Source organism: Fundulus heteroclitus, chromosome 11, assembly GCF_011125445.2.
Source record: "Fundulus heteroclitus isolate FHET01 chromosome 11, MU-UCD_Fhet_4.1, whole genome shotgun sequence".
Classification (NCBI taxonomy): domain Eukaryota; kingdom Metazoa; phylum Chordata; class Actinopteri; order Cyprinodontiformes; family Fundulidae; genus Fundulus; species Fundulus heteroclitus.
In genome coordinates this window covers 1,424,220-1,712,577 of record NC_046371.1, presented here as the reverse complement: position 1 = coordinate 1,712,577, position 288,358 = coordinate 1,424,220, and the positions used below count along the sequence as shown (strand labels likewise).

The window sequence follows — 288,358 nt, the reverse complement described above, 5'->3', positions numbered from 1 at the left end:
ATGACGTGGTATAAATTATAAAATCAATGTGGCTAAAACGTTTTGTCCAGCAGCTCATGGACTAAATGGAAAGACTCCAGTAGTCATGTTAGTTTTAGATTACGTTCCGTCTTTTTCCTGACCATAAGAAATTAAAAACGTCAGGTTTTAAAATATCTTTTATGATTCAGTGTAACTAAAAGTTAAACAGCTTGGTGGATCCCTGCAGACTGCCACCGTTGCAATACTTATGGCCACAGTGTCTTCCTATAAATCCCTCCAGTTCCGCTAAGTTTAAAACAATGATCAACTAGGTCATCTGAGAGATTCACGGTACTGCTGGCAAAAAGAAGAATAACTGATTTTTTTTATCTGTGGCTGAAGGTTATGAAATATTTTGACATTTTAATAATTATTTTATATTTTTTTTTTATCATAACACATTACAGTAATTGTTTCCTTTCAATATCCGCCTCTTTCGGGCATTGTTTGGGGAACCAAAAAAGTGACAATTTAGAAGCTTCAAAGTTCTTAAATTACATAATTTAAGGAGTTTAAATTTAAGAACTTAAGTAAAAATATTTTCTGTCATTTTTACCTGTACCCAGGAGGCAGAGTGCAGCGACAAACAGATTAGCTCTCATTGTGTTGAAGAAACCAAGCAACAGAACCAGAAATTTCTGGGTTTAGTCTTGATCTTCTGTCCTGTTGGAGACACCTAAGCATAAATAAAAGGAACTAGTTCATTTGGAAACAGCATTTTTCACCTTAGGATCAACTGGGAATGCTTCAGCTTCTGTGATAAAGCACATTCATTTTTAAACATTAAATAAAGGTAAATTCCCGTCCTATGGTACTGTAGCAGACCTCAAAATAGTAACTATTAGGAGAAAAAGCTGAAAATGTAGGAACTGATTATAAAAAATGTGTTAAATTTAGAGAGGAGAGGAGCGATACTCACCTGAGATGTTGTGAACGTGTCTGTCAAGGTAGCAGATGTTGCCTTTTAATACCCTTTTTTATCACCCTCCCATAAAGGCGTGACATTATAAAATGTCATCTCGTTAGAACAATGAAAGCATGGAACCTAATAACCATTTTTAGAACATGAGATATTAATGTTAGCTTTTTACCTTCTTGTTCCTAATGTTTATTGATCAAATGTTCTGAATGTAATAACATCTACATTAGAATAAAACAGCAAGTATGTTGGTTTCATTTTCTCATAAAACCTCCTTTCCATTGTTCAGTCTCTTGAGCAGATCAAAGTGTTAATTGATGATGACCTTTGTCCCATGAGGTAAGTGACGGGGCAGCCTTTATGATTTCCTCTTTCTATTCCGAGTTTACGTCTCAAAACCAAACTTTGTTAAATGCTATGTTGTTACTGTTTAATCTACGATTGAAAACAGCACACACATACAGCTAAAAGAAAAATTTAACATTGCCTTAAAGAGCAATTTTCATTTCAGAAAGTGAATCTGTGATCTTATGGAGATTTATTACACAAAGAATTAAATATTTCAAGCTAATTATTCTTGTAATTTTAATGGTTATGGCATACAGGTAAAGAAAACCTTTTAGTTCAGCCTGTGGCGCTGCGTAGGTGTAATGGGAGCCCAGATTGCCTTGATACCAGCCTTCAGGTCATCTGCCTTTCTATGTCTGGTGTCTCTCATCTTCCTCTTAGATTCCCAGTGGGGTTCAGGTCAGTCCAGTTTGCGGTCCGATCAAGAACAGGAACACCATGATCATGGAACCATATTTTGCTACCTTTGGCAGTGTGGGCCGTTACAAAGACCTACTAGAAAATAAAATCAGCATCTCCCAGCAGCTTGCCTGCAGATGGAATCATGAAGTGCTCTAGAATGTCCTGGTAGATGTCTGCATTGATTGTGGACTTCAGAGAAGCAGTGGATGTTTTATGAAATGTTTATTTCAGGATCGGAAGAGATCGGCAAACACAAATAAGGACTCAAACACTGTTTCTGTTAGAATATAAGGCACACATTTATTATTCCTCACAGAACACAGCAACACAAAACAGCAAATCTCTCCCACCAGAGTCTGGGGCCTTGATTTCCAAATGAAACACAGAATGAACTTTAAACCGTTGAGCAACAGTCAAGTACCTTTTTTCTCCTTAGTCCAGGTGAGACGCTTCTGACATCATCTCTGGTTCAGGAGTGGCTCGGCACAAGCAATGCAACATTTGTAACCAATGTCTAGAAATCATCTGTATGTGGTCGCTCTTGATACCTCAACTCCAGCCTCTGTCTACTTCTTGTGAAGTTGTTATCTTCCTGTTGGTGCACCTTCTGTGCCATTTGATATCAGCACAGGCAAACTTTGAATTCCCTCTTCTTCAATGAAACTTCAAGAAGGACCATCAGCGCCAAGTTACACAAATTTGGTGCAGCATGACATCGCACTACGAGGGAACACGGGCAGGGACAGCGCAGTTGCGTAACTTTTGCAGAGCACACCCTCAGCCCTGGTCAACCTGTCGAGAAAAAAACTAGCTTTAGCCTGAGCTCTGGACAGAGGAATCTCATACATCCCTTTCAGTACAGGCTTTGTTGTCAGCGTGAGGAATGTCATGAGAGAGTTACTCACCCATTGTGGTACATCCAGGCTAGCATTACCCCTCTTGGTACCAAACTGAGACGCCATCTCGAAAAGTCATACCGCCACCAAGGATGCCGGTTCCTGTCTTCCTGCTCCAGTACCGATTCTCTGTCTCTCCTGCCTGTCACCACGTCACATACCACTCCTGCTCAAGAGGACTCCTCCAGATCCAGCAGTGGAGGAATGGACTGGCTGGAGGCCAGAAGGACGCCTCAGGTCCAGCCACAGAGGATCACCAGGTCATATCCCATGTTGCCACTGAGGGTCCAGATGACATCACTGATGAACCAGTGGTCTTCTCCAGTCCAAATTCCTGAGCTCAACCAGGAGGAAGTCCAAGTAGACCTGCCTCCAGTCTACGTTCCTGTCCTCTGTGATGAGGGTGTCCAAGTAGATTTGTCTCCTGCCCTGGCGACTGAGCGCTTCAAGACAGGGATCCAAGTGGGATTGGCCTGCTTTTTTATTATTATCAACATCCAGGGCCCCATCATCACTCTAAGCACCGGGGCCTCATTGCAACTCCATGTACCCAGGCCCCCACCCTAATTGCAGATTCCCTAAGTGTGGGCTCCTGTTTCCATGGCTGCTGCATGGGGTCCCATCTCAAGAGTTGCTGCTTTGGTTCCCGTCTGCCAAGCTTCAGATCAAGCCAGACCCCAACTTTCAAGTCGCGTCTGATGTCAAGCTCTGCCCAGAGACCAAGTCTGTCAAGTTCATGCCTGCCTGTTTTAAGCCTGTTCCTCAAGCCTGTTGAGTTGTGGCGGTTCTCCAGATGCCTCTGCCTTGTCTTGAGGCATCGCTGCCCCCAAAGACCCCTGCTCCAAAGTCGTCAGGTGCCAGAAGACCTGCTCCAGTGCCAACGGCCTCCCAGGTTCCTGCTCCACCAGGAACGACCTTCAGGTCATTCGCCGGAGGTCCTGCTCTGTATGGAATGCCCTTTGGGTCGCCCGCCTGAACTTTTGCTTCACCCTGCCTCGGTTGTTTTTGTTTTGTTCTTGGACTCTGGCCCTACTTCTGAGACCGTCTCCACCCGCTCTGGTTTTAGGTTATTATGTTTTTTGACTGCTAGAATCCGCCCTTCAGGGGTTTTTTGTCATGTGTTGTTTTTTGGGTTGGCTCGTTGGTCTCCACCCTCTGTACTGCTCACCATCGTGAGCGGATTCCCCTGCTTCTTTTTTGTTTACCTCCACCTGTCATCCTGCCTATAAACATCAGCCTCTCACAGCCAGGAGTCACCAGATTGTCTTCAAACCTTGAACCCATTTTGTGTGCATCACCCGATCTGACCTGTTTTCTACATTTTTGGATGTCCAGTTTGCCTCGCTGGATATCTCATCGGCTTTCTGACTCTGGATGCAACCTTGGGCTGTTTCCTCAAACACGATTCCTGACCTCCCCTTTAGGTCTGTCTGTTACTCTGTTGCCTGCTTTTCTGTGCATGACCAGGTCCGTTTTTGAACCTGGTCCCTGTTTCCAGTCCATTCTGCCATCATATTCTGCAGTAAGCTTCGTGCTTTCAGCCCAGTCTGTTTCCTGCTTTCACTGGACATCATTCTGCCTGCATCAAGCTCTGTTTATTGTTTTATTTTTTATAAATCATGTCTGGCTGAATTATTGGGTTCTCTGAGTTATGGAGCATTACAGAACAGCCCGTTTAACTTCATGCCACAGCTTCCAGAAAATATTTAAGTTTCATTCAAGACTCATTAATGTTGATGGTTTTGTTTTACATTTTTTCTTGTTTTTTTTTATTCAGATTGAGAAAAGATATGTTTCTCTTTAAGGTAATTTAGCCTACTTCACAATCTTTCTGATCCCACCTTGTAATTTTTCATAGTGTAATAGTATAAAATGTAAATAATTTGGACTGAATTGAGCTTAGAACTGAACCTTTAGCATCAAATCAACTTCAGTCCTTGAACAATTGCATTGTGCATCCTAATTAAGCTCATAAAGTAAGAACAAAACTAGAGATACAAGGAAGTACTTCATATTATCTGTACGTGAACTTCAACCTTTGAGCATTAGCTGCTGTAATTTTGTAACTGTATTTGAACGTGTCTGTAGATGATCTAGAGAATGGAGGGAAATAGTTATCTATTAAATATGTTTTTGCTACAATGGTTTAAAAGAAGATACACCCTCTTTCTATTGAGTACATCCCAGCTTCACAAGTGGTTGAAATTTTTCCTCAGCTATTCAAAAACACCAAAATTCAACACTGAGCATTTATAAAACAATGATAAAACCAATCATGTACATAAAAAGACTAAGTACATTCAAAAACTTCTACAGCAATCCTTAGCAGCAATAACTTTCGATTTTCTATATGACTTTATCTATCCCTTCCATTGTTCTTATGGCCATTGACCTTTTGGCCAAGGTTCAACTGTTGAACTGGGTCTTCTTCGTCTCTAGAATAGCTGTGGTGAGGAATGTGTGTTGTATTTAGTTGTCTTTGAACATGGTGATCATCTCAGCTTTGGTGTGAGCGTTATTTTAGATGAATGCATGTAAAATGGATAAAAGCTAGAAAAACAGCTATTCTCCTTCTAACGTATAAAGCCCTTAATAATCAAGCTCCATCATATATCAGAGCTCTGATTACCCCGTATGTTCCTAACAGAGCACTTCGCTCTCAGACTGCAGGTCTGCTGGTGGTTCCTAGAGTGTCTAAAAGTAGAATGGGAGGCAGATCCTTTAGCTATCAGGCTCCTCTCCTGTGGAACCAACTCCCAGTTTTGGTCCGTGAGGCAGACACCCCGTCTACTTTTAAGACTAATCTTAAAACTTTCCTTTGTGACAAAGCTTCTAGTCAGAGTGGCTCATGTTACCCTGAGCTATCTCTATAGTTATGGTGCTATAGGCTTAGGCTGCTGGAGGACATCAGGGTCTATTTCTCTCACTCTGCTGAGTTCTCCTACTGCTCTCCAATCTGCATTGATTGGCTCGTGGTTAAACCCAATCATCACAAAATTTTCAGCTCCCAGTCTCAAACTTTATCTAGTTCATATCAAAGTTCTAAAGCAGGGGCGTCAAACTCTTTTCTACATGGGGCCAGTTTGGCATCATGGAGTCACTCAAAAGGGCCGACTGCACCTATATATGATACTTTTGATTTTATAATTTTCTTTCAACTCTCCATTCTGCATTGTTTGTTGTTATTTCAGCTTTTAACTCTTTGTTCTCTGTCATTTTTCTCTTCATAGAAGGTACACCTGGTCTGGCGTTCTGTTAGCTGTGACATCATCAGGGGAGGCAGATCATCCACTATTACCATCTAACATAGAAAGTACTCCTGGGTCAATGTGAGCTTCTGTGCTTTCTGTGTCTCTGCTCTGTCTTCTCTAAGCCCCAGTGGGTGGAGGCAGATGAGCGTTCACACTGAGCCTGGTTCTGGTTCTGCTGGAGGTTCTCCTCCCTGTTAAAGGGGAGTTTTCCTCTCCACTGTCACTCCATGCATGCTCAGTATGAGGGATTGCTGCAAAGCCATCAACAATGCAGACGACTGTCCACTGTGGCTCTACTGCTGGAGGACATCAGGGTCTATTTTTATCACTCTGCTACTTTCTCCTACTACTCTCCATCCATTCGTTTGCTATAAATAACTTGAGGTTTAATTTGTCGGTTTTCCTTTTTTGTTTATTGGTTTTTCAGAGACTCTAAAAGCTCTGGGAGTTTCAGTGTTCAGCATTGTCATCTCCTCTCTGTTCTGTTTTACATTGAAGATACAACTGCTGTAACAAATATACTTTAATTCTTTCCCGGACAGAGACAATGAAAGAGCCACCACTGGGACTAACTGGTTTTTGGCAGGGCAGTGGGACGAATAAAAGGGACTAAAAACATAGAAAACAACACAGAAAGGTAAACACTCTCAATCAATCCCAAAAAAGCACAGAGTATCAACCCATTATTATGACAGCTCCATAAAAAAGAGGTGCAGCAGCAGTTCTTTCACTTCCCTCTTCACTGTTTTGAGCTCTCCAGGTTGCATTTAGACAGAAACTCATGTGAACATCTTATCTTATTGCTTTCCACAAGGTCAGCCTCATTCTAAAGTGTACAGATGACACTGCAGTGATAAGACAAATCAATAGCGTGGAGGAAGCGAGTTACAGGGTGGAGGTGGTTAGTCTGCTTTGAGGAACACTGCCTCACTTTCAACTCCTACAAAGCAGACAAAGGAGATAGCTGGGGATATGAGGAAGGGGATTCCTTACTGGCTGGAGGGTGAGATGTTTAAGGTATCTATGAGCTCACATCAGCAAGGACCTCATCTGGACACTAAATACCACACAGCTGGTTAAGGAGGGCACAGTGGCCTATCACAGTCCCTAGGTATCAGTGTTGTCTGTGTTTATTCTTTATATTCTGGGGATCATGCAGTCTTTAATTTTTTCAACTTTTAATGTTAGTTTGGTCTGTAGACTCTGTTTTGTATCTTGTCATTTGTTAAATTTCTGTTTCCTGCCAAATCATTATTCTCAGCTCAGCCCTCATGACTTCTACCTGAACTTTTATCACCTGAGATATCACCTGGTCCTCATGCCTTCACGCTCACCCTTCTCCCAATATTTAAACAGTTCAGTTTCATGTTCACATTGCTGGTTTCTACTGTTTCACTTCAATTCAATTTTATTTATATAGCTCCAATTCGTGATATACATCATCTCAAGTCTCTTTCCAAAGTCAGACTCCATCAGATCCTCCAGGTTGGTGAGAAAGTTTCCTCTCTAAGGAAACCCAGCAGGTTGCATCAAGTCTCTCCAAGCAGCATTCACTCCTCCTGAAAGAGCGTAGAGCCACAGTGGACAGTCGTCTGCATTGTTGATGGCTTTGCAGCAATCCCTCATACTGAGCATGCATGAAGCGACAGTGGAGAGGAAAACTCCCCTTTAACAGGGAGGAGAACCTCCAGCAGAACCAGAACCAAACTTAGATCTGCAGTAAACCAGGATTCACTGAAATATTTTGATGATAATGATCAAAATGTTTATTTTTTATTTTGTTTCTTTTGTGTGTACATAGTTCCTTAGCTTCTTTTTTATCTTCATTTTGCTTAGTAGTTTTAGTTAAGTTTCACTAGCCTAGTAGAGAGGATTTGTTGATTGAAATATAGTGTTAATTCAGATAAACAGCATTCTATAGTGATGTTCTAGTGTTAATTCAGATAAACAGCATTCTATAGTGATGTTCTAGTGTTAATTCAGATAAACAGCATTCTATAGTGATGTTCTAGTGTTAATTCAGATAAACAGCATTCTATAGTGATGTTCTCTGGATATTCATTTATTTCTGTTAAAAAATTCTTGAACTTGAAGAGAAGTTGTCACTGTTTGTGAGTGATCGAATCATCCCTTTCAACTATTGTCTTGATATCAGCTGTTTGGGCTTATAACAGACAGAGTTCTTAATTAAACAATAAATAACTTAAAGTGTGTAATAGTACAACATGTGTGTATGCTCCTGAGCAGCAGGTCCTACTTTATGGACGTGGGCAACATTTGCTGATCGATCTACCAAGCTATGATTGTATAAAATGCTACAAGGTGATAATATGCTGCCGTGACTCATATTTAAGGAAACGACCGCCGAATCAGGTGACAAGAGACACAGGTTAATGTTTAATTGTCTGATTTTCTTTATTTAATACAACATAAAAAGAAACAACTTTATGTTCTAAATATAAAATATAAGCACTGTGATGCCCTGCCCAGATGGTTGTAAATGTTTTTTGTCACATTTTTATTAATGGCTTAAGAAACTAAACCCTTTATATTGAATTTGAAGGAGCGGGAGTGGGCGGGGTCTGCCAAAACTGGCTGTCATTCCCCTGACCACTTCCTGCTCTGAGGTGAATTAATGTCTGTCCCTCAGACAAATATCATAAGTTATTCATCACTATAATATCAGTTTTTTACATACTATCATAAACGACAAAAGAAAATGTAGAAACACATTTATCCTACTCATTAAAAGCTGTGAAAAAAACAACCATTCAATATACAGTCTAATTGTTTTTTTTTACAATAAAACAGTTATTAAAATTACCTTATGATTTAAATTAATACAATCAGCAAACTATAACAGATTATTGTGTCTTCCTCCCGGCCCACGATGCCATCGCTGATGATGAGCGTTTTTTATTCAGAATTGGGCCTTTTAGACAAATCCGCCTCCTCACTGTCCATGGAGCCCAGTCAGGATTAAACCGTGGGAAAGGTTGCAGCTTAATATGTTTGATCAATTAAGTCCATGTTGGGTGAGAGCGCTTCTCAGATTGTGTTGGTGTACTTCAGGATGCCATAGATCCCGCCGCCTGGAAATAAAAGAACAGATTTTAATTTTCTCCATCCCCCGTAAAGATTTCCTCCACTTTGCTTTTTTTTTACACTTAAATCTCTCACATAATCAGACATATTTCAATATATGAGACAACTTAAGTATATAACATTTTGTTTAAGTAAATGCCCTGTCCAAACCAACCTGGCTCTGTATGAAAAGTAATTAACCAACTTGTTAAAATATGATTTAAACATATTCTTGACAACTAAGTCCTATTTCACTAGTTTCACCAAACGCAGGCTTGATTGCTGCCGGATCTCGTGAATCCAGAAATCCCATTAAATAAAACCTGTTTGACAACATGAAGACGGACCCAGGTCACTGACATTTATCAGTCTAAATGTTCTAAAACTCCACAGAACCTCAGAGAGAACCATTATCCACAGACGGAGAACGCCTGATCAGGCCAACCAAAATTACTCCAAAAGCAAATTTACCACCCACACAGAATAACATGGACTGATTTCAGCTGCTGGTAAAAAGTGGTTTATGAATAGAAATTAAGTTTAAAGTAAATTAGGGAGTGAAATGTATTGGCAGGAGGGTTAGCTACGGGTTCCATGTAAAAACTCAGTTCTCATTTAGAGCTCAAGATTCAACTATAATAAAGAAAATCTGAGCAGGAATGGTCTCCATGAGAGCGTTGCAACACATTTTTATACGTCAGCTTAACTTCATCCCTCATCAAGAGCTGGAGTTACATGAAAGTTTGGGAACCAGGAGGATGTAAAGCCAAGCCCTGAGAAAGAAGCTGCTGCATGGCCTCCCTGATGATCAACGTCAGCTGAGGAGCTTAAAGTTTACCAGGAAACCCAACGACAGCATTTAATGGAAATTAGGAATCAGATTCAGCTTAAATCACCGTGTCGATTCCTACAATCTAAAGAAGTCCAGTCAAGGATTCACTCAGCTTCTTCTTACTGCACTGACACAAAACTTATTCTAGTTGTAGCTTTAGAAAAATTGGATAAAACTACTTTAGATCAGAACCCCCCAAAGATTTACTTAGTTTATTTCCTATTATTAATAGAAACAATAAAGTACTGTGATTTTATGTATGTCTGTTAATGTATGAATAGAAACAATTAAGCTTTGAATATTGATGAAGTTTATTCCAGTGAAACTAAAGTTCTGAGTTCTTTTAAATCAAGATTAAAAACTGAAACACCATTAGTTTAAGTTTGTAGTCCAAATGTTTTTAATATTTACTTTTAGTTTCTATTTTCCCATGTTTTATTTTGTTTCTACATTTTATTCCAACTTGCTTTTATTCTGTTTTACTTTTCTATATTTTAATCATGTAAAGCACTTTGCGTTGTCTTTGTACTGAAATGTGCTATAGAAATAAATTTGCCCTGTCTAAAGTAGTCAGGTCACGGATTTATTCATCTTATTCCTCTGTTAATGTGATGTTTTTCCTTTCCTATGTAATATTTCCCCCTATAATGTTTTTCTATTCATATTCAGCACTTTAAACCGTCTTGTTACAGAAAATTGCTCCATAAATAAACTTTCCTAGCCTTACAACAAGGAATTTAACTCCAGTTCCGCTTTGCTTTCAGCAATGACATTTTAGTTCAAATATACAATAAAGGGAAATATGACCATTTCTCTAGTAAATATGTATAGAAGCGTGTTTCTATAAAAAAAAAAAAGGAAGTCCTGTCTGGACTTGCGCAAATAAGCGCGTAATCAACCTGGTTCCTCTGCCTTTTTCCTGGTTCCCTGGTTCCCTGGTTCCCTGGTTCCCTTGTCACCAGAGAGGCAGCCTGGGGGCAGAAAGTGTCCCAGTGGAGGCTGGTTTTAGCAAACGGAGCTCAGTTGCTCCAAACTGAAGGTAAAAGTCTAAATAGTTTGTTTCCAAGCTGAGAGGGGTCTGCAGAGATGCTGGCTGACCTTAGACCACCTGGACAGGTCCTGGACGAAGGAGGAAAAGGAGCATAGCTGAGACATTAGCGCCCTCCTGTGGTAGAACGTGGTAGAAACACCGATGACGGCACAAAGCTGTGGATGGATGGATGGATGGATGGATGGATGGATGGATGGATGGATGGATGGATGGAGTCCAAACTGTAGCTGGCTTGTTAGCTGTGAATCTGTTTTTTAGTTTTCTGCTGTAGTTTCTCTTCGCTGCCTTTACCTCCTTGGTGAGCTTGTTCCCTGCCAGCGTTTACTTCTTTTAAAGCTCTACGTCTCCTTGTTCCTTGTTTCATGAAGTGAAACATGGTTTGTTGTTTTTATATGAGGGAAAAGTCGTGGTCTGCTCTCACGCATTATCACAAAAAGGTTGAAGCTTCAAAGACACCCCAAGTATTCCTGTAGCATCCGCTTCGACGCATCAGTCTGCTTCCTCACAGGTTTAGAGGTTTTCTCTTGTTTCCTGTACGTTGGGATGATGTGAAGCCGACGGTGATCAGAAAGTCCCAAAGCAGCCCTGCTGACAGCATGCTGAGCATCATTTAAAGTAGCAGTAATTGTCCCTGGTGTATTGAGAAATCCATTACAGAGGTTTGCACTGTTAAAATAGCCAAGAACAACGATGAGGAACTCTGGGTGTTTTCTCCCTTATCAGCTCCTTGAGTTGTTTTTCAGCCTGGTGTGCAGATTTCTGGTTGAATATATCACCCAGAACAAACAAAGTGAATTCCCTCAGTGGATAAAAAGGTCTATAAAAAAAATGACTCCAGGTGAAGTGTACATGTCTTATGTAACACTTTGACATCAGCAAACCAACCTTCCTCTGTTTAAAAGCAGATTCCACCTCCTCAGGTGGCACAGCGAGGGGGTAGGTCCAAGTTTTTAGAGGTGAGAAGCAGCACTTTGTCCATTTCATCAACAACAATAATAATACATGTTACTTCTAATGCATTGTATATTGCATTAGTCAAACAATAAGCTAAAAAACCTTTGAGCCAGGCCGCAGACATTAGCCAGGTGGACTGAAGTCTCCATGGGCCAAGCTTTATGAGTGCGCCTTCCCCTTTTCCTCGTTTGCGTCTGTGGTGATGTCCATGTAGTGCAGCTGCACCACCAGCCAAGATCTCAGGGACGTTGGGGTTGATGAGGAATGGAGAGAAATGCCTGGAGAGGTTTAGGAGGTCCTCTCTAGTGAAGGTGATCACTGAACGGCGGCAGTAGACAGTTTCCTAGTAGATCCTAAACTCTGAATTTAAGCCACGGTACACTGTGGAGCGTGGTGGTGTTCCTCAGAGATGTCCAGGGATCAGTTTGAAGGCATCAGCATGAATGTAGAGGCCATGTTGCCTCTATGATAGAACGAAGCCAAACGGACCATGCGAGGAGCGTCTGGGTCCCAGATCAACAGCAGCCGGCCCAATGAAGGACCTTCATCCATCAGAGAACACGTCTGCTGTCAGCAACCTGCTGGTTCTGAGCTTCAGCCCAGAACTACAGCAGAACCGGGGAGCACAGTCCCTTCATCCTGGGCTGGAATACCTGTTCACAGGTGACTGAAGGAGGCGGAGTCCATCTGACACCGACCAGACGCAGCTCCCAGAACCAGCAGCTAAATATCAGGAGGCTCAACGTTCAGCCTTCTGTTTCTGCTGACAGTGATATTTTATAAACTGTCTGATTTCCATTTTTACTCATTTCCTGCAGGCTGAGACCAATTACGATTATTTATTCTAAATGTTTTGACTTGAACCAGTACGTGGAGCATCAATAGAGACTTTGTGTGCAATGAATGTAAGCTGTATTAATTGTTAGAGCTTCACTCACATTTTTTAAACCCACTACTGTAGTTTGTGGTTAGGGTTTAATAGTAAAGGTGTCAGCCTTAAGCCAAGGTTCAGGGTTTGGGCCTCAGCGTTGTGACCGGCATGAACCTGGGAGTGGCTGGATCAGAGAACAGCGCAGGAACCTCCAAACCTGTGGCTTTTAAGGAGCTAGAAATGGAGAACTACGCTGTGGCTGTGTGCTCTAATGTCTAATTATAGAGATAATTGTAACGTATTGTTTCAACAGCGTTTCCGGCTTAATCGCGTTGCATTTTGACCAGTCGTACATGCGGACGCTGTCGCCACCTACTGGACCAGGATGGCCATTTCAGCTTCGTTGGATTTCCCTTGCTTTCATCTGGATAGAGGATGGATGGAATATGAGGGGAAATATCAGCTTAATGTAGAAATATTTGGAAAAGCTTCGTCAAAACTAAAGTTTGTTAACTTGAGAAACTTGGCCTACATGTGTTGCATCGCATTAAATTAAATATATTTTCCTCTTAATTAGTTTCAATAATGACTTTTTGAAGATTTATTTCTGATTAAATTAAGACGAAGATGTATAGATATTTTTGCTTTTTGTCCAGATATAGATTGGTTCCTCTCGCTCTGAATTAGTTTGTTTAGGATATTATTTCAGTAGCAGAATTTGCATTTATTCAAAGGCTGGAGACCAATAAGAGGGTGACCATAAATTACAGAAAACATCTCCACTTCCTTTATCATTGATTGCAGAGTGGGTTAATGGATAACAGGCCACACTGAGGTGGTGGAAACTGCAGTGTTGCGTAACAGTTTGCGTATTTGTCCATTATACTCACCCAGTAAACCCACCCCGGCGATTGTACCGATGGTGATGCCGGCTATCTCCCCTCCTGAAAGCCCTGCTGGTGACGCTTCGGGTCCTTCAGTACTGTTTGAGGGAGCTGCCTCGGTGGTGATGGTTGTTGATTCCACAGTTTGGCCGGTACCTGGTCCACTGGTTTGGGCTGTGGTTGGTACATCAGTTGTAGATCCAGTATTTTGCTCTGTGACACTTGACTCAGTAGGTGCTGAGGTGGTAGCTGCTCCACACAGATTTACTGTATCAAACAGAAAAGGTTTAATCATCAAAATGGTCCCTCTTACTGTATATTTCAAAATAATTGTGATTAATGCTGTGGATAGTATTGAAATGGGCTCATAAGTAATTCAGCCTTATAGGAGTAATTCAGACTGATCCTAATAATAAAGACAGACATGTGAAACTGAATCTCTGATCAAATAGTTCCTCTAAAGAAGGCCTGACACTGACAGCGACCAACCCTGTTTCTAAACAATTTCAACATAGTTTATGGCCTCTATTAATCATCTCCTTTGGCCACGCCACAAAAATGTTCTGATGTGGCCTCATTTAGCTTCTTCCCAAGTTGTATATTATAACAAAGCGATTATAGATTCTAGATGATGGATGTCGGTTGTTCCACAGCCTGAGCATCAGATATTTCCCCATTTTTTTCTCAGCTTATTGCACAGATTATGCTCAAATCTACTAAGTATTGATGCTTTACTGTGAGATTCTCTTCAAATAAAGATAGTGGCACCGGCTTATAAAAAATAGGATGATAAAAACATTTTGGCCACTGAATAAATAAAATAAACTATTTTTACCTGCGACGAAGAGGCAAAAAGCCGCTACAAAAAGATTTTTTTGCATTTTTCCAAAACAACTGCGTCCAAAAGCCAAAGTTTCTTGTAGGAATGTTTTCTGTGCCGCTGGAAAAACAGAATTACAAACATAAAGGAATGGGTTAATGTTAATACAGATCATTTGTGATCCATTTATGAAAAAAACATTACACAATTACAAGGCAATTTGATAGAACACAACTAATATATGTTAATCATATATATATATATATATATATATATATATATATATATATATATATATATATATATATATATATGGCATGAAATGAAATGTCCTGGTTATAGATTTTTTGGAAAAAAAGAAAATGGTACAATTTAAGCAAATATGCAAAATGTAAATATTGACCTGTAATGCGATCTGAAATATAAATTCTTAATAATTTTCTGTAAAACAATAAATGAAGAAAACACCAAGTGGCTCAGCTACTCACCAGCGGGGCTGTCTATGATGACTCTGCTCCCTGGCTGTTGGAGCAGAGGATATTTATCTTTTATGACCTTCTTACATGGACCTGTCGCTTTTAGCCCTCCCATCTACGTTGCATCCTGTTCCCATATATGTCACACACATAATGTTTATCTAGTTTTATCTGGTTATTACGGCTAGTTAAATGTAATATCTGTTGAACATGGGTGGGGAAACGCAGCTCAGGTCTGGGTTGTGGATAAGTCAATGAAAATGTAACAACCAGAAAAATTGTTGGGACAATTTTATTGATATAAACAACAAATTTTGTCGACTCTTGTTTTAAAAAAACAGTAATTCCTCTTGGCTACTTTTTCTATGCCTAGCAACAATAAAAGCAGAAGTAAGATGTACACAGCAAATGTTTTTGCTCATTTGTACTCACCACTGCGTCTCTTCAGCTCAGGTCTGCAGCACTTGTTTGAACTGGCAGCTGGAAGCAGTGAAAACTAAGGCAACGAGCTGATAAAACCTGGTTAGTTACTACACACTGTTTGCTCAGCTTGGTGAGCTGTCCAGCAGACTGTAGCAGAAAACACTTGGTCACCATAGCACAGCAGCACGTCATTTTCCTGATGTGGTATTAAAAAGACGCTGCCAGTCTTTCTTCCCCCTGGTTACCAACCTGCAAGAGAAACAGTTCTCTGCCAGCTCCCAGAACCTCTGCCAACTCTTCTTTTGTCTGAAAATAAACTTCACACAACCAAAATACGAAGTTTGTGAAAGTAAATCTCAGAAATAACTGAGTAGGAAAATTACCAAACCACTGCAACAACCTGCATCAAAGGAAATACTAAGACTAAAGTCAACAAGTCAATATAAAAATTAGTATTTCCATCCTGTTTGTCAAGAACTATGCCATGTTTTTCACCACCATATTCTTAACCTGCATGTTTAATCAGCCTTTTACAGTTTTCAATCTGAATTTGTTGGTATTATGTTTGATTTAGTGATCTGTTATATTTGTACCTGGAAGGAAGAAAGATTAGGTAGGAGCAACTAAAAACAAAAGACTGGCCAAAAAAATTAAAAATAAAATGGGGAAGTTTTGTAGTTTGTAAAAAAATAAATAAATAAATAAAACAAAGTTTGTACACTGAGTTATAAAATGTATAATTTTTGTAGCCAGAAAGTTTCTAAGCTAAAAACTGTGCTAAAAAGTTAGTTTTGCTATTGTTTTGGAGCTAGGTTGAATTTGTGTAAAACTAATTTAAGTTTTTGGGGAAATTTCGCCAAGTTAGCATTGAGCTTATGTTGATTTTCTTGACAGTAGTTAGCTATCCCACTAAGTAACTGTGGTATAGTGGGATAACGTCTTTGAATCAGGGGACTTCGGTATGAATCCCAGTGCTTCAGACAGTGCGGTGTAAAAAAAACTCTGCCAAGTCTTTGTGCAAGTTGTAATTGTGCATAAGCAGTTTATGGCACAAGGTAGCAGCCGGATGGGTTCACTGTAGTTAGCTAGGTTAGCTAACAGTACCCTGGTTACCTAAATGGCAAATGTTTTCTACTTATAGCGCTTTAACTAGTCCGACAACCCCAAAGCGTTTTGCACTACAGTCAGTCATTCACGCATTCGAGCCCTGACGGTGGTGCCCTGGCCTGGGGCAAACTAGAGGCGAGGCTGTGTTAAATTAGCTTTAATCAAGGTTAGCAGGAAGCTAAAATGACAGCGAGCTAAGTTAGCTTTAGTAAACGTTCACTTTTAGCCAGGTTAGCGCAGTCAGCAGTTATCCAAGCAAGCTTTCGCCTAAAGTGACTTAATGCTGAGATTCTGAATTGCACATTAGAATTGTGCTAAATTGGGTTTAGTTGAAGCTGATAGTTAGCCAAGTTAGATTTTACCTAATTTAACTACAGACAATTTAGCTTCAGTGGAAGTTTCCACTTAGCTAAGTTGATAGATTGACATACAGATATGTTCCCTTTGATTAAAGCTATTTTAGTCTAAACCTAACTCAAAACTAACTTATCTTAAAGCTCACTCATCTTGAAGTCAAATTCACTATAAATAAATTCAGCTAACTTTAATTAAATGTTGCTGTTTAGCTCTCTCCCGGTTTCAGTAAAAACCAAGTTAGCTCAGATTAAAGCTTTACAAATTTACATTTCAAGCTAACAATATTAGATGTATTTTTAGCCATGATAAAAAAAATGTGACCTAGTTACTCTATTGAAACCATCACAGTGGATTTATGTCTTGATTTATGGCAGCTTGTGAAACAATGTGTCATCTGTGTGTCAGAATAAAGGCGACAAACTGTAGCCAATTATCCTTACAAACCAACCAGCAAGAGACAGTTCTGAAAAGAACGTATCTGAGGAATCGCTCTTTCTAAACATCCAGTAAAATAATCAGTTTGGGAGAATTTTACCAACAGTGAAGTTGTTGTGAAGTGTTATATCTGTGAGGATAATATTTCTGTGGAGTCCATGAAGTTAGGAGAACAAACATTGTAAAACATATCTTATTGCTATTTTTCAACCCCATTAGTTTGCATAATGACACTACATAATGATAGTATTCATCAAATCCTCCAGTGGGGAACTGTTTTGTTGGACTGCAAGTCAGTCATACAGGTGTGGAAGGAGGAGAGTTTGACTTAAAATTACATCTTTGATTGTTGGAAAATTACTCATCATTCCCTTGCAGGAACAGAAATGTAAATGCAAAGTTTCATTGTCTAGAAAGGTATACAGCAGTGGTCCCCTGGACCTACTTACTGAAATCTCTTAGAACAGGCCCAACACCAGTACCATACCAAAAACAAATGTGTAGTCCGGCCGCAGCAACACCAGGAACAAGTCTCTCCTGGGCCGTTTTGAGTTATTTACAGGTTCTGAAAGCATGGACTCTAAGCTTTCCAGTGATATCAAACCTGTGGAACTCAACAAAGGATTGAAGAAGATATGACCATTTGAATGTTGGCACTCTGCAAAGAAGATTAGTGAGAAAACAGGCCTCAAAGTTTTTTTAGAATCCCCCCAGCCAGTTTAAATCCTGAGTTTAAACACAATGTTTACTGTTTTAAAGCCTTCCAAACTGCAATTTAAAGCACTGAGGGGGTTCTTCATAACTTCAACAAGCATATTTTGCAATAAAAAGGAAATCACAGTTGATCCAGAACGCTGCTGCCCGCGTCCTCACTAAGACTAAGAACGTAGAGAACATGGACCCGGTTCTGAAGTCCTTCCACTAAGACTAAGAACGTAGAGAACATGGACCCGGTTCTGAAGTCCTTCCACTAAGACTAAGAACGTAGAGAACATGGACCCGGTTCTGAAGTCCTCACTAAGACTAAGAACGTAGAGAACATGGACCCGGTTCTGAAGTCCTCACTAAGACTAAGAACGTAGAGAACATGGACCCGGTTCTGAAGTCCTCACTAAGACTAAGAACGTAGAGAACATGGACCCGGTTCTGAAGTCCTTCCACTAAGACTAAGAACGTAGAGAACATGGACCCGGTTCTGAAGTCCTCACTAAGACTAAGAACGTAGAGAACATGGACCCGGTTCTGAAGTCCTTCCACTAAGACTAAGAACGTAGAGAACATGGACCCGGTTCTGAAGTCCTCACTAAGACTAAGAACGTAGAGAACATGGAACATACTTGCTTTTATTTGTTCATGATTTGGCGCTATATAAATAAAATTGAATTGAATTGAATTGAATTCTGTTTTTATCGTCCTATATTTTAATCATGTAAAGCACTTTGCGTTGTCTTTGTACTGAAATGGGCTACACTAATAAACTTGCCTTGCCTTGCCTTGGAGCAGGGACACATCCAGAAAGCTGCAGGACATTTGGCCCTGAGGACCAGGGCTGTGGTCCACTGGTCTCCCGTAGGGTTGTGAGATCTTTAGACGTGCCACTGCTCCGACAAACCTGAACCAACTGGCTGAACTATTTAATTTGATTCCGGTGTGATGAAATGTAGGGGAAAGGGAGATGATGAGGAGGTAACCTTCTGAAGGGGACGTAAGGAGGGGTTAAAAGTGTGAAACATTGAGCTGGTGAGCTTTTTATCAGTAAGCTGTTGAGCAACACCAGGCGTGGTCCTGCTCCCAAGCTTATCAAACTAACTTAATATATTGAAAGCCAATGTTAACATTTATTAATGTTAATGGTTGTTATATTAATGCTAATATTAAGAGGTGAAAATAAGTGAAAGACCACCGGTTATAATCTTAGCAGTATGAAGTAAGAGTTCCTGTACACAGTATTGTTGCTGACCATCTCCACCCGCTTTCTTGAGCAGACCTCCACAGTCACCAGGGCTCCATCCAGATACCCTTATTTAAAGCTCCTCCTCCTGGCTCCTGTTCCTTGACCTTTTACTGGATCGACTGTAAGAACTCCTCGGACTGCTGTGTAAATCAGGCCCCTTATTGTCTTAGGTTTCTTTATCTAGCGGTCAATGCCTTCTCATTGCTCTCTAGCTCAGAACACGCACACGTATATCCAATTTAAAGAACACAACTGATGTGTATGTGAGTCATTCAAACCATAATTGTCATAAAAGGACATAATAATTAACAACTCAGGAATAATGATGAGTACTCTGGGGCAATGGGAGCGGCTGCCTGTGTTAAAGAGTGCTGTGACTTTATTCAGCAGAGCCTGTAAGTCATTGCATCTTTTAAAATGGTTCAACGACATGTACGGGAAAAGGAGTGTCTTGGTAATGTGGGAGTGTGTATGACATGGAAAATACTGACGTTTATAGGTTTATTTATTACCATGAATTGGTACCATATAGTGTTATACTCCATGCAGGTAACCATGCAGGATCTTCCCAGTGATTAAGGGAAACAAATTAACTCATTCTAAAACTGGAATTCGGGGCAAAAGACTTCCTGTCTTGATGCTGGTAGCTTGATTTATAATAAGTGTCTCAGAATTAAGAAAACTCCTGTCCGACTGACTCCAGGCTCTGCAATCCTTTAAACCTGCTAAACCTCTGTGGACATTTTTTAATCAGTAACAGGAAACATAAATGATGATGAGGAAGCTGACAGGGAACTCTGTTTCAGATGAAGGTGAAAACTTGGTCATGTTTCTTTGCTCTTCCAAGGCCAGCTACACATTAAAGGAGTTTCTGCTCCATTAACATCTCTGATCTACAGATCTACAGTTTTCTGTGCAAAAACTGAGATTTTTCAAAACACTTTTCAAAATCTACTTTTAAGACTAATCTTAAAACTTTCCTTTGTGACAAAGCTTCTAGTTAGAGTGGCTCATGTTACCCTGAGCTACCTCTATAGTTATACTGCTATAGGCTTAGGCTGCTGGAGGACATCAGGGTCTATTTCTCTCTCTCTGCTGAGTTCTCCTACTGCTCTCCAATCTGCATTGTTTGTTGTTATTTCAGCTTTTAACTTCTTGTTCTCTGTCATTTTTTCTTCCTAGAAGGTACACCTGGTCTGGTGTTCTGTTAGCTGTGACATCATCAGGGGAGGCAGATCATCCTCTATTACCATCTAACATAGAAAGTACTCCTGGGTCAATGTGAGCTTCTGTGCTTTCTGTGTCTCTGCTCTGTCTTCTCTAAGCCCCAGTGGGTGGAGGCAGATGAGCGTTCACACTGAGCCTGGTTCTGGTTCTGTTGGAGGTTCTCCTCCCTGTTAAAGGGGAGTTTTCCTCTCCACTGTCGTTGTTAAGTATCTGCCTCACAGACTAATTAAAGTGTCTCTGATCCGTTGTGTTGAAGAACGGACTGAGCCAAAAAGTCTAGAACTCACTGTGCTGGTCCATCTGTGTACTGAACCTCACCTCTGATCATGAGAAATTGATTAAATGAGCAAAAGAACCAAGTTCTGCTGCAAGGAGCTTCCTCTGTAGGGCTCAGCGTTACGTAAGATCCAGGGAGGACCTTGACCGTCTCCACTGAAAGGAGACGGTCAAGGTGGTTCATTCGATCACGACCCGTCCTGCACTCCTCTCTTTGGAGGTTTTACCGACAACCCCCAGGAGGAGAGGCCCCAGAGCAGATCCATGACCTGCTGGAGAAGCTGCATATAACCAGGATCCCTCACAGTTAGCTGGGAAAATGCCCGTCTGGTTTTCTCTTCAGGGCGGTTACCACTGTGAAGAAGAGGATGAGCAACAGACAGACAGACTTTGTTTTTCTTCATCTCTAAGGTCAATGGAAAAATGGCTCCACTGTTATAGTTTCCTGCATACAGGCCAAGTCGGCCTCCACCTCATTGGTTGCTTGCAGATGCGTTGGACATCGATACAGTAACATTTTTGTTTGTTTAAAAAAACATTCTGAGTCAGAGTTTACATAAATAACTACATTTGCATGTGAACAGGAAGTGTAAAGCAAACAGGAAATAATATAAATATGACTGGCGGTGTGAGCAGGGGAACATCTGGAGGGTATCTTTAATTCTTTTTTTGATTACAGCTCTTTTTTTTTTTTACCAGATAATCTGTGTTGCTTCTTATGCAGAGGAGCGGAAGCTGATCTGCTCGCCACAAGAATCACTCAGATGTTTGATGAATGAATTTCCCGTCTCCTCAGTTCAAACCGCAGCTTTCAAACATGACGGAGTGACATTGATCGGCTGGTTTTTGCATGTGGATGGAGTCTCCTTCCACTAATGACCCTGGATTGAACGATGAAAGCAGAGGCAGGACAACGCGTCCTCAGCAGTGGAGTTTCTGAGGAAACCGAAATCTATCTCGCTGGTTTCGATCGCAATAATAAAACTTAAGGAAGTATTAAGTAGCAGATTCCACTCTGTCATCCTGCCAGGTTTATTGCTCTTATCTAGAGCTGCTCCTTGTAGTTGCTGTTGCTGGCTGGTAATAAAAAGGCCACAGCCCTTAGATATGCTGTAGAAACTATAGACACACTGACTGAGGTCGATATTTAGACGTTTCCTAATCTTTTGACTGCTTGCTCATTAATCTAGCACTGTTGAATGGAGAAAACGAGGATCTCTATTTAAAATACATGCTGTAAGGACCCTTTAAATGGTAGAAAATCACAAATTGAAGATTTATTCCTTCATTTTTTAACCCCAGCCGTGCAGACTCGTGTGTTTCTTAACACATTTAAATAGTAAATTGGTGATGAAATAACTAGAAGGTTGATGTTCTTGGCAGCTCCATCGTCTGATGGAATATATTTCTAATCTTTCTGTTTTATAAACTGGAAAAAGTGAATGAAACGGTATATAACTATGTAGAATAAAAGTGTACATTTCCAGGCTTTACACCTGCCATTCAAACCCAGCTGTACCAGAAGGATTTTATTCACATTTACTCATTTTCATCCTTTAATAGACTTTATAATTATGTTGTAAAAAGGTATCAGTCAGGAGAAGAGTAAAAACAAAATGTCCACTGCATTATAAACACACACATACGTGTCTATACATTAATAAGAACTTAATCCTTAAATGTTGGTCTCAGATTAAAGTGAAGTCATCTGAATGCTTTTGACCCGTTCCTTTCACACAAACTGTCTACAGGTTTTGTAAATTCGCAGATAAACCCCAGTTGCTACAGGAAAAGTTTGCAACATGTCATTTTTCAGAAACTAGGTAGACTCAAGAGCTCCTCTAAGATTTATTGAGAAAAAAAGTGGTTAGTGTATGGCAGTATTTTTTTTTAAAGCTTGAGTTTTGTTTTTGTTATCTAACTCAAAGGTTTAAACAACTGATATAGTTACTTTTAGCTCAAATGGTTTGACTGTAACGAGATTGCCTAGTTTAGCTGGTAGAGGATGTTTTATAACGCCTGACGGGGGACTCAGATATGAACTGTGAAAAATTTACTTTCTTAAATCAGCTTTAAATGGTTTTGACTATTAACAGACAGATGTAAGTTTGTTGCAATGAAAATGTGGTTTGTCTAATCGACACAAATGAGCCAAATGCAAAAAGTGTTGCAAATATCATTGGTCTCCCCTTATCTTTTCTGTTGGAGCCCAATTTTTTCTTCATTCTTCTATATTTAAAAATAAAAATGACTCTCTCTGCCTTTAGTTTCCCCCTAAAACAGTTTTTAATATTCGATGATATAAAGAGAGACAGCAATGGGCATTCACCTGCAGCGGTGAGATTGTACACTACAGCGCCATCAGAGGGGCTCCTCATCTGGCCCTGTTCCCATTTACACTAGATTTGACCAGGCAGTGCATAAATTCAGCCATTTATGACCAAAGGAATGTTGAAATTATACTGAAAACAAAGTTATAGAGCATTCAAGTGGACTAATTTATTCTGAGTATTTTAGCTGTCTTGTTGATGACTGTTGAGGCACTACTAAGGCTATATATATATATATATATATATATATATATATATATATATATATATATATATATATATATATATATATATATATATATATATATATTGTTCTAATTGTTCTTCATTCAGTTAACTAACTTAAGGAGGGTTTGTCAGAAACCATGCTTTACTTTAAAATTTTATTACTGTAAAACTACATCTACAAGTACATTTTGTTCCAAAACGTTACCGAAGTAAACGTATGTTGATCTTCATTAACCAGAAAATGTACTTTAAGAAATTACTGGCTAAAAATGGTATAGCGTATAAAACCTACCAAAGGGGAGGAAAAATATGTTTTTAAGTAAAAACAAAATTGTTAAACATTTAGTTCAGTCTTAATTATTATAAACATTTTCTAGCCATGCAATGAAATGCACCAAACATCCCAGAGTAGAATGAGGCAGATCAAAAGCAACTGTAAGCTAAAGTCGGGATGTTATCAGGCTTCAGACTTTAAAATCAGGTCAACCACTGACTTTAAAGAACGACTTCAACCTGCAGCCGATAGCAGATTGATGGGCTGCGTCTAACAGGCTCAGGTCACAGAAACGCACACTGGGTCAGAGGTTCTCCTTTCATTTCATACTTGTTTCTCCTGGTTTCCATTCAAACATTTTAATTTGAGTGTTGCTGCATCCACACAGTTCAGTAATGTTAACACAAGCAAGGGGTTTCTGCAAATGACACATGCAGGTTTAAAAGGATCACATGTTTTTTTTTCTCTAGTCTTCCATCCCTGGCGGTGATAATGCATGTGAACAAGACGCTGGATGGGACTCCATATTTTTCTGGGGTCATTAACATCCACTCTGTGGCGGTATGATCCATAGACATTATATACGTAGACGCGTCATTGGGCGGGTTCTGCCTATGCTGCGATGCGTCAGAGCGTCCGCCATCTTAAATGTGGCAAATCTGCAGTTACTCAGTCACTTAAACAGTATCAGAGGGACTTTAATCTCTGAATATACTTTGTATTCGTAGTATTTTTTTGTAATATTACAAGTTTATTTTCGTATCCCTTTAGCTTCATTCTCCTGAATTTATTCTCCTAAAGAATAAAAATATTTAAAATAATCTAACCTGGCCCTATTACTCCAAGAGTGAAATAATTCTGCAAACTGTGATTATTCTGGAAATGTTCCCCCTTAATTCTCATAATATGACGTTTTTCTCATAACATTATCACTTTTGTGTTTGTTAGGTTATTTTTGCTTTATTCACCTAGGATTTTTTTTCTCATATTATTAATTTTACCTCTTTAATACTCACCCAAAAAGTCTGTTTCTAAAGGTTCACATGTGACACGGTTTTATGAAATAATGAAGACCACAATGTTTAGATTTAACAAATTGATCCTTATATTCATAATACATACACAAAAAAAAAAAAAAAATATATATATATATATATATATATATATATATATATATATATATATATATATATATATATATATATATATATATATAGCCTGTGTTACCACTCTGCAGCTTTAGTGTGTCCAGTTTTGCAACATGGTGCAGCCTTAGTTTATAGAAGGCAGATACAAGTAGTGAAATCAGCCAGAATACATTTCCATGCAGCACAGGCATGAGGCATCTTCTCTGATTCACGTTCACAATAACAGAACTCAACTTTTTTCTGCCACATACAGTATGGCGGTGACGTTGACGTGCGAACCTGCGCCCTATGACGCGTCTACGTATATATGTCTGTGCCCCAACCCCCCTAATCCTGCAGAGAAGACACAGAGCAGAGCTTCATAATGATCAGAGACAGCGTGCACTGCCCCCGTGTGGTCAGAAAGAGAGTTACCAGGACCAGATGTGTTGAGCTTTACCTCACCTACAATCTCACAAATATGATGGAGTCATTTAGACCAGGGGTTGCCAAACTTTTCAGCCTGCTGCCCTGTTTTGTCAAGAAGGATTTTTTTTTTTTTGGAAAATATGAGAATGAAGAAAAAAATTGCAAGAATAAAAGTATTTTTTGAGAAACTGCAGCTTTCCTCCTGCGTTAAAATGAATAATGTTGAGCATCTTGCAAAGTTTTTAGCATATCAACAACAAATCACCCCACAACCCCCTGGGGCGTCCCGACCCCAACTTTGGGAATCCCAGGTCTAGACATGTTATTTAAATGAATATCCAGCACCTTTTGTTATATCACAATCACCAGCTTCAACGTATTTATTGGGTCCTTACAGACCAGGGGTTCCCAAACTTTTCAGCCTGCGACCTACAAAATAACTGAGCTAGACATGGGACCCTCATGCGGGGGGTGACAGTCTTTTTTTTTTGGGGGGGGGGGGGGGGGGGGGGGGATTACATGAATAAAGTACTAATTTTATGAGAATTCATACAAAAAGCGACATTTTCCCCCCTGTGTTGAAACGAGGAATGTGGAGCATCTTGTAAAGTCATACAAGATAGGAAGGAAATACTAAATTTATTTAGCACCTCCACATCAAATTATTATTAGTATCAGGACTTTAATAATGTCAGACAGTCCAAATAATTGTCTAACTTTAATCTCCTAATATTATGACTTTGTTCTGGTAATATTCTGACTTTATATTAAATTTCCACAAAATCACAGATATCATTAGATGAATTTCATGTATTTGCGAGAAGAAACTTGGATTTTCTCTGGTGTCAAATAGTCTTAGATTTTGGAGGATAAGATTATAATTTTCCATGATAAGGCATACATTTGCTTATTTAAAACTAGAATATTCTCTAACATTGCAAAGTTAGAAATCTGAATGGTATTCCACAAACTAAATCACCTCCAGTTTGGGACCCCTGTGATAAAACAACACAAAGTGGAGCCTCTTAGTGAGGTGGAAGGCAAAGAATAGACAAAAGTTTTTACAAATGAAGATGTGAAAAGTTTTCCCTGCATTTATATTCAGTCAAAGTTGTTGTAGAACCACTTTCTGCTAAAGAAAGGTGCATATTTGACCTGCCAGAAATATTTTACTGATAAACTGAACAAACAGAACATTCTAAGTACAACGCAAAGTATTAATCTTATAATAATGACACTCTCAGCTTTCTTTTTAGCTCTATAGTAAATGGAACCACAAATATCCAGTAACATTTAGTCTAAGCAGACTTGGTTCATCCAAATCTGCTTTTAATGTATCTATTAAACTTAGCTAAATAGAGCAAACGTTTTTTTAATTAACTAAATCCTGTTTTTGCTGCTAAGAGTAGACAGTTTCTATTCTAGGCCAAGAAAATGAAAATCAGTCACAAAAGGTTAAACAATCAAAATGGATGCAAATTAATTTTTAACCCATTTGGAAATAAAGGCTTTGAAAAGTGTTATTTTTTTATTTCACTGGGCTTGATAATTAGAAACACTTTATTCATCCCAGGGGTTTTTAAGAAGGTGAACTGTGAACACAAACAGAGGAAACACTCAAAGGAAACACGGTGGATTGTGTGCAATGGCAGATCTGCAGCCAGCAACAGCCTGCGCAGAAATATCATGTGTGTCAAGATGTATATAAAAGATTTTTAAATAGGCTATTATATACAATAAAAACTAAATAGTGAGTAGGAGACTGGAGGGCTGCAGCAGTCTGCTCTGGTGACGTAGCAGCTCCATTATCTGCAAGAAGTTGACAGGTTTCTGCTGAACAGTTTAACGGCAGGTCATCAGAAAAAGGCCGCAGAGCCAAGAATAGAGCCTTGGGGCATGCCAACAGGACTTTTTAGATAACATGCTTTCTTCCAGGATTGTCCCGTAGGTGTTAATAAAATTCCTTAGATTGTGAAAAGGCCTGTTACCTCTGACCCAAACTCTCTCAGCTGCAGCAGAAGGAAGGAAGGGGGGCTGGACCGGAGCAGATAAGGTGCCCTGCCAGCTCCACACTTCTGTTATCCTCCAAGGTCAATGCTTGTGTATCATGTGCAGAGCTGGAGCCTGATTGGGGAATATATATATATGGAGAGGGGGGGGGGGGCAGTCTAGGAGAGAACAGAGCATGGAAACATATGGCATGCAGCTGCGTGCTGCAGGGGATGTTTTTACTTTTGCTCTGCTTCTCAGTAAGGAGCTGTACTGGAACTTGATTTATTCACGGTGTCCTTTCATTTAATAAGTAACCCAGGAATCAGTTATCATTGTTTCCCTCAACAGTGTGTTATAAAGCTTCCTACCAACGCTGACCAGCTTCCCTGTTCCCCACAGCATTATGCTCCCACCACCATGCTTCACCATAAGGACGCTGCTTACAGCTGTTAGTTTTACCTCATACAAAGCTTTTTACATTTTGGCCAAAAACTCTCAAATTTTCTTTCTTTCTTTCTTTCTTTCTTTCTTTCTTTCTTTCTTTCTTTCTTTCTTTCTTTCTTTCTTTCTTTCTGTGGTGTCTCTGCATTTGAGGCCAGGCCCCACCAGATGTCGCTGTGGAGCTCTATGTTCGCAATAATCAGTTGGACAGGATCGTTCTTTATAGAGTGATATTAAAAATTAGTAAAATAATCCAAAAAAAGACCAATTCCCTTACCAATAAACTTCTGCTATAAACATTGGTGTTTATATATCTAAGTCTGCCAGATAAATCCTCCTGAGGTGACTTGATATTGGGGCCCACCGATGTTTACTGTAAATAATGAACATCTGAAGTTGCAGTGAGCATGCCCAGTAAGCTTTCAGTAGACAGCTGTGGGGCATAAATCCTGTGGCCCCAACCTCAGATCGTCCAATCAGAATGCTGGAAATGAGCATGTTACGTTTAGGTTCTGCTGGACAGTGTGCGACCATCTAAGCAAGAAAAATGTATTTACTTTGTATAGCCCATTTCAGTGCAAGGACAATGCAAAGTGCTTTACATGATTAAAAAAATGGAAAATAAAAACAGAATAAAAGCAAGTTAAAAAACAGTTGGATCAAAATGAAGGAAAATAAAGTAAAACAGGAAAACGTAAACTTAAAGCACATATTAATCTAGTGTTGGTTATCTTTGGTAGCTTATTGAAGAATTGATGTGTGAATTCAATAAAAGAACAATATGAGTGAGCCTTTATTTATAATTGTATGTATAAAAAATTTAATTACATTTAGCTTATATCCAGTGGATTTTCTAGCGTGTTGGCTAATGCTAATTTATCAGTTTAATTTAAAATTGATCAAAGTCAGGTTGTATGCATCACAAAAAAATGAGTTGCTGCTAATAGGTGTTCTATCTATCTATCTATCTATCTATCTATCTATCTATCTATCTATCTATCTATCTATCTATCTATCTATCTATCTATCTATCTATCTATCTATCTATCTATCTATCTATCTATCTATCTATCTATCTATCTATCTATCTATCTATCTATCTATCTATCTATCTATCTATCATCTAATATCATCTAAATCAGGGGCCTGCAACCTTTACAGTCTAAAGAGCCATTTTGCCTACAGTCCACTTGAATTAAATTCGTTCAGTCTTTTGACAAAAGACAAATTATAATTTTTAATAAAGATGTAATCTTTCTATATAATAAAAGAATAATCTAGTGTAGGATAATCTAGTGTAGGAAAATGTTATCATTAAAGAAACACCCTTTTATGACTATGTTGGTTTAAAAAAAAGAGGATGGATGGGATGTTGATATTTGTGGATAATGTTGTAAAAAAAACTTTTGATTTAAAATTAAATATTACTGGCACTTTTAGCATCATTCTGTTGTGAAAATTAAAAGCAATTAGAAAAAAAACTCCTAAAACCTGCATTTATTATCATTCTCATATTTAAATACCATAATAAAAATATAATTTGTAGCCAAAGTTATTAAGAGCCACTGTGGAAGGTCCAAAGAGCCACTTGCGGCAGACCCCTGATCTAAATTAATAAATAATGTCTGAGAATACACCAGTTAAATGTGAAGTTAAACGTGGTGTTCAGCGAGCTGCCTTTCAAAGTAAGAGCTTCCGGTCCGGCTCTTATTGTGGCAGTCCGAGCACCGGAAGCGGGCTGTAAGCGTTAGATAAGGAGCTCAGCATCGACGCCGCTGCTGCTGCTGCTGCGCGTCTCTTCCCGGTGACTGTGCGGAGATGTTAGACCGTTCCCGGTGAAAAGAAAAAAAATCCCCGCCGAAGCTCTGCCCCGTGGAAATGCCCCACCGCAGGGTGTAAATAGGGCGGGATTCGCGGACGGAAGAGCGGGGCAGAGAAGGCCAGGTCTCCGGGGCAGCTTGGGAGGATAACACCGGCAGGATGTGGCAAGTTTTAGCATGCGGGGCTGTAGTTTTCCCCGGTCTTTTCTTCGCCTTCAGGAAGGTTCTCCCCGCGGTGTTCAAGCACTGGACCGACGCCGACGTGGTTCTTGTCAGCGAGAGGTAATGTGACTCGGTTCGGTTCGGCTGTTTCCGCCTGGTAACGGGGCTTTTAAGCTAGTAACGGCCGCTGGTCGGGTTAGCTAGTTGCGCCGCTGCACTTTCTGCTCCCAGCGGCTCCGCAGCGCCAGCGTCCCTCTGCGTGGGACCGAGCTGTCCTCCGTGTCCTCCGTGGCGTGTTTTATTTTATTTTAATTTTATTTTATTTCCTGCCGGCTTTGGGTTTTAGGCGTGTTTCTGCACACTGGACGCATTATTACATAAATGTCGCCGCGCATCCAAACTATGGGTCCCTGCAGGGAAAAAGGCGAACGCGGAGAAACGTCTCGGTTCGGTGTTCCGGTCGCTTTGTGGGGGGGTTGAGGCTCCGGGAACGGTCCGGTAAACACCGAGACGGTTCCTGTGTCTGGAATCCCGGTAAATTACTGGTGTGGCGGATAAATGAGGACATGGAGACATGTTTGTGTTTGCAGACTTTATTTATATCCGGTAACCGGAGAGGAGACCGGATATAATAATGGCTCCTTTATCTGGGTTCCTCCTTTCCATCCATCCACCCTTCCTTCCATCCATCCATCCTTCCCTCCATCCAATAACCCATCCTTCCAGCCAACCTTCTTTTCATCTGTCCATCCAACAATCCAACCTTCCTTCCATCTATTCATCCTTCCATCTGTCCTTCCTTCTTTCCTTCCCTCCATCCATTAACCCATCCTTCTATCCTCCCATCCAACCTTCTTTTCATCTGTCCATTCAACATCTTTCCATCCTTTCATCCATCCTACCTTCCTTTCCTCTATCCAACCTTCCTTTCCTCCATCCATCCATCCTTTCCTCCATCCTTCTATCCATCCATCATCCTTCCTTCCATCTTTCCATTTGCCCATCTATTCATCCAACCATCCTTCCACCCGTCCAACCAACCTTCCTTATTTCCTTTCATCCATCTTTCTATTAATCCAGCCTTCCAATCATCCTTCCATCCATCCACCCTTCCTTCCAACCATCCATCCTTCCCTCCATCCAATAACCCATCCTTCCATCCAACCTTCTTTTCATCTGTCCATTCAAGCATCTTTCCATCCTTTCATCCATCCTACCTTCCTTTCCTCTATCAACCTTCCTTTCCTCCATCCATATTTTCCTCCATCAATACATCCTTTCCTCCATCTATCCATCCAACCATCCAACAATCCAACCTTCCTTCCATCTATTCATCCTTTCATCCATCCATCCAACATATTTCTATTCATCCAGCCTTCCAACCATCCTTCCTTTCCTCCATCTATCCATCCATCCATCCATCCTTCCCTTGTGTCTTGCTGGTGTCCCTTAGTTGTGTCTATTCCCTCTGGTGTTCTTCCTCCCCATGTTCCTTGTGTCCTTCCCTTCCTTGTGTCCTTCCTTCTTCCTTTCCTTGCGTCCTTCCTCCCAAACACAGTTTTGTCAGAGGCAGAGTCTGACGCCGTCGCCCAGAGCAGGACTGGTTTCCACCGGGTCGTCTACAATAATCAGAACAACCCGGACTGATGTCTGACGTTAGCAGCGCTAACGTGTTCAGTAACGGACGCAGGCGACTAGCGTGTCGTCAAACGGCAGCCATCTTGAATTCTGAGGTTGCGATTGACGAGCGATATCTGCCTTTCAGCGTTAATATTCTGACCTCAGAGCGGTTATTTTTTTTTTTTTTTTTTTTTTTATTTTGATCTGACAAATTCCAGCTTCTCACTAGAGATGAACTGCATCATCAGTTTGTGTAAATAAAGATTGGCTAAAACTGCAATAAACCGGTTATGAAGCGGTCTTAAGTTTGTTAGAGTAATAACAAATATGTTATTACTCTAACAAACTTCTCTTTCTAAAGGTTAATAATCTGAGTTTCTAAATATTAGCTGTGGTCTTCATAACAGCAGCTTTATGGTTCATTTATGACTTCATTACAAAAAGGTCTAGCTCAATGGAGGAGAATGCAAGGCATTATGGGATATCAGTCAAAAGGGACGCCCGATATATCGGCATTAACATCTGTTATTGGCCGATGTCGCTAATTGTTTTATCGAGATATTAACAAGATATTTGTTTCTGGAGCAGGTTGGCCATACACCGTTTGTTTGGTCATGTGATGATGATGATGATGCAGCAGCACAGGATTGTGGGGGTTTTAACTGAAGTGTTGTTGTTGTTGTTTTATCACCGTGTTTTAAGGGTAGAGAAATATATTTTCAGCCGTAACGGTAATATTAATACATCAGACATATTTGCCCAAATGTTCACATCAGTGCGTCTCTAATAATCAACTTTATTTATAGGTGACTTTTAATAAAGTTACATGAGGATAAAACAGAAGGACAAACATTAAATCACTATTTTATTTAATGGGTCATTTGAGCTACGTTCACACTGCAGCTCTTGGTGCTCAGTTCTGATTTTATTTTAATTTTTTTGTGCTGAAATCGGATTTTATTTTGAGGTTGCCGTTCATTCTACTGATGAATGCGACCGCCATCAAAGCGACCCGCATGCTCAGAAACCAGGAGATGTCAGAGAAATAATGGTGAATGTATTTTTTTGGAAGTTTCTAGAAGTGTTCACTAAAGTTTTGTTAAAAAAACTCAAAGGAAAAACAAACCGCGGATACCGACCAGCATCTCTCCTTATTATCAGAAAGCTGAGCAATGAAAGCCGACAATGTTTAGACTACATTGGCTAAAACGATGTAGTCGATGTTAAATAGCAAGAAGTAAGAAGAAAGCAGCACAACTATTAATTACATTTTCAATTCAATTTTATTTATATAGCACCAATTCATGAAACATGTCATCTCAAGGTTCTTTCCAAAGTCAGACTCCATCAGATCCTCCAGGTTGGTGAGAAAGTTTCCTCTCTAAGGAAACCCAGCAGGTTGCATCAAGTCTCTCCAAGCAGCATTCACTCCTCCTGAAAGAGCGTAGAGCCACAGTGGACAGTCGTCTGCATTGTTGATGGCTTTGCAGCAATCCCTCATACTGAGCATGCATGAAGCGACAGTGGAGAGGAAAACTCCCCTTTAACAGGGAGGAGAACCTCCAGCAGAACCAGAACCAGGCTCAGTGTGAACGCTCATCTGCCTCCACCCACTGGGGCTTAGAGAAGACAGAGCAGAGACACAGAAAGCACAGAAGCTCACATTGACCCAGGAGTACTTTCTATGGTAGAGAAGACAGAGCAGAGACACAGAAAGCACAGAAGCTCACATTGACCCAGGAGTACTTTCTATGTTAGAGAAGACAGAGCAGAGACACAGAAAGCTCAGAAGCTCACATTGACCCAGAAGTACTTTCTATGTTAGATGGTAATAGTGAATGATCTGCCTCCCCTGATGATGTCACAGCTAACAGAACGCCAGACCAGGTGTACCTTCTATGAAGAGAAAAATGACAGAGAGCAAAAGTTAAAAGCTGAAATAACAACAAACAATGCAGATTGGAGAGCAGTAGGAGAACTCAGCAGAGAGAGAGAAATAGACCCTGATGTCCTCCAGCAGCCTAAGCCTATAGCAGCATAACTATAGAGGTAGCTCAGGGTAACATGAGCCACTCTGACTAGAAGCTTTGTCACAAAGGAAAGTTTTAAGATTAGTCTTAAAAGTAGACAGGGTGTCTGCCTCACGGACCAAAACTGGGAGTTGGTTCCACAGGAGAGGAGCCTGATAGCGATTAGCGGTCATTTATGGAGCGCTAGCTGCTGCTACTGTGTGAGGATGTGTAGGAGAGGAGGGTAACATGAAAGACGGATAAAATGCGACATGACCGCTCAGACTGCTGACGCTTTGAAAACAATTCAATGCGTGTCTGAATCAGTTCCACATATGGAAGTGGCCCAAATCGGATGTTTTCTGGAGAGGGAGGGGGGGGGGTGAAAGAAAAGATCATAATTGGGCCGTTCACACCGCGGTGAAAAAGATGGATGTGGGTCGCGTTTCCCTGCAGCGTGAACGCAGCTTTTGTGTCAACTCAGCAATGTTGGTCGCTTGACCTCCTCAGAATCTGGTGAAACATTCCAGGAAGGATCTTTGGTTTCTGAAACGGACAACTTTAAATAAAATTAAAGCATAACCGCCCACCCCCATGAAAAAAATTAGAATAAATCACGAATGTAAGAAACTGAATGGAATTCCATCTTTATCAAATTTATTTATTTTTCCAAGTCTTCAGATTTCAGGAGATGTTCAGATGGTTCTGTTCTGAAATGAGCTGGAAAAAGCATTTATTTACTACTGTATATATGCTTTAAAAAGCTTTTATTTCTCAGTATATATTAAAGCCTATTAAAGATGACACAAGTAACAAAAAAATATTTTTAATTGGCCAGATGGACAATTTGAAGCTGATCAAATTTAGAATGGTAAGAATTATGAAAATGTTAGAATTTCAGCCCAAAATCTTGTCAGTTGTTGAATTAAGATAATTTCCTCTAAACTATTTCAGAGATTCTGAGGTGGTCGAGTCACCGATCCGTAAATCTGCCTTTAGAGGATAATAAATGTGTTCTAACGGAACATGTTCTAACTAACGGAACATGTTCTAACTAACGGCTACGTTAGCATCTGCTGCCAAGGAACCGGAGCGTTCATGGAGAGAACCTCAAAATAAAAAAGGTTTAGAGATTATTTTACAACGTGCTCGCTCGCAGAAGTTGATCCTACATTTTTGCAGTTTTGTCAGATTTCTATTTTATTTCAAATTGTTTTGCATCAAAATGCTTTTTCCAGATCGGGTTCTCTCTTCTGGAGGAAGGAGTAAAGGATTTCTGTTGGCTGTAAAACATTAACTTTGCTGTTTATACGTGTTTAAAACGTTGCTTTCAGAGCCGTTTCTGTTTCTCTCTGGATTATTGTCTCATTGAAGGCCGTAGACTTTTATCTTTAGGTGAAGTCGTTTGTTCCCTGCTGCGGATCTTTTGTTCTTAAATGCTAGAAATGGCAGAGAGAACCCGTCTTAGCACAGGATGGATTCCCTGAGTGGAAACTATTTAGCTACCCTGAGTAATAATTATGACGGTGGGTGTTAGCTGGGTCAGTGGGACTGGGTCCCGCGTGCCCGGCTCAGTCCACAGCTCATTTCTCCGCCGTCAGCCCGGTTCCTCCCCCTCTGGGCTGCAGTCCCAGGCTCTGCTGAGTCGGCGTGGAGCGGCGGCGCTTTGTGAACGCCGCCTCGGCGGATTCACTGATGCTCAGCTAACGGGAAGCGGTGGAGCCTGAGGGGACGACGCGCTGCGGCTTCTCCTCACTGACCGCAGGATCTGAGCCTGACGTTACTGACGTTTGCTCAGTTTACCGAATGCTTAATCTGTTTACCTCCTTTGTCACATTTAAATGTTTCTGATCATCAAAATAATGTCTATCGGACACCAATAAGCCGAGTAAATACAAAAAGCATGTTTCAAAACCCCTTTGTTACTAAATGCCAGGATTTATAACCAATTGTACAAACATTTTGTGTTTTTTGCTGCCAATCAGATGTTAAATGGATTAGAGATTCATTTAAATATGGCGGCTGCCATCACTGTAAATTTATGTATGTTGCTAATTTGCACCGTCAGGCACTGAAGGAATGAAACGCGTTTAATCTCAGTATGGTGATTATTTATGCTGCTGTTGCTCCAACAAGACTGAAACGAGGTCAATGTATGAGTCTGAAGAATGATTTCTTTTTCTTTAAAACTATTTTAAATACAGCTGAATACAGCACCTTTCTCGCAATAAGAAATTAGGCTAACGCATCGAAAATCATGTCTTTGAACAACTTTTAGTTTAAAATACCGAAAAAATCCCAGAAGCATTTATGCCCTGATTCACACTAAAACATATTGTAATGGTGCATGTCATCATTATTTATTAATTTCCTTCATAATCTAAAGATAATTGATTTAATGCACAGAATTCACAATTTATTTTACTATAACTAAATTAATTACCAATACTAGTATTTTCATTTCCAAGAAGGAGCTTCAAATCCCAAAATCGGAAATAACTTAGAATTGTGATCACATGTTTAACCTGACATCATTTGAATAACACATTAGTACATTTTTAACGTTTTATTATTGTAAAACCTACATCAAAGTCATGACTGTTTACTGACTTTTTATCCAAATTCCATCCGATCTGATCCAAAAAACAGGCAAAGTTCACACTCTGACAACTAGATGGTATCAAAAACATTTCTAATAGTGTCCTTCCAGGTGTAAGCATCAACAGTTTCTCACAGTACTTTGCTGTTTTCACAACCTAACCGCTGTGAGGCCGATTAGCATCACTCGTCCATAAAGGATTAAGCATCAGTTTCACTCGCTACACCGTGGCATTTAGAATCAAGACACCACTTCTATAGACCCACGGATTGCAGAGTTTAGCTCTCCTCTGATCAGAGAGACCGCCAGATACCAAGCGGTGTAGGACATTGTTGGGAACGTCTTCAGTGATTGGATGATTCTGCAGCTCTTGGAGGAAGAAAACATTTCTGTCCAGGATCTTTATGAAAGACGGTGTCCCGTTACATGGTGATGGTGTGCAGCTCCAGGACCTGGACACCTTGTTGTAGCTGATGAAACCATGAATTCTGCTCTATAGCTGTACATCCTGAAGGAGGAGGTCCAACCATCAGTTTGTGACGTTAAGCCAGCACGTGTTCCTCTGATTGGTTCAGAAAAGGCCAAAATATTGGTTATGAGTGGCCTAGTCAAAGCTTGAACCATCCATGTGGGATGCTGGAGCATCAAAAAGGGATTTTAACTTTTTTACTGATGCATTATAAGCAGAACAGCAGCAGTTTCCCAAAGCCTCACTCCTCCTGCTGCATGGCTCTGCCGACGCATTCCTGCGCTGCACGTCTCCAGCTTGTCCCGACTCCTCCGGCCCGTTCAGTGGAGCTCTGTGAAGGTGAGAAAGTGTCCAGGAAAGCAGCTGCTGGGCGTCAGCTGCTTCTGTTTGATGTGTAAACACAAAAGTGATGAGTTTGTTTGAGCGATGCGGAGGAAGTTTCCCACCAGCGTCACGTCACTGCCGTCATGCACCACCTGACCTCTGAAGCTGCAGCTTCTACAAACACCATCAGTAGCACCTTGTTGAGTGAACGGTTCCTCCACGTCTGGTAGTAGTTATGGTCGAGTAGCTGACTAACCAGACGACTACCAGTACTCCTAGTGGGCTCTCCCCAACGCTGGACCACATTCAACGAGACTTATTCCTGACATTAAGAGTTTAACAGAGAGGATGGACCTCCTGCAGACCTACCAGGACATGGACGTCCACCTGGACTGACAGGCTGGACCAGGAGAGCAGGAGGACCATGGTGGCTCTGGAGGAGCTGCAGACTCTATGGGTCCCACATCACATTCATGTGTTACTATAAAAACAACCAATGCTGGTAGCAAAAGACTAAAACACAATTAAGGAAAATTGTGCAAAGAGCTGTTTGCGTTGTCTGCAGAGGAAATGTGTATAAATCAGTTTAAGAGCCGTTGTGTTGCACATGGTGGTGACAAGTCGTGCAAATATAGCAGCAGTTCATTGGTTGGTTGTTACCTGCAGTATCTTTCCTTCTTCTGCTAAAACGGCCTAGTCAAAGTCCAGATCCAGCTGATAATCTGTGGCAGGACTTAAACGAGCGTTCATCCAATCTGATGGAGCTGTTTCTCCAGAGCAGAATCAAAAACGACTTCCCTCTGTCGACTGAAAACTGCTGGAGACCTTTTTAAAAAACCCACGCATCATCTTCCTCAGTCTGTCACATGAAACCAAAGAGCTACACGGGTCTGCGGTCTGTGGTTGGAGCGTATTAGAGCGGCGCCGTACCTCCCAGCTGCGCTCTGCTCACCAAGACCCGTTATTGCTGCTACGCTTCAGCCATGAAGGCGGAAAATAAGCCGGAGAACGAAGCTTCTAGTGAGGAACAGCAATCACCAAATCCAGCTTCAGTAAAACCTGGAGCTCTGACTGCAAACGACGACTTCTGACCCTTTTTAAAAGGGTTAGAAAAGACTTCCTGATGAATAAATGTTCATTAAGTTCACCTGTGAACCCCTCGTCAAGTCATGATCTCACAGGTTACTCAGGTTTTATGGAAAACATTATCTGTACGATGATCCGGACTGTCGTCTCGCCTCATAACCCAGCTCTGTCAGCCAGATGTTTCTGCTGGACAATGGTTCTCACCGTGGTTCTCACCGTGGTTCTCACCGTGGTTCTCAGCCTACTTCATGTCGCCAGTCAGCGTTCGGTTCTTACGCTGCAGATCTGCCACTGTTGAGGAACGGCTGGCGAAGTCCAGCCCAATCAGACCTTCAGGGTTTGTTTTAAGTCTAGGATTAATCACGCTGACTCAGCGCGTTTTTTTCCTCTTCATGAGGAAGTTTGTGGTCGTCTGCAGACTCCCAGCTGACGTTACGTAAAGAACCGCGATCATCTGTTGGTATTTTGAAGAACGGCACAGTAGGGCTGGTTGATACGGGCCAAAAATCATGTATTTAGACTGAATGCTGATGCACGATATTTATCTCTGATTTTGTTTTCATAAAGTAATTATAAAAAAAGCTTCTCTGAATCAATGCTTTTTCCCAAATGTCTGATTTTTTTTCTTTTTCAACAAACTGATGTAAATAAATGAGAAACAGGTTAAAAATAACCTACTTCAATATAGGGCTGAACGATTTTGGACAATAATCTAATTGTGATTATTTTTTTATTTTTATTTTTTTCTTAATATTGCGATTTAATGTGATTTTTTTTTTTTTTTTTTTTTAGTTTAATTTATGATGTCTTTTTAAACATACAAACAACAAATCAATTTGTTTCCTCGCTGTGCAGATTAGTTAGCTAAAAGACCCACAGCATCTAAACTCAGAGCAGAAATTATTGCGTTCTGCCTACGATTGATTTCAACCAAAATTGCAATTTTGACTTTTCTCTGCTAAACCACAAGCAACAAAAATGGCGTCTAAATAAAGATGGTTGTAAACAAGGACTATTTTAAATATGAACTTTTAATGTTTCTATTGATCAGAATATTATTCAAGAGAACAGCTTTTAGTTTTATTGGACATCAATCCTTGTTGAACATAAAGTCCAACCAACGAGCAAGTCTATGTATTAAACTGATTGACCACAATGATGATAATATATATGATTATATAAACTCTAAAACAAGTAATAAAATTAGATTATCTCACTGCTGCAACTGTCTTCCCTTCCATGTGGAGGCAAACCCACTTTAAACATTTTACCAACACCTAAAGGACGCGTCTGATTCACTAATTGTTATATAGCCAAAAATTGCTGACCTCTGCGATTTGGAAATTGCGTTTTTTTTTTAATCGCGATTATATTGAAAATGCGATTAATTGTTCAGCCCTACTGGAATAAAATGTTTGTTACATAGACCATGTGGATGTAAGCGATTTAGTTTCATCTTGTGTCTTTTTAAACTAATCTCAATATGTTGCCCAGCTGCATCAGTGAGCTGAGGCCCAAACACGTGACGTTTTTTTCTTACTCCACTTCCATCCATCAAGAAGTACTTGGACATTAACAGGATCATCATCAGCATAACTTCCTGTTTTCAGCCCTGGTGACCACCGCCGGCCTCTGTTTGCTCTTTCTGCCTCTATCGGCGTGTCTCGCTCTGCTGCGGCGCTCAAGGCCCCCAGATTACGCCGGAGGAGCAAAAGAAAGACGGTCAGGCGCCGCGTCGGGGCCGAGGAAACGAGCGCAGACCGTCCCTGAGACGAGTCGTAGGAAGGGAAGGCCGAGGCCGCCGTCTGGCCTGACGCAGCAGGAACAGAACGTCAACATTTCAGAGGGAGGCAGCCAGGCATTTCTCCTTTTCTCCCCCCTGTTCTCCTCACCCCATCGACCTCAGCGTTGCGTCAGCTGGGAGCGGGTTACTGCCGGACACGACGCCTGAGCGAGTGGGCTGTGTGAAGTCCGGGTCTTGTGACACAGCGTGTGGCGGAGCGAGGAGTCAGTGAAGGCTGAGGACAGATAAAGTTTTACTGACTGAATACTTTAGATATACAGAAATCTGCCTACAGTCTGGTGTTTGCCTGTAGAAACATCAGCTTTAAGTACATTTGCTTTTATATAAGGATGCACCGATGTGGAAATGTGGGCCGATATCAATAACCAATATTAATATCGGTGTTACGTCTTTGGGCTGGACGATAATTCAATAACTATTCACATCGATGGAGAGACGTAGGGTTCAAAAGAGAGAAAAGGTCCATAAAAGGTTCAATATAACAGTTTCCCTTCCTTTTATATTCTAGTCAATCATGTAGGTTAATACTAGTCATTACGTCCTCCCAGCCAATCAGAAATGCAGAGCCAGGAACCAAGCCCCGCCCCCTTTCGAAGAGTTCAGAGTTCCTTTTTTTTTTTTTTAGACTTACAGTTTTTTTTTTTCTTTTTTTCCCCTTTTTTTTCCCTCTTTTTTTTCCTTTTTTTCCAGATTTATTCAGAAAAAAAAAAGATTTACAGTTTTGGTAAAGGGTTTGTTTGAGTTCTTTATTTAAAAACGGGTCATAAAGCAACAGTATGAAAAGTTCAGGGCTGCACTTAAAATATAGGTTTTAAAATTTTTTATAATTATGATTTCTATTTTATTAATATGCTTTCTATATCGTCCAGCCCTGTTATGTCCGATACCCGTGTGTGTAGGGCTGGAACTTCTCAAGGCCATATACCACTCTACTTTATTTTAGGGTTTAGAGCAAAAAATATAATTAGTTACATTATGGCAAACTTGAATTGAACTTTCCTAATTAAAGCAAAACCAATCAGTAGGAGACAATTAGGGCCTCATTTATTGAAATATATCATTTAAGTCAGTTCCTAAACTAAAGTTGTATAATGATGAGAATAAAGTCACATTTTTATAAGAACTCTAAGAAAAAAGTGAAGGAAATGTTAAATCTTTTTAGCACATCGGCAGCAAATCATCTGGCGACAAATGGACTCTGGTTCTGATTCGGTTTCTTGTGAAGCTGATCTGGTTGCTATGCAATTTATTCAGGGGGGCTTTCTACAGAAGCCTGCCACACTTTTCAGATTTTAAAACCATGTTCTTGACATTAAAAAAACCCAATGAAGAGGGTTAGAGTTTCTGGTTGTAACGTGATAAAGTGAACAGGTTCTGGTCTCCCAATGATCCGGCTCACTAAACATGATCCGGCTCATTGAACATCTTCACGGGCCTCGCAGTCTCTGGTCCGTTTTCACTCTCCTGGACCTGAAGAAGCAGACATGTGTGTTTCCTCAGAGCGAGGCGCAGCCATTAAAGCCCATTATTCAACCCGGTGTTGTGTAAAAGGAGCTGTTACAGCTACGGGGGGGGGTGGGGGGGGATTAAATGAAATGTTTCTGATTTTAAAGAAGCTTAGTGTCAGGGCTGCCAAGCTGGGCAGCAGCCAGCAAGTCCAGGCTCAAGCACTCATTCATAGTTTGACCAAATTGGTGAAACAAGCGGACGTCCTGCATGAACCCGGAACACAAAGAGCCACATTGTTTGGTTCTGTTGGTTCGGATCAGCGCCGGCTCTCCAGGATCTGGATTCTGGGAGCTGCCACGCTCCTCCATGCGGCTGAGAGCGAGGCGGCTCGGCCCGGGGCCCCTCAGATGTGTCACGCTCGGCCGGTCGGCCCGGTGCGACGGCCTCAGCGGGGACACGGCCGATTAAAGCGGTTCTTAGCAGATAATCTGTTTTAATTTCTAAGGTTTCAGCGGCGAGTCTGAAATGCTGCGGCCACAGGAGAGTCTGTTAACCTCAAGTAAAAATACCACAGCGTCACGATATTTACACACAAAATGTCTAATGCCGGCGTAGGGCCATGAAACCATTCACTGCAGTTTACCATTTATGAAGATTTAATTTAGTTAGAAAACCTGGATTTTTATTTTATTTTTATTCTCCAATGCACTCATCAGGCTTCCATCAGTCCTGAAAGGGGAAATAGTTTTAGTAGTGGCGCTTAATGTACGGTCAAAATACCCAAAGACACTTTAAAAAATCAGTAAATGAATGAATTAAAGTTAAATAAGTGAAGTGAAGCCTGCTATGATATTTAACTCATAAGTAGGTCGTTTGTGTAAAACCATTAACTGCAAACATTTGTTATATTTTCATTGTTTACTGGGCTGGGCGGCCAGCTTGTTTCCTAAGCATGTTTCATAGCTACTGTTTAGTTGCACTTTGAATTCAGTTCAACTTCCAGATGTGGCAATTGAAATAAAAGCAAGCTTTTAAAAATAAAGTCTGTAATTTTTCTTTATGAAACGAAAGGGATACAAATAAAAACCAATAGATTTGGTCAAATAAAATAATTCTGGATGATAATAAAATCAGGTTTTATTATAAGCCGTATCATGGATGAAAACAAGCCAGTCACGTGATCACTAAACTTTTAACATTTTCCTTGTGATGCTTATATTGTATATTATGTTCTTTCTTATGTATTTGCCTGCCTAGGGACTACGGATGAAAATTAGCTTTGTAGCTATAATCCGGCATATTTACATTTGTTTTTATACTGATGTTCATTAATGTGCTTTGTCCCTATTCAAATAAATAAATAAATAAAATAAGTATCATCCAGTTTATAATAATGCACACACTTGGTCAAAAAAGTTAATCACCTGCTGCATTTAGTAAAAATACCCTCCAGCATCTCTGCAGGGACCCAAGAAGTCACAACAGAACTCAGTAAAGGTTCATATATCGGCGTTTTTCATGTTCTCTGCGGTTCTGATGCACCACAGCGGGCTGCGTTCAGACGGAGCCCAGCCGGTCCACAGACCCACAGACACCACTGTGGAAGTGGGTGATGGTTTACCAGCTGAAACAGAGAGAGGGCGGCTCAGACGTGTTGGTGGTGATGATCTGACGTGAATCTGTTGTGCTTTCTTCTTGCAGACTGGTGTCATCCATCCACGCCCTCATGGCCACGACAGCCGGAGTCGTCATCGTGTCGTCATGCAGAGGCAACATCATTTATGACAGGTCAGCGTCGCCGTCTCTTTAATTTAACAATCCATGGTCGCCGACATGTAAACGTTGGTTATTTACACCACTGATCAGTCAGTCTCTGTCAACTCAGCATTTATGAGTCGACAGACTGACTGATTGGATGTACTTTGCTTTATCATACAGATAAAGCAAAGTTTCTGTCTCTAAAACAAATTAAATGCTTAAAACAAAACCAAGATAAGACAAGGCACATTTATTTCTATAGCACATTTCAGTACAAAGACAATGCAAAGTGCTTTACATGGTTAAAATATAGCAATATAAGACTGAATAAAAGTAAGTAGGAATAAAATGTAGAAACAAAATAGAACATGGTAAAATATTAAAAACAGTTGGACTACAAAGTTAAACTAATGATGTTTCACTAAAACAGTTTAACTAGAACAGTCGAAGGTAATCCTGAACAAATGTGTTTTTAATCTGGATTTAAAGGAACTCAGGCTTTCAGCACTTTTACAGATAAAGATAGATAAAGATAAAGTAAATCAGTAAAATTAAAGCAAGGCTTAGCGGGGAACGATGTGAAGCATTTCTACAACCTCTTTGGTTTTTTCCACTGTGCCACATGGAGAAATTCACCGATAGCAAATTATTACGTACAAAGGAACCTTGAAGTTAATACAGGCGCTAATCATATAATCATTAAAAGTTTTTTACCTTTCAAAGAGTGAAACTAGTATATTCATTAATTACACACAAACATATATATTTCAAGTGTTTATTTGTTTTAATTTTGATAACTGACAAAATGCATAAATAAACGATCATGCATAAAACCCATAAAATATTAATTTTAAATCTAACTGAACTAGCTAGTTCAATTATTTTTATCAAACATTTTTATCAAACTAGGTATTTTACATATATAAAAATTAAATTACAATTTTTTTAAAACAATCTTTCAACCTTAAAGCTTTTAACGTTGCTTAATGTTTAAAAAGATTTTAACCTATTGTATTTAAAAAAAGAGCATCTTCTTCTCTCTGGCAATATTCCCAGCATCAATATTTAAAAACGACCGAATTATTCATTTCTAAATAAACTGTCGGTCAACCATTAAAGTTAAATAAAACAATCCCGTCACTTTAATCTTAACCATTAATCTCAGTGATGAATGAAACCCTGAAATAAACCCATTAATAACTGTTAATAACCAGCGTTATTAGTGTCTTCTTCTTCATTCGGAGCGTGGAGCTGCAGCCATGTGACAGAGGCGCTACACCGCCCCCTGCTGCAGCCGCGGTGAACTGCATGTGATTTAAACCACTGCTTAAAGGGAAACTTTCAGACCGTAGCAATCTTTATATACATTTAAACATTGCAGGAATGTTTGCGTTGACATTTTTTCTTTGTCGACGTTGTGGATGAGGTCGACCAATGGCTGCAGGATCTCTGCTGGCTGACTACGCCGTAGTGTCGTCCTCCTGTAGCTGCTGCAGGCGCCCTCACCCTGCTAGCCTGTCACCTTCACCAGGAAACTGCGCTGTGTAAACTAGCAAAGCCCCAAGGCTATTAGATAGCACTTGTTGTGTCTCCAGTGCCTCCATATTTTACCCTTCACCCAGTCCCCCCCCTCTTTAATCCGCCCCTCCAGATCAGCCACCTAGCAGCAGGTGTGTGTTAGCGTGCCGTTGGCCTCTCTGTGCAGGTCAGGGAAGTGTGACGCTAGGCTAACGCTAGCTATTAATCCCACTGAGTCAGCAGCTGGACCCAGGCAGTCCCAGTTCCAGGCTGCTAATCCCCCCCCCCCCCCCCCCCCCCCCCCCCCCCCCTCCGGCCACAGAGCTTAACTCCTCCGGGGCGCTGCTCAGTTCTGCCGCCGCACCGTGACGTGCTGCAGGCTGCAGCTTAGCAGACACGTGCTTCACACCAGCCCCAGCGCTGCGTGTTGTTCAGACGCCGCGTCTCGTCTGCTGCGAGTGGCGCTGAAGGCAGACGCTGGTTCAGTCTGACGGGTTCACTTCACCTAAACGCGCCTCTTTGCCTCCAGATGTCTACAAACAGCGGCTGTAGACGATGAACCAGCTGGTTGTGCGCTGATAAAACTTCATCACAGAAGTTATTCTGGTCGCTCTGGGAGGCCATAATAGTTTGAAGAGCAGGATGAGAGGAAATAAGTGTTTCTCAACTTTATTCCCTCTTATTTCCTGAACGTTGGCCTTCCTTCCTTCCTTCGTTCTTTACTAATGTCCTTCCTTCCTTACTTCCTTCCTAACTTCTTTACTACTGTCCTTTCTTTCTTGCTTCCTTCCTTCCTAAGTTCTTTACTACTATCCTTTCTTCCTTCCTTGCTTCCTTCCTTCCTAGCTTCCTTCTTTACTACTGCCCTTCCTTCCTTCCTGCTGTCCTTCCTTCTTTACTACTGTCCTTCCTTCCTTGCTTCCTTCTTTCCTAACTTCTTTACTACTGTCCTTACTTCCTTGCTTCCTTCCTTCCTGCCATCCTTCCTTCTTTACTACTGTCCTTCCTTCCTTCCTTCACTACTGTCCTTCCTTCTTTACTACTTTCCTTCCTTCCTTGCTTCACTACTGTCCTTCCTAACTTCTTTACTACTGTCCTTCCTTCCTTGCTCCCTTGCTTCCTTCCTTCCTTCCTACCTTCCATCTTTGTTTCCTTCCTAACTTCTTTACTACTGTCCTTCCTTCCTGTACTTCCTACATGCTGGCTGTCCATCCATCCTTCCTTCCTCTCCTAACTTTATTGCTCGACATTCTTTGCTTCCTTGTGTCCTAGCTCCTTTTATTTCTTGTCTTTCCATCATTTCTACCGTGTGTCCTTTCCTCCTTAGTTCATTCCTGTCTTGTCGTCCATCGGGTTAGTTTCCTGTGTTTATGGACAGTACTAGTTTTCCCTCCACAGAACCAGCCTTAGTTTGGGTTTCCCTTTGTTTCCATAGTTTAGTTTACGGACCCAACACGCGCCTTTTGCTTTAGGAGCTTAAGAACTAAGTGAGAGGTCAAAGGTCGCCAGCTTGAAGCTGTCTTAACAGCTTTATTCAATTCTGTCCACATAATTAATCATCACAGTTTATTCTGCTGCGATCCAGGCTGCCTGGTGTTCACGCCGTACATACAGCGCCTTGCAAAAGTATTCACCCCCCCCATCACTCCTGTCTCATTGCCTTTTTACCCCAAAATGATTATTATTGTTATTATTATTATTATTATTATTATTATTATTATTATTATTATTATTACTTTATGGGATGGATCTGCACAAAATTGTCCAAGTTGGTGAAGAGACGTGAGAAAAATGTATACTAGGAAAAAACAGACAATTAGCATCTGCATAAAATATTCTGGAGCAACAATTTGCCTCCAGAAGTCCCATAATTAGTGACAGGAAGTCCAGCTGTCTGCTACCTAAGGGTCCCAGGACCTGTGAGAAGAACCAGACATTTCCTGAAGGCCCCAGAGGTGCAGCAGCACTAAGCAGGAGGCAGAAGCACCATGAAGACGCGTCAGGGTGGGGTTAGAGGAACCAGAGCTCCATCAGATCCACGGAGAGCAGCCGGTACCAGAACAACCCTGCAGAGAAAAGCCGGTACCAGAACTCACAGCCCGGGCCAGGAGGGCATCAGAGGAACCCTGAAGGAGCTGCAGAGGTCCTCAGCAGAGACTGGAGGATCTGTCCAGAGGACCTCAGTAAGCTGGACGCTCCGTAGAGCTGGGCTTCATGGAGGAGAGGCTGGAAAGAAGCCAGGAGTGTTAAAAATAAGAAGGCTGGCTTAGAGTTTGCCAAAAGGCCGAATGTTTTTGCTGCACTATGATCACCTCTCCCTCTGATTGGCTACACGTCACATTCAACAGGCCTAGTCAAAGTCCAGACCCTCAATCCGGTTGAGAACCTGTGGTTAGACGTGGAGATCTCTGCTCACTAGACAGAAGCGTCCCAACATGGAGGAGCTGCAGCAGTTTAGCCTCCAGCAACCGGCAGAACTGACTGTAGGGCGTGAACACATATTAACACTTATTCACGCTGAAGTTACTTTTATTCCAATTTGTTGTTTCACATTAATAAAAAAAAAAAAGTCTTCAAAGTTGTCGCCTTGTTCTGTAAATTAAATGTATGTCACTAACATGTTATGAAACAGGCCAACGGGTGTGAATACTTTTGCAGGTGGGACTGTAATCGTGTTAAAGGAGACTTGTTGCTGCAGCGCCGCTCTGACTGCAGCGTTAGGGACACGATGATCCGGGTCCCCAACGGATCCAATGTCTGTTTCCATCTCCTGAAACATCTCATCTCCTCCTCAGGCACTGGCTGACCACCTACTTCGTCATCTGGTACGGCGTCCCCTACATGACCTACGACATCTTCGCCATGTACCTCAGCCACTACTACCGCTACCACGTCAAAGGCCACGAGGACTACAAGCAGCACTCGCTGAGGACCGTCAACTCCTTCGTCCGGAGAGAGTTCCTGCTGGTGCTGCACCACATCGCGCTCCTCACCATCCTGCTGCCCATCACTCTGGTGAGGATGAGGAGGGTAGATGGAGCTTCACCAGGAAGCTCAACCGCCTCCTGAAATAGGAGAAACGCTGATTACCACCTAAAATGATCTGAAAACACAATCAGACACATTCCTCTCAGAACCTTCTAGAGGGGTTTGAATGTTTTGGCCACTGAGGTAAAAGATTAACGAGCCTTTGTTGTCCTAGAGGCGCTTTTTTTTTTTTTTTTTTTAAAGCTTTGGTTCAAAGGCCAGTTGCTGGTGTGGACGCTGGCCTCCGTTTAGCCCTGCATGGTGTAACTGCTCCAGAGTCCAACCCATGGCAGGAAGTCTGTGCCGAGCCCAGAGAACGAGACGATAGAGAGAAGGGAGAACTTCACGGTGCAGACCCGTCATGGCTGATTGTGTTTTTATGGGATGGTAGTTGCTGCGTTAAGTGGATGTACTAAATGGGTTGATAATGAGGTGATGATACGAGATGTTCCTCTGGGACCGTCCTCTCTCTCTAGCTTTTAGAAAATGGAGATGGATTAGATACAACGGAAAGATTTTTGTGATTGCTTCACAAAAATATTCACACCCCTTAAACTTTGCGACGTGTTGTTGCCGCCGCATACAAGCAGCGTGCTTCCTTGGCTTTTAAGGCCACAGACCCACACAAAGTAAAAATATTTATGCTTTTCAGTTGATGAACTCAGTCGACCTGATTGTCTAATTTAGTGTCTGTATAAATCCAGATGTTCTGGTTCAGAGTCTACAGTGAAGACAGTCGAGCTACAATGAACGGCTAACTGCTAAGCTAACTCGTACGCTAACTGCTGAGCTGACTCGTACGCTAACTGCTGAGCTAACTCGTACGCTAACTGCTAAGCTGACTCGTACGCTAACTGCTGAGCTGACTCGTACGCTAACTGCTGAGCTAACTCGTACGCTGACTGCTAAGCTAACTCGTACGCTGACTGCTTGGCTAACTCGTACGCTAACTGCTAAGCTGACTCGTACGCTAACTGCTGAGCTGACTCGTACGCTAACTGCTGAGCTAACTCGTACGCTAACTGCTGAGCTAACTCGTACGCTGACTCGTACGCTAACTGCTAAGCTGACTCGTACGCTGACTGCTTAGCTAACTCGTACGTTGACTGCTTAGCTAACTCGTACGCTGACTGCTTAGCTAACTCGTACGCTGACTGCTTAGCTAACTCGTACGCTGACTGCTTAGCTAACTCGTGCGCTGACTGCTAAGCTAACTCGTGCGCTAACTGCTAAGCTAACTCGTGCGCTAACTGCTAAGCTAACCGTATACATAAACACTAGAAGTGAGCAGCTAGCTGAAACTAGGAAGGAATGAGCATGCTGCTGTTACGTCAGAATGATTATGTGGGACAACCCATAGATGAGGTGATTCCCCAGAACCTGATGGACAGAAGGGATGAGAGCAGAACCAGACATGAAGGCATCTGATTGGTTCTTTGGATTCAGACCGAACGGCAGGGATTGGTCAGAGTTTTGACAGGCCTGCAGCTCACAGATCTAATATTTTTTTAACCACCTCTTTTTTTTTATACATGATGTATTAACTACTGTCAGGATGGAAAGACCATTTCGTCCAGTAGAACTAAAAAAGTAGCAAACTGTTGCTTTAACATGCAGCCAGAGATTTTATGGGATGGTTTAGATCAAAGCAGATTCATGTTAGAACGGCCTAGTCAAAGTCTGGACCTAAATCCACCCAAAAAATCAGGTTTCCTAACACTGTGGCTGAGGTTGAGCTGCCTGTAGATGTTCAGAGCTGATGGAGACCAGAGGTGCTTCTGGAGAGTTCTGAATAGAAGTACACGCCGCACTTTTCAGATCTACGTTGGTAAAAAGTGTTGATATGGACCAAAAATCATTGTTTACTATCAGCCAGTCATGTAACTGTGTGGGCCTGTTGGACTTAGACCTTAGACCATATTTAGCTCAACTTTAGCCTAGAAATGGATGCTTAAAAAGATAAAAGTCGCCCAACGAAGCTACAACACCACTAAATTACTGTAATCTGATGTAATTCTTCTAATCAGATGTTCACTGTTTGCAGGTAGGAGCGAAAAGAAAAAGAAAATGCTCCTGTTGGAAATCCTGAGGTTAATAATTACTTATGATGAGTAAAAAGTCATGTGATGTTTTAGTACGACTGCTGCCGGTAAGCCATTATTGCTGCAGTGGTTTCAGATCAATTGGTGCGTGAAGCTGCTTCACCTCCTAACGATTGCTTAAGTGGCAGCAGAAAATAGAGGCAGAACTCAATGTCATGGATTACCTATGAAGTGCTGGTGAGTCTCTGAGAGGCCTGGATCAGAGACGTTCACGTCCAGCCGTCCAATAATCGAGTCCAATCTTAAAAATCAGCCGACTTTAGACCCGATGGGACGAGTCGGCTCCAAATCCTCCCCAGCGGTTTTATTCCTGTACCCACGAACGAACCGGGACGTCCTTTGGGAGTGGCGGGTCCGTGTTTTTGATATACGAGGGTCCCGGGTTTGAATCCCGGTTGCATCAGGAAGGATGGATGAAGGTCCTTCATTGGGCCGGCTGCTGTTGATCTGGGCTGAAGCTCAGAACCAGCAGGTTGCTGACAGCAGACGTGTTCTCTGATGGATGAAGGTCCTTCATTGGGCCGGCTGCTGTTGATCTGGGACCCAGACGCTCCTCGCTGGTCCGTTTGGCTTCGTTCTGTCGCTGAAACTCACCTTTCAGCTCATTTCCTCTTCAGCTTCAGGCTGAATCTGTGATATAAAGGCTCAACACGTTCCCACATCATGATACCTGCACCACCGTGCTTCAGTGTTACAGCTCGGACTCTTCCAGACCCAAAAAGATCCACCCTCCTTCATGGCTCCATGAAAAGGCAGTCAGGTTGTTCTGTAGCAAACTTTAACCTCCTCAGCTCGGGTTGCTGGTTCCAGTCCTCTCAGGTTACCGTGGACCTCCTCTGGTGATCCTCCTGGTGTAAAATTAGCCCTCTGTTTAGCTGTAAAGCTCTTGGAGGCTAATAATACTGGTAGGAACCTGTAGAACCAACCTGCTGCTGAATATATTTGCAATGCAAAACTTTCTTCACGCATCAGAAGTTCTGTTGAACTAATTTATTTTAGTTTAGAAACTGATCCTTTATCTTTTTTTCTCTCAATATTAACATCATATTTTTGCTAGCAGGCTGCCAGACACTTAATGATTTCTCTAATAGAGGCTGAGTTGGTGGTTTGTGTTGTAATTAATCGTGTTGGCGGCTCCTAACCTTTCTTTTTTTTTTTATAAATGCAGCAGTGTGTAGCTTTAATATGGTCTCAGCCCATTTATTGGGAGGAGGTTCTGACCTGCAGGCAGAACATCTGCATCCTTGGATAAAAAGCGTCAGCTGGACAGGACGGACGTCGCTGATGGAGCGCCAATTTAATTTAAACAGCTTTCAGACAGAACCAGCAGCTCCTATCTGGTGCTATTATTATTATTATTATTATTATTATTATAATAATAATTATTATTATTATTATTATTATTATTATTATTATTATTAATAATGTAATTTCTCCTAAAATCAGCACTGATCATTCTATCTGAGCGCAGTCGTACCTTTTTACGTATTTTACGAAGCAGCTCTCTACGCCGCGGCTCGTTGGACTGGGTGTCGCTTACAGAACCAGTTTCGTCTTTCTTGCCGCTCGCTGCGCCAGGTGTGCTGCTAACCCAGGCTTTTGTTTGCAGTTGCAGGCTGTTGCTACATGGGATCACGTTACTCTACATTATTCAGCTCCAGCTGCAGTCCTCTCCTCTTTTTTTTTTTTTTTTTTAAACGCAGCTCTCCTCCCTTTGTTCCTGCTCTTGTTCCCTAAATCGTGCGCCCGTGCAGGGATGCTGTGAAAGGACAGAAACGTGCCGGTATGAATGAAAAGCATTGTGACCGCTGGGATTAGGCTGAGCGCACGTTTCAGGAGCCGTACCCTAAAAAAGCCTTTAGAGGCAGAAACTAGGCCGCACCGGAGGACTGGAGCAACCATAAAGGATCTGCAAACCTAAATGTTACGTTTTATTCTAAAAAGGTTTTTTTCTGCAAATTCTAAAACAGGCGTTCTGTTAATGTAGAGAAAAACCCTCAGCAGTGACCAGAGGGTGAGATGATGAGCTGTTAGGATCAATGCAGAGGTTCAGGGAACAACTGCAGTCCTTCACTTTTAAATGTTTTAGCATTTATTCACCTCAGGAATATCGCCAAAATTAGAAACATTCTGTCCAGGAGTGATGCTGAAAAACTAGTCCATGCATTTGTTACTTCAAGGCTGGACTATTGTAATTCTTTACTATCAGGAAGTCCACAAAATGCAGTTCAAAGTCTTCAGCTGATCCAAAATGCTGCAGCAAGAGTTCTGATGAAAATCAACAAGAGGGATCATATTTCTCCAATTTTAGCTTCCCTTCATTGGCTTCCTGTTAAATCAAGAATAGAATTTAAAATTCTCCTTCTAACGTATAAAGCCCTTAATAATCAAGCTCCATCATATATCAGAGCTCTGATTACCCCGTATGTTCCTAACAGAGCACTTCGCTCTCAGACTGCAGGTCTGCTGGTGGTTCCTAGAGTCTCTAAAAGTAGAATGGGAGGCAGATCCTTTAGCTATCAGGCTCCTCTCCTGTGGAACCAACTCCCAGTTTTGGTCCGTGAGGCAGACACCCCGTCTACTTTTAAGACTAATCTTAAAACTTTCCTTTGTGACAAAGCTTCTAGTTAATTCTCACATTTACCAAAAACATCCTGATGATCCTGAAAATCTTCAGGAAAAGCCTTTTCAATATATTTCAGCTGGGAAAGATTTTTAATTTGTTTCACCTCCATCATAAAACAAATTTGACCCAAAAGTCGAGGCGCCGCCGTATTTAAGGATGGACCGGGTCCCAAGTTTGTATTTAGTTATTCATTTGTTCTTCATCAATGCTAAATCCAGAAAAGGTAACATTAAAGCACCTTTTCAGTGGATGACATCTTCATCAGCACCCGTCCATCGCTGCTGAAGCCTAAAGTAAAGAGGCCCCGTCAGCAAATACATTCACAACCAGAGTTTTGATTAAAATGACTCTGACCTGATTTAATTCAAATCAAAGCTGACCTGGGGTTTCTGCAGAGGCTCCTAATCTCTGCCCGGCATTTTAACCGTAGCTGAGGCTCAGTCTCAGCCCTTTACCTGCTGGCTGCAGACGGCCGCCACCTTCTCGTCTGTTTTCCTCATTTGTGTAGCAGGAAATTTGAATGATCTGATGAGCAGACGGTGAGCGTCTGATCCCAGGATCCACAAATACGCCGTTGTTACCATCAGCTGCAGGCGAACGAGAGGCTCCCATGTCTGACGGGTTTTATGGGCTTTCAGCCACGTGGAGATCTGATGGGACTCGTTCTCACTCTCTGTGAGGCGGACCTGTGGTGCGAAAAAGTATTTGCCCCCTTAAGTGTCTTCAGGTTTTGTTTGTTTTTGTGTCAGACTTGAATGTTTCAGCTCATCCAACACATTTTAATATCAGACAAAGATGTTCTGAACGTATAAAATCATCTTTTAACGTGGCCCTGTGTGAAAAGTAAACGCCCCCTGAACATAATCTAGCTAATCTTTGTTTGTTTGTTGTTGTTTGTTTTGGAACATGATATGATTTAACAATGTTTACATTTAATACTTCATAAACATGCATCATGTTTCAAAAAGGAGTAGGATGAAGCATAAGCTTATTAAGCCCTACCCCTCAGTTACATGTGTCATGGAGGTAAAAGACAAATATTTACAGTAAAACAAACTGTATACCAACTTTTTATATATTACTCTTTTTTGTATTCATCAAAAATACTTTTCTTATATTCTTTTTTGTATTCATCAAAAATACTTTTCTTATATTCTTTTTTGAATTGCTGGATGCTTTTACATTGTTTAATGTTTTCAGGCAAGCTGTTCCAGAGCTTCACTCCGCTAATTGATAAACTAAAACTTCTTTTTGTTGTTCGAACATACTTAGTTTTAAGATTTAATTTTCCTCTTAAATTATATCTTCCATCTCTATCAGAAAACACTTGTATGTGTGCAGGAAGTAAGTTATTTCTTGCTTTATAAAGGATTTGAGCAGTTCTGAAATTGATCAGATCTACAAATTTGAGAACAATTGAAGACGTTTCTCTTCCTCTCCAGGAAGATTTCTCAATTCAAAAACTCTGGAGTAATGTGGAGTACCAAGCTTTATACTACTGCCTAACAAAGGCCTGTTATGGCTTAGATAACATTTGATACGAGCACTAACTCTACGCCTGCATGCAGACCTTGTTTCCTCAGACAGTTGTAAAAATCACAACATCCAGACAGATCAATTAATAATAAAATGAAAATTAAAAATGTGCAACTGATCAGAGGTCTGTTTAATACAGGGAGCCATAAAAATCTGCCTATTAATATTCAGACCTTTCCTGGACGCATCCAGTCCAACAACATGTGATTAAATGGAAAGACGTGACAAACTTAATGGAAAATGATTAAATGCCAAACAAAGTTACACTTTAAAGTACCCGAGTTTAATTGAATTGTGCTTTTACTAGGAGTTTATTTGACTCGTGCTTTATTCCTGCATTTAGACAGAAACTCCACAAACTTTACCATCCAAAGAGCCATTTTTACCCCAGTCAACTCAATAAAGTTATGTGACATTTATAGAAAAAAATTAATAAATAAAATTATAATTCTTTAGGTAATTTTTTAAGAACCGGTTTTAAAATGAGGAGGATGATCCGTTTTCTTCTGTTGGATGTGGATATTTGTGGTAAATGATGTTTAAAAAAAAGCACCTAGTTGTTGTATTTTAAGAGTAATTTTTAGTCTGTTGTTTCCACCCATGGTGGACGGGTCCACAGAACCGCCGGTGGTTCTGGAGGTTCTGGTCCAGATACTCTAACCGCAGCCCAGAGGCCCGTTTCAGCGTCGGGTAATGAGAGCCAATAACGCAGCTGTAAGGTTCAGGTTCTGCTCTCAGGTTTCCAAAATAAAAAAAACTATCCAGAAATCTGACCTCACAATGAAAAACTGTAATATTCTGTCTCTACTGTAGCATTTATTTCACTGTGGGAGAAAAAAAATATTTATTTTAGTTACAAATGGCAGCGTTTAAATAATAAAATCTAAACCAAAGAATTCTAAAGTGTTGTCTTGAGCTTGCGGAGCTTTAACTAGGATTACAGCAGCGTACCGGGGAACGCTTCCTGCTCTATGGATTTTATAATCTTGTGTGTTTTTGTGTAGATTGTCTGTTTTAGACTGAAGACTTTGTGTTTGTGTCGCTCAGTTCTTCAGGAAGGACCAGGGGGATTTCTTCATCGGCTGCCTGTTCCTGACGGAGCTCAGCACGCCCTTCGTCTCCCTGGGGAAGATCCTCATCCAGGTGAGACGTCTACCTGTGGTGGCAACACGACGCGGCCGGGCGGCGAATCATTACTGAACGCTTCGGCTTAGAACCCGCAACCTCATGGAGCCTTAAAGGCCAGGAGCACAAAATATTAATTCTTTTATTGACAGATTATGATTCCCGGATCGGTCCAGATCTAAAGGGTTGGGGGCGATAATTCAACTTTAATTAATATCGATGATAGAAAAAAAGGGTCAATAAAAAGTTCAGTGAGATAAATTTTCCTTCATTATGCATTCTAGCCATGTAGGTTAATATTACATCATTACATCCTCCTGACCAATCACAAATGCTCCGTCACTAAGCTCCACCTCCTTCAAAGAGTTCAGAGAGCATGCGCTCTTTTTTTTTATTTCATTTTATTTTTTTCTTTTCTTAAACTTGTAGTTTTGGTCAAAAGTTGGTTGAATAATTGGGTTAAATATCATTGTTTGGTTTCCAGAATCCTCTGAAGAGCATTTCTCACTTCATCCCATGTCGACATTCGCCCCCGCATCACCTGTCCTAAAGCCTAAATATTTACTGGATTAAAAAATGTCTAAATCTAAACGGGGTATTAAACATTTCAATAAACATTTCATTAGACTTTGGTGCTGCCGACGTCTGGCCTCCTCCTGCCAAACGATGATTTCTGACCTGGGCCCAGTTATTCCCCAAATCTCTGATAATAAACTCTAAATATGACTTTTTTTTTATCAGCTGCAGCCAACAATGAACATGATGATGACAGAAAACCTTTGTTGTGGTAATTTTCTTCTATTTTTAACCAGAAACTCGCCGTCTTTACCAGTCAGGCAGAGAAACGATACTAACAGAACCATCAGTGGTTTCTGGAGATTTTTATTCAGAACCCGAGCAAAAAGAATTTGGCATTATTGTGTGTTTTTGATATTAGTTTAAATGTCGTTTTTATCCTCGTATGTTTCAGATGTGTTTTAATGAATAAATGGAGCATTTTCTGTCCGGTTGAGTCCATTAAAACAATCACTAACATTTCTGATAGATTTGTTTTTAAAATCCACTCGTATTTATCTGTTGTTGATCTACCAACTGGCTTTAATGGGAAGGAAATAAATTCTGAATCAATTTCTGTCCAGTTTTATAACACAAAGGTTCTGAAACAAAAAAAAGTCCAATTTCATTAAACTGAGTTAAAATCTGGTAAAATTATAGAAGGTCGACTTCAGGTGAAGTTGGAAGGTTACGATTCTTGTTAATAATAATCAGTTTATTTACAACCCTGAATTTATAGGGAATCGGTGCTACAGTCAATGAAAGAATCCATATAAATCAGATACATTAAACTATATAATAAAATCAATAAATGGCAAATAAAACAGTAAAAGTAAAACTAAACTAGAAGCTGCTTTAGATGCTCCGTCGTAACGCAGCAGGAAACTCCTTCTACTTCCTGTTGCAGTAGTTTTGTTGCATATTTTAGTAAATCGTGGTAAAAGTGGCGCCTCTGCAGAGAAAACCCGTTAAGGTTCTGGTTCCTGCTCAGGGGATCTGCAGAACCCTGCATCATCAGAAACCCGAGCGTCTCCATTTCATTCAGGAGCTGCTCTGTCGCTCTCCCATCAATAATTAAAGCGTCAGGCCCAGCAGACCGACTCGCTTACCTCACGTTCTCTGAGAACATCTGCAGAGGAACCGGCTGTCACCCGTTCCTCTGCATCAGGAGGAACCCCAACCAGAACCAGCGAGGCCCTCTGCTGACATCTGGTGTCAGCAGAGGGGAACTGCAGCAGCTTCACTGCTCCTCTCAGGGAAAAAGTTCTGAAGTGCTTCAGGTTTCAGTTTCAGCTTCATTCATCTGCCTCCATGTTTTACTGCCTTCACATCTGTCGGCTGGTTGCTGTGAAAATTTGGGGATTTTTTTGCATCAAACCCATGAATTATGTCAAAGTTTCTGAAATAAAACTGATTTTAATGATCTTTGCACCGTTTCCTCCCATCTGGAAAGGTTTCAGGTTTTCCTAAATGAAAAGAATATAGAAAAATAAAATAAGAGCATTAAAAACTTTTTATTTGGACTTTACTCTCTATCCTGTTTTCTAAATGTTGTCCTTCCTTCCCTCAATACTTCCTTTCCTCATCCTTCGTTCCTTTGCTCAAACTTTACTTTCCTTCTTTAATCCTTCCTTTGCTCCTTACCTATTTCCTTCTGTCCATCCTTCCTTCCCTCCTTTCTTCTTCCCTTCCTTCCTTCTCTCAATCCTTCCTTTCCTCATCCTTCCTTCTTTCCTCAAGCTTTTCTTTCCTACTTTTCTTCAGTCATCCTTCTTTCCTTTCCATCATCCTTAAATCCTTCCCTTGTTCCTTCCTTCCTTCCCTCCATCATTTCCTTTTCCTCATCCTTATCTTCTTTCCTCAAACTTTTCTTTCCTTCCTTTAATCCGTCCTTTGCTCCTTACCTATTTCCTTCTGTCCATCCTTCCTTCCCTCCTTTCTTCTTCCCTTCCTTCCTTCCTTCCTTCCCTCCATCCTTTCCTTTTCCTCATCCTTCCTTCCTGCCTTCCCTCCATTCCTTCCTTTCCTCATCCTGCCTTCTTTCTTCTCCTCAAGCTTTTCTTTCCTCTTTCCTTCCCTCCATCCTTTCCTTTTCCTCATCCTTCCTTCTTTCCTCAAACTTCTTTCTCCTTCCCTCCATTCCATCCTTCCTTCCTTCCTGCTTTCCTTCCTTCCTTCCCTCCATTCCTTCCTGCTTTCCTTCCCTCCATCATTTCCTTTTCCTCATCCTTCCCTCCATTCCTTCCCTCCATCCATCCCTCCTTCCTTCCCTCCATCCTTTCCTCATCCTTCCTTCCCTCCCTCCTATCCTGCCTCCTTGCTGCTGAGGCAGATGCTGGTTGTTGTGTTCAGGGACCGTTCCAGCGTGGGACTTTCCCCCTCTGTGTCTAACGTCTGCGTTGTCTCCTCCTGCAGCTCAGCCTCCAGGACTGCTGGCTGCACAAGGCCAACGGCGGCATGGTCCTGGTCACCTTCTTCGTCTGCCGCATCGCTCTCTTCCCCTTCATGTACTGGATGTACGGCCGCCACTACGCCGTCCCCCTCTACGCCGTGCCCTTCCACCTGCCGCTCGCCACCAACCTGGGCAGCTCGTGCATCCTGGCGCCGCAGGTCTACTGGTTCGTGCTGCTCTGCAGAAAGGGCTACCGGCTGTACCGGCGAAGCCGCGGCCCGCCGGACGCCATCGACGCCGCCAGCGCCGCCGCCGCCGCCGGCTCCAAGGAGGATTGATGTCCGGTTTGCTCCCGCTCCGTCCGGCTGCACACTCGGCTTCTAACTCGACCCCATTGTCGTACTGTAGTACACCAGGACTGCCTGCTCTCCTCCCACTCCTCCTGGGCATCCCCCCCCCCCCCCCATCCACTCTGATTCCTCTGTAACAAACCCGTTGCCTCGTAGGACCTCTCGCTCCGTTTGATTTGAACTCTGAAGCTGCGCTCCTCCACGCTCAGAGTCCCCAAGGAAGGAAGGAAGGAAGGAAGGAAGGAAGGAAGGAAGGAGGGAAGGTCACGTCCGCCTCGCCGGGAGTGAAAGGTGGAGACGGCGGGACCAGCTCCCGCGCACAGACTCCATCTTGTCTTTCACTCGTCGCCGCTGATGGGAACGCCGCGGCGCTCCAGGTCGTGTTTTAAACGTGTGGTTCTGTTACAGCTCGGTGTCACTTAGTTGTTTCCTCTGCAGCCCGCCGCCATCGACACGCCTCACCCACCTTCAGACATCTGCTCCCGTATTCCACTTAAAACGTTGCTTTTTTTCTTTCTTTTTTACTTTATTTGGGGAGATTAAACATTTCTTAAATTTCAGACAGGCAGAAGTTTTAAGGGCTTATTTTTAGGATCTGATTCCATCGTTTAAATCGCCTTGAGGAACGTGACTGGACGGTGCGGCAGGAAGTTCTGTTTAATTTACCGCTGTGCGACTTTTCTAATGTGAATTTACTGTTTTTTTTGTTTTTTGTCGTTACATAAGCTCGGTTTAGGTAACACTGGAGCGGTGAGAGCCGGCGTGGGGCGGCTGGTGTGGTAATAGCTCAGGTTCTGGTCCGACAGGCAGCCATGCTGGTTTCTCACCGGCTCTGATGTGTGGAAACCAACTTTATTGACAAGCCAGGTCAGCACAAAACATTTAACTGCTGCATTCAGGACGGGCAGGTGTAAAGCGGGAATATTCAAACAACCAATCGGCCGGCAGATAGACCGGCCGGCCAATCAGGAGGCAGCGAGGAGGCTAGCCCGGCTCTGCTAGTTTGTTTGGGTTTTCTTTGGGTTCCGATTCCAGCTTAGAGCCGTCAGCGTGAGCTTCTGCATCAGGGGCCGCCCCCGAGAAACGAACAAGAACGACCGTATGTGAAGCTCTTCAGGGTTTTAAAAGATTTAAATTATGTTTTTAATTTAGTTTGAAAATAGTTTTCTAGCTTAAATGAAACCTGCTGTACATCTTAAATCAGAGAGGACCATTCCCAGATACTGATAGATAATTTATCTGAGAGGTATTTGTGAGAGATAATCAACACTTATTGCTTAGTTTTAGCTCTTTGTCTATATCATTAAAACGTGTATAGAAGAATATAATATTTAGTTTCAGCTCCAGGGTTTGATCGCTTTGTGAGGCGTTTCAGTTTGTTTCCTGTTCCTTCAGTCTATGCAACAGAGACCAGGGTGCGTGCAGCGCTGCAGTCAGGGCATAACCAAGAGATCCGGAGAGGGAGATGGATGGATGGATGGATGGATGGATGGATGGATGGATGGATGGATGGGTCAGGGCCTCGTCTGCAGGAATGTTGGTGCTGCACTGAGAAGCAAAGCCCCGGATCATCTGTGGTCCTGAGAAATGGGTCTGAAAGGGAGGGAGTTCAACCATCAACCTGGAGTCGAGCCTCATCGCCACATCTACCTGTGTGACCTCACCGTAGACGAGCAGAAGGCGACACCTGAGCCCAGAAACCTCTCCAGCTGGTCGCTGTGGCAGATCTAGCCAGTTCAGTTACTCCTGAGGATCCGGATCCATCATCTGGCGTTGGTAACACTAGCTTCACATAAGCTATGAGACCGAGCAGAGTTGTAGCAGAAGAGTGAGTAAAGCTGAGCCAGGGTGGACGTCTGGATTACTGCGGTCTGCATTTCCTCCTCACGAGCTATCAGAACATGGACTGCAGCGTGTTTAAGACGTTTGCTGCCCTGTTGTTGATAGCAGAGCCATCTCCTTTATCTGCTCTCTGCTGACCCTAGCTAGGGATGGCATGACGAGCTCTGCTCCTCCTCCATCCCTTAATAAATTACCCTGATCTTCCTGAGGACATCTCTGCAGGCTCCAAACCCTCAGAGATCCTTCACGCTCCACCAGGAAGCCCACTTTGTGCTTAACGCACCCCGGAAAGGCCGCAGTCTGCGCCTCCGTTCTTTGTTACGCTTGAATGTTTCAGATCATCAAACTGAGTTTTGCAGCAGACAAAGAGAATCAGGTTAACACAAAATGCAGTTTATAAATGACGATTAATAAAATCTAAAAGTCGTCCAGGTCCTGTTAGGAAGCGTGTTTTTGGGAAAGCTTGATTTATGTCATTAGCCCGAAGTATTCAGAAGCTTTCTGACGACCCAAAGCAATACCAGCGATGCCACCTGAGAATGGCTTTAAAAAAAAAAAAAGATGGAGTTGGCGTGGCCTAGTCATGGTCTGAACTTAATTCAGATTCATATATGCTGGCATGACGTTAAACAAGCTGTCCATGCTGGAAAATGTGCCTGAATTAAATAAATTCTGCAAAGCAGAGCGGGTCCAACTCCCTCCACAGTAGTAGGTTTAGGGTGTGGTTACTTTTTCCCAGAGGACCAGGTTAGTTAGGATAGATAATTTTCCCTTTTTAATAAATAAAAATGTTATCAGAAAACATTTTTTTTTTTTTTAGTTTATCTGATATTTATCTGATATTAAGACTTGTTTGATGATCTGACATGTTTAAGCTGATTCTTTGCCGTATCTGTGGGGGTCTTCAGCCGCCATGAAGGCACCTTTAATCAGACGTTCCTGCCTGTATGAGGAGCTGAGTGCCGGTAGAACCGCAGTCGTCCTGTCGGCCGGTTCTTTCGGGGTAAGGAGAGCCCAGCAGATCCGTTTCTGTCCTGCAGCTCATTGTCTGCTCGGTGTGTTGCTCTAATCGCCGTATATCTGCTTTCTGCCCCATTCGATGCGGTGCCGGTCAGGTTAATGGGCTCTGGAGGCTGCAGAGCAGAGCGAGTCCTGCTGCTCGTCCTTCCAGTTTACAGCCAGTGCAGCCGTCCCCGGCCTCGATTCCACTTTTCCACCATCTCTCATTTCTGCTTCCATTAAATGCAACGAAGAACAGGAATATGTTGCTTTTTATGAACATATATTTTCAGAGGTTTTAAACAATCCAGATACCTCAAAGCTTAATTAATTTTTTCTTTCTTTCTCTTAGTCGAAAATTCATCTTGATGGAGCTTTGCAGAACGTTGCGGCTTTCTCTGCTGTAACTTTGAAGTGGAGACGTTTAGTCTTAATTAAGTCAGCCCATTAAAAATGTTTGGCTTAGTTTTAAATATCGTAAATGTAGCATTTCTATTTATTTAAAAAAAAAAACAATGCGTCACACATTTCATTATCACATTTTATTTTCCTTTCAAGTTTAATGTATTTTGTGAACACTTTATCAGTTCAGTTGTGTATTTCTAAAGATGTCGTCGTTTCGTCTGGCCTGACTACAGGTCCGCTGTAGCGGGACTGCTGGTAGTTTTTATTGGAGGATAATTACGCCCATTGTTACAAATGTGGACCATCGACACCATCTGCAAGCTGCACTGCACAGTTACAACAACTCAGTTACAATACAGAACTGTCTAAGGTCCATGTGTTCTTAACGGAGAGCATTAAATAAATCCAAGATATAAAATCTGCAGAAAATAGTAATTATTTGTGTGCAGGCTAGTGTATTTTGATGTGGAGTAGCATCTGTAGCAGCACCAGCCCCCCCGGTCCATTTACACCTCATGTTCTGTTACGATACCAAAGACTCCCACTTAGGTCAGTCAATGATGGTGAGAGTATAAAGACAGGTTGATTTGCTGTACATATTTTGCCTTACGTCTCTCTTCTAAACTTAACTAATCTCCAGTCTTTTTAAATTTCGTCATTAGAATCCACCCCTAAAAAGACAGATTTATATTAAAGGTATAAATTCCAGATTATATTGTTGTTTTGCACAGTGCTAACACTATTGACAACCTTAGCATAGTGTAAAATTTATTCAGGATTTATTTATTTTAAGGTTTTACACCCCCCAACCACTTGATTAGGGTTCCTTTTAATATAATTTAAGATTTTTAAATTGACGTGATGTTCAGTCCGACTTGTTACATGCGTATACGGTCGATGCATTGTTGACCAAAATTACATTTCTGCTAACAATTGGAGCAAGAGTTAGCATTGCATGCTAACTGTAGCATAAAGGGGAGTTTAGATTGTTAGATCTAAATTCAAAGATAAAGTTTGATTTATTACCTTAAACCCATTAACAGATGTGGTGCTCGACTAGAGTGTTGGCGTGCTAATCTTTTAGCTCTTTTTGGTCCCACAACTTGACCTCTGCTAACGATGATTTTACTGCTGAGTCACACCAATCTAACACTATTGACAACCTTAGCATAGAGTAAAATTTATTCAGGATCTATTTATTTTAAGGTTTTACACTCCTCAACCACTTGATTAGGGTTCCTTAAGATAATTAAAGATTTTTTAAATTGACGTGATGTTCAATCCGACTTGTTACATGCGTATACGGTGTTAGCATGCTAATCTTTTAGCTCTTTTTGGTCCCACAACTTGACCTCTGCTAACGATGATTTTACTCCTGAGTCAGACCAATCCCAGGCAAACACTTGGCTGCTGCTAGGGCGTAAATTCCACTGCAGTTATAGAGTGAATTTAAATTAAATGCATTCCTTTCCCACTCAAGTCCATACAAATTAGCAGATGCTAATTATCAGAATTGCTGAGTCACTTTAAGCTGAAAGCTAGCATTTTGGTTAGCTGGGTGAGACTTCCGTGCTAACAGTTTAGCAAGTTTTACAAACGTTTCTGTTGCTGACATAAAATAACAATGGAAGCTACTGATTAACTCCAGTATGTCTGAATTATACAAACTTTGCTTTAGAGCCAACTAAACAAGAGGATGTGGTGACATAAACAGACCCCAAAAAAACACCTTTATTTAAGTGTTGTTGTCTTCTGTAACTATTAACTTAACACATTTGCTCCACTTTGCAAAAGGACTACCTCCATAAAGTATTAACAAATGTATAAATCTGACTAATGACTAGGCTGTGAATGGTTTATAAATCACCAGTAAGAAGCTTTAAGCACTTTTCATCCACTTATGCAGAATCACTGTTTTTGCAAGAAAACTGTGATTATGTTGCCCCCTCCCCCTTAACTGATTCACTATAACTGGTTATTACTGGTTTATAAACTCATTTACCAATACATTTGTGCTATTTATTAGACTTTAATAACGGTAGTCTTTTTGTAAAGCAATACCACAGTAGCTGGTTTCTGTAACTCCTCTTCAGACCCCTGCACACAGTGGATTTGATCAAAACTTGCATGATTTAAGTAGAAACTCATTCCATGTTTACATGTTTGGATCATCATAGTCAAGTTTAATAAATCCCATGTTTCACAGTTTTTATTGAGTTATAAGTCTGATATATTCTTGTCTATTAATTTGTTATGACCCGTCAGACTAAAAGCATCAGTAGTGGTTTAAATTGTTTAATCTCTTTTAATAAATACAGCCTTCCTGTGTTCTCTGGAAAAGTTAAATCGATTTCTTTTTTGTCAATATTTTCTAAAAGATTAAAATCAGAATAAAGCAAAGTGCAGTAAAATAATGAAATAAAGGGGATCCTGCGTTTGACTGGTTGTTTTGGGTTTTTGAGCTACTGACAGAGAAACCAGACGAATACGCTCGTTTTGCTTTGGCCTGTAGATCTGTCCAGATGAGGGTTTCCTAAACTGGGGTTTATTTTGGATACCAAACCATCTTTGTGTTTTTCATCAGAAAATAAAGGTATCCACGACTACAGACTAATTCAAAGAATCTATATTTAGTGTTGAATATACCAGATTTCACACACTCTATTGTTCTAGATATTTAAAATAGAGCTGATCTAAGTTGATCAGTGACACCAACCAGTGAAATGGTCCAGACGCTATTGTGGAAATTGCAGATAAAAAAAAAAAAAAAAACTGCTGGTTGTGCTCAGATGTCCAGAATATTATAAATACCGATGGAGATACGCTGCATCGATAGTTTTACGCTGGAGGGTTTGGGCTTACTTTGAAATGGAGAAACGGTGTTAACCCTGTCTATATGGCAATATGTATAAAGTCTAATGTTATCACAGGGTACAGTAAATGTAGTGTACAGAAGCTGGACACCTTGGTCAGACGTGCAGAACTTTGCGACCTGAAGCTAGCAGCTGTGGAGCGGACATTTAGATTATTTTACCTCCTCATCTTCCATCTAAGACCTGTTTGGATTCCTAAAAAGGCCGCAGCCCATCCGCTCCCTTTGTTTCAGCTTCGATTCATCTCTGCAAGTCAGAACATTTTTCCTTTTCATTTTATTTGTAGCGCAAATGGATCTGTTGATCAGAGCCGGCCCAAGGTTGCAGGGGTCTTTCAGTGTTTGGACGGGCCACTAGAGGGCAGCACCGACTCTCAGCTTCAGTCAGAACCACATGGAGTAAAATGTTAGAGGCTGTGGAGACGAAGTTTATTCCTCCGACTCATTTACCCTGGCAGGTGTTTCAGATATTTAGCTTTTCAACACAAATTCACCAAACTCTGAAAAGGCACCGCAGTAAATCGCCGGTGTTGATTATTGGAGGCATTTTTTTGAAGCGACAGTGTTTGAAAAGATCACTCATAGCTTTAGCTTTAGGTACCATAATGATCAAGCTGTAAAGATGCTCCTCATGTATTATTATTATTATTATTATTATTATTATTATTATTATTATTATTATTTATAATTAGCACATTTGTTGATGAGTTTAACCCTAAAATTGAGGGCGGCTGATTGTTTGGGAGTCCTACACAGCAGCTCAGTTTGCTCATACCTCAGGCCGGCTCTGCAGGGCACTCACCTCCGTACGACAGACCCCCCACCCCCCCTCCCCCTGTCGTCCTGTGGGAAATGTTAAATAGAAACGAGCAACAATAAAAACCCAAGTGGAGAAGATCCAGGCCATGCATCCTTTCAAACCGGAGAGGATCATGTAACGAGAGCGAGGGGGAGCTTTACCTTCTGCCCTTTCCTCAGCATTAGGCTGAAAAATCCCTTTTCACCACAAACACTCTGCATGTGGCTCAATAAAAGAAATAAATATCAGAATAAGAATAACAGGTGTTACTGGGACTGAATTTGATCTGTTGACAGTGAACCAAACTTGGTCTCCGGTGCCTTGTAAAAAAAAAAAAAAAAAAAAAAAAAAAGTCTATTTGTGATATATCTACAAAACTAAGTTTAAAGAGCTAAGTTGGCAGGTGGTGTTTACAGGTTGTGGCTGTGTTTATAATATTCATTATTTTCATGTCGTCTCAGAGACAGTTGATGCATTCTGGTGTTCTCAGAACTGAAGCTCATTAAAGTCGTTAACTTTTCAGTTTTTGACTCCTTGAAATCTGCATTTATTAACAGATATTCTTGATTTGATGCAGTGAAATATTTTAATTGATATTTTCTGGTTCTGTAGCATTTAATTCATCATTCAGATGGTTTCTTTACATTAAGGTTTTAAACATTTCTGTCATTCAGGCTTGAGCTTGTTTGCTGTGTCTCTGTTGCTTTAGTGCTCAGGTGTCCAAAGTGTGGCTGGCGGGCCGTTTGCGGCCCGAACGATAGATTTATTGGGTCGGCCAGGACTGGTGCAGATTTGGGATTTTTTATTTTATTTGTAGTGAGATTTTTCTTTTACAAATCAGGTTTTTTTAAATTTATTTTAAATTTAAGATTAACCTCAAAGGTTTTACCGAAAAGCAGATTAATGACCCAAATCCGGTTCTTATTGCTGAGAAAATACAAGAAAATAGAAAATAATTGACCCCCCCCCCAAAAAAAAATCTTTTGTTAAAGCAAACATTTAAGACTCTAGTTATGATTTTAATCAGGTGACTTTGTGGTTTTCATTAAAACATTGTTTGGTTTTTGTCTGATCAGAGGAAGAAAGAACATTTTAGCATTTTGTGTTTGTAAAGAATTGGCCAGGCGTACCTTTACCTGGCGACGCTCTGGTCCCGCGCGGCCAACAGTTTGGACACCGCCGCTTTAGTGAATGTGTTTGTTGTGTGGAGCTCAGGCGTGACTCTGCTGTCCATATCACTCCGTGTCCCCGACTGATTTAAACCCAGCACCTTCACAACCTTCAACACTTCCTGCCCCACTTATTTTTGATAACACTCTAATTTTTCATACATATATAAAATATATCTCAGATTTAATGCATCTGTCCTTTTTTTGTAGCGTGACTTTTTTGAGGAAATCTTTCCTATCTGAAATGTGACTAAACTGTTTTATGAAATGAGGAGTTATGTACTGTAGCTTGTGAAATCAGAACACCCCTTTAAAATTCAATAAATTTGATTTGATAGACTGTTTGCTGTTGGCTTCATCTATAGACTACATAAGTTAATTATTCCTTTTCTCCGACTTAATGTACAGAAACTGTTCATATATAAGAATCCATGTTAATCACCTGTTGCTGTAGAGCTACAGTTTCTAGAAAAGGTTTGTACTCGTTAAACGCTCCCAGATTAGAACCGCAAACTCTAATTTGTAATCTGCGACTGAAATAACTTCTTCTGAATAAATAAATAAAAAGTTCAAATAAACGCATCAATCTGCACCAACAACCGTTCCTACACTGCAAAAACGGAACTAAAAATAAGTAAAATGTTCTTAAAATGAGTGTATTTGTCCTTGATTTGAGCAGGTAAATAAGATGATTTGTCAATGGAATAAGATTTTTGCACTTAAAATGGGAACAACTCATCTCCATCATCTTATTTCAAGTGCAGGATGTCTAATTATCTTATTTTAGGGGTTAAAATACTCATTCCACTGGCAGATTATCTTATTTACCTGCTCAAATCAAGGACGAATACACTAACTTTAAGAACATTTTACTTATTTTTAGATGCATTTTTGCAGTGTACAAGTAAACTTTAAATGGAGCATTTTATTTATTTATCCCTAATCTTAATGTCGATCCGAGTGTTTAGAAGCATTTTATCACCCGTCCCATTTTTCTCAGCCGCTCTTCAAAATGGGAAAGACACGAGAGCACACCAGTCAAAGTGAGATAGACGAGCTCAGAAGCGGGGCAAGATCAAACATACTTTATTATTTAATGTGATAAAGTTCACTAAGAACTTTGCTAAAAGGAAAGGAAGGAAGGACACAAGGAAAGAATGGGAAAGTGTACAAGGAATAAAGTGGGGAAAGGAAGGACACAAGGCAGCCGGGGAATAAGGGAGGACAGGAGAAAGTCTATAACAAAGGCATCAAGGAAAGGAAACAAGGCATGAAAACCAAGAAAGGACAGAAGTAAAGAAAGGCAAGGTGGGAAGGAAGTAAGGACGCCATGAAGAGAGAGTGGTAAGGGTGAAGGAAGGAATGAAATGAAGGATTTGTTTCATTCCTTTGTAGGACACAAGAAAGGATGTGAGGGAGACGGAAGGGAAAGACGGTAGGAAACGAGAGAAAGGAAAGCTAATGAAGGAACCAGCAGGAAGGATGAACACTAGGAAGGAAGGAAGCAAGGAAAATGGGATGGGGCCGCTCTCCAAACTTTGTTTTTCCAGACTGAGCAGGAAACCTGGAGATTGTCCGCAGAGAACGGACCAAATATCCTGGTCTCTGCCGGCCCCGCCCCTCTGAAGTCCTGGAGGACGAGGAGACGAGGGTCCGTCCTGATTGGGGGGGGGGGGGCACGTCCCGTCCATCGGGGGGGGGAAATGATTTTCCCTCCCAGGATGACGACACCAACTTTTACCTGACAGTCCGAACCTGCGGCCATTTTCAGGAAACTTCAACAATCTCAGCATCTTCTTTCCAGTGTGAAAATAAAAATAAACGTGTGCTCTGAAGGCCCAGAATAAAACTACCCCCCCCCCCCCCCCCCCCCCATATGAACCCTTAGAGGGACGCAAACATCCTAGCAATCCTGGGCCCTCCTTCTCGTTTTATCCCTTCCCGCCCCTTTATGTCCCAAAATACAGGAGCGAACCTGCTGCTCTCCGGCCCGGCGGCCATAGATAGCTCAGACAAGAGAGCAGGAGCAGAGGAGGGGGGGGGCGGGGGGAGCGGGGGGGCAGTGAGCGTCCTGCAGTGGGAGAAACAGGAAGGTTCTGCTGCTTCATCTGGACCCTGTGGAGAGGTCGGTTTGATCGCATGCATTTAGAAACTGATCCGTTTTCCGACAGCTCATTCTGTGACGCCCTCCCTGGCTTATAAATAACAAACGCTCTCACCTCCCCTCAGAGCAGCAGGGGGGGCGGGGGAGTCCGGGCTGACACCAGCTCTCCATGGAGCTCAGTGGGACCTCTTCAGGCTTCTGCTAGTCATCCTGCGAAAGCAGCCGATCGCTTCCAGTGAGCTGTTAGAACCAGAGCTTCATTAAAGGGTCTGACCCGGAGACGAAGGGCGAGGAAGAGGAGGCGAGGGCCATGGGTGACCCTGAGGCCACGGTGAGCCAGGCGCTGGTGGAGTTCAGGGCCACGCTGGAAGCCGCGGTGCGGGAGGTCCACGTTGACGTGAGCGCCTTCAAGCAGCGCATGGAGCAGCGCGTGGACGAGCTGCGGCTGTCCCAGCGGCCCCTGAGCAAGGCAGTGACCCGGCTGCAGGAGGAGAACCAGCAGCTGAGGGCCAAGCTGGCCGCCCTGGGCCACCTGGTGGAGGGCCTGGTGGGCGCGAGGAGGAGGAACGAGGAGGACGGCCACCAGGAGACGGGGCTTCCTAACTGTGCTCCTGCCCCCGGAGACGCCTCCGGGTCGGCTGCCGCTCCGTGGAGACTGAAGAGACACGCAGAGACTAACGTGAGTATTCATGGATGCTTCCTGCCACTAGATTAAAGAATCTGCAGAACTGACGTGAGGCCTCCACCATCAGATCTCTGGTCCGTGCTCCGTGATGTTCCTCCATGAAGGAGTCCGATACTCCAGAGGAGGAACGGGAAGCTGGTCCACCAATCGGGTCACAGAGACGGAGCCTGCAGCGGGCCGCTGTGTGCACAGGAGACCAGATGTTTACATACGCTAAACACACATAGCCTGTTTATTCCCACGTGTGACGCTAAATCAGACCAGATGCTCCTGTTCAGGGTCAGCTGCAGAACAGCCGGCTGGGTTTGTCCTGAAGGAGGGATGGACAGACGGATGGATGGGTCGGTGTTTGCAGCTAAAATCAGCCTGTTCACTTTCACTGCTTCTGTTGAACATGAATTTCTTAGTTACTAAGAGTCGCGTTCCAGGTGATGTTCTCCCAGCCATCAGCAGAACATGATGGGTCCGATGCTAAATGGACTGAAGCTGTGCAGAACTGGGCTGCATGGTGACGACCGGGCCTCACACTGCAAAAACTGATCTAAAAATAAGTAAAATGTTCTTAAAGTTAGTGTATTTGTCCTTGATTTGAGCAGGTAAATAAGATTATCTGCCAATGGAATGAGTATTTTGACCCCTTAAAGTAAGATAATTAGACATCCTTCACTTGAAATAAGATGATTGAGATGAATTGTTCCTATTTTAAGTGCAAAATTCTTATTCCATTGGCAAATCATCTTATTTACCCGCTCAAATCAAGGACAAATACACAAATTTTAAGAACATCTTACTTATTTCTAGTTCCGTTTTTGCAGTGCAGACGGTTCTCTCCAGCACCGCCAAAACAGACTAAACTAAAAATAAGTTAACATTTACTTGAAATGAGTGTATTTGTACTTTATTTGAGTGGGTAAATAACATAAACTGCCAATGAAATTAGATTTTTGCACTTAAAATAGAAAGAACTCATCTCCATCAACTTATTTCAAGTGCATTATATCTGATTTATCTTATTTTAGGGGTAAAAATACTAATTTCTATTGGCAGATTACCTTATTTATCTGCTCAAATGAAGGACAAATTCGCTCATTTCTAGAAAACTTTACTTATTTTTAGTTCAGTTTTTACGGTGAGCCGGTCGGCGCCTGCAACCAGAAACTACGTCCTGCAGCTCTGAGCCCCACGTCGTTTTTATTTTATTGTGACCCATCAGCCAGGCAGGAGTCGCCCTTTGACCTTTGACCGTGCCTGCGATGTGAAGGTTTGCAGCCAGAAATATCGCTTTAAAGCAGCACAGAAGCCGGTTCTGCCCGCGGGGCCTCCAAAGGGCACGTGTATTTTTGGGTTGGTGATCTGGGGATGGGCTGAAGCTTCCTGCCTTATCTGAGGCACTCGGTGGAGGGGGGGGGGCTTCATCCCTGAGATACAAAACACAAACAGGAACGCTGTGGATTTAAAACGATAAACTCCAGGATCCGTCTGGCAGCAGCGGCACCATGTGGCCCCGGCCAGACGTCACTTGCATGTATAAATAACCCCCCCCCCCCCCCCCCCCCCTCCCCTTAATCACTCAGGAACTTGGCCTTCCAGCCGCTGCGGCTCTCAGGTCTCCTGGTGGAAAGCTGAAATGTGTCGACGTCGCTGCGGATTCAGACCAGCAGCACTTCAGAGGGAAGCAGCTGTCCTCTGGAAACACGCGCACCCTGCCCACATTCCTCTCTGCTGAAGTCACCCCGTCCATCTGACCCCCCCCTCACAGAGCGGCCCGTCACCAAGCAGGTGAAACTGGTTTCCAGCAAACAGGAGGCTCAGGCTTGCTGGTTTCTACCTGGTTGGTGTCACCTGGTCTCCTCAGGTCCCCAAACCGCAGCGCCTGACGGGCCGAAGGTGAACATGTCTGGAGAGACGGCTTCTCTCACCTGGAAGACGGTTAAACGCGCCCTGCAGGCTGCAGATGAGCCTCTGCTAAAGCAGAAAGTTCATGGAGGCTTTCTGCAGGACGAGGATGGAGGGGAGGCCTCCATCTGCTGACCTCCTCCAGGCTCCACCTCTGCTCATACGATGGAGATGTAGAGATCTTGGTTATCTGGGGCGGAGGCTGCACCGTACGGACTCTTCTGAGCCGCTTCGGCCTTTTCCTGAATCTCAGTCTATTGACAGATTTATGATCTGGTTCACACAACTGATGGTTCCCAGAACTCCAGGAACCTGATTGTTGTTTGTTAGCATAGTACGTAGCGTCTTGTTCCACCTTCAGACTTGATTTCTCCTCTGAAATGATGGACAAGTCCGAGTTTGTTTTGCACGATTCTGTGACGTGGAGATCCGGCCTCAGCCGAAGCTTTAGGGGGGTCCACCACGCGGCGGCCGGATGATCGCAGGCCTCTGAGAAGCAGGAGGCATGATGGGAGGTGGGAGAAGAGGAGTGTAGGCCCTCACGGCTGCTTTCAAACGCTCCAAAGCATCCATTTGGGTCTATATTGGGACGTAAGAAGAGTGCAACGGAAACTCTTACAAATCCAAAATAGCTCTCAGTGGGAACCTGGTTTGTTGGCCCCAGCTGTCAGAAAAGGAGACGCTGTTAACAGCTGACGGCGGCAGGGACGTGCGCTTAAACCCACTGAGAAACGGATTTACTACTAATGATGAGGCTCTAAAATAAGCTGCAGCTCCCAGAACATCAACAGCACCATCACCTGGACCTGTTAACCAGAACGCTTCATCTGTTTAAATAATTCTAACGTCCAAATGAGCATTTCATTTACGTTGACAGTCACACAAGAGTCCACAGGCTGATGCTGAAACCTTTAACAGCTGATTTTAGAGTAAAGCTTCTGGAAAATCTGGACTTCTCTGGAGTTAACGTCTTCTCTAGATGTGGAGAGACGTTGGTTTATGCCAGACTTTCACTCAGTGTCCCATCCGTCCCCCCATCTGTCCGTCCCTCCGTCCATCCGCTGGCTGCTGAGCTGTACGATTTCAGTACAAAAACGCTGAATCATCCACAGTTTGTTCTCATCGCACAGGGCACCAGCGCAAAAGACGGAAAAAATAACTCTGAGGAAGCGCCGGCCGCCCCGGAGAGCCCCAAACAAGAAGGTAGGCCGCCGTTCCCTGCAGCACATTTCCCTTCCTCACTAAACTCTGAGTTTGGTCCGTCTGCTCCGAGGAGTGACGACTAGAGCTGGACAACAGTCGTCTACTTTATCACGATTTAACAGTTATTTGGTCGTATTTATCAGCGTCTCGTTTATAGCGTCAGACGCTGTGCACCGAGATGCGAGACATCGCTGGCGTCAAACCGGGACGTCTATTTCCAGTAGAAAATCCACCAGGCTACCACCAAGTTACAGATACGGCTAAAATTCCCAAACTGAGAAAAGGAAAGAGAAAAGAGGGAATATTATAGAAAAGGAGGAAATATTATACAAAAAGAGGGAATATTATACAAAAAGAGGGAATATTATACAAAAAAGAAAAACTATAGAAAACGAGGGAATACTATAGAATAAAACAATAGAAAACGAGGAAAAGCTATAGAAAGAGGGAATATTATAGAAAAGGTGGGAATAACATAGAAAAGGTGGGAATAACATAGAAAAGGTGGGAATAACATAGAAAAGGTGGGAATACTATTGAAAATTAGGGAAAACTATGGAAAAAGGAAAAACTATAGAAAACGAGGGAATATTATAGAAAAGGAGGAAATATTATAGAAAACGAGGAAAAGCTTTAGAAAACGAGGAAAAGCTATAGAAAACAAGGAAAAGCTATAGAAAAAGAGGGAATATTATAGAAAAGGTGAGAATACTATAGAAAATGAGGGAATACTATAGAAAACAAAGGGATACTGTAGAAAAGAAACTATAGAAAATGAGGAAAAGCTATAGAAAAAGGGAATATTGAGGGAATATTATAGAAAAGGTGGGAATACTATAGAAAATGAGGGAATACTATAGAAAAATAGGGATTATAGAAAACAAGGGAATATTATAGAAAACAAGGGAATACTATAGAAAAAGAGGAAAAACTAGAAAACGAGGAAAAGCTATAGAAAACAAGGAAAAGCTATAGAAAAAGAGGGAATATTATAGAAAAGGTGAGAATACTATAGAAAATGAGGGAATACTATAGAAAACAAAGGGATACTGTAGAAAAGAAACTATAGAAAATGAGGAAAAGCTATAGAAAAAGGGAATATTGAGGGAATATTATAAAAAAGGTGGGAATACTATAGAAAATGAGGGAATACTATAGAAAAATGGGGATTATAGAAAACAAGGGAATATTATAGAAAACAAGGGAATACTATAGAAAAAGAGGAAAAACTAGAAAACGAGGAAAAGCTATAGAAAACAAGGAAAAGCTATAGAAAAAGAGGGAATATTATAGAAAAGGTGAGAATACTATAGAAAATGAGGGAATACTATAGAAAACAAAGGGATATTGTAGAAAAGAAACTATAGAAAATGAGGAAAAGCTATAGAAAAAGGGAATATTGAGGGAATATTATAGAAAAGGTGGGAATACTATAGAAAATGAGGGAATACTATAGAAAAATAGGGATTATAGAAAACAAGGGAATATTATAGAAAACAAGGGAATACTATAGAAAAAGAGGAAAAACTAGAAAACGAGGAAAAGCTATAGAAAGAGGGAATATTATAGAAAAGGTGAGAATACTATAGAAAATGAGGGAATACTATAGAAAACGAAGGAATACTGTAGAAAAGAAACTATAGAAAACGAGGAAAAGCTATAGAAAAAGAGGGAATATTATAGAAAAGGACGGAATATTATAGAAAAGGAGGGAATGTTATAGAAAAAGAGGGATTATAGAAAAGGTGAGAATACTATAGAAAAGGTGGGAATGCTATAGAAAACGAGGGAATACTATAAAAAAGAAACTATCGAAAACAAGGAAAAGCTATAGAAAAATAGGGAATATCATAGAAAATGAGGGAAGACTATAAAAAATATATAGAAAATGAAGAAAAGCTATAGAAAAAGAGGGAATATTATAGAAAAGATGGGAATACTATAGAAAAGATGGGAATACTATAGAAAATGAGGGGGAAAACTATAGAAAAACGAAAAACTATAGAAAGAGGGAATATTATAGAAAAGGTGAGAATACTATAGAAAAGGTGGGAATACTATAGAAAAAAGAAACTATAGAAAACGAGGAAAAGCTATAGAAAAAAAGGGAATATCATAGAAGATGAGGGAATACTATAGAAAAAAATATAGAAAATGAGGGAATACTATAGAAAAAAAATATATAGAAAACGAGGAAAAGCTATAGAAAAAGAGGGAATACTATAGAAAAAAGAAACTATAGAAAACAAGGAAAAGCTATAGAAAAATAGGGAATATCATAGAAAATGAGGGAAGACTATAAAAAATATATAGAAAATGAGGAAAAGCTATAGAAAAAGAGGGAATATTATAGAAAAGATGGGAATACTATAGAAAATGAGGGGGAAAACTATAGAAAACGAGAAATGTATAGAAAGAGGGAATATTATAGAAAATAAGGGAATGCTATAGAAAAAAGAAACTATAGAAAACGAGAAAAATATAGAAAAAAAGGGAAAACTATAGAAACTGAGGGAAACTATAGAAAAAGAGGGAAAACGGCCATGAAGGAACTGATGAAAAACTAAACTACTAAACCTTCAAAGCTCCAGAGTCTGCAGGTGAAGCTTTCTCTGCTGCGTCTACCAGCTCCAGACCAGCTTTGGTCCATTCTGGTCCATCATCTAACGTAGCTGGAAAGACCAAACCTGAACTCTGCTGTTTTACACTAATTACGCTTCAGTCTATTGAACACAGCTGCTGATTTTCTTTTTTCAAACTTTTATTTCTCAGACATCCCTCTCAGCGACCTCCTCCAGCTCGTTCTGGGGGAGACTGAGGCGTTCCCACCCCAGACGGGGCGTTCCATCTTAGTCTGTGTGTGAAATTCAGGTTTTAGGGCTCTTTGGGGTACCAGGCCATCTTTCTGTGTAAAACAATCCAGTTAAAGTCTGAATATGTTAGACTGTCACCAGAACCAACCTCAGGTTGTCTACAGGCGGTAACCTCAGCAGAAAAAGCTCTTTAGTCTACAGCTCAGCCTGATGCCATTTTCCGCCTTGACTAAACTCTCCGTTCTGGTTTCATGTCAGGAATCTCAGCGGAAAGCTGTGATGAATCCACCCCCCACTCCCACTGGACTCTGTCCTCCGCCACGGAGACCCTCAGCTCCCCTGGTCAGTTCCTGTCCGCCTGCTCTTCCTCAGACCGCACCCTGGAGACACCAAACATGAGTTTTTTCTGAATGCTAACACATCAGGCATTACAGTAGAACTGCAGGTGGAAATATTAACTGCTATCAGGGAACATTAAGGTTTTTCAGCAGTGAAAATATGGGTTGCTCTTAATTACTTAATTAGTTTCCTCAAATGATGAAAAGCAGAATTTAAACATTTCTGGTACCCAGAAAAATCGTTAAAGTCCAAATCCAGGCGCCTGTTGCAGAGCAGTGGCCCGTCTATGGTGCGTTCAGGTACAACTGGAAACCAGACCTCCAGTCACTCCCATATCAGGAACCTCCCTAAAAATCTAGACCATGCTAAAAAAAAAAGTTGAATATTTATCTGAATAGTTTTATTCCTTCACATCTGAAAGAGTAAAAAATTAAACATATTTGTTTCTTTCTATGACTTCTATGGGTCTTGGCAATAAATTGATTAAGTCTAATTTACAATTTCGTTAGATCTAATTTTTGGAAAATCTGAAGCCCAATGAACTCATTGGGCTTCCATGAATAGAATAACATACAATGCTGAATAAATGCTTAGGAAAATATGTTGTTAAAGTATTGTAAAGTTTACCATAATACGAGGCACTTTAATTTACTCATTTACTCTTTTTAAGTCAGTTTAAAGTTACACAGGTGAAGCCTGTTCTCAGTCCATTGTGTAAAACTAGCAGCAAACATTTTAATTGTTAACACCGGCAGGGCGGCCATCTTGTTTGTACCAGCATGTTTCACAGCTTTGATTTGAATTCAGGTCGACTCCCAGACAAAAATTTGAAATAAAAGCAAGTTTTTCAAATAATTTCTTTTTGTTTAAAACGAAAAGGAGTAAAAAATAATCAATTACTCTGATTTGGTATAATCTTATTTTTAAGCCACATCGCCCAGCGCTATGAAAGAAAAGTGGTTTTAGGTCAAAGTTATTTCTGTGTAGCCTTCCTCCCTGTTATCAAGTCTTCCCCACACCTGGAACGGGAATTGATCCTGGGAATGTCGGGAGCGTGAAACGTGACGCCGGCTAACTCTGTGTGTTTCCTCCAGACCAGGAAGAATCCGCTCCGTTGACCAAACCCCACCTTCCTCTCTCTGCCGTGACAAAATCCAGCGCAGACGGCGGTGGAGGCGCGTCGCCGCCGGCGTCTGTGTCCAGAAGCAGCCGGGCGGCGGTGGAGGCGTCTGTGGAAGGCGGTGAGTGGAAGCGTGGCCTCTCCTTTCCCGCCTGCTGAACTGAAGCGTCTCCTACTGAGAGGAAGACCTGCTCCCACTCTTCCTCTTTCAGCTGCTGACGAGCCACAGCCCCATCTGCCCGTCACCGCCATGACCACCAAGCCCGGCCTGGAGGGCGTCATGGCTGCCAGGCCCGCCTTTTCCCCGGCGTCGGGCCGGAAGGCCGACCAGCCGCTCACCGGAGGTCGGTTAGAACCGTTGGTTCAGCCGGGCCAACGTTGTGACAGAACCCTGGTCCATGTTTGATGTGGAGCATTTAACTGGTTTTCTGCTGGTTCTGTGCAGCAGCGCCTGGAGCCAAGGAGCCCGGCTCCCAGGACGGGTCTGACTCCCGGCCTTCGTCCCACCTCCCCGTCGCCGCTGCCACCAGAACCGGCTCGGATGTCCCCGCGGCGTCCAGACCCGACCCGACTCCGGCTCCCCGCCCGAATCCTCCGGTGCCAGAATCAGCGGCGGCGAAGCAGAGCGAGCCTCCGGTCCGACGCGGTGAGGACGGCCGGGTCCGGTTCTGCTTCATGCCGGGAGTCCAAGCAGCTAAACCTGTCTTTCCTCTAGACCCGACTGAACCCAAATCCCACCTGCCTCTGCCGGCCGTGACCAAGCCGAACGCAGAACCGGCCGGTTCCGCTCAGTCCCAGTCTCTGTCGGCGTCTCTGGACCTGACGGTGAAACCGGGCGACTATCCCTTTAAGCGAGGTGAGTTTGGGCCTTAAAAAGCTTCACCTCTCTGTTAACCTGGTTCTGATCGTCGGTTCTGTCGCCTTTAACCACTTCAGCGCCGGTTCTGAAGACACCCAGTCCCAGTTTGAAGAGGAGCGTGAGTTTTCCTCAACCCGCAGGTACGACTGGGTCTCACCTTCTGGACCTCGCTCTCTTTGTCCTGATCCTCACGTTTCTGATCATTTCTCTGCAGAAAAGCTGCTCCCCTCCAAATCCTTCATAAAATCCGGACTCTCACCCAAACTGGACAGGTAGGTTCTGATAGAACGTCTCGTTTTGTTACAAATCCTGGTTCTGATCCGTGTCTGTGACCCTTCCAGCAGACCCGGCAGGCCTGGCGGCGCCGACTTTAAGCCAGAAGCCATGAAGTCCCAGACGCTGCCGCGCTCCAACGGCGCCCAGGCCAAGCGGGCGCTCTTCGAGAGGATGAACTCAGAACCCATGAAGTAGGTGGACCCAGACCCGCTTCTGCTGGGCCTCAACGTGGCGTGTGCCGTAAAATCTGTGGCGTGTTTCACTCCGACAGGCCGAAGGAAGCGAAGCCCAAACTGAAGCGCTCCCAGAGCTTCGGCGTGTCCAGCGCCAGCGGCATCAAGCAGATCCTTCTGGAGTGGTGTCGCTCCAAAACCATCGGCTACAAGGTCGGCCTCCGCAACGCCGAGCTGCCGGCGGCGCAAAGAACGCGCACCAACGTTGTTCTTTTTCCCTCCAGAACATCGACATCCAGAACTTCTCGTCCAGCTGGAGCGACGGCATGGCCTTCTGCGCGCTGGTCCACTCCTTCTTCCCGCTGGAGTTCGATTACAACGCTCTGAGCGCGGCGAGCCGCAGACAGAACCTGGAGCTGGCCTTCACCACCGCCGAGTAAGTGTGCCTGCGGGTTCAGACGGGCGGGTGGAACCGCAGCAGATCCGAAGCTCCCTCCTGCTCCCAGGGTCTGTTCCGGGTCCGGTTCCTGGTTCTCTGAGCCAGCTGCGCCTCCAGCTGCGCCTTCAGCTGCGGCTTTAGCTGCGGCTTCAGCTGCGCCTTCAGCTGCGGCTTTAGCTGCGGCTTCAGCTGCGCCTTCAGCTGCGGCTTCAGCTGCGCCTCCAGCTGCGCCTCCAGCTGCGGCTTCAGCTGCGGCTTCAGCTGCGGCCTCCAGCTGCGGCTTCAGCTTCGCCTCCAGCTGCGGCTTCAGCTGCGCCTCCAGCTGCGCCTCCAGCTGCGGCTTCAGCTGCGCCTACAGCTGCGGCTACAGCTGCGGCTTCAGCTGCGGCTTCAGCTGCGCCTACAGCTGCGGCTTCAGCTGCGGCTTCAGCTGCGCCTCCAGCTGCGGCTTCAGCTGCGCCTCCAGCTGCGTCCTCCAGCTGCGGCTTCAGCTGCGCCAACAGCTGCGGCTTCAGCTGCGGCTTCAGCTGCGGCTTCAGCTGCGCCTCCAGCTGCGCCTCCAGCTGCGCCTCCAGCTCCGGTTTCAGCTGCGCCTCCAGCTCCGGTTTCAGCTGCGCCTCCAGCTGCGGCTTCAGCTGCGGCTTCAGCTGCGCCTCCAGCTGCGCCTCCAGCTGTGCCTCCAGCTGCGGCTTCAGCTGTGCCTCCAGCTTCGGCTTCAGCTGCGCCTCCAGCTGCGGCTCCAGCTGTGCCTCCAGCTGCGCCTCCAGCTGCGCCTCCAGCTGCGGCTTCAGCTGCGCCTCCAGCTCCGGTTTCAGCTGCGCCTCCAGCTGCGGCTTCAGCTGCGGCTTCAGCTGTGCCTCCAGCTGTGCCTCCAGCTGCGCCTCCAGCTGTGCCTCCAGCTGCGGCTTCAGCTGCGCCTCCAGCTGTGCCTCCAGCTGTGCCTCCAGCTGCGCCCACGGTGGCGTTTTAGGTTCAGCAGCACAAACGGCCGTCATGGAGAAGGAAAGGAACCCAGAAAGTTGTTTCTGCTCAGATCCTGAGATGAGGAATTGTTCAGAAGAGCTGGTTATCGCTGCAAAAAGGGACGGAACGTTAGAAAACTTCCTGTAAATGAGGATATTTGTCGTTGATTTGAGCAGCAAGTTTATGGAATAAGATTAAACGTTTAAAATAGTAGTTTAAACTCCTCATTTCCAGGCAAGGCACATTTATCTGTGTAACACAGTTCAGTGCTTTATATGATTAAAATATAGGAAAATACAACAGAATAAAAGCAAGTAGGAATAAAATGTAGAAACAAAATAGCAAATATTAAAAACAGTTGGACTACAAAGTTGAACAAATGATGTTTCAGTAAAACAGTTTAACTAGAATCCTAAACAAATGTGTTTTAATCTCGATTTAAAGGAACTCAGAAAACTTTTCCAGTTTTCTGGGAATTTGTTCCAGATCAGTGGAGCATAGGAACTAAATGCTGCTTCTCCATGTTTGGTTCTGGTTCTGGTTCTGCAGAGCAGGCTGGAGCCAGAAGACCTGAGTGGTCTGGATGGTTGATGCCCTGATAACAAGTCTGTGATGCATTTAGGTGCTAAGCCATTCAGGGATTTATAGTGAATATATCTAATTATCTTATGTTGGCCGTCAGAATATAATTACCTGCTTAAATAAACTTATTTACCTGCTAATACACTCATTACAAGAGAAATTTGCTGACTTTTAGTTCCCTTTTTGCAGTGTACAGCTGTTCTCTGCTTGCTTTTAGTGTTTAAAAACTAGTTTTCATTTACCTCCTAATGATGAATGCAGTACTCTAATGTGTCTAATGATGATACTTTAATAATATGTTGATGAGACTCCTCATTTCAGTTTTTACTGTAGTGGCAGTTTTAGCTTTTTAATGACTGTCTAAATGTTCTTAGCTTGCCGAGGGAACGTCTGCAATACGCTTAATCTTTCTAGATTAAAGAGTTTTTGAAAGACAAATGGTAAAAGGTCGCTGTGCCAATCAATCACTTTATTTTGGTAAGTTGTCCACATTTATCACAGGAAACAACAAAAGATCAACAATAAACAATCTATACCTTTGAAGCCCTTGCACTGATGTGGAGGAAAAAGGTCTTTAAACTGCAAAAAGGCAACAAAAAGCAGGGAAATTATCTTGAAATGATTGTATTTGTCCTTCATTTGAGCAGGTAAATAAACTCATCTGCCAGTGGAATAAGATTTTTGCTTAGATATTTTACTTAAAATAGGAGCAATTCATCTTCATTCATCTTCCAATTTTAATCTTATTATAAGGGTAAAAATACTGATTCCACTGGCAGATAATCTGATGTAGCTACTTAAATCAAGGACAAATGCACTAATTTCAAATTTTTTTTACCTACTTTTGTTCCCTTTTTGCAGTGTAACATTTTTAAGCTGGTTAACCGCTCCTTAGAGCCGCGGCGCCTTCCTGTTTCCATCATCTTCAGTGTTTCTGACTGTGTGTGTTGCAGGCAGCAGGCCGACTGTCTGCGGCTGATCGAGGTGGACGACATGCTGGACATGGGGGACAAACCGGACCCCATGTGTGTCTTCACTTACGTCCAGTCGCTCTACAACCACCTGAAGAAGTTTGAGTAGCTCCGCGTCAGAGGCGTCCACACGCAGGTTTCCCACTGAGTGAGTGTTTTTACGCGTGTAGAAGATAGACGAGAGGCCCCCAGGAGCCAGACCGCACCAAGATGGAGTCCCTTCGCCGTTAGCTGCTGCTGCGGGACGCCGGCCGCAGCCACGCCTGCTTCAGCTGTTCAGAGAGGAAGCGCCGGCCGTCGTCTCCTGATGCGGATCACCAGGAGGTGTGGAGCAGATCTGATGGAGTGAAAATGTTTAATTAACGGAGGAGGAAGTGGGCGGGGCTGCTGATTAATGATGTAATCAGTCCTGATTGGATGCCTTTCACCAATTAACTGGTTACTACCTGCTCAGGAGGATGAGTTTTACTGTTTCACAGGCGGGGAAATAAAATAAAGAGTTTATTCCCTTTTCTGTTATCCAAACGTTTTCCTTCCGTATAACTTTCCTACTTTGGGTGTTTTTCATCTTTCTTATATCCTTCCTTCCTTCCTTGTCTCCTTTCATAGCTCCTATCTTGTTCTCTATTCCTTCCTATTTACCTCCTTTATTTGTTCTTCCTCATGTCCTGAATCGTTCCCTTCTTTCCTTCTGTCTTCTCTCCATTCCTTTGTTTTATTCCTTGTCTCCCCCATTACTTCCTTCATTTCCTCTTTTTGTTCTTCCTTATATCCTCTCTTAGTTCCTACCTCATGTTCTCAATCCCTTCCTTCTTTTTCCTCTTCTCTCTTCTCCTCTATTGTTCCTTTCTTTGTCCTTCCTCTGTGTCCTTGCTTCCTCGGATCTTCCCTTCAGCTCTTTCCAGCATCCACACATAAACCCTGCCTGCTGTAGAGAGAAAAGCCAAAAGTTCACACTGAAGTTTATTATTTTATATTTTGAAATGAAGGCGAAGGACTGGGAACTCTGGAAAAGTCTGGAACTTTTACATGGAAATGTGTAGAAACCCTGAGTCACGTTAGATTTTAATCACATTAAGGTCCATGTTATTTGCAATGAACACATATAAAATTAAAAATCATGAAATCAAACTTGTATTGTCTTTATTTCACCCTACATGGTTTTATTTTTCCACGTCAGAAACAGCAGAAAATAAAATAAAACTGGATCTGATGAAGAGGAAGAAAAAAACAATGTTAGAATAAACAACCGACAAACAGGAAAGTCTTAATGTTATAAGATAATAAAACATGTATTGTTTTAATTTGAAACCTTTGTTTAAACAATATAGATTGTATGCTACAATAAAATATGTATATTGTAATAAGTGATTATATATTGTACTAACCTGGAAAGTATATTGTTAGACTAAAATGTTTTTATGTTTCTCTGACATAGAAAGTACCCCTGGGTCAGTGGTTCTGTGTTATTTCTGTGGGTCGTGGCAGATGGCCGTTCACTCTGAGCCTGGTTCTGGTTCTGGTTCTGCTGGAGGTTTCTTCCTGTTAAAGCTGGTTGTTCTTCAGTGAGCCTGAAGCTTCTGCTGAAAAAAACAGAAAAACTGACCCATCTCTAAACTGCCTTTTATTTTTATAACTTTAGAGAAAATTTCTTAGATTACCATCAAATCCTGCAGATTTTTTTAATCTGGTTTTAAATCTCATCACAGAATGGAGTGAAATCTGCCTGCAACCGGCTGGGTCTCCTTGGGAAACTTTTAACCGACCTGTCTGCAGGATTTGTAAAGTGTTTAAATAAATCAGTGCAGTTTATTATAATCCTACCCTGGTAATGAAACGTTAACATAAACCGTTAAAAACAAACCGTTAAAATAAAGCGTGAAACGGTCCTGACTCTTCAGGGTTCCGTGATTCTGCCCACGCTGCGTGGGGCGGGACTGTGGCGGGGCGCGCTTGCAGTTTTCCCATGTTTTCCAGGGAGCGTGAACGCACCGCTTCCCATTGACCGGGCATCCCTTTCCGGTAGACGAGGTCAACTTTTCCCCCCCTCGATCCGCCATTTCGGTCGCGGAGGCGGTTGTCGCTCGTCGGTGCGGAGCGGAGCGGGTTCGGTTTGTCCGGTTCTGGAGTTCCGAACCGGGCCTAAACTCCGCCGTCGGGAAGTCCGGACGTCGCGGCTTCGTTGCGTTTGATTCCCAGCGGCGGCGTCGGGAAACGGAAGTTGTTGTATGAGTTGCGGGGGAAGGGGGGGCCTGGCTTGAAGCCTCGGACCGGACTCCGCCGCCCGTCCGCCCGCCAGCCATGGCCGGTAATTTTGACGCCTCGGACCGGGCCAGCTGGTACTGGGGCCGCCTGAGCCGCCAGGAGGCCGTCTCCCTGCTCCAGGGCCAGAGGCACGGAGTCTTCCTGGTCCGGGACTCGATCACCATCCCGGGGGACTACGTCCTGTCCGTGTCCGAGAACTCCAAGGTGTCGCACTACATCATCAACGACATGAGCCCCGCGCGCCAGCCGGGCCCAGGTAAGGCCCGGTTCTGCTCGGCCAGGTGGGGGTTTCCGGCAGGGAGGGGTCGGTTCTGATGTCACCGCCGGGACATGACCGGACAGATTGGCGTTCCAGGAATGCGATCCGTCCGCCTCATGGCTGCTCACGCTGCCGTGGTTCCGGTCCGGGGACCCGCGGAACCACCCGAACCGGGAGTTCTGCTGGGCTCGGTTCTGTTGCTGCAGCTTTTTAGCTCCCGTTCTTCATAAAGTGATAAAACTAAACCAGGAACCTTAGATAACCTGTTCCTAAAGTGCGGTGTGTATGACTTCATGGCTAAAGACTCATAAAATAAGAATATTATTGGAAAGTTCATTTCCAATAATATTCTCAATCATCCTGATTAACAGAAATAATGGCTCAAAAACACCAGTTTGTAATTAATCTGTGAAAAAAATCAGATTAATTACAAACTGGTGTTTTTAAACCAATATTTCTGTTAATCAGGATGATTTTCTGCTGATTTAAAAGCCCAACATGCAAGATTAGAATATTATCAGACCAATAAAAACTTTTTAACACAGAACTGTGGCTCTAATGCATATCTAGAACCTGCTTAAAGGTTCCTTTAAATCAGAAGAACCCGTAATTAATTTTCTGTAAACTCTGATATGCTGGTTGACGTGAACGTTGAAGCTCGATGTTCTCTCACAGTCTTTGTTACGAGGATTCATTCAGGAGAACACATTTTGGAAATGTTCTCCAGATGTTTTGTTTTCCTCTACATAGAAAAACTATTTAAAGGGAACATATCCTGCTTTTTAAATCCTTCCTTTTCACGTTGAAATCTTTCACTTGTGGTCTAATCAAGATGGAACTGCAAAGCTTTGGTCTGAGTTCCTTGTTAATTTACCCCCACGCTCCCCTTTTTGCCCCTGATCTGAGCTGCGCCTCAGAGCAACTCCTTTTGGTGCCGTCGCTTTAAATCTGAGAGCTGCACTTCAAATCCCGCCCCCTCCAGGTAGCAGAGGGGGCGGGGTCGATCCACCCCGATCGACCATTTTTGTAGTCTGCTGGCTGTAATAAACAGCGGATTTGGTTAGCTGGAAGTCTGCGACCTGGTTTGGCAGCTCTGCAGCAAACACTGACGTAATTCTTCAAAAGCGCAGAGAAGAATTTAACGGCGTTGGAAATACGACACAACCGCAAAAAACCCCGCAATTTCCAAATCGTAGAGCTTTGCAATTTTTGGCTATGTAACAATTAGTGAATTAGACGTGTCCTTTAGATGTTGGTAAAATGTTTAAAGTGGGTTTGCCTCCACATGGAAGGGAAGACAGTTGCAGCAGTGAGATAATCTAACTTTATTACTTGTTTTAGAGTTTATATAATCATACATAGCATTAAGTACAGGTCAATCAGTTTAATACAGAGACTTGCTTGTTGGTTGCACTTTATGTTCAACAAGGATTGATGTCTAATTAAACTAAAAGCTGTTTTCTTGAATAATATTCTGATTAATAGAATCATTAAAAGTTCATATTTAAAATAGTCCTTGTTTACAAACGTGTTTATTTAGAGGCCATTTTTGTTACTTGTGGTTAACGCAGAGAAAAGTCAAAATTGCAATTTTGATTGAAATATATTGTAGGCAGAACGCAATAATTTCTGCTCTGAGTTTAGATGCTGCGGGGCTTTTAGCAACTAATCCACATGGAGAGGAAACAAATTGATTTGTTGTTTGTATATGTTTAAAAAGACATGATAAATTAAACTGGGAGAAAAATCGCATTAAATCGCAATATTAAGAAAAAAAAATCGCAATTAGATTATTTTTCAAAATCGTTCAGCCCTAGTCAGGATTGTTATTTTTAGCATTCTCCTCTGTTGGTTCTGATGGGAAAAAAAAAAGAAAAAAAAGATTTAAAGCAGTTGCCGTTCCGTCACTAAAAATACGTTTTCAATCAATCTTTATTGTCAACCACAATTTGCATTGTAATCGAAATTACAGTTCCAGCACAACCGTCCATCACAGACATTTGTGGGGAACGGTTGACTGAGGCGCTGCGTTGCCTCACAGCCTGTTTTTTGTGTTTGTGGGGCTTTTTCCTTCAGTCACAAACATATTGTTGCTTATTGGTGTCACAATAGGTTTGAAAAATATAATGCTAAAACGTAACATTCGTATCACCCACCTCCCTGCTGGATGCCTGGCCCTGATTTTACACCTGAACCTCGTAGGGCTGGGCGATAAATCGATTTAATCGATTAATTTGAATTTACAATTCTTTAAGATTTGATTTTTGGAAAATCTGGATTTTATTTTGCCAATACACTCATTGGGTTTCCATGAAGAGAACAGCATGTGATGCTGAATATATGTTTAGGCAAATATATTGTCAAAATATTGTTAAGTGGAAACTTTTTTTTACCATAATACGAGGTACTTCATTTACTTATTTACTTTTTTTTTTAACTTAGTTCGAAGTTCACAAGTGCAGTGAAGCCTGTTCTTAGCTCAATGTGTAATACCACTAGCAGCAAATGTTTTGTTATATTTTCATTGTTTATAATGGCACGGCTGCCATCTTGTTTTTCAAGCATGTTTCACAGCTTGTTTTTAGTTGCACTTTGAATTCAGGTCAACTCCCTGATAATGCTTGACATAAAAAACAAGGTTTTAAAATAATTTCTTTATTTATTTTTTATGAAACAAAAAGGAGGAAAAAATCGATTAATCGGATTTGGTATGATAAAATCTGAGATTTATTTTTTAATCCATATCGCTCAGCCCTAGAACCTCGTCCAGATGTGACGTTTCCAGCTGTTTACCAGCAGCAGATGCCTGGTTCTGGTTTTATCGGCGGTTCTGCTGAGGATCTGATCGTTTTCTCCTCCTCTCTCTCTCTCAGGTTCGGCGCCTTCTCTGTTCCGGATCGGGGACCAGGAGTTCGAGGCCTTGCCGGCTTTGCTAGAGTTCTATAAGATCCACTATCTGGACACCACGACGCTCATAGAGCCCGTCGCTAAGGCCAAGAACAGCGGGCCCACCGGCTCGCCCTCTCCCGGCGCCCCCCCGCAGCCCAAGGAGGCCGAGTTCGTCCGGGCGCTCTTCGACTTCCCCGGGAACGACGAGGAGGACCTGCCCTTCAGAGCGGGGGACGTCCTGCGCGTCCTGGAGAAGCCCGAGGACCAGTGGTGGAGCGCCTCCAACCAGGAGGGCCGGGTCGGCATGATCCCCGTTCCCTACGTGGAGAAGTACCGGCCCGCCTCGCCCGCCGCCGACGGCTCGGGCCCCGCCGCCGTCTCCGGAGGCGCCGGCCCCGACGGGACAGGGGCCACACAGGGCCACCTTCTGGGGGACCCGGGTCCGTACGCTCAGCCCGTGGTCAACAGCCAGCTGCCCAACCTGCAGCAGGGCCCGGTGTTCGCCCGGGTCACCCAGAAGAGGGTGCCCAACGCCTACGACAAGACGGCGCTGGCGCTGGAGGTAGGAGCCCCCCGCCGCTCGCTGACACAGGCGCCCTTCACCAGCAGCTCGGCACACGGCTCCATTCACAGGGGCGGTTCTGTAGGGAGAGGTCCCCCCCCCCCCACAGTCTGCCATTATGAGCACACTGTGGGCCCTTGGTTCATTTATCAATGTCAGGCTGTTTTAGTGGAACAAAGCCGACTGCTCGCTGGAATAAAACAGGCCTCCATTAAGCTCGTTATCTGTGGGGCCGTTTGCCATTCGCTGCTTTTTGGGTCATATTCATCCTCCTTTGCTTTGGTTTTAACCGTCTTTCCATGCATAAAAGTCACTAATTAACCAATTAACACCGTCTCTAGAGCAGAAACGGTCCTGCTGACCTGGAATTACCGTACCAGGCGCCTCGTCCACATATGCTCAGACCAGAGGGTCCATGCCTGGTTCATTTACGCTGATTTATACCGATTCGGTTTCTCTAAATGCAAAATGTTTTTTTTTTTCTTTTTTTTCTGACTTTGTGAAAAAGCAGCCGCCTGTTCGTCCCACAATAACCTGTTTCTAGTTGGATAAAACGAAGCGTTTAAAGCTACAGAGCTGCCTCCCTCTGAATAAATGGCCTTAAAACGACAGATTATAGCTCCCTCACATTCTAACTGCTCCTGTTTGGTTTCACACGTTTCAAAACCTAAAGTGTCACAAGATGTTTCACCTGTTAAACATCCTGTGAAAGCACAGAAACATGGAAACCTGCAGAATTGGCCTGTTTCAAGTGTTCTTTAACATCTTATGTTAGCATGATTAGCTCGATTAGCATAGTTAACGATAAACGGCGTTTATCTGCGTTCATTCGCTGCAGGATTTAAATCTTTTACTGAGCTCTCCAAAGCGCTGCCGTCACAGACCCACCGTGCTCCACCACCGACTGAGGCTGAACGCTTAGGGTGTCCAACGTGAGGTTCGGGGGCCATTTGTGGCCCTTAGACTGGTTCCCTGCCGGCCGCAGCAGGAGGAGACTTTGTTTCCTGACCCATAAGAGAGTTTTAATAACCCAGCTTCGTTTAACTTAGCTGTAAATACGACCACATAGCATTTTTTTTTACTATAAATCGCTTCAGAATACAAGTTCCATCATTCTAAAAATATGTCATAAAGAGGAAAAGAAACATATGTTGCACAGGACAATACACATTTATTTAGAAATTAATTTCATACAATCCCAAGACTAAAAATTCACATTTATTCTGGTAAACCAATTTATCCAATTACACAGCAGCATCCTCAACAGGTGGTATAATGTGAAACATACCTGGGAGGTCGAGTCTGTTTCATGTTATTCAGCCTGTTGAGGTGCAGCTGTGTAATTTAATAAGTTGATTTACCAGATTAAATGTCAGTTTTTAGTCTAGTGAAATACATTTCTAGATAAATGCATATAGTCCGATGCATGTTTTTTTTTTTCCTCTTTATGTCGCATTTTTTGTCTGTTGCGACTTATATTCCGAACAATCCGGTATATCTAGTGACGTTAACTCAAAGGCAGACCTGGGTTCACCCAAATGAATGAAATACATCAAACTTTGCTAAATGTAACCCATGTTTTCAAGGACAGGGACTCAAATCCTGTTGTTGCTGCTAAGAATAAACACCAAAAATATTTCTAGATCGATAAAGGAGAAAACAGTCGATCCCTAAATTGGGCTAGGAAATTATGGCTTAAAAATAACATAATTTTTTTATTTATTTTTTTACTGAATATGATTAATCGATTTTCTTCACTTTTGTGTCATAAAATTGCTGAAATTATATTTAAAACGTAGGTTTATTTCAATAATCTCATCTGGGAGTCGACCTGAATTCAAAGTTCAACTTATTACGAAACGTGCTTTAAAACGTGCTTATAAAACAAGATGGCGGTCCCGTCATAGTAAATAATTAAAATAAAAGACAAAATGTTTGCTGCTAGTTGTAATCTAAGAACAGGCTTCACACCAACAAAAAAAAAAGTAAATGAATAAATGAAAGTGCCTCGTCTCAGGGTAAAGTTTGGAGTATTTCAACAATATATTTTCCTAAACATATATTCAACTTTGCTGCTTTTACTGAAACAATTCCCCTTCTAGGACTGATAGTGAAAAGTTTCATGAAAGCCCAGGAGAGTACATTGGTAAAAACAAAACAAAAAAACTTGGTTTTCCAAAATTAAATCTTCTAGAGTTGCAAGTTGGAGTTAAGGAATAAAATAAATTTATCACCCAGCCCTTAACCCTAAGTTATTTACTCATTTACAGCAGTTTATACGTCGTTTCCTACAAAAAGCGGGCTACTTTAAAGGAGGTTTATTTTCTGAGTCTCCCTGTTTTCTGCTGTTTTCCACACGGTGCCACAGAAAACTCCAAAGTCCCTGAAATAAAGTTTGAACCTTAGGCTGGTTAATAATAACCGCAGAACAGCTGCTGCAGCGTCGGTCCGATCTCTGCGGGCCGTACAGAACCACATCAGGGTACCGGTTCTGACCCACACGTCTGGCTTTTGTCTCCATCAGGTGGGGGACATGGTGAAAGTGACCAAGATCAACGTGAACGGCCAGTGGGAGGGCGAGTGCAAGGGCAAGCAAGGCCACTTCCCCTTCACCCACGTCCGCCTGCTGGAGCAGCAGAACCCCGACGACGAGAGCTGAGGAGAACCGAGCCGGCGCCTGGCCCGACCCGTCGACCCGTCACGCCCGGTAAGGAGGAGGCCCGTCGTGTCCGAGCCCTGCGGCTGATCTGGATCTGCTGGGTCTGCCGGCAGAGACGCCTCGACTGGACCTCCTGTTGTCGTTTAGATGGACCGAGTTCAGGCTGAGCTCAGACTGGTGCTGCCGGGTCGCTATTAGAACCTTTATCTCCCCTTTATAAGCCAGTTCTGCCGCCTGAACACCAGTTTCGGACAAATTAAGTCTTTGTATTATTTGAATTAATGGTGGGTTTCTTCTTCTGCTGATTTAGTATTTATTGCCATGATGCAGATAATTGCCGGTCCTCCAGAACCTCTCGGTCCAGACGTCTGGTTGATCGTCTTCCAGGAGCTTCAGAGTTCATGGCAGAAATATTAATATTATTAGTGGTGGGGTTTTATAATCTGATGGGTTTTTATTTTTTTTATTATTCTTTTTGTTGGACCAAACATCGGCACAGAAGCTTCCAGAACCCAGATTCTGGTTTGGGCTCCAGAAACGTGTTGATTCTTAAAACTGCCGCCACAGACAGGAGAACATTGAGTCTTCAGACGGCGGAACGTTCCTTTAGTGTCTTACTCACTTCTTTTTATCATTTTCTGCTCTTTTATGGATGTAAGATGTAAAAAAAAAAAGCCTTAAAGTTTTTACTAAATGAAACGGCATCTAACAGAGGGGGTTAAAGGTCAAGTCAAAAGGTTTTTAGCCGGGTGCAGTTAGCAGATTGTTCTGTAGTCGTTGCCAAGCCTCCATAATGAACTTAATTGCCTTCATCAGTAAAAAGAACTGCTGCATCTTTTAAAGTCGTGGACGTCCGGATCTCCATCGCTCACTTTCTTTCCAACCAACCAGACGTTCTGGTCTTCTCAAGCGGTCCTGATCCACACTTCTTCAGGCTTTCTGCTGCTTTTCTGCTGCCGTCCTTTTACCCAACGGCGACGTAATTCTGTCCAGGACAAAAACGGCTTTTTTTTTTTTCTTTTAGGTCTAAACGTCTACAGCAGAACGGAGTTAAACGGGTCACCAGATCTCTGACCCGGTTCCTGAATAAATTTACTTGTTTTGCTGACACGGCAGAAATAGCAAACGGAAGTTAACACTCGCCAAACGCCAAAGAGAGTAAATTTTCTGTTTGGCGAGTAAATTAAGAGGGCTAGCTGCCACATGGCACCAAATAAGTCGCGTTTTTCAGTCAATATTTGGGTGGATGCTTCTATATGTTCCTCTGCTTTCAGCTCGTATGACAACAAACACACATGTGAAGCGAGAACCACAGCAGCTACGTGACGTTTGCTAACAGCTAGCGGTTAGCTCAGGCTAATTACATAGCGGGATATTTAGCAGGAGTCAATTAGAAGTAAATTATATGCTTGGCCAGTGAATCAGGAAGTTATTTTCGGACACTGCAAACCGGCAGATGATGGACAGTATCTGACCGTCTTTAAGCAAAAATCGGTTTTCTGCCAGAAGCTCCGTAGGAAGCATCTTCCTAAATCCCGTGTTCTGGGTCCCTAACTGCAAAAGAACAAAGTGTGACTTGGTGTTGGTCTCTAAATATCAGCTTTAGAATCCCAAGTTGCCCATTTTGATACAACACTGGATCACGCCTTGAGTTTAAGGGAACTTTTTGTGCTTCAAAGGTTAATAGATAAGAGTTTAGGGCTTAAAAACCAAAGCAAACATCCGTCTGAGAACGTTCTGGTACAGAAATGTGTGGGAAAGCAGCTAAAGTCCAAAGAAAACCACACAGACCCTGAGAAAGCCTGGAGAACAGTAGATGGAGACGACAGTATTGGAGCGTTTTGACGGTTCCACCTGGGCCATAATTCATAAGGAACGTTCTATTGAGGCTGGCCATCGGTTCTGTGCTATAACCGCTCTGGAGTCTGGACCTGTAGGAAAGGTCCAGCCGTCGCAGACCTCCACGAGCTTCACCCATCCCAACTTCTTCGTTCTCACATTTTAGAGCGCGAGGAAACAGAAAGATCCCCGATCAGGATTAGCTGCGGTATTTGACCCTCAATTTGGGATTATTTCACAGCGATTACTCCTTAAAATCACTTATAGGTCACATTAAAAGATGTTTTTCCTATCCACAGTAAACCAAACAGAACACGGTTTCAGGTTTTTTTCAAACTTAAAAGCAGTAAAAAGAAAGAAAATGACGTAGAGATCGTTGTTTATCCTTACCGGCGCTAAAAAGGCCTTAAGGTATCCCACAATCCTTTGCGTGAAATGACGTATCAGCATAGACATATATAAAGAGTAGACCCCGCATCGACCGCTCTCGGCTATAGGCGCTGACGAGATTTAGCGGCGCCATCTTGGGGCGGTCGACAACTCCGCTCAGTCCAATGTGTTAACCAGGTGCAGAATCAATTTTAATCAACTATAACTCGTTTAATGTTGAACTAATTTTCACATTTGTTTTGCTTAAAACGTTAAAACTATAGCTATTATAACAAATGGTCCAGTGCGTTTAAATAATCTTAGTGGGGTTAAAATAAATAGAATATTCTGACAGGATGTATGTTTCAAAACACAGCCACTCACAAATTTTTATACGTTTTTTTATTACTATATAAACAAACACATTTGTACATGTACACACATATATGTACACACACACACACACATATATATATATATATATATATATATATATATATATATATATATATATATATATATATATATATATATATATATATATATATATATATAGTTTCCTGACGTCAGCAAGATTCCTCACCTGACAGCGCAAGCACCACCAGATGATCAAACCCAGGTGGGAGCAGCTCAGATCAGACCAGCATTATAATTATATATATATATATATATAGAATTCACCAATGTCTAAAGCTCTGATGCCTTCACGGAGTAGATGCAATTTTGGAGAGACTAAGTCACAAAAACTTGGACGTGTAGACCTGTATCTCTCTACCTAATATTATAAAAATAATAATAAAAAAGCCCAGACGTCAATAGTCCGTCGATTTAAACAAAAATAAGCCGCACAGTGCTGATGTATCATTAGTGTGTTCAGCTTGAATCAGCAGGTTAGGGTGGCAGGTCGACCGCCCCAAGATGGCGGCCGTAATTCCTGCGCCGCGACAGTCAATGCGGGGTCTACTCTCATATTATGTCTATGCGTATCAGCACAGTACCCTCCTCTCTTAAACTCCATGGCGGTAAAACCTGAACGTTTTCCCTCCTCTTGTTCGACGCCTCCTGTGAAACACTTGATGTTGACACCAGAGGAGCATAAATTACTTGATTTTTGTTTCTCAACGAGTATTTTAAAAACATCCAGCAAGACCAACACTTTCGTTTTTGAATAATTAAAGACTTGAATTATCTGTTGTAGGTTTGTCCAATTGGTTTTAAATCAATAAAACGATTCCAATAAACTCTAAACATCCACACTGCTCCTTTAATGTTGAATTTGGATCTTTTCTCTGGGGCTACAACGTGGGAGGAACTTCACGTTTTTTCACTTTATTTTATTTTTAAGCAAGAGAACAAATAATTGTATGTCTTTAAAAGCTTTTTGTGACTAAAATTCATGTTTTACTGGGGAAAAAGAAATTTGTTGGTTGGGATTCCTCGTCTGCCTTTAAAATATCTCAGAAGTTTTGTTGGGAATATCTTTTCCTGGCTTCTCAGCTTTATACGAACAAATGTAACTTGTTTTTATTGCCCTTTAGGGCAGAAAGAAACATTTTAACACTGTATGGATGGATTTCTTTCCCCCTGAGTTTACAATTTTGTAAGTCTTTTTCTCCAGTTTCTTGTTAAGTCTCAGAGTAAAATGTAAGGAAGCTATTTTTGTACACTACAAAACGTGTTTGATTACAATGAAATGCTCGTTAAGGACATTGAGCCACAGGCAGTCTGTACAACACTGCGTTTACTGCATTACTAAATAAATATATGCATTATTTCTGACTCACCGTGGTCCAGTCGTCTGTCGGTGGTGTTCTGTGGAGCTCAAAAGGTTCTAAACAGGGTTCCTACACAGCTTGGAACGACAGTCTGGAATTTCCTTTTAGTATTTTTACAAGTTGGGATCAGAAAAAGGAAAATAAAACTGTGGGGAAATATTTATATTCCTATCCCATTACCAAACCTGCCTTATGTCCTTTTGTCTTCCCTTTATTGCTTGTTTCCTTGTCTTTCATTTCCTTATTTCCTTCAATGTCCTTTCCTATGTCCTTGTGTCCTATCTCCTTTCTTCTTCCTTTGCCTCCTTTCCTTGTGTGCTTTCTGTCCTTCCTTTTTTTTTTCTTGCTTTACGCCTCGGGTTTAAGATATCGCCCCGGTGTTTTGCCTCATGCAGTGCTGGCAACAGCTGATGGTGGAATGTATACAGTTGCCAGAAAACCCTGGTGAACTCTGGGTAAAAAAAATGGTCACCAGTTTGGTGCTAACGGTTCGCTAATTGGCTGCTGAGGCAATATATTGCAGGATAATGTCCTGGATTACACCATCTGTTATTAACAAGCAGCGCCTCCTTTGCTGCTCCTCTTTAAATCTGTCTGCTCGTATGGCCAGAGAGAGACGCTGGAGTACGGGATAAGGCACTATTGAGCTTTTTAGACCAGGGGTGTCAAACATACGGCCTGCGGGCCGGATCCGGCCCGCCGAACAATTTAGTCTGGCCCTGTGTCTAAATGCATTATCTTTTTTTTTTTTTTTTTCCAGTGTCCTGTCTGGCAATGTGGCAATAAGATGCCACAAAGAGTTCATCAGATTTGACTTTCACAAGTGGACAAGATAAAAGGAAGAGAATGATAAAACAATTATTGAAAAAAAACATGTACTTCGTTTAATTGAAAATATGCAGTTCCTATATTGTCCACGAGGGGCGCTGTGTTTTAATTAGCAGATTAAGCTTCAGGTGTGGAAAAATTCAAATAATTTCTTAATTTTTATCTGTTTGATGTATTTTGTTACGCAGGACAGTGTTTTTAAGTTCCAAAAAATGTGAATAAATGTTTTTCAACATTGTATAATCACTGTGATCAGTTCTTATGCATAATGCACAAGTAAATGTATTGTTGAAATTGCACATACTTTTCTTAAAAACGCTGAGGTTATTCATAATATATTGTGTAAAAGTGAAATTAACTTAATATAAAAATCAACAACAAGTCCACATTTATTAGTTCTATTTAATCTTGCAATGAGTTTACTCGTGTGGCCCTCTTGAGATCAGATTAAGCTGTATGTGGCCCCTCAACCAAAATGAGACTTTAATCGGCTGCTCCTGTTTGTAAAAAAAGTAAATAAATGTGCTAACTGTCAAATAGTAAATTAATAAGCACAGCACTCAAACTCTGAGGGAATAATTCTCCAAAAATGCTTTGTTAGAGCCAGGAAAGGAGAAATTAATGGTTTTTAAAAGGATTAAATCAGAATGAATATAACTAGAGCAACTTCAGTGACACAATTTGGAGAAAATTTAAACAGCTTTAATACATTTTTGGGACTAATATGGAGTTTTTTTGCATTTAAAACTGTTTAAATGAATATTGGGGGGGGGGGGGGATCTCAGATTTTGGTGCATTTTGGAACTTCGTGGGAGGGGTGGATGCTGCTGCTGCGTGGACTTCCCGGATGGAGCAGCGACGCCATCTTCACGCCTCTGCTCACCGGTGGGTCTTCGGCTCAGCGGAGCGACAGAGCGGTTGCTGATCCACCTCCAGGACTCCCCGAGCAGCCCCGCGATCCTCCCCCGTTTTCCACCGGCTGCCCGAAACAAGCCTTCCCCGCTCCCCGAGCAACCATGGCGGACAGAGAGAACTCGGTGTACCAGGCGAAACTGGCCGAGCAGGCGGAGAGATACGACGGTAAGGCTGCGGACACACGCGGATAATAACGGTCGGTGCGGAGTGCTCCGGCCGCCCGCCTGTCTCCCTGCGCGGCGCGAGGGGGGTCGGAGCCGCAGGTAACAGCCTTCACATGGCTCTGTGGGCTGAGAGGACACAAAATGGCGGAGGGTTTCCCTGCCTAGCAAGGCAACATCTCCCCCTCGCACCGACCGGTCTCTGTCCCGGCAGAAAGCAGCGTCTCCCCGGCTGGCTGGTGCCACAGCGACCGGCGAACCTTTCTGCCGGAGCCGCGGAGCTAAGCTAGGCTAGCTGCCTGTTAGCGCTAGTTAGCTAGCAATCAGAGCTGCTAACTAGCTGGTTAGCTTCGCGTCGGTCCCTGCTCTCCATCCCCAGTTAAAACACACATTAAAATAACGTTTGCGATCTAAAACACAGCAGCGGCTTATTTTAAGCCAACAAGCGGCAGTAAATTGTCCCCAAATTTATTTAAAAATGATTTTAAGAACCGGTCGAGCTGTTTGCTGCAGGTGGAAAATAGCAGCAGCAGCAGGTAGGTCGGTTCCGTCCCAAATAAAACCGTTTATGATCCCAGGATCAAGTGTGTTGGCTGGGTATTAATGGCTGATTTATGCCCTCAGATTGTATCAACACTAAACGCTGTGAGCTGAAAACGCAGGAAAACAAAGCCCGATTATAATTGTTTAGATATTGCCATGTCTCCTCAAATAATCTTAGCCGACTTTTAACACTAAATATCAGTTAACTGACCTCTAGCAGCCAGTTTCTGCTCCTTCCTGCAGGCTGGAAAGGCTGTCATTCATTGGGCCTTTCTGTTTTTCTTCATTATGTCGAGTTTTCTTGGTGTAATCAGTGTGAAAAGGAGACGAGTATTGGGTAATTATCATGCTTTGAGGCTTTATTCCCTGTGTCTAAGGATGCGATGTGCGGCCTCCAGCCTGAGAGCCATCACAGAACCAGCCCAGCTGACAGTCCCGTTTGGTTCTGATGCCAGGCTGGACCCCCCCATGGTGTACTGTCCATTGGTCCAAACTCTGAGGCAGCGTCCAGGAGGGAGTCCCGGACGAGAAGGGACGCAGTAGAGCGGGACAGAACGTGTCCAGAAGGTCCTGATGGGCTGTAAGAACCCGGCTCCACTGACCCGACTCGTCCCACTTTACTTAAAGAGGCTTTATGAGTCTGAAACTGGATTTCAGGGTTTTTCCACAAATCTGACATTTGGGAAAAAGGAAATAAGAATTAAAAAAATAGTATTTTCTAACCTGATTCTTTCTGTTGTATGAATGTTGTCAATCCTCCTCTGCTTCCTCGACTCCTTCCCTGCTTCCTCGACTCCTTCCCTGCTTCCTAGACTCTTTCTCTGCTTCCTCGACTTCTTCTCTGCTTCCTCGACTTCTTCTCTGCTTCCTCGACTCGTTTTCTCCTTCCTCGACTCCTTCTCGGCTTCCTCGACTCGTTTTCTCCTTCCTTGACGACTCTTTCTCCTTCCTCGACGGCTCCTCTCCTTTCCTCGACTCATTTTCTCTTTCCCCGATGACCCGTTCTCTGCTTCCTCGACTCCTCCCTTTCCTCGACTTCTCCTCTCCTTTCCTCGACTCCTCTTTCCTCGACTCCTTCCTTCCTCTACGCTCCCTATCTGTCTCTCTTCTTTCTGTCTTGACTTCACGCTGAACTCATTTCCTGAATTAAACAGTCCAGAGGAACCAGGAGGTTCTGTGTGATCAAGGTGTCGCAGATCTGACCTTACCTGACTCCGCCAGATAGATTTGCTCCGCATATCCATCTGGAAACCTTCCGTTGAAGTAATTTTGGGAAGGGGCGAAAATACTGGTTAGCTGATTGGCCTATGTTGGTGATAGACGGGCCAAATAAACCAATCAGATTCGTTGTTGCTCGTAACAGAGCGACGACGAAAACACAACCACAAGCCAAGCTACTCTTGCTGCTGCAGGTAAAGGCTCGTTAGCTCAGCAAAGAAATACTCTGTAATTCCGATAAAACTTGCTCGATAGCCACGCTAACGCTAGTTTCATCGGCTGAAGCCGCCATGTTGTTCAGACTGAACTGACGCGCTTCCCGTTGCGTCACACCTCAACCTGCCTCAAAGCCAATGCTGATTGGACGTTCGTTTGGTGAACGGCTCCAAATTTTCTTTAACGGAGGGTATCCAGACTGATCTGCGAGTGAAACCTTGAAAGCTCGCGAGATCAGGATGGTCTCACGAGGCTAGATCTGACCTGTGGTGCTGAAACTGGACCTAAAGGCCAAAGATAAAGAATCTGTAATCAGTTGAGTCAAAATAGAGATTTAAAAAGGAGCCGATCAAAGTTAAAAACTAAGAATGGACCGACCTAAAAATTTGGCCCGATATCTACGTTTGAAATTATTGCTGATATGGCCCATAATTTCACAGCCACACGGTACTTAACCTATTTCTGGTACTTTTGTTTGTTTATGTGGTGATAAATGTTAGTTTGTTAATAGAATCTCTAAATTTTTCAATTTAACAGTTATTTCCCAATATATAAACTTATTTGGAGCTACAAATGTACCTTGTTAAATAATTTATGAATTTTAATACATTGCCTGAATAATAATTATGGCAAAGTATTAAAACAATGTTTTACCAAAACAACAGAGAACCAGAGTGGAGGTGAAGATGGGAGTGAAGCTGTGGGAATAAAATTCAGGGAATAGTTTTAGTGCGACAGTTTCAGAGAAGAAAAGAAATAAGCTGGAGACAACGGGACTTTCTCTGTTCTGAAAACGTTAGACACCTATCCATCAGCTCTGGTTCTCGCTCTGAGCAACCTGCAGCTGTAGTGCTGCTGCACTGCAAAAACGGATCTAAAAATAAGTAAAATGTTCTTAAAGTTAGTGTATTTATCCTTGATTTGAGCAGGTAAATAATATTATCTGCCAATGGAATGAATATTTTGACCCCTATATTAAGTTAATTAGACATCCTGCACTTGAAATAAGATGATGGAGATGAAATGTTCCTATTTTAAGTGCAAACATCTTATTCCATTGGCAGATCATCTTATTTACCTGCTCAAATCAAGGACAAATACATTAATTTTAAAGAATATTCTACATATTTCTAGTTCAGTTTTTGCAGTGTATTATTGAGCAAATGGAGGTCCGTCCTGTCGAAATGTTTTTAGAAAGAACTGAACGAAAATCCGGTTGCCTCTGATTTAAGCCCGTTTGCTGTTGCTGTGACCCGGATAACTGAGAATTTGCACAGGCAAAACTTTTTATCAAAAACATATTTTATCCCTCTGTAAATCAGGGCAGGTTATGTTTACGACGAGGAAACGGAGCGGCTCTCCTCTCTGCTCTGACTGCAGGAGACTTTCAGGCCGAGGCAGCAGCTGTCTGTCTGTCTGTCTGTCTGTCTGTCTGTCTGTCTGTCTGTCTGTCTGTCTGTCTGTCAGGGATTCAGCGGATGGAGAAGCTCGTAGGAGAGCTTAACTCTCCAAAGACGATAAACTCCAGAATAGGGCTGGGCGATAAATCGATTTAATCGATTAATTCGAATTTACAATTCTTTAAGATTTCATTTTTGGAAAATCTGGATTTTATTTTGCCAATACACTCATTGGGTTTCCATGAAGAGAACAGCATGTGATGCTGAATATATGTTTAGGCAAAATTATTGTCAAAATATTGTTAAGCAGAAACTTTTTTTACCATAATACAAGGTACTTTATTTACTTATTTACTTTTTTAACTTAGTTCGAAGTTCACAGTGCAGTGAAGCCTGTTCTTAGCTCAATGTGTAATACCACTAGCAGCAAATGTTTTGTTATATTTTCATTGTTTATAATGATGACGGCTGCCATCTTGTTTTACAAGCATGTTTCACAGCTTGTTTTTAGTTGCACTTTGAATTCAGGTCAACTCCCTGACGAAATGCTTGACATAAAAGCAAGGTTTTATAATAATTTCTTTAATTTCTTTTTATGAAACAAAAAGGAGGAGAAAAAAAATCTATTAATCGGATTTGGTATGATAAAATCGGAGATTTATTTTTTAATCCATATCGCCCAGCCCTACTCCAGAACTATTGTTACTCTAACAGGATCACTAGATTATTCGCTAGTTTCTTTTTAAAGAAAAAGTTTCTAGATGGGTCTGAAAAGTCGTTAAACATGAGCACAGATATCGCAGCGAGCGTTAATCTGTTTGAAAAGCAGAGACAAACTTTTCTATCAAAGTACCTTTACTGGACCGGCAGCTACTGACGTCACGCTAATGCTGCGTTCATGTTCGGCGTGGAAAATCGGCCACTCTTCTTCTCCATCGATGTCACAGTGGTGCGTTTAGGTGCGAAACATGGCAGCGTTTGATTTCACCTGAGTCGGTCCCCGGTAGTACCGACAGGATTGGGTTGGTACTCCTGAAAGTGAGCCGCTCTCTGTCCCCCTGTTGTCCCTCAGAAATGGTGGAGTCCATGAAGAAGGTGGCCAGCATGGACGTGGAGCTGACGGTGGAGGAGAGGAACCTGCTGTCCGTGGCCTACAAGAACGTGATCGGAGCCAGGCGCGCCTCCTGGAGGATAATCAGCAGCCTGGAGCAGAAGGAGGAGAACAAGGGCGGCGAGGACAAACTCAAGATGATCCGGGAATACAGGAAAACGGTCGGTGCTGGTCTTCAGAACCTCACAGATTCTGCCGGTGCTGCCGGTGTCGGTACCAGATCGGCTCGCTACCCGATGATGTCTATATATGGCAACTCAAACAAACTACATTATGCCCGCGGTCTCCATTTGTTACAAATCAATTTTATTTTGTCAATTTACGGTTATTTTCCTGTAAATTAGTCGAGGCATGAAAACTTTTAACATCATTTTGGAATACTTGTGTGGTAGTCTGACAATTTAATCGGTAATTTTGCAGGATCAAGGTTACAACCTTAGAGAAATTTAATTCCTCCAATTTTTTTTTTAAGTTGTGAAGGGAAACTAAACCATAAACTCATTTCATTTTTAATTATAGTCAGCAGCCAAATTTAATTTTATCACGGCACTCATCACTTTAAAATCAATAACGTTCATTCCTCCTTTTTGTACTGATGTTCTTTCTGATCACATGTTTTTTTTTATCATTCCAGATGAAATAGTGATGAATTTGATTATTTTTTTATTGTGGTATTTGGTACATTTAAGATATATGCTGGATAAATTAGTCTGGCTATCCCTTCCATTTTTGTTAACAATATTCTTCCAAACATTGAGCCAATTGTCAAATATTTGTTGATTTTTATTTTTTTTTTGTAAAATGGCTTGAATATTTGTTCAAGCTTTTAAAAAAAAAAAAGAAACCGCTAAATTAACTTAATCTAAATTAACTAAATAAAATTTGTTACAAATGCAGACCGCGGGCTCTACGTAGTTTGTTTGAGTGGCGTTGCCATAATGTGACATCATCAGGAGGCGCAGGGAACATGGAGAATTTCTTGGTAAAATTGTCCGTTCACAAACCGCAATCCCGCTCTGGAATAAAACCTACACTCCGCTATAATTACTTTAGTAAGTTGTCCAGACCAATCACAATATTTTGCGCAATTTGTTCAGGACGTTAAAATCAGGACATGGTCACCAGCAGAGACGTAAATGTGTGAATTAGAAAAGTTTATTATGCGTCTCTCAGTTAAAGGTCTGCAGGCTGATTACAGAACAGTAGCTAAAGCCTCATTCACCATTCCTTCCTAGAGTCCTTTAAATGTCCTTTGTCCCCACTAGTCCCGTCCCATGATGCATTGCGGGTCAAACAGAAACAGCGATGGTGGAGGGGAGGAAAAGCTGTGAATAAAGTTGGATTTATTTCTCTTTCTGTGACATAAAAGTAACGATTAAAACGTTTTTAGGCGAGAAGAACGCCTCTCTGCCGGCTTCCTGCTGTGAACAATAATTCAGATATGTAACATTGGCTAGATTATTATTATTATTATTATCATCATCATCATCATCTACAAGTAAACTGATTCAAGCTTCGCTCTCAAATTTATGGTTTAAAGTTGGAAAACGTTTCCCAAAGTCACACAGATGGTAATCATCATCAGCATAGAGTTAAACGTTTGGCTGGTTAATGAATTAAAAACATAATAAAAGACGATAAATTAACGTTTTAAATAAAAGGTTGTGGGTCATAATGAGTAGAGATGAAAATAAAAAGCGTGACCATGTGGACCGGGCCCTTGGAAGGACGCGGCCCCTGATTGGTTGATCCCTGTCGTTAGGCGCTGTCTTCAGGGCTGTGATTGGTTGATTCCAGGCTGTACCCGTCCTGCTGGTGTAAAGCGGTTGGATTTGGCAGAAAGTGGAGAAAAAAGGTGAAATAAAGCGAGAGGAGCTGCTGCTGCGTCCTCTCAGCTCTGGGAGGAGGACGGAGGAGACGTGAAGCTGGTTGCTGCAGATCCAGAGGAGACGGAATCGCACCAGCAACCTTCTATACGACCATTTAGGCTCTGATGCTGACGTCATCAGGACCAACACAGCAAATGCTCTCTCACCTCTTTAATCCTGTCTAGAGTGTCTTTATGTCTTCTAAAATGTTCAAAGCATTTTATTCTGTGTTTTTACTATATTCTTTGTTCATTTTCCAATTTTTGTTCATGACTATTTTAAAATCTCTCCTGTTATTTTTTTATCCTCAATAAAATGACGTCACTAGAGCCGCACCTTTAACCCGTCGGGCCGCAGAAACGAATTAACTTCCTTCTACGGCTGAGATTAATCTTTTCTACTCTTTAATGAGACTTATTTGACAAGTTAAAATGAAAAAAGTTGAAAATATTGGTGGGAATATACAAAATAAAACAAATCTATGGCCTCTTTCCTGAGATTCATCTGTTTTGGTGCCGTCTCTTTAAATCTAAAGGAGGCCCTTCACACCCCGCCAAACTTTCAGGCCTCACAGGAACTTTTATGTCAGATTGTGAGAAATTGGTTAGAATCCAGGAAACTCGTAGCTTTTTCCTCCTCCTGGTCTGAGGAAGCTGTGAGGAGCCTCCAGGCGCAGCTCCGTTCATCTGCAGAAGAAGAGACGGCGGCGTCCCGCTCCTCCGCTGACTGCTCTGTTTGTGTCCGCAGGTGGAGAAGGAGCTGAAATCCATCTGCAACGACATCCTGGATGTTCTGGACAAACACCTCATCTTAGCCGCAACCACCGGAGAGTCCAAGGTGTTCTACTACAAAATGTACGTATCTGACAGGACCCTCCTCCTCCTCCTCTTCCTCCTCCTTGGATGTTTCAGCTCAGAACCGGACGGTCTGGCTCGCTGTTGCTTCCCTGAAACCGTCCATAAATATCAACACACTGCAAAAAGACAACTAAAACTAAGTCACGTCTTCTTGAAATGAGCTCATTTAGTCGTGATCTGAGCAGCTAAATAAGATGATCTGCCAGTGGAACGAGTATTTTACCCCTAAAATGAGATAATTAGATTTACTGCACTTGAAATTCAATTCAATTCAATTTTATTTATATAGCGCCAAATCATGAAACATGTCATCTCGAGGCACTTTACAAAGTCAAGTTCAATCAGATTATACAGATTGGGTCAGATTATACAGATTGGTCAAAAATGTCCTATATAAGGAAACCAGTTGATTGCATCAAAGTCCCGACAAGCAGCATTCACTCCTGGGGAACCGTAGAGCCACAGGAAGAGTCGTCTGCATTGTACATGGCTTTGCTGCAATCCCTCATACTGAGCAAGCATGAAGCGACAGTGGGAAGAAAAACTCCCCATTAACGGGAAGGAAAATCTCCGGCAGAACCGGGCTCAGTATGAACGGTCATCTGCCTCGACCGTCATCTGTCGAGGCCGATAAGATGTCGGCCTCGACATCTTATCGAGGTTCTGCCTCGATTCTGCCACTCACTCTGTGCATACAAAGTGACAATAAAGTTTGTCTAAGTATTTTTGCAGAAGAATGAGTGAAAGTGTTGAGATGAGCCTGTGCCTGATGCTGCGGTCACCTTTCCACGCCTTTAAGGAGCGTTTGCAGCACGCCGCTCCTTCAGCTCCTGTTTCCGCTCGCTAACGCAGCTCCTCTCCCGTGTTCTGCTGCCCCGCAGGAAGGGAGACTACCACAGGTACCTGGCCGAGTTCGCCACAGGCAACGACAGGAAGGAGGCGGCGGAGAACAGCCTGGTGGCCTACAAAGCGGCCAGCGACATCGCCATGATCGAGCTCCCCCCCACGCACCCCATCCGTCTGGGCCTGGCGCTCAACTTCTCCGTTTTCTACTACGAAATCCTCAACTCGCCGGACCGCGCGTGCAGGTAGGGCCGTCTCTGTGGCGCCGCAGAGAGGCGTGGTGGGCGTTCTGATGCGTGACGTTCTCTGTCCCCCCCCCCCCCCCCCCCACACCGGCAGGTTGGCGAAGGAAGCCTTTGACAACGCCATCGCAGAACTGGACACCCTGAGCGAGGAAAGCTATAAAGACTCGACACTTATCATGCAGCTGCTACGGGACAACTTGACGTTATGGACCTCAGACGTTCAGGGAGACGGTGAGAACATTTCTGCCCAGTAGAACCTGGTGGAACCAGAACAGCTGGTGGCTCTCCTCTTCTCCATCCCGAGGTTCTCCTCTCCTTCTCTGTCTCCTCTAACTCTTCGTCTCCCCCTCGTCCCTCTTCAGATTGATGCCTCTCCTCTTCCTCCCCTCTTCTCCGTTATCAAAGCGTTATTTTTGTAAGTCTCTCCTCCTGCTTGGCTCTGCTTCACCTCTCACTGCCTCTAACCTCCCTAACACCTCCAGCACCACCAAGTCCTGCATCTCAGCCGCTTCCTCTCTGAGCCGGGTCCTCAGAACTACAGATCCAGTTAATCTGACTCTACACGTCAGGATCCATCATCCATCCCTCCATGCATAAAGCTACCAAACAGACCCTGGAGTTTAGTGCAGCCGATGATTTTAAGCCTTCCTGTGCGCCGTACGACCACCGCTGCACTTTCTGCCACGTCCTCTTGCTCCTATATGGATTTTATAGACAAGCGGTGTCCAAACCTTTCAGCTATTGGGCCAATATTGTTCAATCCAAAGCGCGCAAGGGCGAAAATATGAGTAAAAATAAACATAAAACCAAAAATATCAACCCTGCCCAACATAATATGATAATTTTAAGAAAATATATTAAACTGTATTTAGCCTATTTTATTAAATTAATTAATATCACATTTTATGCACCAAAGTCTGCATTTGAGTAAAAGTCGCCCTATTTACTATGAAATTAAATGTAAAATGTGTGCTTATTAAAGGACAAATGTTTTTTCTTGTATCGAACATTTAATTAAAAAGTTTCCATCTGCAAAGAGCCTCCAGCGCTGATCGACCAAATCTTTCATGAAATTGAGTTTTAGGGCCGCACAAATTCAGCCCGGGGGCCACAGCTTGGACACCCCTGTTACAGGATTTAACGTGGCGGATAAAAACTCGACTGCAAGGCTCCACTGAGTTCTCCCTAAGATGAGTTTGTAAACCTCGGTTACTCTTCTGTTTCTGACAGAAAATAAAGAGCCAGACGGACATAAATGGACTAAAACTGCACATTTATTCAGTTGTTCTTCGTCTTTATTTAGGCTATGATCTGATATTAAAACAGGGGAGAAAAGAGAGAATCAGCCCGACAGAAATGTTATTTAAATCGTTGAAATATGTCCAGGAATAACAAAGGTTGATAAATATGGTAGCAGAACGCTGCGTGTGTGAATTAGCAGCTCACATCGCTTCATTCACACTAAAGTGGCAGAAACGGCGCTTTGTTCAGGGTAACGGGATTTCAGCAGGTTAGCGTTACAGTAACACATCATGCTGCTTTAAAAACTGTTTTCCTGTCATCATGGCTGGAAGGTAAATCACTTTATCACGGTCTGATGGGGCCTCGACTTGCACTGTGGAACCCAGAACCTGCTTCCTTCTCCCTGGCCTCAGCGCACCTCTGGTTCCCTCGTTAGGCACAATTAGTTCCCTAGATGCATTAGTTCAAGGGTCACACCCCCAATCTTACAGCTTCACTACTGCTGGGTTAAATCACTGTCTATATAGACAGTGCTCTATATCAGATATATTAAAGTATATCTGATATAGATATACTTTATATCTATGCTCTATATCAGATATATTAAAGTATATCTGATATATATATATACTTTATATCTATGCTCTATATCAGATATATTAAAGTATATCTGATATAGATATATACTTTATATCTATGCTCTATATCAGATATATTAAAGTATATCTGATATAGAGCACGGCTCTGCAGCCTGTGGCTCTTTACACCTTCAGCTTTGTCTCTTGAAACTTACAAAACAGGCGAAAGGAAGAAATTGGTCAATGTTTCTAAATGTAAAGCTAATTTCAAATTGCTAGCTTTAGGATGCATTTAGTTCTGCAGTATATGCGTAACATTTGCAGAAAGAAAGAAATTAACGGTGTATAGAATGTTTTACTATAGATAAATGAAGCATCTTTTTGTCAATATGCTTTTTCCTCTTTTTGATGCCATTTGCTATAAAAATCAAATGTACAATTTAAGAAAATGCATTAAACCATATAATATACTATAAAAACAAGCTCTTGTTTCAAAGAGATGTGAAACTTTTGTAGCTCTAAACAAAATGTATAGGCATTGACTATTAAAGGATTAACAGTCTAGTCAACATAAACTTCTTTATTTGAAGCAAAATCATTTATTACCTAATATTATTGTAACAGAACACCTAAATAGCAACTTGTGTTGTGTGTGCTTAATTGCTCTGTCAGTCCAAATGTTCAATTTTGGAAAAAAGAAATGGAAATTAATTTTTTTTTTTCATCCGATTCATCTAATCATCGTAACAAAGCAACCTGGACTTGCAGAACCTCTGAGCAGAACCCCGGGCGGATTGCCTGCAGGAACACGATCCTGGATTAAAATCCTTGTTATCGGTTTGATTTGATGTCTGGATTTTTTTCAGATGAGTTTTTATTTTATGAGCTGGAACATAGAATCAGAAAACCTCCTATAAACTCTATTTGTGACCGTTTTCACACTTTCTGCACACATTACTGCCATAAATCAGCTGTTATTATAATTCACTGAGAAGCAGCTAAGTGAGCCTGAATCCTCTGGACCCCTCCTCTTCCTCCTCTTCCTCCTCTTCCTCTTCCTCCTGTTCCCCGGGTGAAAACGGCTCGTTTTATTTCAGACGAGAGGAATTAGATGATCTTAGGTCGGCTCCTCCTCCAGGTGCCTCTGCGGCGCCTTTAATGCTTCCTGCTGAAGTCCTGACCGATCGCAGCCTTTTGTTATCCCCATAAAAGTCCTCCATGGTAACCTTTCTAAGCAACCACTGATTCACTCCTTCCCACTTTCCCCTCCTTATAAATCTAACCAGCACTGAAGCCCAGACGCTGGCCTGCATGCTGACCCTGTTGCTGGGAGGAGCGCTCCGTCAGCAGCAGTTTCACTGTGTTTTGGTCAAAATGACCAGAAACTAAAGTCAGGAGTCACGATGTCGCCATCATGGCCACCAGCACCGTGGAGCATGGAGACATCTGTGTGCTACTGTGAGGGTTTCTGTGATTCTACAGGAAGCTTTATGCTAGCTTGATATCTTTCTGCACCACTAACTGATGTATTTATAATAATAATATGTGTACCGAGCTCAGATTCTGCTATACGCCGTTTCTTAAAGGGACAGTTGAGTCCTTTTGAGGTGCAGCTCTGTTGAGACCTTATGGCGAATTAATAACTCTCTGAGCATCTTCTGCTTCAAATTAGTTGTCGAAGGCACGGCTCGTTGGATCAAAACCAAGATCAAAGATAAAAACTTCAGTGTCATTTATTCAACACCTTTAACCTTCCATAATATTTATTTATTTACATAGACGTCTACATGGACGGTTCTGGTCCTAAACAATTTATTTAAAACATCTTGTTAAAAACTGTGTATGTAGAGTAGGAAGGGAATACAGATAAAAAAAATCAATGAATTGATTTCTGCATTTCTATCAGCAGATGTTATGGTTATATTAGCTATGCTATGTTAGCATGTCCTACGATAGGCTTTTGTCAGCAGTTGCTATGCTGTTAAGCAGACAAATGTTGTGATTATGCTAGGATATGCTACATTATGATTTTGGTGGTTTATGCTATGCTCAGATATGATGTGCTACATTAGCATAAGCTAAGGTATGTTAACATTGTTTATGTTGTCTGCAAGCTATGGTGTCGTCATAATGCTGTGATGTTCAGATGATGCTATTTTCTGCTAGCATATGCTGTTTCATATTAGCATATGGGAGGCCATGTTGCCTTATGGTTTGCTTTACTTTGGCTGCATATGCCGCGCTATGTTAGCATGTGCTATGTTAGCATGTGCTATGTTAGCATGTGCTATGTTAGCATGTGCTATGTTAGCATGCACCATGTTTAACATGCGCTATATTAGCATGCGCTATGTTAGCATGCGCTATGTTAGCATACACCATGTTAGCATGCGATATGTTAGCATGCGCCATGTTAGCATGCACATGTTAGTATGCGCCATGTTAGCATGAGGCATGTTAGCATGTGATATGTTAGCATGCGCCATGTTAGCATGCCTTATGTTAGCATGCGCTATGTTAGCATGCGCTATGTTAGCATGTGCTATGTTAAATTTGCATATGCTTTAGTGTGCTAGCATACGCTATGATATGTTAGCATTTCATATTTGCATATGGGAGGCCTGTTGGGAAATGGCTTGTTTTTTTCATGGCTGTTTTTGCTATGCTATGTTAGCACATGCTATTCTTTGTTAGCCTATAGCATTGATATCAGCATATGCTGATACAGGAAATGGCTGTAAATGTTATATTAGGTTAGCGTGTTCTATGCTATGTTAGCGTATAACGTGCTTGTGTTAGCACGCTGTGCTTTTGACACAATGCTGTGATGTCATGTTAGCATATGCTATGCTTACAGAGTCTATGCTAGGTTAACGGCATGTTTTGCTACACACCAGACTTCTCTAGTTATTTTAACATCATGACCTCCTTCTTTTGTCTTGGTCCTGCACCGACTGTTCGTGAAGATGCTCTGAGACTTTTATGTTGAAGGAGGAAAAAAAAAAAAATTATCGCGCCTAACAGAGCTGCACAAACACCGAAGCAAAGTGACGTAGAGTCACTGCCGCTGTCTGCAGACCTGCTGCATGTTCTGTCGGCGGTTTCCACTGCAGCAGTTTGATGCTTCCTCGTCGGCGTTGTCCAGACGCGGCTCTGACTCTCACCCAGGATCGAGTCCGATCACGTCGAGGTTGCAGCGACGTTCTTATTAACCGCTTGGTTTTCCTCTCTGTTTCAGGCGAAGAACAGAACAAAGAAGCGCAGCCAGACGCGGAGGAAGAAGCCCAGTGAGACCGAACAACACAAGACAACTCCCCCCCCCCCCCCCGTCCCAGCGCTAGCTCCTGGTCCATGTCACAGTTTCCAGCGGGGCTCAGCCCACCATCCTCCTCCATCTTCCTCCTCCTCCTCACTTTGTCCCGCCTTTCTCAGCCCCCACCCTTACATGCACGTCGGCCCACCCGGGCCCTCGCCTCCAGACTCCAGGGGCCTCACCTTTTTCTCTCACTCCTTCCTCAAAGCCCCGAGACCCTTTAAAGTTCACATTATCCGCGTCTGTTTCGCTTTACTTCTGTTGCCAAGTCCGCTCGCCTGTATTCGTAACACATATGCAAGGGTTTATTTAAAGAAGAAACTCAGTTTCCTGTGCATGTGTGTTCAAGTTGTGCATCGTTTCCACGCTGTCAGTTCCAAACACTCGAGTCTCCGTGATTAGTGGCTGTGGCTGAAGGTGGAAAAGAGCTTTTAGTCCAAACAAAGTGCCCTCTAAACCTGCTCCTTTGACGCGTCTGTGTTTCTTTTAGAGACAAACGTCAGAATGTCCCCCCCCCCCCCCCCCTGGGAGCGTCTCTGTCCTCCTCTCTTGTCCTCCCTCGGAGCGAGTGTTGAGCTGCTTTTTGCCACAGTCGTGTATTTAGGTTTTCTACCGGACCGTGTGGGCGACAGAGGCCCGCTTTGCTTAGAGACGGTTTGGGAAACGGGGGCATGGTGTATCTTTCAGGGTCCTCATCTCATCATTTCTCCTCCCGCTTCTGTTGGGTATGTGTAACGTGAATCTGATTTGTACTACTGGATATTCTCACCGGAGCCACCAGTACCGTCTGTACTCTTTCTGAACCACAGCATGGAATAACATTAAACTTCAAACTGAAAACTTCCAGCAGAGCTGACATGATGGTGTCCTTTCCTTCCTCGTCGGTTCGCTCTTAGATTCAACCACAAGGGGGCGACAGCGCGCGTCCTAGCATATTAAAGTGAGTTTATTTAAATTGTTGATTCTACTTCATGTATTTCAAGCTTTTATTTCTGTTAATTTGGGTAATTTACAGCTAAAGCCAGCAGAAAAAAATAGTTTCTCAGAAAATCAGGTCAATAAAAAAGGATTTTAAAGACAGACGTGTTCCTGATGTGACAACAGGCAGATTCTCTGAGGTTCTGGTTTGACCACTTTGCCAGCGGTACCATGCCCATTAAAGCCGGTAGATTTGGCTGCGTGGGTCCAGACCCAGTGGACCAGAACCAGCAGAGGACCATCACTGCACTGGACTTAGAGCAACGTGGATTCTGGACGTCTTCACTCTCCCTCCAGACTCTGAGACTCTGATTTCCAAATGAAATGCAAACTTTGACCTGAAAGGAGGACGTTGGACCAACGGTCGGGTTCTTGTTCTGCTGAGTCTTGGTAGAACACGGGTCCAACGAAATGGACTTATGCTGATATTCATTCCTTTAAAAAAACTTTAAACATCCTCTCGCAGCTGCAGCTTTTTCTAACGTTTTCCTTCCACTCAACTTTCCACCAGTTTGCTTGAACAACCGCTGGCCTTGGTGGGTTCTGCTTCCTGTCCATCTGTCTGCAGTTCTCTCCACGATCGTGGATCCAGCAGAACATTTGTCTTAAGATGTAGATTCTGTCATCCGGTTCTAGGCAGCTAAAAAAAAACGACCAAAAGCAGCGGGACGAAGAAGTTTCAACCTTTCTGTTTTAAAATCTGTTTCTGTTCTGATTTAAAAGTCGGAATTGTTGGGGAAACTTAACTCACTTGGTGAATTTAGTGCAGTAGATCCTGTACCAGCAGTAAAATGGGTCGGTCCAGATGTTCAGAAGAAGAACAGCGGACGTTGATTAAAAGCTTGACTGGAGATGAAAAAATGATCCCAGGTGCTTTAAAATGGAAACCAGAACCAGGAAGAGGAGAAGAAGACGGAAAACGATCATTCCAGGAGGATCACCAGAGGAGGTCCACGGTAACCTGAGAGGACTGGAACCAGCAACCCGAGCTGAGGAGGTTAAAGTTTGCTACAGAACATCCTGACTGACGTTTTATGGAGCCATAAAGGAAGGCGGATGTTTTTGGGTCTGGAAGAGTCCGAGCTGTAACACTGAAGCACGGTGGTGCAGGTATCATGATGTGGGAACGTGTTGAGCCTTTAAATCACAGATTCAGCCTGAAGCTGAAGAGGAAATGAGCTGAAAGGTGAGTTTCAGCGACAGAACGAAGCCAAACGGACCAGCGAGGAGCGTCTGGGTCCCAGATCAACAGCAGCCGGCCCAATGAAGGACCTTCATCCATCAGAGAACACGTCTGCTGTCAGCAACCTGCTGGTTCTGAGCTTCAGCCCAGAACTACAGCAGAACCGGGGAGCACAGTCCCTTCATCCTGGGCTGGAATACCTGTTCACAGGTGACTGAAGGAGGCGGAGTCCATCTGACACCGACCAGACACAGCTCCCAGAACCAGCAGCTAAATATCAGGAGGCTCAACGTTCAGCCTTCTGTTTCTGCAGGAAGTGCTGGAGTTTAAAAAAACACATTTTATAAACATCTTAATGTTCATTTTAACATCCTAATATTTTTGTTTTGGAATAAAATGCAGAGTTGGATGGAAATAAAAATCTTTAATGTGTATTTCTGAGCTTTTCTGGTTTGTTTTAAGACGTTATTTTTCATATTTTACAGATAAATGTGACCAGTCTTCGTAAAGCTGGGTGATTGTAACACTACGATGTGTTGTGATTAAATCTGGAACCTCCTGCTGGAAAAATTAAGACATGATGCGTCTTCTGATGTTTCTCATCTAGGAGTCAGTGGTGTGATTTTCATCCTTCGTTGATTCCTGCTGGTTCCAGAGTCTGATTCTAATGGTTTATATTTATTTTAGATCACGGCTTTAATGGCAGTTCAATTGACTTAAACATTTTGATTCAAATTGGCCTTTTTGGGCTTTTTATGCCAAGTTTTTCCAGCAGAGTTACTGATGGGTTTTAACCAACTGCTGGAATCTGTTTAACCTGAAGTGTTTTCTCACAGTTAAATTTTAAAAAGTGGGTTTTGACTGTAAAGCAGAAGCTAAATTTTGTAGAGATTGTTTAATTTTCATGAAATAGACGCCATTAAGTCGGCGGCCATTGAAGCACAGGAGGCTTGTCAATAGGGGGCGCCAGAGTGCTGCCACCTCAATAGACTTTAAAATCCTTCTGTTAGTCTATAAAACCCTGAATTAGCACCTAAATCCATCACAGACTTGTTATCAGGGCATCAACCCTCCAGACCACTCAGGTCTTCTGGCTCCAGCCTGCTCTGCAGAACCAGAACCAGAACCAGAACCAGACATGGAGAAGCAGCATTTAGTTCCTATGCTCCACTGATCTGGAACAAACTCCCAGAAAACTGTAAAAGTGCTGAAAGCCTGAGTTCCTTTAAATCAAAGCTAAAACACATTTGTTCAGGATTGCCTTTGACTGTTCTAGTTAAATTGTTTTACTGAAACATCATTAGTTCAACTTTGTAGTCCAACTTCATTTTTGCTTTTAGTTTCTATTCTCCCATGTTTTATTTTGTTTCTATGTTTTATTCCATCACACTGCAGGACGGAAATGTGAAATTAAAATTATCACATCTAGTTTGTTCATGAAAGGCACCTGGATGGATTTTTCAGTTTCTCCTTTTCATTCTAGATTAAATATATTTTTTTATTTATTATAATGTATGTTTCAATGTGCCGGACAGTTAAAGGTGTTTGTATATTTTAACCCTTTGGCTTCCATGTGACTTCACGCTGGTCTCTAATTGGCTACTTAAACACCCTCTTGGGGCCAATCAGCATTTCCTGCATCATTCTTCATCCAAAGGGAAGCCGATGCAGATTCCAGCGGACAGGTCAGACAAGAAGACGAGCGACAGCGGTGGAGAAAAACGGATGAAGGAACTTAGACCAGACCAGTGCTTTAAGTGGGCCGGTACAGAGCGGTATGCAGTACCTCCACTTCTAACCTTTACCCCTTAGCGTACCGGGACGTTTCCCTACCATGTGGCGGGTACAGAGACTCCACCCACATCCCCGCCCCCATCCACAGTTTACAGCTTGTAGCATATTTGTCGATTTAAAAAATGGCCTCATTAGAAACGCTTACTGTGCATTCAAAGTGGATACAGGCGCATCACACGAGCGAGGGAAATGATCATGGCAGTGATGTTTACCTGGATCCTAGAGGCTCAAAGAGGACCAGAACTGCAGCAGAGGAGTGATAACTGATCAGTTCTTCACAAGAACATGGAGACCGGACTCCGCTGGCATCAGCGCCTCCAACAGAACCTGCTGCTGCTGCACAAACCCCTCACTAAGATCAGGGGTGCCGCTAGACGTTTTGGGGCCCTGAGCGCAAATAATACAGGATTTGTCAGTGTTTTTCTCTTTATTTCCAAAAATAACTTCTCAATATTGATGTTTTGAAAACAGTTGTAACAAGAGGAGAAACCAAAATCCTGATAAACAGACTAGTTTTGTATCAGCGGTGCACACACTTCCACACAAGATGAGTGTCTTTTACCTATTGAAGAAAATTAATAAACAATAGATTTTAAGTGGAATTAAAATGAGAAAACAAATAAAGTACAACAAATAAAATGCAGCAATGGGCAGTGAAGAGGATTCATCCTCTAAATTTCTCTTGGAATAAGACGTATTTTTGTCCTGTTTTGTTTGATGAAAATCCCTAAAAACATCTCATGTCTGACTATCCAGAGGGAACTGAACCATGGGATCATGATGATTTGTTTTCTTCAGGAAGGTTCATTAGGAGGAGCTCGTTAAAACCAGAGATCCTCAAAGTCTGCAGAACGTCTGCAAATTATTTCACATTAACAGACTTTAACTCTGCTGCTCAGAATAAATCGTTGTTAAATTAGTGCCGATGTAACAGGCTGAACGTGGGATAAATTCTAATGCCTTTGTTACTTTTGCTTTTTTTCATTTTTCACATTTTTCATTTGTTCAAAGACTTACTGTTGCTTTAGTGAAAAGCTGCAGGTGAAATCATGCTTTACTATTTTTTTGTACGTTTTTTTTTTCAACATTATTGCTGCCAAACCTTTTTCCATTCATCAACTCATAACTTTGTTAAAGTATCACCTGTAGCTCAGGTACCTTTTCCACTATATAGGCTGCAGCAGTCAGAGGGCCTCGCCTCTGTGAGTCTGCCCCAGGGCAGCTGTGGCTGCTGGCATAGCTCACCACCGTCAGGGTGTGAATGATTGATTGTAGAGCAAAGTGTTCTGGTGTCGGTGGACTAGTTAAAGCGCTGTACAAGTACAAGCCAGTTACCATTTTACACGTTGGGCTTATGGAGGGCGTCACCAGAGGAGAGACTGGAGAGATGTCCATCTCCAGAGCAAATATTTTCATTCCGCTTATATATAATAACATGCTTCAAAACTTTTATTAAGTGTTTTATTTTATTGTAAATGTGTGGTTCTGATTACTATGATTTTACTCTGGCTGACAGACCAGCATGAACGGGTTCCTGTAAAGTTTACAGGAGTCACCAGCTGCTGCTGCTGGTAGTCACAGGACAACAGGAAAAGTCTTTGTCTCAACCCTGTTCTGTTCCATAGATATACGTTAATACCTGATATATTAAAGAATTATTTTTGTTCTTTGACAATGTATTTTGGGAAAAACTGGTTAGTTTTAAACTAAAAGCAACATATATGCTTGTGCTCTGTTCTCACATAAAACTGAGAACAACACGTGTTATTTTGTTATAACTTGTTTTAACTTGTGATGGGAACCTATGACAATGTGTTGTGGGAAAGACTGATTCTGTATTCCTTATTTTGCTTATATTTGCTGTATTCTGAGTTTGCAATATTATTTTGCTTCACACACTGCTGAGATGCTGGGAACGGTTTTTGTTTGGGAAACATGTTTTGGAAATGGGACGAACAGCTCACATGGGAGAGAGAACTGGCCACTCTCGCTCCCATCTGATACTTTGTTTATGGGTATAAAAAGGAGGGAACCGCCCTCATTCGTTGAAGTCTACCGTGGGTCGCGTACGGACGCCCGGCCGCATGGATTGTGCTCTTACCGGACTGACTGGCTTCCCAGTTCTGTGCCATGGTAAGGGGTGGAACATCACGCTTGTCTGAAAGCAATGCTGCTTTAAGTGCTTGCTACTTTGTGTTTGTGAAGTGCTTGCTGTTTTGTGTTGCTGTATTCTGTGGAGGATAATAAATATGGGCACTATTATTCTAATAGAAACAGTGTTTATTTGTTTATTTGTGTCTTGCTGATCTCTTCCGAACCTGAATAAAAATTTCATTAAACAGTACCTCAAGGACCGGTGCTGCCTGGTATCAGTGCAGCCGCCATCTTGGATGGGTCCAAGTGCATTTATTTGTACTGAGGAAGGTGCATGCTCAACTAAAATAATCATAACTCCCTGAATCTGATACAGGACACCTTCTGTACACCCCGTCAGCAGTAATGTGTGCAAAGCTTTTTTTAAGGGCCTGGAAAAGTGATCTTAAAAAGTTTTGGGTCATTCCAGTGTCTTAAACTACCCAGCTTGCAGCTGAGGCTGGAAGCCTTGAAAAATAACCGTTTTGCTAAGCTTCTTGCATGAACTGGGACTCATTGTCACTGTGGTTCAGCCTTAGTTTGTGAAATACAGAGACAAAAAACAATTAAGAATGAAACAATGGTTCTCAATTCTGAACTGGGTTTCTTCTGTTTTTGATCACAGAATAAAAACTTCTTCTGAACCAATATCTGCCTGAACGAAATGGTGATCTGCACCGCCTGTTCTACTTTCAGCAGCGCGCCGGTTATTACAACTATTAGCGGCACTAAATAAGGGCGGGCAGTTGTTATAGCCACAATAGGGAGATTATTTAGACCTGTTTAAAAAACGTAAAGGTTTAGTGTTCCTACTCCATGGTCAAATGAAGCAGAAGTGCAGTGTGACCTACTGGTGGCGCCTTTTTAAGGTTTGTATGCATGTTGAGTTTCAAAGAGCATACGGCTAACTAGTGACCTGCCAGAGAAATCACACTGTTAAGTGTTTTTACTAGTGTCTAGTCCAGGAAGATAGTAATTAAATGGCTGTGCACAAATTTGGGAATATGAGAGGTTTAAACCCTTTAGATATGATTTCATTGTTTAGATGGTCTGGAATACAAGTTGTATTTAAATGCACCATTAAAGCAGCTTCTGGGGGGGGGGCAGTGATGTTTACATTCAGATTGATGATTCAAGCAATTAATTCGGTTCAGAGCAGCTATGGACCTTGTTGATGTTGACAGAACCTGACAAAGTTCTGGTTCGGCCCACTTTTTTCTCCTCTAGCGGCTTGAGAAACCTTAATGTTCCCAAATAGCAGAGTTCAGTGAATGCTCTGCTTTGTTCTGGTGTCACGTTCTAAAGTCGCCCTGCAGAACATTGCTTTGAGCTCTTCGTTCCTCACATAAAGTCTCTGCATGGGTTCGGGTAGAAAACAAGGCCGTACCGGATCTCCTCAGCAGCAGGAATCGTCCAGAAATCTGTTTTTCTAATTTACTTTAGATGCTCGTTTTTCTCAAAGAGAGCCATGAAGTTAATCAACTGAGACGAGTTATACCATTCATGCCTAATGTCGCTAATTTACATCAGAAATGTGTTTCTGATTAACAAACTGCCTAAAAACCAGGATCTCAAAGAGGGAAAAGAAACGGCACATTGTAATTTTAAATTTTAATTTTCTTCTTTACTTAAAAAAGATCAAAATAAAGACGTACAATTAAATGAGAAGTAAAGACGCCCACGTCAGGCGTCCGGTGTAGAGACAGATGGCAGGACGGGGATGCCGGACCTGGACTGGCGCCGCTGGTTTCTTCCCTCTCGTAGACGTCGGCGTGAACGAGGACGGGCCGCATGAGAAGCGTCTAGTTGTGCCGCCGCCGTCCTGCAGAGTGTCCAGCTGTCTCCAGGACGCTTCTGCTACAGAGGATCCACAGTGATTCCGTTTGGACCAGGGGGGGGACGGCCCCAACCCCGACCCCTGTTCAACCCGTGGGAGGAATGGCATCGTTCCATTGATGGCGTTAAGGTACTACCCTGATAGTACTGAGTTAAACCTTAGTTTTTTTTATTTTCAGCATTAAAAAAATAGATCAAAGAATGGAGGAAAATAACGTTGTGAGAGCAGGAAGTTGATTTCTAAGCCGCTCTCTGGGTCTACGTCTGCACAGTGAGGACTAACGGGTCGGGTTTGCAGGGTGGAGCTAGAATAACATTCATCCTGGAATATATTTCATAAACTTTTACTGCAACAGGTATCAGAGTATTTGGGCAGTCGATACCCTTCACATTTAGTTCGGATGCTCCTACGTTAATATACTCAACACAAAGTTCATGGGTACCTCCCGACGTCCGCTTCGGGTGGCGTCGAACTTTCCATTATTGCGACGAATAAAATCTTAAAAGATGTTTTTAGAATAAAAAAGAGAAGGTCTCTTCACTACAGTGTCTGCTATGTACATGTTTAGAAAGCAAGCACAGCCGTGGGTATGTACAGCCAGACCTCAGCAGTTCTTCCTCACAATATACAGATTTACTAATGTTCACACATTTCTATGTTTGCTCATATATTCAGTGTCAATAAATTTAATTTTCTGCTTTAATGAATAGAAATATCTGCGTGTCGCTCGTTGATATCTGCTGCTGTCTGAGAACAGTCCAGTTTTTTTTACCACAGCACTCAGAAAAGACGAAGAAGTTTCAAGTTTGCGTTTTTTTTTTTTTTGTTCTCTAGTCGTCGTCTCTGATATTGTTTTCTGTCCTCTCTTCTCCTCCTCAGTCCCATAAAAAAGGAGATAGTTGTGTCTCTGGTTCCCTCAGATTCTGGAGGCTGGCTAGGAGCCCGCCTCGCGTTGGTTTCCCTCCTCCTGACCAGCAGAGACCGGTCGGCCGGCTCAATCCTGTGTCTTTGTGGTTCCTGTCTCGGTCGGTGGTGGTGGTGTTATTGCAATAAGGCACTTGAGAGGTTTTTGGTTTTCAAGGAAGCTCAGAGGAAACCAGGGCCAGGCCGGAGCTCTGGCGGATGGGAGGCCCGGTGTGGACGGCCTTGGGGCAGTCGGGCGTCAGCACTCGTCCGTTCTCCCCAACGCTGCCTGTGATGGACAGACGAGCCTTGTTCCTCATGGCTTCTGTGAATGTTAGCTGAGGAGAAACACAAAGAGGGAGAACGTGCTCACGCAGACGCTGCCATTCTGGAAACCCGGACCGTTGCAGATTGGAGTTACGGGCCGACGCCTCAGGGAAGCTGTCGGGTATCTGCCCTCTTACAGATCTTACTCACCTTTTGCCTCATTGTCCCTTAAGTGTTTCAGATCAATCAGACTAAATACAAGAAGCAGTTTTGAGATGCTACCGTTAATCGATCTAAAATAAATCCAAACCAACCTTTGTGCTACCTCGTTAAACAGATGAGTTCAGCAGAACCCGTGTGACAGCACGAAGTAGGCTACAACCCTTCAATGAGAAACACATCCTGCTCCCATATGAAGGAATCCCTCAACAGATAAAAATCTCTGATATCCATCAGTCTGGGAAGGATGCTGGAAACCTTTCAGAAGGGACGTTCACACCGAACGCGTTCCAGGTGAATCTTTTCACCGTTGGTCGCTCGATATTTCACGTCTCTCTCGCAAACAATCGGCGCCACAATGCAGCGAATTTCCCTCCAGCTCGCTTCTCCGCCTCATCAAAGAGGAGAAGCGTTTCTCCGCCTGCCGGTTTGTCTATTCAACTCACCGTGGCAGAGATGGATTTTACCGAACCAGTCACCATGCTGTGTGTCGTGTGGAAATCTGAACAACGGCGTCGGCAGCCCCGGGTCCTCCAGAGCCCCGCCCCGGTTGGCGAGCATCAGCCCCCGGAGCTGCATCTGGATGCTTTCAGCGGTACTTCTGTCTGTCCAGAACCAGCATGAAGATCAGTCTAGATACGGCCGTCTTTGGTCAGAAAATCCATCATTGCTCAATAGAAACATCGCCTAACTGTCTAAACGTGTGCTACAGAAAAAACGTTTTCGCTCTCAAATAAATAGACAAGGAGAACCCTTAACTGGATGCAAATTGACAGAAAAGTTCAGATTGTTCACTCTGTTCGGCCAATCCGTGTCGTTCACATCGCCGGACTATTAATTCGCTCCCGATCGCGCCTTTACATCAGGGTAGCATGTAAATCACTCGCTCCATTTGCCTTGATCTCGCTCTGTGACTCCAGAAACCCACAGTGAGAACCTTCATCCACACATGGAGAACACGCGGAACAGTGGAGAACCTTCTCAAAGGTGGCCAAAGAACCAAAATCTCCTCATCCAGGAGGTCCCAGAAGAACGTCTACATCCATGCAGACCTCCCTGCCTCGGCTAGGGTCAGAGCTGTAAGACTAACAGCATTTTAGGGTTTAAATCAGAACCTCCCCAAAGCAGAGCGGGTCCAGATTCAGAACCGGTTACCAGGAACCGTGAGCGGGGAACAACCAGTCATCAGCGTTAGAGGGTAACGCAGGGCCTCAGCTTTGATTAAAAATGTATTTGATGATCTGAAACATCTTATTGGGACAAAGAAGTAAAAGCAAGAAAACTGTAAGAGGGTAAAAACTTTTTCATAAAATGCAAACAAACCTTAATTACTCAACGAGAGGAAGCGACCAGCAGCTGAGTATAATTAAGACAAACAGATGATCCGTATTTCACTGTAACTATGGTTCAAACTTACTAAAAAGCTGAATTTACATTTTTATGGGAATTAAGGTTGTTTCTAATCAGAAACATTTGAACATTTTTGTTCAGACTTATGTCCCAACATGCATTGATGTGCAGAAAGTTAGACTAGAAAGCTAAAAATATAAAGATTGGTTTTGGGCGTTTGAACTGCAGGGTTTCATCGAGCTGTCAGCTTCAGAAAGGTAGAAGTTTGCACCTTAATTTATGCTCACTGACCGGCTTATTTCCAGAAAAACTCCAATCTGCAGAACCAAAAAAACGAACAGTACCGCCTCCAAAGAGCCAGAGCTCCTTAGGTTTTTTAAAATGGTCTGAATCAACAGTTCTCTTTGGACTCTGGCTGTGTTTCAGACCCTGTTCAGCCCAGGATCCCTTTTTATCAGCAATGGTTTTAAGCCATGAAACCGTGAACTATGAGCCATTCAGACGTAAACACGAAGCATTTCTACTGCTGTTCGTACGTCCCACACCCTTCAGAGAATCCTGAATCACCTACATCTGGCACTGGCAGGTCGAAGCTTTACCACCTCGGATATCTGCGACAAAACTTGGATCAGTGCGTCAGGACAGTTTAATGCCAACAAGGTTAAATCCCAAAGAGCAAACAGTCTCTGCTGGATGACTTCCTTTTAAAAAAATAAAACTTTTAAATGTTCTGCACCTGCTGTGCACTGCAAAAACGGAACTAGAAATAAGTAAAATGTTCTTAAAATCTGTGTATTTGTCCTTGATTTGAGCAGGTAAATAAGATGATTTGCCAATGAAATAAGAATTGTGCACTTAAAATAGGAACAATTTATCTCAGTCATCTTATTTCAAGTGCAGTATGTCTAATTATCTTATTTTAGGGGTCAAATTACTCATTCCATTGGCAGATAATCTTATTTACCTGCTCAAATCAAGCATAAATACAGCTGGTGAAGATTTTTTTTGGAAAAAAAGGATAAATACACTAATTTTAAGAACATTTTACTTACTTTTAGATCTGTTTTTGCAGTGTGGATGGTTTTGCTTAAACCTGACACTTCTTCTGGCCTCCACTTACCTAATGGAGCCCACTTACCTATTCTTATGAAGCGCATGCTACAGAATATGCTGCCACGGTCGGGCACAGGTGCTGGACTGAGAAGCTTTGTAAAAAGCAGCCAAAGTCTAAAGACAAACTTTGAAGACCTTCAGAAAGCCTGGAGAGCTGTTGACCAAGGAGTCCAAGAGTCTGACTCCTTGGAGGGAAAACATGAAACATTAAGGTGTGTCTGCACAGTACTGTAGGCGTTTATATATGCAGCCACGGATCTCTGGATGAACCTTTTACCAACAGAATGATTTGACAGGGATAGGTGCAGGGAAGCTGACTAAGCAACATTGAAGCTAATGCAGAGTTTATGCTGATGGGGGACACAGCGTTGGACAGATATAGACTGGGGACAGAGATCTGGAAGTCAAAAACCCAGAAAGCGGAGGGGAGTAAGCAGTCGGAGAATGTTCTTGGACCTCATCTGGAGGGTTCTGTTCCTGAGTAACGTTAAAATATGCAGTTTCTGATCATAAATGTCGTCCTAAAGGGGTTTTCTTTGTGCTTGTGTCATTCCAGGGACAGACTTAAGAGAGAAATGTCTCTTCCCATGTCTTGGACCTTTAGAAGGACACTGAGACTATGTGGATTCAAGACTCAAAGGAAACATGAAATGAACAAATGCTCTGCAGTTTGATGTAGTGTCCTCACAACTGTAAATATGAGACAATAGTCACTTTTTAACTGTTTTTTTTTTGTTCCTATTAGCTGTGAGAAATGCCAACATTACCTCAGGAGGGGTGATACTTAGAAAGGAATATAATTCATGCTTTACCGGTCACAGCACGCTCAGAACTTATTGGCACTCCTGGAAATTAACCAATAAAACACTTAAATCCTGTTTTTACACTGAACTTAATAGCTCCCCAAAAAATCTGCCATGAAATATTTGTCAGAAATTTATGTTGATAAGAGCGTTTAGGAGCTTCTGCTGCTAAAGGACGGGAGCAGCCAGACAACTCCAGGTAAGAACGGTTCTTATTAGCCAGAGAGCGACCAGACCAGAGTTAAACCAGAGGCTAACTCTTTGGGGACACACAAAGCAACCAGATTCCTTGTTTAAAGGTCACTTAGAGGACCAGATGTGGACACATGGTGAAAAGGAAAGCTACCAGCCCTGGTTCCTTGAGAAAAGTAGCTGGTCAAAAAGAAGCTAACTGGGCTTAGCATTGCGTTAGCATGACAGACCTAGCATAGCGTAGGCCTGGTAAACATCCTGATTTGATTGTTATCAGATGTCTGCTGACTGATCTGAACTGGAACCTCTCTGTTCTGAACCAGGACTAGAAGCCAAAGATCCAGCTAAGCCAAGAACCATGTCAGCTACAAGCAACATGTGGTCCCCCGTCTCAGCGGCCATCTTGTTACAGACTGACCACTTGGTATCAGCAGCTGAACTTGGAAATACTTCTTGGTTGATTACATTTAGCATCTGTGCTGTGGCACTAAGAGGAGCCAGGGTTGCTTTTAGAGGCTATTTCTAACCAAAGTAAGAGATGTATCTGCAGTAATGCTGGCTTAGACCCAGGCTACTTTGGTCAGACCGCTAACACTAGCATCTTCAGCGGGTTGCTGAATTCACCCATTGAGTTGGGGTGTGAACAGAGCTGCAGTTCCTCAACGTTGAAAGGAATCGGTTGAGGCGGTTCTTGAATTAATCAAGATGTCTCCTGGGCGCCTCCGTTTGGAGGTTTTCTGGACACATCCCACTGGGAGGAAATCCCCAGGCGGTACCAGAACTCACTGGAGGGAATGTAAGCCCACTCGGCCTGAATGAGCTGGACCTGTAGGGTGTCACTGGGGCGGTTGATGTCTGGGTTTCCTTTCTAGAACCGTTATACCGAGAACCCAATGGATGGATTATTGGTTACTACTTTCATATCTTAAAATGTTTGGTCCAGAGATTAATAATTGATAAACTTTTGTTTCGTTTTGTTAATTATCAAAGCCATTTATAAATATTGCAAGTTTCTACAGAGCAAAACATCAGCCTTTTTCCTCACTGAATTAATGTAGTTAAATGTTGGATGGGGTGCCAATAACTGTGGAAGGTGCTGTAGGTTAGAAATGTTTCTGTTTTGTGTCTACAGTGGTTTCAGGGTGGAGTGGAGAATTAGAAATGCTTGTGGTTTCTGTGTGATGAATGAGGTCCAGTCTCTGTAGCCACACAAACTGCGAAGCGTTAGAGACGACATCATGTCTGAGGATGACCCATCACTCCGTGTCACAGCGAGGGAAAGCTCAAACGCAGACCAGGACGTCACATCAGCACAAAGTGAGCAGCTAGGACAGGGAAGCGCTTTTGCCACTGGTCACCACAGTCACTCAGCATGGTGGAGCGAGCACAGGGAGGTGAGGCGGCAGGTTCACTTACAGTCTCTGTGCAGGGAGCTAGTGAAGGGAGAGCAAAGGGTTGGGCGAAGCGTCTACGAAAACCACATCTACATCTTAGCCTCCCCGTCGCTGCCATAACCATTGAAAACCTCACTAAATTCGGCTAAGTTGTGGATGCTGCCGCTGCGCCTGGGACTCTGGCTCTGGCTAGGCTCTGGACTATCGTGGGGCGTGCCGGAGCGGCAGGGGTAGCAGCGGCGGTGGGAGTGGTGCAAATGGGGGTGTTGGGACTGGGTTTGGGACGGGGACTGGGCCTCCACCTTCATTCTTTTGGCCTCGTTGCGTGACTTGTAGCAGAACTCGATGAGGGCCACCAGCATTGCCAAACCCAGGCCCCCGACGAGGATGTAGAAGACCCCCGCCACGTTGCTCAGGCTGAGGGCTTGGGACGACTTGTCCTGTTTCCAGTCGGGAGAGAAAGAAACTGATATCAGCTTTTACAGAAAGTTCAAATGATCAATAAACATACATCAGACAGGGTAAGAAGGAGAAAAATATTTCATCAAATTCACATCATGCTCTCACAAACACACTGAACTCATCATCCGTCTGACCAAACTACCATTATCCTGCCACTCAACAGGCTGTCGACCATTTTCCCACTGACCTGAACTACGTTAGCTCAAAATATTAATAAATAGGTTAAACCAAACTAGAAAAGATTTTCTCACTTACTCCCATCTTGCTAGTACTATTTACTGTTTTACTGTAGTTCTGTGGGGTAGCGGGCTAAGCCTGGGTCTTTGACACGGGCAACCTGGGTTCAAACCCCGACTGATTCAGGAAGAGAAAGTGTAAAAACTTCTCTGTGTGAGTTAATATGAGTTATAATGAGTTAATATGAAGACCCCTTAATGACGGAGCAGCCAAAAGGACTCGTTCTGTCACGGGTCTTAATTGTTCTAAAGCAGTGAACCTTGATCTGTGTACAGTAAGGTCTCTCTCGTTAACTCACCAATTAACCATGAAGCTAAAAATCTCAAACAGCAGCTTGTCCTGCCCCCGTCTGAAGAAACCCAGGAACAGATAAGAAACAAAGTCATTGACTGATACCTGGCTGGAAAGGGTTAAAAAGTCATTTCTAAGGGTTTGAAGCGCCGTCAGAGCTATTATCTTACAAATGTAGAAATGGAACAGCAGCTCATCAACGACCGATCCAGGAGGTCCCAGAACATCTAAAGCTCTGCAGCCAAAGTCAGAGGTCATAATTCAACAATAAGAAAGAGAGACCGGGGCAAAATGGCCTCCATTAGAACGTTTCAGGACCAGAACACAAAGGCCCGTCTCACATTTACCAAAAAATAGTCCAAGAAAAATGTTCTGATGAGCCAAGACGGGACCTTTCAGGACGGGTAGTGCGTCCCTTTACACCTGGAGTACTAACACAGCATCAGAGTAAAAGAACATCCGCCATCAGTCAGACACTGAGGTGGTAGTGAGATGTCTGGGGCGGCTCTGCTGCTTCAGGATCTGGACGACTTGCTGATGGAATCATGACATCCTTAGGGAGAATATCCTCTGGGTTCTGAAGCAGGACAATGGTCCAGAACAGCAGAAAGTCCACCTCTGAATGTGTAAGCCTTGCCAAACCCAGACCCCCGACGAAGATGTACAAGCCCCCGATTGTGGTGTGGCCTAGTCAAAGTCTGACCTCAAATCTGATTGAGATGCTGTGGCATGACATTAGAGAGGCCACAGAAACTGGAACCCCCTCCAAGGTGAACGGGTCCAACTTCCTCCACAGACTCAGAACCACTTGATCCCAATAAAGGAAACCACAAGTTATTGGGTTTGGGGGGGTTAAAAGGTTATAAAACGGTTTAAAAACCTTTTTAAACTATTTACCCAGGTTATCTGTCTGATGTTAACATTTGTTTCATAATCTGAATACTTTCAGTGTGACAATAAAGCAAAAATCACGAGAAAGTGACTCAAAGCCCCGTCTTTGAGTCACAGCAAAATGTGTTTTTCTTTACTGTGGCTAAAGTTGATCCCCCGGCTTCCTGTTATTTTTATCAACACATCCATGTTTTCAGCCTTCCTGGTCCTTGGAGGTAAGTGAGAAAATCTGGTTTGTTTGTGAGCCGCTCCTTTAATTCTCTCCTCTTTAAACAGAAGCTGCTCTTTCCCCAGACGTTCACCTTTGAATCCTGACTTAGTCAAACTGGCCTGAGCTCTGACTCTGGTTCCTACCTGCGGTTAATCTTCCTCTCTGATAAATCAGCCACATCCTTCAGGCACATTCAGTCACGACCTGTTGGCGCCTCTCATGCTTACTGTCGTCTCTAGACGGCGTGTGTGTGTCTGAGCGCGCTGTGCTGCGCCGACCTGATTGAAAGTGTGGAGGGTGCATGCACCGGTGCCTGAATAAAGCTTTCTCCATGCTGCAGCGCGTCAGCGGTGTGGATCAGTGCTGGCTTTTGGACTGTGAGCGTCCTGTGTGGCGTACAGTGATGTCTGAACATGCCTTGGGTTTACCGGTGGCGGTAAATAACGTGTGTCTGCAGCTGTGACACATCCTGTCCTGGCCCATAGTTTTTAACATGACACAAATGTTGCTTTTTAACCTATTTTTAAGTTTTTATTGTTTGCTGAAGCGACTCCATGCACGGACCGGATCAGGACGCCTCTCTGTTGGCTCAGCGCTGGACGTTTATTTTACCCCGGTCTGCTGCTGCTGTCCAGCCTTACAGTCGGTCCTCCATGGTTTTCCCAGACTAAAGTTTCTCCTTTAGCTGCCTTTTTCTCACCGACCAGCTGTCTATAAGTTTTCACCTGCAGATGGACTCAGAATATGGGGATGTTGGTAATTCAGTCAGGCCTAATAAAGTTGGGGCAAAGTATTTAGTGCTGATCAGGGAAACGGGTGCTGTAGCCTCTGGAAGGTCCTTTAATGAGTGAATTAAATTGGACAGGATCATAATACTGATGGCGACCATGCAGCGTTTTATAAAACCACGCTTTAAAGCTACAGTTCAAACACGCCGCTGATTATAAATCCCTTTAACGCCTGAAATTACCGCCGGTTATTCTCACAAAGCTCATTTCTGCTACCAGAAAAGTCTCAACCTTAAATATTTAATAGTTTATTGGAAACATCTCCTGTTTTCCACCCCAATATAATTATTTTGTAACGTAGGCTTTTATAGAGAATGTGGAAAATAAATGCAATAACATTTTTAGTCAATGAAGCTGGATTTTTTTTCCAGGAAAGGCCTAACTTTGTGAAAGCGGTAGTGCACTCAGGTCCTGGACTGGACCTCAGTTAGGGCTGCACCGCTTTAGGAAAATATAAACTGTAAAAATAATGCTGAATATTATGAAGTAACACATCGTCTCCTAATTCTACTTGAGCTTTCTGATCCAGGTTGCGAACATCTATCAGGTGTGAGTGTAAAAGATGCACTTTTAAAAAGCAGAGATTCATTCCGTAGCACTTAAAATATTATAGCCAACCAAGTATTGCATCTCAGCGGTGTTGAGTGAGGGAAACATTGAAAGTCAGATGACAACCGGGATCAGACATATTGTGCAGCAGAGATCTGCTCATTGCCAAACTGTTGGTATAAATTCACCTCAACATCTGAGTTCCTTTAACGCATCTATCCCACTAAATCCTGTTGATGCATATTCTACACATACCAATGGTTGTATTTGCTCCCACCTAATGGCTGGAGTTAAACACAACCATGCCTAATTTGCCTGATTTCCTTTGCACATATGTTGAAGTATGCCGAATACACGACTTTATAATTGTTTAAACTTTATTAAAACCAACCAGCGTTACTTAATTAAGTATCTAAATAATTTTACTGTTTATGTAGTGAATTAATCCAGGTAGTGAGGGGTTAAACGGCCTCCATTAGCACCTGAAAGACAAAATTTTAAGCTAGAAACGGTGAATTAACGCGGTTAAATAAGAAAATAAAGCCCATATTTGTGTCACGGCAGAAACTGGTGGCCGCAGCTGCTGTAGGTTGTGTTAATGCCTCATGTCTGTCATGCCGTATCCGCCAGATTAAGCTTCTAGCTGCATGTCTGTCATTGGCTGTTTGTCTGTAAGAACAGAACGGTACTGCCAGCGGGACAAAACAGTGCAAAGAGACAAAGAGAGGAGGGGGGGCACCCAGGCTGGTGGAGACTGACCTTACTTCCAGAGTCCTTGGGTCCACACTCCCCTTTATCGTACCACCATTTGTTTTTCAGTTTGTCTAAGACTCCTGCTTCACTCAGTTTCAAAACGGCAAGGTTTACGGGCGTTCTTCAAATCACGGGGGGCAGGGAGGGGCAGGGTGGGGGAAATAACATAAATAACATCATAGGACATGTTATTTTATGTTATTCAGTCAGAAGAAGCCCAACAAGAGCAGCTGAGTACTCTTCACAAAGTGACGAAGCCGTGGGGGGCCCCACGGTGGCTACATGTCTCTTTGCTCAGTGGTGGTCCGGCTCCAGGTCTGTCTGGAGGTGGGAGCAGAGCTAACAGACACATACGTGTGGGGCCCCCGGCTGCATCGCTTTTCTGGAACGGGCGCATACTGCCGGGACCTTTCTAAGAACAACCGCAGAGGCTGGGACTGCTGGACCAGAACTATTGGCTCCGTTCTGCATGAAGAACACCCAAAGCAGTGAGAGAGGTTCTCCTCAGGGATCCGTCCGGAGGCAGAACCTCTGGAAACGATGTTTAAGAACAGCGAATATTTCTGCTCCAACAGTCCTCCTCCTCCTCCTCTTCTTGGGATCAGAGGTTTCCAAACGTTCTCCGTTCCTCCGGGGGTCGACCCGGCAGATGCTCCTGTTCCCAACAAACATTTCTCTCCTACCCACATTAAGGTCACAGCGACATCGCGGCTAACCTTCTCGCCACCGCCTCCGCTGCCACATTCTCCTTTGTCGTACCACCACTTGTTTTTCAATTTGTCCAACAGGCCCTGCTCATTGAGCTTTAACACGGCCAGGTTTACTGCACTTCTTGAAAACGATAAAGCATATTTGGTGAGAGGGTGAGTATGCTGTCCAATTTGGGAGGGAAGGAAGAAAAGGGGGAGAGGGGAGGAGAAGTCAGAGAGGGACAAGGGTGGAAAAAAGTTAATCCCAGTTAAAGGACCTAAATGCACTCTGAACACAAGCTCTCCTTGGATCACGCGTGATTTTTTCACTTTGCTTTCCTTCTTCAGGTAAAGACTAAACGGCGCAACGAAGCTTTCTGCGACCCATTTTCACCCGCCGGCCGTCACAGACCGACAGACAGGAGTCAACATCAGGTTTAACCTTGATATCTTTAAGCCTCTTTAATGTTCTGTGACATTGTTGGTTTGAAACTTTTGGTAGAACATCTGAAATCAACACCAACAGACTCCTGATGCAGTTCCACTGAGAAGCAGCTAAACCTCTTGAACGTTTCCAGATCGACGCGTTACAAACCCAGATAACCGCTTTAACGTCGTGTTTCATTTACCGACAGACCAGCAGTAGATTCTGCAGGAACTGTGACGTGGAAACATTTGTGGCACACAGATCTATTCAGTCGGTTCTCTGCAGAACCTCCTCTGGTCTCTGGGTTCGTCTCTACCGGATGTCGAGTAGTGCTATGGATCTACTGATGGAGATCTTCACCCTTTCTTCAAAAAAAACAGCTGAAGTTCACTTTGATTGGATGGAGAACATCTGTAAACATCAGTATTAGCACATTTTTTTTTCAGTTTGATTAAGGTCTGGACTTTGACTAGGCCATTCTCACCAATCAATCTGCCTTGATCTAAGCCAGGGGAGTCAGACTCATTTCTATATTGGGTCACTTTGGCATCATGAGGTCATTAAAAGGGCCTGTTGCACGTATATAGATGATACTTTTGATTTTATTTAATTTCAGTTCACATAGAAATATAAAAAAATCACAGTAACATAAAAGTAGCACTTTAGACCCAGTTTATATAATTTATCTGCAAAAACGTTGATATTGGGGTGAGTTACATTTTAAACTCATCGTTCTGCATCACTTTTTCTCTTTTTTGACATTTCTGGGTTGTTTTAATGTGTTATGGGAAAACTGACATCTAGTGGCAGGATGCTGTTACTACACCATTAAAAAAAATCAACATTCCCTGCAGGAGGCTCAGTTTTAGCCACTTTATACACTTTAAAAGAATATATACCTCTACTTTATGACATAATATGCCTTTTCTGGCTCTAGAAGGCCGGATAAATTGTCTTGACGGGCCGGATTTGGCCTGCAGGCCTTGAGTTTGACACGGTTCAGAGTGTGAAGTCCAGATAGTCTGATCAAGGTGTTTGTGTTAATCCACACACAGTTTTGTTCTGATTGTTTATACATTTCTTTACTTATTTAAAAGTTTTAAATGTATTGCATTGCAGCACACATGGCCTTAATTAGAGAAGCCTTCAGTTACTGTCTGACTCATTTCTCTCAACAGTTTAACTCGTTTTCTCCAGCGTTTGAAAATCAGTTTTGTTTCACTCAGAGAGAAAAAAGTACATTTATATATTTAAACAGACATAAATGCTACTGAATCCTTTAGACGTCGGTGAATATTATCGCCACCTGCTGGACTGGTTTGCCAGAAGCAAATAAATAATGATTTTCTGCACCAGAAATAACTAAAATGGGAATGTTTGTATTGGAGTTTGTGATTCCTGCTTTACCTAATTCAATATTTTACGTGTTTTTATAGGGGTTTTTCGACTTTACACTATAGATAAAATACACGTTATTAAAGTAATTATAGATAAACCGTGATTAGAGACACTTTTTAGCTCAGAGGTTGGGTCATGATGTGTGTTTTAACGAGCTGAAGCTTTAACTCTGCTGCTGTGACCTTCTAACAGACGACGTCCACGGGTCGGTGGCTTTTAACGACACCAGGAAGTCCACGATTCCAGGATTACTGAGTTTTATAAGAACACTGGAAACAGACACTGACCTCTATCACCAGCACAGCTTTATAAATCAGATAAAACACACACCCTGTTATTTAATCAACGTCCTGAACTTTTTGACTTTTCTCCATCTTACAAAAACAAATAAAAAGATATTTTATACGAATTATCTGTGAATCCAGGTGACTTCCACTGGGTTTTATTAAAGGGTATCAGAGTCGGGTAATTGGTAAAAAAGCAACAATCACAAAGAGAAATTATTTCCTTCCACCTGACCACGATATGCTGCTTCCTGTTAACTGTTATGAAACGCCGTCAATGTTCTTTTTGCAATAAATCATCACAGGCCAGCTGAAATGGCAGCTGCTACAAACTAGAAGCAAATGACCACATTTGAAGACGTTCACTCTGAAACCAGCCCTGTCCAGCCAGAGTTTCATCAGTTTGGACCTGTGTGCTTAAAGTACGGCATGTTTCTGAGCCACGACTGCTGGGTCATGCCCAGCTGCTGCCAAATATCCCCTAGAAGCGGTTTGTGTCGTGACTTCATTGCTTTTTCCTTGGAAATGTTAAAAGGTAACCGACGAGGAGGGAGAGATTTGTTCTCGTGTGCATTTAGACCCTTTGAATCAAAGAGAAAATGAAAACATTCGGCAATGGAAGCAGATTACAGACAGAAAGCGACACAGCTGCTTAGTTTTAAGGTGGAGCCGTGTGAAGGTCCAGCGCTTCGGGCCACAGGCCAGCCGGCCCTGCGTAACGCTGCTGGTGTGTTTCCTAGCTGGCATCCAGAAAGTGGCTGACAGAACACGATGATCCCCTCCAGAAAACCCACAAGGTGAAAGCCTGGAGGAGAGGACGACCATGATCTGACAGAGACTCCTTCTGGTCAAAGCAGCTCCAGAAAACCAACACCAGCCCGGCAGAAAACCACGACACCTTTCCCACAACCAGCTGGATGCTTCTTCCAGAAATATGAGTCACAAGAAAATGGGGCTCTTGTGTCTGACAATTAGTGTAGATTATATAAATAATAACTTTGCTACAGCTTCATGCTCAGAATTCAAACAGTGCCTCAAAACATCCCCACAGATCTGCCTTCAGTCTTCACGACTGGGCAAACGTCTGTGGACCAGCAGCCAGAGCCCAGAGCTGTCTGGAGAAATATTTTAAAGAAGATCCTCCAGACTTTATTGCTGGTTTTCCCACCGTTCACATCCAGAACATCAGAAATAAAATAAATAAATAATAAGTTCCTCAGATCAGATACTTTTGTTTTGACACAAAAAATAGGATTAATGTCATCCATGGATGGATGGATGGATGGATAGATGGATGGATGGATGGATGGATAGATAGATGGATGGATGGATGGATAGATGGATGGATGGATGGATAGATGGATGGATGGATGAAACTATGGATGGATAGATGGATGGATGGATGAAACTATGGATGGATGGATGGATAGATGGATGGATGGATGGATGGATGGATAGATGGACGGACAGATAAATGGATGGACAGATGGATGGACGAACAGATGGATGGACGGACGGATGGATGGATGGACGAACGGGTGGATGGACGGATAGATGGATGGACGGACAGATGGATGGATGGATGGATGAAACTATGGATGGATGGTTGGAGGGAGGGATGGACGGACGGACAGATGGATGGACGGACAGATAGATGGACGGATAGATGGACGGATGGATGGATGGATGGATGGATGGATGGACGGACGGATGGATGGATGGATGGACGGACAGATAGATGGATGGACAGATGGATGGATGGACGGACGGATGGATGGACGGACAGATGTATGGACGAACAGATGGATGGACGGACAGATGGACGGACAGATGGACGGATGGACGGACAGATGGATGAAAGAATGGATGAATGGAACTTGTGGGGCCAACAACAGACGGAGGACGCTGGAAAATTTAAAGTAGAAAATCTTGAATTTAGGAAAAGTCCAAATAACAGCTTTAAAGGACCTTCAGGAACCCTGGAGAACATTTGGTGAGAACATCTGGAAGATTACAGGAACATCTGGCCGCTTGGAGCCTAACCAGACTTTTACACAGCACTGTGTTTATAATCAGGGTGAGACGGGAGGCCGTGGCTGATGAGCAGAGTACCGGACCTTGGCATGACTCCCGTCCAGCTCTGGTGCTGAGACCACAGCAGTGAAGCTGAAGCTTCCAGCACAGACACAGGACATCCAGTAAATCAGACATTTACAGAAAGCTGAAGCTAGTGACGTGCAGCTGAAACACGTTCCACCAAAAACATCAGAGGACTTACCTGGAGCCGAGCTCTGTAAGAGACACACAATGTCATCAAACCCACCCCTGCATCACCACAGCTCCACATGCATGCATGCAACAAGGACAGATGTCTGAAAGCTGCCCTGATTCACATTAAAGTCCCCCCCCCCCCACATCCAGCAGTGACAGATAGAAAGGCGGCACGCCAGGGAAGGTGGAATACCATAACAACACGTAGAACATATTGTTACACTATTCCACCCACCTTAACTGTGAACCCTTGGGTGTGGCCACGCCGTAGCCTTTGGAGTCCAGGTTGCCTCCCACTTTCATGGTGTCGCAGGGCTTCCTCTGCTCCGTGTACTCGTTCATGGTGGACTCCAGCAGGAAGGCGTACTTCCCCTTGGACTTGCGGACCCGCGCCACGCCTTCGGCCGTGGTCTTGGTGAAGACTGTGGGCTCGGCAGACTTCATGTAGCCCCACATCTTCTCATAGACGGCGATCTTGGACCGCTGTAGCGTATCGATAGGGTTCAAAGCAGAGTGAGAGACGGAGAAAAAAACAGCTGCATGCTCCACAGCTTAAGGTGCAGTGTCCGCCGACAGTATTCTGTCCTCTTACAACCACGACCGTATCTGGACTTTATGTGACAGACCAACACAAAGTGGGGCGTTACTGAGAGGGGAAGGTTTCAGCTCCCTTTACCCTGATACCCCTAAATCAGATCCAATCAAAAGGTCCAGGTCCAGTCTACAGCAGGATCAGGTTCTACAACAACATCTCCCAGAGCTCTGATCCATCCATCATCTAGACCTGGAGAGAGGATGGACCACCTGCAGACCTACCAGGACATGGACGTCCACCTGGACTGACAGGCTGGACCAGGAGAGCATTGATCAGAGAAGCAGGAGGACCATGGTGGCTCTGGAGGAGCTGCAGAGACCCACAGCTCAGGAAGTCCTGTTTGCAGTTTACTACATGCCATGCAGGTGACAAGAGACATGTGCAAGAAGCTGGTCTGGTCAAATGAGACCTAAATGCAGCTTTTTGGCCTAATCTGAAAACCCTTTATGGAAAGTTAACATTGTACACACCCGACCACACCTCCCCTACAGTGAACCATGGTGGTGGCAGCATCATGCTGTGGGAAGCAGGTCAGAGCTGAATCAGAACCATCCTGAAGGAGAAGCTGTAAGAGGCTGCAGAAGACCTGAGACTGGGGTGGAGGTCCACCTTCCAGCAGGACGACCACTCTGAAGATGCAGCCAGAGGTATTAAAGGATGGTTCATGTATTAGAACGGCCTAGTCAAAGTCCAGACCCTAATCTGACTGACAGTCCGTGGCCAGATTTAAAGATTGTTGTGCACATGAACTTTCCTTCCAGTCTGACTGACCTTGAGCTGTCTGTAGACGACAAACTCCAGAAGACCTGCAGATCTGCTGACTCAGCTGGACTGAATGCACTTTTCAGGTTTTTATTCAAACCACAATTCACTATTATATACCGCTTTGTGTTGGTCTCACACTTTATGTGTTATAAGGCGACAAGCAGCCTGAAAACCTGCAAAGGGCAGAAAACAGAACATTCACTCCCTGACTCTGCTACATTCTCCTACTACTCTCCGATATTGCATTACTCGCCTGTTATTTAATCTTTTAACTTTATATTCTCTCTCGTGTTTTCTCTTTGTAGTCGTTACATCTGGCCTGGTGTTCTCTTTAGCTTTTTACTGCCACTAACTGTCTGAGCTCTCCTCCATCATCTAGACTTGAAAACTGGCTCAGAGTTTGTCTGTTTAACTCTTTTTCTCTCCTACTGCTGCCATCACCTCTCTAACGTAGAAAGTACTCCTGGATCAGAGTTCTCAGCTCTTTTTATGTCTCTGCCCCGTCTGGGTCGTGGCAGATGGTCGTTCACATCCAGGAGGAGAGAACGCTGTAAGTCAAGGACTGGATGCAACCTGCTGGGTTCCTTAGATAGAAAACTTTGAACCAACCTGTCTGGACGATTTGACTGAACTGACTTTGGAAAGTGCCTTCATCGCTCTTGTTGTGTTAACTCCAATGACAGCACCGGTTCTCCTACGTTCTCTGGAGTGGAACCCTGGCAATGCCCACTCACCCTGAAGAACTCTTTGGTGGAGCCCGAGTCCAAAGTGCCGTAGGCGATGTCGGTCTGCTTGGCCAGATCCTCGGCGCTCTCGATGGGGGAGACCATCCTCTCCACGGTGAGGAAGGCGGCCAGGTTGGCCGTGTAGGACGAGATGATGATGAGGGTGAAGAACCACCACACCCCTCCCACTATCCGTCCAGACAACGATCTTTGGGAGGGGGGGAACCAAGCCACGGTTAGGAGGGAGAGGAAATAAAAACAAGATGGGGGGAAAATGGAGGGAGATGCGAGAAGGTAGAGCCGGAAAATGATAATTGGGATGTTTGAAGAGGAGAAATTAGGATTAGGAAGAGAAGAAAAGAGGAAATAACCAGTTAGTGTAGTGCTAAAATGTGGTCCTTTAGTAAGAGCTGCATGATGATGTGAGCATGAAGGCTGTGCTGCCACAAGGTGGCGCTGTGCCACCACTGCCAGAGCCCCGTTAATCCCTCATTAGGGCAGACTGCCTGATAAAAAGGTTTAATAGAGAAAAGGTGTAAGCAGCTTCCGTCCCTCCGCCGTGGTGGTGTTTACTGGAGGGACCAGAGGAGCTGCAGCTCCGCCAGCTTCTTGTTCTCCTCGCTTGCTTTTTCTGATTTTCCTCCCCTCCTCGCTCGGGGGAGACGGATAGCTCGCTGCTCAGGAGCAGGGGAAGGTCGTGAGGAGAATCTTAAAGCATAAATGCTGCATTGAGGAGAACAAACAAGATCTCCCCTCGGTGCAAATCAAACGGCGGAGGATACAAACCCCCCCAGGCCTCCGTGTCAGACGGAGAGGGATGAGGATGGGAGGAGACGGCCGTCTTTCTCTCTGCTGTCACATCCTCCCGGTCCTAATACACACAGGACCACCCCACTGTTGGGCCCACTCTGAGTGGCACCCCCCCATCGGCTCCATGCTCAGACGTCCTAAAGATCTGTGGGTCTGAGCCGAGCCTCGGAAACAAAGCAGCGACTAAACGAGCGCATAATGAGAGGAAACTCCAGTTTTGCGCGCCTGCAGCAGCCGGAGAGGCGCTGCAGTGGAGCATGGCTCCTCCACACGCAGAGGCAACTTTGGCCATGAAATAGACTTATTGATGCATTAGCTCTGGATTTGAATACAAATGACTCCTGCTGCCGCCTCAGCCCCGTTCCCCGCTCCTCCTCCAGCCTATTTCTGTGGATCTTAGCGAGGGGAGTCTTTAGCAGTGAACTATCACCGGAGGTGGAGGGAGCGCCTGACGGGGTGCAGATTAAAAACGGCTTTATTAGAGGAGAAAATAAAGAGTTATGCAGCCAAATATAATGACAGGAAGTCTTGGAATACACAGAAATGCTTAAAATGCGCGCATCTGTCGCTTGTTTTATGGGTTTTATGACCTTTTCTTTTCCAAATTTACCATTTGAGTAACTGGGACTGTTGGCAGCACTAAAGCTGGAGACAGAAGGTCCTGGGTTTGAATCCCAGGGTCTTTCTACTTGTTCTCCCTGTGCATGCAGGGTTCTCTCCGGGTACTCTGGCTTCCTCCTACAGTCCAGGAATGTGACCGTTGGGTTAACTCGTCTCTCTAAACCAGCCTGAGGTGTGAATGTGTGCATGGTTGTCTGTCCTGTGTCTCTGTGTTGCTGTGTTGTGATGTTGTGTGTTGTTGTGTTTTTCTGAAGCGTTTCAACACCTATCCAGAAATTCTGGCGGCTCGCTCTGAGCAACCTGCAGTTGGAGCGCTGCTGTTTTTAGGGACATGGATGTCCATCTTCCAAGGAGCATTTAGTCAGATACTAATCAGTGACCCACCCACCACTGTCCTGGGTCATTAGTGGAGGACTTGGTCTCCTGAACCATGAGATGCTGATGTAATTTTCTCTGGAACGTGTTGGAGGACCGAGCTGTAGAGCCTGAGGAGCTGGCAGCTCCATCCTCCTCCTTTGTTCAGTGGTGGCTTTGCTCTTTGGACCAACATGGCTTCTTTCACTCTCTTTCAAACCGTCTGTCCTCCCTGTCCAACATCTGGACATCATTGTCATCAACAGAGTCAAAGAGTGCCCTTTGTTTGCTGATGTAATCTCTTAAATGTGTTTTCACATCTGGATCAGAGTCAGTGATCATTATGTGCCAATAAACCACAGATTTGTCCTGTTTTTCTTTCTCATTGAAAGTACCCCTGGCTCAGTGTGGCTTGAATGAAGTCACTGATGAAGCTGTCGCTGCCCTTAACAGCTCTGGACTCCCTGCTGGTAGCAGCGGATGGCAGCTGAACCTGCTTCTGCTGGAGGTCTCTTCCTGTTAAAAGAGAGTTATTCCTCTCCACTGTCGCCATCTGCTTACTCTGAATGTGGGATTGCTGCAGATTAAACCCCATGATGCTGACTTTGTGGCTGTATTCCATTAGAATTTGGACTGAAATGGACTGAGTCAGTATTTCTTTTCATGTCCCATCCCTCCGACTGCAGCACTGGACTAAAACTGAGCCTATCTGCACATCCTCCATCTAACAGAGGCTGGAGCAGGTGCTGCTCAGCTGAAGGACAGGTAACCCTCACTGATCAGGCTTCAGCTTTTCTCACGCTGACAAACACACAGATGGCGTCGGCACATTAGTCTCCATTAGGTTTGCACCATAAAGCTGAAACAGCCAGCAGTGAGCTGCAGCTCTTCCTTCCTTTGTAATGTAGTTGTTTGTCTTTTTGGCGTAAACAGTAAACAGAGACGGTGGAGGGGGGCGGGGGGGGGGGGGGGGGGGGGGGACGACTCAACACGGGGACTTTGGGTAATTTTCAGGCTGTTTTTCTTCTTCATTTAATTGAAGCTTTGTTGATTGCAAATGTTATTCTTCCTATAATAATGAAAATGTCTTTGTAACAATTTAATTAGACGTGTGGAAATGTCGTATGACCCAATAACTGTAGATTTTAATAGTTATGGTAAATGCTATCAATCAGTAAAGAACACTGCGCTAAAGTCTCGATTCATCCCTTAGATGCAGAAAATAAATTCTCTTTAAGTTTCTTTTTCAGTGTGTGGTAGCTGCACCACCTGAACGATTTTAAAAAAGGACAGTAAAACGGTTTCTGTTTGCTTTTCTGCTTCATTTCTCTGTAATCAAAGGTTTGCCAAACGTTTCACACATTTAGGAAAAGAAACCGTTCTGACGTCTGTGCTGCATGTAGCTACGTTTTATTAAGAAAGTAGAGGAAAGCTCCGTTTCTCTGCGGTGAAACTTGTTGGAGAGAACCTGAATGTCAGGATGTATCAGCTCAGTTTTCCCAGGAGCGACGGAAACAAGGAAACCCAGACGGGAGAGTATTAGATGAAATAAAGTGGAAACAAAACAGAAATTGGCTCCAGTGTTGCTGCGACGGGATTCTGCACTGCGGCCTGCTGAGCCTTGGGGAGTACAGAAAACTCAATATTGTCCAAAAAAACAAACACTTTCAGCAATTAGTCGGTGGTTTTCCACCATTAGCGCGTGCTGAACTCGTTTGTATTCGTTAAATAGGACTGCATTACACCGGCGTTCATGTCCCGAGCTTTTCCAGGCTCAAAACTCCACATTTCCCAAATATTCCTACTTTAGTCAGACTTTAAATATTGAACCTCTAAAAATGTGTGCCACTTTATTAGGTACACCTGTTTAATGGCTAATAGACAGTAAATACGGTGAGCCAATCAGCTGCAGATGAAGCTGAGCTGCAGAATGAGTAAGAACAAGATTTTAGGGATTTTAGGGACTTGGAAGGTAACGTCTCTGTTGGTGCCGGTCGGCTGGTTTCACCCACAGCTGATCTGCTGGGAACTTCAAATCAACGTCCCTCAGGGGGACAGAGATGGTCACAGAGAGAGAAAACATCCAATGAGCTGCAGCTGTGAGGATGAACTTGTTAGAGGAGAAACGGGCCGACTGGTTCTGAGAGAACCACTGGTTCCAACCAAGCTCTGCAGAACTCCAACAACCTTGAAGCAGAGGGGCTGCAGCAGCAGAAGACGGCACCAGGTACCACTCCTGTCAGCTGAGAACAGGGAACCGAGGCTACGGTTCCACCAGAACCATCCCTGGTCCGATGAGTCTGGATTTCAGCTGCAACCTTCAGATGGTTGGGTCAGAATCTGGTGTCCACAGCTTGGATCCACATGGCCTCACAGCAACGGTTCAGGTGGGTAGTGGAGGTGTCAACTGAGCATCATTAAGGGAGTTCTGGTGCTGACCATCTCCATCCCTTCGTGACCACAGTGGACCCATCTTCTGATGGCTGCTTCTAGCAGGATGGTCCACCGTGATGCTCAGATCATTTCCAGCCGGTTTCTAGAACATGACAATGAGTTCCCTGACCTCCGAGGATCTCCAGTCACCAGATCTGAGTTCAGCAGAGAACCTTTGGGTTGTGGTGGACCAGGAGGTTCTCATCATGGAGATAAATGTGAGGATGGGCCTGACCTGGCCTGACATTGGGCCTGACTTGATACTAACATGGTGGTCCTGATAAAGTGGTTGGTTAGGATGGATTGATGGATGGATGGATGGACGGGTGGATGGATGGACGGGTGGGTGGATGGATGATGGATGGATAGATGATGGATGGATGGATGATGGATGATGGATGGATGATGGATGGATGGACGGGTGGGTGGATGGATGATGGATGGATAGATGATGGATGGATGGATGATGGATGGATGATGGATGGATAGATGATGGATGGATTGGTGGATGGATGGATAGATGGATGGACGGGTGGATGGATGGACGGGTGGATGGATGGATGGATGATGGATGATGATGGATGGATGGATGATGGATGATGATGGATGGATGATGGATGGATGAATGATGGATGGATGGATGGATGGATGGATGGATGATGATGGATGGATGATGGATGGATGGATGATGGATGATGATGGATGGATGGATGATGGATGATGGATGATGATGGATGGATGATGGATGGATGAATGATGGATGGATGATGGATGGATGGATGGATGGATGGATGGATGGATGATGATGGATGGATGCATGCATGGATGGATGGATGGATGGATGGATGGATGAACAGAGGGATGGATGGATGGATGGATGATGGTTGATTGGACAGATGATGGATAGATTGATGGATGGATGGATGATGGACGGATGGATGATGGTTGATTGGATAGATGATGGATGGATGGATGGATGGATGATGGATTGATGGATGATGGATGGCTGTTTAATTCTGGCTGCAGCCCTTTAGGATCGTCTCCATCTGAGGAGACGGTGGAGCCTGAGGCTCATTCAGAGACTCTCAGCCAATCAGCAACCAGATGCTCTGGTCCTGCAGATGGACAGACGTCTCTCCTCCTTCCATCCGCAGCCACACAGACGCGCCGTCGCATCACAGAATCAGACTGAGAATCAGACTGAGGCGCTTAGACAACAATCCTCACCTCAGGATTAATAATAAAACCTGATTTGAGCCGTTAGCATCCAGTTAGCAGCAGACCTTAAAGCGTCTAGAAACAGACGTGGACTGCTTTGCTGTGCATTTTCCAGAAAGATTTGTGGAAACAGAAAAAAGCCACGGCAGCAGAAGATAAGGAGAAGAGACGAGGACAAGCTTGTCCCTGAGCGGGGGGGATAAACGTGGAGCTGCTGCTCTCCTCCCTGGGTGCTACCTGGAGCGAGGCCCCGCTGGCTGACTTATTTATGGGAGATTGCTGCCGATCTGCTCCTCTGCTCCAGAGTCCCGTCGGCTGCAGGGTCCAATTTAAACCTCTGCATCTCGCCTCTGTTCAACGTCCCATTTAAAGGCTGCGTAAAAACGTGTGAATGAAACCAGGGCGTTAGTCCCAAAGTGAGGAGAGAGGGAGAAACTGATCACCTGGAAAAACATCCAGCTGAGAATTCCCAGAGGAATTCAGAAATAAAGAGCAATTACTCTGCAGCACAGGTAATAATACCCTAAAAAACAGCTCAGACGGACGAATTAAACACATTCTGACGCTCCCTATTTCAAATCTCCAAACCGCTCCCACACAGTTGGGATGTCCAGAATCTCTTGGCTGGGGAATATTTAGGAGCGAGGTTTTGTTAATTGGATGGGGCGTGAATACTTTTGTAAATATAATGGATCTGCGAAATGATTCTACGTAGATACAAACGTTGTTTCTCTACGTCTGACCCAGAGTGTGAAACTATAAAGACTGAAACCAAGCGCCCGTTTATTGCAGCTTTTTAAGATTTTACATTTTTTCCTCTAATAAATGTACATTTCCTCTGAAACCGCTGAGTATTTATGCGTCACATGATGTGCTGAGAGCCTCCAATACGCCGTCAATTCAACAGGGTTGTTTGGACTTGTGAGCGCCGCCATAATAAACATAAATTTCTATCAGAAAAATAAAAATGTCTGACATCCCTGTGAAACCTTCCGGAGGCCCGTTTAAACGTTCGCTCTCGGCAGAAGCAGCGTCATTAACACCGGCTGCCGAAATATCAAAGCAGAAAACTCCAAATTGGTGCCCGGCTTTGAAGCCTGAGGCCACTGGTGAGGCCGTAATAAGCAGGAACCCTGCGACAAATCAAGCCGGCGTGCCGAGAGCCGCTGCTGACACGAGCAATAAGCCATGCTGCAGAGCAGTGCTGCGGCGGGCCGGCTAACAAAAGCTAATTGGCGTCGCATTGATGGAGCGGCGTGAACGAGGCCGATGGAGGGACTTCAAAGTCATCGTCCCTTCCAAACACGGCAGCTTCTTCTGGGCCGGATTAAAGGTTCCGCCTCGTCTGTAGCCGCCAGGAAGGTTTGCCTCACGATCTGACCTGATGGGCACTGATCAGGCTGGACGCCGGCGAGACCCGGCAGCAGGTGATCACACCTGGAGGAAAGCAATCACACCTGGAGGAAAGCAATCACACCTGGAGGAAAGCAATCACACCTGGGGGGAGCGGGCCGAAGGCTGGCAGCAGGTTTCTGATGCAACATCCTGCAGCCTCAGGAGAAAACACCAGAAAAAAAAAATTCACTTCCATTCATCTGGGATTTGTAGACAATTAAAAGGACTTTGGTGTCACCGTTTCATTCCAGCTCCCTTCTTCTCCCGTAACCATTGGAGACCGGGATATTAATCACTGAATTAATTATTGTGGGCCGCCTTGAGGGAGCGGGCGGGGGGGGGTATTAACCCTTATTAAAAGGCAGAGGGAGCTAAAAGGAGAGGAAGTCATGTGCTATTTCCAGCTCCGTCGCTCCTGTCAGGGCCGTGTGAAAAAGTTAGTTAAGAGGATCCGGATTAAGAGCGGGAGACGAATGGTCCTGAAAGGACAGAATCACACGGAGGGGCTTCAGTTAACAGAACCAGGAGACTGGACGGGCCTGAACAGAGCTGAGGAGAAGTATTCATCCCCTTACAGAGCCGCCGCTCCTGCTCTCAGTCACACTCACATGTTTTCAGTCATCAGATGTTAGGATCAGACAGAGTTAAAGACAGAAAGCTGTTTTCTGCTGACGGTGACACTCCTCCAGCATCAACAACCTGCTTAGGGTCAACATGGAGGCCAGACTTTAACTAGGCCTTTTTGGATTCATCCAGGAGTCCATTTGGATCAATGTCCTGCTGCAGAACCAACGTCAGATTGAGCTTAAAGGCAGGAGCTGAGTGTCAGAACTTCTCCTTCATGATGTTCTGCCACAGAGCAGAGTTCATGGTTCCATCAGGTATAACCCGGTCCTGACCAGCCCAGACCATCATACTACCACTAGGCCTGAGGTTCTGGTTCTGAAAAGCTGTAACGGAACCAACGCCTTCCACAAAGTCCACTTTGGTCTCCTCAGTCCATCAGATATTTCCCCAGAAGTCTTAAGGAACATCAAGATGTATTCTGGTGAATATAAGACGGGCTTTTTTGTTCTTTTGGGTCAGCAGTGGTTCTGGTTTTAAAACTCTCCCATGGAAGCAATTTTTGCGCCGTCTCTCTTGTTTTATTGTTGAATCATGACCTCTGACCTCAACTGAGGCCTGCAAAGCTTTAGATGTTCTTCTGGGACCTTCTGGATGAGCTTTTTGAATAATTCTTGTGGGTCGGTCTCTCCTGGGAAGGTTCTTCACGGTTCATGTTCTCTCCATGTGTGGATCAGGGTTTTTCTGGAGTCCCAAAACCTGGAAAAAGGTTTGTAACCCTTTCCAGGTTAGGGTTTCTCACCTGTTCTTCGATCTTTTTAGATCAGGACAGGTGTGGCTTTCTGAGATATCTGTTGCCTAAATCGTGCTGTCAGACAGGTTCTACTTCATGTCTTGATTCTACGGGTCCAGCAGTAATCAGGCCAGGGTCCGGCTGATACAACAAACGTTTTTAATCACAGATTATTCATAATTAAACAAGAGGTAGCAATTACAAGTCCAAACAGCATCTTCCAATAACTCAGATTATTTTTATCTGATTTTAAAAATCGATGATCTCAACCCTTAAGAAGAGTAAAAAACAAGAAACCTGTAAGAGGGTAAATTATATTTTAGGCTACTGCAGGTCACTCTGTAAAAATATTTTAAAATGAGTTATGTTATAATTAACTAAATAGTGACGAGAGTTTATGTCAGATTTGCAGCAAAACAAGAAATGATGTTAAAAAAAGTTTACATAAATCCAAGATTTTGAACAATCTGCTGTAGTTTCATGAAAACATGAGCGTAAAATTTAAACTTACCATATTTCTGACTTGTGTTTGTGTTTATTTATCAACATTTTATGCTTTTCCATATTTATCTTAAATGACTTTCTTTGGACATAAAGGCTTAAATTAGTTGGACCTTCTTCAATATTCAAGGAAATTTGCACATTTTGTTGATAAACAAACTGTTAACATTTAGGCATTATATTATATTATATTATATTATATTATATTATATTATATTATATTATATTATATTATATTATATTATATTATATTATACCAAACTTAACTGCTTCTACCTCTTTTGTTAGTTAAACTGATATATGCTTGTATAATTTATGGCAGCATGACAATGTTTTAACACTTATTGGTCTCCCTGCAGACTCTTCTTCTTCTTTGTGACGCACAGGGAGTGTGACGGAGTGGTGAACCCTTTAAAAAAAATGTTTTCTGTTCATCAAGGTACAATTTTTGAAACAAAGATAGAAAGAAACTCCCAAATGTAAATATTTTTCACGATTAAACTACTGAAGTGTGTTTCATTCGGCATCAGAGCCAGATTTCTACAATCTTTTGTTATGCGTTCTTTGATGTAATCTGGTCCATTTAGCTTGTTGTCATCAGTCTTTATAACCCAATAAGGAACATATGAACTATTTAGATTAAAACAGGCACATTGGAGGCAGTGGTGGGCGTGTGGATGACATGAACAGAAAGGAGCGGCTCCATCAACAAGCTGCACCAGAGCTTGAGTGAAGAGACAATCTCATCAGGCAGTAACCAAAGCACCCGACAGGCAGTTAAAACACTGAGTGTGGGTCAGCTTAGACAGAGGACGCCTCATGGAGGGAGGGGGTCACTTTGTGGGTTTTTGCTACATGCAGGATGTGGGATGAACTCTTTACAACACGGCGCTGGATGCCTGGATGTGCATGAGCCAACATCGGCCCACAGGCAGGATAACAACTGGCTGTAACCTCTAAAGTTGCTCCAGCACAGCCTTAGCTCTGGGCGAAGCGAAAATGTTCCTTTGTAAAAAAAAAAAAAAAAAAAAAAAGAACGTTAATGGATTTGCTGATTACTTAATGTTGCTTTAAATTAGCCTATCAGAGGCATTCAAAGCCATGACATCATCAAACTGACTTTCCCAAAGTAATCCGAGTGTATGTAAACTTCTGAATCTGGAGAGAGCGATTAATAGATATACTATAGTTGATTCTAATGATTCTAACTGACCTGAAAAAGAAACGTTTAGTCTGATTTAATGTCAGACTGTGAGGGAAATAAGTTTCTGCGTCTTTGTAGACAGGGTATGTAAACTTTATGTATGTCAAAGGTACGTAAAGTTTGCATACCCTGTAGTAAACATGTAGTATGAAGTAGGTGTGGCTTCATTGTGACTTTTCATTTTAAGCAAAACATAAGTTTGCTTACAGATTTCTGATGTACAGTGGGCTGCAAAAGTATTCATACCCTTTGAACTTTTCCACATATTGTCAGATTCCAACCATTTTATTGGAATCTTATGCGAAAGAATAACACAAAGTGGTATAAAGTTGTGAAGTGGAAAGAAAATGATACATGATTTCTTTTTAAACAAATAAACTGAAAAGGCCATTGTGCAAAAGTAGCCTGAGCCAATACCGTGTGCAACCATGTTGTGCTGCAATTACAGCTGTGTGTCTTTTAGGGTACGTCTCTAGCAGCGTTGCACGTCTAATGACTGAAGTTTTTGCCCATTCTTTGCTTTTGTAATGTGACAATACGTGGAAAGGTATTCTTTTACAAGCCAGTGTATGTTAGTTAACATTTATCTGAAACTACGGACATCAAATGAAAACAAACTGGCTTGTTGCTGGGGAATATTTTACCCTCATATTGTACAGCTCAACATTCTCAGTATTTAGTTTTGTAATCTGAAAGTCTTCCTCGCTGAAACCCACGGGCGAGTGGTTTTCACCTCTGCCCTGGTCCCTTCCTCTAATCGCCCCTGTGGGAGGGGACCTGCATGTTGCCCCGCCAGGTTAAACTGGAGGAGAGGACGCTCTCCTGGTGATGGACTGGGGCAGAGGGGCCTCTGAGATTAGCGGTGGCGGCCGGAAAGCGGCCAGAGACAGAGACAGAGACAGACGCTCCGTTCTGATGCCGACATTGTTCTACAGCTTTACGGCTCTTATCTGCAGAGCACAGGCAGCGATGAGGTGGGCAGCGGTGGTTATGGTGGCAGGTGGAGGGTGGTCTGCACATATGTGAGCAAAGCAACGTGTTTTCCTGAAATAAAGGTGCTTAATCACAGAAACAGGCCCACTGTAACCCCCTGCTTACGTGAAGCCAAGCTATAATTTCAGAGACGCTTTAATGTACCTGGAGGTCCTCCATGCTGTTTCCCTGTTCTCCTCCTGAGTAGGCGCGGCTGAAAGATACAGGCCCATTTGGTTGTCCTTTCATCTCCCAGTATCTTACCAACTCTAACCATAAGGGCTTATAACAGATAAAGGAAGTAGCATATGAAAGAGCTGATAAAGGAGTCGACCCAGCAGCTTCTTAAAATAACCCAAGCAAACCAGCAGCAGGAAGTTTAAGCTTGACAAAGCCATTCAAAATGCTAAGATAGGCTTTGCACAAAATGAGAAACCTCTGAGAATCAGGGTTTTTATAACAGTCTGAAGGCTTCACCGTGTCTCACAACGGGAAGCACGAAGACGGACAGTGCACCACGTTTACTGGGCACCAGGCTGCAGCTCTCAAGGTTTTAGCATTTTGAAACAAGCAAGAAGTCACAGACATGTAATGAAACAAGGTTCTGACAGCTCATCCAAAGACACGTAGCAAATCTTGAATACATGAACAAACGTACGACTGCTGAAGCCGACGCACGCAGAGACAACCTAACTACGAGGAGAAACCACAGGGGTAGACGTCAGACAGAGAAGAACGATGTGGCTGGAGACAGACCAGCAGACTCAGGACCATAAAGACGTGAAACCACAGTTACAGCACACAGCAGATATCACAGCGCAGCACATAAAACAAGCACCACAGTTTTTACTTATTACATCTACTTTATGCTTAGTCATAGTCCCCATGCAAACTCCCTTATCAACTTACAGCTCACTTCTAAACACAGAAGGACGCGTTCAGCATTTTTGGGAAGCTTCATCATGTATCTGATGAGAGGAAAAGACTTGTATAATGTTGCACAGCATTGCAAAAAACATTTCGGCAATCATTCTTTAAAATCAGTAGGAAGCTGGTTTCTGCAATGATTTATTTTTCCTTTTAATTAATCTCTTTTTATTTGAGACCCCCCCCCCCCCCCCCCTTTAAAGTGGGGTTGTGTGGGATAAGTATAAACAATCAGTATTTTACCAGCAACAGAGAGCAGTCAGACTGAGGTTATGGAAACAGCCAGTACTGAATTTAAGTTGGTGAATTAAATGATGATAATTCTGTTACATGTTATGAGAGAGTTCAGCAAGGTGGTGGCACTTTCGCAGTCATGTCACCTGAGGTACCTGTTAGCTCAACTCCAAGTAGCTTTTAGCCTGCCTCCAAACCGCAGCTGGGTTCTCTTTAAGTAGTGGTTTGTTGTACATGATTTTCTGTTAGCTTATCTCCAACTAGGTGTTTGTTAACTTCAGTATGATTTGCATTTATTGACAACAGTTAGCTTGTCTCAAAGTAGGTGTTAGCTTCACTATAAGAAGCAGTTACCTTCATTTGAAGTGTTAGCTCATCTTTAATTAGCTGTTAGCTTCTCTAAAAAGTAGCCGTTACCTTCATCACGAGTAGCTGTTAGCGTTAGCTTCACTATGAGTAGTAGTTACTTTTGAATTTTTTAGCTGTTAGCTTGTCTCTAATTAACTGTTAGCTTCAGTATGAGTAGCAGTAACCTTTATTTCAACTAGCTGTTAGCTTGCCTCCAATTTGCAGCTAGCTTCTCTTTGAGTAGTGATTAGTTTGACATGAGTAGCTGTTAGCTTATCTCTAATTAGCTGTTACCTTCATCACAAGTAGCGGTTAGCTGTTAGGTTGGGTCTGAGGGGGTGTTATTTTAGTATTTAGATGCTATTAGCTTGTCTTTGAGTAGCTGCTAGCTTGAGACTGACTAGCTTTAGCATTATTCTGAACAGCTGTCTGTTTACCTCTTTGCCAGAATAAGCTTTACTTCAGGCAGCTGTGCAACTATTAGCATGATTAGCAGTAGCTGGCAAAATTGACACTTATTAGCTTTTAGCTCCCATGAGAGGTTCTCAGATTCTTCAGACTGAGATCCCTCTGATTACTGTCTGCTTCAGGCAGATTGATCAACAGCCTATTTTGGCCTACTTTCTCATGATATTACACTCATTGACAATAAACACATTACACTGAGATGAGTATTCCCAAAAAGGCTGAACTGTTTCTATAGTGCAAACCTTTTCATGCTAATCCAAATCTATTAACTTTATGTTGCTCTGGCACATCTCCATTTAAGGATTGCACCTTAAGACAGTAACAATCAAACAAAGTCACATTGTTGGCAAGCAGACCTTTAAAACCTTAAGGACTTAACACCACGCCTACCAGTTTTTTTTCTCTTCTGCTTCACTGCCACAAACTACTGCTTGTCACAGCAGGGTGTTAACACTCACTCAGCTCCCATTTGTGTCAATCAGACATGTTTGAATCATTGATGAGGGACTTAATTGGATTGACAGGCCAGGGATTCGAGCACACACCACGCACATAGAGTGAGAACTGAGTTATCCGTATGATCCAGATAATGCAGCCTGACATCATGTCAAACTGTGAATATAATTGGCCTGGAGGTCATGTGCACCCTGAGGGGATAAAGTCTGAGTGGAGTTTGTGGCAAACACTTAATGACTCTCATGCATCTGAGCTTAAAGTTTGGTGAAAGTGTGCTCTTACCTGGGGGAGATGTCGCATCCCTGCTGCATGAAGGCGCCCAGGGAGAACCAGAGAGAGTTGAAGATACCAAACTCATTGGGGGGCTGGTCGCTTGGCGGACCGTCGGTGCCCTCCTCGGGCTCCTCGGTGTGCCATTCGTACGGGCTGAAGCGGCTGACCAGGAAGAGCACCACGCTCACGCCGATATAGGCAAACACGATGCACATCCAGATCTCATAGGCCAACGGGTCCAGGAAGGAGAACACGCCCGGCTTAGATTTTTGGGGCTTCTTGATCATGATGGAGATACCGAGTGACATGAAGGGTTTGGAGAAGTCGATCACCTCCTCCCGGACCAGTGTGATAGTCAAAGGGGCCACAGCGATTTCCGCTTTCTGAGGACATTAAGAGGAGGACGAGGAATCAGATTAGTCTTTATGTCAAGATTAACTAAAGACAGTAGGAGTTAGGAAATACATTTCAAAATACTCTGTCAGATGGTCAAGGGCTTAGCTGCAACTCTGAGAATCAGCAGGAGGGATAAAATGATATGTCAGAGAAATATGCTTAAAGCACAGGACAGCAGAAAAAAGGGATTGTGTCACCTCTTTGCTCTGCAGCTGTGGAAAAGAGCAGACTAGGTCGCTGAAAATCCACAAACCAGATTACAGCTAGTGCCTCGGCAACTTTGTCTGCTCACAGGGCTGGCCCGCACGCAGAATTTAGACTTTCATTACGGCCGTCTGACTCGGACGAAACAGAACCGAAAGGAACGGAGACGAAAGAGATTAAACCTCTTACACCCTCAGCAGAATGCAGTAAGATGACAGAATTTAGTGTTGGCTAAAATACCCGGTGGGTTAACCGAGGCGCGGGGCAGTTATTTCGTGGCAGCGCGAGTCTATTCAGGGAAGAAATTACATTTTTACTCTTGTTCCGTCCTCTGGTTTAAAGTAAAATATTCAACATGTTCACTAGAAAAACCCTTGCGGCAGATTTTTCTCCCCTTATTCAAAGTTAAGAGTTTTAGAGTAAGATATAGTGCTATGAAAAAAAAGTATTTACACGGGTGAAGACGACAAGCAGCTTTTGATTGATGGTTTCGTTTTCTGATGAAATAAGAATCTATCCAAACACAACTGGTCAATGAGATTTTAGTCTGGACTTTGATTAGACCATTCCAAAATCTTCCTTTTGTTTTTGCCTTTAGATTGTTGTTCTGCTGCAGAACCCACATAAGCTTCTGTGAGTAGTTGATGCATTTTAAGTCATTTTGGTAGTTCTCCTCTGTTCCATGTTGTCCCCATATATGGATGTTTGTTCTCACTGTGTTTGACTTAGAAATGTTAATTTTTGTCATTCCAATGCAATTTGTCTTCTGCACTTAACCCATCCCTCAGGGAGCAGTGGGTCTAGCTCAGGGACCCAACGTGGCAGTCTGCAGGGATAGAACCGGGTACTTGCAACCTTCTCAGAGTGAAAGCGCGCTGCTCTAACCACTAGGCTGTAACCCTTTCCACACTTATCAGTTCTTGAATTTCTGTAGATTGTGGCATGATGTGTTGCTTTTTTTAGATGTTTTAGCCCATTTTATGCTGTCAGACAGGTTCTATTCAGTAAAGGAAAGTGTTTTATTTGTCATTATACATACAAGGTACATACAATGAAATTACATAGAGGGATGGAGGGTTAGCCTGAGGTGCTGCCACTAATGGCCGACCTTACCAGCATGTCTTTAGTGGTAGGGGAAACCGGAGCGCCCGGAGGAAACCTACGCAGACATGGGGAGAACATGCAAAACTCCACACAGAAAGGCCCCCGAGCCTGGGCCTTTAACCCGGGACCTTCAGGTAACCACTGCGCCACCGCTGTGCACAGAGTTTAAACTGAACTCCTGGCAAAAAATGCTTAATCCGGATTAGGGTACCAATAGTACCTACATGTGGCCGGTTTTAGAAAAATTCGGCATCCACAGTTGGTTGTTTGTCTTCTGAACTAATTTGTATGAAAGTAATCGATCCCAACACGTAATGATGTCTGAGACTGACTGTCCTCCTGCTCGTGGTTCTTGTTAAAGAGACGGAAACTGAAGGGATGCACTTCTTGCTGCTCCTGTGCACAGTGAGGGCTCTGCACTGCTCCATCAGTCCTGACACATCCCAAACTGTGACCGAGCTCCCACTCTCTGCAGCGCGCTCCGCCGTGAGTCACCGCAGAGCAAAGGAGGTGCAGGCGAGAGGAACAGAGAACAAAGGAAACAAAAAACAAAAGCTCCATGTTGGCTCAATTCCTCAAGAAAATAAAACTGATTTCTGTCCTGCTGCTTGTTTAAAATATAAATCAGTGCATATAAATATGCACTGATTATGAATTAAATAGTCACATGTAGGCATTTAATCTTATTTTTATTTACTTCTGGAAAAAAAGGGATTTAATTGAACTTAATAAGCTCATGGACTTTCTATGTCTTAGCTCTCAGTCCAGTCCTTGGTGGATTTACTGGTTTGTTTTAGGTCATCGTCAGGTTGAGGGTTCCAGTTCTGGTTCAGGTTTAATTTTTTCTTGGATTCTGTGATGTTAAGATGGGCAGGTCCTACTGCAGCTTCCCCAAACCATGACACCTCTGACCCCCTGCTTCACAGTTGGTATGAGGTTTGTTTCCCTGAATGCAGTGTTTGGTTTATGGCAATGATGATTAACTATTAATTGTAGCACTTTGGAATGTTATTGTAAATGGAAAGTGCATTATAAATAAAACCTATTATTATTATTATTATTATTATTATTATTATTATTATTATTATTATTATTATTATTAGTATTATTAGTATTATTATTATTATTATTAATGTACCATCTGTTCTAGTGTCCAAATTAGTCAATTTTAGAACCATCTGTCCAAAGAATGTTATTCGGAGGTTCTGGTCTTTGTTTACGTTCTTTCTGGCTAACTTCCATCTGACTCTTCATGTTTTTTAGGTAGCAAATCTTTTCTTCCTCCCATTAAGTTGTCTTGTTCTGATTGGACAGACATGAACTTTATATCAACATGAGCAACAATGTTCTGCAGATCTCAGGATGACGTTTGGGTTTCTGGAGACTTCTTTTAGCGTCTAGCGTTCTGCTCCCAGCATGAACCTGCTTGGTCTGACAGACCTGAGCACGTTGGTCGATGTTCTGATTGTCCTCCTCTTATAGACTACTTTCTGTACAAAGGCTGATTTTAAAGGGACAGTGTAAAACTAATTTGGCGTTTAATCAGCAAAAATCAAGTATTGCTTTTATATTTACAAAGTCTAACAACCTTGTATCAAAAATTAAAGCATTCTCATAGCTTAGAATTAGTAGTTTATAAACACAGTGTTATACAGGCGACATGTTGCGTCACCATTTTTAATTACAGCAGCAGAAAGAGAAAGTAACCAGGAAAAGTAAAGTAATAATAACCGGGAGGAAATGAGAGGCTATATCAGCAGAGCTATTATTACCAGGTGGAGATAATTCATGTGGAAGCTGGGATTTAAAACAGAAGCAGTGGTTTTCTGCTGAACAGGTAAGTTAATTCAACAGTGAAGTTTATTTTGGTGTTATGTTAGAAACAGGGCAGCGGGGTCCAGAAACTACTCTGTCCTCCTAGCAGACACTGCTAGTTTGTTTGTTTCCCTCTCAGGGAGGATGTGTGTAGGTGGAGGGATATTTCATCCGGTTCAGTGAGCAGGTCTCTTTATACCTCATGTTCATGGTCGCTTATATTAGACCCCAAATAAGTGGCTGCACGTTCAGAAATGAGTCCAAGGAAACACGACTCACAGAATTTACAAGCAACTTTAGAAAAGAACAAGCAGACTTGACTACAGAGACAAAAACCATTTCACACGATGACCGTAGCTATTAGCTATTAGCAGCAGCTTGGTACCAGATACATGGAGGACATGTTGACACTGTCACATTTATGACTCTCCACAGGTTCTGTAGTTGTTATCACGATCTTAACTGGGGTTTAAACTCCTATGAGTCCCTCACAGATTCTCCTGAAGACTTCAGATCTTTGGGTCTCGTCACTCCCCCTTCAGCAGGCTGGAGCACCAAACTAAACATCTGCAGTTTAAACAGGACAAACCTTCCTCCAGATAACGAGTAATGATGTAATGTGATCCAGCTGTGTCTCATTTGAAAATTTTAAATCGGAATAAATAGCTGGGTGTCCTAACTTCCTCCACACTGGCGATTGCATTTTTTTTTTACATTTTGCTTTATAAATATTTTTTCTGTTTAAATTGTTTGTCATATTGCTTACGTCATTCAGTATTTTTGAAATTGCCACTAAATCAGGAAACCCAACAGGGCCTCTAAGAAACTCATATTTTCCCCCCCCCCTTCTAGCTGTATAAACAGGAGAAGAACTAATTTTATTGATTGATTACACCAACCATCAGATTTTCTTCCCATCTGCTTACCTGATTAAAGTCGCTCCTGTTTAACACAAGATCCAAGCAGTAACACCTGAACTAAAATCCCTTCATTATCTCACATCCCGGCATCTTTTCTGATCGACAGCAAGGTCGACAGCAGAAACGCGCCTCAGCACCAGATCAAATGCCACCTCTTTAACAAGCTTCAACAGGCGGCACACCTCCGCTTCTCCTCTTTAACCCTGTCAAAAGCTGCACTACAGCTCTGCATACATTTCACCCCCCCTCCACCTGCTTTGATAACTCCTCACTGCTCACAATTTAATCTCAGATGGGCTGAAATATCTGAAACAAACACATGATTCCACGGCGTCCTTTTGTCCGGACAGGAAGTGGCTATCAATTCAGCAAATTAATGACAAATATGGTGACTCTTTTAGTTCTGGACCAGAATAAAGCATTTTGAGCGACATGCTGCAGACCTATGATGTTCTGGAGATGGGTCAGTGGTGTGACCTGTGAAGGTGGATCAGCCACAGCGTTCATGCAGCCTAGAATTTACCCTGATTAGACGTTTGGTTTAAACAGGTTGGATGAAGCACGGATGGTTGATGAATGCTGAAGCTCCAACAGACAGTAACCTTGGGTGATCATTCAGACCCTGAACTATTATGGACTCGATTAATTTCATCACAGACATGGACTCAAGCCCTGAACTTAAATATAAAGACTTAAAAAACAATAGTTATCAGTATCTGTAAAACGTTATAGAAACTCTACAGATTAGAGATCATCGAAACAAAGATTTCCTGCTGCTCAGAAAATGTGACGACAAAGTCTCTGATGTACCTTGTCAGTTCCATCCATCCATCCATCCATCCATCCATCCATCCATCCATCCATCCATCCATCCATCTACTCGCCCGTACGGTTGAGGCTAAATTCAGCTTCTTTATATCCAGGATCCTCTTCCTTTCAGTACTTCAACACCATTGTTGGCTGATAAATTGGGAGCTTTTAGCTTCTAGCCAGCAGCGCTCCTATTGCAGGTGCGAATCGGCAGAATTGACAAAGTCTCCTGAGGTAAAATCCGATTGCCTCTGATTTAAGCAACAGACCAGAACAATGCCCCAGTCCATTTATGGATCTCCATCCATGTATACGCACTAGTGAACAAGATTACAGATTTCTTCTGTTTTTGCTTTTTTTAAAATCTCGATTAATGTTGCACATCATCAAACTTTGAAGATCAAATAAAGATAACCTGAGAAAATACAAACAAACAAAAAACAGCTTTTAAATGAGGATTTCATTTATTTTGGGAATAAAGCTCCAAACCAACCTGGTCCTCTGCGCAGATGTATTCATCCCCTCCCCCCTTATTAAAATATTAACTGTAATTAACAATATTTTCTGTTAGATTTCACCACCCAAATCCAGGCCTGAATGGTGCAGGATCTGTGGAGTCAAGAAATCACACAGGTAGAACCTGGATGACGATGTGAAGTGGGCGTATCGAAACCGATCTAATGAAAATAACCTAACTCATGAGAAACATCATCAACATCTATAAGTCTGGAAATATGTCATGAAGCCCTTTCTAAGCTTTGGGACTCAACAGAACCACAGTGAGAACCATTATCCACAAACGGAGAACCTACCTAAGAGAGGCTAAACGACTCAACCAGGAGGTCCCAGAACAACATCTAAATCTCTGCAGGCCTTGAAAGCAGTTCAGGGTGGAACAATCAAATATCAGGTTTTTCCCAGGGGCGTGCAGGTTGGTTTAAAAACTGCTTTTTATGTTCATTTAGCTCAGGGGTCAGCAACCTTTACAACCACAGAGCCATTTCTGTCCTCAGTCCGGTTACACACATTTTGTTTAGAGCCACAAAAGTCTCCCATCTCTTTGAAACAAGAGCTTGTTTTTGCAGTATATTAAAGGAAATGTGTTTACTTTTTTTGTACTAAAGATCAACAGTTATCATTTAACCAACAGTATTTTTATGTTTAGGTTTAATGCATTTTCTTCAATTGGACATTTGATTTTTATAGCAAATGTCATCAACATGATGAAAAAGCAGGTAATTTGCAACCTATTGACAAAAATGTGCTTCATTTATCTATAGTAAAATATTCTATACACCATTAGTTCCTTTCTTTCTGGAAATGTTATGCATATATTGCAGAACTAAATGCATCCTAAAGCTAGCAATTTCAAATTACTTTTACATTTAGAAACATTGACCAATTGACCATTCTACCCCCTGGAAGTCTGGAAAACACCTGCTTGACCTGAAACATTTTCTCTGCTCTGTATCTCTTTGTAGGCACCTATTCTAGTTGTTCTCAAGCCGTTGGGTCAAAAACACCTGCAGGTGTCACCTGAACAGCTTTTCATGGAGTCCTGCAGAAACAGCCGGTCAACATAAACCAGCTGTGTTGAAGCAGCGAAACATCTAAAGAAGCCGTCACACAGACTGAGAAGCACAGCTCCGCTCCACACTCTCCACAGCAGGACAGAAACTAGGTAAGAAAGCAGAGAACAGTCACACCTACCCCGTACACCAGCTCCCCGACCATGCCGTTCCAGATCTTCGTCTCTGGGTCCCTGGCGCCGTACTTTCCATCTGGGACGATGGAGATCTTGTACTTGATCCCGATGTGTTTGGCGATCTCGGAGGCCAGGTCCACGCAGTAACCCTCGTACTGGTCGTTGCCCTCGTACATCTCCCAGTTCTTCTTTAGCATCACATAGGGACCCTCCTACATGACCAGTGAAACCAAACTGTCAGAAAGACCGACGGCGAGCACAGGGTTTGAACTGACACAGCGGCAGTCTCAGAAAATGCTGTTCCACCAAGGTGAAGGGTCTTTTTCATCTATTCTAGTGGAGCTATTACGCAATGATGTGGACAGCTCCCTGCCATTCCACAAACAGACTGAAGGTGGCAGCAACAAATCCAAGAAACATCCATTTCTGGCAGAAAAAAACTGCCAAAATATTCAAATATGTTGGATTGAATTTCAAAAAGATATTTTTCTAAACATATTTATAATATATATTTATAAATTAGCCAATTAACAGAGTGGATTGGGCTGTAAAACTCAGTACCAAACATTTGAGATAAAACACAAGGCCCGATAAATTGCAAAGTGCCTTGAGATGACATGTTTTAATGAATTGGCGCTATATAAATAAAATTTAATTGAATAAATTGTTTGGTACCACTTTCCAATGAGGCTCTCTTTATAGAGGCTTATACATGGTTTGTAGATATGTTATTAATACATCTGTAAACACTTTATAAGCCATTAATAGCTATTTAGTATGTGTTAGTAAAGGGTATGAAAAAAAGAGACAAAACTGACCAGTTTCTTGCCAAATAGTGAGTCAAAGCTATATTTGGCTAAAATGTTTCAAATTCTATATATTTCATCTGGAGTTGCTATACAAAATAATTCAGTCTAAAGTACAACCTTGTAAGATCAATAAGCCTTTGAAAACATAATTCTGTACCATGTAATTCTACTTTATGTCATGGCGTACACTTTAGAATAAGGCTTCTTTGATAGTTGAGGATGTTTATAATGCAGTGATAAAATAGAGAATTACATGGTACAGAGTTATGCTTTCAAAGGCTTATTAGACTTACAATGTTATACTTTAGACTGAAATATTTAGTATAGTAACTCTAGATGAAATATATATAATTTGAAACGTTATATGGATTTGGCTCACTATCTGGCATTTGGCCTGTTTTGTCTCTTTCTCACCCTTTATTAATGTTTTATAAAGTGTTTACAGATTAAGTTATGTGTCTACAAACCATTTATAGGCCTCTATAAAGGGAGCCTTATTGTAAAGTGGTAACAGTTAATTAAAGTGGTTACATTATGGCGTGAGGGTGTTGGTTGACAAGAAAAATCCAGAAACATTCAGATTAAAGTGAGAATTTAGTCCATGCACAACATTTAAAGATGCATTTTGATAATACACAACATAATTAACAATCACATAAATTCCAGGATATATAACACAGCATTTGACGACGTTTGGATGCTACAAAATTAATCATTTCAATCAGTCACAGCTTCTGGAAAAAGTAGGTTTTTCACATTATTTTCCAGTAACAATCACAAACCTCAGAGTATTTCAAAGTAAAGAGCATTACAAAGGAAAGGGAACAAATGTGAAGCATAATTAATATAACCCATTAGTGGACTGCTCAAGTAATAGATGTCCACCGGTCATCCCACCTGAGCTGTAACCCTAAACCTCTACAACACCTCCAGAGCAACCATGGTCCTCTTGGCTGCTTTTCTGATTAAAGCCCTCCTAATGGGGGGTGTTTAAAGAGGACGCTGATCTGGATGAATACACATCTTCTGATGCCGTCCTATCCACAAAGACAACCAGAACGTTTCCTAACCAGAAACCATGGGTAGACGGCATAGTGCGGTCCCTGCTGAAGGCCGCAGAGACGCAGCATTCAGATCAGGAGACAGACTGGCCTACAGCAGGGTTAGAAGTGAATTGACAAAGGGCATCCAGAAGGCAAAGTACAGATACGAGCAGCTCATAGAGGACCACTTTATCAGCACCAATCAGGACCACTACAGATTATAAGCACAGGACTGGACTTTCCACTAAGCTGCTAATAAACCTTTTACAGAGCTACAATAGAAAGCATTTTATGTCTCAGCGTGACTGTGTTGTAGGAAAGCTGCAGGAGAGGAAGGATTTAGCACTGGTGGTGAGGTCTGCACAGAGGATTGTGGGATGTCGTCAACAAGATGTAGACAGTTTATGCTGCACGAGCCCAGAGACGGGCCAGATGCATCACCACAGATCTCACCCCCCCAGGCCATGCACTGTTTGACCCACTTCCATCAGGAAAACGATTCAGGAACATTGAATCAAAAACTAAAAGACTCAAAAACAGCTTCTTTCCAAATGCTGTAAGGACTATCGCCCCCTGCTGAGAATTAGTAATGTCTGTTACAAACACACTAGTGTTAATGCCTATTTAGACACTCTAGTTTCTCAGGACTGTCTGGCTGGACATCCATCCATACAGTTTGCACAGCTCTGTAAAACAAAGGTTTAAAATTAATTAAATTACTGTTATTATTGCGGGCACGAGTGCCTCATTAATGGAGCGTTTGGGTGATAAATTCATGCAACGGCACAGTAATTTATATTGTACGCAAAAGGACTGCTATCAGACTTTTTGAACTCAGATACAAGTCGTATCAGACCCTAAAGATAATTTGCATTCCTTAAGCTTCAACATCTACTGCCAGAAACAGAATGGCTTCGATTATATTGAGATTGGTTTGAACTCAGTTGGCCTCAATTTGGACTGGAGAACTGTCAGAGAGAGAATCATGTTTCCCTACTTAGGTGACTTCTGCTGGATTCTATTTAGTGGTGATGCAGTAGGTGGGTGGGGTATGAACAGTTATGGGTAAGTTACTTTAAAAATGTAATCCGTTACAGTTACAAGTTACTTTGTTTAAAATGTAATTGTAGTGTAACTTTTTCAATTACTTTTAAAAAGTAATGTAACTAATTACTTTTGATTACTTTTTGATTACTTTAAGGTTTTAATGAGTATTGACCCATGTTCAACATTTAATTTTTGAGAACTGAATGTGAACCTTAAAAAAGCGGAATTGGGAATTGACACTTGTATGACTATTCCTGTATATCCATCAGTAGTTAAAGGACAAGAGTCAGCAAATGCAAATTCTGCCCTGTAAAACAATGACAACACAATTCTTGCTGTATGATCTGAAGCCCCATTTGGAGCTTTTAAACAGGCTTTGAAAAGCTTTGATAATTTGCTGCTGTAATATTATAGTTTTTTTTTTAATAAAAAGCTAGCAGATGCTAGCATAATCAAAAATAACAGAAATACAATTATAGAGCATTCAGTATTGTAAGAAAGCCCACACTGTTTCTGGATAAATACATTATTGTATGAGTTAAGTTCTGTTCTGTTTTCTGCCTTTTTCGTTGTAAAACTGAAATGTCCCATGCTCCTGAATGCACCATTGCTTTGCGACGCTCACGAACGCAACACTGTGAACGCTGAGCTGTGTAGACACGCGTTTGATTCTCCGCCTAAGACAAAGTTTTGCAGTTTCACAACACACGCCGGCTCTCACGGTTTATTGTTGTGTGTGAATAACAAGAGACTGCATGATTGCAAAGCGCCTTGTTGCATCTTTCTCTTTCTTAAAATGAAGCCAAACTTTGGAAACGTCCGCTCGCTTGCTGTTCTTTCAGAAGGCTCCACCAGCACAGGATGGATCATCAGAGTGATAGACACAAGGAGCCGTAGCGGGAAACGGCGATACAGGGCGCGAAGCAATAAAAATATCATTACATATTTCGCAAAGGTTTTTCTTTATATTTAAAAAAAAAATGTAACTAAATTTGTAATTCTTAATATTTTCGGAAGTAACTGTAACTGAATTACATAATTTCTCATTGTAACTGTAACGAATTACAGTTACTCTTGTTTTGTAATTAAATTACGTAACGTCGTTACATGTAATCCGTTACTCCCCAACACTGGGTATGAATGCACAGCAGAGTTTTCAGAAAATGTCTCAGTAAAAAAAATGCTCTACTCTGTGCTAGTCTTTCGTATTAAATACCATCTGAACCTTCATTCAAACTGATACACATTTGGCGCCATGTGGCCCATTTACAAACATTTGGGTACAATGAGAGGTGAATGTCTGATGACTGGGAACTATTTGGGTTTCAGTGTTTCATTCAAAGAGACTCCGACATGTGGACAGAAGGAGCCCCAGGTCGAACCACCAACCGTGTAATTACAGACTGGCTCAGTCTACTTCCTGGAGCAGGAGGCATCATGCTGGGGTTAATTTGGAGCCGTGTTACAGGTGTGACTGTAACACTCACCACCCACTGGTTTACTGGGATCTTTCACAAACAGTTTGTTTCTGAAGCTCCTGTTTCCAAACATAAATACATTAATTTCTTAACATTGAGAAACAGTAGCTGCAGGAGAGAAGGAGGATATTCTGATGGTCTGTTTCTGCTGCAGAATCTGTTCCTTGGACAGCTGGAATAAGTGTTAAAGAGGCTACAACACTGATATATGTCTTTGGACGCACATGAAATAAAACAAAACATCTAAATTCAGTTGCATAAAACTCCCCAGTTACTCAGAACCAAACATACAGTTGTGTTTGTTACATTAAAATAACTAACCAATGGCTTAATAAATAATACTGTGAACATAAAGTGTGACCAACCAGCAGAGCCAGTCTCCAGAACCAAATATTGTTATCAAACTAGGGTCCAGTGATGAAAAATGTGGAGCACAGGGAGCTACGAGGCATCGTAAATACCTCTTTACCAACCAACCTGCAAAAGTTCAACTCAAAACAATACAGACTGTTGCACTCCTTCATTACTTTAACTAGGACACTGTGGCTTTAAGCTGAATCAATAACAGAAGAAGCACTTCCAGGACGTCAGTGTCAAGAAGTTTTCATTATCAAAAGGATGAGCTGTTAGCCTCTGACTAACCAGAGTTAGAGGTTATTTAACCAGCTGCCTCTTTATTTCTTCTAACAATAAAAACAAAAACCAGTTACAAAAAAGAAGTTACAAAAATATTTCTCCAAAACACAAGACACAAACACGATCGCAGTCACTTAAATCTGGGCTCCTCTTTTATAAATTAGCCTGCCTTCTATGCATCAGATACCCTAGCATAAATAATATAATCTTCACATAAACAAAGGTAGCATCACTGCTACAGAATTTATGCACAAAAATGCTACAAACATGTTCTCACAGTGTTCAATTTTCTATGCTACGCTGTGCATGGGCTCTGTCTGCACTGATAAAGATTCCCTCTTCATCAGAGTGGAGTCGCTGACATAGTGGAGGATGTGGCATTGCCTTCTGAACAATTTAAATAAGATTTATCTGACCACATGGGGGCACTCATAGTCTGGGATGGAGCACTAAACCTTTATATGCAGAAAATCAGGTGATTTTTAAGTTCAGGAAAACCCCAAAATGGTGACGCCAAGTCAAAGAGACGTACTTCTGTCCTCTTGTATAAATCACGATGTCACATTTACATCCACTCACAAAACTATATTTAACATGGTGCATCTTTGATAAATTCAGCTACTTTCTAGTTGTGGCCCAGACTTGATGTTTCAGAAAAACTCCTTTCTTCTTTAAAGGTGTATAGCCACGTTATTTTACTATTTTTATTTACACGTCAGTAGCTCACTCTGGTTGCATACACAGTTTTTATGAGAGATTATCACATCCTGATGGCGTATTAGTTGTTGTTTTGGTGTTTTATACTTTGATTTTGCCCAATTTGTTAGCAAATAAAGCCTTTAGTGTTGTTGTTTAATCACAGAGGAAGAATGTACTGCGCATGCGCAGCAGGGGATAAAGCAAGGAAGCGGCTAACAGCTGTTAGCTCAGTCCATCATTATTTACAAGTGGTTTATTAATTAAGCAAACTGGCCTTATGATAGTTCTATGATACTGCCTCTAGATGGCGCCACATCGGTTTATATCTGGTCATCGCACCCAGCGCTGGGTTCCATTTAGCCTCAAAACGGACCATCAGCACATTATCAACATGGAAGCTTGGTGTATAAAGCTTTATTTTATCGTGATCAAGCAGTTTTTGGTCTTTTTTTATAAGCATATAACGTGGCTATGTACCTTTAAATAAGGTGATATTTTAAATGCAGCTACATATGTGGCAGCTTAGCTTTTTAGTGTTTGTTCTAAAACTTTACAGAGACAGAAAGGTCCATTTATCTCTGAGCCAAAGATTTTTATTAGTGAGCTCGTCAGTGGTGGCTTGTCAATAGAAGGCACTAGGGTGCTATCCCCATTAGATTGCAGAAAAAAAGTGCAGACACAGTAAACAAATTGCAAAATAAAAATCATCACATCTGTTCTCTCATAAAATGTAGCTGACTTTTAAACTTTCAGCATTCCCGTCCCACTTTGGGTTTATTTTATGTATTTGCATTTAATTTTTAGATTTCAGCTGCGTGTGATGCCAGATAGGTGAGGTTACTGAGTCTCCTCAGGACGCAGCCAATCAACACTTTTGGTCTCATTCTTCATCCAATACAAATGAAAGCTTAAAAGTGCAAATGTCGCTCAAATATGGTGCGAACAGAAGAGTCAGACAACAACAAGAGAACGGCACAGAGAAAGCAAATGTGGTCCTTTATTTACAAAATAATAATTTCACGAGATTGTCGTCTTATGTAACAGTGGCAGTTTTCTTGTACGCATTTCCTGACCTATGAGGATAAATACACATCTGCCTTACTCGCATAGGATATTCTCTTGTCTTAAATCAACTTAAATGGAATTTTCTGAATTCCTATAACTTAAAAATAATCGTAATTTAGTGTAAATGAGAACAAAAATGGCTCCTCGCAGTGTAACGGAGACCCTGAAAAAAAAAAAAGAACCCTGCATGTTTCCATATTGACAGATTGATGATGTATACACAGCACATTACACTGAACCCGCTGAAGGTAAAGCAAAGTGCAAGAGAAAGATGACTAAGCAGAGAAAGGATGCAGATTTAAAGCAGAAGTGACAAATGAGCTGCAGTCAGAGAGGATGACTTATTACCAAAAACAAGCTCGGCTCGACTCGAACACTAAAAGCCATCGCAGGCGGCTGCATCTCTCCACTCTGTGACCAGCTCTACATCATTAGATTCGCCTCTCCTCAGAGAGTCATCTGAATGTAAGCCTGGCGTGCCTTTCTCTGCTCACGTTTCCAAACAAATTACTTCTGTCATGCTAGGCAACATGTTGCATATTGAGAAAGGGAGCAATTTATTCCAGAGACGTGTTTGGCTGACATTGCCCCGGGGCCACAGCGAGGTGAACCAAAGACTCCTCAGTGGGGAAGGAGAATGAAAGCGCCCGGCTGAGCCTGCGGCAGAACTAAATATTACCGCACAGCATAATGATGGCACTCAGCACCGGTGTCAGGTCAAAATGCAGCAGCATGGGCTCAGAAGTAAACGTTTCACTGCTTTTACAAGAAAATTACTGAGATTAGTGTGGTTATAATTATAAAATGGGTTATTAACCGAAACTAATGATGGTGCACGATAATGTACGGTTCACAACGGGCATGTGGTACCGGATAAAAGTTTCAAACCACTCCTAACTTTGTGGTATTTTCCCCCAGAGGAGCCAAACTTTCTTGGAATCTTTAAAAACGAATTTTATCAATAGTTCTCCAAACTTTCTGAAGGTCTTTCTTCCTTAAACTTTAGCGGATTTTTCATCCACTCATTTTCAGTCTGGTCCTTTGAGCTGAACAATCATTCCACACAGAGGGATGTCGTTAAAGCATTTATTTACAAAAGTTTTGTTGATTCCTCCTAGCAGCTGGTGGAAACCAATTACCTCGCACCAATAACCATCAGATTTCTACAGAGAAATGTTCTGCTAGCCAATCGTGACGACTGCTGATGGTCTGTGACTGTTCAGCAGACACTTTCTGACCACTAATGGTCATAGCTGAAGAATTTGGCTATTGACGGAGTGTTGCATCCAAGTATATTAAGGGAAAGGTCCATGAGCAGCAGTGAAGACTGCAGCCTTGAGGGGACTGTGAAGCAAAGCAAAGGTTTGGGGGAGATCACAAGGCGCTGGAGTCAGAACTACTGAGCAACTACACAAAGACACAGAGGCATGAAATGGGCTGAACCATAGACGTCAGAAAGGTCTTACCTGGGCTGAGGAGGAAAGGACGGACGGCTCCTCACTGGTCCAAAGTCCTCTTTTCCAGTCTACTTTCTAAACTTCATTTGGAAATCAAGGATCCAGGGTGTGGATGAAGATCGGAGCGGCACAAAGTCAGCCCAGATTGAGGTACGGCGTGAAGTTCGTGGTTCTGGTCCACTGGGTTTTACTGAAGGCCACATTCAGCTCAGCCATCTACCAGGACATTTTGGAGCACTCTATGCTTCCCTTCTACGGACAAGCTTCATGGAAACCCACTGGCTTGGTCCATATCTTCTCCAGGCGTGGATAAAATGTCTCAGCGTGGTTCTCTGGAGTCCTGACGCCTTAAAAACGTCTGTAACCGTTCCCCAACTGCTTGATGTCAGTGACTCTGTTTCTCATCCGGTCTTCAATTTATTTCCCTCGGGGCATCATGTGTAGCTTTAATAAGATCTTTAAGCCAATAAATTATAAATTATTTTTGAACTGTAAAATTTGGTTTATCTGAGGCAATTAATAATTCCCCAAGAGAGGTGCTAAACACTGCAAAAAGGGAACTAAAAATAGGTAAAATCCTCTTGAAATTAGTGTAATTTTCATTGATTTGAACTGGTAAATCATACTATTTGCCAATGGAATAAGATTTTTACACTTAAAATGAGAACAATTCATCTCCATCATCTTATTTCAAGTGCAGGATGTCTAATTATCTTATTTTAGGGGTAGAAATACTCATTGCATTGGCAAATAGTCTTATTTAGCTGCTCAAATTAAGGAAAAATATACATATTTTAAGAAAATTGTACTTATTTTTAGTGCCCTTTTTGCAGTGAATAAGTTAGAATTTTTTAAATCGGTTGTTGAAATTAATTCACTTTTCAATTATATTTTAATCTATTGGGACGCAGCTGTGAAAAACAAAAAAATAAAGCAGATGAACTGAATCTGTCTATGGCGGTGCAAACCTAAAGCACACTGTGGGGATTTTAACGCCCTAAGGTCATCACCACGTCATCGCTATCTGTGGTTGGCCCTCAACTGTGCAGCTGAGATGTTTTCCCATGATGCCCTGCAGCACTTCCAGAGGCCACATTTTGATGGATGACAGCAGGACCAGACCTGATGTCAATCAGTCAGAGGAACATAAATGAAATAAACAGGCAGTGAAGGAGGTGACATTTTTCACATAATCCTAATATTCTAAGGAATGATGTGTGACAGACACGGCACCTAGCAAACATATTCAGACAGCTTGAAGGTTTTCAGATGTGGTTGCATTACAACCACAAGCTTCGGCGTACTTTTTTCCGGATGTTACGTGACAGAGCAACATAAAGCATAAATGGAAAATGTAAGACAAATTATACACATTGCTAAGCATTTTGTGGCATAAAATGTTTTCAGCATCCTTTACACTGAGATGCCCTCAATAAAACCTAGAGTCCAGCTGTGTTTAATTTAATCTGAATCTAAATGCAGTGGTTCTGGTTCTGGCCTCAGAGGTTCTTCAGAGAACATCTAGGCGAGCAAAGAACGCAGCTGACGGGTCAGGGAGGAGGTTCTGGTCCAGTTTACAGCAGTTTCAGGTTCTACAGAACCTCCCAGAGCTCTGATCATCATCTGGTCCTGGAGAGAGGATGGAGCACCTGCAGACCTACCGGGACATGGACGTCCACCTGGACTGACAGGCTGGACCAGGAGAGCATTGATCAGAGAAGCAGGAGGACCATGGTGGCTCTGGAGGAGCTGCAGAGACCCACAGCTCAGTACACGTCACTCCAAACACACCATTGCCACAGTGAAACATGGTGGCGGCTGCATCATGATGTGGGGATGCTTTGACTCCGTTTCCTTCCAAAGTGCTGCACAGTTGGTCTCTCACATAAAATCTCAATAAAACAGTCAGGTGGATGAAAAAAACCACTGATACAAACGTATTAATATTTCTACCTATACAAAGCACTTTTTTTTAAATCAACGTTTAAAATGACGAGGGTTTAATCTATCAGAATGGTTAATGCATACTGGACGGATGGCAGTGATCGATGCTGAAGGCTGGGTTCTGACAGGGCGGTGGGGCTTTACTGGCACGAGAAGAGAGAACGATCCTTCAGAGGTCTGTGCAGTGAAGGCCAGCACGGCTGACAGCCTGGTCAATAATCACAACCGTGCTGCTTCACTCGCCGCCTAATGAGACTAATTAAACACGGCGGCCAAAACAAACACACAACCCGGGCCCACTTGATGATCCGGATCCATACGTACACCCACATACGTGCCCACACGGGACCTGATTGTTCAACGTAAGGTCTGCCTGCTGGGGTCTGTGTTGGAGTGTTTGAGCTGGACAAACAATCTGCTGCTCGTTGTGTTTGGTCAGGAGCGGTAATCGGCATCAGATAGATGGCCGGCGGTCCAAATGACTCGGCCAGACAAAAACAACACTGTACGAAGCCAGCACACATCAGAGCGCTCTGAGCTGTGACTCATTCCTGCGTCTCACTCCAGGCATCGTTGCCGTTTTTATTTCACTGAGCGGAAGATGGAGCGCTTTAAGAAGCCCTCCGGTGGTCTCTGCTTGTTCCCACTGCTGTTTGCTTTAATCCACCTCGGTGTGCAGCTGCAGAGGGATGTCGAGGTTAGACTCAGGGTCAGCGTTCCCGACCCAAAATGCAACGGGGGTGCTGAAAAATCAAAACTCAGACACATTTTATAAGAGCACAGATGTGATAATTACTTTTTATTTTGGAACCTTTGTTTACTTTCTACACGTTTCTTCCTAGTAGAGAGGCTGGTTTGTGATTTTGCAGAAGTAGCCTCATTTCAAAACGTTGCTTTTTTATCTGATCGTCTCAAGTTTCCATGAGGTTTATAAGTTTTTATGGAATACATATCTTTATACATTGTAAGGAAAATGGTCACTTTAAAAACTGCTATTTAAGTGGCTTTTTTTAAATCATCATCATCACTTTATCAGTAACTCCAATTAGATGTTAATGTGAATTTTTGTAGATCAGAGTTATTTGGGCTAAAATCCAAGTGGAAATTTGTGGCAATTTGAAACAATTCAATTAAGATACCATTTATGAATTGCTCTCAGACAGCCTAAAAACTTGGAGGCTCTTACAATTATTGGTGTGAGACCAAGATAATATAATTGTTCCAGTTGTATTCTGCAAGGTCTTTTAGGGTACCAGAGCATCTGATAATGATATAATAATAATAATAACAATATAATAATGATATAGCAATCGCATAAGTTAACATGACAGCAAACCAGTGATTCGAAAAGAAAAGAGAAACACGTCAAGTTTCCTGAAATAATAAGTATGTAGAAAAAAAGGTTAACCTTCACATCCGCATCTTGTGTGAAATTGTTTCTCATGCATGCATGTAGCATGGTCTGAGAAGGGGATTAGGTCCTCCACCGAACTCTGTCCCCTACAATAAAACATTTCCTCATGGCCCAGTATTTCTTGCACAGAGCTGAAGCATACCGGGTTCCTCTCTTCAGTTTGTTCCTTGTGGCAAATTGGTGTTGAGCCACCTTTGAATTGCACTGGAGGAGTTTAAAGTTAACACTGTGCATGAACGCTTTTAGGCTCCCTCTGACCAATATAATGACAGTAAGATTTTGTCCTTGTCCAATTATGTTGGTGCATTATCCTCACAGGCAGAAATAGCCTCACATATGTCTGCAACATTTCAGCATTTCAACTTTCAGACAAACAAATAATTGGGGAAAGAAGCCCCCCTCTGTGAAAACACTTCAACGTTGTTGTAAAAACTGCTAACAACCTCTGCAGCTCCAGTACAAGTTAGAAAGCTTTGATACAACGTTTTCCTTACAGTTCATTAATCTTATGTTAGAAATGAAACACACTAACTTTATTAATTTGCCACTAAATTCTCAAAATAATTTCACAGATTTTATTTGTGTTTGTTTATAAAGAGCCTGTTAAAAGTAAATGAAGAACTTGAAGATGAGGATCTCTGGTTGTGATTAGACCTAGCCTAAGGTTTGACGGTTTATGGTAGATTTGGTTGCTTAAGATCTTTAGCCTTGTATCTCATTATAAGGCAACTAAAACAGAACCAATTGCTGGTACTTACCAAATCTAAAACGTAGAAGCATCAAAAAAATCATAATAGGTGTTTATCATTTGAGCAGAGCGGTGCAGAGTAAACATGAGTCTGTATTTTACCTGCGGTGGATAACAGTTTAAAATTACCTCAGTTCAAAGAATCCTCATGAATTCTCTTAGGAAGCAAAACTAAACATTCTCAACTTTATCCAAGCAGCAAACAGATAACAGATAACTGGTCAACCTAGCAACAAATTTGTGTCTGGCCAATATTTAGTTGAGGTCAAGCTAACTACCATCTACATTCAAGCTAATGGCTAACTAGAGTTAATCTGGCGAAAACTGGAGTCAAGCTAACATTTAGTTAACTAAAGTCAGTTTCTCGGCTCACTGGAATGAAGCTAATATTTAGCTAAAGTCAAATTACACCACCGACATTCAAGCTAGCAGCTAGCTAGAGTTAGTTACTGCTAACTACAGTCAATCTAGCTCCAAACTAGAGATAAGCTAAAAAAACAACAACTACACTCCAGCTAAGAGCTAAATAAAGTCCATCTATTAGCAAACCAAAAACAAGCTAACAGCTCATCAAAGCCTAGCTAAAAGCAACTCAACATAAAGCTAGCCACGAACTGGTTTGTCAAACAGCTAACTGGAGTCAAACAGTAAATTCATGCTAACATAAAGTAACCAGAGGTCCCAGATTTCCTGGGACACTCCCAATGTTGGACAACGTGTCCCCGGCTAAAACTATCCCTGATTTCAGCATAAATATAAATGAGGGAAATAAAAATGGTTACGCTGCTTTTAGCGTTACAGACAGAGTAGTGGAAGAAAAGCTGAGCGTGCTGTCACACTCCTCAGCCGTTGCAAATTTCTGCTAAAAGCTAACAGCTAAAAAGATTCAGGGTAACTTGGAGAACACATGTAATGAGGAAAAGAGTGAATATTTTAACTCAAAGGTTTGATTGTGTTCCAGTTTAACTGAAAAGGATAAATGTCACATTAAGTATAGAAAAGGTTTTAAAATTATTTACCTTCGTCTTATCTCATTTTGTATCACAAAAGGGTTAAACAATTCATATCTACTATAATCATATTTAATTGACGAGTACACAGAGATTCAGCGAATTTTAGAGCAAAAAAGTTTCTTTAAATACAATCAAATGTTGAAATTGATACAGAGTTCAAGCCTCTGAGCGTAGTCCTAAAACAGTTGCAAGATATCAGTCTATTTTATTTTAGCTATTGTTCATAAGGTACAAAAAGGGAGGTTCTTACAATTTTACCAGTAGCAATGTTTTTTTACTAAGCCTATGCCACACACACGGCTGACAAACATGCTGATTCAAGAGTAAGTGCAGCTATGAAAAGAAGCGGTCACAGAGAAACTGTAAAATCATGCTACATAAGAACGGGATGGATAGGAATTGGGATGATTGTGGAAGCATTAGTCTTTCTAAGCTGTTTTAAGGCTTAGAGGGAGTCCTCTGAGTGTGTCATATACTGTAAGTAAGAGCAGGTAGTCTGAGAAAGTGACAGATTTAGAGCAAACAGCAGTTATGTTACTTTACAGACCAGGATCCATCAGTCTTTGAGAAAAACATCCAGGTTTACGACTACATGGACCACTGTGTGACCGGCTGCAAACACAAACACAAACATAAAGGTGTACAGTACAGATGAAATGAGGGCTTGTTTGGGAAGCGACGGTGCACTCTTAGGAGTTGGAGAGCCATTTCAGCCTTAAAGGATGTCCATCCATGAGCACCACCATCCTCTCAAAAACAAAAAAATAGCCTTTTTCTTCATATGCATTTCATTTTCCTCTCCAGGGGCTCCATTACGCCTCTAAGTGGCTCCATTTCTTGCTCAGATTTCTGAACAGGGGGTCCATTAACATAGCTGCTGTGTCTCTCCTCTTGCCCAGGTTCTTTAGGGCCTCATTTCGGCTCGGGATGTTGTGTCCATCACTCTGCCATTAAGGGCTTTCATATCCTGCTTGCGTCCAACTGGGGATCAGTTTCTTAAAATGGGGTTCCTCATCAGGGGCTGAAAAGAGGGAGGATTGTGCTGAGCTGTGACTCTCCATTCCCCACCCCCTTCCTTTCTTTTATTCCTCCACTCTTCTGCTACATGTAACGCTCAACATCTGGCTGCAAAACTCAAGTCGGCCATCTTAGAGTCACTGTTACAGCCAAAGATTCACATGCCATGCAAAGGCCATTCAGCGTGACAGATGCTTTAAATGGTTCTGGTCGTTTTGTCATTAGGTTGTGGTGTCGGAAGCTTATTGTCGCTATAAAACACGTTTTATTGATGCTTATAAAAACGTACAACCTGATAAATAAAAACAACTTTTTGCTGCAACTTTTGCGTAAAAGGTTTCTGAGAAATCAGGAAAAATTACCTGCAAGCACCTCTGAAACATTACACAGTTAATGATTATATTGTAGACTGCAATAAAGTAGTGCTGCATGCGTGAGTGTATGTGCTGGCAAGCGCATGCTGCTCTCTTACCATGATGGTGGTAACAATAACGGTGCGGTTTTCCATGCCAGTGGTGTCATTTGGAAGCAGCGGGGAGTCCTGGATCAGCACCAGTTTGTCTGCATCGTTCCAGTAGCCGATCTGCAGGGAGAACAAAGCATGAGGACCTGTTTCCATTTACTAATACTGAAAACATGTGCACAGCTCCATATGGGAGATTAATTATTATTGACAGAGTATCACAGTAGTTTGTCCTTTCAGTATCTCTGTGTTCTCAGACAGCTGACACAGTGTGACAAAGCTTTTCAAACAACAATGACATGAAGCTTATTTATTAGTAAAACAGTCTGATGCGTTAGCCAAATAACAATAGTAGAAAAAGTCCATAATCAAATTAGTTTTTAATAAACATTCCATGAATGTCCCATGAGTTTCCATCTGAGAGATTTGTTACTGATCCTCTGTTACATGCATCAGATTTGGTCTTTTCAGGACTATTAATATGACGTTGTGCAATTAGCTGCCCGCTGTGATAGAATATAATATAATCATGAAATATAATGTGGATCATACACGACTACAATCCCTGATGATGCTGACTGGGTAGTTTGAAACATCATGTGAAAATAAAATGGTCAAAGATGACATTGAGGGTAACAAAATTGGCTGAAACCAATAAGAATAAATCATGCTGTAATCTGGTAGTTATTGTCTAATGTTTCAATCAGATTTATATGCGATCAACAGGTATATGATACAGGTGAAGAGCTGATAACATCATTAGAAAGTAATACCTTTGTGGTCACAATGTGTTTAACTCATAATAGTTGGGTTCTAATAGCTTTATAGTACATTACAGTAAAATTAGTAAATAATTGTAAATTAATCACTACTTCATCAATACTTATTAAAGAAAACACGATATCACCTCAGGTAGTATAAGTACATTTTTGTGTCTTCGGGTCGATGGAATCCATAGTTTATTATGCAATCATTGACTAGTCCCTGATTAATATCTTATTAGTTCTGGTGTAATTAATCCAGTCTTTTGGTTTTAAATAATTAATATTGAATTTATTTATTTATTTATTTACCATTTAGCAGCACATCAGACTTAGGCACGGTTGGGTCATCCACTCTTAATATCTCAAGTCTTTAAAGCTAAAGTTGGTAATCCTGTTCTTAAACACTTTTTGTTGTATTGGGTAAAATTGTCCTTCCTTCCTGAAAGTAGTTAATACATTATGTATTTAGAAAAAGGAGGATAAACTCCTGTAATAAACTAACCAATCTCTGCCGTTCGGCACCAGGGGCAGAGATTGGTCAGAGTTTTGTTCCTGCTCTCACCCATAGACGCTATATACTCACCCTCCTCTGTCCCTCAGGTTCTGGGTTTATCACCTTATCTACTGGTTGTCACACACCATCATTCTGACATGCTCACATAACGCCAGCGTGCTCGTTCCTTCTGAGTTTCTGCTTCCTAGCTGAGCACATCTAGTGTTTATGTATCCGGTTAGCTTAGCAGTTAGCTTAGCGGTTAGCTTAGTGGTTAGCCATTGATAGTAGCTCTGCTGCTCTCACAGTAGACTTTGAACATGGCTGAGAATCGTAAGTAGTGAACCGAGAAGAAGAGGAAGGCCTCAGTAGAAATAAATAAAACCAGAGAGGATTTAGGAGATTTTTTTCACACTATCCCCCTGAGGAGCGGAACAGCAGGTAAGACGGTCCTGCACAGTTGTTCAAAAGAGGACTTGGGGAAACTTCAGGAAAAATCTGCAAACCAAGCTTTAACTTTACCCCACATTGAAATGTTTCCCTTATTCTGAAATTATTTCAGATGCAGCTTCCAAGCCAAAACGCAACTTAAACACTGGATTTAACAATATAAGTTTTCACATCTCTTATTGTCTTTACATTCAGCTGATGTCAAGAGTCTCCATCCAGGGGTCCTTTGGGGTCAAAGTGACAGACAGGAGGTGACCGCCAGGATGGGCTGCAGTCACCGTTTTGGCATAGCGTGACTAGGGAACGTCAGAAGATGAAGGCATGGAATGATTTTATGGTAAAAAGCCTGTATCTGAAATGCAACATTGTGTTAGCCTGATATACTGATCATAGAGCACGCTCAGGCTCTGACAGCAGCTGTAAACAGCCATAATTCAGGGGAGGTGGTGAGGACGAGGAGCGCTGACGCCTCCTGTGTGCCGAGGCCTCCGGATGATTGAAGGACATGGGAAATGTACGGGAGAGGCTCTGACCCTGCACAAACACACTGATATCCACACATGGATAGCATCCTGAAACAGCCCTGACTGTGGTGGAGCAGGACGGGCCAAAGCAGCTGGTGATTGATGGGAACTCCTCTTCTCCCTCTCCTCCACCAGCATACCTTCTGTTTCACTTCATCCACCACCCATCACTCCCTCAACTACTCTCTCACTCCCTCTTTTGCCTCAATTTCTTCAACACACATCCATCCTCTCTGGCCAGAGGCAGAGATGCTGGCAATGGATGTTTTTTACAGCTTACTTGTGATAACAGAAAATGGCACATTCCACATTAAATCCTTCCAACCCTAAACCACTTCATTTATCACAGCTACCTATACAGATCTCTGATATTATACTGATTTATAGGCAGTGAAGAGGAGGAGGTACTCCTAATTCTGAACCCTGTTTTCTAAGCAGATGATACTGCAGAAGCTGTGATAAACAGCTCTAACAAAAAACTCTCCAGCACTTGATGGCTGCAGAGGAGGTCATGCAATCATTTGAGTCCGGTGAGCTGAAACAGAGACAAGTCTAAAACAAACAGGACAGAGATCCCCGGGGACCACGGCTGGGAACCGTTACCCTACACCCTCTGATCTGTACATGGTCACGAGGATGAGGGGAGCCATATTGTGCAGCCCTACCTTCTGCTAATCCATACAAGGTCAAAATTATACACCACGTGCTCTAATATATGTGAACACAACCACTGATATTTGCCTAAATGTCCTTAAGCAAGTTGGACCTGCAGCACGGGATTTTTGCAGCCATCAACAAGCTTCTGGCTGGATATTTCAGCGCTTGTCCCAGCAGAGCGGGTGTGATTTATTTTAACTGGTTGCTTTTCTGGCTCTGACCGGCCCTTGGGAAGGCTGCTCAGTAAGCTGCATGTCAGCCAGCTAATCTGGTCCAAAACCTGTTAGGATGCATGTTTTTGAGTTCACGGTCCCAGAACTGTGTCCCAACTCCAACCTTCCAGCAGCTGATCAGGCAGGGTAGTTCTCAGCCCGCATTATTCCAGATAGATGATGAAATGCAAAAGCAGTGAACTAAACCCTAATCATGATCCTACCACCTTCATGCTCGACAGTTCACCATCATGTGGCCCATACCGCAAATGTGCAGGTACCCATTTCTGTTATTATATGGTGGATCCACTATTTAAATAAAGACTTTAGGTCAGAAATGTACATCAATCAACACATCATTGAAGTTAATGTCATATTGGAGCTTTTAAAGTTCTTTCTCCAGGGTGGAACGATTATATGAAAGGAATTAAATAAGAATTGGATGTTAAAGTTTGGGGTTTTTTGTCATCCTCACAAGGGTCAACATTAAGGATTTATATCCCATAAATATGTAAATCAGTGTCTCTTAGCAAGTTGTGCTTTCACAGAATACTTGCAGCAGTCAACAAGCTGCTGGTCCTGGATTCAACCATTCAGGAAGAGTTGAGCAAACTGGAAGAACCCATCCTTTTTACTGCAATGAGACACACCATCAGCATGACGCTACCGCCACCGTGTTTGCCAGTGGCTGCAGCGTTCTTAGGTTGGAAAGCCTCACATTTACCAAAGGTACTTCTTGTTGTTGTGGCAAAACAGCTGGAACCTAGCCTCGTGAGACCATCCTGATCTCGCGAGCTTTCAAGGTTTCACTCGCAGATCAGTCTGGCTACTCTCCATTAAAGAAAATTTGGAGCCGTTCACCAAACGAACGTCCAATCAGCGTTGGCTTTGAGGCGGGTTGAGGTGTGACGCAACGAGAAGCGCGACAGTTCAGTCTAAAGAACATGGCGGCTTCAGCCGATGAAACTAGCGTTAGCGTGGCTATCGAGCAAGTTTTATCGGAATTACAGAGTATTTCTTTGCTGAGCTAACGAGCCTTTACCTGCAGCAGCAAGAAAAGCTTGGCTTGTGGTTGTGTTTTCGTCATCGCTCGTAACAGAGTGACGACGAATCTGATTGGTTCATTTGGCCCGTCTATCACCAACATAGGCCAATCAGCTAACCAGTATTTTCGCCCCTTCCCAAAATTACTTCAACAGAGGGTTTCCAGATGGATATGCGGAGCAAATCTATCTGGTGGAGTCAGGTAAGCTGGAACCATGTCTGACCATCAAAGGTGTCTCCAGAAGACACTTGGCTTGTCCATGCTCATCAGCTTTGCAGCAGGAGCTTATTTCTCTGGCACAACCCTGTCAGTTCATTCTATTATTGTGCCCTGATGGTTCCATCCACCCAGGAACCCGCGGTCCCTGGACCTTCCCATTGCTCTGGTTCTTGGTCAAACTATATTGTTAAGATATTGGTGTTTCCTTTTGTTTTTAGGATTTTACCTGTTGTTAAAATAGTCTTGTTTTATTTCTTCATTTATTATTTTTACTGTTTCTACTGTTCAGCACTTTGATTGAAAGCCCTTTATAAATGAAGTTATCATTAATCCCAGGCCTGCTGGCTAACAAATCTTTATGCTGCAAAGAGGAACTACCATCTGCACCAAAGAATTGTCTGCAGTTGTTGTTGGGTCTGGAGATATCCCAGAACCTTCAGCACCACTTATCAGCGGCGATGAGTGAAAATCCACAATAGACTGTTGCTGCTTGTTCTGATTCGCTGTATAATCATTCCACCCTGGCAAGAACTAAATGCTGAACCAAAAGCACCAGATTCAAACGACTGAACCTGTAAAAATCCATACAGTCTGGGTGGGAAACCTGACTCATTAATGGAGGACTGTGTGTTCATGTCTTACCCGTCTGGGTCCATTATTCTTCAGCTCAAACACGTCCATAGTGTAGTTGACCCTTCGGCCATAGTGGTCAAACTGAACATTACCTGTTAATCCCTGCAGCCGGACCTGCACACAGAGGGAAAAAAAATGATGCTGTGGGGAACAAAGCAGTCAGATCACTCCTTACAGGTGGTGGGACTAAATATCAGAATCAGATATACTTTAATAATCCCAGAGGGACCATATGGATGGTACACATCCTTAAAATACTCTGATGAGGGTAAAACAGAACTTTTCTCCGAACATCGCATAAAGAGCCTTCCGTAACATTTGCAAATCTCATTGGGGTTTTATGTGCTAGACCAATGCAAGGTAGGACATAAATGTGAAGTGGAGGGAAAAAGATATAAGGTGTTCGGAAATGTAGATCTGAAAGGTGTGTTGTGTGCATTTGAAGAGTCCATGCAGTCATTGAATCACCTGACATCAGTTAGAGCTGCAAACCTTTATAGGTATGTCTCAAGATGACAAGAATGTATCTCTTAATATCAATATTCATGTCTTGCCACAGAAGCTCAGTTGGATTTGGTTCTGGACTTTGACTAGGCCATTCTAACATATGAATCTGCTCGGATCCATCCCTGCTTGTTCAGGGTGGTTCACCTGCAGGAAGGTGAACCTCCACCTCAGTCTCAGGTCTTCTGCAGCCTCTAACAGGGTTGTCTGGATTCAGAGTTGCTGTCATTGAGTAGTTGAATTTGCAGCAATCCCTCATACTGAGCATGCATGAAGCGACAGTGGAGAGGAAAACTCCCCTTTAACAGGGAGGAGAACCTCCAGCAGAACCAGAACCAGGCTCAGTGTGAACGCTCATCTGCCTCCACCCACTGGGGCTTAGAGAAGACAGAGCAGAGACACAGAAAGCACAGAAGCTCACATTGACCCAGGAGTACTTTCTATGGTAGAGAAGACAGAGCAGAGACACAGAAAGCACAGAAGCTCACGTTGACCCAGGAGTACTTTCTATGGTAGAGAAGACAGAGCAGAGACACAGAAACTCACATTGAGCTAGGAGTACTTTCTATGTTAGAGAAGACAGAGCAGAGACACAGAAAGCACAGAAGCACAATACAAAAGTAAGGAAGACTTCTCAAAAATTGTTTTGATAGATTTTAAAAACCCTATTTTTCTTCTTTCCACTTCACATTTATTCATACATTTGTGTTGGGCTGTCACACATTTCATTAAACTACACTAACAGTTTCCAGCTCCACAAAACAAGGAAACAAGGAAAGGTGAGATCTTTTTAGATCTTTAGCTCCTTTAGCTTTCTGGCCTTTGCAGACCCGGCCCAGCATAAGATCCGGTTGAGTGTCTCGCCTGTTTCAGGGTGCGCTCCATGTCTATGCCCTGGTTCCACGGGGCGGCAGGGTTAGCGAGGCAGTCGCCGGCGTTCCCCCGCCTGGAGAGGTCAACCTTTTGTCTGCGCAGGCTCCGGAAGGCCTCGGCCATCACCATCACCCCGTCGTACGTCAGCGCCGACGTGTACTGGAAGACACAAGGAGGAGCTCACAGATAACGAAGCTTTTCAGTCGCTGGTAGAGCATGTTTCTGCTCCAACTCCATCAGGAAGCCCTGCTCTGCTCCGGCCCGTTACAGGTTAACACACGAGGTAAAACCCAGCAGACAGATATCCTGTGATTTGTAAGTGAAAGTCCTTGTAAGCTGTTCTGTCTGTTCAGGCCGTACGGCAGGGAGGAGACCCGACCCGAGGTAAGGCATGAGCCCAATTAAACGCTGATTTAGCCGAACAGGTTTAATGTTCTGCTGGTCAGATGTTTTTAGAGGGCATGCAGAGTTTCTGCAGGGCCAAGCACTTCCACGTAACGGGAACAGGAGCTTTACTCCACTCATTATTTTGTGGAAACACACAGAGGAGGAGAGGAAGACGAGAGCAGAGCACCCCCCCCCCCAGTGTAAAGCTCCCAATTTACGCTAATTTATCTCTGACCTGAAGACGCTCTGCTGCCTCTCGTTATTTGGTCTGCAAAAATCACGCTCCCCCTCAAGAGCCATAAGTTTTCTGAAAGTAACCTCAGAGAACTAATTGAGTGGATGGAGAAAACACGGCCTGATTTTGGGGGGTGGGTTTGTCCAGCCGGGAAGCAGCCTGGCATTAATTATCCCGGCTAACAGGAGTTTATCGGCCTTGCCTGCAGCCGGGGGTGAATCCTATTCATTAGCCTGCTGCTCTCCGCGACATCATGGCTTTTATAGCGCTGGACCCCGCCCCCTGCTGCCGCTCCCCATCCAGCCAATCACAGCCAGACATCTGCCTCCAGCACGTCTTCATCCATCACGTCTTCATCCAGCGCATACAAACATACATGAATACGATTTAAAATGTTTCTGTTCGCTTCGGCACACCACAGTCAGGCACAACATTATGACCCCTGACAAGTGAAGTGAACACCAGAAACCGTCTTCTGTTTCTGCTTCTGGTTTTTGAGATCAAATAGATTTTAATATCAAACAACAACAAAAAAAAAACCCACAGTGAAAATCAAAAGCAGTTTTAAAAACGAAGGTTTTCATTTGTGAAGGCAAATAAAAAGTAATCATTAAACAAATTTTTTGGAAAACCAGAGTTCAGTATCATGTCACATCCAGGCCTGATGATGGCCAGACCTTTATTATTAAGAAATTGTTTAAATAGAAACCATCGGGCAACACGAAGTAGGCTAAACTATTAAAATGATCAGCACATTATGCCCCAGGCAGAAGAAATTCAAGCTCATTGCATCCATCAGTCTAGAAAAAGGTTTCAGATTCTGTTTCTCCAGGACTTTCAGACCTGATGTTCACTGGTTATAATTATGTGATCATGAAGTATAATTATAATCAGAAAAGAACAACCCGATTGGTCCTGTGACTGGACCTCGACATTTAACAAACTCAGATTTCAAGGAGTTTAACAACAATTTATCTGCTTTAATTAAAGGTCAAGTCTGCTCCATAAGTTCAGGAAATCATAAAGAGTTTATTTCAGGAATTCAATTTAAAAAGTGAAACTATGTACATAAACTATATGTACATTTACTCCACATTGAGGGACATATTTCAGCTGTTTGTTTCTGTTAATCCTGGAGTCAGCTTTGGTTGGCAGGATGAAAGGTGCGGGTAGGAGTTTATAAGTGGCAGAAGGATTTAATCAACTAAAAATGAAACTGACAGGTTTAGCACACGGAGATCAAGACATGGAAGATGGACAGAGCAATGGAGGACCAGAGTAAACGACTGGAAGCAGACAGGGTAGAGGAAGAATCCAACAGGTAACAGAAAGAAGAAGAATTTAAATATTGGGAAGATTGGGATGAGCTAATCAGGGTAAATGAGTTGCAGCAGAGGCAGAGAAGCTGAGAGGAGGAGACTAATTAACATGAGTGGAGAAGAACTCCAGGAAAAAAAACTAGAACCTGAAGCACAAACTGATGAACCAATACAACATAATAAATAACGATAAACACTAAATATGGGAAATAATATAAATACAGGAAATAATGAGAACCCAAACAACAATGAGAACCATCACCTAACCCGCGAGGGTCATAACACCTGCTTATCTTCACTACCAGCTGATGTAAACCCAAAGTCTCTCAAAACCTCACATCAGACCAATAAAAGAGGATTTTAATCCAGAATTGTGTTCCTAGTGAACAGTAGGTCTGGGTTCTGTACGCCATCTGCGGTCAGTACCGGGTCTGGGTTCCTTTACCGGGTCCGGGCATAAATTGCTGCATCAGTGTAGCATGGTGGTTCTGCTGAGGTGTTCAGAAAGTCCAGGTTGCTTCAATCAGAAGCAAACAACACAATCAAGGAACTGACTTTGGTTTCAAGTGATAACAGCTGACAGATATTAGGTATAAATATGTAAACTTTAGAGGAAAAAAGTAACTTTTAGTGATTATTCCATCAGCATGCTGATTCTGGTCTTTTCTCATCGTCCTCCTGACAATGACCCATATATTCCTTGTAGCGGATGTGGCTTACTCCCCGTAACATTTTTGCATTAAATATCAGTTTTCATTGGTTTGATGTAATATTTTAACATTCAGAAACTTTGCTGAATCTAATTTGCTGAGACACCTTCACCAGATTAAAGAGAGAGGAGTCATTATAAAATGTCAGAGTCAGAACTTTTGTTGGTCGTGTCCAGCTTTGAAGGACCCTGCAGAGACAGAGACGGTAAAACCAGCCGTTATTAATCCCAGACCAGATCTTATGAACAGAGCGATTCCTGACTGTGGGTTCACACACCGCGTCCCGGCCTCCTGCTAATATTTCAGCAGTGATTCAAAAAGCAACAACATCCATCTCTGGGGCAGCATTACCTTCCTGCTACTGTCTCATAATTTCCTGAGTGCTACAGCAGTAGAATACTAGACTTAAAGACTTTTATGACCGACAGCCTACACCAGCATGTCTCATAATTTCTTCTGCAATGCAACTCCATAAATCAACCTAATTGATCAATTAAAACTGGCTTCAGAACGAAGGATCTGATTCATTTAAACAAACCAAACAGTTCAGTTCAAGGCGTCTCTGCTTTATACACAGCAGGTCTAGCCTTTCAACAGTTAATGGAATTCAAAATTCAGTTCCTCTCATTAATGGAAAGTTTAGTGGAAGGAAAAACTGCGCTGGAGTAAAGCGAGCGCACAGCAGGAATAACTGCAGGTTTCAGATGATTGTGAAGCCCTCTGAAGAGTCTTGGGGGATATTCAAGGTGTGGACTGTAGCTGGAGTCAAGACTAAAAGTGTCACGTTCTTCGTGTTAAACTACTGCTGAACCAAAGAGGAGTCGACTTAAATTAAAAGCAACTGACTGTCCCTCAGGGGTCCAACGTCCTTGTTTTAGAACAGATGGACTGATGGACGGAGAAAACTCTGGAAATCCAAAGATTTTCCTGATCTTTCCTGGCCAGAGTGGGAATGTTTCTGAGATCCTCGCTGCAGCACGGCGTCCCATTAACTCACTACCCGCCGATAAGTGGAACTTTTAAACACGAAGCATTGCAGTGTTTTTATTTTGTTAAGTGAGTAAACATGGCAGAGGAAGGCCTAACCCACTGTGGTGTTCATTTATTAGCAGAGAGTCAGGCTGACGGTCATGCAGGCTGTGGACGACTTGGTGGGGAGCAGAGTAATTTAGGCTGAGTGGATTTCCAGGAGAGAGAGCAATTTATCAAGAAATGTAGAGAGGATAAACACACACACACATACACACTACGTTATATGATATCACACTGTGGTGTAAACTTTTAATTTCACCCGGCCCAATCCATCAGACACACATGCACGCATGCATGCAGTCGCACACATACAGCACTTCCACTCTGCTGCTTCTGCGTTCAAAATAGAAATCTTTGCTGGACACACAGATTTGCTCCAGGGAGGAGGTTTGCAAACCACCATGGCGTGATGCCTCCTTGCCCTAGTGCCATTTGACATCTGTGTGGCTGAAAAGGATTCAAAGTGGGTCAGACTGTCACATCGCTGCATCTAACAGCAGCGGATGAGACATGGACGGCTGATGGTGATGCCGCTTCCTATCTGTGTTTGCTCCCCGCTCTGACTTCTTATGTGCTCTAGCTCCATGTTTCTCCCAAACAGCCAGTTCCTCTTATTTTTACACAGGAATATCAAACTTTGGCATGAAAATCAGATTATGAAACTAAAGATTTTGCATTTTAACTTTAATAACACATTTCTGCATCTTAATGTGTTTTTCTAACCCTAAGAGTAGAGAGGACAAAACATTTCCACATTAGAAGAGCCAAATGAGAGAACTTCCTCTTCTTATTCAACTTCATGTCTAGTTTAATGCTGACTGTACAAAGAGCAACAAAGAGCTGCAGCCTTATTAAACTACAACGCTAATCTGTTAAAAAATGGCTGGTTTTATACCTGGAAATAAAAAGGAAATCTCTCATCTCTCTCTTGTGCTCTAATCAAATCCAAATCAGTTGACTAGATTAAAATGATGTTTATATTTTTGTTTTTCTACAGCACATTGGTCTCTGTGTGTTTACAGGGCTTCATAAATAAAGTTGGATTGGAAGGAATAAGAAAGTCTGATGTGAAAGTGCCAAAAAGCATTGAGGTTTGTGTGGAAATGTTGTTGAGCTCCTCTTTGAGACGCTGCTGGATTTTTATTTTATCTGGCTCTGGATGCTGCGTGGCCACCTCTGACCCAGCATCACCAGCCTTGACATCTGGGACAACGTTCAAAGGTTCAAAAGTCTCCCCTTGACTCCTCCAAACATACTTTGTGTCACTGAGGCCAAACAGCTCCATCTTTATTTTGTCTGACCATCAAACCTTCCTCTGTGAGTCATTTTGCTCGGAACGCTAGCTTCACTCCAGTCTTTGCAGGTGACGGTTTGGGTCGGACAGATGAAAACATCAGGTCAGCTACATCTACTACAAACAGTTGTGCCTACTTGGATGGGAAAGTAGAAGCTATGGGTTAAATAGGAGCCAATGGTAGCTGCTGGACTGTGGTGAAATAAAAGCAAAAAAAATGGCCACAAGCATGTCGTTTTATGCACCCAACAGTGCATAAAACAACATGCTTGCAGCCACATATTTGCAATATTATATAAGAAAAACTTCAGAGGAGAGGGACCTTTACCCATGTTTGCAAGGGCTACACACTCGGGTGTTTAAAACCATCTCTAGCTGAAACTTGGACATTGATTCAAAATAAAGAAAGCAGGCTGAGATTATTGTGAGTGAAGACCTCAACCCTAGTGAAAGTGGATGAACTGGCCTGAAAAGTCGGATCTATTCCAGCAGAACAAGCAACCTGAAACCAAGCAAAGTGGCCAAACATCAGAATGACACCAGAACCTTGCTGATATCTACTAGTAGTGCATGTTTGTATAAATTAGACCCTGATTGTATTATAGCAAATCCCTAATTAACTCAAAACTGTTCTTGCTTTTGAAAGCCACCATAGCTGTTTGTTGCCCAACTATTTCTCTAAATGAATAAACGGTTAAAACTGATGAGACATTAATGCTCCTGGCGGATGAAGATGGAAGCCTCTGACTGCGTCTGTATGTGACCCAGCAAACGTTTGCTGATTCACAGCATCTCAGTTCAGCTCTCTGAACAAAGACTTTTCAGTAATTGAAAGTTAAATAGAATAATGCTCTTTGAAAGCCCAGGTTGCTAACATGTTTATAGTCAGACTGCCTGAGGTGCAGCACAGGAAGGACTCCGGACAGGTTTGTGTTTAATCCGTACCTTTGGTGGCGCGTCGGAGCCGGGGTATTCCCTCTGATCCAGTTTGTTCCAGCGCTGCATCAGTTTGATGACCATGGGGTTGCTGAAGTCCACCAGCTGGAACCCCGTCACGTTGGCCCCTCCGTGCATGAAGCGCTCCAGGTTGATGTCTTTAAAACCCTTAAAGGGAAACGAGGGGGAAGGATTTAAACTCCCAGCGGCAGCTGAGCATCTTACAGGAAGGTCAACGAAGCAGAGACGGCTGATAATTACATAATCTACAGATGACATGATGCTATTACATTGTAAGACATTAACCACCAGCGAACAACCGCTTGCATCCACTGCACATAAGGATACAGATAGAAGACTAAAACCATGAAAGAGAGATTTAGTGAAGAAAGATGTCTCTCACCAGATTGGCCATGATGTAGTGGTATCCCTTCACATGTTTCCCAACACTGACAATCTGCAGAAAGCCAAAGCAGAGATAATCTGAGTGGATTACAGCGTATCACATGCTAATTACATCAAGTGGTGCTCGTGACGGCGGAGAGAAAGTGTGCGGACATGTGAGGGTCCGTTGGAGGGTGATACGGGACCCAAACAGGGTGATTAAAAAGGTCGGCTGAGAAATCAGCAAAAAAGTTATGAAAATTACAATTTATAAATTTCAGCTTCACTTCAGATTAAACCTAATCATCCATTCTGGAAATGCTGTATCGATAATCAAGCTGTAACTTTTAACAATATTGATCTAACAATCTATTCACCCATCTTCTTCTGCTCATTCGAGATCGGGTTATGGACTAACATCTCCAGACATCACCAGTAACGCTCTCCGGCTCAATCCAGAGGACCCCCAGGTGTTCCCAGGCTGGTTTGTGGGTGAATCATGGGGTCTCCCGTGTTAGCTCCTTCCTCCAAGCGGGAAATGACCATAAAACCTCTAACGAGAGGTGGCCAGCAGAGTCTTAGATCATCTCAGTAGACTCATTTCCATGCAGAAGAGCAGCTCTACTCTGCCAAAGCTCACATGTGGGACTACTGTAAAATATTACCTGGAAGATGTTCACACAAAACAACCCACCATGGATTAGAGAATAAGATTTTAAATTAGTCTTTGTTCTATAAAATCAACAAAGAAGCTGCTGAAGAAGTCAGAAAAGGGTCAAATAGAGGCATCTGCATGGTTCTGCTTACATTAAGTAAATAAAAGGTTGGCCGGTTTGATAGAGGGGAATCATATTTAACATTTTAAATCTGCCGGGGGTTTCTAAATGCTACAACAGTCCTGATCTCCATCCGGCAGCAGCTCAGTCACACCTGACAGAAACAGTCTGTGTCCGTGTGGCTGCTGCTTGTTTTAGTCCGTCAGACAGTAGTAATGATGCGTTTCCTGTTCTGTCACAGGCTGCGTCACTGATAGCTTTCTGAACCTCTGACTCCACATTAACGAGCAGCCGGAAGCTTGGCCCGCATCCCTCTGTGACTCACTGACTGCATTTTCTCACCAGTTTCCTCATTAATCAGATTAGGAACGCTGCTGCCTCACGGAGCAGATGAAAACTGAAGGATGAGCCTTTCAGGACCTCATTTGCACACTTACTGCATATTCTACATGTTAGCTGAGCGTTTGTAATTTTCAAGTGACACGGATGAAAACCAAAGTTCAAAGCAATGAGAGCTTAGTTGGGCAGCAGGATATCAGGAAAACATGAGATGCGATGAGGTTATGAGGTACAATAAACAAATAATTAAAGACGGATACTTCCTTCCTGCTTTGCTAACAAACACAGAGCCCAGATGGGCAGTAGCTCATTCAGGTTTATCCATCTCAACTAGGATTTATTGAAAACTATTGTTATTATCTTAAGTGACTTCACCCCCTTGCTGCATCTTGCTGTTGGAAAACATGTTCACTGCAAAAATGAAACTAAACGTAAGTAAAATATTCTTGATATTAGTGTATTTTTCCTTGATTTAAGCAGCTAAATAACACTATTTGCCAATCGAATAAGACGATTGCGCTTAAAATAAGAACAGTTCCTCTCAATCATCTTATTTCAAGTGCAGGATATCTAATGATCTATTTTTAGCGGTAAAAACACTCATTCCATTGCCGAATAGTCTTATTTAGCTGCTCAAACCAAGGAAAAACAAACAAATTAAATCAAATTTTACTTACTTTTAGATCCTTTATGCAGTGTTTATGCTGCATTAGACAGCAACGGTCACCTGAATGCATGGTACCTAAATAGTTAGCTAACATTTAATGCAGTCTAGGCACTTCTTCTTCGTATTCTTATTGAATGCGTTGATATTGCAAAGACGAAAAACCTTCGATATGTTGTGCAGCTTTAGGGCTTATAAGTATTATTATGGACACATGTTAGTGAGAGATTTCCTCTTACAAAGTGTTTTGTGGTTAATTAAATGAGTTTTGTTTTAGAAATTAATATAAATTCAGAGTTTTCTTTAAATTAAAAAGCAGGATACAGCAGAAGAACAATTTTGTCCGATTTTACTGGAGGAAAAAGGCAAAGTTCAATCTAGAATATCAACCTTGTCTTTGAGTTTTCAACAAAACCTTTTGCAACATAAAATTTTAGATCTTCTGATGAATAACCTACTGATTAGGGCTGGGCAATATATCGAGTTTTTAAAAATATTGAGATTTATATAAGATGAGACAATATTGTTTATATCAAGATGGTCTATATTTTGTTATAATTATATACATTGATGAATTGCAGTAGGTTGTTTTTCAGTTGTTTGTTAAAATAATTTACAATAAGAATCAGAATCACATCACAGTTCACATTACACATAATGAAGGCAAAAAAAACTGACAAATATGCAATGAACAAGAGTTACATATTTTTTTAGCATTCAGGAGAGTCACAGATAAAGACAGTGACGTAATACATTTTTTTTGAACAATGAGGATTTGAGAATATGTTTCTAAGTAAGGAGCAAACAGCGCATAGCTTTCCATCTTTCTTACTTAAAGATGGAAAACCTCAGCGTTTAAACAACACAAAATCAGCCTAGAGAAATCTCTTGTAAATAAGTTATATTCTGATTTCATTTTAACCTTTAAAGCACCAATTGTTATTTTGGGATTCTAACCATTTAAACGATCACTTATTCGTTTAGTGTTACTATTTTATTTAAGTTCCTGGGGATTAAGATCATGGAAGACCTTAAATGACAAGTAAACTCAGATACAGGCATAAAAAAGCCCATTAGTGACTTTTCCTCCTTAAAAAAACTAATGAAGGTCCACCTGTGGGAGTCCTTTAACGGAGCAGCGATAGAAAGTGTCTGAACACAACCTGTGTTACTGTTTTGGTTTGGGTTAAATCTGCTCAGGCTAGCTTTCCTTTACCTCCTCTGAAGCATATTTATCCATATTGGTGTTGGAATAGAACCTGCAACATTGTCAAAGACTTTGTAACCCCGCTTTCACCATCTGCTCACCCTTCTACCCTCTGGCAGACGGTACAGGCCTCTAAAGACACGCACCGCCAGACTCAGGGACAGTTTTTACCCAGCAACCATCACTGAACTGAATATTGTCTCCACCTCAGCCCAACACCTCCTAAAATTAAAATGATATAACCAGAATCCCTGAAAACAAAATGCAACAGTCATCCTATAACTGCAGTCATCCTAGCTAATACATGGAGGACATGCTGACATTGTCACATTTATGATACTCAGCAGCTTCTGTAGTAGTTATACGTGTTTAACAAAGAGGTAACTTGTAATTCATTTAGTGGACCTCTAGATGGAAACTCTTACGCTGAAGCTTTAAGATAAATTTGATCATAAGCGGCATTTCCATGATCTTTTTTAATGGGACAATTTATGTCTGTAGGAACAACAAATATGTCCGTTTTTGTATAGCTGCACAAAGATCTGCACCATCCCCCCCACAACTCTGCAGGTTTAGACGATGGATGGATACCGTATGCTATTTTGTAATGTGGTCATTAATTCTGAACTGATCCAGTTGTGATACACAACCAATGAGGCCCAAATCTGAATTCAAATCCAAGTTGTGGATTAGAAACATTTCCTGTAAAATTTGAAAGCAATAAAAAGTAGATTCCCCCCCCCCCCCCGCCTTGCACAAATCAGATCTAAACAAAAGTTATCATTATCATAGCAGATCTAACTGAGTAAAGTGCTGTGAATCTCAATAAATGAGTAAACTGACAGATGACAGAGTAGAGAGTCTCTGAGAAACTCCAGAAGCACCTTTCCCTCTGCAGAAAGATGGAGGGATGAAGGGATGAGCAGGAGAGGAGGAGGAGGAGGAGGAGGGAGGAGCACATTCTGAGTGTTCTGATGCCAGCTACCACAGCTGGAGATGGAAACAGACCTTTTCCAGGTTCAAACTTTTCTAATTACCAGACATAGCATGCTCCAAGCGCCAAACGACTGTGAGGTAAACAGCTCTTTGAAGGCATTGATCTGTCAGCGCCGCTTACAACGTTTCAATGCTTGCAGAACCATCTGAGCAGAATATGAACTGGAGACTCAAAGGTCAGCGTGGGAATCACCTCCCTGGTGGTGGAAAATAACCGAGCTAAGATCCTGGGGGACTGCCAGATACGAAGTGGTGAGGGCCAACCAACCGGACATTGTGATCATTAATAAGCAGCAGAGCTCAGCCGCTGGGATCGATGTGGCCATCCCAAACGACGGGAACGTCAGGAAAAAGGAGCGTGAGAAAGAGGAGGAATACCAAGGGCCCGGGGAAGAGGTGGGGAGAGCCTGGCAGGTGAAGGCGGTCATTGGAGCACTGGGGGCTACATGGGCCTACACTGACGCACACATCCACATGAACATAGGGAAAAATACACCCCCTCTGTGATGTGTGCGTTATACTAATAATGTTGTGCTTATGTTGCTTTTTTATGCTGAAGGTTTTTGTCTGTATTCTCCTACTGTCTACTGATAAGAGACAGTGTGAGAAACGCATTCCTCTACCCCTCGACCATCTAATGTACTCTTTTCTATATTCTGTGAAAAGGCAGCGCCTATAAATGCCAGCAGGCCTCAGTGAACCTGTCTACCCATGTTTGTCTTTCTCTTGATGAAACGTAATTTCCCCCACTTGGGAAAATAAAGCAATTCAATAGTTAGAGAAACTTCTGCGACCCTGAGCTATCTCTGTGGTTTGGTACAGATTAAGGCCTGCAGAACAATTTTTATTCATCCTGAAAAAAATCAAAAACAATTTCCTCCTTCTAAAATAGGACTTGGCCTGAAAAGTAACATTTTAAATAAACTGCAGACTCTGACGCTCGCGGTCATTCAGAGCAAACAGGTAAATGCCGACATCACGGCTACCTCACCTGTTCCAACATGTTCTGCAGCCTCTCGGCCTCCAGGTCGATGACAAACTTCTTCTCCTGCCGCCGGCCCAGGTCCTCCAGCAGCCGGCGATAGTTGGCGTCGTTGAAGTTTTCCACACAGATGGCGCTGACCTGCCAGTTGTTCTGTCCGGCTTTCTCCATGATGGCCTGCAGGATGGCGTATCCTGATGGCGTCAGACAGAGAAGAAGAAGATTCACGTTTAGTTTATTGTAGTGTAGATATTTAGAATATTGCAAAAACATGTCTGATGTTAGATCATCTTAGATTATGACAAAATATACTTCAATGTTTGACACATAAGGTGAAAGATCATATTGTCGTATATTTTTATACAGGAAAAAGCTTCAATAATGATAAAAGATGGCTGAATTGGTCTGGTTGGAGGAGCTCTTCATTTTGACAAAGCTTCTAGTCAGAGTGGCTCATGTTACCCTGAGCTACCTCTATAGTTATGCTGCTATAGGCGTAGGCTGCTGGAGGACATCAGGGTCTATTTCTCTCTCTCTGCTGAGTTCTCCTACTGCTCTCCAATCTGCATTGTTTGTTGTCATTTCAGCTTTTAACTTCTTGTTCTCTATCATTTCTCTCTTCATAGAAGGTACACCTGGTCTGGTGTTCTGTTAGCTGTGACATCATCAGTGGAGGCAGATCATCCACTATTACCATCTAACATAGAAAGTACTCCTGGGTCAATGTGAGCTTCTGTGCTTTCTGTGTCTCTGCTCTGTCTTCTCTACCATAGAAAGTACTCCTGGGTCAATGTGAGCTTCTGAGCTTTCTGTGTCTCTGCTCTGTCTTCTCTAACATAGAAAGTACTCCTGGGTCAATGTGAGCTTCTGAGCTTTCTGTGTCTCTGCTCTGTCTTCTCTAAGCCCCAGTGGGTGGAGGCAGATGAGCGTTCACACTGAGCCTGGTTCTGGTTCTGCTGGAGGTTCTCCTCCCTGTTAAAGGGGAGTTTTCCTCTCCACTGTCGCTTCATGCATGCTCAGTATGAGGGATTGCTGCAAAGCCATCAACAATGCAGACGACTGTCCACTGTGGCTCTACGCTCTTTCAGGAGGAGTGAATGCTGCTTGGAGAGACTTGATGCAACCTGCTGGGTTTCCTTAGAGAGGAAACTTTCTCACCAACCTGGAGGATCTGATGGAGTCTGACTTTGGAAAGAGTCTTGAGATGAATTGAAGCTATATAAATAAAATTGAATTGAACTGAATCATGTAAACAGAATGAGGAACAAAGTCTGGAAGTCTAAATATTTTGCCAAACTAAATTTTACTCTGCTAATAATTTTCCAATCCTGGACTCTACTTAAATACAATGTTAGTCTTTTTATGCCTCTTGAAGACCATAGAGCTGTTGCCCACAATGCAACTGAACAGAAACCCAACAGAACACGTCAGGGCGGCCGGGCTTCAACGCTCTGGAGCCGGATGTTTGAGCCTGAAGTCCACAGCTCATGTTAAAAGTTAATGATGAGTGAAGCGTCAGTAAGGACGTGTGTCCTGACACAGGGACAGACAGACAGCACCGATGGTGTCAGAAGCCTTGATTGGAGAAACTTCGGCAGCAAAGATCTTCAGGAAAGTCTGGATTTCAACTGCAGACAATTTTTCATCAAGTATTTAGCAATAAACTGTGTGTGTGTGTGTATTTAAGGCCCCAGAATACTCTGAATACATTTTCTGCTCCATAAAACATTTTTAAAAGTAAAATTTTAATATTTCAGAGCGTTTATGCCTTCTAATGGTGCCTTTTTATGCTGCCGAACAACAAGCAGGATATTGCATAGAACAAAAAGCAATAATAATGTCAGCTTGGATTTTCATTTCGTTGTTGAATTCATATTTTAAATGTTCTGTATCTAAACACATATGCAAGGATTTGAAAACTGAGCTTCATAAAACACCTCAGCACACTTTTAAATCCTCACGTTTTAGAGGCTTAACTGCAGTTTGTTTGGTTAAAATAATGCTCCATATGCAGAGAACAGCCCCTATTATTTGTCTCTTTACAGTTTCAGCTCTGTGGATGTAGCGTTTTACTGCTTAGCTTCTCCATATGTTCAAACCAAAGCAAACAGCCTGGAGTACGGCACATGTAAAGAGATGAAACATACTGCCCAATGTTTAGAATTGCTGGATTGAATACCAAACAGATTTTTTGTTGGCACCAGACTCATCGAGCAATGAGCTCCTTCCCATCTAAAAGCACACGCCTCTCATCTGCTTCCAGCCGGATCCGGGATTCTGGTCCATCTGGGGGGAAAGACCCCCCGAGTTGGAGGCAAAGCCAGACTCTGGGAAGGGTTGAGGGCCTCTTGGCTGTCAGGTTTGTGTACCAGGAAGATGTGTGTCAGAGAGGAAGCCACAGGGAGCTGTGAGGGCGGCTGTTCTCCAGCAGGAACAGATGTCCGCCTTAAACGGCCCCTCCTGGTGGCCATCACAATCTGGCAACCCGTCTCCCTTTGCTCCCAATTAGTGGTTTAACCTGTGCTCTGGCAACCTGGCTCCCTCTACACCTCCTCTATTCCCTCCTCGGCCCGGCGCTCACCATTAGAGGGTTGTTGGTGCCAAGAGGGACACACACACACACACACGTCAGAATATCCCCGGCTATCCCTACGGAGAGAAGACAGTTCATAGCATTTTGGCTTTTTTAAGCCCAAAACCCCCAAATGGGACCAAACTGTTTCCAGTTGAAAGGGAAGATAAATGAGGTTCTGTGCGGAAAACAAGAAAAACTAATTCTAAGTTTCACTGAGGGATTTTTGGAACTTTTTCAAACAGAGTATTTTATTATTTATGGCAACTGTAAGATTTCACTAAATGTAAAAGCATAAAAAAAAGGTATGTTTAGAAAACAATCAGAGTTTAAAGGTGATTTAGTCCATCGGTGGAGTTGCTTGCAGAAATCAGGCTTCACATTTTGTACAAGGGCTCCTCTGAATCTTTATTTAAAGGACTTCCAACAATTGATTTTCCATGTTTATAGGTAATGATGGCCAGGCATTTGTGTTTGCTCAATATTAGGATTACAATCAATAATATGTTCTGTTTTTAGCTTTTGTTTGGCAGCTCTGGTTACCAGAATATTTCAGTAAAAAATACAATAAAAATGTAAACCAGTTTACAGAACCACCTGTAAATGTTGCATGATAAAACTGTGGACTGCTTGTTATCTTTAAATGTATAACAGCTGCTAATATTATTATTATTATTATTATTATTATTATTATTATTATTATTATTATTATTATTATTATTATATTTTTAGGATTTTTGTGGCACTACTGGCCGTTTTTGTCGAAGGTAGGCTGACAGGAAGGGGGGATAAGAGAGAAGGCGAATTAACAATAACTGTTACTTCTCCTTCTCTCTTACATGGGACGCCTGTCCTACCTCTGCACCAGTGAACCTAATTAATTACCCTAATTATTAGGGTGCACGGGTGCAGAGGTAGGACAGGCGCTCCACGTACGGAGGCCTCAGTCCTAGGCTTGCCTGACCCAGGGTCAATTCCAGCCTGGGGTCTTTTGCCGCATGTCTTCCCCTTCCTGTCAGCCTACCTTCAACAAAAAAGGCCAGTAGTGCCACAAAAATATCCTAACAAAATAGCTGTGAAATATAAATTTAAAAATGTAAAGATAACACTCAGTCCATAGTTTAATCATGTAAAATGTAGAGGTAGTTCTGTAACCCTGCTTTTACATTTCCTGGAGAATTCTGGTATCCACAGCTGGAAAAGGTTTTCAGTAAAAACAACAAAAATTTTTAGAGTGTATTTTTAACTCACTGTAGCAATGTAGCCAACTAATAAATGAAGTTTGTTAACATTTAAATTAAAAGTATGACTTTTGACATCATCTCCAGCAGTTTTAGGCTGCTTTACTAGCTGTTGGAAATTTTAGAGCCAATTTATTTTTATTTATAGAATATTTAAGATTTAAAGCATTGGGTTTGTAAGAGGTATTTGGCCAGATGTTTGTCAGTAAATAAATGGAGACATGGGTGTGCTGCTTATCTGCAGAGTTTCCAGAACAAAACAGAAAACAATTAAACACATCATCCTGTTTAGGATGTGATCTTAATGCTTTTACAGAGACATAGATGAAACAAATCAGCCAATTTGAAATGTGTACACAAAATGATTACCCCAGTTTAATGGTCTTTTTTTTCCACATTTTAACAGCATACAATAGAAAAGGTGGTTGGTTCTAAGCAGAAAAAATGAAGGAATATTTGCAGCCAAGCTTCCAACACCCCAAAAAGCTCAAAAACAAGTCAGATGGAGAAAAGATCAGCAATGAGCTCAAGATTGAAACGCTGCTGCTTCCTGTGTGTTTCAATTCAAGATCGACCAAAAATTTTAAATATGCTAAATATGAGATTTAAATGAACAAAGAAACAGACTGTTTTACAGTTCAACAGCATGAACGGCTAAGAGAGCATAATTGCTACAGTTTGTTAGCATGCTGAGGCTAATGTTAGCTAGCATGCTAACACACACCAACAGTCCCTTTCAATACGTCCCCTGTATTTGTAATTTAAGACATTATTTTCCATCCATCCATCCATCCATCCATCCATCCATCCATCCATCCATCCATCCATCCATCCATCCATCCATCCATCCATCCATCCATCCATCCATCCATCAGATTTGGACCCATTTTCTGTTTTAAGTCATAGTTCTGCTGTGTATTCTATTGTAGATCAGTTTCATCTGATGAAAAAAGAAAGAAAAAAATGGAAATAATTTTCCTGGTTTGATGACTGCTCGCCTACTGCTTTCCCACCTCACCTGCGAAACACACAAAGACGTGAGCCACTTGAGCCACACGCTCCACTGAAATACTTTAACATCAGAAATTGTCCTTGGTGCTCTAAAGAATAAAGGTTTCACTACCTGCACAAACAAACAATCACGGCTTTTCTCTCTCAGCGTTATCACATTTTGCTTGTGGCTCCACGCTCATTACCTGCAGTCTAAGTGTCGAACTAAACCTGAATCATTCTTATTTAGATCGCTGATTAATCAACATGCAAAACTGTGCAACTAAAGCTGCTTTAGTGCCTCTGAGTGAAATTGCATTAGCAGTCAGGTTCACTGCTAAATTGAAATCATTACACTGTCCATGTCAGTAGAAAGTGCATTTATTATTGGAGTATGTGGGTTTATTTCAGCTGATATGAGAACACACCATCACATTTTTTAAAGCATGCAGTAATATTTTAAATCCCCGAACTTAACGTGAAATCATCATTAAATGACCGATGCTGTGTTCATACATTTAAAGCTCAACATGAAGGATCAATTTGTGTTTTTCACAAAGTCACAGTCGTCTGTGACCTCTGAACCCAAAGCGTATCTTGTTTAAAAGTAACCATGGTCTGTTTCCGCCTTACTGCGGCTCATTTGTGTAGCTGTAAACAAGGCAATCCCACCAGGGTTCGGACCAAAACCATTGTACCATGACCGTTTAGAGGATCTGGTCTCGGTACAATGCCAAACAAACTCTTGGCGGTTTGTTCAGATCCGATGACCACAATCACACCTGCAGTGGCTGACTAAAAGGCTCCCTCCCAACAGGTGCAGGATTTGCAGCAGCACCTCACACATCAGCAGCAGTTACCGGCTCTGTGTGCAACGCTGTGATAAGGCATCATGTCCCATCGTGCCACATGGCGTATAAAGAGCTCGGACAGGAAGTTCCAGCAGTGGCGGCTGAGGGAAGCAAAGCGTGCAAAGGGCCAGCTGATTACCAGCTGATAAATGTGTAGCCTGGAGGCTGTATGAGAAACAGCAGCCAGCTGTAATCAGCATCAGCCTCAAAGAAGCAGCCGTGGGTGGGTGCTGGCCCACTGACGCTAGTGCATGCTGTGCAGAGCCGAGCCGGACTCTAGACACTAGATGGAGACAGCTGCAACATGTGGGGAGGGAGAACATGTTGTTCTGTTTCCCCTAATCCTCCTCCTTTATCCTCAAATTCAATTTAATTGACTTTAATTCAGTCTCTTATATGTAAAAAGTTAATTCAATCAAATCATGTAAGCAGATTCAAAGTCAATTACGCACATTCCTGTTTGATCCTACTTATTAGAAAATAAGGTCCAGTTCAGTTTATCATTCAGGATGATTCAAAGTTTCCTCTCTAAGGAAACCCAGCAGGTTGCATCAAGTCTCTCCAAGCAGCATTCACTCCTCCTGAAAGAGCGTAGAGCCACAGTGGACAGTCGTCTGCATTGTTGATGGCTTTGCAGCAATCCCTCATACTGAGCATGCATGAAGCGACAGTGGAGAGGAAAACTCCCCTTTAACAGGGAGGAGAACCTCCAGCAGAACCAGAACCAGGCTCAGTGTGAACGCTCATCTGCCTCCACCCACTGGGGCTTAGAGAAGACAGAGCAGAGACACAGAAAGCACAGAAGCTCACATTGACCCAGGAGTACTTTCTATGTTAGAGAAGACAGAGCAGAGACACAGAAAGCTCAGAAGCTCACATTGACCCAGGAGTACTTTCTATGTTAGAGAAGACAGAGCAGAGACACAGAAAGCACAGAAGCTCACATTGACCCAGGAGTACTTTCTATGTTAGAGAAGACAGAGCAGAGACACAGAAAGCTCAGAAGCTCACATTGACCCAGGAGTACTTTCTATGTTAGAGAAGACAGAGCAGAGACACAGAAAGCACAGAAGCTCACATTGACCCAGGAGTACTTTCTATGTTAGAGAAGACAGAGCAGAGACATAGAAAGAGCATCATGATGCTCTGTGAAGGTCTACAGAGAGCCTTTTGCTGCTTGTGTGATGACGTTGGTGTCAGACACCTTTCTATAGGCCATTGTTGCGGCTAAATCAGGTGGTATTACTTAACATTGATGGGGGTCAGGAGTACTTTCTGAATGCGGATGGATTTCAGCTGCTTTCTTTGCTTTTTGCATCTTCTTGTTCCTGTATAATTCTGCTTTGTTGTACCATCATGTAATTTATGGACTTTACTGTGTGTGGATTATTTGTTTTGACAAAGTTGAGTTAAAAGTCAGTGTTCAACTTTATTCTCCCGACTCTCAAGGAAAGATTTAGCAGAAGATGTAGTTTTATTTTTTGCTGTCTGAAAGGCCACGCTTAGTCAGAGACAGAAATATTGTTTTATGATTGATTGCATGGTGAATTGTTGTGATGTCAGCTCACATTGTTCTCATGTTGTTGTGCAGAGTGATTAAATGCAGATTCATTCACTGCAAAGAGCTTCAATGGTTTTGACTTGTTTCAGGAACCAGTTTAGATCGTCTTGTTTTCAGCTCAGATCAGCCATAACTCTCCTTCATTCCTCTTGATCACTAAACTTTACAGTTTTTTATTATCAACTCATCTTTTATTCACAGCTATAGTTGGTAATCCTGTTCAGAAACGCTTTTTGTTATACTGAGTAAAATCATCCTTCCATCCAGACAGTAGTCAATACATTATGTATTCAGAAAAAGGAGGTAAAAAATGTTGCTCTCTGTGGGAGCTGCAGGCCTGTAAAAACTCTAACCAATATGGCAGGGATTGGTCAGAGTTCTGGTTCTGCTCTCACCCCCCTCTGTCCCTCAGGTTCTGGGTTTATCACCTTATCTACTGGTTCTCCCACATACAATCATTCTGACGTGCTCATGTAACACCAGCGTGCTCGTTCCTTGTTAGTTTCCGCTTGCTGGCTGCGCACTTCTAGTGTTTATGTATCCGGTTAGATTAGCAGCTAGCTTAGCAGTTAGCTTAACGGTTAGCCGTTCATTGTAGCTTCACTGCTCTCACCGTAGACTTTGAACATGGCTGAGAGTCACAACAAGCGAACCGTGTTCATGTTTATGAGAAGAGGAAGGCCTCAGTAGAAAGAAATAAGACCAGAGTGGATTTGGGAGATTTTTTTCACACGATCCCCCTGAGGAGCAGAAGAGCAGGTAAGATGGTCTAATGCAGTTATTCAAAAAGAGACCAGGGGAAACTTCTGGAAAAATCTCTGACCCTAGCTTGAAGTACTTCCTTTTTTTGTCCTTTTTCTGCTTCTTTTAATTAAAGCCTTGCCTTCATGATTCTTTTCACATCATTTGATTCATTGTTCAGTTTTTGTTTTCTTGTTTTTGAATCCTGTAAAATGTTTTTCTTCCCTCCATCTTTTTCTCCCTTTTTTCTTTTCTTACCTTTTATTTGTTCATCTTATGTTTTCCCTTTTTATTTCTTGTTATCTTCACCTGCTTGTTTCAGTTTTTCCCATTTTCTCCTCTCATCCTTCCTCCTCTAATCCCATTTCCTCGCTTTAGAGTTCATCCTCCTTCCACTCCCTAACATCCTCACCTCTTAGATTAATCTTTTTTCCACCTTTATTATTTCTTTCATTTTACTTTTTTACTTATACTCATTTCCTGTTTTCTGCTTTAACCATTTCTGCTACCATCTCCCCTTTCCATTTTTATTTTTCATCTCCTTATAATCTGTCGTTTCATAATTTAGGACCATAATTCAAGAAGTAAAACTCAGATATAGATTCACTGCACTGACTGTGAGCTTTTATTTTGTTGATTTTGATTATTCGGAATTGCAGTTAGTGAAAACCCAAAATTCTGTTTATTAAGGAGTTCCAGGTTCCTAAAGATGTAAGCGAGTGAACTCACGTGTTGAGCTAGGTGTGTTTATTTTGAGTGGGCATATATGTCACCTGAAGATGTAGAGCTATCAGTGTGGTAAGACCAGGAGAAGACCAGCAACCCACAGCAGCAAAGGACAGGTGGACCTTTGCTGTTTCATAAGATCTTTCTCATTCAAACAAATAACTTTATACAGAACCATCAGTGTGTTGTGGCTGTTAAAGCACTAACTCCACTACTACTGAGGTCCATGCCTTGTGAATGTCTTCCTTCCACCAAATGTTCGATACACTTAGATACAACATGTAACATTGCTTCTTTAGCAATGGCCATTTGTGGCTCAACCTCATATAGACCTGTCTGCCTGACAGCAGGTTTTACCGTTACAGATAGACCACATCATGGTCATAGCAGAGAAAAATCCTTTTTTTTATTGCTTTTAAAAATTGTTCTGGAATATTTTAAGGTTGTAAAAACATTACATTTTAGAAAAATATGAAGGAACCTGTGGTTAGGGTATATTTAGGATTTTTCTGAGAAACTATATTGTGGATATTAATTTGCTGTAAATCAGGATCATCAAAATGAACCAAAATAAATATTTGAACTGTATGATTGTGTGGAATGGGTCTTTATGATGGGAGATTTTACCATCATGAAGACTGAATTTGAATTGAATTACAGATGTAAGTTTTTATTGTATTCTGATTTATTGATCTGTCCCTGTATGTCCTCTCCTTCTTTCTTTGGTTGCTATCCTTTTTCTCCCTTTAGTCTCAGTGTAAAAACTTATTTACTCAATCCAATTAATTAATCTTAATTTTCCTCTGATCTTATCCTTGCTGCTGTCAAATTTTCTCATTTTAAATCCTCCTTGTTTCATATTGTCCTCCTTTGTCTCCTATAAGAATATATTTGTGTGCACATTTCCTGCTACTTTTCACACATCCTCTGAATTTGTACATCTCCTTTTCTTCCCCTTCCCTTTTTGTCTTCCTGTCGATAGGAAGTCCTAAAATGAACCGTTTTTCGGTTTTTACTCCATCCCTTCCCATATCTTCTCATTCTGGTGGGATTTTCTTTAGGGTGCCACTGTCTTTTAGGCCCTCTGTTATTTTTGCCTGCGTCAGAGAGCGTATGCGCTCATGGCAGACCTGAGTAGAACAGCAGCTCTGTAAACATACTCCTCCAGCGCCAGGAATCAGGCGGCCACTCATTGACGGAGCTCAGCGGTGCGTGGGTTGATTCTACTTCTATTATGCTCAGCGCTGGATGAATGCCTGGTGCTGTGTGTGTGTGGGGAAAAAAATCCCCCAGGCCGAAACGTTGTAGCCTTCACCCAGAAGCCCTCTGAAAAGCTCTCGCATGCGCACACTAAAGTGCGTGATTCCTCAGCGAAACGTCAATGACGTGTAAGCGAAAGCATCACTCAGCCCTTTTAGACAAAGCATGACGGACACAGTTTTCGTCTGCCTCCTCCTAACAGCAGGCTGCCCAGGTTGGACAGGATGTACAATATGAAAGATCCAGAGCAATAAAACCAGGATGAGGGAGCGTTCAGGAGCTCGACACTCAGCGTCTTTCCAGCTCAGCGAAGAAAGGAAATGTTGTGATTAGAGGTGGGAAAAAAGCACTCGTTCTGCAGCACGCAGCAAAACAGGCTCCAGAAATCAAGACTGAGCAGAACTGAAGGAAAGAAGCATGTGAAAGATTAAAAAAATGTTAGCTGATGCACAAGGTTGAGCTCCTCATTTCTTTTTGCTTAGGTCCAACCAGTCCCACTTTCCACTAACCCTTTCAAATGGTCATTTTCCCATTATTATCCAAGTCTAGAAAATACATATATCAGATTTATGTTATTTGTAGACCAACAAAAATATTGTGGGGTGGGGGGTGGGGTGGGGTCATGCTTTGTGAATCTCCCCTCAAATCTTGAATATACTTCACTATTCTCTCAAGGAAGTACACTTTTATGTAACTACAGTTTTTATTCCACTAAACTTTCCTTTAAATGCTTGGATGCAACACTTTTAACAGTTATCTTCTTTAACAATGAGCTTTTGTGAGTTACCCTCCTTGTTTTGGGTGGCTGCCTGGTGGACAACCATCAGGTCTTCCTGGTCTAATATAATGTTTTGATTTTTGGAGAAACTGATTTTTACTTCCGAGCAGTGAGACTTTCTAGTAAATCAAGTGGTCTTGATCCACGTCTTTAGATTTCCAGTCTGGTGCCTGAAAACGTCCCTGAAAATGTTTTGTTCTTCACTGTTTCTGTTGAGCAGCAACAAGGTGATATTAGCAGTCTTTGTGGAAATCACCTATATAATATTTATCACTTGAATTCGGTTAATGAAAGAAATTAACTTCAATGGTATTCTAATTCATTTAATATGACTGTTTAGCACCCCTTATCTTCAGGTAAATCTTATTCTAAAGTGATTTTAATGGCCAAAATACCATTAACAAACTATTTTTTAAACAAAAATGTAAAATGTTTCTGTCTCAAGCTGCTTTTTCCAGAATCTGTTCATCATAGAATAACCAGGTTCAGCTTTGACCAGTTCAAAAATATTTTAATCTAGAGAAATCAAAACACAGTCCAGGTCTCTTAAAAACTATGAAATAGTCTTTTAGTTTATTGGAAGCTGTAGTGATTCTAAACATCCTAACTTTAGCAGCATTACACTTTTGTCATATCAAGACAGAGCTCAGAAAACTGCATCTCCCGATGACCCAAACTGCTGCAACACAAAAGAGATGAACACTGAATTTTCAACTTTTTTTATCCTTCTAAAACCAAAGTTTTTAATAAATGGTTTTGACCAGATATAAAACATAGAATTTGTGGCATTATTACATTTTTAAATTATGCATTTATGAATTACAGATCCCGGCTGGCCTGGGAACGCCTTGGGATTCCTCCTGAGGAGCTGGCCCAAGTGGCCGGGGAGAGGGACGTCTGGGCCTCCCTACTGAAGCTGCTACCCCCGCGACCCGACCCCGGATAAGCGGAAGAAGACGGACGGACGGACGGACGGAATTACAGATACAGATGTGAAATCATAATAAATATAAATACATTTCAGTGTGTTTGGGTCTGAATTAACATAAACCTGAAAATGGACTGAACTTCTCAGCCATTTTTCTAGTCATACTGAGTTCTCAAAGAGCCACAAGAATCTCAATCACACATTCATACAGATTGGTAGACATCTCTGTGTTGAGTGCTCATGTGACAGAGAGAAACTGGAATTGAACTTCCATACTTACAACTGCAAGACAACTATTCTACCCACAGAGCCACATTTGCCCTATGTTGCCATTTTATTAAACATCCTCACTTGCACTAAAAATGACAATTACATACGCACATTTTCAGAAAAACTATGATGAAATAATATTCTAGGTATGATTTGCTCAAGTTTTTAAAATCCATTATTTCAGTTTGCTTTCTACATCTAGTCTGAAAAAGGAGTTCGTACTCATAGCCATCTTGGACTTCTTAAATAACTGCTCTTGGCACCTGAAGTATTCAGCTCCTTCTCTAGAGCGCGTAACACAAGTTTAGGGTTCAGTACAATCTGTTTTAAGAGGTGAAGGTCTCAAAAATAATTGTATCATAAATGAGAAGTTTCACATTATGGTTAAGTGATTTACGGTTGTCGCTGTTCTCACTGAATCCAGAGCGAAGTGATCATCAGTTCAATCCGTCAGCACAACAGGCCAGCTCAAGAGCCACTTCCTGTCTTACTACAAAATAAAAGCCTCACACCTAAAAAGGGGTATCAAGCAAAGAGAACTCACCTTCAAATCTGGGCTGGTGGTCATGATATCATAAACGATCGAGTTTATACAGCAGCTGGACAAAAACCCAAAGGACAGACAAACTCACTGAAGGAGCTGCGGATGAATCTGCAAAGATGACGTGATCAGGAAGTTGATCCAGAAAGCTCAGCAGGTTCTGGTGCCGCCGTACCGATTGTCACAGAGTGGGTTTATCCAACCTAACTGATCTGTCGGGGAATGGAAGGAAGGGAACCGCACCAGCTGAATGCAGTTCAGCACTACGGACAGAACCGCGAGACCAAGGGTAATTTCAGAACCACGGACAGAGCTCTCTAACCGAACCACTAGAAAAAGAGCCAGTTCAGCATCACGGACAGAACTCTATTAACAGAATCGCTACAAAAATAACAAGTTCAGCACCACGGACAGAGCTCTATTAACAGAACCACTACAAAAATAACTAGTTCAGCACCACGGACAGAGCTCTAATAACAGAACCTCTACAAAAAGAACCAGTTCAGCACCACGGACAGAGCTCTAATAACATAACCACTACAAAAAGAACCAGTTCAGCACCACGGACAGAGCTCTATTAACAGAACCACCACCGCAAAAAGAACCAGTTCAGCACCACGGACCGAGCTCTGTTAACATAACCGCTACAAAAATAACTAGTTCAGCACCACGGACAGAGCTCTAATAACAGAACCACTACAAAAAGAACCAGTTCAGCACCACGGACAGAGCTCTATTAACAGTACCGCTACAAAAAGAACCATTTCAGCAGTCTCACCTTCACAGGTGTTTTCTTTTTCTACGGTTAACCACAGAATTTCAGAACAAGACCTCTGCATCTGAATAAAGGTTAATTGTTTTATAAGCTGCCAATGAAAACTATTCAAAACATCCTCTTCTGTCGCTTTTATAAACAAATTCTTGCTCAATGCATATTGGATTTTTATTACCAGAATTTGCAACAAAACATTCTTTTATGCAAAATCGAAGACAAAATGTGAATAATACCATCTATTAATTAAATATATAAAGTAAAATACATGTTTAAGTAAACATTTACCCCTTTAAGTGACTGACATAATTGAACTGAGATGCAGCTAATTGATCCCAGAAGCGTCAGACTTAGTGGCCCATGTCTGGGGGTCCAATTTCTGGTTCAGCAGTATTTCTGCTACAATCACAACAGGAAGACATAAAAGCTCTCCAAGCATCTAAGATAGAAGATCTAATGATTACAAGTCAGGAGATGACCGGCAGCATAAAAATGCTTCTCCTGACTTCCTCCTTGTCACTAGAAAAATTAACAAATGTCATTGAACACAGATGTTTACATACAGCGTTTAAAAATGTCACATGATGTTTTATTTCTTTGACTGGTTCTGTTTTAGGTCAGCTAAGAAAACGTTTTTTTTTTCTTCTTGGATGTAAAACTGCTGATGTACTTTAAGAGATCACCTCAAACATTCTGCTTTCGTGTTTGAAAGCAGAATCATGGAAAAACAAAAATAAATCAGCCCAGATATCAGGAAGACAATAGTGGACCACTACAAATCTGCTTCAAATTAGGGTTCAGTTTCAAGCTGCCTGAAAGTGCCATGTTCATCTACATAAACAATTATATCCAAACATGAACATCATATCCAGCCATCCTGCTGCTCAGAGGGGAGGCGGGTTCTGGTCTGAAACGTGTGAATGAACCTCAGAACAAATGATAAAGGCCATGTGAAGATGCTGCTGAATTTGATAACTGAACTGGAAGAAAGTGAACAAAAAATCTGTTTCTCATTACTGTAATAATTAGCAAAAAGAAATAAATTAACTTTATTGTCTATCACATTTCCTGAGATGATCCTGAGATTTGTCTTTGACATCTGGCAACGGTCCACACATAAAAACAAATAACTTAAAAGGCATATCTAAAAGAACAACATTATTTAAAAAAATCAATACACTTTTAGCAGCTCCATAGAAGACAACATTAAATGAATGAATAAATAAGTTGAGACCCATAAGGATATTAGCAGTGATTAACTAAAGTACTCTTACTTCAAAAAGGTCACAGCAGAGGAATACCTTTTTATAAATTTTATGCTAAAACAAGAGAATTGTAGTCAGTGTCTTTAAATATCTGGGATCAAATGTAAATGAGCTTTTAGATAAACTGAAATTCTCAATTCCTCTTCTTTTGTACTTTAACTTCAAAAATCAGAACCATCACTACTATCATGATCTATAACCCGGAAAATGTTAATATAATAAAATATATTTTAAATAGACTGAATTTGTACAGCACCATACTGACCAGTCAAAGAGCTTCAGACTATGGCCACACCGAGTTGCACATTCAAAAAGTGATATGCAGATCGGTAGGCAACCAATTAGTGGGATTAAGTGCCTTGCCCAAGGGGGATCAATATGTGGAAGAATGAAAATGGGAATGAACCTACATCCTACCAAATGCAAGATAGCTACTCTACCCACTGAGCTACAGTCTCCTGTTTTATGTTTCTAAGATGTAAAATATATCATACCTTTGGAGCATGGACTTCAGTAATGTGCAACCTGGGCATTATCTCAATTTTTGAGACTGAACTAACAAATGAAACATTATTTACATCTTTATTGTATCTTTATATTATCAATAAAACTTCCCAGGTCATGTAAATCCAGAACTCATGAAAGGAAGGATTAGTACCGACTGGGAAAAGGATACCAAAGAGGATTTTGAGGTGTTTCTGGGTTTTCTCCAACAGAAACTGTTTGGTTTGGAACCAAAGACATTCATAACATATCTCACTTTCAGCGGTGATGTCCAAAAATCTGTCATTTATCGCCTGTGATGCTGCCTCATGTTTCTGGATTATCATCAGCCCTCATCAGACAGGCAGTGTTACCAGTTATTTTGCTCCTTTTCGGGGATGCTATGAACTGAGTGGCTTTCCTGTTTTTGCATAATTACTGGAAAGTTTCACATGTTGAGAACTAATCTGCAGTGAAGTCACGTTGCGTCCTTGGCCCATCTGCAAGGTGGTGCAGTCTCAAACAGGAACCCATGTAGGGTTTCTGGAGAACACTTGATCAGATACACGTCGCTTTTGTTGGGAGGAGAGAAGGCTTTTACCCAGTCAAGCATGTGTGACCCCAGATAAGAGAAGGAGAGGCGGGGAATGAGTTTTCTGAGGAGATTCGGTCTGCACGCCGCAGCCTCGTTCAGCCAATCTGCTCAAACATTTACTGAGGCACAGAGAGGGGGGAGAGGAAAGCTCTGCCTGCCTTCTGGAAAATGTATGAGAGCGAGATGTGGAGATGTGATCCAGGCAGCAGCCCATAGCCTTTCTGTCTTGTAATGGAAATGTGACATGGTGCAGTGAATACGTACAAACCGGCTGAGTCTGCTCGCAGGAATGTGAGAAGTCATCTTTGTGTGGGGAATGAAGAAAAGCACTTTCTAAAGGTTTCACTTCGAAATGAAACATTAAAATGAGTGATACCTTTGAAGAAAACAGCAAAACGACGCAGAGCAGGAAACACAACATCCTGTCAGGAAGCCCTTTATGTGGACTGACTTGATTTTAAAACATTTTTAGATGTTGTATTGTTAGGAAACATTTTCAGGGATTTTTGTACAAATGGATTCAAAGACAGATCTCAGTTATTTTCCGATGGGAATGACACATCACCCCGACAGAAGAGAAACAGATTTACTGACATCCATCAGTCCAGAAAAGGTTAAAAATCCATTTCCAAGGCTTTATGACTTTAGAGGACCTGAAGGAGAACCAATATCCACACATGGAGAAAACATGCAACAATGGAGAACCTCCCCATCAGTGGCCGACCCACCAACATTCCTCCAGGAGCTCATCAAATCATCCAGGAGGTCCCAGAATAACTCAGAACATCATCTAAAGATCTGCATGACTTAACTAAGGTCTGCACTGCCTCAGTTAAGACCAGAAGTCAAGATTCAACAATAAAAGAGAGACTGTGCAGATATGGCCTCCACGGGAGAGGCCTAGGGTCAGAACCACTGCTGACTAACCCAGCATTTCAGAATCACAACATCATACCTGCAGTCAGACATGGTGGTGGTAGTGGGAAGGTTGTAGGTCTACTTTGCAGCTTCAGATCATGGAAGACTTCCTGTAACTGATAGAACCATGAACTCTGCTCTCTAGCAGAACATCTTGAAGAAAAATTACCATCAGTTTGTGATGTTAAGATGAAGATCACAAGACAACAACCTAAAGCAGTTCACCATTTCACCAACAAAAAACAAACAGAAACCAAAATAAAGTTCTGGCCTAGTCAAAGTCTGAACCTAAATCTGATTGGGAGGCTGTAGCCTGATCTTCACCAGGCTGTTCAATCTGGAAAACCCACCAATGTGTCTGAAATAAAACAATTCTCTAGCAGGCTGGAGAAGAAAAGGCTCCCTCAGAGAGGAGCTGTGGCGCTGCGGATCCTTGCAACCGCCTGCTTGGAGCACCTCTGTGTATCAAGCTCAGTTTCACACATAAAATAGGTGAAGACTTCTTCCTGCCGATCAGATTATATGAGGTCACAAAAATTGAGCTCTGTGCGTAGAAGTCAACACATACTCAAGGTGGACTCTGCACAGATGTCCACAGATGTCAACGGACCCGTGTCTGCGGAAGTATCTGGGAACCTTTACGAACAGGAAGAGGAGCTCTGATATCGGGGGGGGGGGGGGGGGGGGGCTAATAGTAGAGCCGATTCAGTTGGTTTGGACATCTGATCAGGATGCTGCCTGGGCAACTTCCTTTGGGTTTTTTTCTGGGCATATCCCACTGGGAGGAGACCCAAGACTCGCTGGGGGGACTATGTATCCTGTCTGGCCTCAGAACATCCAGAAAGTGATGGAGGATGTCACTGGGGATAGAGATGGATGGACGGATGGACATTTACTGAAGTCAGTGATGTAAATCTGAGTTTGTTGTGTTTGCATCATGTCCCTTTTAACAAAGATGGGAAAGCTCTGTTTTAGTTGTTTTATTTCCTCCCCAACCTTTGACGCTAAACTTTAGTTTGAAAGTGCGGAGATCAGTTTGCTGAAATCAGACCTGACATTTTTTCTGAATGTGATCTGACTGTCATCAGAGACATACAGAAAAGCCAAAACACGACTCTCACTCACCTCGGTCTGTGTCGTACAGGAAGACAAACTTATTCCAGTCGTAGTGGTCGAGGATGGAGAGCAGCGCCCCCCGGATGGATGGCCGGAGCTGCAGGGTGAACTGGCTCTCGCCTTCCGTGGGGAAGCTGGGCGTGATGAGGGAGATGTGCAGGGCGCTGCAGAAAGACGTCAACGTGTGAACCGAGCGCTTGTCGTACAGGCCGAAGATGGCGAAGACACCGCGGGAATACTGCGAGCAAACTGAGGAAGAAGGAAAAAACATGAGAGTTCATTACTGCTGTGACAAAATGGAGAGAAGATTAAACTCATTTTATTAAACAATCAAAGAAAATAAAATTAAATAGATTCGCTGAATGGTATTTCTGAACATTCCAGGACCAGGGTTTTGGCAGTTTGCTGCCTTGGATCATAGGAGGGTGCGTTAAAAATGCCAGGGTGCAACAACACGACGTTTGAGCAGGCGGAGGCAGGCCACTGTTGTCCGGCGCCACTTTGAGTCCGAGGCCTGCAGGAGGAGCGGGCCAACTGGTCGGGGTCTTGGCTGGGGGTGGGCGTTGGGTCCCGGGGGTCAGCTGGGACTGGGCTGGTTACTTTGTTCTCCCCTGGAATATGGGGGAGGGGGGGGGGGGGGGGCTTAGGTATGGAGGGCAGGGTGTGGGGGAGGTAGCACCTCAGGGTTTGTGGGGTGAGGCTCTGGTTGGTTGGCTTATTCGGTTCATGCTGGCCCATCTCCGGGTGGATGGGCCAGTGGGTTGTCTGGTCTGGGATCTAGGTGGGGGGTTAGGACCAGAGCATGGACCGGGTAGGTCGGGTTGTGGTGGTCCCCCCTCTCCCCCCATCTTAATGTTTAGGTTCACCTCCCGGGTCTGGGGGCTGGATACCCCTCTGGGATGCCGGTGCCTGGATCTGGACCCCACAACCACTACTGAGCATTTTTCTCATGGATAAACCTCATAGGCACAAGTTCACTCTCACAAACACCTACAGGTGCTTGGATCGAGGTTCTTACAGATTCACTTTTATACAGAAATACACTATTATTATCTTCAGCTGTCACTTTCTACATGTCGTATTAATTAATCCTGTATATTCTTCAGTGATGGTATCAAGGTGTTGGTTGTTTGTACCTGTAATAGTTTATCAGTTGGTTCTTTATCAGTTGGTTCTTTATCAACTGGTTCTTCTTTTTATATCTCTCTTTGCAGGTGTAGAAGCAGACTCAGAGGATGTTATATCGCTCTCTCCCTTTCCTCTCCTCTTTCTCTTTCACCTTTTCTCCCTTTTAGCATTTTGTCTGTTTCTCTCCTTTTTCCCTATTCTACCTGTTTCTGTGTCCATTTATGATGAAATAGTCCCAGCATAAAATCTAATAAAGCTTCATGCAGATATAAATCAAGTTGAGCGCTATGGTGAAAGCAGGAAGGCTCCACCTGTCAAAGTAAAATCTGTTGGGCTCATTGTGGCATTAAGACAATAATTCTTAAGGCTACACTGCCAGACAGGAAATAAAAAAACAAAACACCAGGCTGGAAATACATCAGCAGTGACCTTAGAGCATCAACTGCTGCTACACATCAACGTGGGAAGGGTTCAAAGGTCATCTTCAGACCATCTCAAGTCCATCATCCTGCAGAGGATGATTATTCCCAGGAGGAGAACATTTCAGCTGCCAGCCTTCCAGGACGGACAACCAGCAGCTTCAGCCCAAGATCAGAGCTCAGAGAAATGAGCAGAAACCAGGAGCTCCACCTCAGACTCTACAGGCCTCATTTATAAGGCTTAGCTAGAAAAAGACTGAACAAGTACGGCTTGTTTTGAAAGGCTGAAGGAGACATTTTCTCCTTAGAAATTAATAAGTGACTTCTGACGTGGAAACAATAGATGGAATTGTCAAATTTGACTTTTTGAAGTAAAATCCACAATAAAATCTGAATTTCTGCAGAACTAATCACAAACCACAGCTGTCGGACCGATCCAGCTGATTTGAGACAGCATTGGCCGCTCAGCCAGCACTCCACCTGGAGTGGTGTAGGAGAGAGCTGCACCACCTTCCCATTAGCTTCTCCTCTAAATGCAAGAGAGAAGCTCTGTGTGTTGGTTCTGATCTAACTGGACCCAACAGGAAAGAATCAGTGAAAATGTGGAAATAGAGATGCACGATTCCTGCAGACAGTAAACCATGAAGCCTTGTGGGTTAAAGTGAAGTTCTGTTAGAACATGAGGGCAGGACTCAGTGACCCCATGTTGGACCATAATAGGCTCTGCAGCAGAAGCTCCTGCAGGGGCTAAATATCAGACCGTCATCATAAACTGGAACACAGAGACAATATTCCTGTAAAACATGCAATACTGATATTAATATTATACTGTCAGTTTAATATGAGAGCATTAAGCTCATATTAAACATGTGCCACTTGTTCCTTTCACAAGAAATATTCATAAAAACTGACTGATACAGAATGCGGAACCTAGTAGAAATGTATTTAATTTCATCCCAGTTAATTAGAGTTTCAATTTAGAAAAGTAAATCTGTGAGAAACGGATTTTGAGGAAAATTAAATTTTCTCTGAAAACAGCTGAGCAATAATTTTGTCTCAGAATTTAACCTCAATAAAAGCATCTAAAACAGCCGAAAACTTTTGAAAATACCAATTAGAACATGTTCTCTTCTGTTTGGCAGCTCTTGGGAAATACATTTACAACAATATTACGGTATTTGCCACAATGGCACGCCGTCTTCTGGACCAATGAGGCCTCAGCGCACAGCTCCATGATGGTCGGAGCTTGTTGTGCAACTACAGGAGCAACGGATCAGCAACAGAAAGACTGACACAAAAGCAACTAATATGCTGCTATGGTCTAGTCAAAGTTTACATCCTAACCTGACTGAAATGCTGAATTTGGACCTTCGCAGCGCTGAGCCAAGCATCCTCCCTGTAGGTTCACGATCAATAACCATTAGCAGTGTGAAATCTGATTTTATTGCCCTGAGATGACATTTAAATTACTTTTACAAGCTGTTAAAGACCAGATCATTTTCATTAAAGAGAATTCAAATTTCATTGTGATTAAAAATAATTTCCAGTGTTTTCAAATTGTTGTAGAAATCCAGCAACTGCACCCTGGAAGTGATGTTTTAGACCTTTTTTCAGCCATCTCCACTGTCTTTAACAGGCTTTGATTGGCTGACAGCTGTTTGCTGTAAAATGTGGGTAAAACAAACAAATGGATGATTAGCATTGACTATTAGCCTGGCGCAAACCGCTTTAATTCATTTCATCCGAAGGTCAGAGGGCAGGAAACGGATCAAACCAAACGTTTCCTCTGATGCTTCCCTGATGAAAGCCCCGTGATGCCGTCCTCTTGCTGCTGCGTGGATATTTTAACAGAACGGCTTCATGGCACAAAAACAAACTGTTTCTGTTGGTCACACTTTGAATTAAATGGAAACTTTGCATTTGCATAAAGTCTCCTCCAGCTTCAGTAAGCACACAGGCAGCCCGTCCTGCTTGAGGAGATCTCCTCATTATAGAAAGGTTGGGCTCGCTACAAGAGCCGCGCTATAATTGGCCTCTTTTCTTCTTCTTCTTCTTCTCTGCTCGCAGAACAACAACAGAAAGGGAAGATAATGAGCATCCTCTGCCAGTTCGAGGATACGAGCAGAAAGAGGCTGGAGGAAGAGCTCAAGATGTTCCTGTTCTGAAAGATAAACGGGATGGGGGGGGGGGTCTGCTCTGATCCTCGTCCGCAAGACAAACAAGACAACCATCAGAGACAGCAGGAGGCAAACAGATCCTGTTCTACACGCAATTAAAACAGACAGAGGTGCAGAGAAACCCGGCCCAGAAACCAGAACCGGGCCTGGAAGACCGTAACAGCGGCTCCAGGTTCTGGAGAAACTGTGAACTTCCCAAACCTCTCCAGACGGGAGAAGAACCGGTCCAACTTATATCAATAACTGAAGCAAACACTTTTTAAAGTTTGATGTAAAATGTAATAAATGGATTTTCTGCTGAGAAATAAACGGAGCATTTATTCCCAGTTAAAGTGGCTCAGATCGAACACAGCTGCTTCACATCTGGGGACACGAAGAGAAAAGCCCAGTGGGTGGAGGCAGATGAGCGTTCACACTGAGCCTGGTTCTGGTTCTGCTGGAGGTTCTCCTCCCTGTTAAAGGGGAGTTTTCCTCTCCACTGTCGCTTCATGCATGCTCAGTATGAGGGATTGCTGCAAAGCCATCAACAATGCAGACGACTGTCCACTGTGGCTCTACGCTCTTTCAGGAGGAGTGAATGCTGCTTGGAGAGACTTGATGCAACCTGCTGGGTTTCCTTAGAGAGGAAACTTTCTCACCAACCTGGAGGATCTGATGGAGTCTGACTTTGGAAAGAACCTTGAGATGACGTGATGTGAATTGGTGCTATATAAATAAAATTTTATTGAACTGAATATCCGAGGAACCCCGCTGCAACACGTCCTGTCATCAGGTTCTACAGCCATAAACAGCTAGAACGCAGGCGACTGGTTGCAGCCACTGAGCTATATAATACACTGGAGTGCTGATTTTGCCGAAAAACTGAAGTCACTGGCCGCCATCTTGCTCCTCCCTACTCTCACAGAATCCCATAGGATTTGGTTGCAACAACAAGCAGTTTTCTGGCTGAGTGAAAACGTTTCACAGGTAATTCTAGTCAGTGGATGTACTAACAATATCAACTACTGGGAAATTATGTGCTGAAATATTTTACATGTTAATTATATTAAATATATATATATGTATATATAAGTATGTGTATATGTATATATGTATATTTATGTATACACATATGTAAATATATGTTTTTGTATATTGTTATTTATATATTTATAAATGTTAAACATATATATTTAAATGAATAAAATGCAAAATATTTCAGCACATGACTTTCTCAGTACTTGATATTTTTTAGAACATAACATAAAAGTATATGGCATTTGACATTTTAAAAGTCTTAAGCCCCCCTGAACATGAGAAAATCCTCGTTATTCGATGCTGTAGCGCAAATATTCCTAGTTACTGGGGGGAAATAGGGAGTACCAATATGGCGGCTGGCGGCTTCAAATCGACTCGTTCAAACAGAGGGTGATTAGCACTCCAGTGTATTATATAGCTCAGTGGTTGCAGCGCTGCAGAACTTCCATCCTTCAGCTTCTAGGTGCATCCCTTCTCCACCACACCTGAATGAGTCACTGCCAGTTCTCTGCAGAGCTGGAGGACTGCAGCTGGTCAACCCCTGATCTTAAAACCTAAAGATTAAGCCCAACAAACTCTCTTCTATACGCAGAAAAAAGATGTAAAGGCCAAACTCTGCCTCACAAAAGCAGGCAGGAAACGAGGCGAACATCCACCAGAAACACTGACTTTCACATTTTCCCCTTGGTTCAAAGACGGAGTGAAAACCTCCCGCCTCGTGGTCAAGAAAATTAAAAGTGAAAGTGTTCAGCGAGCAGCAATTACAGGCCTGAGCAACCTGTCGTGTTTGAGCTCCCCATCTCGTGTTTACTGATGCACCGTTCAATAATTTCATATCAACAATTGATTGACTGTGGAGTTATGAATCACAGACTTATCAGCAGCTCCCAGAGCCCCTTTAGGATTTTCCAGCTCGCTGCTTCGGCTTTAAATCCTGTCGGGTTTTACTGTTTTGGATCTCAGCCTCTCAGATGGAAAGCTGAGCCGGATGGAGGGGGGGGGGGGGTGTGTGTCTGGACTTTACGTCCATCAGACATGGAGAAACCCCGATCCGCATGCAGGAGCAGGATGTGTCTGCAGGTTGCGGACACAGAATCACATATTTGTCATCTGGATGAGCCGTGTGGACAGAAGTTCTGCTCTGAGGTACAGGAAGAGTCCGGCTGAGCCGTTTAATGTGTGACCAGAATAATACATTCGCAGTTTTTTTTATTTTATTACTCACCAGAGGCATCAATTAGTTAGAATCTAATTAAAATATTCACTGATTTATGGAATTCAATTAATGAATATATTGAATGTAACTGTGAGTTTAGTCCAGGCAGACTGACAAAGTCCAAAGGTTCATTTCTGCTAAATTTGGTGATTATGGCTGAACGCTGATGTAAAACAAAGATTTAGGTTTACTGAAAATTTAAACAGAAAACTGTATCACAAAACCCAGATTAGGACTTTCTGATCAAACCACAATATATTTCACGGACCAACTCAAATCAAACAATTGAAAAGTAAAGACTCTAACCCCTCCCTGACACACGGTGGTGGCAGCATCATGCTGTGGAAATATGGATGGAGCTGAATCAAAATTATCCTGGAGGAGAACCTGTTAGAAACTGTAGAAGACCTGAGACATTATGGGACAGTTCAGATTAAATCAGATTCAGGGATTAGAATGGCCTAGTCAAAGTCCAGACGTTAATTCAACTGAAGCAAGACTTGAAAACTGATGTTCAGAGATGTTCTGCGTCTAGCAGGAGCTGTTTTATAAAGCAGAATGGAGAAAAACCTTCAGCCTTTAGACCTTCAAAGCTCTATGCAGGATTGGCATGCCACACTTTTCAGATTTTTATTGGTAGAAATATTTGAAATTCTTAATTTTCCACTTTGCTGTTTTGTGATGCTTTGTCACGTAAAATCCCAGTTAAATAGTGAACAAATGACTTATGTGAGAAAACTTACTGGCTGGGAAGCCTTCAATTCAATTCAATTCAATTCAATTTTATTTATATAGCCTTGTAAGCCTGGAGCGACGTTCCTGTAGTCAGACCCGCTACGGTGAAAACTGCAACACAAACAACATCAGAGACGACGTGTCGCTTCAAAACAAATGCAATCAATGCTGCATTTTTCTGCTACAGCGACAGACGCACGGTTTGTGAGAATCAGGACCAGAACACACCAGGAGAGCCGGTCTCAGTGGGTCTGAGGTGTGATGGTGAGATGGCCACAGAGCAAAGAGACGGCTGAGGTCGACGCCAGCCATCCATCAGAGTCAAGCTGCATGCCACAGATGTCTGTGTGACCCAGCAGTGATGTGACAGCAGTGGTACTGACAGCCTCCCGGACTCGTCCCACACAGCGGTGACCCTGAAACGCCGTCCGCTGGCCTCACACTCCACTGCACAAGCAGGTCAGAGCGCGGCCACGCCCACTGCAGCGCGCCCTGATCGATGAGCGTGACACACTAACAGAGCCGCCCCGTGCCACTGCAGGCGGTTCTGATGAAGCCCGGCCCGTCAGATCTCCGGCCTGAAAGGGGCCCGGCTGGACCTGCAGAACCTCTGGGCTCCTTCAGGCCTGCAGGGCTGAACTCCCAGGTGTCAGGCGGCTCCCGCGGCTCAGAGGAGTCGGACGATGAGTGCCGCGGCCCTCTGGGGGATCGATGTATCGAGCCGGGCTCCACAGAACAAACCTCCATTATTAAGCGCTTGTTCTGGAGGCGAGAACGCTGACGTTTGGTAAAGCTCCGTCAGGGTTTAGATCACGTTTGGCAGTGAATTTAATCTGCCTGACATTCACCAACCTAAACACCTCTCAGCTAAATCAGTCACTGCAGGAACCGGGACGCACAGAACCTTCTGAAAGTATTCACACCCTCAACCTTCTCTTATTTTCTCCTCTTAAAACCACAAATTCCACTTTATGTGCCTTTATGTGACGGCCCAACACAAGGTGGTCAAAGCATTTATTGTTTTACTAAAGAACTTCGATCGCCCTAAATCCTCCAGTCCAGCCGACGGCGTCCGGAGCTCATCGTGAAGCAGAGCCCACGTTGGTCCTGAGTGGAACCGCAGCAGGTCTGTGAATGCATGGTGGCAGTGGAGGAGCTGCAGAGATCCACAGGAGGGACGCCAACAGGGAAGAACTCTGTGCCCCCCTCCCTGATGGACACTTTGTGTTTCCTTAAATCTCCTCTTTCTACTGTTTCATGTTTAGTTTATTGCTAAGCAGGTGAAAAGAAAGGATTAAAATTTTAAGTTGTGTGTTTAATTGGAAATTGAAATGGTCTCCTCTGAGTACCTTCAGCCTGAGCACCACGGATGTAACGAGTTATGAAACTATTTACTTGATGCCTTTCTGTTTAATTGTTCACGGTTTGCTCCAGACAATCAGCATCTGGCTGTACAGTCGACTGCGCCGCAGCTGTCTGCCGTTTTCTCTCCGTTTCTCAGCTAATCACACCGACCTGGACCTTTGAAGGAATGGACTTTTTCTATTTTACAGCCTTCCTGATGCAATTAACACAAATGTGCTTTTCTCATTGCCGTAAACAGTGCTGGGTGATCAAAACAGACACTTTTCCTTTAGCTGCGGAAACGTTTTTGGATGATGTGGAGAATTTTAACCATTTTCCAATTTTCTGAGGAAATGAGCAGAAGAATAAGTCAAAGTCAACAAAAATCTCTCCACAAACCCTGTGGATCCACTCATGAAGATTCCTGTAAAAGATTACGACGTCTGTGCAGCTGGGAAGCAACGTAAAAAGACATCAGAGCTGTTTCACAACTTTTACACGGCTCTGTAGAACGACCAGAAAATATAAACATCTTGATCTGCTTCAAATTAGGTTTGTGAAACAAAATGAGAGCAGCTTTGATGTCCTGGTTTCCAGCAGAGGACCCTGAGCCCAGACATGTATGAAGAAATGAGAAAACTGCAGCAGCAGGTAACATCTAACCATGTTTGACACAAACATGTCGCCGCTGTGCGCCTGCTTTCTGCAGCCATCCAGTCAAACCTGGCAACGTAGAGCACACTGCTGCCTCCTCACATTCCCCGGTGTGTGTAGCTGAGTGAGAACATTTTCGCTCATTTTACTTGTAAACTGAAGACTTTGATGGGAAACGAGGTGTCAGCTGGGTTTAGATTAGGGTCAGGTTTAGGCCATAGAAATGGTTGAACATGAATAAAAGCCAAGTCACGGTCCTCACTATGCATTTAAGACAAGGATGTGTGTGCGTTAGAGTGAACACTGCAAAAAGGGAACTAAAAGTAGGTCAAATCCTCTTGAAATGTGTGTATTTTTCATTGATTTGAGCTGGTAAATCAGACTTTTTGCCAATGGAATAAGATTTTTGCTCTTAAAATGAGAACAATTCATCTCCATCATCTTATTTCAAGTGCAGGATGTCTAATTATCTTATTTTAGGGGTAGAGATTCTCATTCCATTGGAAAATAGTCTTCTTCAGCTGCTCAAATCAAGGAAAAATATACATATTTTCAGAAGATTTTACTTACTTTTAGTTCCCTTTTTGCAGTGAATATTGCTCTTCTGTGCTCTCCAGTTGATGCTGCGTGCAGGTGTGTGCGCAGGAAAGCCACCAAGGTGCCCAAAGATGGACAGACGTCACTGCAGGGCCGCTCCACCTAAAGCACGAGCGCCATGGTCATCACACGCATGTCCAGATGAACATGCGTGCACCGAGCAGCGCCGCGTTCCGCCTGCAGCCACTGGGTGAAAGAGAGGAAGGAGAGACGAAGCTCTGCTGACACACTCCTCCTCTTCCTCACACCCGTCACTCCGGCTCTCCACGTTTCCTCGCAGCCTGTCACAAACATCCGGAAGCTTGAGGCGGATTAGAGGTGATATTTATCGCAGACGAGCCTTAAAGGAGGCGTGTTGTAAACTTGCTGAGATCTTAATGGAATACACTTGAAGCTTGATGGTTAAAAACCCGGCTCTCGCTTTTCTGCGTTAGATTTTAACTCAACGCTTTAGAGATAAACTGGACGGAATCAAACTCACAACATTTGAATCAACTTCTCAGATTTTTGTTGAAGTTTATATTATTTTCATAAGCTAAAAGATTAGCTTGAGTTTATCTATGTAGCATCAATCCACAACACGTCATCTCAAGGCTCCTTCCAAAGTCAGACTGGCAAGTGGCTTCGAACCACCATGAAGAAAATATGCACTTCAGTCAGTGGTGTGAAGGTCTGGGATAAACTCCAGAAAGAGCTGAAGCAACGTCCCAGCATGAGTCTGTTTAAAAAAGGCTCAAATTGATGTTTTTCAACAGGTACTGTGATGAGGAGGTGAGGTGAATGATATATCAGAGCATTGTGTGTGTGTGTGTGTGTAGGTATGCATGTGTGCATTTACATGTATGTAGATGTATATATTATATATGTATATATGTGTATATATATAATATATGTATATTTTTTTGTAAATCTTGCATCAAAACGTTGTCGTTAAACAGGAAGGTACTCTAAGTTACTTTAAGTGCAATTATAGGGAGAAGGGGTATGAAAAATAAGTTTTACTTCTTCGTACCTGTTTTCAGACAACTTATAATAATCAATAATCAATGTCAGATATCAGGGTAAATATACAGAGAAGTTTATTTAGAGTAATTTTTTTTAATCTAATTTCTATTTATGTTCAAATGATTTAATTGAATTGGAATAGAAAATTGAATTTGATGTTTACCAATTACTTTTTTATGTGGTACTTGGTTGTTTGTTTGAAGTATTTCTGAAATAGATTTGTTTGTTATTATTTGTTAAATTTGTTAATTGTCCGAAATAAATTCCTTTTATTCATTCAGACTCCATCAGATCTTTGCAGCAATCCCTCATACTGAGCATGCATGAAGCGACAGTGGAGAGGAAAACTCCCCTTTAACAGCTCCATCATATATCAGAGCTCTGATTACCCCGTATGTTCCTAACAGAGCACTTCGCTCTCAGACTGCAGGTCTGCTGGTGGTTCCTAGAGTCTCTAAAAGTAGAATGGGAGGCAGATCCTTTAGCTATCAGGCTCCTCTCCTGTGGAACCAACTCCCAGTTTTGGTCCGTGAGGCAGACACCCTGTCTACTTTTAAGACTAGGCTTAAAACTTTTCTTTTTGACAAAAATTATAACTAGTGACTCATGTTACTCTCAGCTAGTTTTACTGCTATAGGCTTAGGTTACTGGAGTATATCAGGATCTAATTTTCTCACTATATTGAGTTCTACTGTTCTTCAATTATGCATTATGTGTTGTCATTTCTGCTTTAACTTTCTGTTCTCTCTCTTTTCTCTTCATAGTAGGTACACCTGGTCTGGCGTTCTGTTAACTGTGACATCATCCAGAGAAGACGGCTCACCCGCTACTACCATCTAATGTAGAACAGATTACTAGATCAATGTGTGCTTCTGTGCTTTTTTGTTTCTCTTGTTGTGTCTCTGTTCTGTCTTCTGTAACCCCAGTCGGTCGAGGCAGATGACCGTTCATACTGAGCCCGGTTCTGCCGGAGGTTTTTCCTTCCCGTTAATGGGTGGTTTTTCTTCCCACTGTCGCTTCATGCTTGCTCAGTATGAGGGATTGCAGCAAAGCCATGTACAATGCAGACGACTCTCCCTGTAGCTCTACGGTTCCCCAGGAGTGAATGCTGCTTGTCGGGACTTTGATGCAATCAACTGGTTTCCTTATATAGGACATTTTTGACCAATCTGTATAATCTGACCCAATCTGTATAATATGATTGAAGTTGAGTTTGTAAAGTGCCTTGAGATGACATGTTTCATGATTTGGCGCTATATAAATAAAATTGAATTGAATTGAATTGAATTAACAGGGAGGAGAACCTCCAGCAGAACCAGAACCAGGCTCAGTGTGAACGCTCATCTGCCTCCACCCACTGGGGCTTAGGGAAGACAGAGCAGAGACACAGAAAGCACAGAAGCTCACATTGACCCAGGAGTACTTTCTATGTTAGAGAAGACAGAGCAGAGTCACAGAAAGCACAGAAGCTCACATTGACCCAGGAGTACTTTCTATGTTAGAGAAGACAGAGCAGAGACACAGAAAGCACAGAAGCTCACATTGACCCAGGAGTACTTTCTATGTTAGAGAAGACAGAGCAGAGTCACAGAAAGCACAGAAGCTCACATTGACCCAGGAGTACTTTCTATGTTAGAGAAGACAGAGCAGAGACACGGGGAGAGTAGAGAAGCACTCTGCTGTATTAAAAGCTTCACACTCATGACAACAGGTGAATAAAATGCGCTTTGACTTTAAAAATAACAACAAGAAAGGCTGCATCCGTTCTGTAGCAGACGTCCTCCGAGGGATTCGCCAGAAGGCACCAAATGCTTCTAAGTGTGAATATTTTAAGTGCAGGCGCTGAGGGAGGAGTGAACTAAACTCCTTTAAGTGCTCCATCACTCTGCATCCATAAAACATGAGCGAACCAGGAGAGAGAGGAGGGAAGGCGACAGATATCAGTCAAATAAAAAAAGGTTTGGCCACACAAGTGCTTTCAGAGTCGCCTGTAAAGGGAAACCTGCTTGGAAATGATCCTGTGTGTGATCCAAACTCTGAATAATCCTCAGGATGAAGCTGATCAGAAAACGTGACGTGGACACCAGATTATTTATTAGTTATAAAACAGAATAACTCATCCCGGACATTCTCTGTTTACACTGTTGCCTTCAGGCAGAAGACACAGAGCAATCAGAAGAAGAACCAACCGTTTTAGAGACAGTTTTTACCCGACAGCAATAACAAAACTAAATGCAACCAAAAATAACCATTAATTATCATGAATGATGTGTGTGACAATGTGCTATTTTTAATTTTTTTAGTTGTTTTTATCAGTTATTTGTTATTTATTTCTTATATTGTGTGTAAATTGAGGGACAGAGATTTATTTTTTATTTATTATTGTTTTTTTTAAACATATGCACGGATCGATGGCACTTTTTAAATTTCATTGTTCTTGTGACAATGACAATAAAGTTTTCATTCATTCATTAGAACAATGGCAGGTTTAAACATTTCATAAAGTTTATTTGGAGAATATTAATACTAATCAAATGTGGCGCCTTGGCTTAATGCTAAATGTGTGAATAGTTTTGGCGTTAGCTGTAATATTAATATAACAGCTGTTCATATAATCTCCTCTCACACTGTTTATTGGTCATTAGGTGAGCTTTAGACACAGCATGTAGGGACAGATACTGGGTCTGTCCTCCAGGTCCACAGGCGTGTAAAAGCTGCATGGGGTCCTGCAGCCTGCAGCTACCAACATCTGGTGAACAATGGGTCCCAGCCAGGATGCCACCTCTGCATAGATCCATCAATAACGTCGATCCTCCCAGTCAGCTGTTAGTGGGGCCGTAACGAAGCGGGAGGGGTCAGGAACCATGAGGTCACATGAAACGCCATGTCTGCAGAGCAAAGAGCGACAGTCCTCTGAACTTCACAAAGCCTTCTGCTCAGGTCAGGAACTGCTGAGCAGCTGGATCCATGAACAGGAAGTTTAACGCAGAACGTCAGAGCCAGTGGTGTGAAGAACGCCGTGGCTGGACTCACAGGAGACATGTTCTCTGGGAGGAGAATCATGCTTCTCTGCCAGGGGCCTGGCAGCCTCCAGGAGGAGCTCCTCACGCTCACTGGAGCTGGACTGGCCTGCTCAGAGTCCTGGTCAAAGGAAAACCTTCCCAGAAGAACTGAAGGTGTTACAGCTGCAAAGGATGATCCAGCCAGTAAAAGTTACCCATGAAACATCTCCTAAAACCAAATCTGCAGCCAAACAGAAACACTCAGACCTTTGAAGGAAGTCAGTTTCTGGCTCAGTGACCTTTCCACATATCAGCAGATAAATTGCAGGTTATGGTGTTAGGACGTCTGACTAAATCTTGATCTAGTTGTTCTGTTGTGTACCGATGAGACACTGGCGCCGGTGAGGAACACTCTCAGGCAGGCCTTCAGCAGGTTTACTTCTACTCTGCATCCCTCTGATCGGTTGTTTCAGGACTTCAGATTCAGAGCCGCTGGAGAAGAACAGAACCAGACGTGCAGCTGAAGTCTGCTGTGATCTGCCACATCCAAACAGGTCACTGTTAGAATAAAACCATGAAATCCAAGGGGATTCACTCTCCTTGGAGAGTTTGCAACGCTCTCATGTTCCAACAACAAACACTGATGTATTTCATTGGGAAGTGACAGACCAGCAGAAAATAGAGAGAAATCTTAATCCCTTTTTGACCTGATTTAAAGGCTAAATAAAAACATATGGCAACCCATGTTGATCCTGGTCCTGCTGGACATTTGACATTAAAAGGGAGTAATTCCTTCCCTGAAATGATTGAGTGTATTTGCCCTTAATTTGAGCAGGTAAATAAGATTTTCTGTCAATGGAATGAGTATTTTGACCCCTAAAATGAGTTAATTAGATAAAATGCACTTGAAATAAGATGATGGAGACAAGTTGAGTGCAAAAATCTTATTCCATTGGCAGATCACTTAAACTTTGTTTTAGTTCCCTTTTTACAGTGGACTATGGTTGCTAATTAAGGAACATCTGAGGGAAATTTGATTTGATTTAAAGGCTTCTCACTAAATGAGGATAAAGATGGATACCTGCTGCACTTTTCCAGGTTTTTATAAGTAAGAAACCTTGAAAAGCATGAATCCTTTTCCTCCTGTTTCTCATTCATGGGCTGCTTTGTGCTGGTCTGGTACACAAAATAAGAATAAAATACATGAAAGTGTTGATGTGAGAAAAAGTTGAAGGCGAATAGATGCTCTGTCTTTGTGTATCACTGCTTATTTCGTTTCCCGTGATGTTTTAATTTTACAGTTTACTCCAACATTTGCAGCTTTCTCAGCCTCTAACTGTCTCCCACGGAGTCGGATGCCACACACTCACAAACAAACTGGGACGCGTGTGAAATCCCAGGTGAGAAGACGTCAGCAGGAAAACCAATAAGCACGGCGCGGCTCCCCTGACAGCCGCCGCCGCTGCTTCATATCGGCACCGACAGATCCAAGGCAGCTGCCAGACGCTCCTCTGCAGGTTATTTGGCCCGTGCAGACGTGCCGTTTGCCTAATGAAGTCATCAGGAATGTCACCAAACACATGCTGTAGAGTAGCGGCGCTCAGAACCAGAACCAGAACCGGCTTCAGTTCCCAGGTTTGTGACGCAAACAAGGAATCGGACTTTGGTTCCGCTTTGCTCTCAGTGAAGACGCTTTAAATATCGACGGATGAGACGGGAAATAAGACTAAAAATCTTTTTTGTAAATACATACACTGCAAAAAACAGAACTTAAAATAAGTAAAATGTTCTTGAAATGTATTTTTCCTTGATTTGAGCAGGTAAATAAGAAGATCTGCCAATAGAAGAAGATTTCTGCACTTAAAATAGGAACAATTCATCTCCATCGTCTTATTTCAAGTGCAGTAAATCTAATTATCTTATTTTAGGGATCAAAATACTAATTCCATTGGCAAATAATCTTATTTACCTGCTCAAATCTAGGACAAAAACACTAATTTTAAAAACATTTTTACTTATTTTTAGATCCGTTTTTGCAGTGAAGAGTATTTTCTACAAAAGAGGAAGTCATGGTCTGATCAGTGCAGATGTGGACAGGATGCATCTGGACTGTTAAACGTTCATCAGAACCTGCCTGTGTGGCGGCTGGTTTGAATCTGGACCAGTCACCAATCCAGCCCATCCAGGCCCGATGCACAACAATTAAACAGAATATTCCATAAAACATGGAGTAAAACATGGAAGACTTCATGCTTGCACATCTAACAGACGCAGGATTGTCCGTCAGTGCAGCTTAAGAGGTTCCGGCTCCCTGTGTGTCTGATTTGACCCGACCCGCTGAGTTTGAGCCGGATGTTGGAGACCTGGGCTCCGTGCAGCACGTCGCTTTAACAACATCTACTGATGACAGTTCATGGAGCAAAAGAACAGCTTCCCATTAGCTTAGATCCACACAGGATCAACCGGAACCACAAAGAGATGCTGAGCTGAATTGTCAACAAGTCAAAGCACAGAAATGAGAAGCTAACGTTAGCGTAGCACCTCAGCAAAGGCCTTCCTTTGCAAAGAGCAGCGTGAGATGCGTGTTTACTAAAGACTTTGTGTATGAGCTGAGTCAGAGAATCCTGCAGAAGGTGTGAAGGTAGACTCGCTTTAGACAAAGGTTTCTACAACGTTACAGCAGCTCCGTAAAACCAGCTGTAGAAGCAAAGAGTCCAGAGCTACAGACGAAACGCAGCTTGAAACTGAAGTGATACCTGAAGCAGATTTTCCTAGGAAATTTACAATAACTAAAAAACTAAACCAAAAACTGATTTTATTTCCAGTAGGTTGGGTTACTGGAGTCTTTCCTGGCCTCTGAAAAATTTGCCTGCGTCTCCCCTTTCCTCTGAAAGTAATAAAAGCCACTCGGTTCAGTTTTACCTCCTTCAGACCGTTGGACATGTCTCCAAAAACCAAAGTCTTCGCCCCCAGACTACATCTGCAAAATCCAGCTTCTGCTGCTGCTTCTGGAGACTTGGCTTCTTCCTCCCTGAGTGGCCCTTCAGCCCATGTTGGTCCAGGACCGGTTTTACTTTGGTTTGTGACTCTTCTGCAGCACCTTTAAGAGGCTTTTAGCTTTAAGTCTGATTTATAGAGCGACAGTTAGAAAAAAAACAGTTTCTGTGTGTTTTTATCTTTGAGGAAAATAAGCAGAAAAACACCCAAAATAGCGGCATAAAGGTTGTTTTTTCCCTTAGTTTTCGCTGGTGGAGGATGGGGCTCTGCTAACATGTAAGCTAATGTTTTATGACTCAGTGAACGGTCAGAAAGCACAGTCTGGGCCTGAGGGCAGAGCTGCGCCACGAGGCCCTCCTCTGCTCAGCTGGGTCAGGTGGCTGCTGGTCTGCTGTCGGCCCCGGGGCCCGGCTCCGAGCTGCGCCTCGGGGCCCCACCGGCGACCCGCAGAGGAACACAATCTTTAATAGGATGTCTTTCAGGTCACGGAGTGCACACACGGACACACGTGCGTGGAGCGTGACGTCACGGGAGCGGACACCTATTGCTGCACGGCTCTGTGAAGCAGCGGCTCCTCCCACGCAGGCAAACACGGAGCGAGCCGCGAGACTCTGGGTCTGAGGACAACGGTTCGGCTTCGGCCGACGCTGTCACATCCGCTCATCCTCAGAGCGGCGCGCAGCCAGGGCCTTCCCAGACTCTGTTTATACAGCAAGCCAGAAAATCAGCCGGAGACGAGATTTATGCAAACATGCAGAGGAACATTCATGGCAGGCAGCCTCAGAGGCCCGAAGGGGGAAAATCAATCAGTGTGAATCTAGAAAAAGAAGCAGAGGAGGATGAAGCAGGTCAGGGCAGGGACAGGACAGGACAGGACAGGACAGAGCGTCTCCATCCTCCATCCTCCTCTCTCTGTGTCTCGGTTACATCCCGTGACCGTATCAGGTCTCTGATCCATCCAAGCCCTTCAAGGAAAACTCCCCCAGCCTTCTTAGTCACAAATTAATTTGACATCTTCTCAGCTTCTCTTTCATCCAGCAGCTGCAAAACATGACGATAAAATCAGGTCCGGTCGTCCTGAACCGCTTGTCGAGCTGTTGTTTCAGGTGATTGTTGCACATCCTGCTCAGATAACATCTCCGTTTCCACTCCTCCTGCCAGGCGACTGATGAGCAGCTTGGCCCCAAAGCAGATGAGCCCCATTTCGTTTAGAGCTGCCATTACCGTTTTATCCTCAGCCATTCTTTATGCTTTTGGCTTTCAGCGCAATATTAGCGCCTCATGGACTCCCCGGAGAGCCGTGATCCCCGTCTGTGAAGATGCTGTTATGTTTTTAATCAGGAATTTTACAAAAGTGATGGATCAAATGACTTTAAAATGGCTGCCGTTACTGGTAGAGCTGAACGTGGGGGTCATTAAACCGAGCAATGCATCAGGAACCAGATCTGAGTTGATTTTGCCCCCAGAGTTCGCTCACGGTGCAGCAAACCTCAGTCCTGCTCCCAGAATCAGAACCAAGTCCGAGGAAAGGGAAACCACGGTTCTGGTCACTCATTCTGATTGAATACTTGAACAGGATTAAATGATGACACAATATTCACATTTCAATTGAAATGGTTGGATTTCACAGCCTCGTCAGTCTCCAGACAAGAAGTATTCAACCCCTGCAGATGTCTCAGGTTTCTGCTTCTTCATCCCTCCTAAATGTTTCAGACCAACCAATTTTCATAAGATTTCATTCGTTAAGGAGCAGCGCTAGCCACGCCAGCCTGGCCCTGATTGACGACTGGCCGCCAGTTTCTTTGCTTAATATTCACAGAAATGACCACACAGCAAAAAGGGAACTAAAAGTAAGAAAGATTCTCTTGAAATGAGGATTTTCCCTTGATTTGAACAGGTGAGTAAAGTTACATACCAATGGAATTAGTACTTTAAGCCCTGAAATAAGATAAATAGACAACCTGCATTTGAACAAAGATGATGGAGAATTGTTCCTATTTTAAGCACAAAAATCTTATTCAACTGGCAAATAGTCATATTTACTGCTCAAATCAAGGAAAAATACACTGATTTCAAGGAAATTTTGCTTACTTATAGTTCCCTTTTTGCAGCGACAGTCAGAACGATGCAACACTGCCCTCGGTGAAGAGCACAGAGGGAGAACCGTGAAGCCATGAAAGTTTTTAGCAGGCGATTCCGACCCGCTGCAGATCCTAACATCATCTGTTCAAGCGGTGGAGCAGAAGCTGCTCACTAAGCTGAGGTCTGGAATATGACCCAATCGGTCCCCCTCAGACGGAAATAAAACAGGTTCAGATGTTAAGGCACTAAACTAAAGACAAACACCGTCCCACCAGGCTAGCATGGTGGTGGCAGCATCATTCTGTGGGCCAGATCGGCAGCCAGAACAGGCAGGTGAGTTATTTATGACAAATATAATGCTGACAGTGATTCATCTTTCCATAAATTATTTTTCTGTATGACTTCAACATTTTCATGCTCGAAATCGGCTGTTTAAAGAGGCGAGAGGAGCGAGGCTGTGAGGAGCCGATGGCGGCGTGTTGCTTTCTCTGTCCCCACGTCACCGTACGTCACCGTATGTCACGACCTCTGATCCCAACGCCGACTTATCTGAACTCTGCCAGGAAATACGTCCACATCACCCAGAATGATGGCAGAAGTAGGTGGGACACATCATGGGACCTTGTAGGAGACAATCCCCCACACATCACTGAGGGAAACCTTTATTCATTTTAACCAATAAATCAGCAAAAGAAAAAGACCCTTCCCAAACACCCGACCTCATTATTCCACATTATTTGGTAAAAGCTTACAAACTTCATCCTCACCGCTGCAAAAAGCACGTAAAAGTAAGAAAATCTTTCTTAAAATGATCAAATTTGTCGTTGATTTGAGATTCAAGTTTAAATGATCTGCCATAGAATAAGATTTTTGCACTAAAACAGGAACAACTCATCTCCAGTACAATATATCTAATTATCTAATTTCAGCGGTTAAAATAGTCGTTCTATAGGCAGATAATATTATTTACCTACTCAAACCAAGGACACATCCAGTCTTTTCCAGAAAATATTTCTTACTTTTAGTTTCCTTTTTGCAGTGCAGGAAAACAGCCAAATTCAGAAAACTGTACCAAGAAGCCGTTAAGAGAACCAGACAAGAACCAGCTCCGGCCCGGTCCGACATGTGGAACAGATTCACAGAGAAACATCCTAAAAAGTCAGGAAAGAGTTGAATGCAGGAATCCTTGGTAAGTCCTGAATGGTGGCTCACAGTCGGAAGCACCGGCGCCTCCTGGGCTCAGATCCAGGCCTGCTGTCTTTCTGCATGTTCTCCAGCAGCATCTCTGGGTACTCCAGTCCCCCCCCCCCCACAGTTCAGAAACATGACAGGTTGGCTGGCCTCTCCATATTACCCTAAGGTGTGAGTCTGCGCAGCGCTCTGTGCCGGACGGCAGACCTTTCAGGGTGGACCCTGCCTTTCGTCCTGCGTGGATCAGCGGTTACTGATGATGGAGGGATTGTCTGGCATCCTCTGGCTTAGAGAAAAGCCACCAGGACTACTCTTAATGTAAAGACTGGGTCTCTGCTTCCGGGTTATCAGAACTCTCTGGAACACGGCTGCGTGATGCGCGGCGTGGAGGAACGCGGCCCCGGCCACCTCGCCTCCATCACGCAGCTTCTCTCCCATCTCTGCTTTGCACTAAACACTGTAGAGATCCAAACTATTTTTAGAAAGAGCTGAAGGCACCTCAGAAGCTCAGACAAGCAGAAAATATCAAAGAGCACACAATATATTTGCAAAGGCCCGGGTGCGGGAGGAGGAGGGGGGGGGGGGTTATTTACAACACAGAGGTGAGCATCAGCGCGGATTCCCAGGGAGCGCCAGGAGGAGCTTCTGCTCCGGCGCCGTCGCTCATCGATGGCAGGAGGAGCAGAGAAGCTGCTCTGTGAAATCAGCACTTTCCCTCTGATGCGCACAAATCCCAGGTGCATGTCCATGAACCGCCGTTCCTTCACACAACAAGCTAATAAGACGAGAAGGTCGATGCAATCCAGTCACAAGGTCATCATTTCAATGCCAACATCAACAGCCTGGGAGATCCCCCCCCCACCGCAGGGTGTCAACCACGTGCAACGCGAGGCGACGCCTCCGTTCGTCATTTCTGCACCAGCTTCTGTCAAATGAAATCAGAGCAGGAAAGAAATGTTCAGTCCTGGAAGGAACCCGCACGCAAACGGCAAAGTAAGAGGATGCAGAGAACCGCTGCAGCAGCAGCACAGCGACACCTGAACAGCAAAGGTTCTACAGGAGAGATCCGTGCATTTCAGGGAGTCCTCCTGCGTTCGGTTAAATATGAATCAAGCATTTGGTGATGCACAGGATGTCAGGCTCCACAGAGCCGCACATGTTTCATCCCCAATAAAAACTGTCAGTAAGAAAAGATGAGACTGCTCCAAGGCTGCCGGGTCAGGTGTACTTTCCCTGAACATCGGTGCTGAGAGTAGCAACAACCTGGAGCATCCTCCATGTTAGGATGGCCCGATGTGTTGCTCATAGGCACTACAATAAACTAAATTCAACGTTTAATTAAAAAAAAACTGGAAGCAAACAGAACAAAGAGGTGGATTTATTTGTGTGCAAGGGAAAGTGACTGGAAAAGTATTCACACCCCTCAAACAACTTCCCATCTTGTCCTGCTTCAAATATGTGAGACTTTCTGTGACAGATCAACACAAAGTGGTGCAGAATTGTGAGGCAGAAGGAAAATAGTTCTTAGTTTTCAACATTTTTACGAGTAAAAATCTGAAGAGTGCGGTGTGCACATTCAACCCTGTGGGTCCGTACCTTGTGGAACCACCTTTGGCTGCAGGTCTTTGGGTCTCTACTAACAGCTTTGAACGTCTACAGACTGAACATCTGAGAAGGTCAGTGTTACAGTCTGAGCCTACTTTGACTAGGCCGTTCTAACTTATTATTCTACTTTGATCTAAACCATCCCATAATATAATATAATAAATCAGCTCTGACCTGCTTCCCTCAGCATGATGCTGCCACCACTTTGTTTCACAGCAACGATTCGCTGCTGGTCTCGTCTGATCAGACCAGCTTCTTCCAAATGTTTGCTGTCACCTGCACAGCCTGCAGTGAACTGCAAGCAGGACATCCTGAGCAGCTGATCTCTGCAGCTCCTCCAGAGCCACCATGGTCCTCCTGCTTCTCTGATCAATGCTCTCCTGGTCCAGCCTGTCAGTCCAGGTGGACGTCCATGTCCTGGTAGGTCTGCAGGAGGTCCATCCTCTCTGCAGGTCCACATGATGATCAGAACTCTGGGAGGTTCTGTAGAACCTGATCCTGCTGTAAACTGGACCAGAACTTTCTCCCTGACCCGTCTGCTGGGTTCCTTGTTCTCCATGGTGCTGGTGGTTCTCTGATGTTCTCTGCAGAACCTCTTTTATAAAACTTGGTTTGCTTCACCAGATTGTAGCAAATGAAAAGCTTTTTAAATCAGAACCTGTGTGACTCCAGCTGTTGCCCCTCTGGCGGTAGCTAACCTTGATAAAACTGCACATTAACCACATAGAACCAAAGCTGAGCCCCATTTCTCTCATTTTCTACAAACATGTTCCTGTGCCGGAGCTTTTTCCCGCAGACAAGCGAGCGGACAGAAAGCAGGTCCAAACACAGCGACGATAAAGACACACACTCACCACCGGGGCCAATTAAGAGCCACCAATTAATGTGAGACGTGTGTTCATTGGCTGCAGGAAGCGGAGCACCAGAGAAAACTCAGCCCAGTATGAGTGGGACTAACGGCAGCGGTTCTTTCCTCCAGGTCCAGAACTGGTGATGAGACCGCTCCAGTTTACCAGAACCAGAGCCGGGCTCATGGCGGCAGAGACAACAAACACTGCTGCTGTTACCAGAATGGCCCCGTCAGAATAAGAGCTCATTCAGCTTCCATGAACAGAGCTCTGACAAAACAATCAGTTAAACCAACATCATATAAAACCCGTTTTAAGTCAAAATATATGTTAAAGAGCAAAGAAAAGAATAAAGATGAACCACAGCGACTGTATTTAATGCGAGGCTACAGAGGAAGACGAGGTGATTGAGTGATGGAGCCTGGAGAGCACGCCTCCACCTGGAACCAGATGGGCGGGTTAATGAGGAGCGAGTGGAGCCTGAACATGGCGTCTCTGTGTTGGGCTGCACCAACAGGGAGCGCTGAGAAGCTCCTCTGGGATCGTGTGTGTGTGAAGAAGGGTCTACAGTAAGAGATGTGCGCAGTAAAAAAAACAAAAACACTGAAGATAGAGACGGCATCCGTGGCACACACCATCTGGATGCTCAGAGAACCGAGGACACCCAGGGTTTTATCACGTGCACACAAGAGCAGCTCCCTCAGTCCTTCCAGCAGATCCCACGTTCATCCTGGCAGAAATGCAATTAATTCCCAACATGTACGCAATAAATAAGTACAGTGGCACCCCTCACCTCCCAACAGGAGCCGTTCCCATAGTCACACTTTCTATCGATGCGTTTAAATGCCTCCAGGTCCAGATGACCAACTGCATCCTCCTTCCATCATAGCAAAGGAAATGAAAATCTCTGGAAGTCTTGTCCTGCAGAGATGTTCTGTAAGGAAATGGAGTTATGTGACTCTAATAAATCACGCCTCCCAGCATGTTCTGATGTTTTAGCTTCATCAAGGTCACAATCTGTTGTTTCCGTCAAGTGAACAGGTCCAAAAGGGAATCAGAACCAAAATGAATGGGAAAAAAATTATATTTTAATAACATGTATCTATTGTCAGTGCCTGCTTATCCTGCAGGGTAGAACCAGTAATGCTGCTATTCTAAGGGCAATTTAAAGAGGATAACCTACCACAACTGCTCATGTTTTGGCTGTGGGAGGAACCTGGAGTACCCAGAGAAAACCCAAGGATGCACAGGGAGAACATGCAAACTCCATGCAGAAAAAAAAACCTGGCCGGGAATTAAAGCCAGGACCTTCTGGCTTCACGGCAGCAGTGTGAGCAGCTCAGAGTAAATAGTCCATTTATCACCATAATTCACACAAACAACCGATGCACCATGATGGAAGAACAATGGTGGGAAATGGTAGAAAGCAACAACATCTGTAAACAAACTAGCGAAAGCATTAAATGATTCAGGCGTAAAGATTAGAGATGCACCGGTCGTCGGTTCAGACGCTGTTCACAGCTAACCACGAAACTGAACATCCGTTCCTGATAACGTGTGGATTAATGAGGAAGACTCAACGTGATGTTATATGAGCCAAGTTGGATATTTTTAGCACCAGAGGTGGTTAAATTTCATCTGCAGGTTGATGGTATGAAACATTCGTCCGCATCGAGTCAGAAAAGGTTCAGCAGATGCAGAAAGCAACCTCTAAGTCCTCGGTCCTGTAAAAATCCTCTGGACCATCTAGAGAAAGTGCTCCAGGAATATGTTAGTGAAGGTATAAACAGATATAAACCCTGCAGTGGATAAATTAAATGTTGACGTGATTATTATTACAGGCATACAGCTCTAAAAAGAACATATTCCATCAGTTAACATGTTTTATATTTATCATCTTCCAGCTGAGTGAATCTTTCTGTTCCTAGCCGCCCGTCCTCTTCCTCCTCCTCCTCCTCTTCCTCGTTCTGCAGTGGAAATGAGACGATACGGCGGTGGGGTTCTCTGGTCTCTCTCCTCCTCCTGCTGCCATAAAGCTGCTGTGAATTGCTTCTGCCTGTCTGTTTAATTGCTTCTGTCTTTCAAGAAGCTTCCCTGCTGGCCCAGACACACAATCGAACAGGATCGCAGCAACAGCCGCAGCTGAGGTGTTTTATTCGGGTCAGAACTCTGAAATCCACACCAATAACCTGCAGTAATGTTGTTCAGCCTGCGTGTGTGCCTCAATCATCGAAGACGGTTCTGACCCAGAGGCCAGTCCTAGTGAGGCGTACCTATTAGAGTGGCCACACCTCCTTAGATTGTTTTTTAATGATTTTTAAATCTCCGCCGTCACTTTAACTTCCAATATTTCTTCCTTCCTAGACAAGGAGCCTATATCCATGAAGAAACTCGGGTGTCAGTGTTAAACCCAGGCTGCGGACGTTTCTGGTCACCTCATCAAAAAGATGCGGCAGCATGAGAGAAACGCAGCCGGCTGTGGTCAGAGCGTTTACCTGCAGCAGCCAGGAGTTCACTGGGCCGGGTCGCTCTACTCCGTCCAGCGGTGCAGAAGTGCCCTAAATGTTTGTCAGAGTTCATATCACATCACAGACATTCTCCATCTTCCCCGTCACCCTCCGTGGTTCCAGCTACTCGAGTAGATCCATCTTTATTGGTATGTGCCTTGGAGGACAGCTGGACCTCTTCATCTCCGTATAAATCTCCATCTGAGGCAGACAGCGGCGACTCTGACCTCATTACTGCTGGTAACAAGCGTTATCATCGCCATTTGGGCTCAGGATTTATCGCCTTCCATCCTCCTGCTGCACTTTCTGTTTGCAGACGTAGAAAGTGCTGCAGTGAGGCCGGGGCCCGATGCAGAGCTCCCAGTGGATGAAGGTCTGCTGGTTTAAAATCAAACTGTTTGACTTCATGCAACTTCTACATAAAAACCAATTGTCTTTTTCAGGAAAATGTGACATTTGAGGCACATTTTAAACTATTTGTAACCTTAGCAATAAGGTCTGGTATAGACTTCTAACACTGGTAACCTTTAGAAAATTCCTTGAGTTTTCTTTTGCAGATTGTATTTGTTTAATTCCTTATTAAACATCTTCTCTACACTGGATGAAGACTCTGCTGCAAACCTCATGGCCAAGATGGCAGATTACAACCATCTGCTTCGTAGCAAACATAGAAAAAGCTCCAGGAGGAAGGAAATCATGAAGCTGCATTACTTTTTACTTCCCTTTGATTAGGTTTTAACATCTGAGATCCTCTCCACCGTCATCAAACCACAGATGGCCGCTGTTACTCCAGGCTCCTACCTGCCATGACTCTCAGACTGCAGGAGGAAGCAGCTCCATGCTGGAGGACCATAGCAGCATGATGCTAACACCACAGGACCTTTGAACAATAAGGAAAACTTCCCCTTTTACACTCGCTGGCCAGTTTATCAGATACGTATTATGTCATGTCATGGATTCGGCGTCAGAAGGTTTCTTCTGAGATCTGCAGATCTGTGGGCGGGTGAGACCCTCCAGCTCCACCACGTCCCAAAGGTCCTCTGTTGGACTGAGATCTGCTGGTTGCTGTGGAGATCGGTGATTTCTTTGTCATGTGTAATAAACCAGTTGGAGCGTTTATCACACATGTGCTGCATTAAGATCTCATGCCGGTCTACGTGATAAAGGCTTCCTAAAAACCACACACAGGTAAACCAGGTGGCCAAGAAACAAAAAAGCTTGAAAATATTATTTTCCTGAACTGCGTAGCATGAAAGTCTTATATCCCGAGACAACAGGAGACGTTTTGTTTCAAGGGACAGTGTGTAACTAATTAGGCTGTTGATCAGCAAAAATCAAGTATTGCTTTTATAAATACGTATTCTGCCAAAGTCTAATAACATCACATTCAAAATTAAAACATTCTCATAACTTAGACGTTTATAAACACATAGGTGTTGGTGCACCATCTGGGAGACGCCATGCTGCATCACTATTTCTGATTACAGCAGCTGAAAGGGGACAAACTTTACATGTATTACATGTTTTCCTCTTTCTGTCTCCTGTATGAAGACATGCTGTCTGTGGAGGAGGAGAATAAACAAGCAAAGACGACCGTAGATCCTCTGTTTGCTGTTTTCTGTTGAGATGGAGGACCATCCATGATCTTTTTCCAGTTAGAGAGAAGAGAAAGTAACCAAGAAAAGTAAAGTAATGATAACCAGGAGGAAACGAGAGGCTATATCAGCAGAGCTATTATTACCAGGTGGAGATATTTCATAAGGGAGCGGAAGTGGAGGTTTTCTGCTGGACAGGTAAGTTAATTCAATATAACAGTGAAGTTTTTTTTGTCTTTATGTTAGAAACAGGGCAGGGTGGTCCAGTAACTACTCTGTCCTCCCTGCAGAGACGGCTCGTTGTTCATCTACCTCTCAGGGAGGATCTGTGTAGATGGAGGGGAGGAGGGATATCAGCCGGTTGGTTCATGGTGTCTGCAGCACTGCAGGCTTTCTTTACTCATGTTTATATAGTCGCCTGTTAAAGACCCCAATAAGCGACTGCACGTTCAGAAATAAGCCCAAATAACCACGTGTCACAGAATTTACAAGCTACTTTAGAAAAAAAAAGCGGACTTGGCAACAGTGCTAAAAACCATTTCACACGATGACCTTAGCTGTTAGCTATTAGTAGTAGCTTAGTACCAGACACATGGAGGACATGTTGACATTGTCACATTTATGACTCTACACGGCTTCTGTAGTAGTTATTATGCAATTAGCGGCAAGGTTGTATGTAATTCATGTAGCGCCCCACTAGATGGCGCACCAGTGTGTAAATCTTCCACACTGAAGCTTTAATGCCAGGCCTCTCTGGGCCCTAAATGAGAAATGTTCTCTGATTCATGGCTCCAGCTGACATCTAATGAAACAGAGCCTCGTTTTGGAAGAAAATGAGACGTCCTGTCCTCTGAGAGCAGAGCTGCACTTCACGGATGACAATAAAGACAGCAGCAATGAATCTTCATCTCCAAAGATTAATAAAAGTTTCCATCAGGTATCGCATGGTTTGCTCCTGCAGCCTGGAGCTTTTTTCAGTGGAGGTCCTGGAAGCTTTCCATGGATCTGTTTCACCTGACGACTTTGTTTCCAGAAGCTTTTACCAGAAAACGCTCAGCAGCGAGTTAGAGGAAGGAGAACCGTCACCGGAGCCGAGACAGAGAGTTCACTGTGTATGGAGTCAGGAGTTTGGGGATGATTAATTCAAAGAGCCAGTCGGTGCTTAGTTATTCATTCAGCTCCGTGGTTCATTTATTTACGCTGCAGTTTAGCTGTTTTAAGCGACCGCCTTTCTGACAGTTTGTACAGCAAAGCTGAGAGCAACAAACAGGTGATCAGGTTTGATCCTGAGAAAACGCCACGAATCAGAGAAAAGCTCAACAACTCCACGGAAAACAGAACCAGAGTCGTTTCAGATCTCATCTAGGCTCCAAATACCGGAGACGTTACAGACAACAGCACCGGGCAGGAAATAAGTATTCCCACCCCAACAACAAATCTGTTCTGTTTAAATGTTGCTGAGAACAGAAGTTTAAATCCCAGACAAATAACATTTCAGTTTTCTTTCAGATCCTTTATTAAAGGTAAAAAAAACATCAATATTCTATTAAAAAAGGAACAATTTCAGTACTTAGGTGCATTTCTTACATTTCTCACCGAAATGTATATTTAAGCAGTTTCAAATGTTAATTTTAATGTCTCGCTGGACACAATAATTAAAAAACTTTAACCAAATAAAAAAAAAATTATGGGAAATAGCAGTTTTCCCAGTTAATGGCACTAGTTATGTCATGTCGCTCTATACTCAGATGTACTTAAATAATAACAAATAAAACCATTTAACAAATCAACCTAAACACGAATGGTTGCTCTTTTGTATGTGATGCATTAGTTTTTCAGATTAAACATCATTTCAGGCTTTAGAAGAGCAATCATTTTGTGTTTTTTGCCATTTTTGCATTTAAGGTGATTGAATCCATGGACTAAATTCTGTGTCCTTCGACAGAGCAGCAAAAAGTGATTAAAGTTTGATATTTCAAACTTTATATGACAAAAAATGAGCTTTTCCATGATTTTCAGGTGAGAACGTTGTGTGAACCTCTACTATGAGCCCTGCTGATCTGTTTTCTGACTAAAATTCATGCTGAAACTATTTTGAACGCCGTTAATGATCCAGCGGCAGCCGGAACGCTGTGTCTGTTGACTGGTTTGCTGTCACTCTGCTGCAGCTACTAGTCAACTATTTAACGCTCCTGACTGACGGTGCTGGTGATGCTGGACCGTTGGCATTTTGGACACAGCTGAGTGTTTCATCCAAAGCTCTGGAGCGGAGGCTGGTCCGAACCAATGGCGTTTGGGCTGCACATGACAGAACTGATGTAATTAAAGCGTCTCTTTCCTCTGGAGGATCAACAGGAAAAAATATGTTAGTGGGATTTAACTTTCAAACAATAGTTTTTCTATTCTATTTCACTTTTTTGAACTATTGTTTTTTAGTTTTATAATTTGAAGTTCAACCAAATTGATCAGTTTTAGCTTTTAAATCCCTTTTTCCTCCCTCTCTACCGCAGCGTCACACAGGCTGAAGGAAGTTTGGATGTTCTTTACCAGGAGGAGCATCATCTGGCCTGTCTGCCTCATTAGCCCACCCTCAGCTCCCCATAGAGACAGGAAATAACACTGGCAGGAGGGCTGGATGGATCCAAGCGCTATGAATGATATATGTTTATGTGTGAGAGTAACGGGAGCTGGGGGAAAATGAATCTAAGGAACATGGAGACAAAACCAGGAGGGAGCAAAGAAAAGGTAAAACAGACAAATCTGACCTAAAATGGACCCGGTTGATCAGATTAATGCCGTTCTCTGGGACTATTGTTGTTGCTACTATAGGACCACATTACATGCATGACAATAAATCATGCATGCTCTGGATAAAAGACAGAAGTTTATGCATCCATATATTATCCATGTTAATAGTTGATGCAGGTTGAGGCATTTATTTCTAAAATAACATTCTGTTGTTAATCACAGTTCCTTCAGCTCCATTGTAAAAAGAAACAGTATCCATAATGCACCGCAGAAATCTAAGGTCTTAGAACCAAGAAGAACCAAGGTGATCATTTCCATTCTTTATGTAATTCTTCACCTCAAAATACTTTATTTGTTAGTCCTGTAAAATCTGGTGATTTCACACATTCTATTAAGGTGAAGATTCTTCGATTACTTCTAGATTGATCAAAAATAACTTTAATTTATCCATGTAATTAAATTCTGAGACAGAAACTTATTCACACGGTTTATTCTCTGGCGACAGGTCGATGGTCCACCTGCCAGACGTCTCACCTGAACAAAGGTGTCGACGCCTCCTGCTCCTCCAGCAACAACTCTTTCCACTCCGGCCTCAGAGACGAGGCTGAAATCTGCTGCTTTCCTGTCGATGAGCCACTAGTCCAGCTCCTCCTGTCATGTCTACCAAAATAAAATGACACGTTTCCATCAACTGACCCAGAACGCTGATGCTGTTGAAGGAGGAGGTCCAGATGATTGGTAAAAAAACGTTTTGCTGAGGCGGGCAGTCTTCTGCGGCTCACACAACCATTAACTAATTAATACAGAGATTATATTCCCAACCAGGCCACTGAGGGTCCTTTTTAGACCAGGGACTGCCTGCCTCTGGCTGCATGAGGGTTTGTGTGGTGCATTGTGGACCAGGTCCTCCTACACCACCTCCTTTACACAGGCTGCAGTAACGGCCTCTGCTCTTTCCATAAAGGAACCCGTTTCTCTCCTTCAGCCATTTGCATTTTCACTCTCACTGCTAATAATGACAAATTGCACATGCTTTCTTTTCTCCACCCACTCCCTCCCCCCTCCCTCCATCACTCCTCTCAAACGCTGCCCTCTCCTCTTCTTCTCCTTTGCTTCTGATCAAACGTCTCATCGGTCGGCGTCACACGAGGCGTCGCTCCTCTGCGGGCCGTTAATGTGCATCATCATGCAGTCTGTTCCCACAGCAAAGAACAAGTCAGCGGATTCAGGCGGGGAGAGGAGGAGAGGCGTGTTAGAGATCCCCGGTCAGGATTCAAGGACGACTCCCGCTGAGGGGCATGATGGGAGTCAGCTGTAGTCGGGGATGTAGGTGAAACGCTTCAGTAATACGAGTTTTGATTCCCTGACTGCACTGAAGTAAGGAGCGAGGAAATGTCAAGGACATGGCAGAGACTACCCACCTCTCCCCTCCAAATCCCCTGCAAGCCGTCGCAGAAAATAAGCCGCTGGCTCTGCTGGGTGAACGCTGGCTGACGGGTTTAAAGGGAGCAGAAATGAAGGCGAGTCAAAATAAAAATCTCTGTTTTTCTCTGCAGTCAGCTGCAAACAGGAGCAGCATTACTGGGAAGTTTGCTGTTCGTGCAACTGTTAAATCTCTGCTAAGCATCAATACCCGAACACGAAAAGCTCAACATAACATACAAAGAAAAGTGTTTTAAAGCAACTGCTAATTAAATGAAAAAGGTCGAGTGTACATCAAGCCTTGTAGGAGACGCATGGAGAAGAAAGTGATCTGCTTTTTGCGGATGGGAACTAACACGAAACACTTTGGTGGCAGCATCATGGCTTCCTCAGCAGGACCAGAGATGCAGGTCAGAGCTGACAGGAAGATGGATGGAGTTAAATCAGGAGAATCCTGGAGGAAAACCTGTTTAGAGGCCGGAGACTGGGAAGGCTGGGTGGTATAGATCTGATCCATAATACAACGGCCTAGTCAAAGCCCAGGCTGAAATTAACTAAGTGGAAATTCAAGAATTTAAAAACTATGTCCACAGACGCTCAGCTGAACTCACATTGAGCCTTTTTGCAAAGATAAATTTAAAAATGGTTTCGCTGTTTGAATCAAGACTTAAAAAAAATAAACTCGTCTTGCATCTTTTCAGCTTTACAGTGTGTTTTACACACTCTTTCATATTCCAGTCCAATTTTATTTATGAAGCACTTTAAATTACCAAAGAGACCAAAGTGCTGTACATAACATGAAAACATTTCAAACATTAAAATAGTAAGAAAAAAACCTACATAAAACACTGAAATATGATATAATTAAAATGCATTAGCGGCCGTACAGTATTTCCGTTAACAGCGACGCAGGAACCAGGGAGCGCGTCCTGCAGCCAGGCGGATGCTCTCAGGCGTTCCTCAGAGCAGAGAAGAAACCCAGATAGGACCACAGACCCAGACCAGCAGTTGTTCCTTATGTTGTTTCAGAAAAACATTTATTTTCTAATCATGACGGTTAGTCATGGTGGTTTCCACAGACCGGTTCACCCTGAAGGTCCGGTTCCCCGGCACCAACAGAGTAATGCTATGAAGTACCAGGAGAACCGAGACCAGCAGTTCGTTAGGGAACTGACGAACTGCTGGTTCCGGTTGTTTTTAGAATAGATTTTAAAATTTTATTGTTTGTTTTTAAAGCTCTCAATGGTCTAGCCCCCCCAGTATTTGACTGAGCTTCTTAAAATCCATGTCCCGGCCAGAACACTGAGATCCTCTAATCGGTTGCTACTGGCCATGCCTAAAACCAGACTTAAAACCAAAGGTGATCGTGCCTTTATGGCACTGAGACAATGGAATAACTTGCCTTGGTGTATTCGATCGTCAGGCTCCTTGGAGGTTTTTAAATCCTCTCTAAAAACACATTTCTTTTCCCTGGCTTTTAATCAAGTCTAGGTGGACATTTGGAAAATTATATTTTATTTTAACATTTTATTTAAATTGAAACATTTATCCTATTATATTTTATCTGCATTCAATTTTTCTTTTTGCATTGTGTTTATGTATTTTAGCATTCAGTTTTTATCTTTTATCTGTACAGCACTTAGGTCAACCCCCGTTGTTTTAAATGTGCTTTATAAATAAAGTTTGAGTTGAGTTGAGGGAAACAACTTATAGTTCTGAGCATTAACGAGCGGCCTTCAGGCTGATGGTCCTCTTTTACACGCGGCAAACAGGATTTTTTTGTGGGCAAATTTCATTTAGTAAAAGAAGCTGATGTTTACAGTAAGAATGCAGTTTTAAACAGGAAAGGTGAACTGATGCTTGTAAGCACTTTTAGACGTTTGTTGGTCTGTATGAGGAGAGCCCACTGCTGAAGAAGAGGAGCTGAAAACAGGAACCAGATCAACAGGGAATCAGGCTGGAGAGCATCTGGTTCAATCCAAATCTAGGCTTGGCTTCAAAGACGGTAAGTGGAAGAAAATGACAATTTCAAAAGAAAACTGCTGGTGCTGTCAGTCAATAAGTCCAAAAAAACAGAAAGATCTCTTCAGAGTGGGGCGGCTGACGGCGCTGCTCACTGTGAGACTCAGAAAAAGTGTTTTTTCTCCTCTGAACGCTAAAGAGGACAACGCAGATTCAGTGAAGGGCCTGAGGCTCTGGAACAAGCCGCCTGCAGTAATCGGTCGACTGAGTCACTGACCTCCTTTAACTGCCTTCTACATTTTTACCATTTAAAATCCACTTTTCTCTAGATTTCCTGGTTCTAATCTGCCTCGTTTAAAGAACTGATGCTTCTGTAGCTCGTTAAGAAACTCTCCCACTGAGTCTGTTGTTTATGGATGATGTCCCGAGTTTCGATCGTAAATAATCTGTATAGATTATGAAATAAACATGTAAAAAGTCAGATGATGGAGTGATTTTTATGGGATTTTTCACCCAGCATCTGCACCTCTAAGCTCACACACACACTAGATTAAAACAGCACTAAAAATGAACCAGGACTTTAAAGTTTCTGCAGGATCTCCTTCATGCAATGTGGGACATGAGACTGTTTTCATCATGCACAACAGGTTATTATCCTGTCCTGGCCAGAGGCGCATCCAGAACCCTTTCATAGGGGCCAGATAGGGCCCCTTAAAGTCTTGGGGTGGCACTGAAACTAAAGGTATAATTTCAGGATTTTATTCTACTGCTGTAATAAAGCTGCCTGTAGAAAACTATCAGAAAGACATAATTAAACGCCTACTAACATCTTTTGGTTTATTGTTTGATTTTTAATGTCACTAATGGTCTAATATGCATTGACCAATTACAGTACATTTTGAGTTGAAGAACAATTACCTTTTGTGTAACCATGTTTGTAATTTTTATTAAGGATCCCTATTAGCTGTTGCCATGGCAAACAGCTAGTCTTCCTGGGGTTCACATTAAAAACATACAGTAAAAAACACAGTCACAAATATAAAAATTCACCTTATACCTAACATTTTTATAAAATGTTAGGTATAAGGTGTGTATTTTTATTTCTATAAAAACAAAACAATTACTAGGGGAAAGTAGATACTGGCAGATACCAATAAAAGCACAATAGAAGGTCAAGAAGAGCGGCTGCCTTGCTGACTGTGCATACAATTTACACTGGCCAGGGGTGGCCAGGACATGGCATGGGGGGCCATGGCCACCCCTGGCCACCCCCTGGTGGCGCCACTGGTCCTGGGAGTAGCATGGAGGCAGCTGGTCCATGCATAAACTTGAACATTATGGATTTTGTATGAATTATTTCTGCACCAGGCGACAGAGGAAGCAAAGAAAAACCTTCTTCTGCTCCGGATCCTGGTGTCGGCTCCTGAAACTGTTGGAGAAGGCGCAGAAATCTCCCAGATATAAAGAAAGGCTCCACGGCAGGGAAAGCCACAGAGGAGAAACATGTCTACTGAACACTGCAGGAGGTTTTCCAAGTTTCTCAAGATTTTACTGCCTTCCAGTGGTTTTCAGGAGACCTTTGGTGGCTTTACCCTGGTGTGAATGGTGGAAGCAGCCGTCTGAAAACACATGCACGGCTGCAGCAGCCTGACAACAGCAGAAGAAAGCCCAACTCGTCCCAATCAGTTCATCCTCGGCCTCTTCGTGCTCGCTGACCACCGCGGAGGGAGGGGCTGTATCTGCTCGGATAAAAGCGCAGTAATTGGCCAATCATGCTGCAATCAGGGGCTTTTCTCTGCTAGACCGCTGGAGAGAGTCCAAAAGCTGTGGCCGTTCCAGCAGAGCGGCACACACACAGGCACAGTGGCCCACTGATGGCCCACTGCTTGTACAGAATTGATAACTAGTAATCATCTGATCTAATAATAGCCTCATCCTGACACAGAGCGGTAGTAGAGTGGCCAAAATGTGGGTGGGAGTCAGTGAACGTGCTGCATGTCCAACGTGGAGAGGCTTCCTCTGAGGCGTTTGGGGGTAAAATTCAGGATGCTACGCGTTAGCCGCTAATATCCGCCCTGCTTCCTGGCAACGGCAGGAGGCCCTTCCTGCTGCGAGTCAGGTTACAGAGGAACACAGCACAGCCATGCTGGGCTGTGGCCAGGAGATGTTTTCCATCGCTTCATGAAATAATCCCACCAAAACAGCAGATCTTTGAGAAAAGTGAATTATTTGGGTGTATTTCAGCTGCAGGATGATCCAGAGCCATTTCATCTGGAGGATCTTTGAGTTTGGCGGTCTGACCTGAAACTAATGAAGATGCTTGATGGGTTTCTGCGTCTCTGCACCTCTATTCACACCGGAGCTCAGTGACTATTACAGCAGAGCCTCTAATTACCGCTGCAACACACCCACCCATTCAGCTAACCGATACGGTCCTAATTCATCTCAAAGCTCCTCCTCACATTAGCCTGATGATGCATTACCTCGTTAGCCTTCCTTTTTATTACACCAAGTCAGTTTATTTCACTGACTTCAGCCCAACAAGACAAACATTTGAAGCCATAAGGTTATTAAAATTAACTGGAGCAAATATGAAGGAACAAACGTGTTTATAATGGATTAATGCAGGAGATTGGAGGCCAGGTTGAGAACCAAAGCATTAGAGGTGTTAGGAGGACAGAGCAACAGATAAATACCGCAGAGCTCATCGTAAAGCGGGAGAACATCACTAACATCTCAACTATTCTGCTGTTTGTTGCATGAACCAGTCCTTGAATCTTTGCTTCTTCATCTCCAACTTTCCTGACTGTTTTAATTTCTTTTTTTTTTTTATCCTGTGGGCAAAATAAACTCTTGGTTGGAGTGAAGGACCATGACACCAGTCCCTGGAAGCGCGGATCATTCCCTGAAGATCCAAGCGGCCGCTGAATCATGTTTCCATAAAACCTGCTGCGGCCACATGGAACAAAACCCAACGTCACGAACGCCGATCGCTTCATCGCGCTTTCAATTCAGTTAAGATCCAGTGATGAATATTCTGCATTCAGCTGTTATTGTCGCCACTTTACTGTGAAGCTTCAACATTTTTAAATGTGTTCAAATTAGCTCTTAGCTTCTTTTGGTTAAAAAGGCGAATATTTTGGCTCAAGTCGGAAATCTGGGACATTTCTAGTATCTCAGGGAAACAACTCGCTCTGATTGGCTGGCTTCAGACGTCCTTTTCCTCATTGGCTGGACAATGTGATGCTTACCTGCTCCCTGTGATACGGGGTCAAGGTGGAAGCGCTGGTCCATCTGAGGGGTGGTCTTCAGAACCAGAACGTAAAAACAAACCGGCCTGATCGAGTCACCGTTTCCTCGGCAGGTTTTTTAGTTCTGACTCCACATCATTTCCGTATTTCCTCGTCTCCGCCGTGAGCTTAACTTTCCAGAAACAGTTTTTGCTGAGCGTGCGCTGCAAGCAGGACTTTCCTGGTTCTGGATCCAAAGACAGGAGAGTCCAGACAGCCCTAAACCCGGCACCAGAGGAGGTCAGAACCGATTGGCTGTGGGGCTGCAGGTCATCACATCCATCCTTTAATGTTCATTTTGGCAATAAATCCTAAAAAAGCAAAATTTTTAAAAAGATTTGTGGTACGATATTATTTCAGCGTATTCCACTTTGCAGATGTTTTTCTTACATTTCCCCGCAGTCTTAAATCTGTTTCATGTTTTTATATTTAATGTTTATTTGTTTTCTTTACACTTAAACATTATTCTAGACACGAATACGGAGCGTTATCAGGCTGTTTACGGTTCTTCAAATGCGATAAATCGATCGGTTTTCCTAACTCGGGGAAATTGAAACAATTTTGATTTGTTATTGATTTTAATTTCTACGTGACTGAGCGGCTCTAGCTGAGGCGGCCCAGGTTCCAGCGGGTTGAACGGCACCGTCTGACCCATGGGAGGAAATCCATCCCTGAACTTCTGGACCGCTGCTGAAGCCTAAAGTTCTCGGTTCTGGGAGGAAGTTTGTGTCTTCAGGTGGATTTGAAGATCCTCAGGAAGGATGCAGGAGGGTTCTGTGGCGTTCCTAATCCCATAATCTCTATAATCTCTGGTGCTGAAGCCTGTAGGAATATGTGCCTGAGCAGCGCCGCTCCCCTGGAAACGCTGTTCCTGTTAGAACCCATCTGTGAAATCACAGCTGATTCACCGGGATTTAGGAGCAGATTCTCTCCCACCTCCATCTTCCTCTGAGTTGATCCTTTCAATGATCTTCTGGAGGTCTCATCTGTCAAATAACTTCATTCAGTTTAGCTCCATGTTTAGTTGGATGTCAGTCGGTTGCATCCATCCATCATCCATCCAGCTCTCACAAAGCTTATTGTTTGCATCTCAGATCTTCTTCTTTCAGTCATGATGGATATCTCAGGTTTAAGGCTGACTTTTAGGAGATCCTTGCCTTTTGTCTCTGCTTCTTCAGCTCATTGAAGCGGAGCAACGCCTGGATCCCTCTATTTATCTCCTGCGTCTACAACCAGGCTCCCAAAATCGCTAACATGCCTTAACTCGCCTCCAAAAGCAGCAGTCCACCTGTTTGTCCAGCAGAGAACCTCCTGGTTAGAAGAACTGAATCTCAGGGTGAAAATAATCAGGAAACAAAATAAAAAACACATTTTTAGGCTATTTGAATCAGTTTTTTTTTTTAAGTAAACATCTTTTCAACTCTCAGGTAGAATGCATATTAATGATGTTGGTCTAGAGAACTGAATGCATGAGAAACGCTTGAAGGTTTTACCATTTCTGCACAGAAACAGCCTAATTTTCATTTTGCTCTAATCTGCCTGAGAAGAGAAAACTCGGCGGCTCTGAAATCTGAATGAAAATCTCTGAATGATTAACACAAAGCAACTGGAATGACTTGCTGTCCTAGTTTGTTGAATATCCATCAGAGCATCCTCGCATCCAAAAATAGACTTCTAATTGAAAAAGACTGCGATGGAGCTGCTGCGTCCCCCTGATGGCTCTTTAAATGTTTAGCGCTTCCCTTCAAGCGACACGTCCTGTAATAACTAATTAATCCAGCTCCTCGCTGCCCGTCCTGCTCAGCTAACACCAAACAGACATTTCCTGAGAGACGTTCCTTTAAACACCGAGAACATGGCAGGTCAGTCTGTCAGCAGTCAGATTTTACCTCAGCAAGCCGTGCCTTCATCTTCTGGCTTGGACGCCTTAAAACTCTTTACTCTTCTTCTTCTTTGGGATTTTCCCTCTCAGGGATTACCACAGCGACTCTCCTGTCTCCATATAACTCCATCATCATCAACAACCTTAATGGCCTCTTTACCTCCATCCATACATCTCCTCTCTGGTCCTCCTCGTCACCAGAGAAAACCCTCCACATCTTCCTCTCTGCTGCCTTCAGCTCTGCCTCCTCCTCTTCCTCCGTGTCTCTGAACCAGACATCTCTGGTCTCATGGACGTCTTCTACACCTTTCCCTTCCTTCTCGCCTCTCTCTTTCCTCACACCGTCTCTTTCCTCCACCTGTTCCAACCTGCCGGGACACGTTTCTTCATCCCAGTTTACACAATCCTCTCAGATTTAACAAAGTGATTGAAAGGTGAAACAAAATCATCTCGTCATCCACGAAACTCGGCAAATATCTGATTATCTTTCCACCGACATGAACACCTTCCCATTATTGATCTGTGTAATTTATACCTCATCTCTTCAGGGAAATGCAGCAGCGAGTAAAGACAAAACGTGGAGCTGAGTTCAGTCTCGCCGCACTCAGGGCTGATTGCTGACAGACAATAAGCAGAACCTTCTGACAGCATGAAGTAGGCTAAAGGTTTCTAGCAGCGACAAACCAAGCCCCGATCCGAAGATATGAAGCAACAAATCAGTCTGGAAACCATTTCTGAAGAGTTATGCAGCAGGACAATGATCCAAAGGATAAACAAAGAAAAAAACAGTCAACGGTTTGGAGTGGCCTAGTCCAAGTCTGGACTTAAACCTGACTGACTCATTCAAGCTGAAAAGCCTTTACATGTGGCTGAATCCATTCTGAAAAGCAGAGTCCCGTATTTTCGGATCATAAGGCGGATTATAAAGAGCATCATCAATTTTAAAAAAAAAATTAAGATTTTAAGTGCGCCTTATAGTCTGAAACATACGGTAGGTCTAACCTGGTATCAGTTGCTGCCGCCAATGTAGGAAGAACCAGTTATTGGGTTTAGGGAGTGATTACTTTTTCACAGGGGTGAGTTCATTAGTGGAGAGATTTTCCTTAATTGATTAAATCATTTTAAAAATTATATGTTTTTTTTTCTTATTTACAGACGTTATCTTGTTCTGGTGTTAAAATTGTGGGAAAAAAGAACCCAAAACAGACAAGATCTCTATATTACAGTTATATGTTGGTATAGATTTAAGAGTCACTGCATGTTATGAGCTCTATGAACAGAAGATGTTTTGGAAATCAAAAACTTCACAACAGTCAGATTTCCAGGTGCTTTAAATAAGACAGACGTGGAAACGAGTCCGTTGCTCCCGGATGGCAGCATCAGACCAATCTCTGGTTCCCGCCCACAGGTGATTTTTCTAAATCCCCTACGAGCAGCACATCGCCTCACATTCACCCATCTCTGCAGCTCAATGCTCTCACGCAGTCAAGCTTCACTGATTTAAATGCGTAACATTAAATGCTGATGCGTTGCAGTTCTAAGTGGTTAATTACGGCATTTTACCTGACGGTTAACGCAGATCTATGCTAAACAATTACCTTTGTTCAGGGTGAAGTTATTTAAATTGACCTGTTGATACTTTACGTTGGACTCGGCGTTATCGTTTGTGATTTACTTCTCTGCTACCTTCATCATCAGCAGAGCTCCATGTTCTCTGCTACCTTCATCATCAGCAGAGCTCCATGTTCTCGGCTACCTTCATCATCAGCAGAGCTCCATGCTCTCTGCTACCTTCATCATCAGCACAGCCCCATGTTCTCGGCTACCTTCATCATCAGCAGAGCTCCATGTTCTCTGCTACCTTCATCATCAGCAGAGCTCCATGTTCTCTGCTACCTTCATCATCAGCAGAGCTCCATGTTCTCGGCTACCTTCATCATCAGTACAGCTCCATGTTCTCGGCTACCTTCATCATCAGCAGAGCTCCATGTTCTCGGCTACCTTCATCATCAGTACAGCTCCATGTTCTCGGCTACCTTCATCATCAGCAGAGCTCCATGTTCTCTGCTACCTTCATCATCAGCAGAGCTCCATGTTCTCTGCTACCTTCATCATCAGCAGAGCTCCATGTTCTCTGCTACCTTCATCATCAGCAGAGCTCCATGTTCTCTGCTACCTTCATCATCAGCAGAGCTCCATGTTCTCGGCTACCTTCATCATCAGCAGAGCTCCATGCTCTCTGCTACCTTCATCATCAGCAGAGCTCCATGTTCTCGGCTACCTTCATCATCAGCAGAGCTCCATGTTCTCGGCTACCTTCATCATCAGCAGAGCTCCATGTTCTCGGCTACCTTCATCATCAGCAGATCTCCATGTTCTCTGCTACCTTCATCATCAGCAGAGCTCCATGTTCTCGGCTACCTTCATCATCAGCAGAGCTCCATGTTCTCTGCTACCTTCATCATCAGCAGAGCTCCATGTTCTCGGCTCACAGCAGCTTTTTCCTTCCCCAGCTTCAGCTGATTGTTTCTGTTGTTTGCCTTTCATGGCCTCCAGTTTTTATCTTATTATGTAAAGCACTTTGTGTTGCCGTCGCTGTTTGTTAAAGTGCTCAATAAATAAAGACTGAGTGATTGATTTAAGAGATGCTCAGTTATTCTGCAGCCCGAGTCTGAACGTTTCAGTTTGGTTCCACGGCCAGGTTTCCTCCCTGCAGTCTGCAGAGCGACGCTTACGTCGTTTCTTCAGATCTTTGATAGGAGAATAAATCATCTGAACGATCAGTTTGGCAACGGGAGCGGTTGCTTTGCTCTTCCTCGCCCTTCCAAACGCAGCTTATGGAGGCTGTGAGATCCCTGGAGCTCCAGACAGGAGCAGGAGAACCATGGGAGGCAGAAGGCCAACGGAGGAACCGTAGATAAGGGCAGCAGACGGTGTGTGGGAGCAGCATGAAAATAAACATCCTCACCTTTAATCAGCGCTATTAATCTTTATTATTATTTTTGGGGGCGAAGCCAGAATGCTAACGGCTCCTACCTAAAGTTACATTTGTGGGTTCACCTTGTTTAGTGCAGAGCAGATAGTTTCTGGCTCACCAGGTATGCAAACATGACTGAAATAAGGACATTTTCTTTAGTATTAAAACATTGTCTGACAAAAAAACAAAAAAACATTTAGTTTTCCTTCCTTAATCCTGCATAATTTTTACTGAAAAACAAATAAATCTCCTCAAAGGAATAAAGGTGCAACCAGCTGGCTGGACCTGTGGACCAGCATGATGCTGAAGATGCACCTCCAGCAGTTCACACATCCACGCTGACGCCAGACTGAGCTCAGCAGCAGGAAAACGGGCCGGGTCAGAACCCAGAACCAAACCTGCACAGGGAGAACATGCAAACCCAAAACCAGGATCTGAACCCAGGACCTTCCAGCTGACCCTGAAGGGACAAGCAGCTAAAGATGTCTTAAGATCATCTCAATGTGAATTTATTGACTCACAGAGTGGTTCTGACCCAACTACGGAACCACTTGCATATTTTTATAAGTAATAACTGATATTGCACAACTGGAGCTTATAGGTTTGCCTCATCATGTCATAATGCTGCAGTTTAATGGCTCATTTGGCACCAAGGCATGTTTTTAAGGATGGTTGATGATGCCTGTGTGGTCAGAGAGACAGGAAGTCCTAACTTAGCCTGTGAAGATGGGAAAATAACTCAAAGATTTCTAATTTCTTCCATCATCATCCTTATATTTGACTTTCTACAAGGTTTCCCTTCCAGCTCCTCATTATTCCACTTTTTCTCTTGCTTCACTGCATTAATCTCTCATCAGTAGACCTCTCCTTTTCTCCTGATTATCTTTCCGCCGTGTCACAAAAGGCCCAAGCATCTCCTCCCAAGCGGAGGCGTCTTTGTCCGTTTAAAGAGCAGCGGCAGAACCGGGAGGAACAACGGAGCCGGGCCGGGATGAGACGCAGGAGAAGGAGACGGAGAGAGGAAGCGTTTGCGTGAAGGCTGCAGAGAATCACGGCCTCGGTGGGTGCAGGCAGAGGCAGAGGTGGCCGCATGCTGTCTGGATCTGGAGTGAGTCAGAGCGCCACGCTGCATATAAATGACTCAACGCACATTAAGATGTCACCGTCTGAATGAAGGCGAAGGCCGAGGCAGCACGTAGGAGGGACACATTAACCCTTCCTCCCTCACAACACTGCCGAGCCTCAGTGTGGCCGCGTGGAGCGGCAGCGCTGCACAGAGGAAGGCTCTCTGAGGAGCGGCCATATTGATCAGCCTCCGCCGCTCCACGGCAGCCAATGTCTGTAAATCTTCATTTGAAGCTTCCAATGAAGCCGTGGAGATCTAAAGCTCGCTTTGACTCAATCTATGCTCCCTGATTACACGCTGCCCTCCTTTGCTCCCCTCACCCACAGGCAGTCATTCTGCCAGCGACTCCATCACACAAAGCTCACCTCACCAACCACATGGTCCCGCTGGCCAAGAGCTGCACTGCGAGGCTGTCCAGTTGGCCTTTCCTCAACAGCCTTCCCACCCATCTGATCGCACATCTGAAGGGATCTCATTTATGACTAAGCAGACTGAAATCTGCACAAGCATGTGGGCCCGACTTAATCATTCCGGTTAACGGCTTCCCTTTGAGCCTGTTGATCCTGAAGCACTTGGTGCAGCTTTTAGATGCATCTCTGCCTCCGCTGAATGAAGGCAAGGCAGCTTCATGTGTAGCATGTTACCATAAGCAGACAAAGTGAACGTGAGCAGAACATAAGGAAAGAGAACAAAGGGAAGCACCATACTGTAGCTGTAGGTCCAGTTGGACTACAAACTTAATCTAATGAAGTTTCTCTGAACTACAACAGCTTGAATTGAATTCAAACTGGCTGTTGAGCCAGAGGAGCATGTAGATACTGAACCTTCAGCTCCTGCTTTAATAAAACAAAGATCGACTTTTAATAAGAACTCTGAATTTAACCGGTACTGAAACAACAGATCCGGTTCTTCGGGTTCTGGAAACAGAGTCCGACCTGTTCTCAGGAAGCTGGAGTCCAAATGTTCAGACTAAACACTGAAACTCAAGAACTTTTTTAATTTTTGTAAAAGAGGCTTTTAACAATATTTGAGTTAAACCTTTTTTTCTTATTTTAAACATCTTAGTGGCCTAACCAAACATCTGGTCAGATTCTGTCATTCTGCCACCTTTAAGACTTTATTAAGCATTTTAATTATTTTTTTCCCCATTAATTCATAAAAAGCCAGTTTGGAATCCAGAAACTCTGTAATTAGGTTTTTATCTGGTTCTACGGTGGAGAAGTCCATTGGCAACTTTGGGTTTTATTGGTTCCCACCTAGTTAAGATATTTATATCCATCAATCTACCAATTTCCACGTAAGACAGAAAAAATGTTTTACTCAAAAACTCCAATCTGTCCATCATTATCAGCCCGTAGATTCACGCTTTGGTGTATTTTCATATATAGAGCCGTCCAGTCTAGCCAGAGACTTCATTCCCAGGACTTTATCTGCTCCAGCGGCCCATCAGAACCATCATAACCATCAGAATCATCAGAATAATCAGAACCTGGAAAGAAAAGCTTTTCCGTCCTCCGTCGTCAACCTGGACCTCTCTACAGCTACCATCACTGATTCCTCTGGGAGGATTTAAATTTATTGTAAGAAAAATTAAACATTTTATGAGCTTTTTTTAATCTGAACCAAAACTTTTAATTGTTTGCTTTGTTTTTATCAAAAAGGGTCTCTCTTATAAATGAGACCTTAGATCTCAATGAGAAAACCAGCATGAATAAAGGTTAAATAAAAAAATAGTTTCAGAATAATAAATAAACTAAAATAAATAAAAAAAACATCCTAATAATCCTGAATATTTGTCTGGAATCCTTTAAAGTAAATAAATGTTTTAAATGATTGCTTGATTTACTGCCTGATGTTTCTTAGAAGCAAATATAAACTCATATTTTCAGGTCATTATTGAATATTTTCTGATGGTTCTGGTTCTGACAGTCGGGCTGGTCTCTGGTTCTCTGAGTTGATTTTATATCTTCTGAAGCAGCAACCTGAGCGTGAACTGTAGAACCGCCCAAACCAAACAGGTGTGAAGCAGCTTGAGTTTGGGTCGGCAGGAAGGTACCAGAGACCCAGAGAAGCAGCAGCATCATCATCATCATCATCATCATCTTCCTCCTAAGCCCGGCCTCCTCTCTCCTGATGACTCTCCTCCGTCTCTCAGCCTTAAACGTCACATTCCAACATGGCCGACTCACGTCCACAACTTGTGAGCCAAGCAGTGGCCGAGGAGAATAAACGCTGGGAAATGTGAAACGTTGGGGGGGGGGGGGGGGGTTTCGATCTCAGGTTCCCGGCTGACCCGCAGCCATCACAGCCATTGATTGGCTCATGTAATACTGCTCGGCCAATCAATGCGCTGCAGACCGACTTTCAGTGAGTGTGCAGCCATTAAAGAGAAACGACTTTTCACCGGATGGAGGCCAGAGCCACAGCAGGAGGATTTCAGACTGACGTCTAAATCCACGTTGAACACGAACAGAACCAGATCTGCCCGACCCAAAGCTGGTCCCCCTGCTTCTCTCTGCAGCTCCATCGCTGCACCTCTCTCCTGTTGGTCCTCCCTCCATTAGCACCAGGTGGTTCTGATCCAACCGTCTCAGCTCCATCACTAGAACCCGACACATCCACAGCTGATCACCCTCCTCATCGTCCTTAATGACCGACTCTCTCCCTGTTTAAATCATTTGGTATGATTGTTTCATAACCAGAACCCTTGAGTGACCCAAAAGGCGCCTTTAAATGAAACATATTATAATTTTTATAAAGTGTTCAGGGTGTTTGCAATAATCAGTTACCCAAGAAGACCTGAAATAGTTAAAAGAGGCTGATATTAAAGGCGGTTTTATCCAAGCAGAGCCTTAAATCCTCCTGCAGTCTCCATCATTCAAGCTTCCTGAACTGGAAGGTGTGCAGGTCAGGCGTGGCCTCCTGGCGCCGACCCGAGGAGGTCTGTGGTCAGAAACCCTCCACTGACCTGCAGCAGGACCGGCTGAGGTTTCCCACGCTCCACGCCTGAAGTCCAACACCTGCACACCGCTCCTGACCCAGAACCTTAAGAAAGCTCGGCTCAGGATTGGACCGATCAACCAGTCACCATCATATAAAACTCATACAGAGAGATTTCAGAATGGAGAATAAAAATGATAAATGATAAAAAGCATGAATTTAAGGCAGTTAAACACATTTAAGAAGCAGCTCAAAACAGCAGCAGGTCGGCTAAATCTGCATAAAAACTAAAACTACTTCACCAGTGAAGCATGGAGCCTCTGCTTCCTGCACCAACCTCAGGGTGTGGAGGAAAGCAGCACCAGCTTGTCAGGTCCGGTTTGTTTCTGCAGCGCCACATGAAGCCCGCGCTGACCAAGAAGCACGAGGAGACAGTGGCCCAGGCCTCTGTGACGCCTGGGTTCCTGTGAAACAGTCTCTAATGGCACGGCTGCAGATGGCGCGTCTTTTTAAAAAACAGACAAGCTGCAGCGGTTCTGATCTCACTCCACAGGCCACCGGTCCATCTCAAGGTCCGTTTTAGGACTCTTGGTGGTTTCTAAGTGTCTAAACGAGATGCTCGGCACCTCTGAGCTTTAACAGCACGGCGTGCCGCCTCGTCCTCTCAGGTCAGCTCACTTCCTGGGCTTGTTGGTACCGTAAGCTCAGAGGGAGCCGAGCCTTCTCTGCAGCCGGTCCTAAACTCTGAACTGATCTGGCAGCTGATTTCAAATCACTTGTAAAAACCTTTTTTTCTGACTTTTAATTCTCAGCAGTTTGTCAGTTTTATGTATTTTTCTTATTGTGTTCATTTAGAACCTCAGTGGTTCTCCTGGTGTTCTCTAGGGCCGTATGCGGTATGCGTACCTGAGCGTTCTCGTTACATGTCATCAGTCTCAGCACGGTTCCAGACCGAGAACGGACCAGATCTCCGGATGTTGTTCTTGCCCCGCCGTCTTTACCCAGCATGCATCAGAGCAGACTTGTATGTTCTGCAGATGAATGCTTTCCCAGAATGCACCGCGGCCCCAGCTTGATTTAGGACAAACGGAGCTCACAGCTGTAAGTTAAAAATTCCCTTTTCTGCTGCTGCTGTTGTTCAGATCATTTGAGAGAATTTTTTAAATTCTAATTAATATTTTTATTGTCTTTTAATTAATTTTTTTTAAATATTTTTTTATTCTTTTTTAGATCTTAAAAACATTATTTTAAAAATGTTATCAGTAAAATATGGTGTAGTGTATGCTACACCATAAAAATGCTAAAGAACTTAAATTGTTATTTTTTAACACAAAATATTACCTCTCACATTCAACTATGAATAAATTATTCATAGTTATTTAATTTTATAATCAATATAAGAAATAATTTATTATTATCTAAAGACTGCTAATAACAGGAGATGAAATGCGTGTGGTGATGTCACGAGAACACGAGTACGCTTCTGTTCCACAGAGATACGTTCTGCGTCCCGTTCTCCCCAAGTCTGTACTTCCTGGGTTCTTGCTAAGAACTGACTTGACGAGAACGTGAGTCCGTACTTCTCGTGAATTGAGAAACGGCCTACCTGTTATCTGGACTTTGACCTCTGTGCTTGTTCTAAATGCTTTCTAGATAAAGTTGGTTTGGATTGAATCTAAGAACAAAGGGTTCTACGTTATAAACGATCAACAACTAAACAACAGACAATATTAATAAAAGCAGCAAAACTTCCCTTAAAGCCACAGAGTAGAACTGAGTTGAAAGCAGAGGCCTAAACTGAGGGCCCGCCACAGAGAAGGTTCTGCCCCCCCGGTTTCTGGTCTGGATCTGGGGGTCTCTACGGGCCTGGGGCCACTCAGAGGGTCACAAAATCAAGGAGCCTCTCAAAGGAACCCAGCTGGGGGTCATTCCTTCTGCACTTTACTGTAAATGTCTAGTAAACGTCTGAGTGCAGGAAGCATGGAGCAGACACGTTAAATCACCTGTAGGATCCGCCTCTTTTAAAGGTTTTAGGTCTTAGATGGTATCAACCTCCACTTTCTGCCCATAACTCTCACCATTCGTCTTGGTCTGTGAGGTCCAACGGGCCGCGGCGCCGTTCTTTACTCCTTCCTGTCCAGCGTGAACCCAGCAGCTGATAAATGCGTCGGAGGCAAAGCGGGGTTGGTTGTTCCTGAGCTACAGCTGCCCCCCCGCTGCCTGGCCTCCGCCGCCGCTCCGGCATAAAGACTCTTCATTCTCTGCTTAATTTAGCCATCGATTTTTTTAAAACAGCAGATCGCATCGCAGACAGTGGGAGCATCAGCCTGAGGTGTTTTATGGACCTCACTGGGAGCCCAACCCCCTCCTGCAGCCGCCGGCCGAGAAGGGGAGCGAGGGAGGAAGATGTTTCTTCAGGGAGAGGAATCTGCCTTCCTGCTGCTTTTAGGAGATCCCAGCGTCAAATTCAGAGCAGAACCAGCCGGGACGCCACAGCAGAACCAGCTATGGGTCTGCGGTATGAGTTGGGGGAGGGTGGATAATAAATAATAGGCGCCGTATCTGTATCACCGTTTGGACATCCACCACAGGTCAGCAAAACAGTCAGAAATCAGCGTTTGCACCTGACTTTTCCATTCAGATTATTTAAAGTGAGACGATTCACAGCAATTCTGGAGGCAAATCCAAGGCAAGTCTAGTTAGAATCAGCCAAGTTCAGCCATTAGTCAGATTGGTTAGAAAGGAAACCCCGCTGACTGCAGACAGTCACTGGCTTGCAGCAACACTGGACAGCCAAACGCACTGAGCCCTTAACTTTGCAGCAATCCCTCATACTGAGCATGCATGAAGCGACAGTGGAGAGGAAAACTCCCCTTTAACAGGGAGGAGAACCTCCAGCAGAACCAGAACCAGGCTCAGTGTGAACGCTCATCTGCCTCCACCCACTGGGGCTTAGAGAAGACAGAGCAGAGACACAGAAAGCACAGAAGCTCACATTGACCCAGGAGTACTTTCTATGTTAGAGAAGACAGAGCAGAGACACAGAAAGCTCAGAAGCTCACATTGACCCAGGAGTACTTTCTATGGTAGAGAAGACAGAGCAGAGACACAGAAAGCTCAGAAGCTCACATTGACCCAGGAGTACTTTCTATGGTAGAGAAGACAGAGCAGAGACACAGAAAGCACAGAAGCTCACATTGACCCAGGAGTACTTTCTATGTTAGAGAAGACAGAGCAGAGACACAGAAAGCTCAGAAGCTCACACTGACCCAGGAGTACTTTCTATGGTAGAGAAGACAGAGCAGAGACACAGAAAGAAACCCAGGGATACTTTCTAGACCGCTGCATCTCAGAGATACCCTCTCAGATGTTCCGGTTTAACCTAAACTAGTATGTTTAAAATAAATAAAACAAATGCCGTACATCACCAAAACCTCTAAACACATAAAAAAACCTGCTAAACTAAATCTCCTCCAAGGGTTGAGGTCGGAATTGGCTCAAATAGATGAGCGGGTCACCGACTCGTTTATTGCCCACTGGCATCCCAGTGGTTGCATGTCAACATAACCAGGTTCAAATCATCGGTTTCTGTTGTCAGACGGCGAAGGAAAGAGTAAAAAGCTGAGCTGGAAGGTGCCGCCAGAGTCACAGGAGTCAGTTTGACGTAACTTTGGTTTTGACGGTCAGACACAACTAAGGTTAGAAGCAGCAGAATCTCTCAGAACCAACACCAGAACCGCAGGACGGTCACGCTGCACAGTGGGCACCCAAACGGTGCTCCCTGTGGCCTCAGGTGGTAAAAGCTTCAGCCTCCCGCTTTAAAACTGCAGCTTAGGTTGAAAGATCCACATCTGAGGTTGGATCCTACGAGGAAGGAGTCTCCTCTCACTGCAAAAACGGATCTAAAATAAGTAAAATGTTCTTGAAGTAAATGCATTTGTCCTTGATTTGAGCAGGTAAATAAGATTATTTTCCAATGGAATGAGTATTTTGACCCCTAAAATAAGATAATTAGACATCCTGCACTTGAAACAAGATGATGGAGATAAGTTGCTGCTATTTTAAGTGCAAAACTCTTATTCCACTGGCAGATCATCTTATTTACCTACTCAAATCAGGGACACATCCACTAATTTTAAGAACATTTTACTTATTTTAAGTTCCGTTTTTGCAGTGCTCCTGCTGCAGCTGTTCGCTCCAAAACACGACGTAGTTTAATGTTTTTCTGCACATCCTCAGTCAGAAAACTGCGTCATCGACGCCGCGTACGCCCGGCCAGTAGCATTCACAGCAAAGCAGCTAAAGTCAGCTGAGCGGGGGTCATTTTTCAGACACCTTCAGCCCGTTTGTCCTCCCAGCAGTAAGAAATCAGAAACTTCCCGTCAGTCTAAACCTTCTAAACATTATAAACAGCTTTTCCCATCAACCCCGGCGGGTCGGACTCACAGGCGTTGGTGACGGCGAAGCTGTTGGCCGTTTCGATGTTGTCCACGTGAGGCACCAGGTTGAACGGGGCTTCGGACGCGTTGGGGCTGGTGTTGTGCAGGAAGATGGCCAGGCGGAAGGCGGTGTACTCCTGATCAGTGTTTCTGATGAACAGACCACCTGCAGAGAGGGAGGAGAAGGTTTCATGAAGAACATCGATCTGACGCAACGTTCCCCCGGGTTTCTGCCCATTCCCTCAGCTTCCTACGACGGTTAGCTTCCCTGAATGATTTACTCAGGAAACTAGAACTCATCACCGGCTTGTTTTTGCTCCTGGTTCTGTAAAGCATCAAGACGCCAGCTCTTGATGTGAATGAAGGAGATGGATTTCAGCAGATCTAAGGACACCGGCAGTAACTTAACCCGCTGCCGATGCAAAACACTCTGCATCATCAACGACCGGTGCTAAAAGTCTCATAAATCAGAGTAAAACATAATAAAGGCAGTTATGAACGGTGCTGGTGGTATTGGACCTGAGAACAGACAGGATTATGACCCCGCCATGGTGATGAAGAACCGAGGAAAGAACCGGCAGGTAGCAGCGGAGCTACTGGAGCACAGAGAATCCAACAGAGAGCAGGATGATCTGGCAAAAAGGGGAGGAAAGGGCTGGCTCTTAAGCTGCTGGGAAGGTGGTCAGTGTCAGGTGGGACCGACAGGACAACACAGGAGAGCTGGGGGAGAAGCTGAGGGACGGTGCTGCAATGAAACCAGGACACAAAGGGAGGAAACCAGGAAAAACTAAACCAGGAACTGAAGACTAAAAAAGGCAGGAGAAACCGAACCGTTCCACAATGAACTGAACAAAGGAACCATGAACCCCAGCAGAAAAGATCTGTAATAATGTATATAAAGTCCAGAACAAACGTGAAATATTTTCTATGAACATAAAAAACAGAAATAGTTTCTGTCAAGGAATTTTTTTTTAATCTAAAATGAAGATTCACTTCTTTCAAATTTGACACGAGTGTAAAATATAGAAAACAGGGAATGGTGGTTTGAGCAGAGCGCAAATGTCCCGGTTGAAATCCCACAGACTGCCCCTCTGCGTCCCTGAGCAAGACTCTCGGCCCCAGAACGGTCCCTAGAGGCCGCCCACTGACAAAGTTCATTGGAATATAATATAATTAATATAATATAATTAATATAATATAATTAGGGCAGGGTGATAGGGACTAAAAATATCTTTAAGCTGAATGCTGATCTACGATATTTATCTCTGTGTTTTTCTTTTCATACATTAAATATAAAAATTCTGAATCAAAACTTTATCCTAAATGTCTCAGAGAAACAGATTTTAACAAGCAGCTGTAGATAAATAGCAGCAGAAAAACAACCAACTGGAAAACAACAACAGCAGAAAAACAACCAACTGGAATACATAAAAGTTTAATTATAGCGCATCACAAACCACCTCGATATAAACGATAAAGTCTCATCTTATATCTCTTTTAAAAATATTCTTGATATTTTTAAAATCTCGATACTCTGCCCAGCCCTAAATATAATATCACATAATGTTACAATGAAAAATTTAGGTGAATTAATTATTAAAATGAGAAGATTAACGAAATAAAGCAAGGATGTCCCTCCATCCAACAGGAGATGTTTTATGCGTTCATCTGTTGATGATCTGTGTATGTTTGCTCCAGGGCACTCAGGCAGCTCAGACTGGAAGGTGATGATATTCCTCCACCATCTTGATGGATCAGCGGAGTTTCTCATGCAGTTTCTGTAAGGCGGGACTTTTTACCTCCGTCTGTTTCAGTTTCCATCCTCTTCATTCACAACTAACACCTAAACTAAGACGCTCGTGGCCGGGTAAATGTCACAGGTGTTAGAAGTGCTTTGTTTCATGTTTCATGTTTCAGACTCAAGGCAATGTTGCTTAGGACGGGAGCGTGTAAATGCCATTTAAAGCTAAATGTCAGAGCGTCCTTTTCACGGCTGACCTCTTTAAAGACGCTAAACTTCAGAATAATTTACTCTTCTTTGTGCCTGGACACGTGAGACCCGTTCTGCTCCCATTGGATTTTAAACACGACCAGTTTATCTTGACAAATCCCAGCCGATGTCTTTGCATTTGGACCACAGAATCAGAGGAACAACCACGACTCCCAGTGGATGGAGACAGCAGACTGACACAACAAGGAGCAGAATGAAGAGGAACTGCAACCAGCTATCTTCATCTTCCAGAGTCCAGCTGTGTGTTTAACTTAATCTGAGGCTAACTGCAGCTCTTCTGCTTCTGGAGACCCAGGAAACCCAGCAGACAGGTCAGAGAGGAGGTTCTGGTCCAGTTTCCAGCAGGTCAGGTTCTACAGAACCTCCCAGAGTTCTGATCATCATGTGGACCTGGAGAGAGGATGGACCACCTGCAGACCTACCAGGACATGGACGTCCACCTGGACTGACAGGCTGGACCAGGAGAGCATTGATCAGAGAAGCAGGAGGACCGTGGTGGCTCTGGAGGAGCTGCAGAGATCCACAGCTCTGCAGCTGTTAAAATTGCCATTACATTTTTTACATTTTCTGCAGTGAGATTTAACACAAACATGTGGTTCCGTGCAGCCTGGCCTCTGTCAGTCAGCTCCAGGGCAGCTGTGTTTCTAACACAGCTCACCACCGTCAGGGTGTGAATGAATGAATGAATGAATGAATGAATGACAGTCTGGGGTCTTCAGGCTCGATAAACCACCTTACAAGTACGAGCCATTTCCCGTTTACCAAGCCAGTTATGTACATTGCTGCAGTCCTCAGAATAAGAAGCATATAAACAGAGCTGCTTCTCCAAGACAGAGGTAGAACAGGAACGCTGGTCAGAAACCAGCAGAGCAACGGCGCTCCAGAACCAAACAGCAGGTGTAGCGTTCAAAAAAACCAAACCGTTTGAAAAACACCATTTAAGATCTCAGATCAGCAGATCCCAGAAACACAGCAACACAACCAGCTGACAGGCATCAGGAGGAACAAAGACACACAGTGGAACAACGTCTCTCCAGAACTGCTGAATGGAGCAAAATAACTTGGTTTATCATTAATTCGTTTTCAGTTTAGCTGGGATTTCATTTTCTGCGCTGCCTAGATTTGCTCTGAGCTTTAAATCCAGATGCAGGGAACAGCGGTGGTGGCGTCATGCTGTGGGAAGCAGATCGTAGCTGATGGGAGGATGAATGGAGGAGAATCCCAGAGGTTCACCTTCCAGCAGGACAACCAGAGAACCTGCAGCCAGAGATGTTATGGGATGTTTAGGTTAAAGCAAAGTCCAGATGTTCCCCATAATCTGAGTTTTACTAGGAAGAAAAGCCAAAGATGTTGTGTCTAAAGATGCTCAACCTGCAACTGGACCTGCAGAGAAAGGTGGTTCTGCAGAGCAGCGACTCAGGGTATTATTGGTAGAAAATACTGAAAAGCCTATTTATGTTGTTTTAAGAATCACAACCACTGTAGTGCCGCTTAAAATAATCATTTTATACAGATTTTACCTGCAAAAATCTTGTTGAATCAGCATATTTTATTCATTTCAGTTCCCCTCTCATCAGAAAAGGGAGAAATAAACATTTATGCATTTATTTCACTTTCTGAAGTTCTGAAAATCTCAAATGGAAATGATTAATTAAACCCCTGCTGACTCAGCATGTTCTGTTTTTTGTGGTAGTTTAAGTTTTAATAGAAGCATTTAAGAGAATAATATACATTTATCAGCCAAAAATACTGAAAATCTGCAGCTAACAGGTTGAATTTGGATGTCGGTGAGGGAACGAAGCGACTGATGTCCCACAGATAGACAGTAACCAGATCCTCCTGAGGACGCCTCGTTTTGACGTCACCTGTCTGCAGAACCACCCGGTCCTGCACCAACCCGTCCACCGCCATGGACAGACCAACAAGCTGAGAGAGGACATCAGGGAGGCGTTAGTTGGTCTGACTGAGCAGCGTCTAAAAGTCCTCTTAAATCTGCCGACCAACATCTAAAAGATTCAGGGAAGCTTTAGGAGGAAGTGAGGTGGTCAGGTCAGAGCAGAATAAAGCATCAGCTCAACGGAGAACTTCCCAAAGAACCGTGGCCTGAGTCCAGCTCAGAGGTGGGAACATTATGCACCAAGCAGCCACCAAGGAACCTGGAGGCTTCTGGTTCTGCATGAGAACAGCCCCATTCACGATGGCTGCAGGAGGAACTGTTCATTTGGACTTCTAGACCTCATCTCTGAAGGTTCTGAAGAATCGACACAAACAATGAGAAACATCCCGCAGGACTTAACTCACTGCAGACTTAATTGTCCTAAAAAGCAGCAGCAGAACAGCATCACTGTGATAAAAGTGTCAGATTTTGCACATTAAAGCATAAAATGATTTAAAAAGTAGAACATCCAGAAGAGGGGCTACAAATCAGACCCCCCCACCACCCCACATTAAGGGCCCAGCCTACCTTGGACCAACTACAGAGTAGGTCAGAAGAAAGGTTTAAGAAACAAAACAGCTGGACTTCTGTTCTGAAGACGTTTCTCTTCCATCCAGGAAGCTTTCTCAGTTCTAAATGTCTGCAGCAGTGAGGAGTTCCAGCTTTATAGACCTGCAGGCCTCGTTAGAGCCTAGATTCACCTGGAGATTCACCTGGAGCTGATCACCCCAACAATGGAGTCGTTAGGCTCCTCGTTAGGCTCCTCGTTAGGCTGGTTCACAGGAGGAATGCTGTGGTCACATCATGGAGGTGTGAACTGGGGGGAAACTTAGCAGGAATCAAACCTACAGCTGAGTTGTTTCTGAGTCCTCCTCTGTTTAAAGTGAGTTTTCTCGGTTTAAGTAAATGGCTTCCTTCTTCCACTCCTAGGCTGGGGTTCTGTGCTCAGGATGGACCAGCCTCTGTCTGAGGCTCCTGTGGGTGTGAAATGTTCTGGGATCTGGTATTTAGAGAAAATCCTCCTGAGTTTCTCAGACTCCAGTAACATCTGGGATGACAATGTTTCTGCACTTGTTCTTCTCTATGTTCTGTTGGATTTGAACCTTTTTTTGGTTTGATCATGACCTGCATGACTGAGAATCTCAACCAACATACAGAATATATCTGCAGGCTGTGAACAACTGTTTCTCCAACAAGCTCTAACGTCCTGGAGGATCAAATTCATCCAATTTCTGACTTTTATGCTGTGAGTTTCTGTCTTTTTCTGGTCGACATTCTGTGTTTACACATTAAAATGAAACAGAGCATTTCCTTTCCCTAACAGCAAAAGATCAGGAGACTCAATATTTGTTCCCTGTCTTGTTTAACCGATTAAAGAACCAAACTTCATCCTCTTCTCAGTGTTTTGACGCCACTGGTTCACTCTGTCACCCACATCTGCAGAGACCTCCATCCATTCACGCTGGAAAAATCTCCTTTCACCAATCAGAAGGAAGCCTTTAACAAATATAACGTTATGCATTTCTCTCCATGTTAACCTTGAATGCTTCAAACTTTGACATGGATCTCACAATTTACCCAAAAACAGGCTTTATGGTCCGGTTCTGAAGCCGGAATAAAGTGCAACGCCTGAACACTAGAGCATGGCTGCAGCTGCATGAACTTTTCTGGATTTCCATCTCATCCTACCCTGAACAAAACACATTCTCAGTCTCTTGATTGCTTCTGCTGCTTTAAGCCAAAGGAAAGCATCAGAGCCGGTGTGTGAGCTCCACAGAACCTGCATCCTTATCAGAGTCCTTGTGAGGAATAACCGGGTCAACGTGTGGACCTATACAGACACATGTTCTGATAGGAAGCATCGCCCAGATGCTGCAGATACATCGTCTGAACATCCATGATGAGAACCTCCTGGTCCACCACGGCACCAATGGTTCTCAGTTGGTGCTTAGCAATGTGGGCTGAGAGGCCACTCAGGCAGGAAGAAGCCATTAAACCCGCAGAAAAAAACAAAACTCAGGGACCAATATCTTAATGTTTCATCAGATAACAAACATAAATAATACTAATATCAACCAGAATTTATGTAACCTAATAAAAATACTCTTAACAGATCCCCATCTGTTGTTTTAATGCAAATTAAAGTGGAAGAATCTTATGATTCACCAAGAAACATTTAGCTACAAATGTTGCTGTTAAGATGATCGGATATTTAATACGGCAGGAAAAGCTGGTGACTGGAGGTCAGGGGAGAAAGCAGCTGGAGATGATCTGAGCAGCATGGAGGACCATCCTGCTGGAAGCAGCTCCACTGTGGCCATAAAGGGGTGGAGATGGTCAGCAGCAATGCTCAGGAAGGCTCAGGGTTCAACCGATGCTGAGATGGTCCTGAGGGGCCCAGAGTCAGACATGGAAACATCTGCCAGACCATGACACCACCGCCACCAGCTGAACCAGTGATGCTGGGCAGGATGGATCCATGCTTTCATGGTGTTTCCACCAAAATCTGACCCGACCTTCTGAATGCTGCAGCTGAAGTCGAGGCTCATTTTTCCAACATGTTCTGGTCCAGTTCTGGTGGATCTGTGGGAATTCTAGCCCACCAGTTTCAGGGTCACCGGTTTGGCCCACCTTTGCCTCCTGATCATCTCCATCTGGTCTGCCTGTTCTCCAGACATCAATAAAGGCGTCTTCATCCACACGGCCGCTGCTCTCTGGGTATTTTCTGTTTTTTTGGTTTGGTTGGTTGTGGGTGAAAATCCCAGCAGATCAGCAGACCTCCTCCTCTGTTGTCATCTTCAGCTCATCTAGATCAATAATTGCACTGAGTTGCTGCCGTGTGATTGGCCGAGGTAACATCTGAGCTGACGAGCAGGTGTGCAGGTGAGTGAGGCTCTCCTTTTGCTTGGCCTGATCTTCTGAAAGCTCAATGTGCAGATTCCCCCCGACTGGACCGGACATTTATGAGCAGCTCAGAGACCCATCAGGCTCTTCATCACCAAACACTCCCAGTGATCATGCTAATCGTGAAGCACGGTGGAGTACAGATGGTGCTGGGGGCCTCAGGAGCCTCAGGATCCTCAGGAGCCTGAGGAGCCGTAATGAAATCTGCATTAAGTCATTAAACGTGGGAAACACCAGGACTGTGTGAGCATTCTCCACATCTGAGGGCCTCTGGCAGAAAGCTGGAGGTTATTTGGAGCACACAGTGGAATCAGCCTTCTGTCCCGGTCCTGAAGAGTCAACCTCAGAGAGGAACCAAGACTCTGGACCACCTAGTGACACGGTACCAGGGTTGATGGGTCAAAGACCGCTCAGGAGGCGCCAACCTTGTGAAACGCTAGAGGACAGAGTTAATGTTCTCTTTTCTGAGGATTTTAGGTCTCATGTTTACTGATTTAAGGCTGTTTTCCACACGTTTGGCAAACAAACCGGGAAAGATGGCCGCCTCTGTCCGTGTGTCTGTTTCTGCATGAGTAAACATGCCGTTTCCCTCCCATGACGACAGGCGTTAATTCACTGGTACAGATCCCTGATTAGGGGACATGTTTGTCCTCCCTGAAGGCTGAGGGACCTCTGAACAAAATGTGAAATAAAGTCTGCAGCGCGAGGAAACGTTGGCATTTAGTCTCATTTCTGCTCCCCCACAGGTCAGCCGGGGCCCATTCCGGGCAGAGCGGCGACGCGGGGATTGCATAAGCAGCATTTCCCGTATCTGGCAGCAGTTTAGCTAAACAAATGATAATAAGCTCTGATTGTGGGTTTAAGCAAATATCTGGAGAGTTTATTAGTGATGGCAGAGCCCCCCCCCCCCTACACACACACACACACACACAGAGACACAGAAATGCTCGTTACATAAAAGCTCGACATGATTGCAAAGCATTTGTGCAGGTTTCATCCCCCTTTATTCCCGCTCACAGCTGCAGAGGTGACGTTCTCTAACAAACCCTGAACTTTGGCCTCTCCGCGGGGGATTGAGTGTCACAGCAATACGGCAGAACAAGGAGAACGATTTGAACAGCTTGTCATTTACCATCAGCCTCACTCTAATTTACAGGCAGAGCTTCAGTGGTGGAAAATCAGCAAAAAAAAAAAAAGAAAAAGTGCAGGTTTTTTGTAAGCGGAATAAAGGTTTCTGGATGTGATAAATGGTTTTAATGAGATGGAAGGGCTGCTGCTGATGGGGATCAACAGCTGGAGGTCACAGTTTGCCCTTCTTTAATGAAAACCATAAAGCTTTCACCTTTATTCCTCCCATGGCAGAAGCTGCAAAGTGGTTAAACTGCAACATGGAGAGGTTTTTAAAAAGAAGGCAGGGGTAGGGGGGGGGGGGGGGAATGGGTGACCAGTGGGACTCTGGATCCAGAGTGTTAAAAGCAGTCAATGCACAGGCAGCCTGCATGCAGAACACACACACACACACACACACACACACACACACACACACACACACACACACACACACACACACACACACACACACACACACACACACACACAGTTCACCGCTGTGATCTGCTGCAGTGGCAGCGTGTGATGCGCTCGGATCCACGGTGAGTGCAGCCCGCAGACACGGAACGCATCAACCCTCCTGACTGCCAGCCTCACCGCGAACAGCCCGGCCGGCCAGGGGTGCTCTGCAGCGGACTCGGTCCCCGGCATGCTGGCAGCTGCTGGCGCTGACACCAGAACCGTCACTCACCGATCTGAACGCTGCTCGGGAAAGCTCCCATCGCCAGCCCCCAGAAGCCCGAGAACATCAACAGAATCCAGTCACAGGGAGAAATCCTCATCTTGGTTCGGTTATTAACTGAAGAGAAACATCGAGCAGGTCCGATCCTCACCCTCCTAGGGCAAAAGCAACATCCTAAAAAAAAAATAAAAAAAAACACCAAAGAGCTTCTTGGAGAGCAATTTGCCGGTTAAACATCCATGTCTGCTCTTCTCCCCTCCGATGTCCTGCGTCCCCTCCGTCCGGCGCTGGAGATTTTGCGCACAACAGCACCAAGATGAGGGGCGACGCGGAGAGGACAAGGAGGATGATGATGGTGAGGATGAGGAGGAAGAAGAAGAGGAGGAGGAGGAGGAGAGGGGGCGGGCATCAGCCAGCGGCGGCCAGTGCGTCTGGATGCGGCTCAACTGGCACCAAAGCCACCGTCACACATGCGCCTTTTTGACGTGTGGAGCGCGGCCAGGAAGGGGGGGGGGGGGGGGGGGGGGGGGGGGGGGGGGCACAGGGTCCCCCAGCAGAACCCCCAGCAGAACCACAAACTTCCAGAACTGCTGACACAAACACACCGAGACCCTCCACGGACCGGAACCAGCCTGATCCCTAACAGATTACAGGGCTGGCTTTATTAGCCGTTCTCAGATGTTTTTCCTCTTTATTTTTTGTTCAGTCCAAACGTTTCAAATCATCAGAGCAAACACAAGAAGTGATCATGTTCTTTCATAAATAAACTGTGGCCAGCCTCCTTTTACCGCAGAAACAGGAAATCACATCAACAGAACCCGTCTGACAACTTGAAGCAGGCTAAGAACCGCGACAGAACCGCCTCACTCCCCTGAACCAGAGAAAGCCAGAACAACAGATGAGAACCAGAACCGTTAACATCCATCAGTCTGGAGAAGCTGACAAAGTTAGTTCTACAAATAGAAATATATCCCCCTGTGTGCATCATCAGTCTATCTAAAGCTTCCCTAATTTTTAAACTGCAATAATTTAACAAGAAGGGTCAAATTAGAAATAATCTGGTCTGTCAGGTGCTGACGTGTTTCCAGACTGTTGGTTTTACATGAGAACCAGAACCAGAACCAGAACCAGAACCAGAACCATGAGGGAAAACACAACAGCAGTCAGCCACCTGGAGAACATTGGTTTTTATCTCCTTAATGTGAGCGTCACTGTTTGACAGGAATTACTAGGATAATTTATTTGGCATCCATATTTATTGAGATGCATTTGCAGGTGGGTCCACGGATCTTCTGCTTTGTGCTGCTTTCAAGGAGAACATCCAGCTGACCCGGTTAAAACAGAACAAACGAGCTGCAGCTATGACATTTTCACGGTGATCTGCAGAGCTTCCCTCGTTTCTGACCTCTGCACCTCAGTCCTAGGAAGGAGCACAAGGACAAGTCCTGACATCAACCCAGGCTTTACGCCGAGAGTAAAAAGCAGCAGGAACTCATCAAGTCACTGAAATGATTTGTCTCAGATGTCCTCCGTGTTTCTAAAACTGCTCAACATGCAACATCAAAGAGGGCTTCAGTTCAAAAGCAGACCGAGGACAGCTTGAATTATGATAACTGATTAAAAAGAGCGGGACTAGCAGTGTCTCCCCCTGCTGGTTCTGGTAGATTTGAAGGATAAAGTTTTGCTGCTGTGGATCAGATGCTCTGATTATCTGATCTTCATCAGCAGAGCGAACGACTCTATAAAAGCACACCTGTCCGTTAAGCCTAATAACGTTCTGAACATCTCAGCAGCTTAAACCTTCCAGGATGGACGTCCAGCAGGTTCAGTCCAAGGTCAGAGCAGAAACCAGGAGCTCCACCTCAGTTAGCAGGAAGAACCAAGATGGCAGCAGGACTGAGGTTAGCTGCTGTCTTTGCTGTTTTGTTTCAGTTTTTAGTTGTTTGTCATTTGTTTTTAATGTTTTTAATGTGAATGTGGACTACTAGTCTGTTAAATTAAGTAATTAATTCATTACTTAATTAATTACTTAATTAATTAATTAGCAGAGCTGCACCTGGAGGAAGGACCAGACTTCTGGGACAGGGTCCTCTGGACAGAGACCAGAGATGTTGGATCATGATGAATACTTAGATAATAAATAAAAGACTACTAATAAAGCATCCAGAGATGGTTTCTCCTTTGTCTTCAGAACATCAAGACAAAAAGGTTTGTCTTGAAAAAAAAGAAATTGTTGAGTCAAATGTTTCTCTACTTTTTCTGGCCCAGAAAGTGTTTTTAGTTTATTCTCTGTGACATAAATAACAAAGTGTGTCTAAGGCTTAGAATAAAGGGTACTGGATGTTTGTGGTTCGTCTCAGTCTGACATTAAAAACAAAGCGATAACAAATGTCCACGTGTATCATCTTCATTTTCTGGGACCAGTTCGTCTCATTCTTGAACGACACACAGGGTCCACACAAAATTACTTAAAGTGCCACAAATGGCCCCCGAACCACGCTTTGGACACCATGTCTTAGTGTGCATGAGCTAAAGCAGCGAGAAATGTCTTATTCTGGCTTTTAGCAAACAGAAATCATTTTGTCAATCCCGAAGCAGGAAAGGTGTAGTCTGATTTAAGGTCAGGCTGAGAGAAAAAATCAGGTTCTGGTTCTGTTTGAGCAGTGTATGTAAACTTCTGGCTCCATCTGTATATACTAAAGATGTCTCAGAGGACATCTGCTGACACAACCATGGATGTTTTCTGGTGCAAAAAGATTTTTTGAGAATAAAATATGCTGAAGTCTTTCCACACGTCTACCTGAGACCCTGTTCTGGCAGAACCCCGGACCTTAGCTGGTTCTCCAACCTGGAGGAGAAGTGGTTCCTTCATGGAGACTGTAAATGTTCCTCTAGATGTTCCTCATCTTCAGGCTTCTGCAGCAAGACTCAGTGCTTCTCCCTGCTGCTATTAATTAACCAGAGCCATTAGATTCCCGGAGGGGGAACTCAGAGGAAAAACAAACCCTGCTGCCAAAAATGGACGCTTCCCCTTTAAGTAATGAGGTCAAACTGTCAGTTAATCACCAGCAGCTCATAACTCCAGCGCCACCGCTTCGCTTTCTCTCCAGAGATGTAATAAGGATAAACGTTTCTGTCTGAATCTATGGCTTAATTCAAAAGAAATTACATCAAACTCTGAGGATGAGCGGCTTGGTGTCCTTGGGGTGAAAAGCGGATGGCAGGGACGGCAGGAAGCGCTGAGGCTGTGCTCGGCTCCAGTCCTGCTGATTCTGAGCTTTGCTGTTCCCACGCAGGTGTAGCACCTACTGAAAGAGAGTGATTATGTGTGAGAGAGCTGGAGGTTGATTGTGCTTTGGGTCTATTCACCAAATGTTCAGCTGTGGAGCGTGTTGGGAAATCTGAAAAAACACACACACAACTCCTGTCTGAAGCAGAGGCAGAAGACGAGACTTCAGGAAGCGTCAGGAAGAAGGAAGAGAGCGAAAACATTTATAACCTGAACTAAACTGGATGGTCTGCAGACACAGGAAGTCCGAAGGATCGAACCAACAAAGTAACAGCGAAAAGAAACTGAACATAGCAGGAAACAAGGACACAAAAAGACAACTGAATATATAAGAAATGTTACTGAGCATTCATTCATTCATTCATTCATTCATGTAACCTTCTAAAATGTTCTTTATCCTCAATTCCTCAGGCTTTCTGACGATCTTTTCTTTGGACGCCGGACTCCTTCGCTGTCCTGGCGGTTCTCAGCAGGAGGCCTTTTTCAAGCCACTAATGCTGAAATACAGAGCTGTGAAAAAGTTTTAACACCCATACATAATAACTGCCAGACGTGAAGAATTTCTCTATCTGCAAACTTGAATAGCTTGTTTTTAGCATTTTTGCCAATAAAGGCTGAAGTGAGTTTATTTTGGTTGGCCTGACGTAAAGTGAGCCACGGCGAGCCAAAAGGCAACACGGAAGAACTAAGGACGTTGATACTTTCCAGTTCTAGAAACGAAAAAAGAAGCCTTTTTTCGAATATGAAAAAATGCCAGATTATTTCGCAGAACTCGCGGGAATTCAACCGCAAGAAACTGAAACTACTGCTGGATCTCAGCAATCAAGTAAGAACTCTTCAGACTGGGATTCTGTTGGTTTGGACCGTCATGGCCGCCGTCAACATGATGCGCTGAATGACCGAGAGGGGACTGTGCAACGGTAGGACCCGCTTACGTCCATGACACATTGTGCAATGTATTGATTTAGTGCAGCGCTTGGAGCTTGTATCCTGGGGGGTGGTTTGAAAAGCAACGCTTAGCAGATGTAGCTTAGCGGATGTAGCTTAGCGGATGTAGCTTAGCATGGAGCTGCTAACAGATGTGTTTATAATTATGTTTGGATTGAGGCGCTGTGGTTCTTTTTTTGGGTGTTTTATAGTATAATACGTTCATAGCACTTTAAACGAGAGACGAGGTAGGCCCTGCGGCACCACCTGTAGGGTCTCTGAGTTTGGGGCCGGGAACCCACCAGATGTCACTGTGGAGCTCTATGTTCACAATAATCACTGAGACATGATCGTTCTTTATGAGCAATATTGTAAAAAAAGACAGATTCTCTTACCAATAAAATTCCTTTATAAACATTCATGTCTATATATCTATGTTTAGACATAAATGTTTATTTGGCATGCCCAGTACGCTCTCAGTAGACAGCTGTGGGGCACGAATCCTGTGGCCCCAAGCTCAGATCGTCCAATCAGAATGCTGTAAAAGCAGACGTTACGTTTACGTTCTGATGGATAGTGTGTGACCATCTAGGCAAGGCAAATTTATTTGTATATCACATTTCAGTGCAAGGACAATGCAAAGCGCTTTACATGATTAAAACATTGGAAAATAAAAACAGAATAAAAGTAAGTAAAAAACAGCTGGAATAAAATGTAAAAATTAAACAAATAAAACAGGAAAATGGAAACTAAAAGCAAACATTAATTTAGTGTTGGTTATCCTTGGTAGCTCACTGAAGGATTGATGTGAATCTTTTCTGTTCAATAAATGAACAATATGAGTGAGCCTATATTTATAATTGTATGTATAAGAAACCCGTCCTGTTGTCAGACACACTGAGCAGATATGAGCTGGTACCAGGGTGGAACTGCTAAATAATCTGACCTGGAGGCCCTGGAGAACTACTGCTCATCCACAAAAACAGATGATGAGAAAATCAGACCCTCTTGAAGAAGCATCTGAACAAATCACAGCTGGTTGAAAACGACTGAATGCTAATTAAGACTAACGAGGAGGTCCTGAGTGACACAAGTCAGGAAACTGTGACCTGAGGTGAGGAGAGACCTAAATCCATGGCCTACACCCGCTTCATCCTCTCAGCGTTACAGGGAGGCTGGTCACTTTTTTTCCAGGCGGGTCCATTACGGGATACAGAGATCAAACTCACACACCTAAGTGTGACCAGGAGGCCTAACATGCACGACGTGAGACGATGCGAGGAGGCTAGGAGTACCAGGGGAGAGCACAGTAATAAATCCTAGACACAGAACCCAGCAGGACCTGACCCTGTGGGCTGTGGGGGGCCCAGCAGACGGGGCCACAGCAGAGTTTGAGCTGCTCTCTGCTGAGCTTAGCTCCACCAGGGGACAGTGGAGGGGAAGCAGCTCATCACCTGCATCCCTTCAGGTGGGACCAGCCTGGCTTTGGATGTCCCACTGGAAGCCGCCCCTGGTGGGCCCACTGGGGGCCTCACACAGGCCAGTTGGCCGGGCCCCAGACTCTGAAATTATCTGCAATGATGATTCAAATTCAGGTTTCCTTAATTTACTTTTGACTGTTTCATTTAAGTAAAATAGTTCTGAATACTTTCTCCGGGGTCATTTAATAGTTGATCAGATGTTTGTTTTTATCAAGTGGTTCTTTTCTTTCTCATCACACTGACAAAGGCAGAATGCAGATTTTTATTAAAGTTTAGTTTGATTTAAATCTTTAGGGGAAAATTTTACTTTTTCAACAGCGATGCTGTTCAAATGTAAATCTTTCAAAAATGATCATCATAATTTGGCTTAGTTCACATTTTCTTTCTGCTTTTCTAACATGAGGTGAAACTTTTATTTTTTTCTTTTAAAGTCAGAATGCTCATACAAATTAATGACCTTAATGTCCTTAATCAAAAGCACAGATGATGACATCATGGCTTGGAGGGCTTCTGATTGGTTGGCTCTTCTTGACTTCATTGGAGGCCCTGTGGATCTAAACAAGGTGTGTGTGGTTCAGCAAAGGCACAAAGTAAGTTTTACTAGTCATTAGATTTTAAGTGTTCTTTTAACTTTTATATGAAAGTGAACAATATATAAGTTAAATATGATTTTTTTTACTGTAAAATCAACACATTTTGGCTTTCAAATAAAATAATTAGCATTTGAGAACAAAGGCCATAAAATAAGCTTTTGTGGGAAATTCTGTTCTGTTCTGATGAAACTGGATTCCTTCATTCATTGATTTCTACAAGTGTTTCCTACCAGGACACCATTGACACATACATTCAGATTGAAACAGGGTTTAAATCAGGGCCGACTAAATTCTATGTTTCAAATACCAGTTAATTTTGACCCAAAACCTTCAGGTGTCTACAGGTTGAAGATGCATTTTTATTTTCAGCACCACTGCGAGTCCAACCATCCAAAAAACAGAAAGCCATGGACCAGAGATGTCCTCACTGTTGGGAAGTTCTGGAGAAACTTTGACAGGATGACCAGGCAAATATTGGGTTTAATGACTCCTGCTAATGAATACTGACAGCTGAAAATGATTCAAAAAGAATACTTTATTTACAAAAGCACCTTAAATATCCGATCATGGACGACCAAAGGACTCAACAGCAACAAAGGAGAGGTGCAGAAAATAAGAAGCACGACTCTGGGTCGAATGCCAAGGAGTAAAATCTTAAATTAAAATCAGCCACTGAAAGAAGCTGCCAGACCTGGAAGTGCAAAAGTTTTGTCTTCATTTCTAAGAACATCTGGAATACTGATCTGAGGGAGCGGGATGTTCTGACAGGTAAGATAGGCCACAAGTTCTCAGTTGCATAAACAGGGAGGAGAACCTCCAGCAGAACCAGAACCAGGCTCAGTGTGAACGCTCATCTGCCTCCACCCACTGGGGCTTAGAGAAGACAGAGCAGAGACACAGAAAGCTCAGAAGCTCACATTGACCCAGGAGTACTTTCTATGTTAGAGAAGACAGAGCAGAGACACAGAAAGCTCAGAAGCTCACATTGACCCAGGAGTACTTTCTATGTTAGAGAAGACAGAGCAGAGACACAGAAAGCACAGAAGCTCACATTGACCCAGGAGTACTTTCTATGGTAGATGGTAATAGAGGATGATCTGCCTCCCCTGATGATGTCACAGCTAACAGAACGCCAGACCAGGTGTACCTTCTATGAAGAGAAAAATGACAGAGAACAAAAAGTTAAAAGCTGAAATAACAACAAACAATGCAGATTGGAGAGCAGTAGGAGAACTCAGCAGAGTGAGAGAAATAGTCCCTGATGTCCTCCAGCAGCCTAAGCCTATAGCAGCATAACTACAGAGGTAGCTCAGGGTAACATGAGCCACTCTGACTAGAAGCTTTGTCACAAAGGAAAGTTTTAAGATTAGTCTTAAAAGTAGACGGGGTGTCTGCCTCACGGACCAAAACTGGGAGTTGGTTCCACAGGAGAGGAGCCTGATAGCTAAAGGATCTGCCTCCCATTCTACTTTTAGAGACTCTAGGAACCACCAACAGACCTGCAGTCTGAGAGCGAAGTGCTCTGTTAGGAACATACGGGGTAATCAGAGCTCTGATATATGATGGAGCTTGATTATTAAGGGCTTTATACGTTAGAAGGAGAATTTTAAATTCTATTCTTGATTTAACAGGAAGCCAATGAAGGGAAACTAAAATTGGAGAAATATGAAATATGATAAACCTGTTTAATATGGGATTTAAATGACATGTCTTGGTCAAAAATAACACCAAGAAATTTTACTTTATTACCAGAGGCCAAGTTAATGCCACCCAGATTAAGTGATTGATTAGGAAGTTTATTTTTTTAGGACTCTGGTCCAAAGATTACAACTTCTGTCTTGTCAGAATTAAAGTGCAGGAAATTTAAAGTCATCCTGCTTTTGATGTCATCAAGACATGACTGCAGTCAAAGTAATTGATTGGATTCATCAGGATTTATGGATAAATATAGCTGAGTATCATCAGCATAACAGTGGAAATTAATCCCATGCTGTCTGATAATTTTGCCGATCGGAAGCATATATATAGTAAATAGAATTGGTCCAAGGACTGAACCCTGTGGTACTCCACAAGTGACCCTAGAGTTTGAGGAAGATTTATTATTAACATGAACAAACTGGAATCTGTCAGACAGGTAATATTTAAAAACAATAAAAAACTAACAATAAAAAGTGTATCTGCTCAACTAGAGCTAAAAGCTAAAGAGTAGAAATGGATTTTTAGAAGAACCTTAAAATGACAGTCTGCAGAGCTCTGATCTGATGCAGGTGGTTCTGCAGGTTGGACCTGACCACTGAGGAGGCTCAGTCAGCTCTGACAAAAAAAATGTTTTGTTTTTGTTTATCCACAAAACTTGGCATTCTTTCAGGGTAAAGTTTTCAGGTGTTAATAACCTTCATAGTCCTTAAGAGGAGAGATTCTGGTGTAGCAACAGCCACACTAAATGGCACCATGCAGACACACACAAAGGTAAAAACATTTAAAAATAAATAAATGAGCGACTGGGCAACAAGGACAAAATTAAACAGTGACAAAAATAATACTGCACACTTATTAAAAATGGTATTATTGTGTAGAGTTATTTAGAAAATGAACAAAACGAGCATGTACATTTAAGCATAAAAAACAACAGACTTTAGAAGGGAAACAAATGAAAAGGCCAACTTGGCTTAGTTGAAAACATCGTCTAATACCTCAGGGGCTCCCTAATAAACTTTCCAGGAGTTGGTCGATAAAATAAATGTTTGCAAACAGATTTAGTGCAGAACAAGCGGCTCTGGATGTCAGCAGCTTGATGCAGAGCTGCTGCAACACTGATTGGCAAAATGTAAATAGTGGAGGAGGAGAGGATTTACAGATTACTGTAAAATACAAAAATACAGAAACAAAATGCACCCAAACACAGTAACTCTCTCCTGTTGTTTGTGTTTCTGTTTTATGCTTTGATTTAAACCCACGGGCACAAAGCTGCAGAAAATAAAATACTTTAAGTGGCGATTATCATCGCTTGTCTGTATTAGAGAGTTAAATAAAAACTGGCAGCAAGCAGCAACACATTGCATGTCTTCTTGTTCCCCTGAAGCAGGTCTTTCTGGTTCTCATTTCCCACTGAGAGTTATTTATGAGAACCGAGAGTGAGGAAACAACGCATGAAGCTGCTGAAACTGAAGCAATCTTGTTCATTCTTAAAGTAAAACTGCAAAGAGCAACTTTTCTCCAGACGTTACAGCTCCTCACATTAAAGGGGAAATTGAATCTGCTATTACAGCTGCCAAATTTCTGCTGAGTGGCGGTGCAGCTGTCAGGGCGGATTTCAAAGGTCTGCTGTGACGGAACAGCGTGAACCAAACACATTTATCAAGACGACAGGCAGACATTATCTATGAAGTGATTTACCTACACAAACAAAGCCCCCTTAAACTGATTCCTGTGTCACTAAAATGACTGAAACTCAACAAACAACAGGAATAAATCATTCTTTGGTAAGAACGGGCTCTGATGGGCTGCGTAAGTATACATAATTTGTTTCTCCCTGGGCCAACACCTTCCGTCTAATACAGACAGAGTCCAGTTTAAAAATTGCACAAATTATGTTGTTATGTTGCCATCAATGCATGATTCATGTTTGCACACCAGATGAGACATTTGTAGGAAGTCGTTTTTCAGGGGTTTATCTGGCAGTTTGCTAAATAAAGTTCAGAGGCCTGCAATTATTACGTAATCCTATGGGAGGGCTCCATGTACTATGTTTAAATACATGTAATAACAAATAAAAGCAAATCTTCCCCTGCTGTTGCCCTGTATGCACAACCTAGAATCAGCAGCGCAGCACAGCTAGCTGCCACAGGCATTAAGAAAAGCAAGCGCTTTAATAAGCTTCAAACATTGGTTAAAACCGGCCAATTATCCACCATATAAACGTTTTCCCATTAGTGAGTCATATCCTGTTAGTGCTGCTTGGGTGGTGAGGAAACCCTGAAACCAATTCTCCAGTCGCTCCTGTTAAAAGTCCAAGTCCTGCAGCACAGCTCGCTGCTACAGGAGGTTAGAAAAGTGGAGGTTTCAAAGTTCCATGACTTCACATATGTCCTTATTATTAAGGATTGCTTTCAACCCTCATTAACGTTTCTTCAGCACTGAGTCAGGTCCTGCGAAAGTTAAACGGATGGCGAGTTTTTGCTGTTAGCTTGTTAGCACAAACCATCTGTGGCCCCCGCACAGATTTTGTGTCATAATTTAAAAGGTTGATACATATGAGGATTTGATTTTTTAAATAACAGCAAAGGTTTTTCTGACCTGTTTGCACCCAAATCTGCTTTTAATCTAGTAATTTACATTTAGATAAATAGAGAGTTTTAAAGAAAGAGGGACTCAAGACCTGCTTTTACTACAGATAATTTAACTTTTTTTCTAGGCCTACAAAATCTCAATGACTTCTAAAAAAAAAAAAAGGGAAAATAACAAAAGCCTTTTTGTGTTTTGGAATTAAATTATTTTACAGATCCCCCCCCTCCCACCAAAAAATAAATAAATAAATAAAAATAAGACTATTCTGTTTGCTTCACTTAAATATTACAGGTTTCGTTTATTGTTAAGCAAGAAAAAAACACAAATGTTTTATATTTTTAATTATAATCTAAATCTTATTTTGGTGGGCCTCTTTTGCCTCGCTAATTTTGGCCCATGTGACAAAAATGTGGACTCCACTGGATCAGAAGTTTGGCTCCTTGGGAGCAACGTAATATTGAAATATTAATAGCAGATGTTGAAATCGGATATTTAAATATTCACACAAACAGCACTGTTTATAATATTTAGCAGCACTCCCACTGGTTTACACTGAAATTAGAAACATCTGTCATGTCGTCTCAATCAAACCAACCTGATTCTCCAGCTGTGCGTAACTAGATGTCTAAAAGTCGAGGCGGTGATGCTTTGCTTGTTTTACAGAGAGACATAGTGAAGTCGGATAGCAGATCGCCAACATTCTATTTCTTCATTTAATGCTTGCTGTGTTAGGTTACATGTAAAAATGGTTTCTCTGTATGGATTACAGTGTCATGATCCTGGCGTGTGAGTGTGCTTTAGTGCGCTCCTAAACAGTCGATCCCTGCTGGAGGGCATGGCTGCCTGCTGCTCACCTGTCAGCAAGCGTTGAAGGAGCTGCTGGAAGAACCGGCTTCTCCTGATGAACAACCATTCCTGGTGGAGTCAGGCCCCAAGTTGCTTCTGGTCGTAACTCAGAGTTTTTGTCTTCCTCTGTGGGAGATTATCAATGTTTGTCTGCATGCCTGCTGCCTCTTCTGCACCTTTCAAGTTATGCCTTTGGTCAGTGCGCTCACCCAACCCAGATGTCTTCTGCAAAACGTCTTAGTGACAGTCCACACTATTAGATTGGCTGCAGTCTTCCATCTCTCCAGGACCTGTATGCCTCCAGGACTCTGAGGCGTGCAGGGAAGATTGTGGCTGATCCCTTCACCCCAGTCACAGACTATTTCAGTCACTTCCCTCTGGCAGAAGGCTGCGCTCCATCAGGACCACAAGAACAGTTTCTTCCCACCTGCTACCAGCCTTATGAACAAGGCCAAGAGCCGCCTGTGAATCTGGACACTGCCTCTCTCCCCCGTTCAGGACCTACAAGCTACACCAATGTAGCATCTCCAGACCTTCTGCGTTACATTAACACACAGTCTACCGTGTACATAGCTATAGATTCTGTATATATATCTATTTTGTCTGCACCATCTACACCAAGTCATATTCCATGTAAGTGCAAACCTACTTGAGAATAAACTTGATTCTGATTCTGATTCTGATTCCGATTAAAGAATCGACCTTGCTGGTTATTTTCCTGAATAATGTGATGTTTCTATTGTAGACTTCTGCAGTAATAAAATAGTCTTAAAACCAAAACTAGATTTACCACATTTAATCTAAAAGGCAGAGGGATGTTTACAGCTTCAGTTCTGGACTCTCAAACACAACAACGCAACGGGTAGATTTCCGTACGTCAGAGAGCCCCGTTCATTCCTCCCACAAACATTAAGTAGGACCCATTGCGTCCACCCATTCAGGGGTGTGCCCAGTATGATATCAGTGTTAGGCTCATCACATTGAGATCAAGCTATAATGCAGATGTGTCCTAGCTGACACATCTTCCCCTAATCCGTCATTCTGTCCAATTTCAGTATGTCAGGATCTGTGTCTCCAGAGTCCGTCGTCTATGTATACGTTCCATGGTGACCGATTTTGCAGTCTAGTCTCTGTAATCTCATAATCTCTAACAACACCTGGAAAACGTCCCAAGAGCCAGTTTGGGAAAGTTTCAAGCTGATCCCTTATCATCATCCTCCAGGACCTGAGCCAGCTTCTTTACAAAGTCCTGAGCTTTTCCTTGGCCCCTAGTGGAGGAGTTCAAGTATCTTGGGGTCTTGTTCACGAATGAGGGGAAGATGGAGCGGGAGATTGACAGGCGGATTGGTGCAGCGTCTGCTGTGAAGCGGGCGCTGTACCGATCCGTTGTGGTGAAGAGATTTACCGGTCGATCTACGTTCCTACCCTCATCTATGGTCACGAGCTTTGGGTCGTGACCGAAAGAACGAGATCCCGGATACAAGCGGCTGAAATGAGTTTTCTCCGTAGTGTGTCTGGGCTCTCCCTTAGAGATAGGGTGAGGAGCTCAGTCATCCGGGGAGGACTCAGAGTAGAGCTGCTGCTCCTCCACGTCCAGAGGAGCCAGTTGAGGTGGCTCGGGCATCTGGTCAGGATGCCTCCTGGACGCCTCCCTGGTGAGGTGTTCCGGGCACGTCCCACCGGGAGGAGGCCCAGGGGAAGACCCAGGACACGCTGGAGGGACTATGTCTCCCTGCTGGGAACGCCTTGGGATTCCTCCTGAGGAGCTGGCCCAAGTGGCTGGGGAGAGGGACGTCTGGGCCTCCCTACTGAAGCTGCTGCCCCCACGACCCGACCCCGGATAAGAGGAAGAGGACGGACGGACGGCACCTGGAAAACCCACTGCAGCTCAGTTGTCTCCAGCCGTGACTCGCGTGTCAAGATCTCAATTTATTAAGATTAAGTTGGACTGTATATGTTTGGATCTGGACGGTGTTTGCCAGCTCCTTGAAAAATAAATAAGAGACACTTCTTGGCCAGCCATTGTCTTCTACCTTGCTGACATGATAAATATTTTTTTGCCTTTTCTTCTGTATATGAAATGATACAGAGAGACAGGAGGTTGATCAGCTGGCTCTCTGGTGCCGTCAGGACAACCTGGATCTCATCGGCTTCAGGAGGAGCCCGCCATCATCATGCACAACATCTCTGTCTGCTCTGGAAACCTTCAGGTTACTGGGATCCACTACATCCCAGGACCTAAAGTGGGAGCCCAACACTCACACCGTCACCAGGAAGGCTCAGCGGGGGATTGACTTCCTGCGCCTTCGGGTACGTTCACACCAAATCATATCAAGGCAAATTTTTCATGTTGTTGACATTTCTTTTCTCTCTTTTGAAAACTTTTTCAGATTGAGTTTTACAAATTGCGTTCTTTGCTAACTGCGTTTTACAGATCATGTTCTCTTTCCTTCTGGGGACGGGCTCTCCACTGGGGTGAGGAGTGAAGATGCATTTCTATTGGTCAATTGGATCTGCCACCAAAAAGGATTGGACCAGTCAAGACTGCAGAAAAGATCGCTGGTACCATCCTGTCTGCCATTCAGGACCTGTACATTTTAAAGTCAGGAAACAGGCCCACAAACATCACTGCAGGACCATCTCAGCCAAGTCACATGTTCCAACGTCTCCCCTCTAGGAGGCGCTGCAGAGCGCTGTACGCCAAACCCAACAGACTCAGGAACAGTTTCTTCCCACAAGCCATCACTGTAATGAACAGCTGACTGGCCAAAAAACTCCAGAGCAATGACCCAGTAACACTCGCACATACTTTTTAACCAGTTTTTATCAATTATTCTCTATTTCATTGCTCTTGATATTGTCATATTGTATAAATTGTGTCCTAAATCCACCTACCTCGTGTACATAACGCTTGACATAATACAAATTTATTCCAGCATTCTCTGACTCATCTCACTGTGGACATGTATGTTTGTATCTGTATGTGCACATGTGCATGATAATAACAATAATGCAAATAATAATTTACTGCTGCTTCCTTTTTTCCTGCTTCTCGGGACAGTTCACTGACAACAGACATGATTACACTAAAATACACAGGTCCACACACACACCGCCTCTACTGTGTTTTCTTCCCTCACTCTGCTGCTTTCTGTTTTAGCTGTAGTGTCAGAAAGGTCAGATCAGACACCTCAGCTGTACTTTTCTTAGAATGTTTAGTGATGGAGCTCATTCCAGTGAAACTTTATCCTGAACAGAAACCATTCTGGCATTTTAGCTGTGGTTTAGAAATGTCGGATCAGAGACCTTAGTTTGTGGATTTGAGGAATGTATAAATAGAAAAAAAATAAGCTTTGAATTTTTCAGTGATGAAGCTCGTTCCTGTGAAAAAATTTAAGTTATTCTAGTTGTAGCTTTAGAAAAGTTGGACAAAATTACTTTAGATGAGAAATCCACAAAAATATACTTAAGTTATCTCTTATTATTAATTGAAACAATTAAGTCTTTCTTTTGTTAATGTATGAAAAAAGTCTAGTCCATTGATTCCTTTGGTTTTCCTATATCTGTAATGTTTCTCAGTTCATGTACAGCACTTTGAATCGTCTTGTTACTGAAAAGTGCTGTAGAAATAAACTTACCTTACCTTTGCACTCTGCTCATCGCACAAAGCTGATTCTGATCTGAATATACGACTGAACTGTGTTGTAATTAAGTTCATTGATATGAAATCAGACCGAACTGGTTCCAGATACCATCATATCAATGAGACCATTTGGGCTTGTAAAACAGCTTTACATCACATTTGTTCTAATTTGGTGCTTTTGCAACAAACTGAATTAAGTCATCAATTTTTTTTTAAAGGAGGATTTCTTGCAATGCAGGCAGAAATAAAATGGTTTAAAAATAAACTCCTAAACGTTAGCAACCCTGAGTACTAGCAACGCTATGAATGAGGTGTGTGTGTGTGTGTGTGTGTGTGTGTGTGTGTGTGTGTGTGTGTGTGTGTGTGTGTGTGTGTGTGTGTGTGTGGACCGCTGCCATATCTGCGGCGCTGAGCAGATGGGACGCCTGCAGTAGGTTTTTCCTGCTCACATCAGGGGTGACAGAGAATGCTGTTCAACCGCTGTCAGGGAATCCCGAACAGCATCCCGAAGCCAACACACTGTCTTCTCCGACATGCAGGTGTTTGGATCCGAGCGTGTGCTTGTTTATCACCTGAAAAAGAAGAAAAAAGGGGCTCAACGTGCCATTTTTCAGCAGCTCTTGGCAGTTCGAGTTCTCGGCTCCATGTTCTTTAGGCTTGTATGAAAAATGAAAAGAAAGAAAACTTAAAGGCACTGAAACGAATGCAACAGTTTTTTTTCAGTTAAAAGCAAAAGTCAATATATATACTATTCTTGAAAGCGGTCTTGATCAGCAATGCTGCAAGCTTTTATAAGATGCTTCAAAGTTATGTTTAATCTTTTACTGCCATGACCATTTGTGGAGAAAATCATTTTTAAGCCACTTAAGCTCAGCTCTGATCCATCAGGCAAAGATATCCAGTGTTGGCCCTCACTCACATGTTGGTGTGCAGTGTTGGTCTGCTGGCTGTAGAAAGGGTCCTACATACTAAGCTTTTTGGAAATATTAACATAAACACAGACCTTCATGGTGTGGAAACTAAAGGAGTGCCTCCCATCATCTGTGTTAAACTGCAGTTATTAAAGGATAACTTGTTTTTGCTAATAAACTGTTAACATGTTTGTCTTATAGTGCTGTCTATTGATCCTGGTCATTATTTCGACAAATTACTGCATATTTGTCCAAATCCTACTTTTGTGTCTAAAACCATCAGTGTGTCGCCCTCCTTTCCACTGCAACATACTTTCCCTTTGTCTCTGTAATGTTTTCTTTTTTTGTTAATGTTCAGCACTTTGAATCTTCCTGTTACTGAAAAGTGCTTTATAAATAAGCTTGCCTTGCCTTCCTGAGTTTTTCCAGTGGTTCAAAGGTTTTTGTAACGTCACTTGGAGAAACTGAGGTGTCAGCAGGGCTGCTGCCATGGGCTATAAAAGCAGCGGGTTACAGTTTGAATGATGAGTTTTTACAGGTCCTTCTATTTATTTTTCAGGTTAGCAATTTATTAGCTTAGCATTCAGTTAGTTTATTTAACATCGGTGGCTTTAGTAGTCCAGCCCTCAACTTGGGACCTTTTATAGCCAACCAGTAGAAAATCTGATTTAATTTCTTCATATTTGAATATTTATTTACAACAGCCAAATATGTTTTACAACAAAATCATAAAAATTATTCAAAAACAGATAAAATCAACAGACAAAATGGAAGTTTAAAGTCAGAAATAGAATGCTACGGTGATACTGAGTACGGCAAGCCTCACTGAATAAAGTGAGTGAATAAAACCTGTTGAATGTCACTGTTACCTATTTTTAAAGGCAGGCAAATCTGAAGATCATCTGCAAAACAGTGGAAAGACAAGTGGCGCCAAGTTATAATCGCTCACAGGCAGCAGGTAGGGGGCAACAAAAAGGAAAAGACCCAAGAATGAAACCCTGTGGTCCCCCACATGACAGAGGATGATATGTTACTAGTCAAAGCTGTGAAAGATGTATCAGTGGTTTTAGGTCATCTGGTTTCCTTTTCTACTGGAGGTTCTCCTCCCTGTTAAAGGGGAGTTTTCCTCTCCACTGTCGCCTCATGCATGCTCAGTATGAGGGATTGCTGCAAAGCCATCAACAATGCAGACGACTGTCCACTGTGGCTCTACGCTCTTTCAGGAGGAGTGAATGCTGCTTGGAGAGACTTGATGCAACCTGCTGGGTTTCCTTAGAGAGGAAACTTTCTCACCAACCTGGAGGATCTGATGGAGTCTGACTTTGGAAAGAGCCTTAAGATGATATGATGTGAATTTGAGCTATATAAATAAAATTGAAATCAATTGAATTCACTTTCAGAAACAAACAGACTCTGTAACCCAATCCATGTGAACCAACCTTCCCTTCCCTTGCTGTGTGTCACACAAAGGCTCCAGCTGTGCTACTAGCTCCACTGAGTGAGACAGAGAACAGGCGCAAGGGGAGGAGCGCAGCAATTACCTGCACATTCAGCCCTGACTGAAAATGCAAATACTGCACCAGTGGGTGGCTGATGATCCAAAAACAAGAAAATCCAGCAATTTTATTAATAAGAAATAAACACAAAACGCAGCCTTTGTTTAGAACAGGAAGTTTAAACACAGTGGAAAACAATGAAACTTAAAAAAGCCAAGTCCTCCAGGACAACATGACAAGACAGTTAGTCGCTAAACTTAGTTCTGGTGAGTAATGAGCCGACTGGGTTTTTCATCTCCTGATAACAGGATAATCTGAATATTAAATCATAGGAACTCAACACACGATATCACGAGAAAAACATTTTATTATCCTGTGATGTGAAAATCTCTTTCTCCATGGAAAACATTTAATGTTTTGTTTTCATGAGATAATTTTCTTATTTTGAGATCAAAAGAAAAATGTTCATGGCTGTTCTTGGCTTCTGCCGTCATGAAGTTTACAAATGGTACTTAAAAGCATCATCACAGCTGTTCTTTATTTTTATCTGCAGGGGGTTCTGCTGGAGCTCAGAAGATGATTGACCCGTCAGAAATGTTTCTTTTAAATTGGTTTTATGGTGCAGATTCCTTCAGCTTTTGATTTTTGTCACATTTAAACTTCTAAATCATCTAAAAACTTTTACTTTGAGACAAAGATAAAATACAAAAATGTGACCAGCTGAATTAAAATTTATAGAAAATGTCTGACAATATGAAGAAGGTTTAAAGATCCGATGTAAAGAAATGCCAGAACAAGTGAAAAACTAATTCTCTGACCGCTGTCAGTCTGGAGCTTTTTCCAAGAGAACCACAGTGAGAAGCATTATCCATAAAAATTAGGATAAAAAGTTGTTTGACGATTAGATTAAATCTGGGAGGGGGTAAATACTTTCTCACAGCACTGAATGTTCAAATTTCCTGATAAATGGAATTGTGTTTTTTTTATTGGCTGTAAGATCATCAAATTCAGCAGAAATAAACATCGATTAATCCGTGTGATGAATATATAAAAAACATCAGCTCCATTATTTAAACTGGATTACTGAAATAAACTTTTTATTGACATTCTTAATTATTTATAAGCTGTGTGATTTAGTGTCATTAATAAATTGCTGTTCCATGAGTAGATAAATATCTGTGAAGGCTCAGAGAACATGATCAGTTCTCACAGATGATAAAAACGCAGTTTCCTGGTGAGGAGGCGCAGACCGTGTGAAGCTCTGCTGCATCCAGCTGACCCTTCGCCTCAGCATGCAGAGCGGGCAGCGTGTGAACAGCCGTGTAACGTGGAACACGGCTCACGCCCAGACGATGCCTCAGCAGCACCAGCGACTGGAAACGGGTTCCCCTGGGCTCTGGTGCACGGCGCATGGAGCCGGCTCACATCCGCACAGCTCTGGGTTAGGCGGCTGCACCTGCAGAGACGAGCCGAGGACAAAGAACAGAAAGGGATGGGGCGAGAGGATGGAGAGGAAACACTTTGGTGTCTGCTGCACAACGATAATCCATGACTGACTGCTAAACGGTGGAGATGGGAGGTGTTGGATTGATTCCCTGAACCCGACAAATAAAGGATCAGACAATTACAGCCTCCAAAAAGTAGGGAGAAGGTGGCGATTAAAATAACAGGGAAAATTTAGCAAGAGAAGAGTCAGGTGACACAAAACGTCCCAGCCATCCCTGAAAAAAGAACCTGACTCAGAGGAGAAAGCATCTTCATCTTACCCAAGGTCGGTGTCAGAGGAGCAGGTAGATGAACCACATCTGTTCAACCTTCAGCCGCTGCAAAATGCCTCCTAAACACAGTTCACCTAACCCCTCCGGTTCCAAAGTCACATGCTGCTCATTACTGATCCGGCTGAGTCACAGTTTTCATGAAATATCCTCCCGGCTGGGACCAAATCAAGGACAGAACGCTCCGGCTGGTTTCCATCACAAAGATTCTGATCACAAGAAAAGAGAGGAAGTTGGCAGGAATAAATATGTTTAGGAAATGCAACACATTCAGAGACAGATGTTTTATTCTATTGTTATATTTCTTTTATTTATTTTCTGCTGAACATTTTAACTGGAACTACAACTCATATTAAATGTTTGAGCTCTGATTACCCCGTATGTTCCTAACAGAGCACTTCACTCTCAGACTGCAGGTCTGCTGGTGGTTCCTAGAGTCTCTAAAAGTAGAATGGGAGGCAGATCCTTTAGCTATCAGGCTCCTCTCCTGTGGAACCAACTCCCAGTTTTGGTCCGTGAGGCAGACACCCCGTCTACTTTTAAGACTAATCTTAAAACTTTCCTTTGTGACAAAACTTCTAGTCAGAGTGGCTCATGTTACCCTGAGCTACCTCTATAGTTATGCTGCTATAGGCTTAGGCTGCTGGAGGACATCAGGGTCTATTTCTCTCTCTCTGCTGAGTTCTCCTACTGCTCTCCAATCTGCATTATTTGATGTTATTTCAGCTTTTAACTTTTTGTTCTCTGTAATTTTTCTCTTCATAGAAGGTACACCTGGTCTGGCGTTCTGTTAGCTGTGACATCATCAGGGGAGGCAGATCATCCTCTATTACCATCTAACATAGAAAGTACTCCTGGGTCAATGTGTGCTTCTGTGCTTTCTGTGTCTCTGCTCTGTCTTCTCTACCATAGAAAGTACTCCTGGGTCAATGTGAGCTTCTGTGCTTTCTGTGTCTCTGCTCTGTCTTCTCTAAGCCCCAGTGGGTGGAGGCAGATGAGCGTTCACACTGAGCCTGGTTCTGGTTCTGCTGGAGGTTCTCCTCCCTGTTAAAGGGGAGTTTTCCTCTCCACTGTCGCTTCATGCATGCTCAGTATGAGGGATTGCTATCCCTCTTGTCATCCAGTCCTGCCGGTGCCACATCATTTGAAAGTTTTACCTTTAGTTATTAAATCCTCCAATGTGCCATGCGGCCCCCGAGTTCCTGTTTGCGCTTCAGTCCTTCCCCAAACACACAAAAGATGACGGCGACTGCCAGTTGTGCACGTTATAAATCTGGAAAAGTAGGAGGAAGAAAGCCATCAGTTTCTTTTTCATGTTTTCATTTTGTAGGACCCAGAGATATTATGGGATGGTTTAGATCAAAGCATTGTCAGGTGACTAGAATGGCCTAGTCAAAGCCCAGACCTAAAATCAACAGAGAATCAGTGACAAGACTGGAAAACTGATGTTAACAGAAATTTTCCTTTCAACTGAGCTGAGCTTCAGCTGTTGTGCAAAGAAGAACGGTGCAAATGTTTCAGTCTGTAGACGTTCAAAGCTGGTAGAGACAAACCCTGAAAGACCTGCAGAAAGGGGGGGGGGGGCGGGGGATTCTACAGCCACACTTTTCAGATTTTTTTATTGTAAAAAAAAATAAATAAAAACATTTAAATTGTGCATAACTTTCCTCGTCTCAACTAAAATTACTTTGTTTCTGTCTGTCACACAGAAAATAACCAAAAAACAAATCAAATGCGTTCGGTTGTAATATGACGAAATAAGGACAGGGTTAGGGGTGTGAATACTTATGCATGATCCTGTGGTAATATCAGTAAAATCAAACTTGACTGATTTGAGTATTTCCAGTGAAACAACAAGGAATCTGAACTCACAGGTCTGAACCGCTGTCTCCCTGCAGGCCAGACATCAAGGAGTGAAATTAATTAGTACATAAAACAGAATAAATTTTACATTTATGCTGCAGCAGGAGCGTTTCAGCTGGATTCGTTCCGTCTGGATGTTTTATAGAGTCAGCCTGGCAGTTGCTCTGCACAGCGAATGTGACCCATTGCAGCAACACTCCACATCCAGGCCCTCTGGGCGGTGTCCGCAGCTTATATTTGTGCAGGCGTGCATGTGTGCGCAGGTATGTGACGGCTTATGAGAGCCGCTGTGCTGCTTGTAATCTGTGCTGCTGCTGCGGGCTGCGGTGAGCAGGGAGCGCTGCTGCTGTTTTATGATAAACAGCCTCTTCTTGCCTCAAAGCCTGGAACACACACACGGCTCGCGCTCGTCCACGCTGGCCTCCTCGCCGAACTCGCTCACGTGACATTTTGCTGAGGCAAAATTCATTTGTTGAACCTGTTTTCCCATCAGCCTGCGTCTACTCCTTCCACCAAAGGCTGTTGGGTGTCGGCATGCTTGAAATTCAAGACGAGCCTCCCAGGAAGGAAGGTTTATTAACTTTTAGCCCACAGGAGCTTGTTCTAGTGATGACATGAAGCTTTGGATACAGCCCAGAGGTCGTGACGTTAACGTCCCCACAGTGGGAAACATTCCCACAGGACTCCTGATCTCCACGACAGCTTGACTGATGCTGAGTTAAATGGAGGCACACCTGTGGACGTATTTTAAGGCAACACTTCAAACATGCTCCCTGCTTGTGTGACATCAGGGAAAAAGAATGATTAATCATCCAAGGTTTCAGGAAGGGAACCGAGGACCAAGCTTGCAAACCTGAGAAGACCATGTTCATGTAGGTAGAGGAGTGGCAGCATCATGATGTGGCCCATCAGGAGGAGCAGGAATAGAAGAAAGAAGCTGGTTGGCCAACATCAGCTTTTAACAGCGTCTCTGGGTCAGAAGTGGCTCAACCAAAGGAATGAGTTGTTACTCATGTCCTGGATCCATCTGCGTGTGGTGGATCTTGTAGCTCAGACTCCAGCTGTAGTACAATCCTTGTTACTTTCCCCCAAAGTCTCCAATGAGCTTTGCTTTACAATCCTCTCAAGGCTGTGGTTTTCTTTGCTGCTAGTGCACTTTTTCCTTCCACTTAACTTTCCATTTTTATCCTTGGATACAGCCTTCAGTATCTTGCAACTCCTTAGAACACATGTGTCAAAGTCAAGGCCTGTGGGCCGAATCCGGCCCGTCAAGTCAATTTATCCAGCCCCCAAGAGCCAAAAAAGGCAGATCATGTCATAAAGTAGAGACATATGTCCTTTTAAAGTGTATAAAGTGGCTAAAACTTTGCCTCCTGTAGCAAATGTTGATTTCTTTTATTTGCCACTGGATGTCAGTTTTCCCACAACACATTACTTTGATGTTACTGTGAAAGTTTTTTACATTTTTATGCAAACTGAAATTAAATTATGAGATTAAAAGTATCATCTATATAGGTGCAACTGGCCCTTTTAATAACTTCATGATGCCAAAGTGGCCCCGTATAGAAACGGGTCTGACTGTCAATCAGCTGTGTTGTCCGTGATCACAACACACATCACCTCCAGGCTCTTTCCATCAGATCCTCCAGGTTGGTGAGAAAGTTTCCTCTCTAAGGAAACCCAGCAGGTTGCATCAAGTCTCTCCAAGCAGCATTCACTCCTCCTGAAAGAGCGTAGAGCCACAGTGGACAGTCGTCTGCATTGTTGATGGCTTTGCAGCAATCCCTCATACTGAGCATGCATGAAGCGACAGTGGAGAGGAAAACTCCCCTTTAACAGGGAGGAGAACCTCCAGCAGAACCAGAACCAGGCTCAACGTCACCGGTCATCTGCCTCCACCCACTGGGGCTTAGAGAAGACAGAGCAGAGACACAGAAAGCACAGAAGCTCACATTGACCCAGGAGTACTTTCTATGGTAGAGAAGGCAGAGCAGAGACACAGAAAGCTCAGAAGCTCACATTGACCCAGGAGTACTTTCTATGTTAGAGAAGACGGAGCAGAGACACAGAAAGCACAGGAGCTCACATTGACCCAGGAGTACTTTCTACGTGGGAGAAAAGTAAAAGAGTAATCAGTGACTCGTACCAACATGGATGTTTCTGTTAAAACCTCTTTTTATTGGTTGGTCGACATCACTGTAGCTTTACTATTTTCGCTGTTCTGTTACACTCAGTAACAGTAGAGAAACCTGCAGGGGAAATATCCACACAAATATCAATTAAAAATGATCAGACAAAAATTAAAGTCACATCCAATCATATTTTGAATTTTTCTGGATAAAAGTTGTGTTAATAAAGAGTTTTTCTTCTTGCTTTAGGCTGCCTTCCACATGATAGGAGCTCAAATTCACCATAAAATGTGTGATAAGGGGAGCGGGAAACATCTTTCTCCTTTTGTGCGACTGTCTCTAAAAACGTTTCCGTAAGATCAGGTAATTTAGGAACGATCATTTTCCACTTTTACTGTTTGCTTGGTTGCCAAATCAGGTGATTTACCTGATTCTGAGTTTAGATTTGGTTTTAAGCCAGAAATGCTAAATGGAACAGAAATAAAAATGTGAAGAATATCCCCTGTGAGTGAGGTCCACCTATAGCACTAGTGGTCTGAGTGGAAACACTGACATAAATTCATGTTACAACAATACGGTCATTTATGGAGCAATCCAGTGAAGATGCAGCTGAATGCAGGCTTCAGAGCTGCAGCTCCAGCCTCCGTCGGCTCATCTACAGCCTGACTGGATCCCATATAAACTGGATCCAGCAGCCAACGTAAAGAAAAAGGAGAGATTTTAAAGTGTTTTGCTTTTCCCTCTATTTATTTTTCTCCTGCGTCTTTCTCGTCTCGTGATTATGAAACACGAAGTCCCTGCAGTGCGCCTGGGTCCCAGCCATGCGTAGAGCTCCACAGTCACAAGCTCAGGCCCTCTGCACTGCTTTCATGTGCCGCGCTGTCCGCTGCTCTGCGGCTGGCGAAGGTGGGCTGAAAATGAAAGAAAGGCATCATTATGGTCTGTTGTGCTGAGTGTGAGTCACAGTGTGATTCATTATGTGCTGCGGAGCCTCTGAACGCCACCACCATGTGACTTTTAGAGGAAGGTTAACCTCTTTGTGTGCAGCCCACCTTTCTGTGTCCCAACAATGCAACAGGAATACTAAAAGGTTGCTTTCACCTTTGTCATTTTAATGCTCTGTGTAACTGTTGTGTTTGCATCAAGTCCCCTGACCCACATGCAGAATCACTCAGAGGGCTCACGCTTATTTACAGAGTCCCTGTGATAAATGGGCTCAGCTGAAGGCAGTTCCAGGATCTGTGATTCTGGAGGAAGACGGGAGCAGCTAGCCGGAGCGAGGGACATCAGCTGAGAGGAATCTTTCCAGAGGTGAGGAGAATTTAAATGGGTGGGCGCTGCTGCCTGGCAGCAACAAGGTCCTGGGTTTGAATCCCAGCCTGGGTTCTGTCAGCTTGCAGTCTGCATGTTCTCCCTGTGCATGCGTGGGTTCTCTCTCCAGCTCTTCCTCTCACAGTCCAGAACCACGACTTTGTTTTCTGTTTTTGTCGCACCCAAAGGTTTCAGATCACAATATCAAACACAGATTACCTGAGTAAATGCAAAAGGCCATTTTTAAGTGGTTTCCTTTTTAATGGCATTAATCTATCTAAAACAATCTGGTCCTTTGTGAAAAGTGTTTCTGAAAACAGCAGATGAGTCTTTAACATCACTGTGGAGGCATTGAGGAACAATTAGTATGTTTCAGGTCATGACACAGCATTTTATTTAAGTCTGGACTTTGACTTTGAATGTAGGCAACAGTACGCTCGACTATGAAGGGTAAGAAGTCCGCGGAGGGTCAGCATGGAGTCCAACAAGCTCACAGAGTACGCCCGAATATGTGGGAGCCTTTAGGCAGCCCAGAGTACCTGCTAGCAACAATGAACCTAGTAAGTTAATTAAATATAAAAGTTACATTTGTTTTGGCCTTATGTTAGAAACAGGGCAGTGTAGTCCAGCTGCTCTGTCCTCCTAGAGACGGATAGAGAGCTGTGGACGTGGAGGAGAGATATTACAGACTAGGGGAGAATATTTAGTGCTCCTTACGGTCCGAAAAATACGGTACCAGACCAAAAGAGATCGACCTCCCATCTCTACTCTCCAACTTCACATTTTATATGAAAGAATCCAAAAAAAACAAAAAAAAAACAGCCGGGGTATTAAAGCTTAATCTTTATCAAAATTATTTATTTGTTCCCTAAGAATAGAAATGTTTGACACACTGCTTGGAGGAGAGAAAAAATGTCAAAGTGGTTACAAGGCCTATAATTTGGATTTCTCTGCTGTGCTTTGAGTGTTTTGTCCTCACTAATCACTAAAAGTGAACAGGAGATCCTACATCTATGATCAGATTTATGGATTCGACCTCAATCAACGTTATTGTTACAACTGCAACAAGGCCTGCCATGTCTCCTTTCCTCTTTCTCCACGCTTACTTCCTGACAAGTCTCTTTGTATCCATTCATGTCACCAGGAACTGGGAATAACTGCTGTGAATTGGGTTTAAAACAATGAGAACCAGTGAGCTTATATACTGAGGGAAGAGTTGAGAATGACTGAGTGTGGGTGAGCTGATCAGGGGAGAAAGTGGAGGCGCTGAGGCAGAATGGAAGCAGGGAAGCTGAGGGAGGGAAACTAATTAGCACAGAGGCAGCTGACCTGGAACACAAGGAAACTACTAACCAAACTGAAAAAACTAATACTGACCTACTGGAATATACCAGAATGCATAAATTATAGCAATAATGAAGACAGAGAAATGAACAGAATACAGCAAGGCATTCTAAACAATCACAAAGAACTCAGCGGTGATGTGAGCACGCATGAAAAGCAAAGCTCAAACACCTGTGGAATATGACAGAGGCTCTCCTCTCTTTTCAGCTGACAGAGGCGATATCGGCGCTGCTGTGATTAAAGCTGCCGTCTCTGTTTCCATCAGGAGCCTCTTCCACCTCGGCTCTATGCAGCAGAAACATCACCAGCGGCTGGATGGCCCTCCGGAGGGTTCAGCACGGTAACGGCCAAGATGTGCGCTGAGAGAGGAGGAAGAGCATTTTATCAGAGCCATAGATCAGGTTGGGAGTGTACAGCTATCCTTTGCACACCGTAATATGAGGCAACTGCATGGTGTCCAATTTGATTTGTACGATTTAATTCCAGCTTATTACAGCTTCTGTTGCAGTTTGTTACTCATACTGGAGCTTTGAGCCATCAAGAGCCATCAAGATGACACTTTGTGCCAGATTGATTGCTTTAATCTGGAAACTGATTGCAGTTTTGGA

At 43.0% G+C, this 288,358-nt stretch overlaps 5 protein-coding genes and 4 long non-coding RNA genes across 18 annotated transcripts in view; 5 read left to right on the top strand and 4 right to left on the bottom strand.

The window, feature by feature from the left end:
• The window catches only part of LOC110368752, a 5,163-nt gene extending 4,461 nt beyond the window's left edge, over positions 1-702 (bottom strand). The window contains exon 1 of the long non-coding RNA XR_002428369.2: positions 578-702. This is a non-coding gene — a long non-coding RNA (uncharacterized LOC110368752). The remainder of the gene's footprint in view (positions 1-577) is intronic.
• Positions 703-8,227: 7,525 nt separating this feature from the next.
• LOC105929014 lies at positions 8,228-15,295 on the bottom strand. Of its 2 annotated transcripts, XR_004931881.1 has the most exons (5): positions 15,242-15,295; positions 14,822-14,855; positions 14,349-14,453; positions 13,520-13,780; positions 8,228-8,929 (listed from the first exon to the last, which is right to left on the bottom strand). It is a non-coding gene; the product is annotated as an uncharacterized LOC105929014 (long non-coding RNA). The 2 variants fall into 2 exon arrangements; XR_004931882.1 differs by lacking the exon at positions 14,822-14,855 and having other exon boundaries at positions 15,242-15,277.
• Positions 15,296-29,126: 13,831 nt separating this feature from the next.
• Positions 29,127-63,426, top strand: tlcd3a (TLC domain containing 3A). Its single transcript, XM_012866604.3, has 5 exons — positions 29,127-29,511; positions 42,453-42,539; positions 46,823-47,042; positions 54,366-54,461; positions 57,414-63,426. The coding sequence occupies exons 1-5, from the start codon at positions 29,390-29,392 to the stop codon at positions 57,726-57,728; spliced, it is 840 nt and encodes a 279-aa protein (XP_012722058.2). The 5' UTR covers positions 29,127-29,389; the 3' UTR covers positions 57,729-63,426.
• Positions 63,427-67,891: 4,465 nt separating this feature from the next.
• LOC105929007 (smoothelin-like protein 2) lies at positions 67,892-81,380 on the top strand. Of its 4 annotated transcripts, none has more exons than XM_021318546.2 (13): positions 67,892-68,609; positions 71,642-71,714; positions 74,786-74,869; positions 75,961-76,107; positions 76,199-76,330; positions 76,435-76,632; positions 76,702-76,842; positions 76,923-76,985; positions 77,060-77,117; positions 77,187-77,312; positions 77,393-77,507; positions 77,579-77,730; positions 80,232-81,380. In XM_021318546.2, exons 1-13 carry the CDS (start codon positions 68,241-68,243, stop codon positions 80,356-80,358), a joined length of 1,785 nt encoding a protein of 594 aa, XP_021174221.2. In that variant the 5' UTR covers positions 67,892-68,240; the 3' UTR covers positions 80,359-81,380. The 4 variants fall into 4 exon arrangements, with proteins under 4 accessions (XP_021174221.2, XP_035998606.1, XP_021174220.2 ...); XM_036142713.1 differs by lacking the exon at positions 80,232-81,380 and adding an exon at positions 79,780-79,849 and having other exon boundaries at positions 76,432-76,632; XM_021318545.2 differs by having other exon boundaries at positions 67,893-68,609; positions 76,432-76,632; positions 77,190-77,312.
• Positions 81,216-82,256, bottom strand: LOC110368755. Of its 2 annotated transcripts, none has more exons than XR_002428375.2 (2): positions 81,911-82,256; positions 81,216-81,832 (listed from the first exon to the last, which is right to left on the bottom strand). It is a non-coding gene; the product is annotated as an uncharacterized LOC110368755 (long non-coding RNA). The 2 variants fall into 2 exon arrangements; XR_002428376.2 differs by having other exon boundaries at positions 81,216-81,829.
• A 32-nt stretch (positions 82,257-82,288) lies between these two features.
• LOC105929017 (adapter molecule crk) lies at positions 82,289-89,557 on the top strand. The gene is made up of 3 exons (XM_012866611.3): positions 82,289-82,770; positions 85,647-86,224; positions 88,749-89,557. The coding sequence occupies exons 1-3, from the start codon at positions 82,551-82,553 to the stop codon at positions 88,881-88,883; spliced, it is 933 nt and encodes a 310-aa protein (XP_012722065.2). The 5' UTR covers positions 82,289-82,550; the 3' UTR covers positions 88,884-89,557.
• A 4,969-nt stretch (positions 89,558-94,526) lies between these two features.
• Positions 94,527-109,060, top strand: LOC105929018 (14-3-3 protein epsilon). Of its 2 annotated transcripts, XM_036142712.1 has the most exons (7): positions 94,527-94,774; positions 99,220-99,419; positions 101,874-101,980; positions 102,865-103,071; positions 103,166-103,302; positions 103,434-103,486; positions 108,130-109,060. In XM_036142712.1, the coding sequence occupies exons 1-6, from the start codon at positions 94,711-94,713 to the stop codon at positions 103,436-103,438; spliced, it is 720 nt and encodes a 239-aa protein (XP_035998605.1). In that variant the 5' UTR covers positions 94,527-94,710; the 3' UTR covers positions 103,439-103,486; positions 108,130-109,060. The 2 variants fall into 2 exon arrangements, with proteins under 2 accessions (XP_035998605.1, XP_035998604.1); XM_036142711.1 differs by lacking the exon at positions 103,434-103,486 and having other exon boundaries at positions 94,528-94,774.
• A 6,828-nt stretch (positions 109,061-115,888) lies between these two features.
• On the bottom strand, positions 115,889-262,312 carry gria4b (glutamate receptor, ionotropic, AMPA 4b). Of its 4 annotated transcripts, none has more exons than XM_036142707.1 (16): positions 261,865-262,301; positions 253,220-253,378; positions 204,317-204,556; positions 186,709-186,893; positions 181,755-181,808; positions 181,361-181,519; positions 175,430-175,597; positions 174,071-174,175; positions 169,074-169,184; positions 154,237-154,443; positions 147,287-147,660; positions 133,716-133,914; positions 131,857-132,104; positions 126,559-126,673; positions 122,673-122,810; positions 115,889-117,370 (listed from the first exon to the last, which is right to left on the bottom strand). In XM_036142707.1, the coding sequence occupies exons 1-16, from the start codon at positions 261,953-261,955 to the stop codon at positions 117,206-117,208; spliced, it is 2,718 nt and encodes a 905-aa protein (XP_035998600.1). In that variant the 5' UTR covers positions 261,956-262,301; the 3' UTR covers positions 115,889-117,205. The 4 variants fall into 4 exon arrangements, with proteins under 4 accessions (XP_035998600.1, XP_035998599.1, XP_035998602.1 ...); XM_036142706.1 differs by lacking the exon at positions 126,559-126,673 and adding an exon at positions 127,269-127,383 and having other exon boundaries at positions 261,865-262,297; XM_036142709.1 differs by lacking the exons at positions 115,889-117,370; positions 126,559-126,673 and having other exon boundaries at positions 122,679-122,810; positions 261,865-262,307.
• A 23,905-nt stretch (positions 262,313-286,217) lies between these two features.
• The window catches only part of LOC118564444, a 2,146-nt gene continuing 5 nt past the window's right edge, over positions 286,218-288,358 (top strand). Inside the window, exons 1-2 of the long non-coding RNA XR_004931851.1 lie at positions 286,218-286,406; positions 287,958-288,358. The exon at positions 287,958-288,358 is cut by the window's right edge and continues 5 nt beyond it. This is a non-coding gene — a long non-coding RNA (uncharacterized LOC118564444). The remainder of the gene's footprint in view (positions 286,407-287,957) is intronic.

Excerpts from the sequence above, each read along its gene's own strand:
- tlcd3a (XM_012866604.3), top strand. The coding sequence starts at position 29,390 with ATGTGGCAAGTTTTAGCATGCGGGGCTGTAGTTTTCCCCGGTCTTTTC. Across the intron at positions 47,043-54,365 it reads TCCTGCTGCCCATCACTCTG|TTCTTCAGGAAGGACCAGGG; the intron begins GTGAGGATGAGG and ends TGTGTCGCTCAG. Across the intron at positions 54,462-57,413 it reads TGGGGAAGATCCTCATCCAG|CTCAGCCTCCAGGACTGCTG; the intron begins GTGAGACGTCTA and ends CTCCTCCTGCAG.
- LOC105929007 (XM_012866603.3), top strand. The coding sequence starts at position 68,241 with ATGGGTGACCCTGAGGCCACGGTGAGCCAGGCGCTGGTGGAGTTCAGG. Across the intron at positions 76,108-76,198 it reads GGAGGCGTCTGTGGAAGGCG|CTGCTGACGAGCCACAGCCC; the intron begins GTGAGTGGAAGC and ends TTCCTCTTTCAG. Across the intron at positions 76,986-77,059 it reads GAGTTTTCCTCAACCCGCAG|AAAAGCTGCTCCCCTCCAAA; the intron begins GTACGACTGGGT and ends ATTTCTCTGCAG.
- LOC105929017 (XM_012866611.3), top strand. The coding sequence starts at position 82,551 with ATGGCCGGTAATTTTGACGCCTCGGACCGGGCCAGCTGGTACTGGGGC. Across the intron at positions 82,771-85,646 it reads CGCGCGCCAGCCGGGCCCAG|GTTCGGCGCCTTCTCTGTTC; the intron begins GTAAGGCCCGGT and ends TCTCTCTCTCAG. Across the intron at positions 86,225-88,748 it reads AGACGGCGCTGGCGCTGGAG|GTGGGGGACATGGTGAAAGT; the intron begins GTAGGAGCCCCC and ends TGTCTCCATCAG.
- LOC105929018 (XM_036142711.1), top strand. The coding sequence starts at position 94,711 with ATGGCGGACAGAGAGAACTCGGTGTACCAGGCGAAACTGGCCGAGCAG. Across the intron at positions 99,420-101,873 it reads TCCGGGAATACAGGAAAACG|GTGGAGAAGGAGCTGAAATC; the intron begins GTCGGTGCTGGT and ends TTGTGTCCGCAG. Across the intron at positions 101,981-102,864 it reads AAGGTGTTCTACTACAAAAT|GAAGGGAGACTACCACAGGT; the intron begins GTACGTATCTGA and ends GCTGCCCCGCAG.
- gria4b (XM_036142707.1), bottom strand. The coding sequence starts at position 261,955 with ATGAGGATTTCTCCCTGTGACTGGATTCTGTTGATGTTCTCGGGCTTC. Across the intron at positions 186,894-204,316 it reads CCTGTACGACACAGACCGAG|GATACGCCATCCTGCAGGCC; the intron begins GTGAGTGAGAGT and ends TGACGCCATCAG. Across the intron at positions 181,809-186,708 it reads TGCAGAACATGTTGGAACAG|ATTGTCAGTGTTGGGAAACA; the intron begins GTGAGGTAGCCG and ends GGCTTTCTGCAG.